Source organism: Lampetra planeri, chromosome 1, assembly GCF_965212315.1.
Source record: "Lampetra planeri chromosome 1, kcLamPlan1.2.h2, whole genome shotgun sequence".
NCBI classification, from domain to species: domain Eukaryota; kingdom Metazoa; phylum Chordata; class Hyperoartia; order Petromyzontiformes; family Petromyzontidae; genus Lampetra; species Lampetra planeri.
In genome coordinates, this window is record NC_136107.1 from 23,669,854 (window position 1) to 23,958,211 (window position 288,358).

The following is a 288,358-nucleotide window of genomic DNA, read 5'->3' on the forward strand; positions in this document are numbered from 1 at the left end:
GGAGAATGGAATCGAACTAACGGCGATATCTGGATTCCAATCCGCTGAACCGTCCCCCTACGAGAGCTGTTTAAAAACAACGAATATCGTTACCTTTATTCGAGACATTCGACTAAAAAACTATGGTGCTTCCTGTAAGATCTATAACCGTTATGAGTTACTGCTAACAAAACGAAGACATTTCGAGATAAAGCCGCACACCGGTAACCAGCTACATATATGTGGCTTTTTCATGCGTTGGTTTGATCAACTCTGGCCCAAAAACGCCACCAAAGTGCGCAAGACAGAATGAGATCAGTAAGGGAGGTGCAATGCACGGAAAGTTCACCCTCGGGAAACTGACGTATATCGGACATTTACCTCCCACCCACCCCCACCCACCCCCACCCACCCCCATCCTCCTTCCTCACTCTCCCCTCCACCAAACTCCAGGGGCAAAAGGACCGAGGGCTCAGTTGCAGCCAGGATAACAACCAACAGCACGCCGCCCCACGCAGAGATCCAGGGCGCACTGCTGGTGGTAGGGAACCCTTCTTTTGGACGCCGTCCCCACCTCCTCCCACGTGAGTATTGATCGGTGCGGTGTGACCGTCATAGGGCATGGAGATTGCACTGCCCCCCGTCAGTTGTGCGAGTCTCTCTGTGTCGTTTTGTGTGGGTAGTTTCGCCAAATGAATTAACGTGTGCTATCAAATACACAATGGTTTAGAAGGAGGTGGGGGGAGGTTTTCGCACAAATGATAATGATTTCGATGGTAAAGTTTGTAGTTTACCTGGATTTTATTTACGCGTTTGATTTTACTTGACTTTAGCGTAATGCGTGCAAACACACCTGCGTGTGTGTGTGTTCATTCACACTTTAGTTGTCGAAAGAGGAAAGATATATCAATGAGCAGCATTAACTACCGTACTGCATTAAAACGTTGCTCTCTCTGACAATATATTGTCTATATATATTAACCTTATGGCGGGACTCCGGGGTCCCGAATAAACGGTCAAAATCGTAATGAATTGATTTCTTTTTGGCGACTCCGTCCCACCGCGCACAAAAACGCCGCGACCCACGTGGCGTGGATCATTCTGTTCTCACGTCGTTGTCCAAGCGCAGCAGCGAGGACGAATGCGCAGAAGAGCTGAACAAGCGAATGCCACTCCATGCTCGGGTATGGGCAGGATCATAATAAGTCTTATCCAAAGTTGCTCAAACTGCCTACACGACTTAAGTCCTTTATTTGTCATAACGGGATGCATAATACAGTGAAACTGCTCTCTTATCTTCATTATTATTTGTGACCTACCAATGTCTGCAGCCAGGATCAATCGATGACAATCCTATTAGCTGCATATATTTAACAGATGAGACGCGTTGCACCGTTAGATACCTCCTGTTTGATAATACTTCTCTTGTCCGGATGCATCTGTGCAGATAGGTTTTTTTCGTGCGGTTAATCCATAGTCCCGACATACCGCTCGTATCAATGCGGATAAGAGGAGCGGCGACCCACTACTCTGTAGAGTAACATTGGTATAAACGCTTGTTACAATATGCACAGCGCATTGAAAAAGGCGTGCTATTTTATGTACTGTTTACAAAGTGTGTTCACAAATCCACACTGAGAAACACGATGATTGACAGAGGGGGTGTAAATTATTTTTTCGATAGTGTATTTAAATAGAGGTACTGCAGGTAAGTAGTTTTAAAGGCATAGTTTATAGTTTAACAAGACAACACTTGCCACCATCCTTCAAAGCCATTGGTGAAAAAGAGCAAAGCTTTTGTTTACATTATTATATAAAATGTTTATGCGAGAGCCGGGGGCTTATGGGACCACGGGTCCCGCTATAAGGTTAATTTTATATCAGTCTTAGACAACCAGGCTGCTCTTAGAAATGAGATAATGAATCTCAATTGTCTCTCACCTGGCTAAAATGCATCAATCACTATTGCACATAAGACATCTTGGGTTTTGTAACGTATTTCATAAGGTTGTAAAACACTGGTCAACAAAAAAAACGTTTTTTTTCTGGCCTGAACTTTTGCAGCTGTTTTAGACTAATTTCAGGGTGCTGATTCCAAATCTGATCTCAGATTTGCTCTATCACCTCTCATTTTTATGCTATAGGCATACCCAATTTTCATTGATTTTACCCGACATTAACTCTGCCACTTATGATTGTAAGTTGTTGCGAGTCAGTGACTGCTTTAGTGTTAAAATATGGTGCTGTATTTTTAGGATAGTGTGTTTATATTATCATTTTATGTAGATATACACATTTATTTAATATTTTTCTTCTGCAGTTTTTATTGAAAATGCAATATTTGATATCTCAAAAACCTGATGTGATAGACAAAAACTGATGCCAGATTTGGAATCAGCACCCCCAAATTACCTTAAAACCGTTGGAATACCTTATGCGAGAAAAAGTGTGTTGACCAGTGTAATATGCGGTGTATATGTATATGAGGCTATACACCAGGAGATAGAGTTACCTATTGCAAACCACACTATAAAGCATCATATATTGTTATTATATAGGGGTGGATCAGTGGCGCTATTTTAACCGAACGACACGAGTGCTTCTGGTCTGGGCTAACATCAGTGGTGAGTGATAACTGAACCAGTTCTAACCCTCTACTCCCCTCCACCATCTCGCACTGACCCTGGTGGTGAAGAATGGAGATCACGTCCCGTGACTGCCACTGTGCAGGCAGGCTTTCACACAGCAGTGGCTTTACAAGGAGGTGAACATCAAAACTTATTCATTCTTTTGGTATCGCAATCCATTCTAGATCTGAAGCTTTCGTGACTGCAAGGATTCATGCTCTTTGGTTTTTTCGGTAAAGTCACGTAGGTAAAAAAAAATGCAAACAACTAAATTAAATCGGGTGATGACGGACGCTTGTGTTGCGCCCGAAATGTCGTGATTTAATTTAGCTATTTTCATTAATTGTATTATTATTTTTACCTACGTGACTTTACCGAAAAAACCAACGAGTATCACAGTCCAGTCGATTGTGTTGTGAGTTCAATGGGCAATGTCTTGTCTGTGTGAACTTGTATGTATCATTGTTACTACACGTGCATAGGAAGGTAACGTGCATATTAGCTGCGTCATGATATGCACTCAATAGTGTACTGCACATGGAAATCAACACGTTGTTGTCAAGTGTTTGTGTTGAATCAAATTTTTTGATAAAGTTGAATAGTCTGCATATATTCACGTTACAAATTGTTAGAATCTGCCCAACTATTGTATTCTCTCAAGCTATATATGTGCATGCTTGTCTCGGTAAACTGCCCAGTGTGTTCTGAAAATGATTCACAGAAAAAATCGTATAACGATCAGATATTTAGTTGTTGCGTTGAACACAACACCACTCCGTGACGCATACATGGGGTTATTGAATAGCAATCAATATAAAGACACAGCGATGGGGGGGGGGGGTACACTACCTGTCCATTAAAATAAAAACAACTGTATTAAATCAAAGACAGCGGTAGCAGTGTATGTCACTGTGTTTTGATGGATTTCCCTTGTTAGTCAGCCATCAAAATCTGTTGGCTAAAAACTGTAGCACATGCGTGTATTTAAAAATGTTTTATATTAACCAAACAATACCACGTATATGGTTCGCGCTCATTTTGTTGTGTTTAGATGTAGCAAACACCGTTATGATAGTTTTAGTTAACTAAAATGTTGACATTTATATTTAAGACCTTGGAGCGGACATATTCAAAGCCACGTACGACCTATAATACTTGATCACTCTTCATAAATACCCATTTTGCATGTGGGCAGAAACCCCAGATCACTTGGAGAAGTCATCAGGTACGAGGTTATTTATAATCCGTGGTCCGCATAGATGGATTCACAAGTATATTTTCGGAACTACCGTCTACTAGCCATCAGACAGCCATGGGTTACAGACAGGACTTCATTCATCGCTGACTTTTCTTTTCGTGTCGCTGGTAGACTGTAGAATGCATGTAACTAGGAACCGCAGCCATAGCAATGAGTATACTGGATGTGGTGTGCTGGATGAGGACATATTTCCAGGTCGCCAACGCAGAATACAATCGGGCTGGAATTAAGCCCTGATTTCGGGACTTTCACAAATCCGTGTAATCCACCAACCCTTGCGTATGAAACAGGACTATTTCCCAAACATCGCCTAATGTATATGTTTTTCCTTTGGATAGTGTTAGTGACGCACATTTTGAGTTTTTCGTTATTGTGCTTGGGCACCACCGCCAACGCAACGTATCCAACTAACGTGCCATCAAAGTGCAGTATATAGACAGGCACCACATCAGGTTGCTCACGAATTATACTGCATAGCCAAACTTCTGTCAGCTGTCTCTGCTCACGTGCCTCCCAGAGGACATGTATGGTTAGCGAGCCCCTCCAGGTGTCTCCCTTATTTTGCCGGCCAGGACTGTGGGCCCCCTTTTGGAACGCACATGTTTCCTGGCTGATGTCGACATTATCGGTACAACGTCGAAAGGAACAATACAAGGCATGTTCAAAAGGAACAGGCAGCAAGAGGTTAGGAAGTTGACATGCTCACACGAGCCACACCGACTATTCCCAGCATTATAGTAGCAGTCGGGCACAAACTCAGTTCATGGAAAGGGCGCTATACAAATTCCAAAGGGAATAGAATGGAGACGGAGCTACCTGTTCTGTATTTAATTTCACACCATTGCCACGTGTGGTTAAATTCAGGGCAGAAGCTTTATGTTTATTGCTGAAAGTTAGAATCAGGGTTCGGGAAAACTATGCCTGGTGGGGGGAAAACGATAACGCGTAGAACAGACAACATTGTCTCCCTGAACACGACTCAGGGTTTATCACCGACTCAAAACATTTGAGTGGCATCATCCCATATCCATCTAACAAAAGGACACGACTAAAATAACAATAACAGTGGTTGAGACTGCTAATGTTTGGAAGACCAAGATGTTTACAAAACCCTCAGCCACTTAGCTTGAACATATGATGCATACGATGCATGTATAGATTGTCGTTAGATCTTTGGGGAATGTGCTATTAGTTAGGACCTAAAACATCTGGCACTGTGAAGGCAAGGAGAATTGGCGAGGTGTGTGGTAACATCAACGGCTTTGGCAATGATGAAATATTAATATTGACTACACATGGTGAATTGGTTTGGTCAGAACCACAAAAGGATGCTCTCGTATTTAAACCCCGAAGTCAATTTGTTGAAGGAAATATTACAAGGGTATGTGCAGTTATGGCCATGAAGCCACATTATAAGGCAGATAAGTGCTCATATAGGATGCCACGGAATGGGAGATGTTAACTACTTTGCCTGGTATACAGGAGGTCGTGGATTCAATCCCAACATTGACGCCGGTATATTTGGAGATGGATGTTCTCCCCGTGGTTGCGTGTATTTTTTTCTTCGGGTCCTCCGTTTTTTATATCCATATTTAGAAACATGCGTTTGGATTATTTGGCTGCTATAAATGTCCACGCGATAAGCCACTTCGTTGAACTATCATTTGTGGCAAGGTCGCTTCTGAAAAAAATCTGTAAAGTGTAGCTCAGTGGGCCTTACCTGGTAAAATAAAACGTTGGTTTTAGGTTGTGTTTGTAAAGACACACGTGTAACTAAACACCAATCATAACAATACCATTATAATACAATTATAACATTGGCTGGCAATACAAGCCAAATATCCATTGTTAGCTTATATCCCATGTGCCTCAGCTTAATTACTACTGTGTTGGCTAATGTCCTGGATATCCGCAGTTAAAGTACAAAGGTTTCACAAGCTCACAGCTCCCTGCTACATGATGTGCGCATTGCTTGGTCAACCACAATGTTCTGTGAAATTACTTGGGAGAAAAAAAAATGAATGTAATGCCCTGTCAACACATAATATCCATTTATATAACGAGTCTCTAATATTGTTTACACTTTTACTTTTCATGCCACAGTGTTGTCTTATGGTGGCCCAATTGCATAACAATATTATTGTTACCTAAGTATGTACGTTGAACTTCATTCGCACCGTACATAGCCAACTGTGCATGGGAAGGACATCAAACTAAACACGAAAACCAGTTCTAAAGAAGTTAATGTACACCACTGTCATGGGGATTATTTTACAAAAATTCACTGTGCTCGTCAATATTGTTTGGTGAATGCCAGGAGCGTAGATACAGTATAACAATGCATTTTACGAAAACTCAACTTTTTATACATGTGTAGTGGTGATACGCGCTGGGTGTATATGTCGTGTGCCAGCGCGTATGTACGGGTGTGTGTGTGGTGACGCGCGCTGACGGGGAGGAGCAGGCGTCAGTGCGCGGGTGGGGGTAGTGCTGCTGATTGGCTGTGTGCCGGTGACGCGCCCAGAGGGAGTGATCGGGTAGCAGCGCGGTGTGATTGGTCGGGGAGTGGAAACACGCGCTGAGCGGAACCGGATCGTAGGGATAGCGCGTGGGGATTGGGTAACTGAGGAGCGGTGCCGACGTTGAGGTCCGCATCCGCTCCGTCTCCCGGGAAGAAGGGGTATATAAGGTGATGCACAGAGGAGCAGGGGCAGAAGTGGAACCATCTAAGAATGAAGACGAAGGTGCAGAGATAGAGCCCGGAGAGGAGAGTAATGGAGAGTGATGGAGAGTAGAGGAGAGTAAGGTATAAGTGTGTAGCCAGAGAGAGAGAACGGTCTACACGAGCTGAGTAATGTATAGTGTGTAGCCAGCGAGAGAGAACGGTCTACACGAGCTGAGTAATGTATAGTGTGTAGCCAGCGAGAGAGAACGGTCTACACGAGCTGAGTAATGTATAGTGTGTAGCCAGCGAGAGAGAACGGTCTACACGAGCCGAGTATGCATACGGTGTAGCCAGAGAGAGAGGAAGGTCTACACGAGCCGAGTATGCGTACGGTGTAGCCAGAGAGAGAGATGCAAAGTCTACACGAGGCGAGTGGAGAGTGTAGCAGAGGCGCAGAGTCTACACGAGGCGAGAGAGGAGTGTAGCCGAGGCGCGGAGTCTACACGAGGCACAGAGAGCCAGCAGCACAGAATCCAGAGTCAAGAGAAGCGCATTGTGAAGAAGAGAGGCCACGCGTTGTATTGTTACAAGTCAAGATTTAATAAAAGAAGTGTGTTCCCGTCAAGGAGTTTCCTGCCGTCATTTTCCAATACTTCATCTGGCGTCAGAAGTGAAACGGGCTTCCAAGTATGGAGACGAGGAAGACCCGTAGGACCCACGGGATTGACCGCGAGGAAGACCTGGACGACTCGGGGCCGCTGGTGGCGGGGGGTGAGGAAGAGGACTTGCCCACGCTGCAGGGTCCGTCGACGGCGCCGGCCGAGCGACCGGGGACAGACGCCGGGCTTCGTGAGGCGCACTCCCGACTGGCGGAGCTGCTGCTCGCCGCCGCGTCCATCTTGGCGGAGATCAGCTCGTCGGGAGGAGCGGGGACGGTGGGGGACATTTTACAAGGTCGCCCCGCAGATTCCCGCCAAAACGAATGGGGGATTCCCGCCATTGCGCCTGGGCCTACTTTTGGCGGGAACGGCGAGCGCCACGTGGTGGTGGGTTCCCAAGCGCGCGCATCGACGTCATCAGCGCGCGAGGGGGTCCGCCATCTTACGTCTGCTGCTGGAGCCGCCATCTTAGACACCGACGGACAGGCGGAGAGGAACCACGAGGCGGATGACTTCATTTTTCAGCAGCGCCTGCCCACGTTGTCAGCCTTCAAGGCGGAAGGCGGAGACTGGGGCCAATTTCAGCGAAGGTTTTTGGCGCATCAAGAGATGTCAGCGTGGTCCGATGCTACGGCGCTGCGGGCATTGCCCGCCATGCTGGACGACGATGCGCTCGCGGCCTTCAGGGCTGCACGGAAGTCGGACCGCTCCACGCTGAAGGATGCGCTGGGTTTGTTGGCCAGGGTCTACGGGCCTCCCTCTACGTGCCGCCATCAGTTCTACGCAAGACGGAAAGCGGCCACGGAGACCGCGCTGGCCTATCGCACGGCGTTGCTGGCTCTTGCTGATGCTGCGTTCCCTCGGATGGACGAGGAGGGCCAAGACGCGATGGTTTTGGAGCAGCTGCTCAAGTTGGCGCAGGACCTGGGGGTCCCTATCAACGCAGCTGACGAGATTGATATTTCTTCTTTGAGAGTCGCCACGAGTATTCAAGCGCACGAGGCCCTACAACGGAAGCAAGGCGTTGGTTGCAACGCTGCTGTCGTCGCAGCCCCGGGTTTGGTGGTCGCCGAACCCCAAGTCGTCAGCCCACGAGAGGAGGCGTTCGCCACGGGACGACCAGGGGACTGGAGGCTGGGGGCCCGGTCGCCTCTGCGATCGGGCCGAAAGTCGGAGCCATCAAGATCTACTCCGACCCTCGTCACGTGCTATAACTGCGGCCTCCGGGGCCACGTGGCGTCCGGGTGCCGCGCTCCGCGGCAGCGCGCCATGGGAGCTCGGCTGGACGACGACCGAGAGCCCAAGTCATCTCTACAATCCCCGGCAAGTCGCGGCACCTCACACGATCGGCCTGTTTATTCGGCACACATGGGACGCCGCGTTGCGGCGGAGGAGGGCCGGTTAAGGTTCGGGGATTCGGTTCGGCGAAGGGGGTTCGGCCGGGACCAGGGAGACATTGAATGGGCGGAATTGGGGCATAGAATTGTGGCTGCTTCGGCGGGTTCGTCCGTTGTTACGGGATCTATTGATGGGGTTGAGATTAGGGTGTTAGTGGACACGGGGGCATCGGCAACTATTATATCGGACCTCATTTATAATATTCTTCCGGTCCAATGTCGTCCGCTGCTTCCAGTGGATGTGCCATTTTACGCCGCTAATGGGGGATCGTTGGGCATTATCGGTCAGGTTAGGGCGTCCATTTGCATTGGAGATATCAAATTGTCGGGACCCGTTTTCATTTCGTCTTCTTTGGCAGTTCCGTGTCTTTTGGGCACTGACTTTTTGGCTAAAATGCCCATTAAAATTCTTATCGATCAACGATGCATTGAACTGCCATCGGGTCGCCGGATTTCATTTTTGACGGGCCCTACTGACATTCGGACGGCGTGCGCTACGATACAAGCGGTGGCGACGCAGACAGTGCAAGTGCCCCCGGGTTCACAGATGTTGATTCCCCTCCGGTTGCGGAAACCATGGGTGAGGGAGGCTTCGGGACAGAGTATGCTTTTGGGTCCTTCTAACAAGGCTGTCGGGGGTCTTGATTTATCGGTGGCTCACACTTTGGTGCGGGCTGACAGGGATCCGTTTGTGATGGTTTTGAACGCGGGGTCGCGACCAGCTGTCATTCCGCAGGGCACCGTGCTGGCTCACGCGGCGCAGGTCCCTGGGGATGATGGATTGGTTGCGCAGGTGGGCTCGAGCCCCGCGCGGAACGTTGAGCCAAGGGAAGACCTTGAGTGGGTCCATTCGTTATGTGCCGCCTCGGACGATTTGTCGGCGGCGCAGTTGGGTGCGCTGCGCGAGTTGCTCATTGAATTCTCTGATGTATTCAGTAAACATAAGTATGACATTGGGTGCACGGATTTGTTGCACCATCACATTGAAACGGGCGATGCGGCGCCGGTCAGGCTAAATCCCTTCCGACTGAGTCCCGTGGAGAAGGAACATGTTCAGTCGGCTGTTAACGATATGCTAGAAGCCGATATTATTTCGCCCTCCTCTAGCCCGTGGGGAGCGCCTATTGTGCTGGTTAAGAAGCAGGACGGGTCCCTGCGATTCTGCGTTGATTTCCGTCGCCTGAATAAGATCTCTGTGGCTGACGCGTATCCGCTCCCCAGGATGGATGAGTCCCTCGATGCATTGTCTGGTGCGCGATATTTTTCGACTCTTGATTTGTTATCGGGGTTTTGGCAGTTGCCGCTCGACGAAGAGTCGAAACCTAAGACAGCATTTCGGACTCCAGGGGGGCTGTTCCAGTTTAACCGGTTACCCATGGGACTTCACTCCTCTCCAGCGACGTTTCAGCGACTTATGGAGCTGGTTTTGTCGGGCTTGCAGTGGGATACATGCTTGATTTATATGGACGATGTCATTGTTTTCAGTAAAACGTTTGAGGAACACCTCCGGCGATTGAGAGGGGTGTTCTTGCGAATGCGATCGGCTAAGTTGAAATTTAAACCGGCCAAATGTCACCTCCTTCGTAGGTCCGTTAGATACTTGGGTCACATTGTCGATTCTTCGGGGATCTCCACCGATCCCGCGAAGACGGATTGTGTCGGTTCGTGGCCGACACCTACGTCCGTTTCCGACGTGCGTAGTTTCATCGGGTTTGCTTCTTATTATCGGCGGTTCGTTGAGCACTTCGCCACTATTGCAAAACCCTTGCACGCTCTAACGGCGAAGGGAGTGAAGTTCAAATGGGGACCGGAGGAGGAGGCCGTGTTTCGCTCCCTCCGGGACGCCTTGGTGGGTGCCCCACCCTTGTGTTATCCCGATTTTGCCAGTCCCTTTTTGCTGGACACGGATGCTAGCAACACGGGCATTGGGGGGGTGCTATCCCAAGTCGTTGGGGGTGTCGAAAGAGTTGTCGCCTACGGTAGTAGGGTGTTGTCTCCGGCGGAGCAGCGCTACTGTGTCACCCGTCGCGAGCTGCTTGCCATTGTTTTTTTTGTGCAGCAGTTTAGGCCATATCTTTATGGTCGTCACTTTACAGTCCGAACGGACCACGCGGCGCTACAGTATTCATTGAGGGTCGCCCAGCCCTCGGGCCAGTTGTCGCGTTGGTTGGAAGTCCTCCAGGACTATCAGTTTACGACTACGTACCGTAAGGGGTTGCGACACACGAATGCCGATTGCTTGTCGCGGTTGTTGCCTTGTGATGAATGCGCGTGTTTGTCGGGATCGGCGCGCTGTAAACCGACGCTTGCGGGGGAGATGGGGGCACTGGCTGCGACAGCGGGCGCACCGATCGGGGATGATTCCACTGCCTCTCAGGGTCGGGACTCGCTGCTCTCGCTGTCGCTCAGCGAATGGGGCCGCCTCCAGATGGCGGACAGCTCGCTGCTAGCATTGCGCCGCAAGGTTGGGGGTCCCGAGGGGGACCAGGAGCGTACCGGCTCCTATGTACTTGAGCAGGGCGTGTTATTGAAATGGGACAGTTTGTCCCGGCGGAAAGCACTCGTGGTGCCTTCCGCTGTGAGGGGGAGGGTTGTCTTGGCGGCACACGAACGCCTCTTGCACTTGGGAGTTAACAAGACGCTTGCCCTGCTTCAGCGTGACTATTACTGGCCGGGAATGGGAAGTGATGTGGTGCATATTCTGAAGGGGTGCGTTGAGTGCGCCAGGCGTAAACCACCGGCCGTGGCAGCTAATCCACCGCTGCAATCTATTCAGGTCTCGCGTACCAACGAGCTCGTTGCACTCGATATTTTGGGGCCCTTCCCAGTCACGCCGAGAGGGAATAAATATTTGTTAGTGGGGGTCGAATACTTTACCCGATGGCCTATGGCGTGGCCTCTCGCTAACCAGTCGGCAGCGGCTGTGACGGATGCCTTCGTCCAGGGCTATGTCCTGGACAAGGGGGCTCCCGAACGCCTGCTGACCGACCAAGGTAAAAAATTTTCGAGTAAATTGTTGCAAGAGGTGTGCGATCTGTTGGGTACCAAGAAGGTGCGTACCTCCCCGTACCACCCGCAGACTGACGGGATGGTGGAGAGACTCCACAAAACCTTGACTTCCATGCTGTGCCAGCAGGTGTGCGAGGCACATGTAGATTGGGACCTGCAGGTCCCGGGAGTCCTTGCCGCGTATAGAATGGCCCCCCATGCAGCTACGGGGTTTTCCCCATTCTATTTGATGTACGGTCGGGAAGCTGACCCGCCAATAGAAACGCAACTTGGCCTGTCCGCTCCACGAACTAATTCTAATTTGGCAGAACATATTAAGTTTAATATTCACAAGCTGACAGAGGCGAGGGAGGCCGCGCGGCTTAATTCGCGGGCTCGCCAAATTGCTAATGAACGGTTGCGGGCACGGAAGGTGTCCATGCACGAATGGAAACCAGGTGACAGGGCCTGGCTGCATTGCCCTCAGGCACCCTTGGCTACGTCGCCTAAATTGTTGAGACCGTGGAGGGGACCCGTGGAGGTCGTGCGCGTTGCACGGCCCCAGTGCGTTCAGATAAAGTGGGGAAAGCGCCGTTGGTACGTTCACCCCTCCCGACTGAAACCGTTCTCGCCTCCATATGGCCTCCCCTTGTGTCGTGATGGCCGGGCGTGTGACGTGACCGGCGACCCAGAGGGGGAAATGTCTCTGCCTGATCCACACGTATTTTCGCCTGATCTGCTCCCAGGTGTCTCGGAACTGACAGCTGCCGATCACCGGCGGCCGGATCTCCGCGGCGGGGCCGGCCCTTTCAGGCCCGTTTCGCGCCGTCTGGAGCAGCCGGAACCGCCGGACGGTCGTCAGTGTCCCGCCCCATACGATGGACCAGCCAGACGGACTCGCGCCAGGTCGTGCTACTTTGCATGACCTGCCTCGTGAGGAGTCGGGGCAGTTGGAGCGCCTCGTCACTGCGTGTAGTCGCAGGGACGTGGGGCGCGTTCGTTTCGAATTTGCTCGTATCGTGTTATTGTTGACTTTTCGGGTTCATTGTCAATCTGTACATAGTTATTCTTGTTGTTGTTGTTGTTGTGTTATGTTACGGGGCACACTCGGGGGGTTACGGGGTTTTTTTTGTTGGTTGTCGTTTTATCGTCGCGGTTGGTTGTTGTTAGCAGCCGGGCCGGCTGCGAGCTATGTGGGAGGGGGTGATGTAGTGGTGATACGCGCTGGGTGTATATGTCGTGTGCCAGCGCGTATGTACGGGTGTGTGTGTGGTGACGCGCGCTGACGGGGAGGAGCAGGCGTCAGTGCGCGGGTGGGGGTAGTGCTGCTGATTGGCTGTGTGCCGGTGACGCGCCCAGAGGGAGTGATCGGGTAGCAGCGCGGTGTGATTGGTCGGGGAGTGGAAACACGCGCTGAGCGGAACCGGATCGTAGGGATAGCGCGTGGGGATTGGGTAACTGAGGAGCGGTGCCGACGTTGAGGTCCGCATCCGCTCCGTCTCCCGGGAAGAAGGGGTATATAAGGTGATGCACAGAGGAGCAGGGGCAGAAGTGGAACCATCTAAGAATGAAGACGAAGGTGCAGAGATAGAGCCCGGAGAGGAGAGTAATGGAGAGTGATGGAGAGTAGAGGAGAGTAAGGTATAAGTGTGTAGCCAGAGAGAGAGAACGGTCTACACGAGCTGAGTAATGTATAGTGTGTAGCCAGCGAGAGAGAACGGTCTACACGAGCTGAGTAATGTATAGTGTGTAGCCAGCGAGAGAGAACGGTCTACACGAGCTGAGTAATGTATAGTGTGTAGCCAGCGAGAGAGAACGGTCTACACGAGCCGAGTATGCATACGGTGTAGCCAGAGAGAGAGGAAGGTCTACACGAGCCGAGTATGCGTACGGTGTAGCCAGAGAGAGAGATGCAAAGTCTACACGAGGCGAGTGGAGAGTGTAGCAGAGGCGCAGAGTCTACACGAGGCGAGAGAGGAGTGTAGCCAAGGCGCGGAGTCTACACGAGGCACAGAGAGCCAGCAGCACAGAATCCAGAGTCAAGAGAAGCGCATTGTGAAGAAGAGAGGCCACGCGTTGTATTGTTACAAGTCAAGATTTAATAAAAGAAGTGTGTTCCCGTCAAGGAGTTTCCTGCCGTCATTTTCCAATACTTCACATGTTACCGGGGAAAGCCAACTGAGCTATGTAGCTCTTTTTCAGAAGCGACCTGGCCACAAATAATAGCTCAACAAAGTGGCTTATCACGTGGAAATGTATCGCAGCCAAATACTCTAAATAAAAAATGTTGATTCTAAATGTGGACGGGACAACCGGAGTACCCAGAGAAACATCCACACGAATACGGAGAGAGCGACACGCAAACTCCGAATATACAGCAGGCAGCAGGGTCTGGATCGAACCCACGACCTATATACCAGGCGAGGTAGTTAACATCTCGCCACCGCGGTGCCCTATTGTCCCCGCAGTCTCTCACACCTGTTATGCATGGTGGTCACCTATCAAAGCCCTATCCTGGCCCAATTCTGGGTGATACTTTCCTTTGTTAAACACGTGGGATGCTTGTGGTATACTGCATGGCTTAAATCTTGTTATCTTCCAAAATCTTTGACCGTGTCAAAATCCTCCCCCCTAATTGTCAAGTTAATATTACGTGGTGTATTAGGGCTTACTTGTATCGATGCCGGCAACAGCTGATTAAATCTCAGATAGCTGGTCTTCAGTCAAGTTGTATGTGAAGGGTGCAAAATCAATTTGTCGTTTTATTCGAAATAGAACAAAAAACCCAAACCTGAATTAATAGCAGAAATGCATACTTGTTAACCGCACACACACACACAGCTAACCCAGGTAGCTTCCCTCTCTGGGAGGGAACAAACAAAAAAAACCAGACGCTCTTGTGAAGCATGTATTTGGCCCAGTCGATGGCTGGTTAACCATGGCAGAACAATTCACAAAGCCACTGAGTGAATTTCCCTTAGGGTTTTTATGACCGCCTGCTTCAAAACACATCAAACAGGCTCTTAAAGTACTACCAGATTTTACACTTCAAGGGATTACTGTACTTATGTAACTATCCAGCTAAATGGAGCTGTTTGTATTATAATAAATCAAAATGGTTGTCCACAAAACACTCTGTACACTGAATGCTGTGCAAATAAACGTGTACGGCTTTCCGCAATCAAAAACGAGGCCATGAAATTTGGACATTTTTGTTATAATTCAGTTTGGATCATTAGATTTATGTACGCATAACCACGACTCTTTTTTCTGACAACAGATGGCACAATAATGTACGAATGCTCCAATTTATTGAAAATGCTTTGGCAGAGTTTCACATTCGTCCATCAATAAAGCTTCTGTTCTCAAGCAAAAATAATCACTGCCGATTTTTTAAAAATCTGTTTCACTCTGCCGAAAATTGTCCTATATCCTCCTTGTACATATACAAGGTAACATTCGAGTATGTTGTGACTTGGCCACTGTTCGTGTATTTTAACCAAATGCCAAAACTCACCAGTCAACCATCAACAATACCACTTACAATACTCCGTGAATTTCAACATTTTCTATTGTGTACGGCGGACAATATAAACAATGAATATATACTTATAATGCTGCACATTATTTAACCAGGATGAACCCTTGAGATTCGTATCCTGTGTCTCGCAGGGTGCTCAAATATGAAAACAGGATGCAGTACGCATTAATTATTCAGAACAAGAATGTTATGCAATATAGACAAGCCAACGTGATTGTCAAAGCTGGAGATGTTATCCTGAATGCTGCTTTCTTAGTATGTTATGAATGTTGTCTTACAGACAAGAAAGGAGCTATTAATCCAGCCTAGGATTATTTTATCCAACATTAAAATGAATAAATATTCAAATTTTTTGCCCCATTATTTTTTGGTAATAATTAATAATTATTATTCGCAGTATGTTTCTTCATCATTAGACCTCCTTTGCCAGTACCAAAATATAATAATAGGGTTTTTCCCCTTTTTTCTGGCAACAAAACTGAAACCTTTTAACAAGGATTCATGTCTGCATTAACCACAATACTTGCAGTCAAAATGCAAAAAAAAACACGCTATGATAATATATGCATTGTCCTTGGTGTGGACCAATCAGTTTCAAGGTCAATGCATATATTATCAGTGTGTTTTTTGTTTGCATTTTGACTGCAAGTATTGTGGTTAATGCAGACATGAATCCTCGTAAAAAGGTTTCAGTTTTGTTGCCAGAAAAAGGGGAAAACCCTATTATTAGTATATTTCTTGTTTCAGAAATGCAAACAAACCTGAGGGGGTACTGCATTTTAAAAGAGTGGAAAATTAAATCCCAATGGCTTGATGGTCATGCACGGTATTGTTTTAGAATATATCTTTACTGCCCATTGTACACCTGTTTATAACGCAGCTAATAGTAATAACATTAATACTACCGCTGCTTGCTAAGTCAAGAGTGATTTGAAGTTTTCTTGACTGCAAGAATTCATACTCTTTGGTTTTTTCGGTAAAGTCACGTAGATAAAAAAATCTATAAATGAAAAACAACTAAATTAAATCACGACGTTTCGGAGGCAACACAAACGCGTTTCTCTATTAGCTCTCTTCACTTACTACAGTGATTTTGGCTGTAACGGTTCCACCTGAAGACGGAAGCTTGTGTTGCCTCCGAAACGTCGTGATTTAATTTAGTTGTTTTTCATTTATTTATTTTGTACCCACGTGACTTTACCGAAAAAAACAAAGGGTATAAGTCAAGAGTGGTTGTCCTATGGATAGACATGACCCTGCCATATGAACGTGGAACATTAACCGCTGGGTCACATCTCCACCAGTGGACATCAATGCAGCCCAATGTTTTATTTGAACACGGAGGCACTTCAACTTTGACTGTATTCGTATTAATGCTTTTTTTGTAAATCGCATCTTCCAACACAATGGGACTTTCTCCAATAATATTGTTTTGGCTGGGACTCCACGGCCGTGGTTCAGGAGGAGTGGCTGAGCTTTGTTGGGACCGGAATTGCTGTCGCTGGCGGGGGACAGGCTGACATCCATAAAATATGTGTTTCACACGCTCGCACTTGCAGCTGCAGCAGCACCATTGTCCACATGCCGTACCCTAACAAAATGGGCTCTGTTCCCCAGCTGTTTTCCTGTTGCATACATGACTTCACCGAGGCTCAATGCAGCGTGTGCAGGTGTAAACAGTGAACGTTCTATTTTGGTGAAATTGTTGTTATCATCTTTCTTCCAAAAATGAATGGACATTCTATCTGTCGTCCAGTGTGTTGCCAAGCTTGGTTGCGCCTGTAATCCAGTGACTTGTAGGTTGGGTTGGTGGGTTATGCAGAGATGTGTGCGATACCCACCTGCTGGGCAATAAAGGCAGTTGAGTAAGTAGGTTACGGATCTATCATATTTGTGGAAATTCAGTGTTACCTCATTTTAATGGCTTCCAGCTTCTACCCACACGCAATCCTTTATACAATGCATATTGGCCAACTATTCCCAGAGTCCTTCTGAAAACAAAACCATGTGAATCAATGAGGCTTTGATGTGTAAATAGTAATTATTATTACAGCACATTTTTCAAATTTATAATCAAGCGCCAATATATAATTGCAGTTCACCAAAATGTAGAAATGAATGTTGGCTTATTTCAGATCACACTTTGACGATTCTGGATCCACGTGGCACGAAAAACACTTTAATCATCATCTCCAACTGTTTCAGTTTTGTCCGCAGTTTTTTTTATCATTTCAAAATTGTGATACGTGGTATTTTTTCCCCCAACCTTTGCTTTGGCCTCTCAAGCCAACTCCAGTCATCATACAGCAACATCCGCTGCGATGTATTTTGTTTTCCCACAGAAAGATGGAGCGCACAGGGACCCCAGGAGCTTTGCTCCTCACCTTGGTCTACATGCTCGCCCAGGTGAGTGTGAGGCCCCACGCACCCCATCGGCTGTGATGATAGCCAACGTGCAAAGCATTGCTACAGTATTTTTTTCATGGAAAATTTCTGTAAAGATATTAATCCATGGGTTTCCATTGTGCAGCCACAGAGGGAGTATGGATGAATTTCATTCAAAGCTGTAGTATCACTTTATAGGTTGGCCTCCAAATCTAAATACAGTATTATCATGTGTTAAAAGTAAAGGCATTCGTGTATATGTCATTTTCCCATGTACATTGTCTGCATATGCTTATGCATGCACAACATATACGTGCACGTGAAATAGATTTTGTTTTAATCCGATGGACAAAATATCATGGCTAACTTAGGAATAAAAAAATGTATATCATCAATAGGTAGACATTTTTATTTTTGTTTGAAATGTAAACATCTCCGCAATAACAAAATATCTAACATTTCTATAGTAATATAATCATGTATATGTGAAGAAATACTCTTGCAGTATGTACACTCTGGGCTTTTTGGTTGCACATGCCACTGGAATGAGTGTCTTACCTGGAGTTTCAAGTTCATTTCAAGTTCATTTATTAGGTACCTGGATTTTCAAGTTTCAAGTTCATTTCAAGTTCATTTATTAGGTATATCCCTGTGAGCCATTCGGCTCTTGAATCGGGTGCAACCGCAACAAACAAAAACATAAACAAGAAAACATCTTAAAGTGACTATGTGACTATGTGCAAACTGAAAATCCAGGAAAAAAAACTGCAAAAATTCCAGTAGAAGGTAGAACTCCGTGTTCATCCCCGTTCAAGACATAGGATCTCATTGCTGAGACCTGACAGACCCTTTCGGGATACACCTTCATGAGGCAGGAGGCGGTAACTTACCCAAAGGTCTGGGAGTAAGGATTACATTCAAAAGATGGTAATACATTATCATGAGCAAGAGCATTTACTCTACAGTATTTGGAACAATCGGGCCTTGGGGTAACTTCGTAAAGAAAAGTAATATCTCGGTGCTCAAAACATTAGTTTACACTGGCGCGGCTGATCCAGTTGTAGGAATAGCATATTCCAATAGCGGCTACCCATCTGTCCGCCAAAGGACCACTGTTGACTTTCCATGAAGCAATACTCATTTGAACATCCTCTTTGGTTCTTTCGGTAAAGTCACGTAGATGAAAAATAAAATAAAAAATAAATAAAAGTCAATTAAATCACGACGTTTCGATTGCTGTGGTTATCACACCTGATGATGATTGCTTGTGTTGCAATCGAAACGTCGTGATTTAATTTACTTTTATTTATTTTTATTAGATTTTTCATCTACGTGACTTTACCGAAAGAACCAAAGAGTATGGATCCTTGCAGTCACGAAAACTTCAAATCTAGAATCATTTGAACATCCTCGGATAGAGATTTGGACTCGCAAACTTCCGCTGGAAGGGCAAACGTTGTAACCGCAGTATCGCTCGCCTGGTAATATCAGCAATACCGTGATAACCGTTTGGACCGGGGTCAACTTTCACGCAAATTCCTCTCAAATAAATTACTAAACAGGGAATCCCATGAGCCGCCATATGTTCAAAGATGGTCACCGTATTGCGCGCTTTCAGATGCGCTTCTGCAGCTGCCTGGAGCGCTCTTCCTTCTGATATTAGGAAGCGAATGGAGCTATGCACTTTTAAATATCATAGAGATTGAAAACTCTTTTGCGTTTAGTTCGTTGTCCTTCCCCAGCACCTCCAATTAGCACGGTTGGCTACGTATGGTGTAAAAGAAGCTCAACCTACGTACACATTTCATGCGAGTAATTGCCAATGAAGTACAACATAGGCGAGGATGTGACCAAGACGTTGGCTGCCCGGCCACACACTTTATTTGACGAATCGATTTTGCCTCGGTTCAGCTGCCCAGGCACGTGGACGCAGAGGATATTCTGCGCGCGCAGTACGACTGCTACAACAAGATCATGAGCGACCCCCCACACGCAGACGGTGAGATGGGATTAAACACATTCCTGCGGAGGGAGCTGGTAGGAACGTTGGGTTGCTGGGTCAATGGCCAGGTTCAACGGCGGCGTGGTGTATTCCGCAAATATGGCCGACTGCGAGGGCGGGCACAAGCCGGCGTGAGTAGGTTAAATGTTGAGTTTTATAAGGGCACCACGGGGTGACCAGCCCCTTCTCACCCAGCCCCACCCTCCCCACCCTCCCCACCCAGCCCCTCCCCACCCTCCCCTCTCCACCCAGCCCCACCCCTCCCATTTTTGGATGCACGACAGACGGACACAATAATCCCCTGTGGGCTGGTGGAACCAGGTGGTTCCTACCAGTATAAATTCAAGTGAAAGTCAAAGTATCTTCTAGTTCAAATGAGCAAAAGGTGGTGCCGATTTATGTTGGTAGCCCTACGCCAATGCCTGCCGAATCAGTCACTGTCAAGCCTAGAAGGGATATTGTATTATTTTTGATATTTTGGTGTGCTTAAATGTATCCAGGGATTTGTATTAGTTGGGGTGGTTATGTGTTATTATTATTATTTTCAATTCATTTCAAAGAGTGGCTGCTACAACGGTTGATTCAAGTGTGGAGACAGTGGTTTGTTGTCGTGAAGCATCGACTGCCACATAACTCGCGTACATAATTGTGTGTGCGTGTGTACCTATGCATGTGTGTATGCATTGTGTGTTTGTATAAATATTTGTGTGCATGAGTTTTAAATGGGCCGATTTGATGTTTTGGAAAACCAAAATCAACAGGCAGTGTCTTTCCATATTGTCATTTAAAAAATACAAATGTTCCTTTTCGCCCAATTTTTGGCAAAACATGCGTCGACCTTTCCTTTACCAATTTGGAAGAATCGTCATGGTCATGCGTTTCGACTGATTCATCCCATGCAAATATAGCCCAGTGTCTCGTCAACATCATTCAAAACTTAATTATATGAACTGTACATATAAGGTCCTCTTAGTTGTTACCTGGTTAATTTTGTAAGACTGTTGTTATTGTGACTATGGGGTACTAGTGAGGATATAAACGAACACATTCATTCATTTTCATTTGAATGTTGTTGTGTTTATACTCTTTGTTTTGTCGGTAAAGTCACGTAGGTGAAAACAAAATAAAATAAAACTAAATTTAATCACGACGTTTCGGTAGCAACACAAGCATCCGTCATCAGGTGTTGCTTCCGAAACGTCGTGATTTAATTTAGTTGTTTTATTTTTATTTTATTTTGCTTTCACCTACGTGACTTTACCGAAAAAACCAAAGAGTATGGATCCTTGTAGTCATGAAAACTTCAAATCTAGAATGTTGTTGTGTTCTGTACACCTTAAAAAGAAGTCGATGTGCCCCCAAGCTGAAACAAGCATTGGATGGTGATCACGAGATAGTGGTGGACCGTTCACGTTCCTATGCCAGGGACTCGTCCATCCATCAAGTGGTCCTCACGTGTGCTACCCCCTCTCACCAGGAGCCTTCTGCCCACGTACGTGGGACGGGTGGATGTGCTGGGACGACACTCCAGAGGGGACGATGGCCTCACAATTCTGCCCTCCATACTTCAAGGACTTTGACACCTTTGGTGAGAAGGAAACCTTCAACGTCGTGGCGGTGTTGTGAAGTGGCGATGCACGTGCTGCAGAACCATTTGAAGGCTCGGTGCGCCTTACGTTCTGCGGGTTGTGTTACTTCGCTGTACTCAAACGTGCATTATCCCGCTCCAGAGAAAGTTACGAAGATCTGCAACGCCAGCGGAGCATGGTTTCGCCACCCAGAGAGCCAGAGGACATGGTCCAACTACACTCTGTGCAATGCCTTCACCGAGAAGAGAGCACAGGCAAGGTCGCCGGGTCTGTAGCGGAGTGTGCCAACCACTACGCTACTGCTCTACACACACACTCGAATACAAATATCCCACATTTAGGCTATAGCAGCAGGCTGTGTGAAGTTCTGTTCGCGAGCACCTATTTTAGTATTTCAGAAACTTGACCATTTACTTGCATACAGAATAACCGCCGTTCTCCACGAAGTGGCGGTGATGTCACTATGGTGCTTGTGCCAGGCTAGGTGCACTTTGAAGCCACATGTTGAAGGCTCGTTGACAGGATGTCACAGGACATACCAAGTTGTTTTGGGTTAACTGCTATTCACGCTCAAATGTAATGTGCAGCCACACACCATCATATATTACACACAAAGGACACACGCACACACACACTCACGTAGACCAGGGAGCATGCACTCACTTCATCACATGCACACCCACACAAGACGAATAACCCAGATTTATCCTCATTGATAACGGGAACACAATCACCCACCTCTCAAAAGGCACCAAATCAAATATTAGTGTATTTATGCTGCATATCTTGAGAATAGTCAAAAGGTCAGATTTGAATACCTTTGTCCACAGATACAAATGCTCTGTGCACAGTGATGTGCAGTTTGTCCCATCCCTGAAAAGTCTTCACTTTCGATGCCAGGTGCTGCCAATACAGGGATGCTGAAAGTTTACCATACTTAAAATAAATGAAACCTATTCACTTCTCTGGTGGCAGGCATGCTCCAGTGGGGGAGGGTTAGCACACTGGTCTTGACTCTGAGCTTGGCTCCGCGCCTCTGAGTTGCGGCCACTACGTCTGCAAATTTGCGTGCGTTACAAATTGTATTATTATTAAACCAGAGGCGACTGGTTCTATCTCCTGGCGTCACAGTTAAAAAATAGGGTGCAAGTTTATTACATTATCCTGCCCTTGACGTCCACCCAGCAGTATAAATGGACACACGAGTTAGTCAATCAGCAGGTCACGTGCAGTGGGACAAAGTGTGGGTTTCTCCCACCTCTTCCAATACATCTGGCCACTGTGGATGAGTTGGTTAAATACCCTCTGGAGTAGGCTTTCTAGAACTCCATGTATGATGTATGCCGGTTGAACTTCTTTCTCACCGTATGCAGCCAACTACGCTAATCAGAGGTTCGGGTGGGGGGGGACAATCTAAACACAAAAAGCGGTTCTAAAGAAATGCGTTTTCAATCTAGATTTAAAAGTATGTGGCTCCCGTGGCTTGGAGACACTTCCGCCAGCAGTGGGATGAGAAAGGCATTGCACCTTCACCATATTTCACCTCACTTGCAGAGGGGTTACTTTGCAGAAAACCTCAGAGCGCTCTGGGTGCCTGTTCTCACGCTGTACTGTGTGGTGTCTGTGTGTGTGTACGTTCCCGTGTGTGAACACCCTGAAGACCACGCTGAACATGTATTACCTGGCAGTCATCGGCCACGGCCTATCCATCGTCTCGCTGCTCTTCTCTCTCCTCATCTTCTTCTACTTCAAGTGAGAGCGCTGCCCCCCCCCCCCCCCCCGTGCCCACCAGTCCAGCGAAGGAGATCCCCGCTTAGCCTCGTGGGGTGCGACGTGGGCAAGCGATGGGGTCTTGCTCACCCTTGTTGGCGGGCCCGAGCTAAATCGCTTGAATTCCACATTCCTATGCTGGGAGTAAGGCATGTAATCCATTTCTACCTGCGGCGAGTCGACTAATTCGTCATGGCTCTGCGTCACGATTCAATTCAAGAATCGATTGCTTTTTGTGTCTTTGTGCAGTCGGGTTCATGTTAATGCTCGTTTGTCCTGTAACGTTTGCACAGTTTTGCTCACTTTATTAGCCCAAAATGTATGGAGGATGATGTTATTTCATACCGTACGTAGCCAACTGTACTCATGGGAAGTGCACATGTAACATAGTTATGTAATTTGCATTAATAACACATTTTTACACAAACCGTTCAACGCACGTATTGCGAGCGTGCTCCGTGATTATTGGAACCCCCGTCTATTTTGAATAGCGGTACGCATTTTAAAAGCCTTGGGGGAATGGTGGTCTGCGTTGACCCCTGGCTGACATTTAAATGTTCCTAGCGGTTTTGACACAGCATGTTCAAGCCAGATATTACGTGTCTGGCAGCCCCTCTTCTCCACAACTTGCACGCACATAAAATTTGGACACGTTTATATATATATATTTAAATAAAAAAAACTCCACGTACATATACCCATGAAAACCACGCATTCGTACGGAGGCTCTTCAAGCAATGCAAGTAAAGGCTTGCGTTGGAGGACATTTCTCCCCGTGGTTGGCTGCCCCCCGTGTCGTGCAGGAGCCTCAGCTGTCAGAGGATCACGCTGCACAAGAACCTCTTCAGCTCCTACCTGCTGAATTCCGTGGTCACCATCATCCTGCTGTCGATGGTGGTGACCAGCAAGTCGTTCATATCCTCCAACCCCGTAAGTGAAGCCCGCCCCATCGTATATCTGGATTTGGGTTCAGGACGTCCGTTTCGCCCAGATGGTTTGCTTCAGGCGACAGGACAAAAACGCGTAATAGGTAGACCCGCGAGGTTACCGCAATTCACTCAATCGCACCCTAAAGACTTGTTGTAACCATGAACAGCATCAGAACACGAACAGGCTGCGCAAATCTACTTCGTGAATAGAAAATGTAAGACAAGCAACAGTGGTGCTATTACCGTGGTCATGCCATCCTAACTGTGGACCACATATAGTAAACCGCTATGGTCTGCGCTCCTTCAACAGAGGAATGGCAACACTACACGCACTCTCTTCTGAAGCCCCTCTCGTACTCGGCAGACCTCGATATTGGCATTCATTGCTGGGCAAATTGCCATCCACAAGAACAGAAGAATAGCCAAACCCTCTTTCTCCTCCCCTGTAATTTAAATCAAGTTCAACTCCTTGGCTTCTGTTTGTGTTGCTTCCTCAAGTCTGTGGCAACACTCAGAAGTGCAAGAAGCAGGCAGGGGTGGGGGGGGTGAATAAACTACATGATCTCACATTCGATATTTCACGGATTGTTTCCTTATGCATGTTCATGTTAATAACTTATCCACAGTGTTAGCTATGATAAATAAATGTAGCAATGTACCCCAATGACAAATGAGTACGGTTCAGTGCTCATTTCCGTTACGGGTCCTGAGCCGGTGGTGGAAAATTAATTTACAAGGATGGGGACCAATGCTTGCACATGAAAACCCACTGTTGACTTCCCTCAACGTGTTATTTACAACTGCATGATTATATTAGTTTAGTTCCATATTTAACGAGCATTTCCAAATGGAAAGCTGCTTAGGAAAAGTTCTGCAAAGTCATTGCATTTATCGCGAGCGTGTCCTACAACTTGTGGAACCTCAGTCTACCCCCTGAACAAATCACCAAATAACTTCCCGCAAAGCGGTGCGCATTTTATCCGCCCTGGAACAATGCTGGGCTGCGTTGACCATCGACTTGAATTCCACGTGGAAATTCTCAGGACTGAAGTCCCAACAATCGATACCGAGCTGTGTGGACCAGTCCGCCTCGAATTAAAGTAAATATTACAAAATCCAAGTCTCCTCTGTTTACCACCGCACCCGACATGCCTTCACCTCACTTAAGTGTGCACTGCTCCACCCATCCCTTCCTTCCTTCCTTTCCCTGCACTCCATCTCGACCAACATCTCACCAACCAAATAAACCTCCATTACTCTCCCTCTGTAAACATTTATTTAATACATTCTCTTTTTTTTTTACATCCTTACAATTAGCCAGCACGCGTTGAATACGAACGCCTGTAATTATCAGAGGCAGAGTTGAATCCTGCAAAGAGAGAGTCACCTCGTGTGCGACACTCGCCTGGGAAGGGACGCAAGGTACCCACGTTTCTGCGTGGAGTTGTGAGCATCATTCCCCAACTGCGGATGGGGTTTCCTGAACGTACTTTCATTTCCTACGGACACAAAAATAAGAAATTGGTTAAAACATCCCAAAAAGCAGTACACCATCCTTGAAATACGTTGTCACCGAGGCCTTCCTTTGACAAATTAAGCGCTGCACCGCACGGCACATGACCATTCTCGCAGTGACCCCTCCATCGAGTTCCCCAATGCCCTCCGTGCCATCCGAGCGCCGCCGAGCGTTGCAGCGAGTCGCCACATGCCAACCGTGCCTCTCTCTGTCACCCCCCCCCATCCCACTGCAGGTGGGCTGCAGAGTGGTGCAGTTCTTGCACCAGTACCTCATGGGGTGCAACTACTTCTGGATGCTGTGCGAGGGCATCCACCTGCACACGCTCGTCGTCGTCGCCGTCTTTGCAGAGGAGCAGGAGCTCGTGTGGTACTACCTGCTCGGCTGGGGTGAGCATGGCCAGGCGAGCGCGAGACCCGGCGCTTGTGCTCAAGGCATGCGTCCGCGTGTGTTGTCGCGTCCGCGTATGTGCAAAACAAAAAAAAGTCTGCGAGGCCGCGTGTTGTTTTATAAACTATTTAAAACTACTATTAAACTACAATAGTGTTTATTTTACCAGGTAAAAACCCACAGAGCTGTACAGATATTTTGCAGAAGCGACCTGGTCACAAATGATAGCTCAACTAAGTGGCTTATACTGGTAGGAGCCTCCTGGTTACACCAGCCCACATGGGATTATTGTGTCCGTCCGTCGTGCAGGGAGGGGCTGGGAGGGGTGGGGAGGGGCTGGTCACCCCGTGGTGCCCTTATAAAACTCAACGTTTAAACCTACTCACGCCGGCTTGTGCCCGCCCTCACAGTCAGCCATATTTGCGGAATACACCACGCCGCCGTTGACCCTGGCCATTGACCAAGCAACCCAACGTTCCTACCAGCTCCCTCCACAGGAATGTGTATGTTTATGTAATTACAGAGTCCCTGACCTTTGAAAACACGCTTGTGCAAACCATGAGACAATATCAGCCGTGTTTGACTGATGTGTAACTACAGTAAGAAGATCTAATTACAGTAAGAAGATCTGTATGGAAGTACCGGTCAGTGTGGTGTCAAATGCTTAACAATGCAAAACAATGAATAGTGCTTGAAAAGAGCACACAAAGTTTACAAATCGTTATCAAACTCTCGACAGGTTTCCCGTTCATCCCAGCCATCCTGCATACCATCAGCAGGTCCCTCTACTACGACGACGAGTGAGTGCGATGTGCCACATTTGATTACCACACACCCAAAACACACCAACACTAACAGTCAAAGCCATCACGGAACCATGAAATGGAATCACAATCAGCAGGCGAAAAGCGTGCTGGGTTTGCTGGCTATAGCCATTCAACAGGTCACGGCAGCATTGTTAATCTTGATTTGAAGCTTTCGCGACTGCAAGAATCCATACTCTTTGGTAGGTAGCATTGTTAATGTTTTCACCGAATAATGCATTCACCAAATTAAATCCCATTCTATTATTCCAAGTGACATTTTATCAGCTCGAGATACCGTACTGGCATCATGGTTCGCACACTGGATTTACAAATCGAGTCGTCGCCGGTTCCAGTCGATCTCCTGGCACCAAAAGTTGAGACAATGGGCCACGTTTCTTAAACTCCCACCACCTCTGCCCGCCCAGCATTACAAATGGCTACACCTCGTTAGTCAGTCAGCAGGTCAAGCATGGTGGGGTAAAGTCCTGCCACCTCTTCTAAGACGGAAAAATAGGCCAAATACTCTCGCTCTCGATGGGGCAGTGGAGTGAAGGGCTGCACCTTGACCGATTTTATCAGCTGCTCCGTGCTGCACGTCACAGGAAGGCCACGCTTGAAGGGGAGGACTCTGTGCCCCCGGGCTTTGGGGCACAGTGGACACGTCGCAGCTACAGACAGCATTCGGCAGGGAGAGCAGGAAGCCCGTGTGTCGGTCCTGCCGGTGACCATTACATTAATAACCGCTGCTATTGGAAGAAAAAGAAATGTTAAACGCGTGCATCCGTGATCCCGTCAATCAGGCACCTCTGAAACAACAACCGAGCGCAAAGTCCTGAGCCAGCACAGATACCCAGCCCTTCCTGTTTGGCAGCCTGGGCGTACCCCGTTTCCACCGAGCGTGGCGAGCGTGTTGTGAAAGTTACTGTGAATCCTGCCATGGGTGCTCCGATCATGTACTGGTCGACGATACCGCTTCTATTACTACAGTTAGAGAAGAGTGGAGACTTTGGATGTATCGATCATCTGAAAACAGTTGCGTCTCAAGATGCTCAACAAAGAAACAGTGGGAATGGGCTTGGTAGGGGTGGGAGGGGGAGGAAGATCAGGAAGGGGGGGGGGATGTGATACATTATCGGTTTCAAACACAAATAAGGATGTTGAGATTAATACGCCCACACATCGCATACACATGCAATGTACGTGCCTACACACGCGTGCGCTTATTCTGCAAACGTTACTCATGTTCTTGTAAACGTACAGAAATAGCATTTTTTTACATGGAATCTGGCCATATCACCAGTCAAAAAACTCTTAAAATTGTCATCTTGAAGTGTCATTTCCAAAGGCCCAAAATGCACATATTTAAATAGTGCTGAATGAGTCGGTTTTTTTTTTCAATCAAATAAAAAAATTGCAGGCTTTCATCCAGAATACATTTTATCAAAGGGGTTGCAGTTTATTTTCCCTTTGAAGTTAATATTAAGCCATAGACACCCGATTTCTAATTCCTCGTGATATTTCATGTTCGTGACGCGATTCACACGTTTGTGAAAATGGCTTTTCCATTTTGTGGAGGGAAAAAAAACCCATGTGGCAGAAAACTGGAAACATATGTCAACTCTCCGACAAAGTGAGGAAGCATTGTTTTTTTTGTTAGCAACAAGCATTTTTAGGACATCTGCCTCTTTCCCGACCACCCCACGTGTTCATAGAAAAAAGGTTCAACTTTCCCAATAGAGTCCCAACAATAAGCTCCGTAAATAATGACACACACGACCTCCGATGCCGGGCATCTTTATTGTTAGAATGGCTCCTACACCGAAAATGTAAAAAAATTTTAAGTCTGTGCCTATCGACGACATTCCAAGCAACATTGTAATTAATAATCTGCCCAAATGGGTCGTTAAAAACCTCAATCGTTCGACAGCTAAACACACGTTAAATTGTCACTTGCAAAATGGAAAATAAATTTCAGGAAGTCTCCCCGAATTCCTGGATTTCATATTTTGACATCATGGATCTTGTCCCAATGATGTCTGACGTACTTCCAAACGAAATAGCACATCTCATTGCAAAATTTGGTTTTTGACAATTGTTATTGAATTTACCAGCGAGCCGAATCGATTATAAAAATTGCACGTGAAATGCTTAAGGCGACAATTATATTTGTTTGTTTGTGGTGGAGGAGGCGTATAACGACACAAATTCGGCCAAATGATTGTGGCCTAAACCAAAAGTAAACTTTGAATCAAAACAGACTCGGCAGATCTAGTTTCAAATATATTTCAAAGATAGTGGAGGAATGACAATTTGTATACTCTTTGGTTCTTTTGGTAAAGTCACGTAGGTAAAAAATAAAATAAAAGTAAATTAAATCACGACGTTTCGATTGCAACACATGCAATCGAAACGTCGTGATTTAATTTACTTTGATTATTTTTTATTTCTATTTTTTCACTTTTATTTTTATCTACGTGACTTTACCGAAAGAAGCAAAGAGTATGGATCCTTGCAGTCACGAAAACTTAAAATCTATAATGACAAATTGGTTTGAAGAAGTGGTAGTGTTCACTACAACAATACACCGCAATTTTACACACAGCTGCTTACATTTGTGTTAGCATGATGGTTAAAGCAAGCCAAGGATTGAGCAGAAATGCCTGCAACTGGCTACACCATAGTATCCGCACATTACGACTGGAAGGGGGAACAACAACAAAAAAAGTTCTAGATTTGAAGCTTTCGTGACTGCAAGGATTCATACTCTTAGTTCTTTCGGTAATATCACGTAGGTAAAAAATGCAATTAAAATTAATAAAAAAAAATCTTGATGCAGCAAATCTGGCTCTGACGGTCCCACCTGATGACGGAGACTTGTGTTGCCTCCGAAACGTAGTGATTTTTATTTTATTTTTATTAATTTTAATTTAATTTTTTACCTAAGTGACTTTACCGAAAGAACTAAGAGTATGTAACATAAAAAGTACTAAAGTTTGCGCATGCCGTGCGATGTCGCTTGTGCCACCCCAATATCGTTGTTATTGCGGTGCTGTGCGTGCGCTTGTGCTGTAGCAAATGCCATATCTGTGTGCATGCTGTGTGTGTGTACAGCTGTTGGATCAGCTCTGAAACCAGTCTGCTGTACATTCTGCACGGGACCTTCGTGACAGCACTGGTGGTGAGGAACGCTCACATATGCAAAGATCCCTTGTATCGCCTTAGCAGATTGTAGGAGCAAGTGCTGTTAGCGAGCACCTATGAAGGCCGGCACGGCACACGAGGTGGATGGCCAGCACCAGTTATTAATTTGAGGCCGAGTCGACCTAAGGGAGGCCCAAGACTGGTGTTAGCCGTGAGCAACAATGGAACTGCTATTGCCAGGTTGGTAGCACAGCGCGTTATCCGCTACACTACCGCTCGCCACATATATGCACACACACACACACACTTGCATGCCCTCATAGAGGCAAAGGTGCCCTGTTTACACATTCAAACCGTTGGGGAACGTGCTGTTAGCAAGCATCAACTTTTAAAACCAGCACAGTACACGAATACGTTTGGAAGACCAACATCACCCACAGTGATCTCTGCATTGTCGAGGTTTACATGGCGCTCCTTTATGGCTCAATACATCTAGGGGAAATCCAGGACACGTTCTGACACCACTGGCCACCGATATTTGTCATCAAACACAACCTACCAGGTTGAAGCGCAATACGCCAACCACCGTGCCACCACTCGCCACAACACATGCACGTTCAGTTGGACACACATACACTTAAACATTTCTACAAAGGGACCTACGCTTACCTTGAACAAGGTATACGCCCAGTTCATGTACTATGTTCCTTATGAGACCTTGTGGTTTTGATTTCCTAATTAATGATATTTGTCGCAGACAATGTCAGAGCCACACGGTCACGATGCCAGCTACTGGGCCTTTTTGTCCCGTACTGCCCTTGTATGCCGCACCCTTCGGATTTGGTGTGTGTATATATACTGCATAAATACTCAGGGCCCAGATGATTCAGCCAACCGTGTCTGATTGCCTCTCTCGCCACACAATGGGCATGGTCGTAAATGGACTAGCGAGCAAGTACAGCCATTGGGGGCGTCTTAATCATTCCCAACACAATGGGTCACATCCCGATTGGGATGGTGTCCACGTTCAACCAATGGGTGCGTGAGCCACTTTGCTCCCTCCATTGACTGATTTCACGTGTGTGTCACCATAACCCAAACCCTCCCTCCAGGTTTTGCCACCCGTTTCCAATGTGCCCCAGCAAAAGTTACATTCATCCGGTGAAGGGAAAATGTCAAATAAACCCAAGTCCGCCTGGCTACTTCTGACCCCCACCTATCCCCCCCCCCTCTATATTATCTAGTATCACACTAGGCGTCATTTAAGCACTGCATCTGCCTGTACCCAACGAACCGCATCACTTTAGAGAATTCGTAGAGATACACACAATCAAGATGGGGATAGCTGAAACACAGCCTAGTCTGAGATTTTAACCCCAAACTGGAGGGCATCATTATATTGCCTCAGGCCAAACCCACTTTCCCATGCATTGCACTATGTTTGAGGTTTTGGTAATTTCTCAGAAAAATTGCAAGGTAGATGTGTGCAAATGAAATTTGCTGCCTCAAGCTCAACAGACTGCTGACATATCTATGTGGAGTTGGATTGTTCTCCCTTCATTCGTGTGGTTTTTCTCCAGGATCTCTGGTTACCTCCCAATCACGAATACATTCAAAGAACAAAACATCCCCTAGCAATGTGGAGGCTCAGTGAGGCCCTCCTGGGTAAACAAAGAACGTTCTAGTACTGCTGTTTAGGTTTTTAGCGGTTGTGCTGTGTGGCTCCACGTCCTCAAGAAGCTTCCAGCACACAGAGCGCAACGTGGAACGTACCCCGAACAACGCACAGCACAACCAAAAAACACGTCAGAGAGCTACGAAGAAGTGTATGAAGAGTGTAAAGTCATTTCTGCTTGCCGCAACGTAAGCAGCTGCTGGCCTTATAAAAAAAATTGTTATCTATGATGAAATCCATCGCCACGCATCACTTAATGCCATTCCGAGAACTGCGTGTTCCCTGTGGCTCCAGGCTATTCTGACAGGCAAGGCTGACTTTGCCACTGTGGTGGCAATTTTTTTTTCCGCTGAGAAATGAACAACTCCCTCAGAGGAAATGCACCGTTGAGTGAAATTACTGCGTAAACATGAACTCAGGGCTTGGGATCGAAGTGGGTGGGTTTTGTCGTCTTTAGGGAGGCACTTGGGCTCTGGAGGCTGAGCAGGGAGGTCAAGGGTTGAGACTGGAGATTGAACGGTTTTTTTACATACTTTTTATTAACTCACACTGTTGTTGTTGTATTCTCAAATCTTCTAACTAAATTTTTACCCACTTCCCAATGTGGTATCGACTGCAAACTTGGTATACGTATGTCATACTGATGACAATACTATATTCTATCATAAAAAAATAAAACAAATATTTGAAAACATTATTTTATATGTTACTAGCAGGAAGTACCCGGCGTTGCCCGGGTCCTAAAAATATTTCAAAGCTACTCTTAAAAATGTAACAGCAGTGCGTACTGACTGTGGTGGTACCTGCTATGATGACAGTAGTGTATACTGTGGTGGTACCTGCTTTCACTGCAGTAGTGCATACTGTGGTGGTACCTTCTATGATTACAGCAGTGCATACTGACTGTGGTGATAGCTGCTATGATTACAGCAGTGCATACCGACTGTGCTGGTATCTCTTATCACGACAGTAGTACATGCTGATTATATATCAGTATTTATCGACTGTATAGCACAAAGTACTCACCTGACAGAGTGGCGTGGTGAGGCCTAGTCCCGTGCAGAGCCTCTGGCCTCGCCTAGATTGTCCAGCCTGCCGAGGTGGCACCTTGGCAGGCTGGGGCTGGGCTGCTACCCCTGCCCCCCCAGCCACGATCTCCCCGGCCGCTCTGCAGTAATATCTACGGCCTATAGTGAGTGGTAGCATCTAGCGACTGTATAGTAGTAATAACTGCACGCATCGGGGTGGGGGGGACATCACACAGTGAAGAATTTACCTGAGCGTTTAGTGTATTTCATAGGATTTTTAACGTGAAAGAAAATGTCCCCCTCACTCCCACCGAAGGCGTGCGACTTGGCATGGGCCGTCTCCCCCACCAAAGGCGCGTGAGTTGGTATGATCGTGCACGCGTAAGAAATAAATAAATAATAGTTTTGCGCACAAAATCGCACTCAATCGCTAATTAAACTAATTTAAAGTTGACGAGTGTGAAAGAGGAATAGCGCTTGCTGATCGCGGGGCTTACGGCGTGGTGCCTGGCTATTTTGTTTTCACATAAACCCCACCGTTGGAGAGCCAAGCGAGCGACCACAAACAAACCCACAAAGCCACAATTTTTTACTTATATATGTAAAAGAAAGAAGAAAGATAAGATATATAGAAGAAGATGTTTCGGCTTGGCTCTAAATGTCCACGCTCAACTGCAGTTGGCTGTAAATGACCACGGTCTCTTACGTTATGGCAAGCTTCGGGGCCACTTCCTGGAGTCGTGGAGTTCTTCCATTGCTAGTATGGTACATTTCATTAAAGCGTGTTTTAAAAAAGTTTTTTAAAATATTACTTATTTTATGACCCAGAACAAATTGCTATGCCGCTGCTGCACTGTGTAGACATAACTCCGGGTTTCACTTGTGGCAAGGCCTGTGGCCTTGGGGTACAAAAAAAACATGTTCACTATTATTCTTTGGTTCTTTTCGGTTAAGTCACGTCTAAAAATAAAATAATAAATTAAAATAACATATTACGACGTTTCGATTGCAACACAAGCAATCATCATCAGGTATAAAAGAAATAGCAACAAAAATCTAACTAGAAAACTATAGACAGACATACAAGCAGACAGACATCACAACGGCACACAGAGAGAGGACACAAATCGGCACAAAGAGAGGGGTCGTTTCTGTGACGGTCCCTTAAATATAGAGAGGGGGGGGGGCGGGGACGGAGAGAGGGAGGGGGCAGAGAGAATTAGCATATCAATGAGTGTACGGCAACGTACTGCTGTTGCAAGTAAGATGACAATGTGGAACGGGCACGCAAAATTGAAAACGGGCACGCAAAATTGAAAATTAGGAGACAGGCACACGAAAATTAAATAACCTAGCAAAATATCGAAATGTGATGTAATACAACACAGAGAGTCGGTTAACACACAATTAACGCATAGCCTGGTTGATTACGTGTTTCAAAATTTGCTAAGTTAGAATTTTAAGTGTGAAAATTCCAAAGAGAGGACACAGGCAGAGAGAACAAATAGCCAGAAAGAAAAAGGATAAGCTTAAAACTTCCCCGTAGAAGTGGTTCAATCTTAATTTAGGAGCTTTCGTGACTGCAGGAATTATTCTTTGGTTCTTTTCGGTTAAGTCACGTCTAAAAATAAAATAATAAATTAAAATAACATATTACGACGTTTCGATTGCAACACAAGCAATCATCATCAGGTATAAAAGAAATAGCAACAAAAATCTAACTAGAAAACTATAGACAGACATACAAGCAGACAGACATCACAACGGCACACAGAGAGAGGACACAAATCGGCACAAAGAGAGGGGTCGTTTCTGTGACGGTCCCTTAAATATAGAGAGGGGGGGGGGGGGCGGGGACGGAGAGAGGGAGGGGGCAGAGAGAATTAGCATATCAATGAGTGTACGGCAACGTACTGCTGTTGCAAGTAAGATGACAATGTGGAACGGGCACGCAAAATTGAAAACGGGCACGCAAAATTGAAAATTAGGAGACAGGCACACGAAAATTAAATAACCTAGCAAAATATCGAAATGTGATGTAATACAACACAGAGAGTCGGTTAACACACAATTAACGCATAGCCTGGTTGATTACGTGTTTCAAAATTTGCTAAGTTAGAATTTTAAGTGTGAAAATTCCAAAGAGAGGACACAGGCAGAGAGAACAAATAGCCAGAAAGAAAAAGGATAAGCTTAAAACTTCCCCGTAGAAGTGGTTCAATCTTAATTTAGGAGCTTTCGTGACTGCAGGAATTATTCTTTGGTTCTTTTCGGTTAAGTCACGTCTAAAAATAAAATAATAAATTAAAATAACATATTACGACGTTTCGATTGCAACACAAGCAATCATCATCAGGTATAAAAGAAATAGCAACAAAAATCTAACTAGAAAACTATAGACAGACATACAAGCAGACAGACATCACAACGGCACACAGAGAGAGGACACAAATCGGCACAAAGAGAGGGGTCGTTTCTGTGACGGTCCCTTAAATATAGAGAGGGGGGGGGGGGGCGGGGACGGAGAGAGGGAGGGGGCAGAGAGAATTAGCATATCAATGAGTGTACGGCAACGTACTGCTGTTGCAAGTAAGATGACAATGTGGAACGGGCACGCAAAATTGAAAACGGCACGCAAAATTGAAAATTAGGAGACAGGCCGTTGTGATGTCTGTCTGCTTGTATGTCTGTCTATAGTTTTCTAGTTAGATTTTTGTTGCTATTTCTTTTATACCTGATGATGATTGCTTGTGTTGCAATCGAAACGTCGTAATATGTTATTTTAATTTATTATTTTATTTTTAGACGTGACTTAACCGAAAAGAACCAAAGAATAATTCCTGCAGTCACGAAAGCTCCTAAATTAAGATTGAACCACTTCTACGGGGAAGTTTTAAGCTTATCCTTTTTCTTTCTGGCTATTTGTTCTCTCTGCCTGTGTCCTCTCTTTGGAATTTTCACACTTAAAATTCTAACTTAGCAAATTTTGAAACACGTAATCAACCAGGCTATGCGTTAATTGTGTGTTAACCGACTCTCTGTGTTGTATTACATCACATTTCGATATTTTGCTAGGTTATTTAATTTTCGTGTGCCTGTCTCCTAATTTTCAATTTTGCGTGCCCGTTTTCAATTTTGCGTGCCCGTTCCACATTGTCATCTTACTTGCAACAGCAGTACGTTGCCGTACACTCATTGATATGCTAATTCTCTCTGCCCCCTCCCTCTCTCCGTCCCCGCCCCCCCCCCCCCTCTCTATATTTAAGGGACCGTCACAGAAACGACCCCTCTCTTTGTGCCGATTTGTGTCCTCTCTCTGTGTGCCGTTGTGATGTCTGTCTGCTTGTATGTCTATAGTTTTCTAGTTAGATTTTTGTTGCTATTTCTTTTATACCTGATGATGATTGCTTGTGTTGCAATCGAAACGTCGTAATATGTTATTTTAATTTATTATTTTATTTTTAGACGTGACTTAACCGAAAAGAACCAAAGAATAATTCCTGCAGTCACGAAAGCTCCTAAATTAAGATTGAACCACTTCTACGGGGAAGTTTTAAGCTTATCCTTTTTCTTTCTGGCTATTTGTTCTCTCTGCCTGTGTCCTCTCTTTGGAATTTTCACACTTAAAATTCTAACTTAGCAAATTTTGAAACACGTAATCAACCAGGCTATGCGTTAATTGTGTGTTAACCGACTCTCTGTGTTGTATTACATCACATTTCGATATTTTGCTAGGTTATTTAATTTTCGTGTGCCTGTCTCCTAATTTTCAATTTTGCGTGCCCGTTTTCAATTTTGCGTGCCCGTTCCACATTGTCATCTTACTTGCAACAGCAGTACGTTGCCGTACACTCATTGATATGCTAATTCTCTCTGCCCCCTCCCTCTCTCCGTCCCCGCCCCCCCCCCCTCTCTATATTTAAGGGACCGTCACAGAAACGACCCCTCTCTTTGTGCCGATTTGTGTCCTCTCTCTGTGTGCCGTTGTGATGTCTGTCTGCTTGTATGTCTGTCTATAGTTTTCTAGTTAGATTTTTGTTGCTATTTCTTTTATACCTGATGATGATTGCTTGTGTTGCAATCGAAACGTCGTAATATGTTATTTTAATTTATTATTTTATTTTTAGACGTGACTTAACCGAAAAGAACCAAAGAATAATTCCTGCAGTCACGAAAGCTCCTAAATTAAGATTGAACCACTTCTACGGGGAAGTTTTAAGCTTATCCTTTTTCTTTCTGGCTATTTGTTCTCTCTGCCTGTGTCCTCTCTTTGGAATTTTCACACTTAAAATTCTAACTTAGCAAATTTTGAAACACGTAATCAACCAGGCTATGCGTTAATTGTGTGTTAACCGACTCTCTGTGTTGTATTACATCACATTTCGATATTTTGCTAGGTTATTTAATTTTCGTGTGCCTGTCTCCTAATTTTCAATTTTGCGTGCCCGTTTTCAATTTTGCGTGCCCGTTCCACATTGTCATCTTACTTGCAACAGCAGTACGTTGCCGTACACTCATTGATATGCTAATTCTCTCTGCCCCCTCCCTCTCTCCGTCCCCGCCCCCCCCCCTCTCTATATTTAAGGGACCGTCACAGAAACGACCCCTCTCTTTGTGCCGATTTGTGTCCTCTCTCTGTGTGCCGTTGTGATGTCTGTCTGCTTGTATGTCTGTCTATAGTTTTCTAGTTAGATTTTTGTTGCTATTTCTTTTATACCTGATGATGATTGCTTGTGTTGCAATCGAAACGTCGTAATATGTTATTTTAATTTATTATTTTATTTTTAGACGTGACTTAACCGAAAAGAACCAAAGAATAATTCCTGCAGTCACGAAAGCTCCTAAATTAAGAATGTTCACTATTACAGCTGTGCTCAACTCCTGGTTTATTAGAGGCTGTGAGCATATTCTGGCAATTGGGGTATTGCACAACTTTTGAGTTAAATTCTTCAAGTTCGCCTGTTTTTTAAAGATAATGTCTTTATTCAGGAAGGCATCGTGTTCCTGGGTAGATAAGCCTCAACACGTTTTTTTTCAGGAGAGTTCTGCTTGGGTTATTTGGCCAATTAGTGTTTTTTTACGTGAAAGGAAACTGCTTTGCCCAGAAAAAACCTACGAATGAGGCGGTAACCCTCAAGCTCCACACAGAATGGTCAGCAACCTACTTGCCACACTGCTTCCTAGAAACACCTCCCCAATGTCCCTGTAGGTGAGCGGACTGTCTCATGCACATTGATCTTTTAGTGGTGTACGGATCTCACCATCCAAGCTCCTGGAATTCCACGTGTGCTTTTCTTTGTCTTTCGTGGTAATTACCACTGCCTTTCAATGGGAAAAAGTTATAATCCACAATCCATTATTAAATCGTTAAAATTAGACAACAGTTAAAACTGCACGGTTAAAATGTTGGAAACATATTCCTTAAACACTTAAAAAAGTAATTATGGAAAAACATCAGTGATCTTCAACTGTGTCTATGTCAGAAACATTCAAAACAATTCGACCCGAGGTGTCGGAGAACGCCGGTGGCTCTCAGCTCTCGATGCGACGCGTCGCCAGTACCACGGTGCACACACAGATGGACGAAGCTCATATGATAACAGGACCCTGCGGGGTGGGCTGGTAGGAATAATACTTAGTACCGGTACAGGGATATCGACCGGGTATAGAGGAGTTAAAGAAAAAATTACTGTATTCTAGTGTAACGTTAATTAAAAGTGTTTGTTTTGACAAGAAACGCTGTGAGATTTAAAGACTCGTAGTCTTTCATTTCCAAACGATCAATTTGTTGAGTCCTGGGATAAATGTATCTTGTCTCTGTGTTAAAAAAACGTGCTGCGTTTCAATAAAGTAAATTTGAAGCGAAGTTTAAAGTTTCGCCGTGAGGCGCCGGAAGCGACGGCCATCTTGTTTAGTTCACATATCGCAGGGGGAGCGGGCGGCCATCTTGTCGGACAGACGGACAATCGGACGGACGGACACATTAATCTATTGGTGGTCTGGTCCACTTCGTTCCTACCAGTAAAACATGAATACTGTCAAGCGTGAGTGTTAGTATCGTTTATCGATCTCGCCGAAGCCGCGATCTGTAATTCGTTAAGATACGTATGTTCATGGACACCCTCCATATAGTGTATTCACGCAATGATACGCGATTGAAACCAAATCCCCGCGATTAGCTTCATGACTCGATTCTGTTTTTCTTTCTCATTCAAGCAATTGCACTTGTTTCCCTTAAGTAGGAGGCAGCTGATCGAGAACTCACGATGGCTTCTCCACCTGTGCCGCTCGTACATACAACACTGCAAACGTAACTGTGCGCGCGCGCGTGCGTGTGACCCTCGTCTGCCATCGCAGGTGAATCTGTTCTTCCTCCTGAACATCGTACGCGTGCTCCTGACCAAGTTGAGCGACACGCACCGCGCCGAGTCGCACATGTACATGAAGGCGGTGCGTGCCACCCTCATCCTCGTGCCACTGCTCGGCATCCAGTACGTGTTGGTGCCCTGGCGGCCAGAGGGCCACGTCGCCGGAGAGATGTACGAGTCCATCATGCAGATCTTCGTGAACTATCAGGTAATGCATCAGATGTGCTTATCAAAGTGCTCGCCACAAATTGAGCATGATACCTCGCCGATCTCGTCAAGGAGCATAAACCATCACGTGAACTCCGGTCATCCTCGCAGCAGCGGCTTTTGGCTAGCCATCTGAACAAAGGCGGTCACCATATAGCGCGCTTTCATATGCCCTTCTTTGGCCGTGTCGAACCCTCTTCCTTTCGATGTTAAGAAGCCACTAGAGCTATATGCACTTTTAAATAATCGAGATTGAAAACTCATATATTTAGAACTGCGGTTTGTGTTTAGTTTGTTGTCCTTTCCTCGCAACATCCGATTCCCACGGTTGGCTACGTAAAGTGCGAAAGAAGTTCAACATTTATGCATTCAGCAACAACGGCCCCCAGAGATTTGTGAACTATTGGTGGACTATAAGGCCGTTTTGTTGCAGAATCCGAATTTTTTCTTTTTCACAAAAGACCAGATTTGTTTTACTGCATGCTGAGTTCTGGAAAAACTCTGAGGCAATGGTCATTGAGTCCAAAGATGCCCAGACATCTTCGTCTCCCCAGAGTTGTTTTAACATTGCACAGGGTTCTCACTTAAGGCTGTGTCTATCTATAGGGGAGACGCATGACCGGTTCGAATGTCACTCGTCACTGATGTCTGCCATGGAGGGGAATCAAACTCGGATCGCCAGTTTCGACGTGCTGTGCGCTCTATCTGTATGGCCTTTATAGATTCTTGGCGTGAGTGCTGTTTGTGAGCACGGCACATGAGGCGGGTGATGTGACTGGAGCCACGCCTGTCCACATTTGTCTCCCCGGCTAGTGCTTGATGTTTACTCACTGTTTAAGATTCGAATTAAGGCTGAGTCGACCTAGAGGAGGCCCAGTACTGGTTCAGTTATATTTGGTGGGATAATAAAGAGCCGATATTTGTTTTTATGATGATTTGACATTTTCCTACTGAACCATGGTGAAAACTGTCCGTCTGAGAATCAATATAATGGGCCTCAAGCGATTTTATAAAAACGCCCATTAGCGTGTGTCTCAATTGTGCTATTGCCCTGTGGACCATGGCATCGTGCCAGGAATAAAACCAGAAGTTAATGCTGCACAACGACTTCTGGAACGAGGTCACTTTGCCCAACAGCATGTGTTTTTTCTCGTGATGTCTGTGAAAATGGTTTGTCACGTATCAGTCATCCAATTAATCCTATATGTGAACATTATCTGTCGGAAATAAGCAAAGTTAAATTCATAGAAGGTATCATCATCTCTGTATGTAATAATGCTAGATTATATTTGAGCCCTAATGAATTATTACAGTGATTTGGATGGGTATACATTTTTGTTTAACACGTAGGCTTTCACGACCAATATCATCCATAATAGAGTTTTTTTTGGTTAGTATGCATAAATATATGAATGTGTCGTTAAACCTGCCACCACCCGACACAGCCAACTAATAAGGGTTGTCACGTAAATAGAACATGCCAATTCGTCTCTAGTACAGCACACCGGTGTGTTGGAGAGCCAAACCACTAGCTCGTTGTAATTACTGGCGAAACGTCGTACTCAGATTGTAAATGGTGTGGCTTGGCTGTGTCGGGTGGTGGCGGGTTTGACGACACATTTATATATTTATGCGATCTGACCCCAAAAACCTCTATTATGAGTAAAAAGTTAACGAAGAAGTGGTGGGAAACGTTCAGGAGAATCAAAGTCGAATGAGAGCAATTCAAGGCCAACACGCGGATTTGGAATACTGTGAGAAAAGGGTTGTTGAAGGAATGATCGTGGGGAAGAGATAAAAGAAAGCATTGCTTGATATAAATCATAATATGAAGAGAAAAGCACAAGGTTCAGTTAGGACGAATGGAACTTGGACCAATTTACCTGCCCTCATAAATGAAACACCAGTGAAAGAACAATTACATTTGGGCAGCCGCCGTCTACCCCATCGATGCAGCCAATGTCACCTCATCCTTCTCTGGATGAACAATCGGTAGAGTGCGAGTTCAGTGGTGGCTGAAGTAGAATATTACTTTTGTTGGAAGTAAACAGTATTTCCATAATAGAGGTTCTTGGGTTAAATCACGTAAATATAAATGTGTTATTAAACCCGCCACCACCAAACATAGTCATTGAATAAGGTTTTTTACGAAACAAAACATGCCGATTAGTGACTAGTTCAACACCCCCGGTGTGTTGGAGAGTAAACCCACAACATTTACAATTTGAGTACGACAAACAGTGTTCGTTCGCAAGACTGCTCCTCATCATGGGGCTGAGTATTTTTAACCCCCAGCTCAGAGCTTCCGTTGGAGAGGACCATAGAAAGAACCAAGAATATGAATCCCTGCAGTCACGAAAGCTTTAAATCGAAATTTAGGACCATAGCCTTTAAAGAGAAAATGCAACCCAAGAAAAACAAATGCCCCTCAACTCGGTGGAAAGTGCAGTCTCCGACCCTCATCCACTCTACCTCTCTAGCTCCATTCTTCTGCTATTAAGAGGGGTCATTGCCCAAAACGTTTCTCATTATATATATTTTTTTTCTTGTGGGACTGGAGTGTTATTGACCGAATATAGTTTTTTATTTATGTATTATTATTTGTGCTGGCACATCACTGCCAACCCAGTCTCACAAAATAATGTATAACGAGACTGCGTGCCCTGAGCCTTCCAACACACATTTTGAGCTTCATTAACGAGAAAAATGATTATAAAGTTGTGATATCACAAGAACAGTAGTACTCATATTATTTGTGTCTTTCGGTAAAGCCACGTAGATAGGAAAAAAATAATCAAAACAATAACAATATCACGACGTTTCGTGGCTTTACCGAAGACCCAAAGAATATGAATTCCTGCAGTCATGAAAGCTTTAAGTCAAGATTTAACAGTAGTACTATACCGTGACATGTGATTTCCATGATTTTTTGAATACAGCAATGTATCAACGTTACAGGGGTTTCCTCCTTCAACTCACTTTAAAGATGTGAATGAAGCACCAAACTAGCGTTGTGCAGCCTGGAACACACAGCTTAGGTTTGTAGCTGCCAAATAAAAACTTTTTTTGGGGGGGGGGGGGGGGGGGGTTGTGACTTCCTCTATGCAGGAAGAAACATTTGACCTTTAAATTTTAAAATAGTGACACTCATGGATACAATTGAACAGACACACACACACACTTGTGTCAAGTTGTGATCCAGAGCCTCTAATCAACATATTATTATTATTCATCCAGATTTTTACAAATAACTAACAGCTATACCAATACAGGAAAAAAATAAAAATAGGTTTTACCCTTTCTGGCAATAAAACAGGTGTTAAGATGTTCCAACACAAAAGAGAAATATTTTGCAAGGAATCATATCTGCATTAACCACACGTACTTGTGGCAACATGCAAACAAATATGCTCTGATAATAAATGCATTGTCTTTTAATCTGATTACCCTACACCAGAGACAGCTTTCTTTAGGGCCTAGTCTCACCAGTGTCAGACCAGAGAAGGCCAAAAGGCAAACGGTACCAATAGATTTGTAAATAGTTATACCAATACATTTGGAAATTGTTCTCCCAATACATTTTGAAATGAGTCTCGTTTAGTTCTGCTTCCTCTGATTAGACCAACTTCCTCACTTGTATTTCCTAAAAACTTCAGCAATGTTCTAAAATGATATCTGTATTTATCTGAGAATAAGTATTACCTAAAGTCAATGAATCTCATGCATTGCACTCTCAAATACGTTTTTATCGTTTTGCTATGCTCTCCTCTTAGAACATCTGGAAGTACAAATAAAATGTGTATATGTATTATACGTTTCTGAGTTCAATACATTGTCTGTCACGATAGTCAAATTGTTTGAAGGCATGCTTTAAATAATAAATGTTGGCACTAACGTTAAGCATGTGTGCTCTTGCTCCACAGGGTCTACTCGTCGCCACAATATTCTGCTTCTTCAATGGCGAGGTACACTCTCTTCTACACCAACAACAGCAGCCGCCGTTCGCCACTAAGTGGTGGTAACGTCACCACAGTGCTTGTGCCAGGCTAGGTGCACCTTGAGGCCACGTGAAACATCGAAGGGTCACTAATAGGAGGTCATGGGACAGACCCATGTGCCAGAGGTACCTGGGTCGCACAGTGTATTCAAATTTCATATTTGATTCCGATGATTCCACCCTGTATGATTATTGCAGGAATCACTGTTATTCTATGGATGATTCCCCTGTTAAAATATCCAGCTATTGGGAATGGGATTCTAATAGGGATTCTGCCACAGAATATAAGTGGAGTTCGATTGTGGTACTTTTGAAAATCGTTGATGAAATTAGCTTAGCTTTGCAAATTACAGCCATCTAGAATAGTGATTCTGGGCAATTCTAGGAAGCCATTATCATCATATAATGAATTTCTGATCTCTGGTGAACAGAATTGGCCCAATTAAACACAGATTCCTGGCATGGCATTCAGGCAAGATGGGAGGGCCCATGGGGCCTGGACAGGTGAGTGGAGGCTGGTAGGGCCACAGCCTTTACCCACGCTCATATGCAGCAGATTGCATAGAGGAACTAAGGGTGTAGCTGTTTATATGCTTGGTTATCGCCAATGCTACATACTCTATCCACATAACTGCCCCATGTATATGCTAGGCTGTACACGTTGCTTTGTGTATAAGCTGCTCCACGCATCTTCGTCAGCAATTGACTCGGTTAAGGACCATTCCTCGACTGGCCTCTACGAGGACAGCCAGGCCTCATTGGCCTACCCGTCGTTCCTTAATTCCATGCCAGAATCTGGATGGAATTGAGCCGATTCAATGAATTCGGCATTGGAAAAGCATTTTAAAGGGGATTCCAGTTCAAACCGGCCAGCTGCTATCTAGGTTATTTCCAGCCGGCCGATATCAATCCGAATCATCATTGAAATCGAATACACAGGCATCGGCCATTTATTTTAATGGCTATTCGACTGGTTGGCCATGCACTATGGGCTTTCCCTTCTTGTCTGAATGTCTGATGATGCCTCAGGCATGACAATTACTATTAATACCCACCAAATAACCAACTATCTTGAGATTAAATTAACTAGTCTGAACGAAGTCGCAGACTAAGATAAATTAGAAACATTATAAGAGACTACAGTGGACTCATAAAGAACACAAAATGGCAGTCATCTATGTATGTGTACAAAAAACTGATTCCACTGATTAGCTGACCTGATAAAACTAAGGGGGATAAATTGCATGCCTCTCACACCAAAATGTTTCCCTCCACATTTAAAAACATACATTGAGATGATTTAGAGTATTTTGGTTTTCTCAATGTCCAAATGATGAGCCACTTTGTTGAGCTATCATTTGTGGGCAGGTCACTTCCAAAAATAAGTTAATACCTCAGTGGGCTTTGTCTGGTTGGATGGGGATGGTTTAGTTGCATTTGTATGTGCTTGGGTTATTTGTTTAACTTTCTTGTACTTTGCACTGCTATCATGTTTTTGTATTGTTTGTTGTTGTAACGTTCTTACCCGCCCCGATTATGAACATTTAATAATGAAGAGTGGACTGCGTTTGTGACTGCTTCAGTTGGCTAGACGTATATATGTATGTACGTTGAATTTATTTCGCACCGTACGTAGCCAACCGTGCTAATCAAAGGTGCGGGGGAAGGACAACAAACTAAATACAAAAAGCAGTCTAAACAAATTAAAACTAAGAGAATACCTACAGACTCTAGGCCCGCATTCGGGAAAAAAAGCTCGCCTCTTGCTCGGTCTCTCACACAGCTTCGGCTCAGGCCTGAACCACTCGGTCGCGGCTCAGCCACGGCACGGCTCAAGCTCAGCTCATGGAAATCTTGAGCATGGCTGGGACCGCGCTCAAAAACGGCTCAATTTAAGCACAGCTTTGAGCCGGCTCACTTCCGCCAGAACCAAGCCAGAGCCCGAGCCATTTACTAAGAATACCGGGCCTTCGCTAACATTCCACATGTTGTCATCAATAGACGAGAACTATGAATTAAACAAATGTTGATTAAGCTCATTCCAATCCGCATGCAGGTCCAGGTGGTGCTCACCCGCCACTGGTCACAGTGCCGGCGGAGGCAGTTTGGCAGCGCTCGTGACGCGGGCCGCTCCTCCTCCTACACCGGCACGTCCATCACGGACATGCCGGGCTACACCTCGCACACGGGGTGGAACAATGGCGAGCATGCCAACGGCAAGTCCAGCGATGGCATCTTGTGCCTCAAGAATCAGCCCATCCCCATGTAGGCGGGGGTGGGGGGGCACCTCGTGTCCACTCCCACGTCCATGGGTGCACGTGGCAGAATGGTGCAGCCAGCGCTGCTAATTTCTACCTGTCCACCGGCACCTTCCGTCACCTCTTCGCGCATGAACCCAATGCCCCTTGTCTACAACGCCCAGCTGGAGACGCCTACACCCACGGCGTCCTCCCCTTCCACGGGGGGTCAGTGGCCGAGTGGACGAGAGCACCCAGCAGCGTTCTTCGCACTGCACCTCATTGTGAAACTCTGGGCGCTTTCAGGTCATCGACGTGACCCCTCTCTTCACCGCCTGAATTCACTGGGACATTGACATTGTTATCTGGGCCGGTTCACTGTGGAGGATTCATCCTTATCCGGGGACACATTATTATTCACACTCAGGAACACGGTCTACACTGCACCCAGATCCAAGTCTTCTTCCCTTACCTTCTCGTGGCCCTCGAAGCCACAGACGATGTGACCGCTTATATAGTGTGTTGCCAATGAACTTGATCCACTGCGTTTCTCTAAAAGATTAAACGTATCGACCTGCCAATATTTGCCCGTGCCAGTAAAACATGCTGCCACTTGTGACGACGTGGCCATGTCTGAGCCCCTCCCCGCCCCGCCCACTGCAGTAGGTCCTCGGTGCGGGTGCACGTGCGTGTGTTGTGGAGTCTCGATCGTTGGTGAGGCGAGGTTCACCCAGTATCCACGTGCGAGTGACACTTAACGTGAGGTTTTGCTGGTCACCACCGTCTTAACGCCTCTTGTGTGATGAGCGAATCAATGACCATCTCTTCAAATACCTACAAGCATATGTGATTGCTAAGCAACGTGAATACATGTTCTGTTTTTTTTCAGATTAGGAAAAACTAGACAGTTCTAAATTTACCTATGATATTGGCTTCTCGGAGAAAAATGAAAGTTATCAATGACGGCCATCATTTCCCAAGTGCCATTTCAAATGTGTCGAGTACGAGTCTCGTTTCCCATAATGCACTCGGTAAGATAATCAGAGCAGGTCCTTCACAGCTGCGGGGTTTGCTATGGGTGCCGTTGCCTTTTGTCCACACACCCGGGCATGGATTCACCTTTGGCATTTGTCATTGCGTGAGGAGCACGGCGGGGTGGAAGGTCCTGCAGAGAAAGTCACCATGGAGGAAACACCTTATGATAGTGACCTCATCAATGCAGCAAAAGCAACACAGCTATGCTTGCCAAGTCCCCCCTCTTACACGCAGCCACGCGTTTTATGACCATTTAATGCAAGCTTGTGTTTTTAGGAAAGCAACCAGTTTTGTTTTACCGTTGTTATTTTTATACAGAAATATGTAAGTATATTTTTTATTTGGGATGCAGTTGTGGCGACATGTTAACTCCCTCGCCTGCTTTGCAGGTCGTGGGTTCAATCCTGACCCGTGGTCGCGTGGATTTTCCTTCGGATCCTCTGGTCTTTCCCTGCACATTTAGAAACATGCATTTAGATAATTTGGCTGCTATAAAGTTGCACATGATGAGCCACTTAGTTGCGCTATCATTTGTGACCAGGTCGTTTCTGAAAAAAGCTATATAGTTCAGTGGCCCTTACCTGGTAAAATACAAAAAATGTAATCGTTTAAACTATGACTGTCTCAGCAGCCAACTATTGTTTCTCATTCAGTGGATACTGTCTCTCTTTTATTAAGCAGTAGTCTGAGTTCATCAACGAAGCAATTTGAACGCAATGCAGAAACGCTGCACGCAAAGGCCATCATCAGTAACGCGGCACTCACTACTGTGGAATACCAGTCGGTGGAGGAGGAACTTTCAGAGCCAAAGCAGCCTGCACAGAACTCCCTTCTGGCCATGGGTGGAAAAAACCCGATTTTTCGAGCTTCTCCACAATCGTAGGCGCCAGTGAGTGCCTTAGCTTGTAATGGATGAAGCCCATCGTTGAGAAGTGCGGTTCTGCAATTAGAACCAATTAAACCGGATTTCTCCCAATCTCAGATGATCGGGTTTAATATAAAAAGACAATTAAACCCGATTGTAAAACACCCGACTGTGCCACCCTTGCTTCTGGCCAACCACAGGCACTTACAACAGCAGCTACAACAGCAGCAGCACACTGACACTGGCATGGCTGTTGGTAACATTGCTTTGACATTATTATTATGTCTGCCAACCCGAGGGGTCCTTTGCAGGCATTAAACTTAGCTTTTGTTTGAAATCTAAACTGAACACGCACGCAATCGCTTAGCAGCGATTAGCAAAGCTTTGTGTCACGATCACCTCATGCCCAAAGACATTTTTTTTACAAATTGGAGTTTTCACTTTATTGTGAAGGATATTCCGCTTTGGTATCGTATGCGTACTTTAAAAAAGAATAAACTTAAGAATGTTTTTTTGTTATTAATTACAGATTTTCTTAAACATTCACAGTTCAAATATTTTTGGCAATATATTTTAGCAATTTATTTTATAGGAATTTGGGGAGTGACCAATTATATTTTAACGAATTCTAATTAAGGATTTTATATTAAAATTGGTGCAATAAGGGCTGTCTTGTTTCATGAATTTGTCATAATCACTATAATGTTACAAAGTGCAATTGTATTTGCCCGCTGAGCTGAGTTTGATGATTGACCTCACGTTCACTGAGGTTTATGAGTTATATCAACACCCAACATTTTCAACAATTTCCATGTTGAGGCAATGAACACCTTGAAATGACGACCCGCAGTTCGTGCAGAAGGAGGCACATCGATGAAGGCAAGATTGCAGTGGGAATCTGTTATGCTCGAGTGAAAATTACACTGCGTCATTTTATTTTGCTCAGCCTTCGCTAAAAACCCAGTACAAACATCAGTGAGACAAGGTAGAGATCAAGGTGTTTATCGTTCCTGGTCTCTCCGCAACAAAGACACTTAATGCTACTTTCTGTCACCTATACACACACCTGTGCTTTTGGATTTCTGAAGCAGTATCATTAAAAGCAAGATAATGACAAAGCACCCTCCGGTGCTGTGATGTTGACTGGTTATGAACTCGTTTGGCGCATCCTGAGTTGACAACTGCAAATGGAAAATCTCGAGCGGCGATGTGAGAGTGATTGCGTCGGTAAACTTTGTGTGGCCAGTTGCTGGCATTTGTGAGACATTAGATGGCCGCGTCTTCACAGCCTGCTCACGACACTCATTCTGGGCAGTGGACATTTTTGTCTTCTTACAAAAGCCCCCTCGAATTCAAACAAGGGGGGCGTCTGCGCCGTTCAACAGCCTCAGATGCCCCACCCGCTCTCCCACCTGTGCCTTACCTTGAGCAGTCATTCTTCAGCGATGCGATTCCTCGTACCTCGGCAGTCACATAACTGCGTGACATCAACTTGACGCGTGGCGGCTGGCTGCATTGATTCCCATTGCCCTCCCCACGCCACCCGTTGCGGTAATCTACACCGCAATCCTGTGAATGAGCAAGGCAGAGGCCACTGAGGTCGCGTGTTCAGAGACACGAGGTCTCGCAGGACGTTGCTACGGATGGATTAATAATCACCCGAGACGGTGACTCCTCCTGTGAAATTGATTGCATTGTTTTTCATGAAGTGGGATGTGGTTTGGGGATTGACGTTCCTCAACTCCCTCCCCCTCCCCATTACCTGGGGGGGAGGTGAGGATGAGAAGGGCAGTACAGTACAACATGCCCTGTTCACTTGTGGTCTCAAGATACCAACATTGATTCGGAGCCAACTATGTGGTATTCACTGTGTAACACTGATTGTAATAACGAGCGTGTGGTGTTGTGTGTAAAACGTGTAAGTTATGCCGATCCTAGCTGTAGTAACTAAACACTAATTAAGTCACTGAATATTGTTACAGCTTTGTTTTTACTATTGTATTATATTTAATGTATTTTTTTTTGCTAACACCAAGTATTCTGCCTTAATAATAAAAGTGTGCGTGCATCAAATGGGTCTGCTATTCGTATGAAAATCGATGAAAAAGCAAATGCAATGTCTACGAAAAATGACACGTTTAACTTGAAACTCGATTTGAAGCTTTCGTGACTGCAGGGATTACTCTTTGGTTCTTTTGGTAAAGTCACGTAGAAATTAAAATAATAATAGAGTACGACGTTTCGATTGCAACACAAGCAAAGAGGTGAGACTTCGACTCCGTCTTGGTGCCGGCGTGGAAAACCGAACGTCTCTCATTGCGTATTCGCCAACAGCGGCACAAGAGCGACACTTTGGAAGTTGGGGCCGTCTTTCTTCACACTCAAGGTTCCTTGGTGGCTATTGATTCGAGTAAGGAGGCGCAGTGACCCGTAATTTGCTAATAAAATCGTTTAATTACTGCTCTCATGCTATATTTAGCACTCACGAACCCGATTAGCGCGGTTTTGTGAAGCTACGGCCATCAACTTATTCGGAAATTCATTCAAAGGCATCAACACATCAAGTTGCTGCACACTTTCAATTCCACATTTAAATTCCCCATTTCCATTTAACACATTCCTGCGGAGGGAGCTGGTAGGAACGTTGGGTTGTTCGGTCAATGGCCAGGGTCAACGGCGGCGTGGTGTATTCCGCAAATATGCCCGACTGTGAGGGCGGGCACAAGCCGGCGTGAGTAGGTTAAACGTTGAGTTTTATAAGGGCACCACGGGGTGACCAGCCCCTCCCCACCCAGCCCCACCCCCCACCCAGCCCCTCCTCACCCTCCCCACCCAGCCCCTCCTCCCCCTCCCCACCCAGCCCCTCCCCACCCTCCCCAGCCCCTCCCTGCACGACGGACACAATAATCCCCTGTGGGCTGGTATAACCAGGTTCCTACCAGTATGATCATTTATTCAAAATGTTCACCTGCAACAATCCTTGAAATGGAGAATCTTGTCGCAAAGGTGTCCAAGGTGTAAATTTCGATGGTCAGTATACAATGCTTGTTTGACTTTCAGATTCAAGATAACAAAAGGATGCCACACCCTTACGGCGTATTGGCCAGACCCTGTGTGAGCTCGGAAAACCTCACCTCAAAAGCTTACCAGACCTGTCCAGGCACACGTGAACACAAGGACGCATGGATACCTTGCTGAAAGTGTATTTATTGTTACATAGCCTTTACCTTGAACTGCACATCGTAATTGGAATGACGAATGCACTTGACGATCAGCGGAATGCAACAAAATGTACATGATCATTTTGCAGACGAGATACATTTTCATTGTGATAACATTGTGAAGAATAAGGCATCCGATGTAAGTCAATGTGAACGGGCCCAAATCACAAATGTTGGAGCAATATCAGGCAAAACACTACCTCTTCTTAAGATGTACACAACAGTGCACTGTATTCCCATTGAATGTTGTTCCATTACCAATTGTTCATGACTACGATGTAGCAGCTACAAATGCTGTCATATTCACAAACTAGTAAGTTACAATTATTTCATCGATGTAACACCGTAGTATTGTTCACATGTTAGAGATGTTTAATAGCAGATGCCATTACGCACTTGAATAATTGCACACCCGTTATTAAATGTATAACCTTATTCTACCATTTGCAAATTTCCTGCAATACCCATAATTCACCCCAATCACAAATATACAGTTTAACAATGTCACAGATGTGTTAACACTCCCTATATTCATCTGGAATGTTATTCACACATAAACACGAATTGTTTTACGTAAAAAAAAGTCCAAGATATACAGACTGCCTTGGATAGAAAATCCCACAGGCATTAGCGTTTTTCTGCTTTCATTTCTGGTCGCAAATAGTTACCTACCTGGGGAGGGGGGTCAGTGGAAATCTGCGCTAGTTTAATTATTTTAACAAGCCTTTGTTTTAACTTAAGAGCAACTAAGCGAGGGAAAACGACAACAACAAGACTGCAATCATCCACCCGAGTGTATGTCCTAATTTCCTCCTGCGCACGTGGTGCACAGTCGAAAGAACACCTTGCTCTCTGCGCCCATCCGCGATACAAAAATCATCATCATCGCCATCATCCCAAGTCCTGTCTGTTGGGCACTGTGTGGAGGGAACTCAGATTGTCGTTCCAAATTGGGCTCAAAAGCGAAGCTGGTGGTTTTCCCATTGCGCTGTGCTCAGCGAATGGGAAGCTTCGCATGGTGCATGAAACGGGCCCCCCCGCCCAGCACATTCTACGAAGCAGGCATTCTCAAAAGTGCTAGATTGTTAACTCCCAATCCGCTCCACGCTGTTTGGAGTCAGTGGCTGTGGACTTCAGCCAGATGTCTCGGGAGGCCTTTGGGGTGGGCAGTAGCCCCCGCCATGAATCAGGTGTGAATACCGCGGTGATCCAGGGGCCACTTGATGGCACGGACAGACACATAAGCACACACACTCACACAAATAAACAAAGACAAGATCCGCCTTCCGCCCGCATAAGCACACACTACAGTATGCACATTCACACACAGTCCAGTAAAAAGGGTAACCAAAGTGATGAATTAGTAATGTGGAACCTGTCTGATTTTTATGACCCGTGAACGTTTGAGTTTCAGCACAAAGCACCCTGCAATAGCAACTGTCCAAGTTAGATATTGTCACATGCTGCATGCTACTTGCGTGCATACAACCAGTGAATACCACATCACCTCCACATTACTCCATGTTGAGTTGATGCAGTCAACATGGGTCATCAAGGACATCTTCATAGATTATACAATTTACATGCAGTCAATGCAGCCAAGCAGGGCACAAGTGCCTCCAATTTGTACACCAGACATCAGAATAAAACAAGGCACATGCAGCTAGTTGTCAGCTGAGATCAACATCCCACCTGGGATCTGTGTCAGAGATCTCAGGTACAAGCAATGGCATCAAGTAAATGCATTTCGATCAAAAAAACTACTTGAAAATGTGCCGTTTAAATAGTTCGAAATTTCCTACACAATTTTCTCTGGTTTGCTCCTATTTTGTAACTACTGTAATGCCATATTCTTGGTTCTTTCGGTAAAGTCACGTAGAAGGGAAACAATAAAATAATAATACGTGACCTTACCGAAAGAACCAAAAATATGAATCCCTGCAGTCACGAAAGCTTTAAATCAAAAATTTACTGTAATGCCATTCATTATTTTGACTATGCCATAGTGTTGTGCTCGCCATAGGATTCACTACATGCCTACCGATGTTTGCTTCACTGAGACAGGTTGCGATGTCTGTGAAGCTGGTGAATGAACTGCAATGAAGATCGTGAAATTATTCATCCACGCTTCAAACTGCTACAACAGACTCGGAGGCTTGGTCCCGTCTTATTAAGATACAAAATTTATTTTATACTTCTAACATTTGTTGAAGTTTGTTAAATCCTCAATTTATGTTTTGCCATCAGCCATCAAAGCAGTTCAACTTTGCAGCCACTGGGTGCGAACCAATACACTGACCACTAACTGCACGTGAACAAATACATTGTAATACAGACATTGAAAGTAATGCTTTGGCCAGGAAACCATCACTGCATCTCAAGAATAAAATATCACAACGCTCTTAGATGTTTAATCAATGTCTTATAGCAAATTATTGTGTGTGGCAGGAAACTGAAGAGGCTGAAGACAACCCACGCAAACGAGGGAAGAACACTCAAACTTGACGCAGATCAGTGAGAAATGCACTTTTTCGAGTGCTTTTCCAGGTGCCTTACGGCTACACACATAATATCGACACGATCCACTAACCCTGCTCATAAGTCATTGGGATTATAGGCACCATACCCAAACAAACTGCTTATGCCCATGTATCATTACTCGACCAGCAGTCCATGTTCATATACACTGGGGGAAGTTATATACAGCACAACCGTTGATGAAAGAAAAGAGCATGGGAGAAACTCCACATCTCGCGAAGATGGGTGCATTTCTTCCATGAGATTGTACATTTGGGCCACATATGACAAAAATGTATTCTCATGTAAGTCACAAATTGTTTATCCCATCGTAATACACTCGGAGAACTTAAAAAGATGATAAAAACAGGTCCACTAACCGAAGCACATCAGCTTTGACAGCCAATATTGTGATTCAGAATAATGTTTTGGGTCAGACCACAGAACAACCCGACCTGATTTGTGTTGTCTAAACCTTCCACCACCCGAAATGCCCAAACATATTAAATTGACACCTGTGTGCAAACGTTGACCACGCAAATGATTACAGTTTCAGCTTACCAGTGAGTTTAATAGCAATTCTCAACAATTATAACCGAAATTCAGCGAGTAAATACCTCTATTTTTCACATTCGGTTGTGATAAATGTTCTTTAACATACCTGTGATCTAAAACAAAGATAATTAGCACGTTAAATGTTTGTTGACATGACAATTGAATTTATTTGGCTGCGTCGGCTGGTGGAGGGTTTTGTGCAACACAAATTTGGCCGAACTTGTGAATAAATTATGAATCACACGAACTGTAGTGTGCCACAGGAGAGCCGAAAAAAGTTACTTTATTTCCCATTTCACCTGAGCAAATTGCATTTCTCCCACTTATTAAACTTTCAACAGCCATACCGCGTGAAAAAAAAAAAAACCCCACTACATGGACGGACGCAGAAAGCAAAGCTTTAAGCGATTATATAATCTGACAAGTCTTCTGCTAGATAGGACTGTGAGAAAAAAAATCAGACTCATGGCAAGTGCAACTATCTAACACACATCAACAGCATGTGCAGCCTCCACATACACCTCCCTACCTACACACACCACCACCTGCACACACACACAACAGGTGCACCACCACTCACACGCCACCAAGCATGCACTCACAGCAAGAGCACCAACATACGCACACACACACACACCTGCAGCGCATGACGTGCCACCATTCACGCATCTACAGCGCCTCGCCATATACGCACACCCACAGCCTAGGCGCGTACCATGTGCACGTGCGCTCCCTTCCAGGCCTGTCTTCCGGACGAGGTGCAGGTGCAAGTCACTCTGCTTAGCCCAGTATGCGAGACGCAACCTGGGAGGAGGCGTGGCGTTAGCGCTTGGGGCGATCGGACTCGTCAATGGCGGTGAGCAGGCGCTGCTTGGCGCGCTTGTTGATGTGTGTTCCCACGCACACGTTCACCAGGCTGTTCAGCTGCCGGGATGAGTACTCCTGCGTGTAGGAGGAGGGGTGAGAGAGGAAGGCGTACAGATGAACAACACGTGGGGAGCTACCAAACCCCATTTCCTGTATGTCATGAAGGCCACACCTCTGATTAACACGGTTGGCTACGTACAGTGTGAAAGAAGTTTCACGTACATATATTGTGAAGGATCTTTGAATAATTAGTGGAACTTAAAACAGACGAACGTGCAACAAATACAAATGCTTCCTGGAAGAATGATTCATTCCACTGGTTGTCCTTTGGACAGATTGGTCACAAGAATACAAAGGTGTAATGTACATCACAGGCTCAGAATTGATAACTGGCAGACACTCATCTGAGGGAGGAAAGAACTCTAACTGCCTGCTGTGAAGGAACTGAAGGATTATCAAACTAACGAGAGACATTGTAGTTGATGTGCGAGTAAGCGGGAAGTGGCGGAGGGGCCGCGGGGGTGAGGAGCTGATGAGGCTGGCGGGATACATCAGCGTGTCAAAATATTGCATTTATACTGGAAGAATCCGATGAGCTATAAAGCTCTTTTTTAACAGACGTCCAGTGTGTTTGGGTGTCCGCACCCGGTGCTCCTTGATCCAGCGCTCCATGTCCCCCTCGGTCAGGTAGTAGGCCTTGATGTACGTCTCCACGTAGTCCTTGTCTGGGATGGGGCGCAGGTCTGTGAGTCGCTCCAGCTTGAGCAGGAACTGCTGGAAGTCGAGCTGCATGAGCGCTCGTCCCTCCGTGCTGCACTTCTTGGCGCTCGCGAATCTGCACTCAAAAGCACGCACAGTTCAAATCCAAGCTGGGCCCACCAGTGTCGGTATCTTCTTCATCTTCTAGGCGTTTGTCCCACTTATGTGGGGTCCCAGTTCCTTGCCAACCTTCTCCACACTGCCCTGTCCTGCGCCATCTCTCTTTCCGCTCCTCGGGTTACCATGTCCAATCACACCATATTGCCCCACCTCCTTTTCTGCCTTCCTCTTGATCTCTTTCCTTCCACTTGCATCACTTGCACCTTCTGACCCACAGAATTTCCCTGTTGTCTCTCCAAGTGACCAAACCACACCAGGCTTTTCTCTATCATCTTCTCCGCGATTTCTACCACCTTGAGTCTTCCTCACACTTCTTCATTTCTCACCCTATCCTTCCTTGTTAAACCCACCATCCACCACAACATCCTCATCTCTGTGACTGCCAAAGCTTGGTCCTCCCTCTTTCTTGAGCCCCAGCACCCGGCCCCATACAACAGCACCGGCCTCACCACCGTCCTGTCCAATTTTCCCTTCAACCAAACTGGGACCCTCTTATTGCACACCACACCAGTCATCTCTCGCCATTTCAGCCATCCAGTCCTTGTTCTTATTTCTCCTTCTAGTGATCCATCAGCACCCAGGTACTTAAACTCGTTCGTCTTCATTTACTGATCACTTCCAATTTGCAATCCTCCTGCATTATTTCCACTGAAATTTGCCACCATATTCTCAGTCTTTGTCTGCCTGATCCTCAACCCATTACCCAAATTGAACCGCATTGGGATAATTTCTGCTGGTTCTTACCGAATGTTACTCAGGACATCAAGGTGTCGTATAAAGGCTCTTGTCCAAAATGCCAAGCCATCCAGCGGCAATGGTTTAATAAGCTATGCACTGCAAATGAGACTAGGATTTGTCTTGTTTAAATCATTGTTGCTGGAAAATTCTGGTCTGAAAGATGCATTGTTTAGAAGAATCACATTCCATTTTATTTCAGCAATTAAACAAATACAATCTCTGCTGTTTGCCAATTTATGTATAACTTGCAACAAGTTGTAATTTCTCATGGTGAAATGCAGACCAACAATATGTTTTACTGAAAATATTAATGGAAATCGTTAAAACCACCAAATGCACCTCCATCCTTCACCACACCCTTAACTCTGTGGCCGGTCTTGTTTGTGTTATCTTGTAATAGCGGCAAAAGATTATTTAACTGCAACATTTATTGTAGAGTAACGAACATTAACTTTAACACGTACATTACTTGAGAATACAATAATGTCGTCTAAATCCCTTAAATTTGACTGTTAAAAACTAAAATGTTTCTCAGATTTAGAAATGCAAAGGAATTTAAAAAAGAGCAGCCAGGACTGGAACTACATTTCTCCAAGACCACCTTTTTAGCTTTTGTTTCTAATCCAGATTATTAATACGTACCATTAACAACCACCATTGTTGGTAAATGAAGAAATAGTTTACGCAACTATCTGACCCAAACATAGCCCAGCTCCACTTTTTTTAGTGGCGCCACCCAAATGCTGAACATTTCCATATCCAGTGGCTCAGGAACAGCTGCAGGATTGGCTATATCCCACGATATTTATCGAATGGAATCTATGGTTTCATCCCACCGGACAACATTTCTTTTGATGAAGCAAGTTTCAAGCAATTACTTAACCGCAAGTTGGCTAAATCCAACGAGGTCCGGGCAGCACTACAGGGCCTTATATCATATAATCACGGTTCTTATTTCGGTACATCAGGGCATTAGGTTATGTTTTAATGTGGTGTTATTGCTTTTATTCCCTAGGCCTTTCATCTTTTTTTATTAAGCCAATACATTTTAAAAAGTTGACGCCTATAGAAACACTGAGTATAAATTCCGTTGATATCATCTAGCATTCCAAAGTGTAGCCACAAATCTAATAACTATCGCTGCGGGAATTGTTAATGTTTGTAAAAAAAAAGCATTCAAGTATGAGGCAGTGTAACTATTGCAGTACCCCAAACCCTGCTTTTAATTACCATATGCAGAGCCAGCTAGAACGCCAGTGCTTCATAAGGGGGAGTCGCTATTGTACTACAGGATGTGACTGCACAAAAAAATGTACGTGCGTGTAAACACACAAACACAAAGATGCACATGCTGCGTGCCAGCTCGCATTCTAACGCTCATCATGCTGATATACAGCACGGCAATCTCTTTTAAAAAAATGTCTTTTAAGTCGATCATTGCCACTCTTGCTCAAAAAAATATATGGACAATTGCTTTGGGAATGTAAAGCTTTGTGGTAACATTCCTATGTGGTTGGTGTAGAGGTTTGTAATTTCCATTAAAAAAATATTTTTTTATTTTCAGGTTTAACAAGAAGCCGACAGATTTCCCGAAACAAAACTAAAATAGACTCTGACGTACTATTTCTGGAACTTTGTGAATAAACAATACAATAACAGAATGCGAAGAAAAAATTAAATGAAAACGGTTGAAGTGTCTGATTTACATTGTGGCATGACGTCCTCTCGTGCTTAAACTTGACCCTTTCTTTGGAAAATTACAACATGCTTTGACAAAAATTAACCTTATGTATCGTGAAATAAATCAAGCAAAGAATACGCACATTCCTCACTCACTGCATTTGTAGCTGTGCGCGTGTACGTGGAATCACTTACCCCTCCACCAAGGTGCGGTTTGCTAGGCGGATGCAATGCTCCCACAGGACATTCGAGACGGGCACGGGAATGCGAACTCTCTTCGATATCTCTGCCAGTCGCCTGCTGAACGCCTCAAACTCCTGTGGGGCATGCACACACGTGAGCGCTGCCATCAGCTAATGCCCCGGTGACAAGTGGAGTCCATACTTTGCATGAGCTTCCCTTAGTCCGACTCGGGCTCAAATGTGTAGCTAATGCACCGAGTTAACGCCAGCGCTGGGGCTGGCAGCCAGGTGTCGTATTAATGTTAGGCCTAGCAGCACACGAGCTGTATTGGCAATCGCGAGATGGTGATAAACAAATGCCCAGCTGATCAGAACTCGGGCAGTTTGGAGATAGTAATTTAAATGAACAAAGACGCACTTCTGGGCCTGTGTTCATAACCGAGTACTTTAGGTGCTACGAGGAGGTTCACGTGGTTGTGACTTGCGACAGAACTGTTCCCCGAATGTCAGAGATCGAGCAACAACCTACAGTCTCTGAAAGGCTGTGAAGTAAAAGTACGTGGGGTTTTACCGCTATAGGATCAACTGGTAACAAACATGAAACATGTATGATTAATATCTTATTTATAAAAGTAATTTTTTGTCTGTCTGTCTGTGTGTCTGTCTGCGCACACGCATTATGATGCTTTTAACTGACAAACTGTTGGGTTTACGTCTCAACAAAGTACACAGATACGACACAATAAGCCACCGAACTAAAAAGTGCTATTTGTTTTTCCCATCCGTAAAATGTAAAGTAGTTAAATTAACAATTTATTATTGTTATTACGAAGCTTAACGCAAAAAAACAGAAGCACAACGCTGAGGTAAATTCTGAAGTGTGATATTCCCCACCCCACCCCAATGTGTGCAGTTACTACTATAGAGTCGGTAGATACTACTATAGAGTCGGTAAATACTACTATAGTCAATAGATACCACTATAGTCAGTATATACTGCTGCAGAGTCAGTAGATACTGCTATAGAATCAGCAGATACTGTTATAGAGTCAGTAGATACTAATTTAGTGTCAGCAGATACTATACTCTTTGGTTCTTTCGGTAAAGTCACGTAGGTATAAAATAAAATAAATCACTACGTTTTGGGCGCAACACAAGCGTCCATCATCAGGTGGGAAAGCATGGTCTGCTGCTGAGGCAGACTGTTTTAAAAGTTTGAAATGGGTGTAGCCCAAGGGTTATACAGAAGTGGCTGGGGCTAGTGATGTTAATGTGAGAAATTAGCATGTAACTGTAAGATCGGAGAGCGGCCTCCTGGACGAGGGCACGGGCTATGTTAATGTGAGAGATTAGCATGTAACTGTTATAGAGTCAATAAATACTACTATTTAGTCAGTATATACGACTCACTCTATTGTATGTAGGGTGTGTAAGTATATATGCCTGGGGGGGGGGGGAGGGTAAAAATATTTTTTGAGGGGGGGGGGGTCGACAATTTTCGGAAACCTTTGAGATCAACTATTTACCCCACACTTTCTATTACTTTTTGATTCTGGATTTTGCAAGCCTCTTCTAATTTTGTTGACGGACAAATGGACAGCCAAACGGACCGCCGGGCTTTCACAACAGCTTAGTATTTGTGTATGTTTTTGTCATGTTTTTAAGAGAAGACAAGTTTTGAAATATATTTTTCCCCTGGGGAACGCCAAGGACTTCCCGTTAGCCAGTAATAAATATTAACTATTTATAAAGTGAAATTAGTGGTAAAAAACAGCAGTTGTATGTATGTAGTATGTGTCTTGAACTTATTTCGTACTTTACATAGCCAACCGTGCTAATCGAAGGTTATTAGTTCCTTTCAAACTAATTGCAGATAAGAACAGAACGAGTCAAAACTAATGTTTTGAAATTGTGAAAGCAGCTGATGTATCAGTGAGTAGTTAATGACTAATGCTTTCTAAACAGCACTGGTCCCAACAGCCTAGAAAAGCTTACAGAGAAATACAGGTGTGTCTGTGTGTTAAGCATGGTCGGAGCGGTCGTGTTGTGGTTATGCGCTACGAATCCAGCGACCCGAGTTTGATTCCCGCTCACGACCAACATCAGTGACGATTATCTGTACCGGTCCTGGACTTCCCTCCGAAGTTGACTCAGCCTCACATGAGTACCTGGCGTGGTGTGTAAACACCGCCACTCGGGAGACAATGGCGCCCAGGCGTGGTGCCATTCCAGCTTCAAAGTTGCTCTTTAACATAACTTGCCACAACAGTCTGATAAGGCTATTTGGGGGAAATTTACCTTTGTGTGGTCCAGACCTGCATCCCAAAAACATAGGTTTGATTCCCAACCATGGAAACCATCAATGGCAAGCTCAACTTATCTTCCCCAGGTGACAACGTCATTAAATGAATAGATTAACTTATTCACTTTAAGATGTTTTTTGTTCATATTTTAGTTTTTTGTTTGTTGCGGTTGCACCCGATTCAAGAGCCGAATGGCTCACAGGGCTATACCTAATAAATTAACTTGAAACTTGAAAATGAACTTAACAAAGGCAGAGGGGAGTGGTACTAGCCCTCCCACCCCCATGCACTGTATTGGCCTTGATATTTAACTTCAAACAACACCTTCCCCCCTATTCCAAAGAGGCCACACGTGGCATCCTCGTCCCCTTGCCTTGAGGAGCGAGTCCACGTAGGGGCTGTGCTGTGACATAATCTCGCGCACGTCCCACTTGACGCCGGCCATGAGCAGCAGCGCATGCTCGTAGTCGATGGCCTTGGCCGCCACCATCCAGTAGACCGGCTTGCGCAGCTCACCCACCGTGCTCACCGTCTGTATGGGCACACATCAGCGCCACTGCGTAAACCCTCCCACCTTCACATTCAGGGTCACAGTAACCTCCCAGCAAAGTTTCAAGGGAGCCCTTTCACGCGAGACAGGCCTTCTTGTGTGTGTATGCTGTGGTGGTGGGGGGGTAATAATGGATGAAGAGCAGAACGTTTGTGGTGGACAAGTGTACAGTGAAAACAAAGCACTGCCATTGTAGTTAACACTGGCTTATGATAGAATATATACAATGCGCTAAATATGTGGACAGTGCCCCTTATTGTAATCTGCTCTTTAAAAGCTCTGAAAAAGGGCCATTGGCGAAAACATGAGTCCACTATTTATCTTTCCGGATCATGATGAGATATGTTTGGCCGACAATTGTAGTTTAAACATAGGCTATCTTATTCTTTGGGTCTTTCGGTAAAGCCACATAGAAAAAATAAGAAAAATATCACGACGCTTCGATCGCAATGCAAGCAATCGTCATCGGGTGAAAAAATAGCGAGAGAGCTGCTGAGGCAGGATGTTATAAAGGTGTAATAAAAGACTTGACCACGATCTCTGGCTCAGTGTCCTTTATTTGGTCCGTACTGCATTCCCACACGGCTGTCCCTCTTATTCTCTCAGTGCTGGTTCCGATGTCACTCCAGTCCACATCAGCAGCCCCGCTGCTGTTCTTTGTCGCTCTTGCAGCCCCACAGCAGCTCCGCTGCTGTTACTCACTCTCAGCCCCCTTGGCTGTAATCGCTGCTGCTCTTCTCGCTCTTGCTTACTCCGCAGCGCTCTGACAGACTCGTGCTGTCTCTCTCTCTTCGTCGCTCCTGCGACTCTCTGCAGCCACACCGCTGCCTCTAACACACAGCCTTCCTGGCTGTACTCTTCTCTCTCTTCGTCGCTCCTGCGACTCTCTGCAGCCACACCACTGCCTCTAATACACAGCCTTCCTGGCTGTACTCTGGGGTCGGCTCCCGCTCGCCGGCGGTGCCCCCCTCCTCTCATTCGCCCTCGTGGCCTCACCCTTTTCCATTCACAACCCGACTCCCTTCTCTTTCCGGTTTACCCGCTTAAGGACCCCAACCTTTCACCCACGTCACCTGGCTCCGCCTCCTCGTGACGTCCCATCCGGAAGGTCGCTTACGCCCGCATTACACCACCCTCCCCCGTAGAAAAAACCCAGCCGACCTCGGCTGAACAATACCAAAGCGTAATGCGGTGAACCGACCTTCCCCCTTAAAGGACACTAAGCATGTAATATAACAACAAGAACAACAATGGCACAAAGCACAACAACGCACATCCGCATGTCGTACACGACAGCCACCCGGCCCCAGGGTAGTGGAGATGATGTAATTCCGGGCCGCTTAAGAAAACCCCAATAATTACCCAAATAACCGCGATGGACGCCCCAGTATTTACATTTTAACAACAATATTATTTACACGTGAAAACAACAACAACAAAAACATTTCTGCTCTTACCCACCAGCAGTCCTCCCTTGAGGACCAGCACAGACCTCAGACGTACACAGCATGTACCCACAGTCACTCTCAACAAACCAACAAAACCCCTAATCGCACACCCTCGCGTGGAGAGAGCCACGCTCCCCAGCGGTAACGTTTAATTCGCCGTAACCCTCACCGTGGTCGTCAACCCACGGCAACATCCATTTACCATACTCTCATCTAGTGCCATTTCGGGGATGAGCAGCACTCGGCCATGCTCCTCCCTTACTATCCCATCAGCGATGGACACACACCAGCCTTGCCAAAAATAATGACGTTGCAACGTCAACAAAGTCTTCTGCACCCCTAAATGCAATAGTGTGTCACAATGGAGAGTTCTAATCAACTCGAATCGCAAGGACGTTGGTAGCACCACACGCCAGCTTTCCTGGAACCCTTCTCGCCACATAAGCAGACCATCTCGGAGAGCGGTTCGCGGCCCCACAGCCGTACTCGGACTCCCATTGTCCCTCATAGACCGCTTCCGCATGGACAACAACAACTCATCCATCATTTGTTCCCGAATCCAGACAGACCGCGGCAGATTCAAAACCCCGTCAGTCGGTCCCGGTTCCATCGGAGTATCCGACTTCTCGACGGCCAACGTAAGCGGCTGAGGGGGGTTTAGAATCGGCGAACACCTATGCGTCCCCGACGCACATTTACAAGGGGCGCGCCCTGGTAATCTGGAAAGTGCGTCAGCGTTCGCATGGCGCACTCCCTTCCGATGTTGAATTTGGAAGGAAAATGCCTGTAGCGTGTCCAACCAACGTGCCCACTGTCCCGATGGCTGGCCCATTTTAAGTGCATATTGCAAGGCCGCATGATCCGTACGCACAATAAAAGAACGACCGTAAAGGTACGGTCGAAATTGCCGTAGGAAAAACCAACCGCCAAAAGTTCTCTACGAGTGACACAGTAGCGTGTTTCCGCAGGCGACAAGACTCGGCTACCATACGCCACGACGCGCTCTACGCCCCCTTTAGACTGTGATAATACCGCCCCATTACCTGTGTCACTCGCGTCCGTATCAAGAATGAAAGGGCGATCAAAATCGGGATAATCCAATGTCGGAGCCGTAGCCAATAGATCACGCAGACTCCGAAAGGCCGCCTCTTCCGGCTGTCCCCAAACAAATTTCCGTCCTTTACCCGTAAGGAGATGCAAGGGCCTCGCAATCGTCGCAAAACCCGGCACAAATCTTCGGTAATACGAGGCAAATCCCAAAAACCGCCGAACATCCCCCACGGTGGCCGGAGTCGGCCAATCCCGGACGCACGCCGTCTTTTCCGGATCCGTGGACACCCCCTCAGCACTCACAATGTGCCCCAGATAACGGACGGACCGTTGCAGTAGGTGGCATTTCTTTGGTTTAAATTTTAAATTCGCAGAGCGCATCCTCGTGAACACTGTCTCCAGCCGTGTTAAATGTTCCTCAATGTGCGGCTGAAGACAATGATATCGTCCAAATATATAAGACACGTCTGCCACTGCAACCCCGTCAACGAGCTCCATCAATCTTTGAAATGCGCTTCATAGCCAAGGGAAGATCAATCCCTCGGCAAGGCCAGATATCAACGACCCCCCCTACGGGGTAATGTTCTCTTATAGAGACAATAACGCCCTAACCCAAAACCCGTGAGCCCCCGGCACACCAGGTTCAGTCTGCCACCGCACAACTGAACCATGACTCCCCGAGCCATATGAGCACACGGCCCATTAGTTTAAGACATACCACGGAGGTTTCGCCTCCGGGCTGTCAGGTCAGCCATCAGCCATAGGCCGACGTGACCACCACTCGTGCATCACCCAATCAACAATGGCAGGCATAACAGATGGAATATTTGCCCCACCGAGGTTTTTCCCGCGCGCTCAAAATGGCGGCCCCCTTCGCCCAGCGCGTTCGCGCAATATCTCGCGCGCACTCAAAATGGCGGCCCTTTCCGCAAAGCGCATCGACGCCATACCCCGCGTGTGCGCAAAATGGCGGCCCAACGTGCGAACACGTGGCAAGTTTTCTCCATTCGTGCACCCCAGCTTCCCTTTTGCTGGGGGTCACAAATTGCATCCCCCGTCTTATTGTAACAATCCCAACAACGATAGATGCACAGCCCCAGCTTGCTGCGCGCAGCAGTCATATCGGGGAATTTTTAACCAATATTTTACCAACCACATTGGTTACACAACCCAACTCGCAAGCAACTCGTGGCTGCATGCGACCAACCGAATACGCGACGCAACTTGGCGCCAATTACGGTCCCATTAGCATTAACCTTTGAGACACCCACAACGGCGTCATCACGCACCCTCAAAGCGCGCTCTCTCTCTCACAAAGCGCCGTTACCCATAATATACACAAAATCGCGTGTACATAACATCCATACGACCAAATAATAGGGTCCCCCTCGAATTTGTTACCAATTTCCAAACAGGTACGCACAATTAATAACATCCCAATCCCAATAGTCAATCAATGCATCGCACCCCATAACCGTACAGAACGGTGTAACAGCACATACAGTCAGCATATCGCGATCACACGCGCACATTTAAGCACAATAGCAAACCGATCTGCAGGTAACCAACACACCATTAATCCAGTCGTAACATTGCAGCAACAACACAAATATTCTCTCTCTTGCAACAACCACATCGCACATAGCACCTCGCAGCACAATACACCAAAAAAAATATATATATTTTTCAATTAAGCCCATCGCACAAGGTAACCCACGAGATGATACAGCGCAAGATACCCGACGCTCCCGAGTTAATAATTAACTTCGCCATCAATATAACAACTCCACACCGCAGCGCACACACACAATTTAACACTCAGCAAGCACAGCATACTCTCCGTCCATTCTCAACACACGTACACACTTAAATTGACACCGAGCAACAAGCAGATAGCGCGTTCATCGTTATTACACACACATACCCACAGTCCGAACCGCGCTCCGCACAATCGAGTCATGAGAGAAAACAAAATCGCCCCCACCCGGCCCTCGAAAGATGGGTGAGGTGTGTGTAAAGGCCGGTTGCGTATCGTTATGACCCGCCCGGGGCTGCAGCAAGAAGAGGACGGCAGGGCGGCAACTTGAGTCGTCTCGCAGAACTCGTTCGGCGACTTGACTGCTCCGTTGTCACGCACCCGAGCCAGGACGGGAGAGCTCCCGCCCCAGCAGCTGTAGCGTCGTCGTCCTCTCTTCGCAGCTCCCCCTCGCAAAACAGCAGCTCACAGCAGGCTGCTCTCCCCGCGGCACCTCCAGATGGCAGCGCAAGGCTGCCTCTCCGCCGCGATGTTGAAGATGGCGGCGTCTCCCCGCCGCGGTGAAGACAAGATGGCGGCTTCCCGCCGTTTCTCCCCTGCCACGCCCAAGATGGCGTCTTCGTGCCGCGTGGCAGATGGCGCTGGCAGCGCAGGCAAGGCGTCGGCCTGCAGACCACCATCGGCTCTCCCCACTGCCGTCGTCGGCGTGGTGAGCTCACACGGTTTCGCCAGCACGATTTTCCAGGTCTCCAGCTGCGCCATCTGTCTCAATCGTAAGTCGGATGATGTAGCAGATGATGGCACAGGAATATTCTTTCTTCCGAGCCGTCTTGACAAGCCGTTTCACTTCTGACACCAGTGTAATAAAAGACTTGACCACGATCTCTGGCTCAGTGTCCTTTATTTGGTCCGTACTGCATTCCCACACGGCTGTCCCTCTTATTCTCTCAGTGCTGGTTCCGATGTCGCTCCAGTCCACATCAGCAGCCCCGCTGCTGTTCTTTGTCGCTCTTGCAGCCCCACAGCAGCTCCGCTGCTGTTACTCACTCTCAGCCCCCTTGGCTGTAATCGCTGCTGCTCTTCTCGCTCTTGCTTACTCCGCAGCGCTCTGACAGACTCGTGCTGTCTCTCTCTCTTCGTCGCTCCTGCGACTCTCTGCAGCCACACCGCTGCCTCTAACACACAGCCTTCCTGGCTGTACTCTTCTCTCTCTTCGTCGCTCCTGCGACTCTCTGCAGCCACACCACTGCCTCTAACACACAGCCTTCCTGGCTGTACTCTGGGGTCGGCTCCCGCTCGCCGGCGGTGCCCCCCTCCTCTCATTCGCCCTCGTGGCCTCACCCTTTTCCATTCACAACCCGACTCCCTTCTCTTTCCGGTTTACCCGCTTAAGGACCCCAACCTTTCACCCACGTCACCTGGCTCCGCCTCCTCGTGACGTCCCATCCGGAAGGTCGCTTACGCCCGCATTACAAAGGTTTGAGATGGGTGTAGCCCAAGGGTCATAAGCGAAGTGGGCAGGGCTAGTGAAGAAATTTGCATGTCAATGTAATATCGTAGAGCCACAGCCACATCAAGGAAAACGAGCAACGGTGGCTGTGTTAGTGAGACATTTAACCTGTTAATGTAAAGGCATTTAACCTGTTAATGTAACATCAGAGAGTCGAAAATAACTACTAAACATCACAGCCAGTTATGACTTAACCTGGTTAATAACGTCCTTCCAATGATTGCTCAGTTTGTACCCATCTTTTCGGTTGAAATTGTGTCTGTGTTTATATATCTGGATAGCTTCATGAACGAATCTTTGCTGATAGCCAGTGGGTTTGCAGAGTCGTCGTGGAGGTTGCCCATCTCTCTCTGATCTTACATTTACATGCAAATTTCTTCACTAGAACCGCCCACTTCACGAATGACCCTTGGGCTACACCCATCTCAAACTTTTATAACATCCTGCCTCAGTAGCTCTCTCGCTATTTTTTCACCCGATGACGATTGCTTCCGTTGCGATTAAAACGTCGTGATATTTGTATTATTTTTTCTATCTACGTGACTTTACCGAAAGAACCAAGAAGAGGCTATCTTAACTCGAAAAAAATTCACAACAAATCGGATTGATAGAATGTCCAAAACGAATCATATCTTACGATAACGTACAAGATTTTGAGAGGCATGGGGAGAATGTCTGCTGCCTAGCTTCTTCTCTCTTATCTCAAATTACTTTTCTCTTTTCCGAATCACAACTGATCGCAACTGCATTGAAACTTTTGTCTTAAACCGAAACTTGATCAGAGGGTTTCAGCAGTGTACACGACCATGAGTAAAACATTCCATATAGAACAGACAGCAGAGAACAGGGAGGAGACGCCGATGAAGGAAAGGTCGACTCGCAGTGTCAACAGAAGGCCTTGTGGTTACTGCAGCAGGAAGGAAGTTGAGTGTGGTGAAGAGAAACAGGTATCGTTAGCAGCAACGAATCTATGACAGGGATGGCTATCGCATAGCAAATGTGTTGTGTGTTTAGGCGTCGGTGGAGGGATACAACTGCGGGGGCGATGCGGTCTCGTTCATGTGTGCGGTAAGGAGTGTAGCCGTGGCATTATATACTTGATCTATTTGACATATTCATTTTAAGTGATTTGATTTCCTTTCGAAACCTTTACACTCCAATAGTTTTTTGTACTGTTTGTTGTTGTAGCTTTCTGACCTGCCCCTACTGGATATCTGCTTAAAAGAGCTTCATAGCTTACGATGTTTCTCCAGGATAAATAAAGATTCCGATTCTGATGATTCGTGCGACAATGTAATATACAAGTCAATGAAAATGATGATTATGATGATGAGAATCTTAATGAGGATGATGTGCAAGGCTTTGATGTGATCAATTTGTGATGTCTTCCTTTTGCTAATGTAATGTTTGGAATTTGACAAACCTTTATCAACACCAAAGTCTCCAAACGCACCTGGGAGTAGAACTGCTGTAGGAAGGGCTTTTTGGCTTGAGGGATCATCGCATCGAGCTGGTTCTGAAGAAACTCAAACTGCTCCGCCAGGAACACCCTGGTGGGGGAGAGACAAAGACTGAGATTTACTGGTAGGAACCTCCTGGTTACACCAGCCCACAAGGGATTATTGTGTCCGTCCGTCCGTCGTGCAGGGAGGGGCTGGGTGGGGAGGGAGGGGCTGGGTGGGGAGGGGAGGGTGGGGAGGGTGGGGCTGGGTGGGGAGGGTGGGGAAGGGCTGGGTGGGGAGGGGCTGGGTGGGGAGGGGCTGGGTGGGGGTGGGAGGGGTGGGGCTCGGTGGGGAGGGGCTGGTCACCCCGTGGTGCCCTTATAAAACTCAACGTTTAACCTACTCACGCCGGCTTGTGCCCGCCCTCACAGTCGGCCATATTTGCGGAATACACTACGCCGCCGTTGACCCTGGCCATTGACCGAGCAACCCAACGTTCCTACCAGCTCCCTCCGCAGGAATGTGTTCCCCCTTCTCGCCTTAACAGACTGTTGGGACAAGTCCTGGAAGCTAACACCTTATGAAGGCCGGTACGGCACAAGGGGGGAAGAGTGGCCAGCACCACACCCAGCCACCTTAGTCTCCCCAGGGGCAATGTTTACACACCGCACCAGGTACTCATTTGAGGTGGTTGAGTCAACCTAGGAGAGGCCCAGTATTGATTCAGATGCTCGTCACTGGTGTTGGCTGCGAGTGGGAATTGAACTCGAGTCACCAGGTTCGTAGCACAGGGTTATAATCACTATACATTAAGACTTAATTATCATGGCTAGAATTAGAGACATGGTCAGGGTTAAGGCCTGTAATAAAAGTTAGGATTATGATCAGTATAAAGAGCATCCATTTAAATTGAAGACCTTTTGTTGAGGCTCGGATAATGCTAAAGGTATGGTAAGGGACAATGATTAAGGTTGGAGGGTGAGTACTTGCCATCCAAGTCTGATGAATGTTAAGGGTTATGATTAACGATGAGGGTCAGAGCTAAGGGTTAGCAGACTCAGAGTCAATGGTTAAGAGTTTAAGGGCAGAGAAGGAGGCCCGCCAATGCTCACAGGGACTCGGTGGCAACGATCCTTTCCGCGAGACCATACAGCGTATCCGTGCGTATCAAGTCCACCAGCCGGCTGAGGTGCGGGCAGGGCACCTTCTCCCTGCGCTCCTCTGGCACACTCACCACAGGGTCTGTCTGAGCCTCCTGCGTGCGCACAAACACACACGTGCAGACACACAGACACAAAACACGCATATGTACCCAAATACACGCACACGCAAAGACGAGCATATACACACACAATGACAAAGATCCCCCGTATAGCCTTAACAGACTGTTGGGGAAAGTGCTGCTCGCGAGCACCTATTAATGCCGGCATGACACACGACGATGTTGACACAACGCACCAGATAATGATTTGAGGCCGAGTCGACTAAGGGGAGGCCCAGGACCAGGTTCAGGTAATCGTCACTGGTGTCGGCCGTGAGCGGGAATCGAACCCGGTTCGCCGGGTTCATAGCGCGGTGCGCTAACCACTACACTATCGCTTTCCAAAAACACACACATACATACACAAACTCATTCTCCATTTAGCCTCATAGGTGGTTGGGACAAGAGCTCAAGATAATACATCGACTAGAATTGCTAACGGTTTCAATATTGGGCCAATAACAATGTCACCGGGTTTATGAAAATATTGGCATTAACTTTGAGAACTCAAACCCAAGAATGTTACCTTGGCCATTCCAATTTTATACTCTGCTGCATTTTCATTTCAACCCCCAAGCTCACCGACTGAAGTTTGAACAGGGTTTACGTCTTGAATTAAAAAGATTAATGAGAATATGATGCAATTACTATGTTTTCATCACTTATTTTAAACATGTATAATTGTAATTGGCATGATTAAGACAGTTGTGACAATGATATTAATTTACATATCTGAATTCATGTGTCAGTTATCAACTTTTCCAGCTCCTAATATCACCAGATACATTATATTCCAAAGCTAGATTTGAAGCTTTGGTGACTGCAAGGATTCATACTCTTAATCTTAATTTTAGAACTTTCGTGACTGCAGGAATTATTATTTGGTTCTTTCGGTTAAGTCACGTCTAAAGATAAAATAATAAATTAAATTAAATAATAGAATATGACGTTTTGATTGCAACACAAGCAATCATCATCAGGTATAATGAAATAGCGACATAAAATCTAACCAGAAAACTATAAACAGACATATTAGCAGACAGATATCACCAAGATACATAGAGAGAGCAACACAGGTAACAGAGAGAGGTGATCGTCTCTGTGGGGTGGCCTTAAATAGACAGAGGAGGGCGGACGCAGAGAGAGGGAGGGGGGTTAGAGAAAAAATTAGCATATCAATGAGTGGACAACAAAACGTGGTGCTGCAAGTGCGATGACACGGCAAGCAAGCCTGAAAATCAGGAGAAGGACACACTAAAATTAAATAACCTAGTAAAATATCGAAATGTAATGTCATACAACACAGAGGGTCGGTCAACACACAATTAACGCATAGCCTGGTTGATTACGTATTTCAAAGATTTCTAAGTTAGAATTTAAGTGTGAACATTCCAAAGAGAGGACACAGGCAGAGAGAACAAGTAGTCAGAGAGAAAAAAAAAAGAAGATAAGTTTAAAACTTCCCCGTAGAAGTGGTTCAATCTTAATTTTAGAACTTTCGTGACTGCAGGAATTATTATTTGGTTCTTTCGGTTAAGTCACGTCTAAAGATAAAATAATAAATTAAATTAAATAATAGAATACGACGTTTCGATTGCAACACAAGCAATCATCATCAGGTATAATGAAATAGCGACATAAAATCTAACCAGAAAACTATAAACAGACATATTAGCAGACAGATATCACCAAGATACATAGAGAGAGCAACACAGGTAACAGAGAGAGGTGATCGTCTCTGTGGGGTGGCCTTAAATAGACAGAGGAGGGCGGACGCAGAGAGAGGGAGGGGGGTTAGAGAAAAAATTAGCATATCAATGAGTGGACAACAAAACGTGGTGCTGCAAGTGCGATGACACGGCAAGCAAGCCTGAAAATCAGGAGAAGGACACACTAAAATTAAATAACTTAGTAAAATATCGAAATGTAATGTCATACAACACAGAGGGTCGGTCAACACACAATTAACGCATAGCCTGGTTGATTACGTATTTCAAAGATTGCTAAGTTAGACTTTAAGTGTGAACATTCCAAAGAGAGGACACAGGCAGAGAGAACAAGTACTCTTAGGTTTTTTCGGTAAAGTCACGTAGGAAAAAATAAAAAATAAATAATAATAAAAATTTTCTTTTTATTATTATTTATTTTTACCTACGTGACTTTACCGAAAAAACCTAAGAGTATATATTCCAAAGCCTCTATTTATTTGGTTTGTGACAGCCATCACAATGGTATAAGTGAAGTATAATAAACTACGGCGGGAAACCACTTGACGGGTAGCACACTTTATTCACACTTGGGTTGTCATAATAACACGTGTTGTCACTACAGCTCACGCTACACGTTCCACCTGACACGGGTGGTAACTACTGCTCACGCTACACGTTCCACCCGGCTACACACACACGGGCATTCCAGCCCCGTAGCATCCGGGGGAACCTCTCGACCCACCCCAGCTTGGGTACGGATCACGACCACTGGGTCCCGTGGCCCGGTCCTCACACGGACGTCCGGCCCCCAGGTCCCAAGGTCCCGCCTCTGAGCCACACAGGGCCCCGGTCCTTACAAGGACAGCGGGACTAGGTGTCTCAGGGCCCTATCTCTTCCTCCTCCGTCTTCCGTCTTCACTGGTCACCAATTTCTCCTCGAGCGCCCGTGCGCACCGCCTTATATAGCCCTCCGCTCCAAGGAGACGGAGCCTATGCGGACCGCGATGCGAGCACCCACCCTAACCGACCAATCATCACGCGCTGCCACACGATCCCTTCTTGTGCCAGCGCACATAACCAATCCCCACGCGCTGCCACACGATCCATCACTGTCAGCGCGCGTCACCAACACACAGCCAATCACCATCACATAACCCATGGCCCCGCGCTGACCTACGATCCCTCACCGTCAGCACGCGTCACCAACACACAGCCAATCACCACGCGCTACCCCACGATCCTTACTACCAGCGCGTATCACCACTACATCACCCCCCCCCACATAGCTCGCAGCCGGCCCGGCTGCCAAACAACAAACCAACAAAAAAAAACCCCACTCCCGAAGTGTGCCCCGTAACATAACAACAACGCAAAACAACAACACAACACAACAAGACAACACAACAACACAACACAACAAGACAACACAACAACACAACAACAACCTATGTACAAACCGACGAGCAACACAATAAAGTTATTCCGAAAAAAAAACGTGTCCAGTGTCTCCTTGACTACCGATCCCCCTTCCGCACGCTCCTTGAACGGGTGATAAAGTGGTCGAGCGGACGGGGAACGTAGTGACGAGACGCTCCGGCCGCGTCGCCCCGCATCCCCACCCCATTTATTCGGTCAGGAAAAGTTGCGCGACTTAGCGCGAGTCCGCCTGGCCGGTCCGTCGTACGGGACGAGACGCTGTCGACCGTCCGGTGGCACCGGCAGCCCAGGAAGGCACGGTTCGGGCCTGGAAGAACCGGCCGTGCCCCGGGGATCCGGTCGCCGGTGGTCGGCAGCCGTCAGTTCCCGGACACCTGGGAGCGGAACAGGCGAAATCATGTGAGGATCAGGCGAAGAAATCCCCCTCCCCGGGTCGTCGGTCACATCACCTGCTCGGTCATCACGACACAAAGGAAGGCCATATGGTGGCGAGAACGGTTTTAGCCGGGAGGGGTGAACGTACCACCGGCGCTTTCCCCATTTTATCTGAACACACTGGGGGCGTGCAACCCGCACGACCTCCACGGGTCCCCGCCATGGCCTCAACAATTTAGGTGACGTAGCCAAAGGTGCATGAGGGCAGTGCAGCCAGGCCTTATCGCCCGGTTTCCAATCGTGCACGGACACCTTCCGTGCACGCAAGCGCTCGTTGGCGACTTGCCGAGATCTTGAATTAAGCCGTGCGGCCTCCCGTGCCTCGGCGAGTTTTGCAATGTTAAATTTAATATGGTCGGCCAATTTGGAATTGGGCCGTGGCGCGGAAAGTCCCAGCTGAGTCTCCATGGGCGGATCGGCCTCCCGACCATACATCAGATAAAATGGGGAAAACCCCGTAGCTGCGTGGGGGGCCATTCTATACGTGGCAAGGACCCCCGGGACCTGCAAGTCCCAGTCAACCTGTGCCTCGCACACCTGCTGGCACAACATGGAGGTTAAAGTCCTGTGGAGTCGCTCCACCATCCCGTCAGTCTGTGGGTGGTACGGGGAGGTACGCACCTTTTTAGTACCCAAAAGGTCGCACACCTCCTGCAGCAATTTACTCGAAAAATTCTTTCCCTGGTTGGTCAGCAAGCGTTCGGGAGCCCCCTTGTCCAAGACGTAGCCTTGGACAAAAGCATCCGCCACGGCCGCCGCTGACTGGTTGGCGAGTGGCCACGCCATAGGCTATCGGGTAAAGTATTCCACACCAACCAACAGTTACTTGTTACCCCTAGGCGTGACAGGAAAAGGCCCCAAAATATCCAGCGCAACGAGCTCGTTGGTGCGCGAGACCTGAATAGACTGCAGCGGTGGATTCGGCGCAACGGGCGGTGGTTTCCGTTTGGCGCAATCCACACACCCCTTCAGTATATTGACCACATCGCTCCCCATCCCCGGCCAATTATAGTCCCGCTGGATCAGGGCAAGCGTTTTGTTTACCCCCAGATGTAAGAGGCGTTCGTGTGCAGCCAAAACAACTTTTCCCCGCATAGCGTAAGGCACGACGAGTGCGTGCCGCCGGGACATATTGTCCCACCTCATTAGCAGGCCCTGCTTGAGCAGCCAGGAGCCAGCCCATGTTCGACCCTCCTCGGGACCCCCCGCCCTACGACGCAACGCGAGCAGGGAGCTGTCAGCCATCTGGAGTCGGCTCCACTCAACGAGAGACAGTGAGAGTAGCGAGTCCCCGCCCGCAGGGTTAGCGGGAACGTCAACCATCGGCGCATTCGTGGCCGCGACCAACTCACTCTCGGGCACAGCACCTGGCGGTTTACAGCGCGCCGACCCCATCAAGCACGCACATTCAGGACTAGGCGACAACCGCGACAGGGCATCCGCGTTGGTGTGGCGCAACCCCTTACGGTAAGTGGTCGTAAATTGATAGTCCTGGAGGACTTCCAACCACCGTGACAATTGGCCCGAGGGCTGGGCGACCCTCAATGAATACTGAAGCGCCGCGTGGTCCGTCCGGACCGTAAAATGACGGCCATAGAGATAAAGCCGAAATTGCTGCACAAAAAACCAATAGCCAGCAACTCGCGACGGGTGACGCAGTAGCGCTGTTCCGCAGGCGACAAAACCCTGCTACCATAGGCGACCACCCGTTCAACTCCCCCAACGACCTGTGAGAGCACAACCCCAATGCCCGTGTTACTAGCATCAGTATCCAGCAAGAAGGGACTCGTAAAGTCAGGGTAACGTAAGGGCGGGGCACCCACCAAGGCGTCCTGAAGGGAGCAGAACGCGGCCTCCTCCTCTGGCCCCCATCGAAACCTGACTCCTTTGGCTGTTAGAACGTGCAAGGGTTTGGCAATGGTGGCGAAATGCTCCACGAATCGGCGGTAGTATGACGCAAAACCAATGAAGCTGCGGACCTCAGAAACCGACGTGGGCGTTGGCCATGAACTGACACAGTTTTTCTTCGCGGGATCGGTGGAGATCCCTGAAGAATCGACAATGTGGCCCAAGTACCTTACGGATTTTCGCAGAAGGTGGCATTTCGCCGGTTTGAACTTTAACTTAGCCGAACGCATCCGCAAGAACACCCCACTTAATCGCTGGAGGTGTTCCTCAAAGGTTTTACTGAAAACAATGACATCGTCAAGATAAATTAAGCAAGTATCCCATTGCAAACCCGACAAAACCAATTCCATAAGGCGCTGAAACATCGCGGGAGCGGAGTGGAGTCCCATGGGCAACCGATTAAACTGGAACAGGCCCCCTGGGGTCCGGAATGCTGTCTTAGGTTTAGACTCATCGTCGAGTGGCAGCTGCCAGAATCCCGACAGTAAGTCAAGCGTAGAATAAGTATAACCCGTAAAAACAAAGTTTTTCACTATAAATCCTTTATATGCGTGGCAGCGAACTTAATATAAAGGATTTAAAAATATATTCGCCTGTGGAGGACGCAGGGATCGATCCCGCGACCTTTGGCATGGGAAGCGAGGGCGCTACCAACTGCGCTACTCCGCCACGGCCTGTGGAGGGGTTACGCTCTGGGCTCTTATACTGTGAATGAGTTCTATTTGAATAAATGTAAAATATTTTTTTTTGCCTAAAAAGTGTCAAATTTTGGGAATTTTTTTTCACGAACAATAATTGTCTGGCACAACGAGTCTGTGTGGAAAATGTCAGCTCGATTGGATCACGGGAAGTGGGTAAAAAAACGACCGAAAGATTTGCACGGTCCTAAGCAAGCAAGCAAGCACGCAAGCAAGCACGCGAACTTAATATAAAGGATTTAAAAATACTGCGCCCCGGACAATGCGTCCAGGGACTCGTCCATCCTGGGGAGCGGATACGCGTCGGCCACGGAGATTTTATTCAGGCGACGGAAATCCACACAAAATCGCAAGAAGCTGTCTTGCTTTTTAACCAGAACGATAGGTGCTCCCCACGAACTGGATGAGGGCGAAATAATGTCGGCCGTCAGCATGTCATTGACGGCCGATTGAACGTGTTCCTTCTCGGCAGGACTCAGCCGGAAGGGATTCTGCCAGACTGGTGCTGCATCGCCTGTTTCAATGTGGTGGCGTAACAGGTCCGTGCACCCAATATCATATTTGTGCGTGCTGAACACATCGGAAAATTCGATCAGCAGAGCGTGCAGCGCACCCAATTGCACCCTTGACAAATCACTCGAGTCCGCACACAGCGAATCGACCCATTCAAGATCATCACCCGATGCAATTTTATGCGCCGGGACGGGATCAACATGTGCAACAAGGCGCTCTTCCGCAGGGACCCGTGCCGCGTGAGCAAGCACGGTGCCCTGCGGAATAATGGCCGGCCTAGAACCCGCGTTTAACACCATAACGAACGGGTCCCCGTCAGCCCGAACCAACGTTTGAGCCACCGCCAAATCCAGACCCCCGACAGCTCTATTCGATGGACCCAAAAGCACGCCTTGTCCCGCAGTCTCCCCACCCAATAGCTTCCGCAACCGGAGGGGTATCAACATCTGCGAACCCGGGGGCACGTGCACCGTCTGTGTCGCTAGCGCTTGGATCGTCGCGCATGCCGTCCGTATTTCAGTAGGGTTAGACAAAAAAGAAATACGGCGACCCGATGGCAGCTCAATACAACGTTGATCCACGAGAATTTTAATGGGCATCTTAGCCAAAAAATCTGTGCCCAACAGACAAGGAACCGCTAGGGAAGAGGAGACGAAAATAGGTCCCGCCAATTTAATATCACCTATGGAAATGGACGCCCGAATCTGACCGATAATACCCAATGAGCCCCCATTTGCCGCGTAAAATGGCACGTCCACCGGAAGCAGAGGTCGACATTGGACGGGGAGAATGTTATAAATGAGGTCTGAAATTATAGTGGCCGACGCTCCCATGTCCACCAACACCCTGACCTCGACCCCGTCTATGAAACCCGTAACGACCGACGAACCGGCCGCCGCGGCCACAATTCTGTGGCCCAACTCGGACCATTCAATGTCCCCCCCGCCCCGTACGGACCCCCCTCTCCAAACCGATTCCCCGACCCCCAATCGCCCATCCTCCGCCGCAAAGCGACGGCCCATGTGTGTCGTGTATGTAGGCCGAGCATGTGAAGTGCCGCGACTTACCGGGGGTAGTTGGGACGACTTGGGGCCGTGGTCGTCGTCCAGCCGAGGTCCCGTGGCGCGCTGACGTGGAGCGCGGCACCCGGACGCCACGTGGCCCCGAAGGCCGCAGTTGTAGCACATGATGAGGGACGTCGGAGGTCTCGGTTGCTCCAGCTTGCGGGTCGATCGCAGAGGCGAGCGACCCCCCGACCTCCAATCCCCCGGTCGTGCAGCCGCGAACGCCTCCTCCCGTGGGAGAACGACCTGGGGCTCGGTGACCACCGGGCCCGGAGCTGAGACCCCGGCAGCAGTGCAGACGACCACTTGTTTCCGCTGCAGGACCTCGTGCGCTTGAATACTCGTTGCAACACGTAACGAACATATATCCACTTCGTCGGCTGTGTTAATGGGGACCCCCAGGTCCTGTGCCAACTTGAGCAGTTGTTCCAAAACCATAGCGTCCTGCCCCTCCTCGTCCATACGAGGGAATGCGGCATCGGCGAGGGCCAGCAACGCCGTGCGGTAGGCGAGCGCGGTCTCCGTGTCCGCCTTCCGTCGGCCGTAAAATAGGTGGCGGCAGGCCGAAGGTGGTCCGTAAACTTTGGCCATGAGGCCCAGCGCAGCCTTGAGCGTGGAGCGGGCCGATCTCGATGCGGACCCGAAGGCCGCGAGCGCGTCGTCGTCCAACATGGCCGGCAGTGCCCGCAGCGCCGTAGCGTCGGACCAGGCCGACATCTCTTGATGCGCCAGGAACCTCCGTTGGAATGCGCCCCAGTCCCCGCCGTCCGCCTTGAAGGCTGTCAACATGGGAAGGCGCTGCTGGAAGATGATGTCGTCCTCTGCCACGTGGCTCTCCCCCGCCGCACCGTCGGTCTGCAAAATGGCGGCCCCTATGGCAGGTGGAAGATGGCGGCCCGTAGCGCGCGCCGATGACGTAAGCGGCCGCGCTTGGAGGACCCCCGCCACGTGGTGCTCGCTATTCCCGCCAAAAGATGTCCGCTCGGTAGAAATGGCGGGAACTGCAAAGTCATTTTGGCGGGAATCAGCGAGGCGAGTCTTTTGAATGTCCGCCGACGTCCCCGCTCCTCCCGACGTGGTGATCTCCGCCAGGATGGACGCCGCGGCGAGTAGCAGCTCCGCCAGGCGGGAGTGCGCCTCGCGGAGTCCGGCATCAGCCCCCAGCCGCTCGTCTGGCGGCCATGAGGGGTCCTGTGGCGCAGGCATCTCCTCCTCTTCTCCCCCTGATGCCTGCTGGCCCGCGTCGTAGTGGTTATCCTCGCGGTCAATCTCGTGAGTCCGATGAGTCTTCCTGGTATCCATGCCTGGAAGACTTTCACTCCTGACGCCAGTTGAAGTATAATAAACTACGGCGGGAAACCACTTGACGGGTAGCACACTTTATTCACACTTGGGTTGTCATAATAACACGTGTTGTCACTACAGCTCACGCTACACGTTCCACCTGACACGGGTGGTAACTACTGCTCACGCTACATGTTCCACCCGACATGGGTGGTAACTACTGCTCACGCTACACGTTCCACCCGGCTACACACACACGGGCATTCCAGCCCCGTAGCATCCGGGGGAACCTCTAGACCCACCCCAGCTTGGGTACGGATCACGACCACTGGGTCCCGTGGCCTGGTCCTCACACGGACGTCCGGCCCCCGGGTCCCAAGGTCCCGCCTCTGAGCCACACAGGGCCCCGGTCCTTACAAGGACAGCGGGACTAGGTGTCTCAGGGCCCTATCTCTTCCTCCTCCGTCTTCCGTCTTCACTGGTCACCAATTTCTCCTCGAGCGCCCGCGCGCACCGCCTTATATAGCCCTCCGCTCCAAGGAGACGGAGCCTATGCGGACCGCGATGCGAGCACCCACCCTAACCGACCAATCATCACGCGCTGCCACACGATCCCTTCTTGTGCCAGCGCACGTAACCAATCCCCACGTGCTGCCACACGATCCATCACTGTCAGCGCGCGTCACCAACACACAGTCAATCACCATCACATAACCCATGACCCCGCGCTGACCTACGATCCCTCACCGTCAGCGCGCGTCACCAACACACAGCCAATCACCACGCGCTACCCCACGATCCTTACTACCAGCGCGTATCACCACTACATAAGCAATGGATTAAGTCTTCCAAAATCTGATTCATAGTATGTATATGGACGATGGTGGAGTAACCTTTACTTGCCACATGCCTACTCAAGTGGCGAGTTGCCCTCGAATTATTCTACCCTTTATGATCTTTGTGTACAACTTAAATTCGTACTTGGTGAATTGAAATGTACGGCTGATGCCGAGGTAATACGTTTCAAGTGTGATATTGGTCCACGCAGGCTGGCTGGTATTGGTGTCAATTCCAACTGGGCAGTATCAACCTCAATCACAATTCTTCAGCGTCAGTCAAAATTTCGATGTAAAGCTTTCGTGACTGCAGGGATTCATCTTCTTGGTTCTTTCGGTAAAGCAGAGGTCGCAAACGGGTTTTGATTCCTTACCCGTACCCGGCCGCACCAGGGTCGCAAACGGGTACCCGTACCCGGCCGTACCCGTACCCCACCCGTACCCGGGCGGGTACGGGTAGGGTACGGGTATCGGGTAGCCGGTTGCGACCTCTGCGGTAAAGTCACGTAGAAGGGAAATAATAAAATAATAAAACATAACAAAATACAATTCGTCAGTCAAAACTTTAAATTAAATTTAAACTCAGCTGGCCAGGCCCCATGCCGAGCTCTGCCGAGCTTGGCCTCCCCATAATTAAATGACTGTCAATTCCACAATCCCATGAGATTAGGTATCAATTCCAAAAATAAAATCAAGATCCCAGGCTGTGGATCATGAGATTCCCTTATCTCTAACAAAAGGTGTAGCTTTGTCATCCCCGCACCTTCGATAAGCACAGTTGGCTATGTACAGTTGCTAAAGTTCAACATACATACATACGTCATATAAATGTCCATAGTAGAGTCACCACATATTTAAACCCACATAGAGATATCAGTTAAAAAAATTGAATGCTTAGTCATAGACCGAGGCAAAATATTGAAGCATGCAATGCATATGTCACCAAATTATGACCCCTTTTTAATTTAAATAAAAAATATATAAAGTCAATATTAATGTGATAATGGTAAAAAAGAAACATACCACTTATTAACCATTGAAAAAAGTAACACGAGTTCATTTACCCCATAATTATGACTCATTGTCATCAAGAACACATCTGTAATATTACGCACAAGGCTATGTCTCCCCGTGGATCTGTGAGAATGGTTTGGTACAGCCTGTCTTTTAAAGGATGGAGGGATAATAAGTGGATTTTGATCAACTGTGTTGCTGCTGAAGCCAAATGGAAAATTTAATTTGGTGTTGATCAAGGGAAACACTGTGCACGTGGAATTTGGGCCATTCTAAAGGGCAAACAGAAGTCCTGGGCAAGTCTCAGCTTGGCAGAAGTGGACAAAAAAAAAGAAGAATTTTCCCTGGACCATTCATTGGAAAGGATCCTTAAAATAAATAATATTCTGGACAAAAATACTGAAATGACCTAGTTAAACTTTAAATATGGTGACTATAAAATATTTTCAGCTGATAAATTCATTCAAAAGCACAGTCCAGTCGCACAAGTGTTTTATATATGGTGCACATTTCAGTCTTTTCAGTACACATTCACAGGTCCCATCTTCCAGGCATGAACACCAGTGTGCTATTCTAACCTACAGCATATCTGAGCAGATGAGTACTGGCCCATGGTACGAGCCACGCTCCCCTCTTGTTCTATACTGGCTCAGACATGTGGTTGGTGTTAAATGGTCTTCAGGTGCATCTCTTCTTGAGGGCCATCCACACAAAGAATGGAAAGTGTACTTGACGAAATAGCATCAGGCATATTTTTCCCACAGCTAAAGCACATTTCATACGGGGGAAGGAGAGTGGTGAACCAAAGTTGATGCGCAAAGTTGTTATGTGGGGTCTCATAGCAAGGGCTGTTGGCCAAAAGTGCAGTCGTGGTGTGAGCAGGGGGTTCAAACAATTAAGGAGTGCAACCCGACCGTTTAATCGAGACTGGCAAGACCAGTGTGCGATACAAAATCAAGTTATATAAATTCACATTTCATGATTGTTAATGAAAGTCACGTTTGTAGTTCAGCTTTAAAGGTGTTATTATAGACATGTGCAAAGGTGTACAAAGGATATTTTTCGAATGGCTGTAATTGGGCAGTGGTTAGTGCACTTCACTCTGAACCAGGTGACTTGAGGTCGAATTCCACTGACAGGAATCAGTGGCGAATGACAGCTGAACTCGCCCTGTCCCCGTCCCCCCCCCATCAATAACACATTCCTGCGGAGGGAGCTGGTAGGAACGTTGGGTTGCTCGGTCAATGGCCAGGGTTAACGGCGGCATGGTGGATTCCGCAAATATGCCGGACTGTGAGGGCGGGCACAAGCCGGCGTGAGTAGGTTAAACGTTGAGTTTTATAAGGGCACCACAGGGTGACCAGCCCCTCCCCACCCCTCCCACCCAGCCCCACCCTCCCCACCCAGCTCCTCCCCACCCTCCCCACCCAGCCCCTCCCCACCCAGCCCCAACCCTCCCCACCCAGCCCCACCCAGCCCCTCCCTCCCCACCCAGCCCCTCCCTGCACGACGGATGGACGGACACAATAATCCTCTGTGGGCTGGTGTAACCAGGATGTTCCTACCAGTATCAAGCACTGGGTATGGGTGAAGCAAAGTTAGACAACCTCCATGGCCAAAACAGTGTGGGGGAAGCCTCCAGAGCAGTAAACTGACAGTAAACTTGGCGATGTAAGGTGCGAAAGAAGTTCAATATACATACGACAAAAGAGCTGCAGATGATGATTTTATATTTTTATACAGCAGTGCCATTTTAAACATCACGGAAACTCCTGCGAAACTCAAGACTTCAGTTAGCACCCATGTACAAGTTCACAATACAAGCAGCAGTGGGAAGCAGGCATACTTTAGGAAGTATTTCTCATTATTTATTTATTAGGAAACAATGTCGTAATACCACAACGACAGATTTGAGCTGGGAATTGTTGGTGTGCCTTTCTCAGTGCCGTTCCAATGTTTCCATAACCTGTTGTAAGTGGGCCAAGGCCATGCTTGTGCGCAACCTATGCCAGAAACCAAGCCACAAACTGCGTGGCCTCAAAGTGCAGCAAGGATGGGAATAGAAATCAGAACAAAAACCAAAAGGCAATTATCTGAGGGGTAGAAAAAAACATTGCAAACATCAATCAATGCAATATGAAAGGTAAATATTAAATTACCTACAGCGCAACATCGGCTCGGGCAGATTACCTCTTGAATGATCACATTACAAATTGCAAAACTAGGCTACAGCAATTGTAAACAGATATGTACGTATATTGAACTTCTTTTCGCACTGTACGCAGCCAACATTGCTATCGTATTAGCTAATATGTAAACAAACAAAGGTATGTATCAGTAGTTGGGATTTAATGTTTTAGACGCTTTGTTACGGTGAAGTTCAATGCAAGAGTTGTCTCGTGTTTGAGCAAGGCGAGTGATGGCAAGGTGTCACACGATCACATCACAGTTGGCCCACCGACCCGATCTTCAGCACTTACTCTTCTCTCTACGTGTGTTCTGAGGGTTGTGGCCCCTGATTGCTTAGGACTCAATTTCCAAGTGTATAGCTTTGTGGGGAATGACAGAACTTGAGCGCAAGGCCAGATTGGACAGTGGAAATCAGGCATTGTTAGTTGCTGTGAGGTGGGGTCCTACGGTGGCGAGATGTTAACTCCCTCGCCTGGTATGCTGGAGGTCGTGGGGTTGGATCCCGACCCTAAAGTCTGTATATTTTTAGTTTTTATGCTCTCCTTGTGGTAATTTCTTCTCTTGGTCCTGCGGTTTTTCCTAACACATTTAGAAACACGCGTTTAGATGATTTAGCTGCGATGAATTTCCACGTGATAAACCACTTCATTGAGCTATCAATTGTGACGAGGTCGCTTCCGTAAAAGAGATATATAGTGGACCTTATATGGTGAAAATAAAAATAGTTTAGTAGAAAATATGTTGATCCTTCTTGCCACGGCAACGAAGGTATTCTCATGTTGAAATAGGGAGAAAAAGATACAACGTGCTGGTTTGGATGCATAATCTGTGTCGTCAACGTCGCTGACAAAGAAGCAGTGAGCAAATTTATCTGGAAATATTGTTTAATTTGCTCGCTTTCTATCAAGGGCATGATGCTAAGGATGTTAAAAAAGTTTAATAACAAAAACATATTTAATGATCATGTAATGACAATAGAGTCTACCTGCGGTGTGAGTGGACTAGTGGCCACGGGAGATTATGACAGGGGAGTCAGCCTGCAGTGTGAATGGACTGGTGGCCACGGGAGATAATGGCAGGGGAGTCAGCCGCCAGTGTGAGTGGACTAGTGGCCACGGGAGGTAATGACAGGGGAGTCAGCCGCCAGTGTGAGTGGACTAGTGGCCACGGGAGGTAATGACAGGGGAGTCAACCTACAGTATGAGTGGACTAGTGGCCACGGGAGGTAATGACAGGGGAGTCAGCCTGCAGTGTGAATGGACTGGTGGCCACCGGAGGTTATGGCAGGGGAGTCAGCCGCCAGTGTGAGTGGACTAGTGGCCACGGGAGGTAATGACAGGGGAGTCAACCTACAGTATGAGTGGACTAGTGGCCACGGGAGGTAATGACAGGGGAGTCAGCCTGCAGTGTGAATGGACTGGTGGCCACGGGAGGTAATGGCAGGGGAGTCAGCCGCCAGTGTGAGTGGACTAGTGGCCACGGGAGGTAATGACAGGGGAGTCAACCTACAGTATGAGTGGACTAGTGGCCACGGGAGGTAATGACAGGGGAGTCAGCCTGCAGTGTGAATGGACTGGTGGCCACGGGAGATTATGACAGGGGAGTCAGCCTACAGTGTGAAGGGATGAGTGGCCACGGGAGATAATGACAGGGGTGTCAGGTGTGAGTACGAAGGGAATGGTGGCTACGGGAATGATCGAGGAGAGCGTGGTCAGGTGACGGAAGAGGACGGTAGTCTGCTCGTGGAGCGAGCGTCCGGTCAGCGAGAAGGTTCGGGAAGAGGGGGCATGGCCTCGGGCCGTATGCAGGAATACCTTGCACTTTCTTCTGGTTAGGGACCAGAGCATGGACCGATGTCAATAATGGATGAATGTCAAAGCAGGACCTTTATTTAGCTTGCAAATTTATTTTGGCCGGCGAAAACGTACGTGAAAATAACTACAGTCAATATAAAAACGTATATGCAAATAACTAGAGACTATATAACACATGTGTGCGAAACGTAAATAAACTGAAATAAAATAAAAATAAACGTAAGAATAAATAAACAAAACTAAATAAAGAAACAAAACTAAATAAATAATCAAAATAATACCTTGAAATATTTTTATTCTTGTGTAAGTAAACACTGTAGTATTCAACTGGTATCACAAAAATAACTATGAATTGTTTGCAGTATAATCACATAAGTACAGTATTCATAATATATGAATAAACACAAATATAAGAGATGCTCACTCAACGACTTCTATTCAAAGACTCAATGAAAAAGATGGCGCGTGGCGGGAACGTCGTGGAAGGTTTGGGATGATATCGGACGAAAGAGGAAAGCGCGTGGACGAAATCTGAAATGTGGTTATAATTGAAAACGGCTGTAAGAGCGAAGCGACGAAAGTCAAGTGGACGAAAGTCACGGTATCGCTGTATAAGGGAGATGCGTGGGAGACTCGGAGCTGTTGCAGTGAGGTCTCCACCTGTTCAAGTGAACGTGTCTTCAATAAAGAAACCATCTCAGGAAAAGTGTGTCAATTCGTCTTTTTAATAGTACCATGCATGGTAGGGCTACACTTAAGTGAATGCGCATGGAACCTTCATCTCCTCTGTGTGTGCATTGTATTCTTTGTTTTGCATCAGTCGGCTTTTACTCAACTCTTGTGTAGCAATAAGTGTGATTCCGTTTATCGATCTGCAGTAATGCTTGGTATTCTGGTTTTTGTTGTCCATGTATTATTTTGATTAATTCCGAGTCTGCTTCTTGCTGGTAAAACAATCGATTAATTCGAAACGAGGTCTTAGATAAATCCCGTGAAAACAGGAATAGTTAATTAATTAACCAGAGCTAATAACAACTATCTAACCCTTCCTGTGTGGTGGGATTTATTTGTTTGGCCATACATCACTACGTTGATCAGGGCTGCGTTTGAGATAAACTATGAATTCACCTAAGAGGAGTTTGACAAATCGCACACTGTTAACCAGTAAAAACAGCACCGTCATTCGATAGGAACCCTTGGTGAAAATAATGCAACACTAGATCTCAACTGTTCACAAACCTGGCTGTAACTGTTCATGAGACACCCACCTTGAGGGCTGTGTGGTTGGAAATAGATGGAAGCAAAGCTAATCTGTGTAGATTTTCTTAATTTTCTTTCCCCATTACGGTTTCCCACTACACACACACAAAAACTCCAGATAGAATTGTCCAAACATTTTAAGCAGGACCCTCCTTAAAACAATGTTCATGTTCATTAAGGCTATGTATAGGGTGGTGCAGTGGTTAGGACACAACAATATGACAACCAAGTTTGACTCCCAGGCATCGGTGTTGAACAATATGTGAACCAGTCCTGAGTGTCCTCCTTTGCTGACCGGCATGCTGGGATATTATTAAACAGATGTCACTACAGACGTCATGACCAACGTGGCCTTCATCTAGCAGTAGATAGACAGAAGGGCACTAAATGTTAATCATTATTAAAAGGGATAAATGACAAAAAAAACCTCTGGTATTATGATCATCATTATCATGGCCCCTAACTTGGGAATGTGGAAATTCCAGCACTGGTTCAGGCCTGCCAACAGACACAAACATTCCCCATATAAGTAACAAATAATTCTGAATCTGGCTTAATGTATTGTATTCATTCATGGTTTTTTTTATTTTACGTGAGAAGCTCCAAAATGACGTTAGTCTTGTATGCGTTAAGAGCCAACATTTCGGAATGATTTGTAAATGGAAAATCAACTAAAGATGGGCGTCCTGTTGGCCCCCATGTGGGAGCCAATCCCTCTGAATCATTGAATCTGGTCCCTGAGGTACGGCGCCGCATCCTCACCCCACCTTTAACACGCCCTAAAAAGACAGTGCCATTCCAAGTCAAAATCACCACCTGAGCCAGAAAGGGCTGAGATAAGCTACAGCCGTGCTCCCAGAGGAATCGGCAGGGCGATGTCGCGTGCGTACGTGAGCGTGCGCACGTGCTGGTGCGCTTCAGCGGCGTGTTTATTTACAGTGCCAAGACAAGCTCTGGGCAATAGCAGCTTTGGGCCGAAAAGATCAATATGAATGATGGAAAAAAATTAATGCGGGGAGACGCTGTCCTAAGCTGAACCACAACAGCAACAGTTCCCCTCTGAACCCCAATGTACTATCTAAACACACATCACCGTGCCGATATAAGTGATCGTAAATTTGTGGTGCCGCTGCTTTTTTTCCGGCAGGAAGGAATTTTTTCAAGCCCAAATCTACAGTACAATGTGTTTTTGAAACGTAATCCATTTCTCAGAAATGTTTGTTAACTGGTATGAAAATAATTACTTCAAGAGCTTCAAATAGAAATGTACGTTATGATGGCCATGTTCCTATTTAGAGTCAATTAAGAAATAAAGATAGTTCTGCTTTATATTTTAACTTTTTTTTCCTGCTGTATTTTAAAGCATACTCTTTGGTTCTTTCGGTAAAGTCACGTAGGTGAAAAAATATAAAATAAAATAAATATTAAATCACGACGTTTCGGGCACAACAAAAGCGTCCGTCATCAGGCGGGGACAATCACAGCAAAAACTCCTCTCAGAGATGCATAGAGATGAATGTAGAAACACTGAAGGCACATGAGATGTGTAGTCCTGGAAGATATTTATTATTGCCGTTGCTTATACATTTTTATGTTAAGCTAAGGGCTGTCTGCCCAAAACAAAGATTTAAAAATACCCATACACAGAAATTCACACAGTAAGATCTAGAAAATGGAAACAATCCACAATAATGATAATGCATCATCATTATCTGTCAAGTAAATGCAAAATAACATTTAGTTTTCAAATAATGTACCACCCTTGAAATAAATTTAAGAGTGCAAACTATGTATTTTTGTTGTAGTGATTGTAGTGATTATACAATACGAGGGGGTGGGGTGGCCAGCACCACGCCCGGCCGCCTTTGTCTCCCCAGTGGTGATGTTCACACCACCACACCAGTTAATTGTTTGAGGCTGAGTCGACCTAGGAGAAGCCCAGGACCGGTTAAAATAATCGTCACCGGTGGTGGCCGTGAGCGGGAATCGAACTCGGGTCGCCGGGTTCGTAGCGTAGCGGCGCGATAACCACTACACTACAATGCGTTATGCTTCCACATGCGCGGGTCACGTGACAGATTTGACGTCACAGCTCACTTGCCGTGCAAAAAATATATGCATTATTGAGCCCCCCCCCCAAAAAAAAGTGTATTTTATATTTTTTGCATGGTGTACAGTCTGGAAAGTACCCACATGGCAAATTTCCAGTTTGTTGCATGTCGGGAAGTAGGCTAAACATTTTTAACAGACACACATATTCACAACTTTGCCTTTTATATATATGGAGATGATGATGAGACCGAGGTATACACCAGAGTTAACTCTGCAAGAACAAGTCTCATTATAATTACCATTTCTTCCGAACTGTCAGATCTAACCCTCTCATTCTACAACAAGGTAACTGTGGAACATGTTACAGTTGTGAGGTGATGACAATTACCCAATATCTGGAGTTTTTTAGGAAGAGGAGGTTTTGGTGGCTGAGGAACGTGCTAGATGCCATATTACATAAACAGGCATTGGAGCAGCCAGTCAGAGGTCAAAGGGAAGACCTAAATCCAGACAGTGGGGTGAGGCTGTAAGAATGCACCATGGAGGTTTTGTTTTAATTATACAACATTTTCAGGATATGCCATTCGAAAGTGATGGTGAGGTGTGGTAGTATTGAGCGCACACTGGCCATGAAAATTCTTGAACTTGTGTGTCTTTTGGCACATTAAGCCTACCTCGTGGTCATGAAAATATAATAGGGTGACCAATGCTCTACAGGGGAATTGCTGCGTGGCATTTTTAACATACAATTTATATGACAGGATCGTGGTTGCCACATGACTTTACCATGATAATTATCAATTGCCTAAAATTAAACATTTTCTGCACCCCTGTCTTCTTGCGAACACAATTCCCAACCCTCACTCTCCTCTAAAGCTTAAGTTTCACTCACAACTTGTCACGGGCACACCACCGACAGCACAGCCATCTCAACTGGTGTCGTCATCGACCTGGATTTATTTACAATATTCGCAAACAAAAGACAAATCACCAGAGCCATCAACGTCAACAATACATTATTATGATTGAGCTCTAAGTAGCCTATTGTAGATGTGCCCTCGAAAAAAACACCACAAATTACCGTAATAGTTATTTGCTGGGTGGGCTGTTTAATGACAGCCATTGTTCTCCAATCAGCGACGTAGTTCCTTGCATTGCTCACAGTTCGGTTTAACCCCCTGAGTACCCACTTTAAAAAAAAAATAAAGCTTATGAATACTTTAGAGTGTTATGCAAAAAAATAAACGAGAAGTCAAAGCCGGACAAATTGGATAAGTAAATGTTCATAGTGTGCAAGGGAATATATCATTCTGTTGAGACTCATAAAAAATATATTGCTTCATATTGTACATTCATAAAACGACATTTAATTAAGCAGTATGTCCCAACCTGATATAGTGCTCATGATTGGAGCTATCGAAAAACACAGATTCACAGTGGTGCAGAGTTATATGATTTTTTAAGCCAAACAAGGCCACATTTTTCATAATGTGTCCATGTGTCAGGGCAAAAAAACCACATGCTATGGGAGAAATTGTATGTCTGCAAGTCTATCGGTCGAATCACTTTCTTTAGGAATTGTCATTAAATAGAGTTGAATAAGGGCTCATTCTGTTTGGAATGCAACCAGACATCAATGGTATTGATGATAAGATATTTATAACCGATGACTTTGACCAAGATAAAAAAATGTGAAAACGTTCACCATACTAATCTTGATAATAAAGGTTTTTGGGTTAGATCGCGTTATTATAAATGTGTCACAACCCTCCACCACCCGACACGGCCAATCAGTAAAAAATGTGTCACGTTAACAAAAACGCCAATTAGTTACTTCCTCAACCCACTTGTGTGTTTGAAGAGTGAATCCACACCATTTAGAATTTTAGTACTATTATGAATAATGCTGGTCGCGAAAGCCTAAGTGTTATACTAATCTTTTTGGATTTTCAAAGTTTCTTAACCGAATTCCTCTAATTTTTGAAGTTGAGGTTAGGGACTAATTTAAATAATGAAAACAAGGTCCAGGCATATTCTTTGTTCTTTCGGTAAAGTCACGTAGAAGGGAAATAATAAAATAATAAAACAACAAATATCACCAGCACGTGTCCTGTAGCCTTCTGCCAATGAGCCTTCAACACTTCATGTGGTCTCAATATGCACCTAGCCTGACATCACTGCCACTTATCAGAAAATGGCGGTCGTTGTTATTGTGTGTACATATAAGTATGTGGAGAGTGGTGGCACAATCATTAGCAATCTGCGCTACCAAATCACTGATGTGAGTTTGAAACTCGGCCATAGCTCACATCAGTGGAAAGCGATATTTGAACCAATCCTGACCAGCATGGTGCAGTCTTAAACAACCCCAAGACCAGCATGGCACAGTTAGGGCTTAATCCAGCAGTGGATTGACAAAGGGCTGTACATGTACACACAATGCATGGTGATCATGCAGGCCCTAATATAACAAAGTCTCGTTGTGAATTAATATTTTTCAGTAACGTTTTTGGGGAATCTTTGGCTAATTCCTTACGAAGTATTTTTATGTGGATGATAAAAACAATATCAAGATAAATCCCTATATCGGAGGTACACTCAATATCCCCATAGGCAGATAGGGAAACATATCTGCTATAAATTAATCTCATACAGGCACCTCTCTGCCCTATAGGTGCACATCTCATGCACAGCATCTCCGGATGATAAACCACTTTCATCTCTAAATTGCTGAATATCGCACATTTCTCTGAAACCAAAACGGTTGTCGTTGTAGCAGAGCGAGCTCCCACCAACAGAAACTGTCTCGCAACGGCGGATCACTTCACCTGCCACACCTACTGTATTCGTTGGCGAACGTATTGCACGTAATCGCAATGACCAGGCAGGTTTAATCAAAAATCGGCAACACCTATTTTGAGCCACCAGAGGCACCTCCAGGGCTGTGCCTTTCCTGCTGCGTGCGGGCAGGAAGGGGTTAAAGGGAGACATGCCCGGCACCCCCGGCTCCCAGCGGACGCCTCGTCCCATCCCACTTCCTCGCTTCCTGGGGAAGCCGTGGGTGAGGGGTGTACGGTGGAGCGCCTCTCCCGCAGGATGACTGCCACTGTCTCGCGCGCCGACTCCCCGGGGGACCTCTGTCTTGTGCGTCCGCTTTTTGTGCATTTTTTTTTAGGCCTTCTCTCTCATTTTTCAATCGGTTTTATTTTCCGAGTTTTTTTATTTTTGGAAAAAGCACAGCTGCACCATGTTGTAGAGATCCAACAGATTCACTGTATGTGGTACAATAATGTTGGATTAAGTGGGCTGAAGTGGATTAAGTGGGATGTGGATAATAGAAGTGCCGTTCGGTGGGAATTTGTTATTGAATTGAGACACTGGTGCCTGCGATATGCTTGCGCGAGTGGTCTAGCATGGTGTGCTGACAAGGCATTGAATGGTTTGGTGTCGTCAGGTGTTTTACCATGTGGAATGGCATGAGAGCAGAATCTCTCTTACCTGGTCAATGAGGCTCTCCTGGATGCGATTGAGGGTTGTGCGCAAACGGTTACTGATCAACCCCAGTCCTGTTGTCTCGAACTGAAAAATGGACATGAAAGAAATCACATTAGATCTATCATTATTATTACTGCAGTACATTTCTATTTACTACATTTATAACATAACATTTCAGACAATAACAATTCACGCCATCACTCCCCTCTCTCCCACCCAACACCCCCAGCGAGTTTATAAATTGTCAATTTAGGATTGAGATTTTGCAGTTAACGATATAATTTCTCCATAAATATTAATAGCAACATTTTTATTTAAAGCTGTCGTGACTGCAGGGATTCATATTATTGGTTCTTTCGGTAAAGTCACGTAAAAGGGAAATAATAAAATAATAAAAATATCAAACAATAAATTTCTCACGATGTTTCGACTGCAACACAAGCCATCATCATCAGATGTGAAATCCACAGCAAGAAAATTTGACTTTACCGAAAGAACCAAGAATATAATAGTAACATTGATTCTGCTATAAGTTTCCCCGTGATTAGCCACTTCGTCAAGCTATCATTTTTGGCCATGTCGCTTCTGAAACAAAGCCATATAGATCAAAAGTCGGTATTACCTGGTAAATAAAAAATAGTGTTATAGTTTAGTTGAGAGCTTAAGAGCCGATATAGTAATCAAGATGAGTGCATGCGTCGTTTCACCCCTAGTTTCAATGTCAAAGTGAGCACAACTCCAGTGAAGAGCACTGTATATGCAGGGGATTTGGGACACAATGTAAACATGCGCTGTGCTGTACATGCCATGTGCTCGCGTCCGAAGAATGTGTACACGGCGTACAGGTAGTAGTCGAAGAGCTGCGACATGTACTGTACCACGTCAAACGCGATTGGCTGCAGCACGCTCATCATCTGCAGGTACCTCCCTGCCATGCACACACAAAGACAAAGATCCCCCGTATAGCCTTAACAGACTGTTGGGGCAAGTTCTGCTGGCAAGCACCTATGAAGGCCGGCACAGCACATGAGAGGGTGGGTGATCAACACCATGCCGGACCGCCTTTGTCTTCCCAGCCGCGATGCTTACACACCACACCAGGTAATAATTTGAGGCTGAGTCGACATAGGGGAGGCCTAGGACCGGTTTAGAAAATTGTCACTGGTGTTAGCAGTGAGCGGGAATCGAATTCAGGTCGCTGGGTTCGTAGCACAGAGTGTTAACCACTAAACTACTCGTCCCCATGCACACACGCGCACACATGTACACACACACTTGTATTAAGCTGCGTCGACACCTACATTTTGACTATGCCACTCTTTGTTGCAAGTCAAGTCACAGTATCTACCCACTCAAACAAGTAAGCAACAGGGCAGCACACATCTCTGTTGGTAGCCCTGAGTCAATGATAGATATTCAGCATGCTCATGGCAGTGGGCTGTCTACACGATGACTACTAATGATGGGTTTTGTCAACCCCTGAATAGGATTTCATCTCACAACCTTTCGATTGTGGGTCAAGCACTGAAATAATATCACTTATAATTGTTAAAAACATAAAGCTGTATTGTTTTGGCAAAGTAAATCAATGAAATGTGTAAATTGTGAAGTGCTGCTTGGTAGGGGTGTTCACAATCTGGTACTGAGATTCAAAAACCAGACTGTAACCTCATTTTTATCTTTCCACTCTAACCTCTCAGGAGAGTGTACATGTCATAATAGAGAAAGATCCGCTATTACTACATCAGTTGAATGCATTCTGTGTGCGTCATGGGGATTTTGAAACCACGCATCGCCATGTTGTACTGATCAGCATTATTTATATGGGAGCATAAATGTACAGAACAACACTGGACATTTCTACACTGCCCTCTGCTGCTGACCACGGAGCCTATAACAACATGTTTGTAAATGGTGATCACCTATCCAAGCGCTATCCAGGCCCAGCACCTTGTCATCTGCTGAGATCTAACAAGGTCTGGTCGATTCTCGACGACTAATTCTAGATTTGAAGTTTTCGTGACTGTAAGGATCCATACTTTTTGGTTGTTTCGGTAAAGTCACGTAGGTAAAAAATAAAATAAATTAAAATGAAAACAACTAAATTAAATCACGACGTTTTGGGTGCAACACAAGCGTCCGTCTTCAGGTGAGGACAAACACAGCGAGAGAACAACCGCTTAAGTATGCCTAAGAGATGCCTAAGAGATGGCATACTTAAGCGGTTGTGAAGACGGACGCTTGTGTTGCGCCCGAAACGTCGTGATTTAATTTCGTTGTTTTCATTTTAATTCATTTTATTTTTCACCTACGTGACTTTACCAAAAAAAACAAAAAGTCTCGACGACTAGGTCATAGGCGCATTGCTAAAACGGAAATAAACACGGATACATTATCATCATAACGAATGGAAATCATGGACTTTTGTTACCATAATTATATATTTACCATCAAAATGTTTTGGTTTTTCTCAAAATATACATTCAATTTTCACCATCTGTCAAGGTATATTTATCTACATCAGAATGCACAGAAGATAGCAGAGCCACATCATAACCATATAATTACTTTAAATAGAACACTGTTCACAAAAAATTCACTGTGTTCCTCTCAGCTGTGTAAACGAGAGTTTTACAATGTTTCTGCTGATTAAGCTTCTCCGAGGCAAGACTCGGCTATCTCCGAATCTGTGGACATTTTTCAAATGCGCCTTAAAACCTATTTATATGCTTCCGCTTATTAAGCGTTTAGTTCATTTAGTAAATGATAAAACATTTATATATATTATTTTTATGCTGAGTGTCTGTTGCTGTTGTGTCCTGTACGGCGCTTTGAGATCCTTGATGAAAAGCGCTATATAAATGCAATTATTATTATCTTATAATATTCGTGCGTGGAGCCAACAATGACTGGCTAAGACCGGTATACGCTACCAACATATGCAATACGGGCAGCCAGTCAACTAAAGTGCAGTGATGTCGCACAGTGTGGCTCACTGGGATATGACCAAATGAGACAAAGTGAATTCGTTTCGTGGAGAATCAGGCCTAAACAGACATGTAAACAAGTTCACATGTTGACACAAGTTCAATAATTATAAAAGGACGCAGGTCTGACACACGGTGCATGGTCAAGGCCTGTATACAGGACCTGGCTGTGTGGTGGAGGTGACCACGTGCACCCCTACTTACCGAAGAGGCGGATGAAGTTGAGAGTGGTGTTGGCGAGAATGGGAGCGTTCATCTTGTTTAAGCTGTAGTGTGACTCCGATTTTCTTTTCACTCGTACAGAGTCCTTTGAAACGCTAGGACATGGGATGGAAAAGTGAATTTTAAAGCCGACCAGAAGGAAAATGAATTCTGTGTTAGCAGCAAACACGAGTTAGTAGGATAGGAGGCCAAATAAAACAACAAATATTGCCAGGTTGCCATACGGTACTTTTTGGGGTCTTGTTCAACATCATGAGCAGATTTTTACCCTTTGGTGCTTTGTCTATTAAAATAACGAGCAGCCAACTCACATCAAAGCAGTGCACTGCTCACAAGCTGCACATTCCAATCAGCAAACCGAAACAATTGCAATAAACCATCACAACAAATGCACCTTATGGCGGGACCCCGGGTCCCAAATAAACCGAAGTCAAAATCGCAAATAATTAATTTATTTTTGGCGACTCCGTCCCACCGCGCACATGAACGCAGCGATCCACCTGGCACGGATCATTCTGTTGTCATGTCCAAGCGCAGCAGCGAGGATGAATGCGCAGAAGAGCTGAACAAGCGAATGCACTCCATGCTCGGGTATGGGCAGGATTATAAGTATTATCCAAAGCTGTTTAAACTGCCTAAACGGTATTCATAATACAGTGAAACTGCTCTCTTATCTTCATTATTTGTGACCTACCAATGTCTGCAGCCAGAATCAATCAATCACAATCCTATTACCTGCAGATATTTAACAGACGAGATGCGTTGCACCGTTAATTCCTCCTGTTTGATAATACTTCTCATCCGTATACATCTGTGCAGATAGTTTTTTTTTGCGGTAAAGCCATAGTTATTTGACAGTTATAAATTCAAGTACCAAATTATTTAAAAGGAATACATTCTATACTTGCTACCAACCAGTTGCTGATACTTTAATACTAATCATTGATTTGGGTAATATAGGCAATTCAAGATAAATTACAGCCCTCAACAGTTTAAGATTAATTTGCCATTTGAGCTATTGCCTTTACTTTCACGAAAACAACTCTGTTTACCACTGTGATCACGGTAGGAAGACTCGTCACTTCCTCCTGTTAAAATGGGAAACGAAGCGTGAGCCCAAGTGAGTCTTTGAGGTTTTTACAAGTAAACTACCAACGATCCCATTTCATTTAATAGCCCTTGAGTCAAACCCCAAAAACATAAGATGTGCCTCAACATCCCTTATTTCAACCGCAATGATCCCGACACATGGAGCAATAATGCATCGGCTTTATATCTAAAAACCATCGCTTGTTAGTTTTCAGTGGGCTACTGATTCATTGTTCAGACAACATGAACTGAAAAGTTGAGTCATCCCTCATTTTAAATTGTATCCAGTCCTCAATTTATGATATGATTTACATTACACATTGTTGTTTTAATGCTGTACTTGTACATTGCACCATGAGGTCGCATTTGAAATTTAGCATACACAAAATTACAAATTTCCTTCAGTCTCAATGTACTCTCACCTGATGTTAAGTACAGGGGTGGTTAAAAAAAAAATGTTAACACTTCTGATAAATTGCAACAATACCACAATAAATGTGCCTCCTTCAGACAACCTGGAGAAGATTACAGGCATGTGTAGTGACATAGCAGCGCTGACTGTTGTACAGCAGCTGCAACTGCAGGTGAGCACTGAGCTCACACGCCGTTGAGCAGAAACACGGTGTGTGTGCCGGCAGGGCGGAGGAACTGGGGCAAGAGTCACAGTAGACCTCTTGGCTCCGCCCTAGCCGCGCCGAAGGGAATATAAGCAGCAGAGAGCGAGAACTCCGTGCTGGCGGTTCTGGGATTGGACTCGTCTCGTCGCTGCCGCCTTCGTCACTGCCGCCTTCACCCTATCATTGCACGGCCGGACCATAGTTGGCTGTCCAGGTCGATGCCGTCGGTGTCACGTGGACAGGGTAGTGTCTGGGACGGGTCGTGAGGCAGCGTGGTCGTGAGAAAGAGGGAGCCCGAGTGGTGGCGTGAACTCAACAACAATAAAAGGGGAGGACGGTACCTCCTGCGACTACTTCATCCCCGACTGAGTGCGTGTGCGACGCATGCCACCCGCACGCACAAGCCTCAGGCGAGAACGAAGAAGAGACGCACGACACTGCACATGTATTGACAATGATGGCGAACAAATGGAGACTCTTTGACTTTTTAAAGCTATTAACATACATTTGTTATCATGTTACAGTGTATTAACCGTTCTTTTTCCATCATGGGACCTCCCCCTTGCCAGTATCAAAATATAAGAATAGGTTTTACCCTTTCTGGCAATAAAACAGTTGTGTTAAGATGTTAAAACACCAAACTGAAACCTTTTGCAAGGAATCACGTCTGCGTTAACCACATATACTTGTGGTGAACACGCAAACAAAACAACATGCTCTGATAGTATATGCATTGTCTTTGAACGTGATTCCTTGAAAAAGGTTTCAGTTCAGTGTTTTAACATCTTAACACCTGTTTTATTGCCAGAAAGGGTAAAAGCTATTCGTTATTTTTGCATTAAAAACGATAGTTTCATATAAGTGTTAAAAAAATAATTTTTGAAGCACCCTATGAAGACCGATCTCAACATCACTTTCGCTTCGTTGCCCAACGATTTTTATACAGCCGCATAGTCAAAAGTGACATTGACCTTAATCTGCACGTACCGAAAGGCTACAAAACAACTACCATTCGGCCTGATATAACAAGACCCTGTTTGGCCTGCCCACTCTCTACGGACCACATTTCCATCACTAAGCCACCCATATTGGTCACCTCCTAACAGGCGTCTCTCCAGTCTGCTCGTCCACAAAGTCCCTCTTGAGCTCATCAGCAACGTCGCTGTCGCTGTCCTCATCCTGGTACGGACTCTTCTCTCCTTCTTCCGAGTCGTACTGCAAGTGCACACATCAGCACAAATACGCACGCGCACATGTAGGCACGGGCCAGCCATCAGCGTTATGGACCAAACTGCAGAACATGATGCCACATGCAGGATTCTAAACTGGCTCTTTAAGCTTCAAGGTGTTCAAATTTAAATATTGGAATATTTTGATTTGATTGCTGAAAGGATAAATCAAGACATCTGATTGTTATGCCCTCGTATGAATGCGTTCCTTCCAGATTTCCATCGACATGCAAAAAGTTGAACTTTGTGAAGTCAGACTTGTCTAACTTGGTAACATAAACAACGGCCTATCATCATGAAAACATTTATTATAATTAATCAGCGTATGACAAAAGCTAATGATAGTGTCATAATGACATACATAGGCCCACATCCAAGGGGAGCTATGTACTAAAGGCATATTTGCACAATGTGCAGGGTTATACATATAAGTCGGTTCTGAGCACTGCATGAGAAGAGGCAAACACAAATCCCTGCAGCCGCTTCTACATTGAGACCCCCCAGTTCACCAAGGGTCTTCGTTAAGGTGAAGCTAAGTCACTGTAGGAGACTCATAGCCTGGGCAGCCTGCAGTGGGCTTCGGACTCACCCCGTTGGCTGCGAGTACGTCATCTGAGTCATCGTCCTGGTCTTGCCGGAGACTCTCAAAGGGGTTGCAGTGGGAGGGGAAGCTTCCCATCACGGGGGTCGTAGGGGTGGCACCAGGAGTGGCTGCCATCTTGCTGGGTGAGGACGTGGGTACCAGACCGACACTGCCTCCTCGGCCCTGTGCTAAGAACTTAAACTCCTGTACGCGCACACGCACAGCCGCGACCAACAGCGGCAGCTGCTTAGTTATTTAAAAAAAAATTAGTCATCAAACAACTTCAGTTGACATTAAGCTTTGAACAATGTATTTTTTTATGCAGATTCAGTCAAGGGCCATTTCATATAGTGTCCGGTTTGTACATGAGGCCGAAAAGCCAATATCATATTCAAACTAAAATTAAAAAAAATCCTGCTTACTTGACTGCTAAAAAAATATACACTGTTTCTGAAAATTAACTGAAGACAATACACATATATGGCAAGTAAAACAGTTTAAGGTTACACATAAATGCTTTGCTTTTGAAATCTGATATTGACCAATTCTGAGATTTGGTCATAAGCCTTCTAAAGGGCACTTTCCAAATATTATAAGGCCGCATTTATTACACACACAGTGCTTGCCACAAATCAACCACAATACCTTGCTGATCTCATCAAGGAACATAAACCATCACGCAAACTACGGTCATCCTCGCTTTTGGGATGGTGGCAGGTTGGGATAAGGTGCTTGGCAATGAGGCTGTGGAGGGCACGATGTGCTTACGTGCAGTTGGAAAATGCTGAAGTTGGAGCGCACAGGACACAGTTCCCATGCCTCATTCTCCAAAAACATTCGCAGCTCCTCCATGCGAGTCCTATGAACAGACACAAGACCAAATTTAATCACGCAACCTCCGATTAGCACGGTTGGCTATGTACGTGCGAAAGAAGTTCAATATATATACACGCAACCCGAGTGCCAGAAACACAAAATAATTCCCAGTGTAGCCTGATGGACGTTAAGAATAATTAATGTTGTCAAGCCGTTACCTTGACTGGTATGGTACACAAGGCGGGGATGTGGCTGATACCATACTCAACATTTTCTTGTATCCCCAGTGCTGATGTTTGAACCAGATACTCATTGAAGATTACTTAAGCATGACACAGTATGGGTTCAGATAACATTGTTGTATAGAGCCGAGAACCAAAACCAGGTCACTGGGATTATAGCATCGCAAGCTAACCACTTCACGACCACTCCGAACACACAATCACGATTACACACACAATATTCATAGGCACACAAACACATTGCTGCGGAGGGAGCTGGTAGGAACGTTGGGTTGCTCGGTCAATGGCCAGGGTCAATGGCGGCGTGGTGTATTCATTAAATATGCCCGACTGTGAGGGCGGGCACAAGCCGGCGTGAGTATGTTAAACGTTGAGTTTTATAAGGGCACCACGAGGTGACCAGCCCCTCCCCACCCAGCCCCACCGCTCCCACCCCCCACCCAGCCCCACCCTCCCCACCCAGTTCCTCCCCACCCAGCCCCTCCCCACCCTCCCCACCCAGCCCCACCCTCCCCCGCACAAGCCGGCGTGAGTATGTTAAACGTTGAGTTTTATAAGGGCACCACGGGGTGACCAGCCCCTCCCCACCCAGCCCCACCCCTCCCACCCCCCACCCAGCCCCACCCTCCCCACCCAGTTCCTCCCCACCCAGCCCCTCCCCACCCTCCCCACCCAACCCCACCCTCCCCCGCACAAGCCGGCGTGAGTATGTTAAACGTTGAGTTTTATAAGGGCACCACGGGGTGACCAGCCCCTCCCCACCCAGCCCCACCCCTCCCACTCCCCACCCAGCCCCACCCTCCCCCGCACAAGCCGGCGTGAGTATGTTAAACGTTGAGTTTTATAAGGGCACCACGGGGTGACCAGCCCCTCCCCACCCAGCCCCACCCCTCCCACCCCCCACCCAGCCCCACCCTCCCCACCCAGCTCCTCCCCACCCTCCCCACCCAGCCCCTCCCCACCCAGCCCATCCCCACCCTCCCCACCCAGCCCCACCCTCCCCCGCACAAGCCGGCGTGAGTATGTTAAACGTTGAGTTTTATAAGGGCACCACGGGGTGACCAGCCCCTCCCCACCCAGCCCCACCCCTCCCACCCCCCACCCAGCCCCACCCTCCCCACCCAGTTCCTCCCCACCCTCCCCACCCAGCCCCTCCCCACCCAGCCCTTCCCCACCCTCCCCACCCAGCCCCACCCTCCCCCACACAAGCCGGCGTGAGTATGTTAAACGTTGAGTTTTATAAGGGCACCACGGGGTGACCAGCCCCTCCCCACCCAGCCCCACCCCTCCCACCCCCCACCCAGCCCCACCCTCCCCACCCAGCTCCTCCCCACCCTCCCCACCCAGCCCCTCCCCACCCAGCCCCTCCCCACCCAGCCCCTCCCCACCCTCCCCACCCAGCCCCACCCTCCCCCGCACAAACCGGCGTGAGTATGTTAAACGTTGAGTTTTATAAGGGCACCACGGGGTGACCAGCCCCTCCCCACCCAGCCCCACCCCCCACCCAGCGCCACCCTCCCCACCGAGCCCCTCCCCACCCTCCCCACCCAGCCCCTCCCCACCCTCCCCACCCAGCCCCTCCCCACCCTCCCCACCCAGCCCCACCCTCTCCACCCAGCCCCACCCCACCCTTCCCACCCAGCCCCTCCCTCCCCACCCAGCCCCTCCCTCCACGACAGACGGATGGACACAATAATCCCCTGTGGGCTGGTGGAACCAGTGGGTTCCTACCAGTATTAAGTGTTAGCCTGGTAGCACAAGAGACTGTTAGAATATCTAATTTCAGTGGTTTGCTGGGTGCAGTGGGCCATGCCTGTGGTAGTTCTTGAAATAGTTGAGGCTCTGCTTCCGGATGGACTCCTGCAGACCCTCTGACTTGCTGCTGCAAAACTCATCGCCAATATCCATCAACCTGAAACATATAGGTAAAAACTAAATCTACATTTATATCTACGTGGCTGCAAGACCTGAGATAGGAATGCATTGTGTTCCTAACAGTTCACTAGATAGGTTAGAAAATTGAGTAAAAGCAAGATAAAAATGTAATGATTTTTACTGAATGTGTAATAACAGCCATAGAGGGTTCACGTGGGGATTGGCTTGTCGGTCCTGCTTGTAGCCAATAAGGGTTGAGATAGGGAGCATGGCCCAGGCGTGATCACAGCATGTCATCAGGAGTGATTGGCCTAGCCATTCGGGGCCCCAGCTAATGGGGAGCCGGATGAGAGGCGTGGTCCCGGGATTGACAGGGAACCATCGAGATGGTCGAAGCTGTCCATGAACGATTGGCTGGGGGGACCACGTGACGAAGGGATTAAGAGAGAGTGAGAGGGAACGATCGAGAGCAGACTGGAAACTGACAAGAGCAGGGTCACGCGCGGACGGGGGCTCTGGGTGCCACGTGCGCGGTGGGGACTTAGTGCGAAGTTTGTCCTCTCTCCGTTGTCTGCCAGCAACGGAGAGTGAGTGAGTAAAGTGTATTGTGGAGTGGAAATAAAAAGGACTGATTCCGAAGCCGTCTCAAGAAGGATTATTATAAATGTATAGCCACTCCTTCAGAACAAATTCACAATGGTAATTGCTATAAGGAGATCATTTCCCCCACCATGAGAATATACAATTCATGCCAATGGCTAAGAGCTACCGACACCCCATCACTCGTTTGAACAGGAAGATACATTTTTACTTTAACCGACATGAGTCCTGAATCTGTTGGGCGCTAGAAGTCTCACCGGTTAATGATGTCCAGCACAAATATGAAGTCGTCGTATTTAAAGTGCGCCAGGTCAGTTCCCAGGATATAGGTTTTGACCTTCTGCTGAACATCCTACACTCATCACAGAACAACCAGCACATGAGGACACAATTCACATAAAGGAAAAACAACGTAACCGGCTGCTTTACTACCAAAACAAAACATAACCCGCAACACCGATCCTGAAATCATCCACCATCTCCAGCCTTTATTTTCACATTAAAAGTAATTTGCAAGAAGAACAGACCACCTCATTTACATGTCAGTGATTGAAGGAGACCAGTGAAAGAAGAGATCTGAATTAGGGACTTTAGCAGCTCCTGTTTTAGACATTAATGTTGGTTTTGTTCACATGAACAAGATATTCTATTGTTACAAATAAGAGAAACAGCACTCATGACATCTCCTAACCAAAGCCAAGTAAATGCCCGAGGTCAGCCTGGGTCGTTGTTCTACAGAGGTTTGGGGACTTGTTCGATAGATGCCACACCTGCCAGATACGAGTCAGGCCGTGCTCCAGCTTTTTTTGCACATAGCTGCGATCGAAGCATGGTTCTTCCGCCTCTGGGAGTGACACCTCACCTGCAAAATAGAACAAAGATAAAGATCCCTTGTATAATTTTTAAAAGACTGTAGGAGAAAGTGCTGTTAGCGTGCACCTATGAAGGCTGGAACGGCACATGAGGGGGTGGGAAGCCAGCACCACGCCAGACCGCATTTGTCTCCCCAGAAGTGATGCTTACACACCACACCAGCTACTCATTTGAGGCTGAGACAACCTAGAGGGGAGGCCCATGAGATGGTTCAGATAATCGTCACTGGTGTTAGCTGTGAGCGGGAATCGAACTCGGGTTGCCGGGTTCGGAGCGCAGCACGCTAACCGTTGCACTACCGCTCACACACACGCACGCAATGCGCACACACAAATGCACGGTAAGCAACAAATGAAGTCGAATGTTTTGTTCACCCAAGAAAGTCTTATGGAGTCTATAAAGGTTAGCACAATATTTATGTTTGGAATGTTAGGCAAACTGTTGCTTTAAAGTATCTTTGTATTAGGAAGTAACCCAGAGTACACACACTTGTAAAGAAAGAATGAACCAACTCAAGGGAGATAAGTCACCGACCTATTGTATAATTTCGTTGCTCAATCCCAACTACAATTCGTGTAATCTAGTCATTTGCATGTGGGGTTGGTAGGTTAGAAATATTTAATCACGTGTTAAACAATTTACAAACGCCAGGGCTACAAAAGTGGCTTGTAGACAAAAGAACGTAAAATAAGCTGATAGCTTTTTGGTGAATACATTTTTGAGTGCTATTTCCTTATACACAGAGGCGTTCTACAGGCAGAACTGTTTCCCCATACATGCAAAAATTATCATTAAAAAATTTGGCAAACATCCCAATGCAGTATTTTTTTCTTCATACCCCCAGATGATTTTCTGGTTATCTAAAAGATATGATCATTAGAATGTGTTTTTTAGATAATATTTTGTATTGGTTTATAGGAAACTAAATTTCGATTTAAAGCTTTCGTGATTGCAGGGATTCATATTCTTGGTTCTTTCGTTAAGTTACCGAAATAACCAAAAATACAAAACTAAATGTTTCTTTGTTGTGTATATATGTATGTGCTCATAAAATGGCTACAAAAATATATGTACAAGACACATTTTACGACCACAAATGAAAAGGAAAGAAAACCACAGTGTCGGCCATATCTGTCCTTGTTTCTTAAATGTGTAACACATGGCTTCGTGTCACCTTGTTTGAGATTACTGTAGTTTCCCAGCAACCGCAAGGACAGCCCCCCTTCATCCCCCGTGCAGAGGGCTCACTGAAAACAGCTGTTCTGCATCCTCTTGGATGCAATTATTGATGTTATTGTTTTGCCTCTGTAGTGCAGTGTATGAGATGCAGCGTGCGCATGGGGCGAGCGTCGAAGGCAGCCTGTGGGGGCTATGGGAGAGTTGAACTCTCTCGACACTTGGTCAGATAAACAGCACTAACAGAAGAGGCCATGTGTGCCCCAGCAGAACCTGAAATGTGACAGGCGGAGAAATAGAGGGGAGCGAGGAGGCAGGGCAAGGGGATGCAGAGATGGAGTGGGAATAGACATGGTTAGAGAATGAAAGTACGACATTACAGTGGTTGAAAGAGGAGGCCAAACGCGTAATAATATACACATACAAACAGGCGTAAATAATGAAGCAAACAGCAACAAATAAAGGGGAAAAACAAACGTGGATGAGGAATTAAAGAACAAGCAAAATGTTTCAAGTCATCCAGACACCGAGTTAAAGTGAGTACAAAATGTTAGAGGTGGTTAGTAACATTATAAACCTCTTGATGTATAATAATAGATCTCTTTTCAACACTTTGTTTCCTAGGAAAGTATTGTTGTGTCTCAGTGGGCTTTCACGTGATTCTATAACAAGAATCTGCACTGGACACATGTGTCTTTATTCTTTGATGAATAAACTTACTATATACAAAATGCTTAATGACTGCAGGAGCCACAACTATTCAGAGCCTCTGCTCGTTGTGCAAAAAGAGTCCATTCTCATTTGACGATGTAAACCTCGGTGAAAATGTAGCTGAGTGCATACAAATGCAGTGTACGACTCAAACCAGACAAGCCATGGCACGGTTCATCACGGTGTAAAAAGGCGAGGCGATGCAAACACTGGCACCCCCTTGCGTTACAACGAGCAAAATGTTTATAAATGCAATGTTACACGGTGAAGGGGAGGGAACGCTTTTGCTCATAACATATGAACGACAGTGACATATGCCCTTCCGATATAAACACGTGTAAACTTCCGCTGCCAGAAAATAACAAAGGAGCAAACGATTAAATGCGTAAAAAGCGGTAAACAAACGCAAGGTAAAAAAAACATAAATATAAGAATAATAGGTAGCCATTATGTTTCCACAAATAAACAAGCGATGGGACGATGTTTATCTCTGTTGGTGGCTCTAAGCGAGTGAAGAAAAATCCACATTCCCCTGGTGGGGAGGCATTCTCTCTGCAGGATGAACATTGATGACCTCCAATAAAGTATTTGTTATTTCGATTTAAAGCTTTCGTGACTGCATGGATTCATATTCTTGGTTCTTTCGGAAAAGTCACGTAGAAGGGAAATAATAAAATAATAAAAACAAAACATAGTAAGATCAAATTCTCACGACGTTTCAGCCATAATGCAAGCAGCCGTCCTCAGGTGAAGAACAGGGCTATTATTTCCCTTCTACGTGACTTTACCAAAAGAACCAGGAATATTTGTTATTTGGTCGACCTTAAAAGGGTATGATGATGGACTGGATCAACTCCCGACTCGTATTTAAAGTCACGACCCTTTCGATCGTGAGTCACAGCTCCACCCAGCCTGATAGATACAAATCATGCAAATAACATTGAAGAGTCCCATGATTATTGATAATGGCCTCGGGGGTATGAATTAATGTATTACTGAGCTTGCCAGATGAACAAATAGCCAAGCCACCTTGTCATACTGACACGGAGAGTGTGCCAGTGTGCATTAATAACATGATGCAAGGCGTTGCTATTTAATAACATTTAAAACCACATTTTGAAGATAATTAAGAAGCACACTTTTGACGCAATTATTGTTAGAAGGCTTTCACTATAAACGGTCAAATGTGGTCTCTGAGCTTATTGTTTTCCTTGTTAGACTTTGCTCAGCTTTCTCTTGGTGTGTATCCAACTGAAGGTAAAAGCAAATAAGTATAGCATAGGATTCTACAAATGTGTGTAACGTGATATGGATAAGCAAGATAGATTTATCAGTACTGCAGGGAAGCTGCGTGGAAACTTGCGACTTGAGAGAAAAAACAATTAGTGAGCATCTCCACTCTGAAAGTTTTTCAAGTTATCTGCGCTCTTCATAAGGCAAATTTCTTTTCACGTTCATTCTACTGACAATACCAATTTCTTACACAATCAGTGAGAATCAGCAGGGTATTTGGAAGTGAAGAAAATGTCACTTCAACGTCTGCTCGAATGAAAATGAAAGCACAGTGGGCACGCTATCGGAATGCGCCAAAAGAGGCACAAGGTGATACGAGGCAATTTCCCGGAGGTTAGAGCGTTGTTCTCGAGGATTTCTCACCTAAGTTTCTGCCTCACTGCTTGTTTAATTCCCCAGCGTGGTAGATCCTGAATTTGGGCATCACGTGCGCTGCAAACTAATAAAAGAGATTAAACGAGCGATTCTGCTGTATGGTAAGGGTGTGGGATGGAGGCTGCGAATGAACCTTTACACAGCATGCACTGTCTGTTCTGCATTCACCTGCTAAAAACAGAACGACAAGATTCACCGTAAACTTGCAAGAAAAAAAGAGAAGCATGAAATAAGCAACTCAATATGGGATAATAATTATAGAGCCAACCACATTCCAGCCAACAATAACTTCAACAACAATTAGGAGCAAACATTTTGAAACGTTAGAATAATATTAACATTATTAATGAGATAAAATTGTTATTATGAACGGCTTTAATTACAAATGCACTGATATTGATAAAAATGAAATCCGATGCCACTGCTGTTTAAATATGACAGTGAGTGAATACGTGCACGGCCACACATCACCACTGAACTCTGCACGAGTTCCCGTCAGATATTTGATATGTGCATTCAAGAGGCAACACGCCCTACCCTGCCCGGGAACAGTGTGGGAATTGTGGATTGGGGGTTGAGGGTTAGGGGCTGGGCAGGGGGCGGAGAGGATGGGCGATAGCTTGAAGGGAGGGAACAGACGGAAGTGACTGGATGTCTGATGGGAATAAGGGCTCAGGGTGGAAAGGTAATAAGCTTCATTTTAAGTTGATAAGTCTGTGACACTATTTAAAATCAAAACGGGATCAAATAATTTTTTTTCCATGCACTCTTCCTCCTCCTCATCCACCGACATGGACACATCATCCTCGTGGGTATTGCAAAATCGAAAAAATATATACATCTCTAATGTGCTTAAAGCACAATTCTCTCTGGTGTCACAGGAAGCACATGCCTCGCCTGAAAGTTTAAGCACACGGAAGAGAGTAAGTGTCTGAAAGAACAGACTGAACACGTTCACGGCCACGCCTCGACACAAAAGAATAATAAAAATGCAAAACTCCCCTAGAACGAGAAAAGGCAAATGATTAGGGTTAAAATCTCCACCTCCTCTTCAAATAAACACTCGACAAGCGAGGAGGCTAGGCTCTGCGAGCTGGGACCCCGAGGGGTCACACGGCGCTGGCCTTTGGGGATTTTCCCAGGCGCGGGCGTCTCTGGGAAATGGTGCTATCTCGTCATCGCTAAAACAAAAGCCCTGGCGCCGTTCTGGCACCCGGAGCGGCCCGCACGCAGCGGCCAGCGGCCAAGCCTGGGGATGCAGCACGCTCGCTCGCTTGCTTGGCTCGCTCGCACGCCCGTCCGCTCGCTCGCTCATCCGCCTGCCCAGCGAGTAGGTGGTTAAGTCTGCAGGGAGCTGCTGCCAAGACAGCTTGGCTTATTGCAGTTGCAGTGGGCTTCGGTCAGCCACGAGACTGCATGTGCAGTGGGTGAAAGGGGCACTGGTATCAGCCGCCAACAAACACGACGCGGGCACAGCTAATGGACCCCAAAAATGACTGTAATTAATAAAACCTAGGGGATTTGGTAGCGGTGTACAAAGACTGATAACACCAAAAAAACCAGCGTCAATTACACTGCCTAATTGCGGAAACATTACAGGCTAACAGTTTGTGCAATGACCCTTCTGCTCTGTCCTTCTGTTCTAAATAAGTATTTTCCTGCAAGATATGTATGTTGAACTTCTTTCGAACCAACCGTGCGAATCGGGGGTGCATAATAGTCTTTGAAATAGTTTTTGCAATAGTAGTCTGTGAAATATTTGTTTGTAACAAGACAGTGTTAATCACCACTGTCACATATATTATGTCAAATGTGTGTTTCAGTGTATGTGCAAGATTTTACTTCTACACAAATGACAGAATGTCGACAACGATAATACTACTGGAACTAGAACTATCCAAAGGTTACAGGACAAAGGAAACAATTGATTCGCTTTGACCTTTCAACGAATACAAATGTTCAAGTAAAAATGCATTCAGTTAATTATATGTCAGGGTTGTAACACTCTGTAGGCCTCTTGGAAACAGTTTTTAATTAATTAGTGGATTAAGATTTTCTCGATTCCCACCTCAAACTGGAATCCTTTCAGAGATATTTCTCACATTTAGGAATTTGCAGCCGCATCTAAATAAAAAGACTTACCTTTATAAATCTTAAATAGGTTTTAAACTAGCAGTGAAAAAAACCCTTATATCATTAAATAATCGTGTGCAAACAAGATCAAATACATATTCACAGAGTGGAATAAAAATTTCGTACAAATTTTATAACAAGGTAAAGCTGCCATGTATTCATGTTATTGCAGAATGTTATTTAAACTAACGCAATAAATAAATATTTTTACATTTAAAAGCACCATTTGTATAATGAAGCCTTGAAAATTCGCAGTCTTTACACAGGGATTGGTTATGGCATTTTCTAAAGCCTGTAAGTGTACAATATCATGGTCTCTTTTGCCCATTTGCTTACATTATTTGGTATTCTTGACTGTTTAAGTTCACCTCAGAGGTCTCTTGCTTAATTACTCTAAACACATACTAAAATAAATAAAAACTTGCAGGCATCCAATCATATTTACTTATGCTGCTGAGGCATAAATTGCTTAGGGTGCTTCTATATTTGAAACCACACATGCTCCATGGGGCATCCAGCTGAGATGGGCCATCGAGGGCTGAACTGTGACATAGTCAGCTTGCGATATCAATGTGGGTACTGCGCATCACCAAGCAAGTGCTGGAGAGTGAAAACTACGTGCCAAACCCTTTTACTAACTGGCTCAGAGGCGTGCTTGAACAAATATTCGCTGTGCAGTACTGCCATACCCTTCTGCATTAAGACCCAGCTTCCCCGTGCAAACACTGCATGGGTCATCCTCCTGAGATTTATGGCATGCACGCACCAGTGCCACCATTATTGTAGTGAGTGTCTGTCCCAGGAGCGGACTCTGTATGTATGTTGAACTTCTTTCGCACCATACGTAGCCAACCGTGCTAATTGGAGGTGCGGGGAAGGACAACAAACTGAACACAAAAAGCAGTTCTAAAGAAACAAATTCTGACCTGGAGTATACACCGGCAGTAGATTAGCGCATGATAATAACATGTACTGTGTGTGAAATGCCAACCTGAAGATGCAGTCAGGTGTATGTAGGAGGCATTACAGAAAGTAGGTTTCGGATTTCTTTTTGTGGAGGTTTTGTAATCCTGTCTTGGATTGGTTATTTTTTTTTCAGGTCATCCAGTTACCTCTTTGGGGTGAAAAATCCTTTAAAATATATGGTACATTGTATTTTAATGGAATTAAATCATGGGACAGATAACCTGACAGCCATACAATTTAGCATCAGGATAATTTCACCTATTATGGAGAAGGCAAGTTTCTTAAACAGCAGGTGGTGCAATACCTAAAAATAATTTCAACACGTCTAATATGCTGGTGGTGTTCTTGTAATGATGTTGCTGTAGAATTGCCCATATGTTTATCTATGTATTGTTGTACTAATTTAAAAGAATATTCACATACTAATAATAAACTGTAATAAAATACAAATATACTCTTTGGTTTTTTCGGTAAAGTCATGTAGGTAAAAAATAAAATAAAATAAAATAAATGAAAACAACTAAATTAAATCACGACGTTTCGGGCGTAACACAAGCGTCCTTCTTCAGATGGGGACAACGTAGCAAAAGCACAACCACTTAAGTGTTGCGCCCAAAACGCCGTGATTTAATTTAGTTGTTTTCATTAATTTTATTTCATTTTTTACCTACGTGACTTTACCGAAAAAAACAAAGAATATTAATCCTTGCAGTCATGAAAGCTTCAAATCTAAAATACAAATATTTTGATAATGGGATTTCTACTCAACAAAGGCCTCCAAAATGGGGTCAGGGGGCACAGTGGTGAAGTGATTCGTGCCCTTAACTATAAACCTGGTGATCCAATTCCCAGCCACGGCTAACAGAAACTTCCAACTTGGGTTGCCACGGTGGCAATATGTTAACTACCTCGCCTGGTATGCAGGAGGTCGGGAGTTCAATCCCGACCCTGATACCTGCTGTATATTTATATTTTTTATGTTTCTCCCCGTGCTCGTGTGGATTTTTCTCCGGGTCCTCCGGTTTTTCCCTCCACATTTAGAAACATGCGTTTAGAGTATTTTGCTGCTATAAATTTCCACATAAGCCACTTCATTGAACTACCATTTGTAGCCAGGTTGCTTCTGAAAAAGAGCTGCATAGCTCAGTGGGCCTGACCTGGTAATAATAGTTTAAGTTTCGTGTTTAGTTTCAAACATGAGCAAACAGGTAAGATCCAAAAGGGCAGTGGCAGTGTCCACAACAATGGGGACAACATATTCGAAAATGTCAACTTTCTGGCAGGGCCACTGGTGGAAGAAATAAGACATGTAGCGTCACATGTGGTGGGCCAAAATGATCACACATGCATGCTTCAAAGCCTCACCCTTCCTTGCTAAAGTTGGAAGGTTTTAAATCCGAACTGCAACTCCTAACCCCAGTAAGGGTTGTGCAATGTTAGCGGACGGTCTCGTGAGAATGTTAATAAGCGGTGGTTGGCGAGGGTGAAGCCGTGAAGTCAAGGCGAGGTCTGAATAAACATCCTGAAGGATATCGTCTCTTAGAGCCCCAGAGATACATAAGCCCGGCGTTGCATTAGGCCTCTGTGCATTGCACAGAAGATAGCATGTGCCCCTCTGCCCTTTGGCTGCACTGCAATACACAACAACAAAAACAGTTCAGCTCAGCAGACATGCAGTCACATCGGACCGAGCAAGCAGTCACATCGCTCACATTTGTGATGCTCCCGCGCCTCCAGATGCAACACTAAAACATGTTTACAGCCTTCCGTATATCTCCTGCTGGATGAAGAACTCGACATTCCATGAGAGTCGTGGGGGTTATTTGAACAGACTTCTACCATGCTGGTCAGTGTGCATTGGCCCAGGCGCAGTTCAGATGTCACTCATCACTGATATGAGCCTGAGCTGGGAAATGGATTCAAGACACTGGGTTAATGGCGCAGTGCACTAACCACTGTGCCACCACTGTACACTGGGTGCACAGAAGCTGAAAGTATGGGTAGATGGTAATAGGTTTTTACCCTTTTATCTGGCACCAAAACTGACACCTTTATACAAGGGTTCATGCTTGCAATAACCACAACACAAGCAGTCAAAATGCAAACAAAAAGAGCCAACACCATGTGAGACTAGGCTCTAATAAAAGCCATCTCGAGTGTGGACCAATCAATTTCAAGGACAGTGCATATCATTATCAGAGTTGTCTCTGTTTGCATTTTGACTGCTTGTGTTGTGGTTATTGCAAACATGATCCCTTGTATAAAGGTGTCCGTTTTGGTGCCAGATAAAAGGGTAAAAACCTATTACTATATCTTTCTACTGGCAAATCAGGTCTCATAATGTATGGGTATATGCATAGATGAGCTGCCATTACAAATGAGGTTGGTCTAATTGTGATGAGTCCACACTTGACTGCTTTATCTGCAGTGCAAAATAATCTCATTCGTGCTTTGTGCATTCACACTCAAGCCTTGATCGAGTCCCAATACACTTTTAAGCAGAGTCTTTTTAGTCGGATCTTGCTTAAGATGTGTCTCTAACTTGCATTTCTGTATATCTGGGAGTATGCTGCAGATTGGAACAGTCACTCTCTGTGCATTAACCTGAACTTTCAAGCAGCAGTCTCTTATAAAGCTAGAGCATTACCTACTATAATCACTCAGGAATGTCTGTCCGTCCCGCGCGTGACGTCACTCCACATGAGGCCCACCCCCCACGTGATGTCACTCCACATTAAGCCCACCACCCCCTCATTAATATTAATGAGTGGGTGGATTTTTACACTAACGCAGAGGAAAGTCGAGCTGAATTTAATAATTTATTATGCAAAGTCGCTTCAAATATGACGTTTCTTTACAGAAAGTGGCGGTAAATAAACGCCTTTAAAAAAGTTATTTTTTAAAACAACGGTTTTATAAACAACTTCGTTCAACTCACAGTCGAGAAGTACGTCAATGATGTGGCGCCTGCTCCCACATCAACGCTTACTTGAAATAATTGGTAATTTTATAAATGAATCTTCAATGTACTACTCGTTCACACTGAGCAGGCGCGCCTGAGACATGCGGCGCCTGCTTTTTATGTGAGGCGATTCCACAGTTTGTAATTGCTTGAAAAGAGGCAATTAATTTATGCCGATTTTGATACGGGCATGCATTGTCACCGGATCTGAGTACGTGTGCAAAATTTCGAATTGATTGGACAACAGGAAGTAGACTAACTTTTGATTACAAGATTTGACCACGACAAACAGGAGTCAAGTTAAATAAAACCTTTGAAAAATAAATCTATGCAGCACAGTGCTACATCCGTGCATGACGTCACTGCAAAAGAGCCCCCCCCCCTCCCCTTCATTAATATTCATGCCTGCGTGGAAATTTACACTGACACTCCACATGCCGCACTCCTCCCCTAATTAATAATCATGAGTGGGTGACACTCCACATGCCGCACCCCTCTACAATAACCATGAGGGGGTGACGTCACTCCACATGCAGCACCCCTCCCCAATAACCATTAGCGGGTGATGTCACTCCATATGGGGCAACCCCCCCCCGCCTCATTAATAATCATGAGCTGAACAATTTTTCTATTGAATATTTCAGATTTACTGCAATATACACCCGTCCTTGGACGGGCAAAAAAAAGTGTATATTATTAGTTGTTATCCTTATCAGTCTCTTTTATCTCTTGCCAAATACAAAGCTGCAAGGGACAATTTTCAAACGTGTCATCAAGCAAGCAAAACTGCAAATGCAAGCAAACTGACATCTTGTCCAGATGGCTCTTGTCAATTCTGGTCATTTGCCAAAGTTATTTCAAACAGTTTCTGCAAAAGTTGATTTGCACCAAGAAGAAATTAATCTGGTTTGGAATACTGCGATCGTATCTGAGATGGAGCGCCCGCTTCCTACCCCCCACTGGACTTCATAAAAGTCCATGTAAAGCAGTCAGGTTGGCTGAAGATCCAGCACTCACGGATTAATTTCAATCACTTGCTTATCTGTGTTCAGCCATCTCTCCTTTATCACACTTTTTTCGCTACAACCAAGGCCACTTCCCGTGATAGTCGCTCATTGATTCCTTCACCCATTTTGAGGACACCATCTACCAGACTGATGGCTTCGTCTCATCGAGACTGAGTTCAACCACCATTCACGACACACAATTCTCTGCACAGTTTGTATATTGTCCCCCATATTCTGCATGATTTTTCTCCGGGTTCTTCGGTTTCCTCCATGCAGATAGCTAAAAAAAACATACAATGCAACTGGTGTGGGTCAAATACCCAGATGCTTAGAAATGACCAGAAAATCCATAAAGTGAGAGGGCACAAAGCAACATTGTACCCAACTGCGAAAGCAAGGCAGGTAGGACCCTCCTCAAAAGTGTTGAGACTCAGCTATGCTTTCCTGCGCATATAAGAGTAATAATAATAACCGTGATGAGGGAAAAATTATTATTCCTGCACGATCCACAAACCTTGCTTCTAAACATTGTATTACAGGCATGTGCCACTATAAACAGAGTAATTTACATTAGTTAACTTCATACAACTTGTCTTGCAATGTATAGTGTTTTGGCTTGAACCGACACACATTAGGGGAAGCCATGCAGATTTAGCTACAAGTACCAATCAACGCTGGCTGTATTGCCAAACACCAAAAGGCATGTGTGGCAAGTCTTATTTCCATGGAAAGACTTGCAGAATTGTGCACAAGAATAATTCGCATGGGCTCTATTGACACAGCACTCCACTTCCAAGCCTTTGCAAGCAACCATCGGATAAGCCCAAATGCAAGGATTATATTGTTGCTGTTATTTTCCAGGGACTCACAAAAGATGACATGCCGCTTAGCACTATATTTATTGTGGGAATCATCCTCACTCCAAGCACAAACGACCGTCGAGATGCAATCAATCAAACTGTTGCACAGAACAGACTGTAACATGCTGGTGTATATTTATAGCTGGAGCCCCAGTGTGCTTTTCTTTATAGCGTGATGCAGGTCTGTTTAGTGCCAGGTCTCGAGTGGATTTCAGCGATCACCACAATCGCATGTACTGCCTTTACCAGAAAGGTTTTTAATGCTCTTCTAAGAGGTTTCAGATCCTAAAAATCAGCCTGTATGTTACTACATATATACTGTGTATGTAACATTTGAGAGAATTGTAAAAACAGACATTTTTATCTAAGCGAAAAGGAAGGAAAGCGATGACATTCGACCAGCTGGGAATCGTGATACAGATGGGTATGAGCAATTAAAAGGCAAAAAAACCCACTACGGAGCTCATGTTTCCCTTTCAAAGGCGATACTGCATCTCAAACGATACAATTAATACATTTATCATACACAGAAACCAACACACAAGTGAGGGCCACTAAAATATAGGTGGTGAGGTATGAGTGCAATGCATCATCTGCCCCACCCAGGCATTTGACGAAGCGGTCCCGATTGAGGGCTGCGATTCGATTCAAGAAAACATATTGTTCGTCTCATTTCTCTGTCATGTCTTTTTATGCCGTACAGTTTTGTTCACTCCTTAAGCCTAAATCTAACATTACAGCATATCATGTGTATATAGTAAAAACAATAAATCAAAAAAACGACTGGCGTGTTAAATTATTTGCATAAATCGTGAACCTTAACCGATTTTGATGAGTGAATGTAGTGATGCATTGTTAAACCCCTAAAGTAAAATACTCAGTCACTTTTTTACCACATTTTCAATATCCATTATAAATGTGAAGACAGCACTTGTTATTAATAATACATTAAAATTAGAATACATGTTGATAAAACTGCCTGGTCGCTCATAATAAAAATGTATGTAGATTGTGTAGTTTGTACAGCTTCATTATAGATTTCTCAAATAATTCTAATTTTAAGTTTTATTTGAACAAATATAATCGTTAACCCAATTAACGTCATCTGATAATCATCAATATGCTTCTCTAATAATGACCTGCTTTGGCAGTTTGGCCGATTCCTTTCGAATAATTGTTGAACGTGTGTGGAATAATTCTAGATTTGAAGCTTTCGTGACTGCAAGGATTCATACGCTTTGTTTTTTTCGATAAAGTCACGTAGGTTAAAAGAAAACAAATAAATTAAATCTTGATACAGCAATTTTGCTGTGACGGTTTCACCTGAAGACGGAAGCTTGTGTTGCCTCCGAAACGTCGTGATTTAATTTATTTGTTTTATTTTAACCTACGTGACTTTACCGAAAAAACCAAAGAATGTGTGTGGAATACCCAGAGAAACAGTTGACATTCAAGATACAGAATGAATGTCAGTAATCTACTGGCTGTACAGTGGCATATTTGCTGTTTTTGTAGATAGGCATCATATGCGCATGATGATCTCTGTGCACGCCACAATCAGCCGGACACGGAGGTGTGCGCCGACGATGATACCGAATTTCGACGTGTAATTTTTGTTAGATTATTTCTCGACTTCAGCACGTATACCTACGGTATATGAATGCGTACAACCCCACTGACCTTGCGTGAAACCACAAAGATCTGCATCGACACTAACAAGCAATTTGCTTCTGGGCACCCTGAATGCTACAGCGTGTGATTAATTACAGGTTGCTTGGCTTGGCGCTGCAGGGGCACGGGGCTGACGACGCCAACTTCTCAAGCGTGCGGCCAAGAATCACGTGCTCAAAACAGTTCTCTGGCGATGGCCGGGGGGCAAAATGGATGCTCTCAATTTCCTTAAGAAGTCTTAAACACAGATTTGGTTACACGTCTGTGGGCTTTGCCAGAAGGAGGGGGAAAAAAAACTACACCGTAAAATCGTGGGAATCAAGATATAGCCACCTGACTTTGGGAGGCTCGCAGAGATTACTCGTATTCCCATCTATCCCGCTCAGACGTAAATGAGTTACTGGCTCGCCTTCTGGTCACGCAGTGGACGCAGAGTTACTGCGTTCATACCCACTACATGCTGCAGTGACATGAGCTAATAGACATGCCATCTGGCACATATATTAGATTTTTATGAACTTAATAGAAATGTAATATATTTTTGAATAAAACCAACAGGTATAACATACATTAGCGCCCTCAAATGTTTCCGTTATTTCATTAAAACATTTGCTTTGACAAACGTGTACGATTATCTTAACGATACCAAAACATGTAATTCTGCAACACGAAAAGAGAGAGACTAACAACTTAAAAAAGTAAAAAAACACTATTCTCACATTATCTTGCTAACATCACCCGAGGACACACGAATGTGGTTTCAATTTGAGTTTGGCGCTCTTAAAAGTTATAAACAAAACAGATGTAGAACACACGTAGAAACTCGTGTGTGTGTATACGTCTGTTTTAAAATATTTTTTTCTTTTTAAAAATCTGTATGCAGAAAATACTCATGTTGAATACACTCCCAGCATTGTTGTCGCATACACAAAAGTGCATCATGGCCATCGTTTCTACTCTTAAAATAAAAATCACATTGTGGGCCTCCTTTCACACTCATGAATGAACGGAGTGCAATGAATGGTGTCTCATGCTGTCATGGCAATTTCTTTGACTATTCATCATTTTCAAGAAGCAACCTTCCAAAGAACATCCGTTGGCCAAAAGCTATACACATTCATCACATATGCAACGTACAATTTAACATATAAACACTCGTTTAATCACATTAAGGGTAACGGTAAGATTGTCAGGATTATTAACTTCTTTCCATCCTTCTTAATGTGCTTCGATACACTGGCAAATGTAACATTCGAGACGACAAACACAAAATGTAGTGTGGCCTGAACTGCAGACGTTGTTCCTCACAAGACTCAAAAGCACCATTTATCTTATAAACCCCACAAATGAACAAAGGATGTTGGTTGACAAAGTGAATCATTTGGACATGAACCACATGGAAAAATAGCCCGCTCAGTTATCCCCAAACTACAAAAAAAACCCACGATGAAATAGTATTCTAGTGCTAAATTACCACTCGGGGGACTAAGCTTGAAAAAGATGAATTAAGATGTGGCTTTGAGATCACACAGCTCTCTGTTTTGGCCCAATAAACGTTATGCGTCATCCTGTGTGTGCCTATACACATAAACGCTTGTACGTGCATTGATATACAAATGCGTGTTCTAGTGAAGGTTTGTACACAAGTGTAAAAAGACAGGTGACAGCACATTGGGACTGACTGGCATTGTTTGTTAATGTGTGTGTGTGCCTAATGCATGTGTGTGAGACACAGAAGGAATGGTGCAGATGAAGTTCGAGATTTGACCAATGTTCGCAATGAAGCAATGCCATGTTGGGGAAAGGGACATTTGTAGTGCCACATTCTATAGAAGATCATCTGTTATCCTGTTATATGCTCCATACGGTCTTGGGACAAGGGGTATTAACTCCCTTGTATGAGTCAAGCTGGCAATACAATTGTAATAAACGACTGGACCACGATGTCTGGCTCAGTGTCCTTTATTCGGTTCGTGCTGTACACCCACACGGCTGTCTTTACTCTGTAGCTTCTCCACGGTGCTGACTCCAATGTCGGCCCGATCCACAACAGCAGCCCCGCTGCTGTTACTCTCACACAGCCCCCCTTGGCTGTACTCGCTGCAACTCCTCTCCCTTTCGTCCTCTCTGCAGCTCTGACAGCTTCGTGCTGTTACTCTCTTCTCTCCCGCCTCAGCTGGCAGCCACACCGCTGCCTCTAACACGCAGCTCTTCTGGCTGTCTTCTCCGCAGCTACCCACCACTCCGTAGCTTCCACCTCTCTTCGGGGTTGGCTCCCGATGGCCGTCGGTGCCCCCCTCTTCTCACTCGCCCGCGTGGCCTCTCTCTTTTCCGCTCACACCCCGACTGACTTCCCCTTCCGGTTTACCCGCTTAAGGACCCGAACCTTCCACCCACGTCACATGACTCCACCCCCCGTGACGTCACATCCGGAAGGTCGCTTACGCCCGCATTACACCACCCTCCCCCGTAGAAAAATCCCAGCCGACCTCGGCTGACCAATAGCAAATCGTAATGCGGCGAACCGAGCTTCCCCCCCTAAAGGACACTAAGCATACAATGTAACAGCAAGAACAACAACAACAACGCCCGAGGCCGACACATCCCCAATAGATATCTTAGCATCCACCTGACCCACGATACCCATGCTACCCCCGTTCGCAGCGACGCACGACCCATAAACCGGACGCACAGCCCCCGGCGGGATGCCCAACAGATGGAAAATGACATCCGAAATAATAGTCGCAGACGCGCCGGAGTCGACCAAAATGCGTACGTCCACCCCTTGTATAGACCCCGGTACAGTGGACGAGCCCGTAGCGGCCGCGACGACTCTCCGTGCCAACTTGCGCCACTGCGTGACCGAGCGACAAGGCCCCGTCGAAGGGCATGCTTTAACCACAACGTTAGGATGGCGCAACGACGGTGATGGGTGAGGTGTAAAGCCTTGCCGAGTGTCTGGTGCGTGCCGACATGCCTGTTTCGGAGGATCTTTAGCCGACTTGTCCGGTGCCGAGGCCTCCTGCTGCGGCGGAGCCGGGAAGCGGGCCCAGCAGTCTCTGGCGTAGTGGCCCCTACGCCCGCAGCGGAAACATTCGGCCTCGTTGCGCCGAAGCGCAGGCCTTGCCTCCTGACGGCCCCGTTCTGGTAGCGCCGCGCAGTCTCGGCCCGCCGCGTCCCGTCCATGGAGCGGAGGCGGCCGTCAGCTGTTGAGGGCCCCGGTCATCCGGAACATAGACAGCCTGCGCAGGGTTCCACCCCAGCGCATCCCCTTCTTTGACGGGCCCCCCCGTCCACGCCGTCACTTGTTTCCAGCGACGGAGGTTGAATTGCGCATCGAGACACTTAGCAGTCGTCCGGGAAGTTAGCTTCTCATGCCCACACACAGGCATGGGGATCCCTAGATCCCGAGACAGCTCCAACATTTTCCCTAATATGAGAGGCTCGAGCAGGTCCTGTGGCGTCTCAGGATAAGCTGCCATGGCCAGCTCCAGCACCGCACCCCTGAACGCCACGGGCGACTCCTCTGGTGCTCGTTGACGTTGAGCGAATCGCCGATGTGCTTCATCTGGTGGCTCATAAGCATCGGCCATTTCTTGAAAAACACCACTTAAAGTTGCCTTCTTATCGGTCGTTATGGAACGGAAGAATCGGACAGATTCGTCGTCCAGGAGAGTCGGCAACACCTCCAAAGCCTCCGCATCGGTCCATCTTGCTGTGCGTACCGCCGCCAAGAAGCGGCAGGCGAACGCGCTCCAGTCCCCACCGACGGAAAATTCTTTAACCGTGGTAAGGTGGCGACTCCGACTCCTCTTCCCGCCGTCTTCCAATGGTGGTGGTTGTGGTGGCAAATTCAAAATGGCGTCGGCCCGCGGCGTGGCCAAGATGGCGGTTTGGCGCCGCGGAGCGCGCAAAATGGCGGCCTCTTGCCGCGTGGGCAATGGCGGCGGCAGGACAGGCAACGTGGCGGCCCGCGGAGCACCAACTGCGTCCTCCATCGTCCCTGGCGCGACGAGATGGCATAGATGCGCCAGGACGTCCTTAAGTGCCTCCAGTTGTACCGCCATCGCTTGCCATCGTTGATCCGCGTCTGATGATGTCGACGGACCCGCCACCGCGCCAACATCCTCCACTCCCGTTCCCGTGGTCGCCTCAGCCGGGCTCTCCCCCACCACCCCAACAGGATCCGTGGTTGGAGGGAGTTCGTCGTCGTCGGACGAAGAAGCCGATGCAGGCGCCGGATTAACTTTCTTCCTCACTTGTTTCGGCATGCCGTTGCACTTCCGACACCAGTGTAATAAACGACTGGACCACGATGTCTGGCTCAGTGTCCTTTATTCGGTTCGTGCTGTACACCCACACGGCTGTCTTTACTCTGTAGCTTCTCCACGGTGCTGACTCCAATGTCGGCCCGATCCACAACAGCAGCCCCGCTGCTGTTACTCTCACACAGCCCCCCTTGGCTGTACTCGCTGCAACTCCTCTCCCTTTCGTCCTCTCTGCAGCTCTGACAGCTTCGTGCAGTCTCTATCTTCTCTCCCGCCTCAGCTGGCAGCCACACCGCTGCCTCTAACACGCAGCTCTTCTGGCTGTCTTCTCCGCAGCTACCCACCACTCCGTAGCTTCCACCTCTCTTCGGGGTTGGCTCCCGATGGCCGTCGGTGCCCCCCTCTTCTCACTCGCCCGCGTGGCCTCTCTCTTTTCCGCTCACACCCCGACTGACTTCCCCTTCCGGTTTACCCGCTTAAGGACCCGAACCTTCCACCCACGTCACATGACTCCACCCCCCGTGACGTCACATCCGGAAGGTCGCTTACGCCCGCATTACACAATGTACACAACTCTGTTTCAAAAGCACTCTTAAATCATATTTATTTTCGTTAGTTTAGGACAAAGATCCAGAGTCTAGGATGGTAGTGGGCTGCTGTTGCATGTGGAAATTCAAATTGAGAGGCCAAATATGTTCTAAAAATATTAAAATTTTCAGGTGCTTTTTTCCACCTGTCGATTTTTGATTGATTTTTTTCTAATGGTGGCTGATGCATGTCAATAAAGAGTTAATTAGCACCAATTTCCCTTCAGGGGACCCAGCTTAAAACAATAACCATATACAACTCACGACAGCACAAGCTCTTGCAAATTATAACGGCCCTACAAAAGCCTTCACTCCAATCAGGAAAATGCCTTTAACAACACAACTTTCCAGAGGTTGCCCCCTCAAGCGGCTGTCCCAGTGGTCCGTGATTATTTGTTGCTGTTTTCAGTATTATTAAATTACAAAAAGCAACTGCCAGTTTCCCCCTCACCCCGCCAACCCCTGCACTCATTGAACAATTAAAACATCGATTGGGAAATCAACATCACGTGAGAATTCACTACAACTGACAAAAAAACACCTACAATAGATGTTTTCTCATTCCCTCTGGGGGTCAAACGCAGGACCCTCAGAGGTGCTGACTCAGTACCCTGACACATTGTACATTGTAGCCTTGAACCACCCAACTTTCTCCTAATTTGTAACAACAGTATTTTCTATGTTGACTCGCCAACAGAGAAGATCGCTGAAATAGATGAAGGTACACAACAATGATGTATGATTGCCGCAATTGAGAAATGCCTGAATTGTGGAGAACTGAGGGCGTAGCTTGTTACTGGTGAATTTAAATTCATCATCAGCCATTGTTAATCTAACGAACTATTTTACCAGGTAAGGTCCACTGAGCTAGAAAACTCGTTTTCAGAAGCGACCTGGCCACATAGCTCAACAAATTGGCTTATCCTCATGCGGAAATTCATAGCAGCAAAATACTGTAAATGCATGTTGGTTCTAAATGTAGAGGGGAAAACCATACCCGGAAAAAGATGTACGCGACCACAGGGAGAACATGCAAAATCCAAATATACAACAGGCGTCAGGGTCAGGATCGAACCCACAACATCCCGTATTTTGACGTAAAACTTTCGTGACTGCAGGAATTAATATTCTTTGGTTCTTTCGGTAAAGTCACGCAACACAAGCGGTTGACCGCTGTGGTTTTTCTTTTTTATTATTTTCATTTTTATTCACTTATTTTTTTTATCTCCGTCACTTTACCGAACGAACCAAATAATCCTGTATACCAGACGTGATAGTTAACATCTCACCACCGCGGCGTCCCACTGCTGAATGAAGGCCTCGCCAAGCTGTTAACTACCTCTGATGTTGCAACATCCACAAAACACCTGCCCATGATTTCATCGTTCCATATCCCCGGTGGACGTACCTCTCAGACGCGTTCCGTTTCTCGGCTGACACTCCATTTAAATTCTCAACCACCGTCCATCATCCCTCATAGTGATGTGTCCTGCCCAAGGACACTTTGTTTTATTGATAGTCTTAATTATATTTCGATTTAAAGCTTTCGTGACTGCAGGGATTCATCTTCTTGGTTCTTTCTGTAAAGTCACGTAGAAGGGAAATAATAAAATAATAAAAATTAAACATAATAAAATACAATTCTGTCAGGTCTGTCAGAAAGACAGCGTCAGACGCTGTCTTTCCGACAGACCTGTTCTTCATCTGAGGACGGCTGCTTGCGTTGTGGCCGAAACGTCGTGAGAATTGTATTTTATTATGTTTTATTTTTATTATTTCCCTTCTACGTGACTTTACCGAAAAAACCAAGAAGATGAGTCTTAATTATGTCATGGACCTGTACGTTCTATAATCCATGTGTTCCTCCTTCTGTCGCCCAGTGTAATTCAAGCATGCATCTCTCCAAGCGTCTTGGCACACATTTCAGCTTTTCACCATGTTATGGAATGTGTGTCATCGTAGGTAGCACGCGCTGATTAAACAAGTCATTTTTTCGGCACATCGGTGCGTTACTCTTAATACTCAAATTTAGATTTCCAAAAGTCATCCCAGGCCGCTCTGATCGCGACTTTTCTTTCATCTTGATTTCGCTCTACCATTAATAGCTGTCCCAGATACACATATTCTGCGGTGTTTTCCAGGTCTGGCCCTCGGACACATATATCCAGTTGTTTAGCAAACTTATCGTGCATTAACTTTGTTTTGCTGATATTTATTCTGAGCCCAACTTTACAGCCTTCTCTGTAAAGTTCTAACATATTCTATACGTTATAATGATTGTCATCAGCCAAACTGATATTGTTAATATTTTCGCATTTATTTCTCAAATCCAATTACTGGAAGAATATCTTACGTCCATGTGAATAACTTTGGCGATAGCAGATCACCTTTTCTGACTCCGCTATCAATATGTATTTTGGTACTTTATACAAGTAAACTGTGTTGATGTTCAGTGTTTTGTAAAACATTTTCACTATTTCTTCATATTTATTTAGGCCATAGTTTGTGAAATCTTCGAGTCCAATGCTTTTCAAAGGCTACAAAGTCTAAGCACAATATTCATTCATATAAATTGGTCTTTTAAGAATCTGATTCATGGTTTGTTCATAGTCGATGGTAGAACCAATTCCTAAACCATACTTGCTACCGTGGTGGCTTCAAGTTCAAGTTTATTTTGTTTAACCCGGTGAGAGCTCAAAAGAACAGAATGAGTTTCATTTTCAAGAGTGACCTGGGTCAACGAAAATACAAAAATAAAAAGTACAGCAATGAAGTAAATAAATAAGAACAAAACAATCTATATCACACAATGAATTACAAATATTGCCAACATTTAACAATGTTATATCAAGGCTAAATAATACATCCCCTTGCAGAGCAAACCAGCACAGACAGATTACCTCCAGATTGGTCACAGCACAAAATGACAAAACTAAGCTATCGAAACATTAAACAGATATTGGTTGATCATATTGGTTGACTATAGTACTCATGTAAACAAAATGTGTATGCCAAAAGCTTAACCTTAAGAGGCGAATTTGAGATGAGGGCTGTTAAATAATGAGAAATGTTTTTTTCACCATATCAAAGTAAAAGATTGTCCTTTTGGTGAAAATATAATGGACCGAACTGCAGCTGTAAAATAATGGTAATTTAATGAAGGTTGCATGCTGACATGCACAAAAGGACACCCAGCACGTTCAGGGAATTGTGCATTTTCTCATGTTTTTTGTGAACGATGCATTTTCACTTTTTAATAATAAAACAGGGGAAAAGGTTGTGCTCTTGGCACGCCTGCCAGTAGTGGCCTACCAGGGGGTAGGGGTCGCCCGGGGGCCCCCTCTGCGAGATGGGTTCCATATGCGCTGGTGGGAGTGCGTGCAGACGTTTGTGCGTTTGTGTGTACACACAGAGGAAAACGCACTCGCTCCACATAGCTTTAGATTAACGCACAGACACCGGCACACCGTGCCGGAGGGAAGCCTCAGAATTGTACACGCACACACACGCGCACGCGAGAGTGGGACCCTGCAGCATCGACATCGTGGCATGGGGCAAAGCAGAGTTAACCAACAGCAAAGCGCACAAGGCTGTGTATCAGGAACTCTGATATAGACCCCAGTACCGGAATGGGAATGTGGAATTTCCATTACAGGTTCAATGCTGCTCAAGGAATTGAGCATGTATGTACGTTGAACTTATTTCGCACCATACGTAGCCAACCATGCTAATCGGAGGTGTGGAGTAATGCGTACTACCCAAATTTTGGTTGAGTATGGACACTCAAGACGCATCTTTTAATTGTATATCATATATTGTAAATGTTAGTAAAATGTATTAAACCCTTTAAAGAAATAAGCGATTATTAACAGATGTGGTCTCATCGCAAGAAGAATAACTACGCAGCAAATAAGTCCTGCCACATGACCCAATCCTACTCAATTGCAATCTATAATATGTGCAAAGGGCATCGATGCAGCCTAATGTTTATCACCACACATGCATCAAGTTTAAATTATGATGATCGTGATGGAGTGTCCGGGTGGTCTACATCTCCAATATGCTGGCCCGTGGGTCCAGGACTCACTAGTTTAAAGTCTCACTGCCACCCCATAACATTACTCAATGGGGACATTAATAACTAACACACACTGCTATCGGAGGGAGATATTGACGTTGATTTTTGTACAGACTAAAAAAAAACATCTCTTGCTACTTATTGGCAAGGCCAACCAAATTGTACCCATAATCATTGCACTATGCATCCCATAACTGTTCTTAAAATGAGCTATCTAATACCGAGTCTGTCAGTACCAGGGTGCAGAACATGTGCGCAGTAAACAAATGTCACAGTGTAGTGTGAAGGTTGTCTCGGCCAGCAGACAGCTAAGAGTTCAGAAGAAACTTTGGAATATTCCAGCCTGCCAACGTTGTGTAGAATACCAAACAAAATTAGCTAATTTTATTCAGATATTTCTGTGATAGTCACACTAAAGTCCAGCTCTTAAAGGGTTAAAACATAAAGGTCATTCTACACATTAAGTTGTTGAACTAGCATCCCACCCACTTTGTAAGTATTACTACCCATCATCATACACCACTGTTCCAGTGGTAAGGTTTGTAACAATGTGTTACCTTCAGCTCAACTCCGGTGGTGAAGCGGTTGCTGTGTGTGCGGTCACAGTGTATGAGATGAGGAAGTAGCAGAGGCCGCTCTATCCTCCCCTCTGCTTCTTTCCCTGACTTCCTGCCCACCTGCAGTCGTCATCACAATGAAGTTGTTTTCCCACTGAAGATGACTCCTTGTTGAATTGATGGCAATGTTTGGAGGTCCACTTCCATGCAATGCTCTCGAATAAACATGGTGGTGTCGGCAGAAAACTCCAGACCAACGACATTCTTACAACACATTCCTGCGGAGGGAGCTGGTAGGAACGTTGGGTTGCTCCGTCAATGCCCAGGGTCAACCGCGGCGTGAGTCGGTTAAACCTTGAGTTTTATAAGGGCACCACGGGGTGACCAGCCCCTCCCAACCCAGCCCCTCCCAACCCAGCCCCTCCCAACCCAGCCCCTCCCAACCCAGCCCCTCCCAACCCAGCCCCTCCCAACCCAGCCCCTCCCAACCCAGCCCCTCCCAACCCAGCCCCTCCCAACCCAGCCCCTCCCAACCCAGCCCCTCCCAACCCAGCCCCTCCCAACCCAGCCCCTCCCAACCCAGCCCCTCCCAACCCAGCCCCTCCCAACCCAGCCCCTCCCAACCCAGCCCCTCCCCACCCACCCCCTACCCAGCCCCACCGTCCCCACCCTCCCAACCCAGCCCCTCCCCACCCTCCCCACCCAGCCCCTCCCCACCCTCCCCACCCAGCCCACACTCTCCCCATCCAGCCCCTCCCCACCCTCCCCACCCAGCCCCTCCCTACCCTCCCCTCTCCACCCAGCCCCACCCCTCCCATTTTTTGATGCACGACGGACGGACACAATAATCCCCTGTGGGCTGGTGTAACCAGGAGGTTCCTACCAGTATAATTCTTTGCTGGACCTTGCCAGCAGTGCGTCAGATTATCTGTAGTGGTGAGAAATTCTGTACATTCATGATGTACAGAGGTACAGGTGCAGCCCTGCAATTTGTTAAGTATGCCATTGTTAGTGGAAGGGCCTCCACGAGAGCGAGCTCTAGAGAGCCTCTCTAGATGGTATTTGGCCTACTCTTCCACGCTGACCAAACGCCTTGTAAGAGGCGAGAGTACCCACACTTTACCCCACCACATATGTCCGGAATCAAACTTGTGACCTCTGGATTGCAAGTCCAGTGTGCTAATCAACACATTAAGACATGATGCATGTGCTACAACACACATTGTAATCACCATATAGCAAATAGCATTGTGCCCACTTGTTTGAGCCGAGACCCAGGGATGTATCATAACAAGTTACGTTTCTTAAATTGTATTTCATAAATAGATACAAGTGGACACATTGTGAAGGAAAATCTGTAATTGGTCACCAACGCTATTAGAATTGACCAACATCTGTGCACTCAAAAACTATCAAGATGCAAGTGAAAATTTCCAAAGGCTATTCTATGGTTCTTTCGGTAAAGTCACGTAGATAAAAAATAACAATAAAATAATAAAAATGAAAATATTTGTATTCTTTTTTATTCACTTTATTTTCAATTCCTGCAGTCACGAAAATTTTAAGTCGAAATTTTTCCAAAGGCTACTTCATAATTTGGACGTATCTAAACTGGACATGAAGGTGCAGCAACGTGCTTAGTCAACAATAAAATACGAAACACAGTACCCTTTTTGTTTTAGCTTGTTTGGGGGGATTACAGCGAGTTTAAATTAGTCAAAGAAACCTGAACCCACCCCCAGCTCACTCACTGGCCCAAACAACCCCTTGAATACACAAAAAACTTACAATGGCCTTAAGTGGCGGCGAATGTTTTTATATCTCCAAACCCATACTTTTGGGACCACCGAAAGTTTGTTGACGTTTTTAACAATCGCCCCTTACACCAAACCCACCGACCTCATCCTCCCTCCCCTTCGTGATCGGGCGCACGGCACTGAAACCCCTCCCCCCAACCCACGATTGTGCGGATAAACGGGCAAACACTGCGGGCACAGGAAGGCCAACAGCACACCAGCGATAATAACTAAATCAATAGGAAGCTCTTTAAGAGGCACCTGCTTTCAATTTAGTAAAGAACTGCAAGGGAGCACGGGTCGCAAATTAAAGCCACATTGAGCCCCCAGCTTACACGGTGCATGCCCTCTCTGGTAGATTGCCCCAATTCTCGTACACGTTCCCTATTATTTTCCCCTGCATCAAGCAAGTGCTTGCCACAAATGAACTACAGGTAGTCCCCGAGTTACGATGGTCCGACTTACGATATTTCGATCTTACGATGGTGATAGCGATACGACAAAATTGCCATCAACAACCTAACATTGTTCAAGTATGCAGACGACGGACAGAATATTGTGGAGTACAGTACAATATGATACATTACGATACGTTCAATGCATGTATGATAGGTAGCTTTAGCGATTTTACTTTTAAGGTTACCACGATACGATCAATGCATGTTAAACGTTTTTATAGCAGATAGGATTGTTTCCATAACATGTTTTCTATTAAATTGCAGTTCATATAGGTAGGCTAAGAATTTACCTTGTTTTTTTACTTTACATTTTACTGTGCAATACAGTATTGTAATTAATAAATACATACAGTATATAGTTTATACAGTACGGTACTTTAAATTGCTCTGTTTTGCTAAATTATCACCATTCTTTAAGACTCCTGGGTAGGCTAGGCCATCTTCGACTTACGATATTTTCGACTTACGATGGATGGGGTCGTCGTAACGCATCTCCATCGTAAGTAGAGGACTACCTGTATACAATACGTTGCTGATCTTGTTAAGGAGCATAAACTGTCACGCAAACTCCGGTCACGCTCGCAGCGGCTTTGGACCTGCCCAAACTGGACATCTGTGCAAAAAATAGCTTCATAGCTCATCAGATTCCTTCAGTCGAACTAAAGATTATGATTTTGGCTAGCCATCGAACAGAAAAGGTCACTGCATCGCGCGCTTTCAGATGCGCTTTTGGCGGCCGTTTGGAATGTTCTTCCTTCTGACATTAGGAAGCAATGGTGCTATGCACTTTCAAATCTAGATTGAAAACTAATTTCTTGAGAACTGATTTTTTTTGTGTTTAGTTTGTTGTCCTTCCCTACGTACGGTGCGAAAGAAGTTCAACATACATAGATACAAGTACTATACTCTTTGGTTCTTTCGGTAAAGTCACGTAGGTAGAAAAAAATAACAGATCACGACGTTTAGATCGCAATAACAAGCGACTGTCTTCAGGTGAGAGGAGACGGTCGCTTGTTGTTGCGATCGAAACGTCGTGATCTATTCTTTACCAAAAGAACCAAAGAGTATGGATTCCTGCAGTCACGAAAGCTTCAAATCAATACAAGTACTGTTCAATTAAAACATCTTAATCGTGCCGATATAAAACAAATAAAAGGCCCTACACGTTACATTTGATCACTGGTTATCGTCATGTTTTACACCAAACAGGATGAGGTATCACTTCATGAAACCAGGATGATAAACAATGTCTTCAATAAGCAGCTAAAACTGCGTTGTTGTGAGGTGACGGGCTATGGCTGAAGAAAGCCTCCTCGGGATCGGGAGTCGTAAATATGTTTCACAGTGATGTGTAAATGTAATGTTAGGAAGACTAGGAAAAACAATCATGGCATTACTTATGAAATTGAGCCTGCTTACTACTATTACTACTATGAGCCAAGAATGTCTGTGTGTAACGCACGTGACGTCACTCCAGTCCCCCCCCCCCGTCATGAATATTAATGAGCGGGTGGATTTTTACACTCACGCAGAAGGTCGAGCGGAAAGAAAAACATTTTCCCGCAAATTTGCTTTAAGTTTGACATTTCTTTATTGAAAGTGAATCTAATAAATAATTATACGCAGCAACAAAGAATTTGGTGTCTTTATTTATTCATTCAACACTTGAGTCAAAAAATGTAAGTCTAATTTATGCTTCTACATTATGGTATAGTAGACATTTATCGGTGATTTTCCACATATTGCATCGATTTCCAATTTATTTCAACCCCAGCAACCGAAAGCAGAAGAGAATATAGTATCAGAGCAGTGAATTTGAACAAATTGAAGGTCAGTTTATATACAGTGCTACAGTGACACATTAAGTGTGGTGTTTTATGATGTATTTTTGTGCAAGAATAACTGCCATTAATACAGTGCTACAGTGAACTGCAGTGAAGTGTTTGATTATATACTTTTGTGCAAGATTCCCTGCCATTAAATTTACACAAGATGGGCAAAGCAGCTATTGGTAATAAACAAATAGCTTTAACCAGTTTTCTGGTAGAAGCCAAACATTTATTCAACAGACCTCATTTAGAATACTTAAATGTTGTCACTTTCTTACAAACCATTTTTCAATTCACAGTGAAACCTCTCAAAGCCGAATAAGGGTAAGGAGTCTTTCCAGTGATGTGGGCATGTCTGGCATGCTGCAAATATGTAAAGAATAACTAACTACCAGGATGCATGTATGTTTAACTTCTTTTGCACCCTATGCAGCCATGTAATTAACTCAACGTTTACAATTAATTTTTTTTTTTAAATCACTACTGTACTGGTTAATCCAGGTCACTGACAACAAAAATTAACAACAGGGAGAAAGCCGAGGTTCACTGAATGTGGAAGTCTGCAGGGATTTTCTGACAGGCTTGAAGAATTACGTTCATTTATCAAGTGAATGTAAAGTAAATCACGTGAGAAAACCAGAGGAGGAACAAACGCATGTGGATGACCGAGGCGTGCACGGGAATTGTATGGAAATAAATTGTATTTATCACAATGGTTGGGTATAGCATTTTATACTTCCTCGTGTTGACAAGCATGTGGATTGACTGCAAAATTCCATATCCTACAAAAATGACTAAATATTGGCCACGGTGGTGGTGGGAAGTGGATGTGCAGTCATTGGCGGATCACCAATTACTGCAACAAAAAAAACCCAAAGTAAATTTGGTTTAACACTGACTATGGCTAACTTACAGGTCTGAGAATAATATTGGTGTGCCAGTCGTGTGTACAAGCAGAGTCACAGCATAATGTGGAAAAGTGCGACTCCAATTTGCAAAGGATAAAATGTGCCCATTTGATGGATTTCTTTGGGAAAAATCCTTTGAAAAACTCTTCTGCAGGCGTTCTCTGACGTACTGATCTGCAAGAGTTCAATATAGATTATTTATCTCATGGTAAGATGTTGATAATAAACTTGAAATACATTTTGAGAAAAATAACAACATAACGAGCTACATGTAAATTAAATAGGTTGATTGACCTGAGACCTACAAGGAAAGGAATAATTAGAGCTGCATTGCGTGGAGTTATCCAGATCCAGAGAATCCAAAACAGCAAATGCGACTCTCTAGAATTACGAGTTTAAGTCAGAGGATTAACATTTATTATTTGATAACTTATTGGGGCCGAATGCACGCGTTGGCAAATGTCCTTTTCTGTTCGATTGGTGGTGAAAAAGTGCCAAGTTCTCCATTGCAATGGGGAAAAACCACCAAAGTAATGCCGGCTGACTTTTCCCTGACCTAAACAGACTTCTTGATATGACAATATAAGAACATGCAGTAAATGGGGATATTTTCAAAAGTAAGTTATTATAAGTAAAGAATCTCGTTCAAAAGCACTCACCATAAATCTAGAGTCTTCCAGATGGCTCATTTCCTTAAAATGTACTTCAAGTTATAGTAAACAATGTGTCCATTTGTAAGTGTTGTTGTTGTGTTAAGTTTGCGTGTGTTTTTGTGCATGAAAAATATTGCATTGAAATTCATGCACTACTGTCCCCATTTTCTCAATAAGAAGCCATTAAAATTCCTATCACGTTCACCGAGTCCTCAACTTACAGGACAAAGCATATACCAACATAAGTACGTACCTGGCTCTGTGCTGGGGAGCAGTCATTGCAAAATACTTTATTTGTTGATACGAAGAAAATGTGGAGTGCTTTTTTAAGTTTTGTGTTTTTGGAATAAAGACAATGTTTTGAATTACAAAGCCATTTCCCAAACATACATTTGGAACCTATGTAGGGGAAAAGAGATAAGGTCCTTCTCTGACCCAAGAAAAATAATGACCAGTAAGTTCCCCCAAAACCTCAATACGCATGAGCTGCTAAAACATGTAAAACTATGTCAATGTTGACTAAACTTTCAAAACATTAAATGGCAGAGGCTTCCACTCAGCCATCTCACCATAACGTTGCGATTATCTGAAATGGACCTGGTACCAATTAGTATAGATTAGGAGGCATTCATATATACAGACACTGCACGTGTAATTTATGTTTCGTGCACACAGCTTCCTAACCTGTCTTAATGGTGGCACGATCACATAAACCACAGTGCCCCAGCAGACTGCAATTTACTGCAGTTCAGTTAACCACTCCGGTTTCGGAAACTCTGCACAGTTGAACTTGTGGACTTTTGGCTGTACCGTGATTGTTACAGAAAGTGCCTCATTCACCCCTCACATTATTTATAGAATGCTGAGTGCATACAAATCTCCACCTGTATCTCTGCGCTACAAATCAGGAAGCCGGACGCTTGGTTTCTTTGTCTTGCATGAGGGGTGGGCCTTCTCAGGGAAACTATTTTTATAAAATGCTATCCTTCACCGCCCTGTGATATATTTTTACATTAAATAATTGGCTATCTAGATTTATTTTAAATTAGAAACATGTTTGCGTATAGCACAAGTTAAAGATTTTTTTTAAACCTTTGTATTACACTTTCTGACGGTCCGTGTAGGTTTCACATACGGATTGCTCTCACCAATAAGAATGCCTATACCAGTACGGTAATGACGTGTTATTGCCAACATCTGTAACAGGTTATATGGCTTTTCATATGCCATTATTGTAATGACGTAATTTTCTCACCATAATTGCCAAACAAATCTGTAACAGCAGGTGACTGTGTGCCATCACCAAGACAACTCTGTGAATTAGATATTACACGTCTGTTGTGCATCCGAGTGAAACTCTTTAAATGAAACATTACATTTGAATACGTGACAATATCTTATGAAGACAAAGATACTCCATACGCCTCCTCTGCCAAATACTGTGAAGCTAATGTAAAACTGCAATTTTCCTGTACATATATTTGTTACGTACAAGAAAGGCAATGGCAGATGAATAGATCCTGGGCCAACAGTGTGTGGCCAAGCGTTGATGAGGTTATTGCAAAACCCTGCATGTTCTCAGCAAAAACACTTCAAGTGTATATGCAAGAGAGGGGAATTGTGCTGTGTGTGTGTGAAGTTTCTGCTTGCCGTGTATGTGCGTGGGGAAGTGACCCAGTGGATAGCACACCGCAGTATGATTCCCACAGGTTTGTGTCCGGGCCATGGATAACACAAATAAGCAAGACATATCTGAACCTGTCCTGGATTTCCCTGAAGTGAACTCAGCTTGAAATTAGTACCTGGTACAGCATGTGAATATAAGCACTGGGGAGACAAAGGTGGCCAGATATGGTGTTAGCCACACTAACCCATGTCTACAATGCTGGTTTCACGAACGGTAATTGCCTCACCAGTTTATATGGTCAAAAGGGGAGATGTTCGTTTTTGTTGTGCGTGTCTGTATGTATGTGTGGGGGGCGGTGACGCAGTGGTTAGCATGCTGCGCGACAAACACGGTGACCAGAGTTTGATTCCCGCTCAGGACCAATAACAGTGGCAAATATTTTAACTGGTCCTGGCCTCCCCTATGTCGATTCAGCCTCAAATTAGTACCTGGTGTAGTGTGTAATCATCACCACTCGGGGGACAAAGGTGGCCTGGTTTGGTGCTGGCCATCCACCCCCTCGTGTGCTATGCCAGCCTTCATAGGTGCTCAATAACGGAACTTGCCCCAACTGTCTGTTAATGCTATAATATGGGGGATCGTTGTATTAAGTGCTTATTAAAAGCACTTGTCTCTTGATCATAATAGCTCTTTTCTACTGGAGGTTGTTTTTCCACTGATGTCACACCTGACTTGCATCTGATGTAAGCTTCACGTGTTCAAATATACAGACACAAGTTATTAACCCTGCCCTTGCTTCACCCAGAGACAGATTCAAATGTCTTCAGAGGACAGTGTCACATTTTGGTTTTGGCTAGGCTTGGCAAAATCACCATTGGAGAACCGCACATGACGTCAGGGCCCCACACCGGCGCGGCTTGCACATGCTGGTGGAAAAGTGGGATAAAAGGCTAATTCTGGGATATTTTACCTTTGTAGCAGATATGTGTGTGGGTGGGGGAATGGGTGCGTGCATGCAGGCCTGACCGTCATGCTCGCGATGCCACTCCATGGTCTGGTAGTAGCTGTGCATCACCTCCCAGAGCGCCTTGCACAGGTCCGTCATGCAGGGGATGTAGCTGTCCACGGTCACGTGCTGCAAGGAAAGCCCAAAGTGCCGTCAGCTAGGACCAAAATCATGATAATTACATTTCCAGATTCTCTCAAGACAATACACATCAAAACCGAAAGTCAATTTTGCAAAGCCATCATCCGTGAGAGGTAAATTAAATGAATAATATATAAATATTTAAGAGATTATCTGTATTGCTGAAATGTTATGAATCATTAATACAGAACTGTATAATAAAATAACTTGATTTAGAGTCCTTCCTACATTTCATATATGTACTTAGGAATACTACCAAACTCGAATTTGAAGATAGCAGCAAGTTTCCCCATACTATGACTTCAAAAGTTTGATTTCTATATTACTGTTACTTGTGCACTGATTTATTCCGTTGTATTTGTGTTTTGTAATTGAAACAAAAATTCTGTTTTTATATTAACCCAGATACCTTGCTGATGTGGTTGCTTGGCCTCTATATGTAATGCCATAATTTACGTCTACAGTATATAGATTGATAATAGGTTCTTCCTCTTTTTTTCTGGCAACAAAACAGGTGTTAAGATATTAAAACACCAAACTGAAACCTTTTTACAAGGAATTATGTGTGCATTAACCACAATGCTTGTGGTCAGAATGCAAAAAAAACCATACTCTGATAGTATATGCATTGTCCTCGAAACTGATTGGTCCACACCAGAGACAGCTTTCTTTGGAGCCTAGTCTCAAACGGTGTTAGACCAGAGGACACCAAAAGGCCTTTTTTACTACAGATATATGCTTGGTGTTAAGCCAATTTTCTGGAAGGTCGTACCCATCACCATTCATGTGTAGTACATCTTATTATATTATTCCATCAACTCAAGCCCGAAAAATACTGGAATTTTCTTTTTTATGACTTTATATACAGGGGTGCATAACTGTAGTGTGAAATTGGCTATTCTTATTCTTGGATTTTTCGGTAAAGTCACGTAGAAGGGAAATAATAAAAGAATAAAAATAAAACATGATAAAAAAAATTATTATAAAATAATGAAAATAAAACATAATACAATTTTATATTATAATAAAATTTGTATAATGTTTTATTTTTATTCTTTTATTATTTCCCTTCTACGTGACTTTACCGAAAGATCCAACAATATGAATCCCTGCAGTCACGAAAGCTTTAAACCGAAATTTGGCTATTCTTGCCGAAGCCCAATCCTGATTGTTTTTTTCTCACAGTTGCTAGATAGGAGGCGATGGGTGTACTTAGAGACTTACATAAGGGTGAATACCGAGTAGCCACAGCACTCTCACACACTGCCCTACTTTGGGACTTGTCAAAAGACAAATGATTTGGGTTTCCTGGCTCTCGCTATGCTCAGCCTGGCAAAACACTACCAACACGTGCCAGTGTGGGGGCTTACAATCTAGCTGAGTGGCACGACGGTTTATAGCACAGGAAGGTTGAAATTTACTCGCATGGTTATGATTGAACCCAGCCTATTATCACTTCAGCGCTCAAAGAAATTGTTCTAACCCTGAGGAAAGTCAACACGTAATTGTCATCGAGAGAGACTGGCCTCCATCAGAAGCATGGGAATTTCCGTACTCACTCTGGGCCGCCAACGGAGATGAGCACTTTCCCATTGCTTAGATAAGTGGGGAGACACTTCAGGTTGACTTTGACATTGAGTCTGAGAGCAGCCCAGTCTGATTGTCATCTCCCCTTCAGCGTGCCACCCCGCTGTCCCTGCACTTTTACACGTCACAAACCAAAAGCCTCAGTTTGAGGAAACTTAAAACCCATGACTCAACCCAGGGATGTTGTAGACCATGTTTAAAATAATGGCAACTATTTGTACGTCACGATTGCAGACGTAACAGATGGTATAACTGCACACGAAATGTTGGAGGATGCCACTACACCAATACCATATGCAAACATGCAAATGTTATCACACATGCCCATATTAAAGATGGAAGCCACTTGGTGGGTGGCCACTAACCCACATCACAAGAACCCCCATACAGAGCTGAACAAATGAGAGTTGTGGCACTGTGTATCTGCCCTTACTCTTTCAAAAGCACTGTCATAAGTACTGAAAATTGATGCAGGTGGTGCTAATATACAACTGCTGGATAATAATAGGAATGTTTTCTTCTTATAGTTATTGTAGTTTATACCTAGTGTTTAGCAACTATCATTTGTTTTTGTTTTTTACACAGGAGGTTAAATCTTATCAAGGTACAAAGGATTTTCAGTGAATGTATTCCAATGCAACAATGAGAAGACAAACAAATTATCAATACAGTTGAATGAATTCTACAGTCACATCAACTTGGCAATTGTTTTGACTTCATTGAACCTCCCCCATAAAACAAATGCACAATTCATAATTACATACAATTTGTTTAGAAATGAATTCACCGCACGTTTGCGTGTAACACAAGATAATAACGTCTTACACAAACAATGAATTCATTAACTAATGCGCGAATAAACAAATAGGCACTGGGCGAATTTCACTCAAGCCTGAGGGCTATAAATCAGCTGAGAAGTGGTCTGCATTGGACGCCATCCTATCGTCGCTATCTGGGCCCCCTGCAACACGGCCAGAGCCAGGAAGGAAGCAGACATAATGCTGTCCTGCCCAGCCGCCCCCCTCCATCCGTCCATTGTCCGCACTTCTAAACAGTGGAGTACGAGTCACGGGCGCACCGCTCGCTATCACGCTTACCATCGCGCACACGCAGACTCACACACACACACAGGTTATGTTTTGCAGACAGCTTGTGGAAGTGGAGTCACTTGAAAATGAGTGCTCGCATGCTATTGTATGTCTCATGCCAGTGCGAGGTAAGGCTCAATGGCATGCCACAGACAAAGACACGGGTGAATACTAGAACCAAATAGTCACCAATCACTTTCACAATTTACTTCCGTATTCGGACTTCAATTCACACTAGTCAATGATATCTTACTCATAAACTAACGAGGTGTGGGACTAAGGGCATAACAATGGTCATATACCATGTAACTGCAACGTTATTCAATTAGAGTATGTTTCTATTTTTTTTTAACAGTGTATGTGGGTATATGCTCAAGCAAAAACACCGCCTCCGCCGCCTTTTGCTACTGCTCTAGCTGCAGAGGTGCTACCGGTGTAAATGTTCTAAAGGATGCCTCAAAGCTGTGGCCATCGACTGACACAGCAAAATAAAGTGGCTCGCAGATAAAACAGCTTTGACACCCCGAGTGGGAAGGTTACCGACTTCATTCTAACCATACTGCTGATCTGATACATCAAAGATTTTTCAAGTATGTTAAGGGCCAGGTGGTCATTTCAAACCATTCCATCCTAACGAAGTAAAATTTATATGAATATATTGAGCTAGCCTTTTGCTCGTCCAAGGACGGGTGTATTTTAGCAAATCTGAAACTTGCAAGCGAAAAGCAGACCGCGACGTGATATTCATTGCATGAATTGGTGTGCAATTTGTAAGGGTGCGGTGACACAGACCTATTTTCATTTTAAGGTTATAATCCCTTGTTCATCATGACGTCCTTTTTACTTTGACGTCTCAACAGCGTTACGGAGATTGCGTGACGTGGGGGTTCTGCCTTTGTAGTGAGGGTTGTAAGTTGACGCTGAGGAGGGGGGAGGAGGCACCTCGCCCCCCCCATGTGCAGTGACGTCACCCGCTAATTATTATTAATGGGGGGGGGGTGTCCATTTGGAAGACGTCACCTCTTCATGATTATTAATGAGGGGGGGCTGGCCTTACGTGGAGTGACGTCACGCACAAGACACGCAGACATTATTGGCTCATGATAGTATTTTATAGTCGTAAATACATTCATACACTCCAATGGGAGGTCACTCGAATTCAGAACTCATTTAATTTGACAAGAGTTTAAGCATGTATGTTATTTGTCCATGTTTAGTTCTGAATAACGTAAAGCTTAGCGGAGTTGTACAGCCAGTGTTAAGATGCAAACACATCCATGTAGGTACGTTGCCTGTCTCCAACATTCTACAGCAGGGATCCTTTCAAGGTTTGAAAGTGTGTCGTGATACGGGAAATCGGTGACTTGTCTTGAAGAACTCTATGAGTTATCCCGTGATTTAAGTATTGTTCCAACAAACATTAGCAAAACACCCTCATTTATTTTGGAAAGGTTAGTAGCGAAAAAAATAGTCTGCTTGTTATTTTTTTTCAAAGGTCACTCCTTCGCTCACGCATATGCAGTGCTCCCATGTAGTCACTGCCATCTGTTGGACATCTCGCTAATGAGGCCATTAAAAAAATTGGGAAATTAAGCTTTAGTGATTTAAGTTGGTGACAGCCAACCGAAACAAAATTTCACTTCCAATAAAAAGGTGAGCTACTGCACAACGCTCGTTGTTGTTTTTCGCCCGCACCTACGATTAGCTCGGATGGCTGCATACGGTGCGAGAGGAGTTCAACATACATACAATAATGTTTCATGAGGCAGATGTTAGTCTTTAAAAAAAATGTTAGGCAAACAATGGCCAAAACTGGGCAATCTATTGAGGCTAGCTACTGCCAAGTGAATTTAGAATTTCCACTTGAGGCTTGGGGCCATCAATAGAGCCACCACATATGAGCAGGGAGATGATTTTTCTTCGTTCGACTTTGAAAGAAATAAATCTTGCGAAGGTGCTAAGGCAGTTTTCCCCAAATCAATAAGACATCCAGCTACATTTTATTCCAAGGTACAAGTCAAAAGTTAACTTCTCTTCCAGAGTACCTATTCAAATAGCACACTATATGGATGTGAAATTCAACCACAAAGAACAATGATCCTGCTCATCACCGCCGTGTTGGCTTTGGCAGACTCCGTGCTCACCAACCCATGACTCAAAACACACAAAGGACACTGCTGCAGTTCAAAGTGCTTTAACATTACTATAAAATCAAGAAAGAATAGAGCAGGACCAATCATTCATTCATTAAGGGGCTAACAACAAACAGATGATTGCCTGTTTTCGCATGAGTATTACGTTTCGAACAGGGCAGTATTTTAATGTACAATCAATTATACCCCTGAATGTTTTTCAATAGTTTCAACAAAAAGAAAAAAGAAAGAAAACCCTCCTTATTTTCAAAAAGTCTCATGTGCATTAAATACGTAACACACTCAGTGGTAGCATATGGGAACAATTTAAGATAATTAAAAAAGAATACACGTCAATAGAAGGCTGCCATTCATTACATCCATTGTTGTAAAGCTTCAAGTTCATTGCATAAACTGAATCCATATGTACCTACCAGCATCTACACTTTTACATACACGTGTTTAATATATACATACACATATTATACACAAAGACCCCCTTTGAGCCTAGGTAGCCTACTGGGGAACGTGCTGTTCTCAAGCACCGTACTAAACCTTGACAAAACACATGTTTGGGTAGTATGGCCGGCATTTACCTCTATGGCGGTTACGTCAGTCACAACATACCTACAAGGCCCAGATGACCAGTCCTGGCTGTGAACAACACATCAGGGGCCCGAGTAAGCGAATCATCCCTCCACTCGCCGTACCACTGCTCACATGGACACGTACCGAGCACAGGTCCTTGTACTGCAGCTTGTGGAAGCGAGTGTCCGCGCCGGAAGCACACAACTCCACGTAGCCAAGCACCACTTGAAAGGCTGTGTTGTGGATGGCCTGCGTGAAGTGCATGTGCATCTGGTCCATGGCAGTCTGTACACGTTCAAAAGCAACAGACACAAAGTCAGTGTTTAGACACTACGGGCCGTACATTCAAACTAGTACATTGTGAATTAACCTGAATTGCCGTGGACACGTTTGTGAGAGCACTCGAATCGGCAGACATGATGCGAGTTCTTGCGTCTTCAAAATTTCACTGAGACATGTGCAAAGGCCTATGGCCAAATCACCTAGCATGCGCCTGACCTCATTAGATCTCGGTAGCTAAGCAAAGTTGAGGCAGAATTGTGCTTGGATGAATGACCGCTCCATGCATAAAACAGATGTCGCAGGGTGCTGTGGCACAGTGAAAACGGCGCACTGAGATTCCCGGATGAATTGTGCTTCATAAATGTGAATGATATAATTAAAATGGCCCAAATTAGTATCACTATGACACAATAAGGTTAGCACTTACACTAATTTAAGATATTGCCGCTTTATTTAGGACAACTAATTGATTTGAAATTACTAATATCAATTAAGAAACGTTATTGTGATAACCACTGTAATGTATTCATATATGTACATTTTAATCAACGAGTGAAACTTTTGAGATACATTAGGTTTTTATTTAAATGTTACTTTCCATAAGTGGTCAAAATCTGTCAAAAAGAGTAACGGATGGGAGGGAGAAGTAGTTTTATTTTCCCTTCAAATATAGTTGTAGGTTATTTTTCAGGTTCAGATTTGGGACAAAGATGCCAGACCACAATCATCTCCTTTTGCACACAAAGTATACAGGATATGGTGCGAAAGAAGTCCAACATATATACATGAATTCAGTTTTAAAGCAGATGGCATGAAATGCATTGGAACATTTTTAACACACATCACCATGCGGAGGCAGAAATCGATGTGTGAATTTACAGGTAATATGGCAAGTGAACCGCGCATTTATCAGTCCTAATTATTGTGAAGTAAACCATTGCAATTACGAGACAGCTCTCATGTGCCTGCACATCAAGCTAACCTGCGTCTTGTCCAGCAGTCGGTACGCCGTCTGCACCTTGGTATAGTGCACGACATCGAACAGCTTGCACGTCTTGGCCAATGCCACGTCCAGCTGTTCCTGTACACAAGCAACACAATCACATGGAATCAGTCGTCGCCTGCATTCAGGCTCAGCAACCAGCACAACTAATCCAACTCTGGGAGATTAAGGACATACAAGACCTCTACACATTTTCTGCATATGAGAGTAAAATGCTGGTTTTACAAATAGAAGTGACAATGAAACAGTTTGACTGATGAACTGTGTTACGGCTTGTCTGTGGTGCCGGCTTGTATTACTGTACGGTTGTTTGGCCTGTCTCTCGAATTTTCTTCTTGCATGGTTGTTTGGCCTGACTGGGTGTCTATCTGTTCTCACCATCTGCTTCTTTCCCAGAGTGGGTCACCTTTGTCACTGCATTCTTGTTAGGAATTGTGGTGGTTATTGTCTCGCTGTCTGTTTATATTATTTGGCCGAGTATCTGCCATTGCCTCACTTTCAGCTTCTTTGGTTGCACAACTACCTCACTTTTTTCATTACAAGTCCAAATTGTAGAGGATGCAATGAGATCCTTGGAGGTTTTTCACTGATAAATGCTCTACTCACCTCCAAAAAAAATGGGATCTAAGAAAGGCCGTGAAACACCACCCTCGAAGGGATTGCTGTGAATAGCCACAATTCGCACCTGAAAATTTTTAACCCTTTTGGATCGAGTCCAGAAGCAGCCACTGCATTTCAGCCACGTGATAATGGGACCATACGGTCTGGGAGTGAGTCGAGGAGGCATGAACCGTGTGTCGTGAGCTGTCTGCAGGGCGCCGCAGCTGCACTTCCGAGTGTAACACCAGTACCTCAATTTGCTCCAAGGTGTCCTGAAGCTTTGAATTGAGTTCACTGAAATAGAATTTTAATTAAAATAAATCAGTTATAATAAGCATTAACTTACCAAAAGCAGTTTTTGCATGATAATTAAAGCATTCGGATGGGACTAGCAATTGTAAATCCAGCCGTAAATAAACTATGGGGTTACCATGGCATAAAAAAATTTCAGATATCATTGTAATAATAATGGCATTTAATTTCAATGTTAATCTTTAATGGCAATGACAATAGACAACCACTCCGATGACTATTCTCCTGCTGCTACCAAAATAACGATTGCTCATGCATTAAACATGATATATATACCGCATTAAATCACATTCTAGTACATAAACTACCCACAAATAAAATGTACAGGTAGTCCTCTACTTACGATGGAGATGCGTTACGACTACCCCATTGTAAGTCAAAAATATCGTAAGTCGAAGATGGCCTAGCTTACCCAGGAGTCTTAAAGAATGGTGATAATTTAGCAAAACAGAACAATTTACAGTACAGTACTCTATAAACTAAAAACTGTATGTATTTATTAATTACAATACTGTATTGCACAGCGTCCGAACGTACAGTATCGTACCTCGTACGCTGCTGCGTTTGCCTGCCGCGCGAAATTAAAAATATTTTACAATTTTGTCGTATCGCTATCGCCATCATAAGATCGAAATATCGTAAGTCGGACCATAGTAACTCGGGGACTATCTGTAGTGACATGCATAATTAACGGAAATGTTCTACAAAGTTCACTCATTGTTGATCATCATTACATAGGGGTTCAACAGAAAGATATATTATAGGCTATCACAGGAATGAGTGTCAGATTGCAAACATTGCCACTAGGGAGGCAAAGGTGGTCAGGCGTGGTATAAGCTCTACCTTCATAGGTGCTTGCGAACAGCACTTGCCCCTAAAGTCTGTTAAGGCTCCAACAGAGATCTTTGACTTTGTGATTGATGAAACCATCTGGTGTGGTGCTGCACATATTTGCCTACTAGCCACGAAGAATCGATTGCAATCCTCACTTGAATGGTTTATCTTGGTTGCCTGCTAACTCACTGAAGGTTGGCAGCCTACAAAAGCTCACAATGGTGGGGATACCGCACCCCCTGCTGGGCATATGGGGAACTAGTTTAACAGACGAATACAGGACTTTTTAATAAGGGACTCGCAGCGACTCATATCAATTGCGAGGTGCAAAACAGAACTTATATTATTAGTTGTGGCTCATTCAAACTACAGATGTTACAACTAACCTCTTATATCCTGGTTTGGGGTTTTGCCAACACCTCTGGGAGTTTGAATACAAGAGTTCCAAGTGATATATGGGGACACTCCCGACGAATATAGCCTTAATTTCAGATTTGAAGTTTTCGTGACTGCAAGGATCCATACTCTTTTGTTCTTTCGGTAAAGTCACGTAGGTGAAAATAAAATAAAAAATAACTAAATCACGACGTTTCGGAGGCAACACAAGCTTCCGTCATCAGGTGGGACAACCACAGCGCCTCTGAGTTGCGGCCGTTACGTCCGCAAATTTGCGCGCGTTATAAATTGCATTATTATTAATTTAGCCTTTCCAGCAAAGAACTGCACAGCTCATTAAGGGTTCAGAACAACCACAGTTGAGACGTAGGATTAGGTCAAATGCGACTTGACCTGGTGTTAATGCAATCTTGGAATTAAATTAACATGTTTACATTAACATGTTGCACGCATTTAAGAAAACCACTTTTAGTCACCTTAAAGCATAAGCTTTCATAGTTACTACAATGATCCATATTTGTTTTTGGGATAGGTCATATCATGCTTTCATGTCACTTCTAAGTCATGTTTAAAATTGCAACAACAACAAAAACGAATACAAAAGCAGCTCTCAAAACAAAACCTGCATAAAAAGGTATGTCAACTGACAATCACATCTTGTTTATGGTGTGCCCAACATTTCACAGTAGGTTCAACCAAACTGAAAATAATAATTCATCAAGGACTTAGATCTGTCTTTTAAAAATAGAATTACTTCAACTTGGCTTGGACAACAATAGAACCAATAGAAATACGTAAAAATTCAGTTTCCAAACAAGAGGGCTTCCACACTGGACTTAACAAAATGGTATGTTGTTTTTTGCATGGACCGTTTTTAGGCCCATCAATATATTTTCAAAAAATCTACCACTTTCTTCAATAAGCTATTGTAAAATAAATGTCAAACTACACTCTCAGAGGATATGTCAATTACTTTAAATAATCAGTGCACTTAATGTATGTAGAGGTCACCTAAACTTGAGTGAAGGGAGTAAATTAGATGAGGCTGCCAAGCATCAAACATTTGGTAAGAAAATAAGCTAAAAATGCATTGTATTGTTTCTGCATTGTTGAAGGTCAAAATTGGAAACGATAGCATTCCTGAGACATCAATCATTTCAGTTTCACAACTCTCTAAGCGAGTCGGTCAATGCCACCTAGCTTTCACAATGACTTCTGCACAGATTGAGTTGAACTCAAGTCGATCGAGGCTGCGTAAGGTAACGGAAAGTCCATCTCAGCCACTACAATCACACGTGGGGAATTAAATCATGACAAACTGTTTTCATAACAAAATGCTGCAAGCTATACGGGAACAAGATATGCAACTGCAAAATAGTATCGGGCAAAAATACTCCACCCAAAATTTCACATTATTTTAAAGCAGCCACTGGTTTCCAGGATTTTCCCACCAACCTCACTGTGGATGTGACTTGTTTGACTTTGCATATTAGCCAGATACATGAACATTATCCCCCATCGGCCCACAAAGCCACTGAATTATTTTTAATTTCAACAACAAAAGTACCCAGTATATTCTAGAAAAAGAATGTCATTGCAAATGGATACTAAAACACCACAAACGCGGCTTGGAAAACAACATGTGTTGTCCCGATTTAACCACAACTCAAGCGTATATATTGAAGCCAGATTAAAAACGATGTATGAACACCTGCTGGTTTGTTATAGCTCAGTCTCAGCTTGAAGCATTCAATAAACAAAGGGCACAGTATACATCCAGTGATCACAGATGTTGTAAATGTTTCGTAAAGTACTCTTAGGTTTTTTCGGTAAAGTCACGTAGGTAAAAGAAAAATAATAATAAATGAAAATAAATCAATTAAATCACGACGTTAAATCACGACATTGCCTAATGCCACATCAGAGCACCGAGTCACCACAGCTAACATCCTGGGTTTGAACCCAGGCACACACCCATTATTAAGTGTAGCAAGTTGACCTCGACCCAGTCACCCTGACTGTATAAATTCTAGATTTAAAGCTTTCGTGACTGCAAGGATTCATACTCTTAGGTTTTTTTTCGGTAAAGTCACGTAGGTAAAAAATTATAAAATAATAATAAATGAAAATAAATCAATTAAATCACGACGTTTCGGAGGCAACACAAGTCTCCAACTTCAGGTGGGACCGTTACAGATAATTTACTGTATCAAGTGAGGAGAAATTCAAGAGACAAGATCTTAAATACAAATTAAGGGGAGGGAGGGGCTTATCTAAATGTGGTCGTCAGGGACTGGAACGGTGGGGGGGGGCTAGAAGGGAGGGTACAATTGGAGAACCTCAACCGGGGTTACGGCCGATGTTGGCTGCCAAATCCAAAATAGCAGTACTGTTAAACGCTGGGGATGTCAACATTCGTAAAGTAACTAATCCTACCAACATATACTCTGTTGTAAGACACCACCGACCTGATGCAAGAGTAGTGGCTGAATGAGCTGACAGCATTCTGGCACTCGAGGCAGAGCTGAATGGCAGCAGGGAAATCTTCTTCCTGCACCAATACAGCAGGGAAAACACTCAGGCAGGGAACCCCTTAGCTCACAGCAGACACAAAAGTCAATCGGCACTCCCCCCAAACTCCACCATCAAGTCTGCAGATGCCTGCAAATAGCTAGACTTGGAGGGTGGGGTAAGGGGAGAATTATGAGTATGATATGCCTCCTGATGCTCCTGCTGTTGTGGAGTGACTCATGCAGCCAGCTATGGCTGCAGGGTTTTGGTAGTACATGTTGTTTGTCGTTTATTGTGAAAATTCCGTCACAGTTCCTATGATCACTGTTTCATTGCCTTATTATGGTGATTTCGAAAAGTTTACTGGTTTGGCCATGTTTGTTTGTTGTAGTATGGAGTGAGACTGATGGCCTTAATCTGGGTTGTCTTGTGGTTGTTGTTTGACTTGCATCCCACTGGGCTTTTTGCACAGCGTTGGTGTACGGTGTTTTTTCTGCAATGTTTTGCTGTCTTTTCTTGGATTTTCTGTTTGCACTTAGTCACATATTCCCTTTGGGATGTTTTCTTGTTCATGTTTTTGTTTTTTTGTTTGTTGCGGTTGAACCCGATTCAAGAGCCGAATGGGTCACAGGGCTATACCTAATAAATGAACTTGAACTTGAATCATCAGCCATTATCAATACACTGCTGGATGAAGGCCTACTCATGATGTCACCATCCCAAACAATCTCACAATGCCAAAATCCAACTCACTCCTCAGTAATTATCCTCTCTCGTGTATAGATATGTAAAAAAAGAGGTAAAAACCCCACAAAAATCAGCGAAAACCACAAACTTATTCTCGGACACATAATCTAATGCCACCGTAGTTACTGGACAGTGCAGTCCTCAACTGGGAATGACTGGCACATGAAGACACTGATAATGGGTCACCATTGCATTGCATTGCCTACGGTTTTGTTCTGAATGACTGCAATAAAAAAAATAGGTGTAATCTTGATTTGAAGCTTTCGTGACTGCAGGAATCCATACTCTTTGGTTCTTTCGGTAAAGTCACGTAGATATAACATAAAAGAAATCACGACGTTTCGGGCGCAACACAAGCGTCCATCATCAGGTGGGAAAGCATGGTCTGCTGCTGAGGCAGACTGTTTTAAAAGGTTTGAAATGGGTGTAGCTCAAGGGTTATAAAGAAGTGGCAAAATAGGTGTACTCCAAAATATCCCGTTATCTCCAGGACACGATATCGGCCTACGTTATATCAAGGACATGCACAGTTGAGCAAAATTACCACGTTCTCCACTAAGTGGTGGTGATGTCACTACAGTACCTTTATAAGGCAATGTCTACATTGAGACCATAGGAAGGGGCGAAGAATGTCATGGGGCCACACCGAGACGTAATGGGTTAATAGATCAGGGTGAGAGGCAGGCAAAGACTCCTACATTCCCACTAATTAACGTGGTGTATTTTTCTGAACAAACGTGCATTTGTGCATGAATAAACACGTGACAAAAATGCAATGGCTTAACCAGTCTTGGAGATTAAAAGCACTCACCTCTAGCATCTCACTCAGGCGCACATCTGTCCTTTGCTGCAACACAACACAGCAGGTGCAATCGATCAATACATATGCATCGCAGATTGGTGTAATAATAAGACAACACTGTACCCTTGTCGATGAACACAGTTAGTTTTAAATGTCAATGCCAATTTTACACACCAGCGTCTTGATGGTACGCAAGGACTTCAGTAGGCCGATGAGGAGCTGCCGCTTGCGCTGGTTGGCGAGCAGGCCAAGGCTGGCAGCTGTGAAGCCTTGCTGGGCAACCCCCAGCTGCCTGCATGCACCAGGAAATGTGAGCAGCACTCCAGAGGGTTCTCATAAGCCAGCACTGCCATGAGCTAGGCACCTGGGAACATGTGCCCCCACGCCAGCATTTAACGGTGCTCACTTAACATCGTATTTATAAGCATGTAAAACACAAACACAAAACCGTAATTCTTCTTGGCTCAGTATGTCCAACCACGGACAAATGTTTTGTGAACGAATGAGTCCCATGATTGCATTGCTCAGCTTATTTTGATCACACCACAAAAGATCCACGGCACGTAAATCAATGTCTTTTTATAGTGCGGTCACCATAAAACCAGTACAAAAACATAATTCAGAAAATCTTTTTTGAAAGCATGAAAAGAAAGAAGCATCTAAGGGAATGGTATTACAATGAGGGGCATGTTATATGTATGGATGACTTATGAATATAATTACTACCAAAAACAAATAACACATATATGCACGTGGATAGAGTGCATGTGTGTCTGTTATAATTAATGACAGACAGGGCAGACTGGTGCCTTCTGGATTGAAAAGGAACAAACAAAAGGCTATCGCAGCATGTGGGCATCAATAGAAGGAATTATCTCTTATCGGAGAGAAATGTAGCAAAACATCGAGCAAGATGGAGCATTGCACGTAAATAGCACCTTAATATTCTTTGGTTCTTTCGGTAAAGCCACGTAGGTATAAAATAAAATAAATTAAATCACGACGTTTCGATTGCAACACAAGCAATCATCATCAGGTGGGAAAACGACAGCAATAATTTTTTTTGCTGAAGTGGGAGAGAGAAAAAAAATTATTGTTGTGGTTTTCCCACCTGATGATGATTGCTTGTGTTGCAATCGAAACGTCGTGATTTATTTTATTTTATACCTACGTGACTTTACCGAATGAACCAAAGAGTATGGTTCCCTGCAGTCACGAAAACTTCAGTATCTTAAAGTGTGAAAACATTCTTAGATGTGCATCATCAAGGTGTTTGGCCCATAACAGCAATGCAAAATGCAAGTTCTGACCTGCATAGTGGCATAATGGTGGTGGGAGATTGGCTCCGGTCAAATGCTGGCCCAACATTTTACAAGTAACATAAAGTACTGAAAGTACTCGTAGGCTTTCGCGACCAATATTATTCATAATCAACGTTTTTGGGTTTAGATCGCGTTATTTATAAATGTGTCGTAACCCTCCACCACCCGACACGGCCAATCAGTAAAAAAGTGTCACGTTGATAAAAGACAATTAGTTCACTGCTTTAGCCCACCGGTGTGTTGAAGCGTGAAACCACAACAATTTACAATTTGAGTACGACGTTTCGCTGGTAATTGCATCCAGCATCATCGGGCAATTCGCCAGAATGGTGAAGCTCTGCTGTGTCTCCCGTTCTTATATAGAGCAGCAGCAGGGTGACGTCATCATTAACTCATTAACTCATCAGGTGCAAAGATTTGAGGGGGGGGGGTTATTGTAATTATATACTAGATTAGTAATCAGGCTATTGTTACGATGCGAGTTGTAGATTAGTAATCATTTGGAATGTGTTTTATGCACTAAAGACGAATTACCTAAATTATCAACAGAAGGTTTATATCGGATTAATTGTGTATGTGGCAGATGCTATATTGGACAGACAGGGCGTAACGTTAGTGTAAGACTAAAAGAACACCAGAGAAATATTAAACTATCGCAAACACAACTGTCGGCAGTGGCAGAACATGCATGCCAACAGGGACACTCAATTGATTTTGACAACGTTGAAGTGTTGTGTAAAACTAGTTACTACTGGCAAAGACTAATTAGAGAATCCATTGAAATTGAGAGAAACAGAAATAACTTTAATCGCTCAGACAGCTACAGGCTTAGTGCGGCCTGGAAGCGTATTATTAAATAAGATATATTACAATTCCTTATAAGGGAAACAGACACTAACTGATTACTAATGTTGCATAATCACAATAAAACACATTCCAAATGATTACTAATCTACAACTCGCATCGTAACAATAGCCTGATTACTAATCTAGTATATAATTACAATAACCCCCCCCCCCCTCAAATCTTTGCACCTGATGAGTTAATGAGTTAATGATGACGTCACCCTGCTGCTGCTCTATATAAGAACGGGAGACACAGCAGAGCCTCACCATTCTGGCGAATTGCCTGATGATGCTGGATGCAATTACCAGCGAAACGTCGTACTCAAATTGTAAATTGTTGTGGTTTCACGCTTCAACACACCGGTGGGCTAAAGCAGTGAACTAATTGTCTTTTGTCAACGTGACACTTTTTTACTGATTGGCCGTGTCGGGTGGTGGAGGGTTACGACACATTTATAAATAACGCGATCTAAACCTAAAAACGTTGATTATGTACTGAAAGTACTGTTATATATACCACTTAGGACAGTTAATGAAGGCAGACTGGGATCAGTGTTAAGGTAAAAAGGGGCACATCTATTCCCATGTTATTGGCAGATGCAGAATATTTCAAACAATTATAAGAACACTTATTTTTATAACTTGCTACTGTTTGAAATTCATAAGTTACATTTTTAATCTAAAGTCACTCTCATGTCTTATTTATCATCCAAAGATTGCTTACCTGCCAGATGAACAATGTTTTCTGGTGTTGTTCTCTTATCAACTAAACAAATCATGCGATGACTACCTTAGGTAAACATCGATCGCCTTAAGATTAAGGATTTACATCTCAGTGGCCTCTAATTAGGTTCTAAATATATACATTATCCATTTCACAAATGATAACAGCGGTTTGAAGTGTTTCCCCCAAAAAAGTAAAAATGTGCTCCTAAGAATCCCTTCTGTAAACGTGTAGTATCATTTTAAAATACAAAACTGTAATATAAATAATACTGTGACACCTATTAACATTTAAAACAAATATATGATCTATTTAACAGCTAAATGAGGTAAGATCCACAAGAAGATGACCACTGAGAAGATGGAGCGATGAGATCAGCTGTTGTACAGGAAGTGGATGGAATATTAATAAGTAATATTTAAAAATACTTTTTTAAAAAAACGCTTTAATGAAATGTACCGTCCAAGTAATGGCAGAACTCCACGACTCCAGGAAGTGGCCCCGAAGCTTGCCATAACGTAAGGGGCAGTGGTGATTTACAGCCAACGTGAGTTGAGCGTGGACAATTAGACCCAAGCCGAAACATCTATATATATAAAATCGCAAATCTGTCTGTCTGTGTGTGTGTCTGTCTGTCTGTCTGTGTCGCCGGACCATACGCAGTTTCATTGGACGACCGGCGCGGACCACGGCGGTTGCTCCTGGCAACGGGTAGCGACGCATTCGCTGCGGGGTGGACGCCATTTTTAATTCCCGTTAAAAATATGCGCACGCATTAACACGCGACTCTGAGGTAAATTCATTAAAGTTTCACGTCCTCTTCACTCCCCCCCACCCCAATGTGTGCAATTACTATTATAGGGTCGGTAGATAATAAAATTATAGCGATTAGACAGTATTATTGTAGCGCGGGGGGGGGGGGGGTAATGGCCCCAGTACCCAGCCTCAGCCGGATGGGCAATCTAGGCGAGGCCGGAGGCTCTGCACGGTACTAGGCCTCGACACCCCACCCGTGTCAAGCGACGACTTTATGCTATAAACTCGATATACCCAGCGTTGCCCGGGGGGAAAATACATTTAAAATCTTCTGAAAACTTTCAAACATTACATAACAATGAAATCTGTGTATATATGTAAGGTTATTAAGAAATATATTTTTCACCCGGGCAACGCCGGGTACTTCTGCTAGTAAGATATAAAAAAGATTGCTTAAAAAAATATATATTATTTTTACTGATAAAATATAGTATTGTCATCAGTATGACATATGTATACCAAGTTTGAAGTCGATACGACATTGGGAAGTGGGTTAAAATTGAGTTACAAGATTTGAGGATACGACAACAGACAGAGTTGAGGATACAACAGACAGAGTGAGTTAAATAAAAAGCGTGTAAAATATAGGTCTGTAAAAGATGGCGATGATTTGGGGAGCCCTTTATCCAGCAGCGAAAGGATCATGGCTAATTATGATGTTGTACCACTCAAAGTAGAAAACAAATTAATCTGAAATAAATTTAAACTTTGCAACAGAAACATGACAAGCATTCACACAAAGATTATTTCAATATTTTGGCTTTGCTGCTTTAAGTGACATTAATTAGCGAATTAAATCCAACACAGCACATGAGTAGTCCCTAATTACTGTTGATACATTGCACCAAGTACTCATTTGAAGCTGAGGAATTCTTGAGTGAGTCGAGATTACTTGGCACTGGTGTGTTTATCCAGCAATCGTCTGCTTCAACTTCAGCTGACCTGGGAGCACTAACACACAACTGCACACATAAATGCTACAATAATACGTACAGGAATTCAAAGATGCCACACATACAGACAAACACAGGCGAGTGCACACACGCACCGCGTCAATGTGCAGATACAAAACTCGCGCCAACATTTTGGAGCATCGACCGACCGACAATAGACTCTGGGGTGTTCTACTCACTTGCCCAAACTGCAGGAACCGTCTATGGCGAAGGCCGCCACTAAACTCAGATGGGCCCGCTAGTGGGAGCCTGCCTCCCCATGATGCATCAAGTGACTTAACTTCATCGGCTCTATTTGAGAGCCAATGTGCACTTTCACGATGTACAGTACACAATATTACAATTCGAGTCGTTAAGGACAAAGAGGATTGACAAATAGCATAGCATATCCAAATAACAGATAATTTCAGAAACGAAACAGAAAGGTGTACGAATAGAAAAATATGCACACAAGCACGGATGCGTAGAGACACACACACACAAAGATGTGTCCTTTAACCTTATAAACTGCTGGACAAGTGCTGTTAGAAAAACACCTTTTTGGTTGGCTAAGTAGGCAACGCAATGCCCAGCTCCCTAGAACTGATTTTCAATCGGATTTAATAAGATTCCCTCTTTCGAAATTCAATTAAAAATGTCATGATTCAGGACCACGACTTGTTGCCTCATTAATACTCTGGGTCTCATTTGCGGTTTCTGAACAATGTGTCTCATTTGTATTATCTGTGATGTTTCGCTTGCTGTTCTCGTTTGTTGTGTATCGTCTGTTAACCTAAATTACTATAATACAGAAAACATTTAAATATATTTAAAAACAATTGTAAATTAATTAAATATGGACAATGTATTGAATACATAATGTGCATTGCTGCAGCAGTGTATTGATGAACAAATGAACTTGTATGTGTGTCTAATGATTACACAATGCACTGGGTTACTCATGTAAGGGATGCAAAGCAACAGAAATATTCGCTAACACAAAAACACAAGACACAAGCAAATGTGCGCATGCACATGTGGAAGCTCTCAAACAGCCTTTCGCCCATATTCTATCTTGAATGTACCGTTGTTTAACTCTTTTCCAGAGACCGGGACGATTTGTCAGATGAAGAGGAGCATTTGGAAAACCTTTGGTGCAGGATAACTTTAATGTTCAGAAATAACCTAAGGCACATTTATTTTAAGTATCTGCTGAGACTAATGGTAACACACGTCTGTGTCTAACATTTACACCAAATGCAAGTGTAGCTAAGGGAGCTGTGTCAGATTTACTGCTTGTCACTGCATCTCAGACTGAGGTTTTTTTTTTACTTGAAACTCGAATTCAGTTTACACCAGCTCACGGGGAATGTCGAGTGACCTTCACGAGTTTTCTAAACAGAACAGCTGTGCTGTAGCCACATTAAATTTATTCCCTACAATTTCTCAAAAAAAATATGAAAGTGCCTTCAGTAGACTCTCCAGTGAAGGATTAGCCTTTACATCAAAATGTATTGGGGAAAAATAAACCTTTCAAACATGATTCAATCAAATGTGTCTTATTGCTATTTTATATTTTATTGTGAGTGCTTTGAAACAATATGCACCACGCATGATGTCTTGCATAGGTACTCAAGTATGGAAGAGAATACGGTAATGACGTACTAAGATATGCAGGCATATTTGCTCTCCTGAATCCTAAAAATGAATACCAGAGGCCATTTACAGGCACTCCAGCCGGGGTATTTATGCACTTAATACACCCTAAAGCCCACGAAGTTAACAAACAATAAACCAACTATTTCCAAAAGAATCACAGCTTCTGCTGCCTTTTTTATTATTTTCAAGCAAGGTTGACAACAGCATCTGTGCATTACCTCTGTCCATCCGTTATGGGAAGGGGGGAGGCAATATTAATTTTGTAAAGACTAATTGAGGGGAGGATGAGTAAAAGCCAGCTTACTCTGAATACTGGCTTACTCTCATCCGGCTTCGTGAGCTTTTGCTCGATAAAGTTGTGTTGCTACAAGGGACTTACCATTTTGACCGGTTATCCAAAACTTGGTAACACTAACCAGAGTACAAAGGACAAATACAAATGTATTTTGCTGCAACGGCTACCCGTAGATTTACCGTATTGCTCATTCCATACTTCCGAAGACAAAGGCGCGTTGAAAAATGTGATGCAGTTGATGCTTAAGCATATTTGTCTAATCTTGATTTGAAGCTTTCGTGACTGCAGGAATCCATATATTAAAGTAGCAACACTTTACAGAAGAACATGGCAATGTAAACAACTTAGACAAATATACTCTTTGGTTCTTTCGGTAAAGTCATGTAGGTATATATTATATACATTACCATGTTCTTCTGTAAAGTGTTGCTACTTTAATATAATGCTGAATAACATCTTCTTCACCACAACAAAGCCTAATTCCAAGCTGTGCTCAGACATATAAATTGCTTTCTTAACTTGGCAGATGTTATTTGTGCTGGATATGAATATACAAGTACAAGTACTTTGCATAATTGTGCAGCCTATCAAGTAAAAGTGTCTCCATTTTCAAAGGTGAGCAGCAGCGCTCATCTCTCTCTATCACGTGGAGTGGTATGCAAATGTATTCCTCTATCCCTTGCACAGCAAGTGTCCTGGAATGACGTATGAGAAGCTCAATGCACAGACAATGGGGAAATCCAGCAGCCTCAAAGCCAGACTGCTTCCTGACAGTTTAAATCATTCTTCTGCCAACAGGGAATATCTGGTGATGGAAAACTAGACGTCACTCTGTAAGGGACACCAGCTGTACGAGTGACAAAATAACTTGAACACACGTCCAATTTCAAGTCAATAAACACAATTTGGTGGTAGGAAAACTCACCCCCGTCCATCACAGCAGATGGCCTTGGCTTCGTGCAAGCTGGTCTGCAGCTCGGTCACCCTGCTGAGTTCCTGACACATAAGCACACAGTACAAGTTATTGCCGCATGGGGAAAGGAAGGCCAGATTTTTTTTTCCCACAGCGTAATTTAAAACAAACCATTATCTACCTGTTTAAATGTGACAGAATATGTATGTTGAACTTCTTTCGCACCGTACGTAAATCACTGATTATCATTCACAAATGATAATTCAACTAAGTTTTAAATGCACAGCAGGGAGCAGTTATGGTAACTATGACACACAGCGTCACAGTACTCATGTGACTGGTCACGTGGTCAATTAATTGGAAGAAAAGATGACAAGGTAAAATATCCTCGGCGTATATTTAGTTTTCCCACACCTATATTAACAAAAACTTTCCTAATGGTAAAAATTCCGTAAAACCAAAATCCCCCTTAACAGGTTTTTTTTTATTTTTGGTTGTCTGTCTGTGAGGGGGAATGAATAAAGAAAGTCTACGGTGGGAGATTCTTCAACCATGCCATAACATGGTTATTTTGAGGTCATAAATGTGCAGCCAATTGAAATACCAAATACACTTTAAAAAGCCTGCTATTGACATAATGTGGTCAACTGCAATTCGTAGTCATGTACAGGTATTTCATGCTACTTACGACTTCTGGGCTCACCTGTACATAGGCTGATTGCTTCTCCAGTATCAGGTCGGCAACCTTCTTGGACACCTGTTGGCAGGGCATTTATCATTCAAGCGGATGTGCACTGCAGAGTTAAAATAATTCACCCTCTAAGCAATCTCACATATTTTCACAATTCAGGAGTACAATTTTATTCAAATTTTTTTTTTTTACATTGTAGTGAATGCACTGAACCACTCGTCGCTGCAGGGGTCATTGATTAAAAAAGCGATTTGATGCATTGTACCATTTGCCAAATAATTGATGATGACTTGATGCATCGTTGCACCTCTACTGTGTGGGAATAACATCAACTGAATAAGCAAGACAACATCACGTGACTAAACAGCACCAAAAATCAATGGCAACATGTTCTGTATGTAATCTCTGCACTTCACACCAATGACTGCATGTGAACAGCTGAATGCCATTAATAAATAAGTAATATTTAAAAAAAAACATTTTTTAAAAACACGTTTTAATGAAATGTACCGTACTAGCAATGGAAGTACTCCACGACTCCAGGAAGTGGCCCCGAAGCTTGCCATAACGTAAGGGACCATGGGTGATTTGTAGCCAACGTCAGTTTACCGTGGACAATTAGAGCCAAACCGAACCATAACATATTAAAAATAATGTTTGAAAATATATGTTTTTTATTTTTTATGATAGAATATAGTATTGTCATCAGTATGACATAAGTATACCACGTATGCAGTCGATACCACATTGGGAAGTGGGTAAAAATTGAGTTAGAAGATTTGAGAATACAACAACAACAACAAACAGAGTGAGTTAATAAAATGTGTGTAAAAAGAAAACAATTTAAAGTACTGTACAGAAATAAAATGTTGATTTCATGCAGTGTTAATTGAAGGTATCATTAAACACTGTACAGTCATTAATAAATAAGTATACAAACGCTACATATATATTACCTCTATGTACGGGTTCGCAGAAAGAATGGTATAATAAATCAATTATAAAAAAAGTAACTAATTTAATTTAAACGCTCATTTAAATTTTACTGCTAGTGTTTCAAACTGCAGGTATTTTCAAGCCATTACCTTTAGACGCTGCATATGATTTAACTGGACTCCTTGCTCACTCTGCTGGTTTACTTCTTGTACAAAATATACTTTATATTTGCAAATTAAATATAGGTGGACTTTGAATATCTGCTTATCCTTTACATCATCTCTGGATTAAACCAATGGTAGAGACATATTTGATTTGACCACAAATAAAAGAATGACTCCTAAAGGGACATCATTCATGCCAAGGGTTAATCAAATGCAGTTCTAAAAACTCCACCACTGCAGCTTCCTACATGTAATAATGAACACATCCAGGTACAACTACAAGAATTACTTCACACATCAACCATGCTGACACAAACACAGCGCGTTGGCAAATCAGAATGGACAAATGGGATTTTGAGGGCTGGAGATAGACTGCACTGAGATAACAATGCACTGCTCAATGTGCCATCTTGGACGATGTATGTATGTGCCTGTCACTGATGTTAGTGGCATATCATGGACAGCTTGCCTCATTAACATGAAACTATAAATTACCTAGGAGGGAGGTTACACAAGCACACCGTATCGTAATTTGCATGATTAATTCACATCTCACACATCTCACCCATGTTGAGTAGTACAACCTAGGGTACAGTATTAATTCGATACTCAACTGTGTTCCAGATGGAATGCGCTCAGTAGCAAACTGTCCATTGGGATACAAATGGCGTTAAGTCATTTTGCTAATTAAAAACAGAGCACACATTTGCATGCAAGTGTGATGAAGTATTAATTTTGTAATAGTACTATTGTAAATTACTATGTTATTTTCATGACTGCCAAAAACAAAAATGCTTTGTTGCAATATCAAATATAAAGTGAAAAGGTATTGTTGGTCAGATGCTTTCAATTGGTTCAGTGGGTCTTGGGTTAATTTTATTCATGGGCAGGTAGAATTTTAATTTATTATATTTTTAAAGCAGACATCTAGCCAATTTTGCTTGATTTAGAAAAAAATTAAATACTCATTGACACTTACTTTTTGCAATTACTAAAAGCAATTGCAACTGAAATCAGCCAGGGCTGTTTTTTAAGCTGTGTAGATAATCAATGAACAACAAACTTTCTCTGTGGTCAATACATCCAACACTATTCCACGATAAGCACTTTTCTCACCACCTTTGCTGGGCAAACATTTTATAGACAAGGTAATGTGAGCACTCTGACTGCCACTGCTGACAAAAAGAAGCCAGAGCTTCCTCATTTGCTCACTGCCATGTGCGCTGCTACAGGGAACAAAGCGGGAGAGGGCACGGAGGGGGGCCTCACCACTGCCTGCTGCCGCTTCAGCCTGTCCCGGTACTCCTCCAGCTCGGCCAGCTGCATCACCTCAGGCAGCTTCTGTTGGTCGCAGAGAATTGCATGGGCACGGCTCGGCCAAACAGCAGTCATGGGGGCCAGTCGCAAGATGATGAGGTCAAAGGAATTGTGGAGTTGAGTGGTGAAATAGACTTTAATGCATTTTAAAAAAGTAAAATAGGTATTTGATGAGGACAACAAAGTTCGCTAAACAATTGGATGTGTATTTGCAAAGCAAAATATCCATGCTGAAAGCAACAAATATGGTAATCCACGGCATCCGCATGTGTATATTAACGTTATTATGACCTATAGTAAATTAACACAAGCCCAAATGATGTGAATTAGTAAATAGTTGAACCATAAACTTCTAAGCAACTTACATTTGAATTCAATATTACAAAGACATCAGGAGTGGGTTATTGTTAGGTGTAAGATTGTTCCAAAAAAATAGATGGGCATTGATTTTTACGGCTGCTGTCCTTTGAAATTTTTTATACTACACCTAACTTTCTTTGTGTTCTTCAAGAAATAAATGTCTCTAAATGTCACCTTCATGAACAATATCATAAGAGCACCCACACAAAATCCTTAAAAGATATGGAAAAACGCCAGCAAAAAAAGCGCCAATCAGCTCAATGTAGACAAGCATTCACACTTAATTAACAGAACTGCTTGTGTCATGCAATAATCTATTTTTACCAGAATTCAACGGAGCATGTGTGTTTTGTCGGGTGATTGCTACAAGCTGACTGCATGAGTTCTGGACTGTGCATGAAACCTAGTGGGGGTGCATCCTGAGGCGTGTATCCCACTTGTGGAGACAACGCTGATTTATACACACTAAACATATCCACCGCTTGAAAATTTTAATATATAAATACGTATTACAGGTGACGTTTTGGGCAATGATCCATATTCATAGCACATTTATTTAACCTTCAAGTCGTTTTTGTCCTGATTAACATTTGCTTCATCGCTGTTATTTAATTGAATTTGTTTTACTTTGTCATTTTCGTGAACCAGGCAACTCTTACAAAATATACTATTCGGTGAGTTCTTACCTGGTTAAACAAAATAAATCTCGATACATGAAACTCACAGTTTAACAGTACATAGCCCATGTACCTCCAGCTCATATCGCACGGGGTCGAAGGCCTCATCGTCGAAGTAGACCTTCTCAATGCTGTCGATCACCTCCTGCTCTGCCTCGGGGTTACAAGGGGTATCTGGCAGCTCCTCCTGCCCACGTACACGCACACACAATGAAACATCATTATACTTCTTTATTTAGCAGGAAAATCTCACAAAGACTTGATAATTTCTTTGAGGTTCTTGCATATGGATACCTGGTCAATTCTAATTCAGTAGTTCTATTCTTTGGATAGCCTTAAGAAAACACACATGATAGGACAACATTCAGAAACAAGTAGAGACAAGTCAGCAACTCGCTTGCTGTACTGCCCACATGCAGTACAATGCTGTGTGTAGAGTCGCTGAGTGTGAAGACGCTGGGTGCAAAGTCGCTGATTACGAAAACCCTGTGTGTAGAGTCGCTGAGTGTGAAGACGCTGTGTGCAAAGTCGCTGATTACGAAGACGCTGTGTGTAGAGTCGCTGAGTGTGGAGCTGCTGTGTGCAGAGTCGCTGAGAGCAGAGCTGCTGAGTGCAGGATAAGTGAGGTACAGAAGATATAGGAGCGGGGAGTTGAGTATATGTGACCGTACAGATAGTTATAGGTGTGCCTACAAATGGTGCAAGAGCAGGTGAAGAAAGTGTAAGCAGGTGACTTGTTACAACGTGTCGGTGTGAGTATTTTTTTAAGACACTACATATGTACCACCCAACTCAGCATTGTGTGTGTGGATGGCACTGTATACATTTCCATGCAGATATTTACATACATGATCAAGTTACATGTTAACAATGTGGAGCGATGTCAAGAAATGTTGTGTTGAAAAAATATATTTGTAATAACCTGTGATGAAGGGAATTCAACAAAACAGATATCGTATATTTTGTATTTTAATTTACCGTATTTTCCCGCATATAACCCGCGGGGTAGACCACTTTTTACAAACAAAACAAGGCCCTGCGGGGTATATGGAGGTGTGGGCTATCCCAAAAATATTTTACACGTGACATATCATAACTCGTTTAATTTCTTCATGGTAGGACTATCCACTATGCAACACTCACACCTTTGACTAAAGCACTGCTGAATAAACCATTCACACAAAAATTGCACATGTTATCACGTTTTAAATTATTCGAATCGTTTGTACAATGAAACGACAATGTTTGAAGTGGGCGCACTTTGTTTACTGTAATACTTTCAGTGGCTGTAGGGGGGTGCGAAAGTTTCAGCTGAGGCTATGGATTGCACAATGGGGAGGGCCTTAACAAGCGTCTACCAGACTCGAATCATAATTGCTGAGTCCCTTAGGCCGCTGCTATTGGCTGAGCATTATACAGTCGCGACCATGAGCTTTGTTTCAAACTTCCAATGGCTTTGTTGCCAGGAGGCAATGGCGTTACCGTAGTGCCGCTATTGTCTGCAATCCAAGGTTTTACTGTAAATATATCATGCAAACCATTAAAGCTACAAAAGAAAATACCTTTTGGAGAATGTTGCAAGCATAAGCAGTCATGATCATATAGTTTCCCTAGGTGGTTATGGATGGTGATATGACTGATTTGGGGAAAAACTCATGCACGTGTACCCATGTAGTGTATACCACCATGTATGAGCGTATACTGTACTTAACTATACTCCGAAGGCCTCATTACAATTGGCTGCACAGCAGGGGTTTTTCAGCATTCATACTGGTAGGAGCTCACATGCAGCCTCAAGCTCAGAGTTGCATGCTTTATACTTTTCCTGCATTCCTAGTTTGCAGGTTACAGAGCAATAGTAATATGACCTTCTCTTACAGCAAATTTAATAATTGTAAACTCGTTTTCTTGGTGTTTTAGGTTTTTTTGCTTTGATAAACACCATTTGAGTAAATATTTCCCATCTGTTACGATTGACACATGTGTAACCAATGCGTTTCTATAGGGAACACACAACCTTTCAGTGAGTAAGCTGGTTCATTTGCAAGTGGGGGAAAAAAATGTTATAAAAGCAGTATGTCACATTAATGCATCAAAACAAGTACCATGCAGGCTTCTGTAAAAATGCTCTGAAGATGCACATTCATGGCTGTACATTGAAATGCAAACACAAAACACAATGCAGCCAATTTAAGGCTTTGATTAAAAGGTAATTGTTAAGCTCGCAATCCAATCTGAGAGAGGATAAGGATTGGCTGATGTGCAGCCATGGGGGAAATCTTATTTCACGAACTTGATACAATATTTTACAAATCACAATGGCAGAAAGTAAACCAAGCATACTGCTCGTTCAATAAAATCGCTTCGTTGAATGTTAAATGGAAATACACAAGATGAAGCCAACTCCTACACCATAATAGGGAAAAGTGTTGCTTCGGTGGGTCTGTTAATCTTACAAATCAAAGTAGACCTTTGATATTAAATGTATATATTAAAAATAATTTGCCGTTTTCTAAGATGAAAATATGCATGCCCTTAAATGAATGCAGAGGCTTTTACTACAACAAAAATAAAGTTTAGTTTTTTCAGGAGAGATGGAAACTCACTAACCTTGTGTGGAGTCTTTGGAGGTTCATGTTGTAATGCACTTTCACTCAAATTCTCAGAAAAACTCTTGGAGACCTTATTAGAAAAAAAAATAAACAATACATGTTATAGATTTTGAACAGGCTTTGCACAATCTCATAACACAAATATATATTTAAAAAATATTACATAAAACTAAATATTTTCTCACGTAGATATTGGAGTGTGTGCAGCACATGGTGGTAAGCGAATCAGTCGTGTGTACGTTCTCTCAGCTGTTGGGGACCTACAGATTTCTTCAGTTCTTTCAGGCTAAATTCTATTCAAATTCTAAAAGACGTCAAAACCATTTGACATTCATTTGTGAACTCGACAAGAGTACGACTGCATGTTTCTGTTAGAGATGTATGTGGTAAGATGGACTGTTGTATGGCCCAAATGCACATCTCTGGCCAGGGAAACGTATTAAAGAAACAAGAAAATATTTTTCGATTTAAAGCTTTCGTGACTGCAGGGATTCATATTCTTGGTTCTTTCGGTAAAGTCACGTAGAAGAGAAATAATAAAATAATACAAATAAAACATAATAAAATAAAATTCTCACGACGTTTCGGCGACAACGCAAGTAGCCGTCCTCAGGTGAAGAACAGAGCTGTCGGAAAGACAGCCGAAGAGTCGTGAGAATTTTATTATATTATGTTCATTTTTATTATTTCCCTTCTACGTGACTTTACCGAAAGAACCAAGAATGTTGTAAAACCTAGCTTTCACAATTGCTTAATCACCTTCCCTGAAAACAAAAGCTAGCGTAACCTCCGTAATTCATCCAACAGGTGTGTGCACTTAACTGTACGAATATACCATTTAATATGCTTTGCATGTATACCATTTGCTACCTACATAGTCCAAATCAACATGAAATACGGTATTAATCAGAATGTCTTCACTTTCCAATGGACTTTCAATAGTGCTTTAATAGAACATTAACTCAATAATAATTAGAATAATTTAAGTATTTTATAAATCCACTCCTGGATGAAGGCGTTTTCGTCATGAGGGTTTAACCAAACTTCACCATGCTAATCAGTGTGGGTTGGTTAAGTGTGAAATGCAAAAACTGGTTCACGTATCAATCACCACTGATGTTAACAATGGCTAGAAATCGATTTCAAGTGGGAATTCGGTTCAGAGCGCAGTGCGCTCACCACTGTGCAAGGGCAGTTATTGAAGGCAAACCAGGATACAAATTATGAAATAACGAGGTGAATGACAGCAGGCTGGAGCATTATGTAAAGCTGAACTTAATCATGAAAAGCGCAACATCAATGTGCACCAGGACGAAAGTTTTGAATCGGTGCTATCTTTTATGGCAGAAGATTCATATGCATGGTCACAAGTGTAGCACCGAGGCTGTGTGTCTCTCTCACACTGTTCATAATTAAAAACTTGCCCTTTCTAACTGTATTAACTCAGATTTACTAACAATTAAGGACGTTTTGTCACACACACAATATTTAATATAAATGAACACACAGCCAACCTAAATCCTGAACATTAGTTCCAAGAGTGCAGATTTCAGGCCATGGTTAAAAAAAGAACAAAGCACAAAGGATTTGTCAAATCACCAACTCCAAAATATTACAAACGGACACATGTTGAAGTCATTAGCCTAGTTATAGCTATGTCTACAAATCGATAAGCTTGAAGACACTTCACATTTTCATCAAAACTAAGAATAAATTAATTGATCTGAAACTTGCCAGAATTGCAATGTCCATATTGGTAGAGTATTCACAAAAAAATAGCAAGAAAGGAATTTTCCGACGTTTTATGAAAGTGACGTTGCACACTGGTGCAATTAGAATCCATGTGGTAGATGTGCACATTGGTGTAAGTACGTGGATTATAAATTAAACATGTGGGTGCTAGCACGCATGTGGAGGTGTTAAATGTGAAGGAACACATGAGTGTAAGCACATATACATTTGTTTGTATGCATATTTTAATGTTTTCTTGTACAAATATCTTTGTAGTCAAATTCATGAATGAAATGGAGGCTGGCTCCCCATTTTATCTTTGATATTCTTAAAATATATATAGATTTCATATCAATAACTCATTGAAAAGGCAACAGATTTTAAAAGACCAAGAACTGTCGCTCAAGTTGAAGCGGTTCTCAGGGCCACAAAGTCCAACAAGTTCCTAAAGAAGCCTGGGACTACATGGGCAACAGTGGCTTGCAAACCTCATCACTATCATACACAGGATAGGCAAAATCCAGAAAAAAATCTAAGCAAGCCTGAGCCATCGACATTTTTTATATCGCAAATCCACAAGGCGTGCGCTCCAGTTATAGGCCACTATCCCTGTTGTCCTCCACCTCCAAGCTGATGGAGCACAACATGCTTGCCAGGCTTTCCTCCATTATCGACCCCCAAATGCCTCACAAACAAGCCAGATTTCGAACTGGCCATAGTTTCTTGAACAGATTGTTACTTTCACCACACTCATAGAAGCTGGTTTCCAGCATCAACAGAAAACAAGCACAGCAATTATTGACCTATCTACTGCCTATGACACTGGTTGGTGTCATGGCCTGCTGCTGAATATGGCCAAAATCATCAGATGCTGTTCTACTGCACACCTAATCGACACGATGTTTATCAGCAACTGTACTTTCAGGGTAAACCTTGCTGGTAAACACAGCCAGAAGAAATTTAGGAACAATGGCCTCCCTGAAGACTTGGTACGAGCACGTGACTCTTTAACATAGAGTCATCTGTGTTAGCTGCTGAGGTCGTGACAGGTTTCTTTTTTCATTTATGTTGCTCTGTGCCCCTGTGCCTTTCCCGTTCTGCTGGAATGTGCACTGATGCCTACTTTATTGAGGGCAATATTGGCATGTAAAAAAAAATAAGTGACCTGCCATGTACATCATCTCGTAAGTTCATATATGCAAAAGACACAGTCCTTGCTGCACACGGCACACACTTGAATAGTTTCAGCTCAATCCACAGGGAATGCAAGTTACTATAAATGTTTCAAACTAGTTATGTAACGGCACCAATCACACATGTGCACCATGACACATGCGATGCGCAAGGATGGCACGCAGTGGCTATTGTATTGCTGTATTGTTATTCCTCCCCAAGCCCACTTACATTTCTTAACAGACAAAATTACATCTCAGTATGACACCATTTCACGCTACTCTATTCTTGTAAACAACATAATTTGATTGTTTGTCTCCATGCCCAATGGTGGGAAGACTCTTCATGTATCAAGTGTGCTCCGCTGTTGATTATACATTTCATTAACAAATTCATCATGATTTAAACTTATTCTCCTCACATTCATTGATTTATTTGTTCATGGTATGCACGCATTCTATATATTATAATATATATTTAAATGAACAGCCTTTATATACAAAGCGAAATTAATGCAGACTGCTGCTTGTGTGACTGCAGTGGTCAAGAACACTCACATTCCAAACGATTACCGTTAATTAATTATATGAAAAAGGTTTAACCATTTGCCATGATACAATACAGAAATGGTCCGAATGCCATAAACTCATAAAGTGTCTTAATGTAATAGCTAAACATTTTTCTTCAACATCCATTTGCCAGTAGATGGCGCGTTTCAAATGCCGTACTGTGGGGGCCGCACTGACAAGCGGGTAAAAAACTACTGCAGAAATGGAACCTTCTGCAGGGTGGACCACAAATCTGGAATCATGGGGGAAAATAACTAATTTCTTTGTTTCTGCAGGCCCAAAATGTCTCTGAGTAAGGAAGAACAAGTCCAGATAATTCAACTCGAAGGAAATCGGAGTCAGAGGGAGGTCGCTGTTGAATTTAACATAATGAATCCATACCGTGAGCCAATAACAGAGTTGTGTTTTTCCGATTATTGCAGACTTATGGGACACCCTGTATGTGAACTGAATGTATGTGTTTTGAAAGTGGTGTAAATGTTCATTGGATAAACGTACACCTATGTGACAGATGTTAAAATGTGTGTGTTTGCTACGTGTCACCCGCCACCCAGGAAACCCATGAAAACAACATGTTCCAACGCAAATAATGATCCAGGGATCGCCACATTTCTCATGAACACAATAATGGAATGTATGTATCCAAAAAAATCTGAATCGTAAGGCTCCTTTTCAGGTCCTTGTATTGGGATGTTGCCAATTTAAATGAGAACATGTTGTATGAAACTGAAGTATTGAGGAAATCGAACATATGAGGGAATTACATAAAATACTCTGAAGACGGATTCTGTTCACTTGCTGCGAGGACTTTAAGGCTTCTCTCCACGCTTGGGGTCTCGCGGTGTGCGGGAGGTCTTAAACTCTGGAGATATGGGTTCCTGGGGTCTACAGGCGGGTAGGGACTACAGCTTTAAGGTCTCTTGGCTCTAGGGTTTAGTGTCTTGCAGCCAGGGGCTCACAATGTTAAGAGGTTGGGAGGACCAACTTCTGAAGAAGCCCCCCCGGGGTCGCTTGCCGAGGAGAACTAGGAAAGCCGTAAGGCCTGAGGCCTATAGCCGTCTCCCGCCCGCTGAGCGCTCAGCTTAGCCCGCGACGCCTTCCAGACTCACCTGCCGGCTCATGAGCGACTTTATCTTCTGCATGGCCGCGATGCCGTGCGCGCCAGGCCGTCGGGGAACGCAGCGGGAGTGAGGGACCGTGAGGGTCAGACGGCGGCCGCGTCCAACAGGACCATGACACCGCTCCCGTCCGGCTTGACGGGAGTCGATTCTCGCACAGCGTAACACGTCTAGCGATTCCCAACATCGTGAATCGTGTATAGTTTATCATATACGCTACCATTCTCCATTGTGTTGCATTGAATTGAAAGGTAATATCAAAAGCAACGTCCTAGTCGCGTCAAAGTATCCGTTAAAACAGTTTAGCGATCAGGATTTATCGGTCATTTACTCGAATCGATTATTACAGATTCACATGTTGTATCGATGCCGTAATCGACACAGGGTGCGTTCCGTACACAAGGTGGCCAAGCGCCGTGATTGGTCAGTTCCGAGCGAGCACGTGACATAGGGGGAGGGTGGAGTGGGTGAGCGTCACATCTGAAGGCAGCGAATCTGAATATTCATTCGTATTGGAGGAATCCGAAGAGCTGTAAAGCGTCGATTTAAAGCTTTCGTGACTGCAGGGATTCATCTTCTTGGTTCTTTCGGTAAAGTCACGTAGAAGGGAAGTAATAAAATAATAAAAATAAAACATAATAAAACAATTCTCACGACGTTTCGGCTACAACGCAAGTAGCCGTCTTCAGGTGAAGAATGAGACACTGCCAAGCTATGAGCTTATATATAAGCTGAGTTGGAGGTGGAAGAAAAAGAGAGCCTTAACAAAAGAATGTGCATATCAAGAGGAATTTAGCATATTCATGGGAAATGCGTAGGAGGTGGGCGGGGGGGGGTTTTCAAAGTCATATTATGCCCATGCATTATGCAGGATCAGCAGCACCAAAGGGAGGGGGGGGTAGCATTAACAAAGGGAGGGCATGTTAATAGTATGTAGAAGCAATGACACATGTGAATGGGAAAACGGTGGCAGGAGATCCGCAGCGGAGCAAATAATGCATTCCCTGTGGAGAACACAAGATACACAGTTAATGCCAGTGAGTGGACTGCTTTTGTTAAGGCTCTCTTCTTCTTCCACCTCCAACTCAGCTTATATATAAGCTCCTAGCTTGGCAGTGTCTCATTCTTCACCTGAAGACGGCTGCTTGCGTTGTAGCCGAAACGTCGTGAGAATTGTTTTATTATGTTTTATTTTCATTATTTTATTACTTCCCTTCTACGTGACTTTACCGAAAGAACCAAGAAGATGAGCTGTAAAGCGCTTTTTTAATCAGAAGCCCAGTAGGGGCGGGTCAGAATGTTACACCAACAAACAATGCACACGAAAACACGATAGGGGTGCAAAGTACAGGAAAGGTAAACAAATCACTTAAAAATATATAAAAATAAAAGTAAACTTTTTTTTTATCTTACCAGGTAAAGCTCACTTAGCTATGTATTATCTTGTTGTTTTCAGAAGTGAAGAGGCTGAGGGGCGCTGTGCTGAGTCAGGAAATGTTTGCTCAACCTGAGACTGGGCAGGCCATAGTCTCTTTGCTGATGGCTTTAATCTAAGTTATCTTGTGGTTGTTGTTGTTTGACTTGCATCCCACTGGGATTTTTGCACACAGCGTTGGTGTACGGTGCTTTTTCTGGAAGATTTTGCTGTTTTTTCCTGGATTTTTCTAGTTGCGCATAGTCACTTTAAGATGTTTTCTTGTTCGTGTTTTTTTTGCGGTTGCACCCGATTCAAGAGCCGAATGGCTCACTGGGCTATACCAAATAAATGAAACTGAAACTGCTGTATGTCCAGAGTTACAGGTGAAAATGCCACTTATACTGGGGATCATGATTTGTATTTTACCCTTCCCTGCACGAAATCCTGCAGTTTCACTCGGTGGTAATCAATTTATATCAGAATCGTTATTTCTCCTGGAGAAATCCGATGAGCTATGAAGCTATGTTTCACAGATGCCAAGTAAATCCCCTAGAGACAAGGCTGACTATTCCACGATCGAGGTATTCTACTTCTGTGTTAACATTCAGTGACTAAGTATGATGAGTGTGTTCCAACAACTGGTCTCGCTTCTTTGATGATGCCCACAGTTGTGCCATCTGGTCCAGGAGCTTGTCCATGTTCATACTGTGAACAACAGTCTTCATTTCACGTGTGACATCTGGAACATCCTCTTAATCTGAAAATAGTTTTATTCTTGGGATTTTATCTTCAAAAGGGGTTATATATATGACATGACAAGCCTCGTAATGCATATATAAAAAACACATACCGTAATATAAATCAAATCCTGAAAAAACCAGGGCCTAAAATATACCGTATACATATTTTTGTAAAAGTGGATTGGTGACATTAATGGATGACCTATCTTAAGATTTGCTGATGACAGTCATAACAACCAATGGAAACGAACTGAAATATATGAAAAATAAAGACAACAAAGTGGGACTTAACATAAAAAGGAGATACACAACTGGAAAACACTGCAGTATTTATACACAGTATTTATACCTTGCAGTCACGAAAACTTCAAATCTAGACTGCAGTATTTCCGACAAAGACACCGGCTTTGACGTTTGCCTGACAGCTCAGGGAAGAAGTCTTGAAGGTACTTGAAGGCTGCCGACTCATTATCTACAGCTCTGACAAATTGTTTCATAAGGCCCAATTTGATGTGCAGTGGTGGCATCAGCACCTTCTGGGGGTCCACCAGTGGCTCCCACTTGACATTTTTCTTCCCTACAGAGAACTCGGTCCGCTGTGGCCAGTCTCACCTGTGGTAGTGCGCCTTGGTGTCTAAATCTTTCGAAATAGTTTTTGTATTACTTTAGTATAAATACATGTTAATTTTGATTCATATGTTGTATTTTCTGACTTTATGTGAACGAAAAGACACAAATTCGCCAGTTTTCTTATTAAAAATAGGTACATTTTTAAATAGCACTGTCCTGGTCACAAAAGCAAAGTTTGTGGAGAATAATAGCCATTTTCTGTATTTTTGAGGCATACGCAATTAGGAAATAACACTACCCAGGAACAAAAAAAAATTGTTACACAGTGTAATAGGTGAATTATTTTGAGAAATGCTTAATAACGAATACTAACATCTTATGATAATTTTGGAATACACTTTGATATATATGGACAACCCTTCTGTACGAATGTAGCCATGCGTATTTGATAAAATTGGGTGTTTTGCACACTAAATAGATCAGCATTTGGAATACGTAAGAACAATGGTTGCACAACACGAGATAGGGCCGAGAAGATTTTGCTGACATGTGCTTTGTATTGTTAAACTCTTTTTTTCAGACGTGTTTTATCAGCCATTTTTGTGCAAATGAAGTGCTTAGAAAATGCACAAGTTTCATTACAGGTATATTATCCACGATAGATACTAAAACTGCTGTTGTTACCCGAACATGACTTGTAAATTGATGTTCCTCCTATTGTAAATCTACATCTCACCGAGCTATGTAGGCCACTGGTGTTGTGAAAGTAAAATGCACTAATACAGTTCAGGAAATCCAACCCGAGCCCTCCATGACTTTACGTTTGAAAGTGTAATACAGTACTACTGTGTACACACAAACGCGAAAAAGCACTCAGCCCTTGTGCATAAACCAAGTGGTGTATTGTGATCTTCTTGTCTAAGGTCACCATCAAAATGATTTTGAGCAATGTGACTAATAGGTCGGTGAGGCCGAGTTAGGGATTTAAGCTTGATGAAAGTTACCATCTCCCCGACTTTATTGCGATCACGTAAAGGGTTACAGAGACAGTAGCTTATACGTACGAATCATACTAATTGCGGTATTTAACATTGCGTATTAATTTGCGTGTCAGTAAGAAAAATAACAGTTAATTACATTCGTAGTGTCGGGTTGAAGAAGCATGCAGTACTGTATTGAGGCCGCATATACTTAAATAACGTGGACTGTATATATACTGCATTTACGCAGCTTGAACAGAGAACTTGGCACAGCAACTCGAGAATGTTGTACATTGTGGCGCTGAAGTTTCAAACCTCGAGTCTCGTCCTTTGTCAACAAAAAAAAACCACAGCTGCATTTTCTCTCATCACAACCACTACGCAAACTCTGTGAGAACATGCTTTTAACTGCACTTCAACCCCTAAACGCTGACTGCTACCGTACGACTTGCTTGCAAGCAGTAAACAACAATGTTGACTACTGTAGAGTAGCAATTATAAATGAAACGAAATGATTGACTCCGATACTACCGCCCCCTTGAGCAATGCGATCGGGGCCGCCCAGGAGTTCCCTTCCCCGGCTGAGTCAACTATCCGAGACCGCTGCCACCTCTCCCCGGAACTACAGGCCTCGTGACACTTTGGGGTAAAACATCACTAAAAACACTTGTTTTTACTAAAAACAAGTGTTTTTAATGATGTTTCAAATACGAAGAGCGGATCCAAACGTGACAACTGGTTTTCGCAGACTACTTGTGTATGCTAACTTGTTCCAATACTGTTGTGAAGATGTTTTTGTGATTTTTTAAGGATATTCCTTGTCTGGAAATGTAAACATTTAATGCAGTTGTGATATCTGCGGATGTGGCCGCTTCGAGGGGTAAACATTGCACCACTCTATACATTCGTCTATTCTAGGCTGGATGAGGGCCTCCCCACGTCGTGGTTGTTTGCAACTCACACAAGCCGACGTGGGTTTCATATAGGGAGCAGAGGTACAGATTATTCCCGCACTGCTATCTGCTGCCCACAAAACCAGGGAAAATACCATTATGAAGCCTCGTTACACACGTTTGTCGTTGTATCTTGCCGACCCGCCCATATCGGGCATGTGTGAAAGAGCTTCATAGCTCATCAGATTCCCCCTGCAGTCTAAGTAAATATTGACATGCTGAGCCGATGCCGTTTTATTTGTGAAATACAACGGAGGCACATTCTTGCATTTGAAACTCATTTCAGTCATTGTCAGGGCACATTTTTGTTTCCTCAGGTTTATTGCAATGTATATGTCATGTTGAAAACTCAGAACACAATCGCAATGAGCAACAACAACAACCCTCCGTGCAACTGGACGCGACCGCGACTCGGCGGCGTCTGACGATCCCGTGTGTAAAGCCGCGCGTTTCATTGGTCCTTTGGCCTCGGCTGCCGTGTCCCCATTGGCCACGCGGCTCACCACGTGATAGAAAAATGCAACAGCCAATCGGACGCGCTCCGCAGAACGGAACTTGCTTTCGCGCGCGCAGAGAACCCCAGCGCCGTCGACGGCAAAGCGACCGGGGATGCGGAGGGATCCCGAGGCGCTACTTTCTCTCTATATAAAGCGCGGCACAACTTTCACGATACATTGGTGAGAGGGCGCGCAGTGTCCGACCATTTAGTTAGTTTGGCACGCAAACTTCGTACTTTAACAATAGCTTTCCCCGCTTAGGGTTATTGTTTATTTACTCGAAAGTTTGTCGCTATTATACGAGTACACGTACTCGACACAACAACACCACACCGAGCATGGCGGCTGTGGTCTCCGGAGTGGCCCCGGGCACCATCGACTGCGACGGCCCCGAGGAGGAGGGGAGCGCGCGTCGCTGCGGATCTGGCCGAGCAGCAGCGGCCTCTCCCGGGCGGGCGGCGAAGGACGAGCGCCTCTGCGTTGGAGATGCTGCTGCTGCTGCACCCCCCCGCTCCCATGTTCAAACTCAACAACAGCAGCAGCAGCCGACGGCCAGCAGGAGGCGCCACCGACGGCGTCCCTCGAAGAAGAAGCAGCGGCGTTGGCGGCCCTACCTGTCGCTCTCGTGGGACGAGAAGAAAGCGATGGAGGAGCGTGAGAGCGAACGCGCCGCACGAATGCGCGCCGAGATGGCGGCCAAGGGGCTGGCTGTGGCCCCGTACAACACCACGCAGTTCCTCATGGACGAGCACGATCGCGAAGAGCCCGACCTGGAGCCCGCGGGCAGCGACGGCGACAACGACGGCGATGAAGACTCGGAAGAGGGCGAGGACGGCGGCGGGGAAGGTGGAGACGACGAGTTGCCGTCGCGGCTGCAAGGCGGTCGTGACGGGTTCCTGCAGCGCGACTTCTCCGAGACGTACGAGCGCTACCACGTGGAGAGCCTGAACGCCATGAGCAAGGGCGAGCTGGTGCGCGAGTACCTGGAGCTGGAGAAGTGCCTCTCTCGCCTGGAGGAGGAGAACCTGCGCCTGCGGGAGTGCCTGGGCGAGCGAGGCTGCTGGAGGGGGCCTGCCGTGGCGTTGGAGACGAAGCCAGCGAGCCGACCTCAAGCACCACTTGCTGCTGTTGCTGCTGCACCATCATCATTGCGTTCCCCTCCAGCCGCAGAAATTGTCACGCAGCAGCACCACCACCAGAGCACAGAAGGCTCTCCTTGCGGTGGTGGTGTAGAGGCCCCTTGCCACGGAGAAGGTGGCTCATTGGCGAAATCCCACGACATGCACGCCGGTGGTGGAGGAGGAGATGTGTCGGGAAAGCAGCAGCTGGTGGTGGACCTGCAGGCGGAGGTGGAGCGGCTGCAGAGGGAGAACGGCCGTCTGGCTCACCAGAACGAACTTTTGCAGCAGCAGCAGCAATCGTCTCCAGAGGCGAATGTGATGGAGTGAGAACGCCTCCCATGTGAGAACTGCCTCCCCCCGCACGTGTTGAGAGAGTTGGGGCCGATGGGGGAATGCCATCGTCCACCTTTGTTGGGATTTCATTTGGTCGATTCGCCCCCCCCCCCAGCCTATACTACTGCTGGCATTCTGATGGCATTTGACAGCGCGCCTAGCCGCTATAATCCTTGGCTCAGCCTCTCTTATTGGATTGTAAAGAAGCTCGTTTGGCCAAAGGGCTGCTGAAAAATAAACACGGGGCCTGGACTCGGCCAAATGTAATCGTCGTCTTTATTGGAGTAAAACGCACATTTGGTTTCTGAATTGGAATTTGTGCGCGTTAAAAGCCAACTCGATACGTCTCGCGTGCGGAATTTGTCTCCTAAGTCGTTTGTATTCGAGTAAAGATGTCGTTCGTCCTTGTTCTGCGGCGGTTTTAGAATTAATTGCTCATTGTGTTTGTTGTAGTTTATGGTGTCGTTTTTCTGAAAGTGTACCTTTTTTATGTGGTAATATAATTGGGCCAATTTTAAATGCCACCACCATCACCGAGTTAAAACTGTTCAGGACCTGAAATAGTTTTTTTAAATGACAAATAAAAGTTGGTCTCGATTCTAAATTGTTGTAAATAGTACAATTGTTGGGCGTTTGTGACTCTTAATTATGGCTGTGTATTCTGTACAGTAAATGAATTTACAGATATTTCATATTTTGCTTTAAACAAATATTTTTGTAATCTAGGCGAACGAGTCTTGCTCGCATCGTGTTTAGAATGTGGATGAAACTTTTAAATCTTGTGCGATTTCTGCATTTAATGCCGCTAAATTAGATTTTAATGCGATGGGTAATTTCGTTGGCAATTTGTCCAATGTAACATTTTATCTGTACACGTATGCAGGACGATGTTTACCCAACTGTTCTCAAGATACAAAACCAGCAAACTTGCAATTGGCTTTTTAACTTAATAAAGTGGGTGCATTTTGACTGACGTGTGTGTGTGTATTCGTTGCCAAGATAACGCGAGTTGCCGCAATTAAAAGCAGCAATTGAGTCGAGACTTGTTTCGCATTTAGCGTATACACATTTGTAAGAGGGTAAACATAGGTGGTAGTCAAAAGACCTGGCTTCCTGGGTAAATTTCTAAACCTTGTTTTGGTCTCCCTCGTATGAAATCCGGGTCAAAGGGTGCTTTAATCTGACATTGAGTCGCCCAAATGGGCAGACAACGACCTGCTGTTTCCGGTTGTTGGTTCGACACTTCATTTGGCAATTGTCACATTTTAAAAGGTCAAAGGAGCAGCCATGCAATGTCTTGCTGCTACTGGGTCCTCTAAGAGGGTATTTGGCCTATTTTTCTAAGCTGGCCAAACGTTTTAGGATGATCGACTCACTGGTGTTACTTATACTGCTGGACGGGTTGGGATTTAAGAAACGTGCCCATTGTTTCAACTGCTAGGAGATTGATGATTTGGTGGGCGGGGTTTTATCCGTAAGAGGAAACCCGAGTTCAGCAAACACGCCAATGAAAATGAATTTGCACTATACTGGATCCATTGGGCTGTCTTAATAATTATAATGTTGGATATTAGGTTGGGAATCTTTGCATCCTCTACCATATCAAGCACGCATTCGTAGACCGTCGTGGAGTTAACTTTTTAAATACTCTAAAATCTGAATTGTTAGATACGAGCGTTTTACCTCTTACTTTTACAACACCTCCGTACGTAGAAATGTGCTGCTTATCAAGAGGTTTTTGTGTTTAAGAGGCCACAAAACTCGAGAATGGAACTGAGCCTCTCTCTAGTGGAGATCCTTCTGCCAGTCGTGCCTTGAGCAAACAACGGCATGGCTGCACCTTTACCTTAATACTGGTAGGAACCTCCTGGTTACACCAGCCCACAGGGGATGATTGATGTCCGTCGTGCAGGGAGGGGCTAGGTGGGGAGGGGCTGGGTGGGGAGGGAGGGGCTGGGAGGGGCTGGGTGGGAGGGGTGGGGCTGGATGGGGAGGGGCTGGTCACCCCGTGGTGCCCTTATAAAACTCAACGTATAACCTACTCACGCCGGCTTGTGCCCGCCCTCACAGTCGGGCATATTTGCGGAATACACCACGCCGCCGTTGACCCTGGCCATTGACCGAGCAACCCAACGTTCCTACCAGCTCCCTCCGCAGGAATGTGTTCTGGACATGTTAACAAAAAATAATTATCCCCTGCTTTGGGGTTGGATGGTAAAAATCACGTGCCGTTTATGCAGGTATCGTGGCTTAATTATAAAAATGTAGACTTGTTTGCCATTTCCTTAATTTGGAACACCAAGCGCAACATCGCCCCCTCCTGGCAGACTAATGTCAGCGTGCAAGCTAGTGCTGTGTTTACCTTGGCCCGCACCTGGACAGATGCTCTATTAAAATAAAAGGTCGGCATTAGAATGATTGAGATGTGATGTAAGGTGCTTCGACTTTCAATCACCCTATAAGTACCAAGTCTCATCATTTACATGGTAAATAGAGATAATCAAATTATTTGTATTCAACAATGTGCTATATAATTTACAACTTGCTCTTTAGTGGATGTATTTCTGCTGCACCAGGGGGTTGCCAAACTGGTTTGCATTATATACTCGATTACATTGCATGTTTTATTATATTTTGCGAGCATCTGTTGATTGGGAAATGAAAAGACACTGAACTGGGATTTGAGAACTACTTTTTTGTTAAACTCCCAAGAAGCTTAAGTCTTCTGCCTTCCAGGAATGCAGCATGCTGCCTTGCCAATGGGCTCAACTCACAAGGTAATTAAACACCTCGAAGTGAGCTTCAAATATTAGATAAAAAAAACCCCATTATGGTCGAGTTTAAGCAACTTCAAGTTAAAGCAACACTGTCAAGGGTGTACATTCATAAGAGATGCATGTGAATGCAAATTGGAAAGCATTAAAGTTGCAAACATGCTTTCATCATCAGCTATGATCTATTCAATGCTGGATAAAGGCCTCCCCATGCCAATGCAATCCTTAGCAGTCCTGCAATGCCACATTCCATCTTGCTACTGCACACCGGCAGTTCCCATCACTTAATCTTCATAGTGTTCATCCTCTTGGATATCTCTACTTTCAATTCTATCTCTAATTTTCCCTTCCGGCAAAACGTTCCTTCGAAGTGGGCAGGTAGGAACTTGGTTGGACAGCGCATTCGTGCACGACAGAAAGCTCGCGGTCACGTGACGCACTTCAATCCGGGAGCGTACATGTTTGGGAGGGGCTATGCACGACAGACATAATCCCTGGTGGGCAGTGTGGAACTGTTGTTCCTACCTGGATTATTCCTTATTGTTCCCTGCCCAAGCAACTTATTTTCGTTAACAGTCGTTGAGGACTCTCATTGACATTTCTCTGATGCCTGTGTTTCACTTTTTGTGTCTCAGTGTGATTTCCACAACGTAACTTTTCACACTTCTTTGCTTCATTATCAGCCTTTGATCCATTGTCTTGATCAGATGTTTCTGATCCATTTGGCAGCGTGTACTATAGATGGAAGAATTATGCATAAATCCACATTTGAGGTCCAGTATTTCATTTTTGTTTAAACATTAAACACGTCCATATTATACTGGTAGGAACCTCCTGGTTACACCAGTCCACAGGGGATTATTGTGTCCGTCCGTCCGTCGTGCATCCAAAAATGGGAGGGGTGGTGCTGGGTGTAGAGGGGAGAGTGGGGAGGGGCTGGGTGGGGAGGGAGGGGCTGGGTGGGGAGGGGAGGGGCTGGGTGGGGCTGGGTGGGGAGGGGCTGGTCACCCCGTGGTGCCCTTATAAAACTCAACGTTTAACCTACTCACGCCGGCTTGTGCCCGCCCTCACAGTCGGGCATATTTGCGGAATACACCACGCCGCCGTTGACCCTGGCCATTGACCGAGCAACCCAACGTTCCTACCAGCTCCCTCCGCAGAAATGTGTTGCATAAATCCACATTTGTGGTCGAGTATTTCATTTTTGTTTAAACATTAAACACGTCCATATTATTTTCATCCAGGCAGGGCTTTTACTCACTTTTCATAGTTCAAATGGCAAAGGTTACTTATTGAAGTGTGACATCTGAAATGCCCCATTTTCCTCCAAAAACTTATATTTTCTAGTACAAATACGAGTTTGTAAAGGGTATATGATTTGGTTTTGCTATAGAGATATCTGCATAAATTCTTCTGATAGCTGTACAATTGAAGGGGTCATAATGGGAGCATAAAAACTGATAAAAGAAAGTTGGTGGTTGATAAATCACAATTATCTCTTGGCATGGTATAATCATAATGTGTGATGGAGACAATGTAAAAAATGAGCAAATCTAGCATTACAAATTGTACTCATTACTATGCTAAAGTGTATAGCTTTAGTAAATACAAATTTCAAGCATTTCGTAACTTTTGTGCAACGATCGCACTGTGCACAGGCACTTGACCGTAAACACGTTCCTTCGGAGTGGGCAGGTAGGAACTTGGTTGGACAGCGCATTCGTGCACGACAGACAGACAAATAATCCCTGGTGGGCAGTGTGGAACCTGCTGTTCCTACCTGTATAAGTGTAGTGTATCGTGTATAGTGTAGTGTGTAGGTTAAACGTTGAGTTTTATAAGGGCACCACGGGGTGACCAGCCCCTCCCCACCCAGCCCCATCTCTCCCACCCCCCACCCAGCCGCCCCCTCCCCACACAGCCCCTCCCCACCCTCCCACCCTCCCCAACCTCCCCACCCAGCTCCTCCCCACCCAGCCCCTCCCCACCCTCCCTTCCCTCCCCACCCAACCCTCCCCACCCAGCCCCTCCCCACCCTCCCCTCCCTCCCCACCCAGCCCCTCACCACCCAGCCCCACCCCTCCCACCCCCCCTCCCCTCCCCATATGCACGACAGACAAATAATCCTTGGTGGGCAGTGTGGAACCTGTTGTTCCTACCTGTAATATTTGATCTTACTCCTTGCCTGCAGTCATACCAGAGTCCCTGTTTCATGATGAGGTTTTTTGTTAAAATTACAAAACAGGTTGACTAAGTATGGCAGGTTTTTTTAAGGGTCAGCAATATGAGTGCCACTATGCGGGTACGTTATCAGTAATTGCCCGATTACAAATTTTGCTTCCAAAATGTGAATTCAAATTTACCCCACAGGCTCAGAACACATCACAAAAGAAACACACTTCTGCATTACTCCAAACAGGGAGATACGCGGACTTAAATCGTACCTCAATGCAACCCGATTTCAGATGGCAGGTTAACTTGTGCCTGAAAAGTCCTTCAATGGTAACCATGGAAAAAACAGTACAGCTCCTCTCATCCATGACCCTGTTAGGCGTGTGACTTTTTATCCGTGGATTAAACAATCCGCAAAATCGCAGACAAGAGGAGTCGTACAGTGGGCCATACTTTGTCTATTTTCTGTAGGTTTTTGATTAAGATAATGTTGATCTATAGTCAGGGGAAAATACAAGTTAGTTGAACACGTAGGCTTTCGCGACCAATATCCAAAATAGAGGTAAGGGCCAATGCACCGGCTACATTACGGCAGGTCTGCAGATTGCCTGATTTTGACAAAAAGAGAGTCACAGCTGCAATTTAATCCAATTCATGTGCATTTTTTAATCCGGGATAACAATAGCTATTATGTTGAAAATAGGATGTTGAATCTTATTCTTGATTTTGCTGATCTGCATTCAACGAGGATGACAGGAATTTCACTGTAAACATGGTGGGTCTGCAGGTAAGTGTTGGTCAATGTTCAGTCCGGAAAACTCCTTCATTCTCAAATTTCATCTGACATTTCAACGTGATACTCTGAGGTAGTGTTCTTCTAAGAGGTGCCATATTCCACGAGACATGTTAAACCAATGTATAATTGACCTTTTAGGTTGTTTGTGGTGCCCTTGACAGTACAGTAGTGAACACGAGCATCCCAGATACAATTCCACGAGAGTTAAATAATACCTCTTCGTTGCTCAAATGTATTTGTAAACCAAATACATTTTTAAGGGGTGCAACCTTTTTATGTCTGGAGTCACTCTGCCTGCGTCTTCTGCCAATATAAATTGCAATGGAAGCATTTTAATTTACTAAAATCATACAAATATCAAAAGAACAACAACAACTCTTAAGCACTATTTTACTCTCTCCTGATTTTCGTTGTTTTTGGTATTTCACGTTTCCTATTATTGACTGATTGCCAGTAATATGGTGTTCTACTGCAACAATTACAGATCAAATACAGTCATAACTTTGAATTTTCATCGTGCTAGAATCATGCCTGGTCTTTGTTTTTTGAAAAGGCATTTTAATAGACATTTATGCAGTCATCTAAGTGCTCACAACAAACCAAGGTCTTATGTATATAATTAAAATATTTTTTATAGAAATATAACAGCTCAACCAAGCTTCAGTTTCATTTATTAGGTATAACCCTGTGAGCCATGTGGCTCTTGACTCGGGTGCAACCGCAACAAAACAAAAACATGAACAAGAAACATCTTAAAGTGACTACACGCAACAGAAAAATCCTGGAAAAAACAGCAAAGTCTTCTAGAAAAAACACCGTATTTCAAGGCTGTGTGCAAAAAATCCCAGTGGGATGCAAGTCAAACAATAACAACCATAAGACAATTTAGATTAAAGTTATCAGGTTAACTGTACTACAACAAACAAATATGGCTAAACCAAAACATTTTCAAAATCACCAAAATAAAGCTATAAAAACAATGTAACAGTGATCATAGGAACTGTGATTCAAATTTAACAATAAACGATATACATAACATGTACGACCAAACTTTGCAGCCATATTTGGCTGCATGAGTCAATCCATAACAGCAGGAGTATCAGTAGCAGAATCAAAAAATTTCAATACACCTTTAAAGATCAGGACACTATAATCAAAACTCATAATCATACGTTGCAGCGGTCATCCGGAATGATTCTGAATAGCAGTGGTAGCTAGGGGTGTACAACTCCTCTAGAGCAGTTTTGAGTGAATATCTCACAGGTAGTGATCCAAGTTGCAGTTTATTGGCGATAGCATTCCAGACCCTGGGCGCATCAATAGAAAAGGCCCTTCCTCCAATATTTGTACGGCGATAAGGAATGTGAAGCTGGTAAATGAGCAAAGACCTTAGGTCATATTTGTTCTTCGAAACAGTGAGGAGATCCAGCAGGTAGTCTGCTGATTTTTTTGTAAGTACATCGTGAATAAATAAGATCTGATGCACAAGCCGTCGATCATTAAGAGACGTGAAGTTTGACCCAATGTAGAGATCGCAGTGGTGGGTCCTATATGGGCAGTTCAATGCAAATCTTAAGGCCGAGTGATAAATTGAGTCAAGCTTCTTCTTCTTGCTTAGTCCTTTTGCCGTGGCTCCCTCGGTCTGCTCAAGCACTCCGCCACACTTCACACGAGCATGAGCGACGCGTCACTCCTCACCACCATGACCCACACACCTCCTCCTGTGCCATGCCGGCCCCCATTTATGCTGCTCAGGAGCAGCACTTGCCCCAAAAGCACGTTAAGGCTAAATGTGTTTGTGAGTCAGTCGACCCGGGGCACCTGGGTCGTGCACATAGCCTGGCACAAGCGTCGTGGTGACGTCACCGCCACTTAGCGGCAAATTGCGGTTGTTGTTGTCACTGTTTGTGTGTTTGTGTGTGTTTGTGTGTGAGTGTTTGTGAGTGTTGAGTTGAATATCTGCACGATTTTAAACGTCCTGGGAGGCCTGCCTACGACCCGTCCTGGGCGTCACTAGGTCGTCTCGTGTGAGCAGCTCACAGACCTACGTTGAACTTTTTTCGCACCGTACACAGCCGACCGCGATAATCGGAGGTGCGGGGGAAGGACAACAAACTAAACACGCAAAAAAACTGTTCTAAAGAAAGTATATTTCAATCTGGCCCAGTGGCTTGCTCATATTCATTCATAAACCTTAAAGGATAATAAATACACAATACGAAAAGCCTGAAGCCTAGGGCTTTAGACGAGGTGCTGGCGAACTAGGCCTTGATAATTTTTTACTCAATAAACAAAGTAAATAAAAACTATCCAACCCAGAAGAATTCCCTCATCAAAACACTACACCAGCACCACCTAGCCAGTGAGTTGGAGCACGTACACCAAGCCCTCAGGATGAACGGATACTCGGACCGTACAATTCGCAAAGCTGTTTCCCCAGCCATGCGGAGACAACCTTCTGAGGATCCAACCAAAACCATCACTTTACCATACATAGCAGGTGTTACCAAAAAGAATTCCAAAATCTTAAACAAACACAAGATCCAGGTTCGTTTCAACACAGTACACAAACTCCGTGATTTAATCCCATCTGTAAAGGATGTGATTCCTGACATGCAATATCCTGGTGTCTACAAACTGAGTTGTGGTTGCGGCAGCAGTTACATTGGGAAACGAAGCGACATGTCTCGGACCGTGTTCGTGAACACAAGGCAGATCTGAAACACGGTAGGACCAATACCTCGGCCGTTGCCGATCATTGTTTTAATGCTGTGGGCTCACACGAAATAGATTTTTCCTAGACAGAGGTACTCTGCAAACCTACCGGCTACCTTCAGAGATTTGTTAATGCAGCCATCCAGATGTATAAACACAGACACAACTTCAACCGAGAGGATCGGTACGACTGAGCAATCATTGGAAGGACGTTATTAACCAGGTAAAGTCTTAACTGACTGTGTTTCCATCCTACCTGCCTATGTCAGCTGTTATTTCCAACTGTCTGTGTCTCTCTCTATACCTCTCTATACCTCTCTCATAGATCTCCCATGCTCACCCTCCTTTTCTACAGTTACATGCTAATTTCTCACATTAACATCATGCTAATCTCTCACATTAACATAACCAATTCCGTTCCCTCGTCAAAGTGGCCGCTCTCCTATCTTAAAGTTACATGCTAATTTTTCACATTAACATCATGCTAATCTCTCACATTAACATAGCCACTTCCGTGTACTCGTCTAGGAGGCCGCTTTCCTATCTTACAGTTACATGCTAATTTCTCACATTAACATCACTAGCCCCGGCCACTTCTTTATGACCCTTGGGCTACACCCATTTCAAACCTTTTAAAACAGTCTGCCTCAGTAGCAGACCATGCTTTCCCACCTGATGACGGACGCTTGTGTTGCGCCCGAAACGTCGTGATTTAGTTGATTTTATACCTACCTGACTTTACCGAAAGAACCAAAGAGTATGGAGAGTTTTTGTAGGAAGACACAACAGTGTTGTAGTACCTTGGGGAATTGCACCTTATGGCGGTACTCCGGGGTACCATAGTACCCCGGCTCTCGCATAATGTCCGTGATGCAGTCATTTTCAGTCTTTTGATTGTCGGCGATGCGGCAATCGACTCAACTCGACGAGCTGTACACGATGCACTATTATGCTAATGTTTGGCGTTTCGACATCGCGGTGTAGCACCGGTTTCGGATTGATTGGTACCCCAGTCGCGGAGTTAAGTATACCCCTGTAAAAAATAATGTCCCAGAAATAAAATATTTAATTGCCTCGGCCATTTTGTATTATTTGGTACCCCGGGGTACTGCCATAAGGATCAATTATTGTAGGCACCAACATTATGAAATAGAGGTGGACTAGAGCTGGTGGTTGGAATAATCTTGTTGAAAGCTGACCTTAACTCTTTCCCGTTCTGAGACGTCCAGCACGTTGCAGGGTTGGTCCCGTTCACCGCTGAATCTCGAAACACACACGCGGTCATGGGAACGGAATAGGAAGACATACATGAAAATTATCGGAATGGGAAAGGGTTATTAGCCTAAAGAAGAACATTTGTATTCACACCATATTTCCTACTATGACCTAAGGATCATGGATATTGAAGGTAACACAATCTGAAATGTGTGGAAAAAAGCGTAGAAAGGTGCATTTCTTGGATATACACTAACAGAAGAGGAGCCCATGGATCTAAAAACATGCGCAATTAGAGACTGTTAGGAAAGGTGGGCTTGGGTGGGGACGTGGCACGAGAAGGGATGATGGCCGGTGTTTTGAGATGAATGCAGTGAGAGCCAAAGGAGAGAATGTGCCTGAGAGGATGATCACTGTGGAGTTGAGGCTGATGTGCAGGAGTTAGATGGATTGTTGCATCATGAGACCTTGGGGAGGCTTTCGTCCAGCAGTGGAGAGATCATGGCTTAATTTTTTTTTTACAAAAGTGCACCATTGTTTATTCAAACGTAGTTTTGTAGATGGGGTTTGTCTTAATTTTCATTCAACCTATGCTGATATTTATTCCTAGCCTTTTAATAAATAGCTTAGGATGAACATTGAGTGGCTACCAGACCATATTCCGCACACCACATTAATACTGTGTGCATTTCTAATAGATGATAGTGTGAGATATATGTAATACTGCAGTGACAAAGCGGAATATACATGTGGCATTTATCCTGTATATCAAACATCATTGTGTCTGTGTGAAAGGCGTTCATTTCTACAGCTCTCATTTACAATCCTGCAATTATTCAGCCCAGACTATTCCCTGCACAGGTGGTTTTAACATGTAAATCTACAAATGCGGTTCCAATATCGAAGAAACAAATTAGCATAATTTTACAGTCTCAAGTCACATATGACCTTGAAATTCAGTCTGCTGTATGTGGCCTATAGGGGTGTTTAGAGTGATTGGAGTCTAAAGCTTCAGGTTTGCCTATCCCAGACTCTCATTACACCTGCTGTTAGTGAGGTTTAAAACATAGATGTTTCTGTGAAATGATGCAAATCCTACGTGGTATTTCTGGTTGGTAATTGGAGAGAACTTGGATCTCAAGCTGCTGGGATGTTTTCCTTGTCCAAAAAGAACAAAAACAAGTTATCATTTAGTTGTATAGAATATGGCAAGCGACTGTGAATGTGGAAGGTTTTTAAACTGATCACCAACCCTGACTTGAACTCGGATGAACAAAGATAGCCTGGAATGTGAAGTGCTTTTGGAAAATGTTAATACCCTATCGTTTTACCTGGATTATGCTTCTAATAGACTGATTAAGAGTTTCTTGAATTCCGTTTTTTAAACCTCTAATAACCCCTTATGAAGCTTTCATAAAGGTTTTCACAAATTTTACTGCAGTGTTAAAAGTTAATGTACAACGTTTTTTCTATGATACGCCATAAGTAATTTTACCTGAACATCTACATTTTACATTTCAATTTAAGCTGTAATAAAAACCTACGTTAGTAAAATGACTGAACTGAAGTTATTACTGCCACATTTACTGCATGAGCGCACATGACTAATACATTCATTTCCTATTATAGAAAATAATTGCAGTGGTGCCTAATATTTGCTTAAATGTGTTTATTCAGATTTTAACCACAATTTAAAAATACGCACATTTCGCCCCACATTAAAAAACAAACAAGCCCTCATTCACCAATGTATATAGTTGTATGAGTAATATAAATACACACAATCCTAGCCATACTGTACTCAATTGCCCATTGATAATCAACAAGGGATACCAGGCCACATCTGAACTTTGTTACAGCCATCATTAACATACTCGTGCCAATCACAAGCCTTGATTGAATCCCGATTGGAAATTCTGAATTCATGATCGGACATACACGATGGTGTGTATTTCTAAATTGAAAACTCATTTCCGAAATTGGAAACTCATTTTTTTCAACTGATGTTTGTGTTTGTATTACACTGGTCAACACACTTTTTCTGGCATAAGGTATTCCAACGGATTTAAGGTAATTTTGGGGTGCTAATTCCAAATCTGGCATCAGTTTTTGTCTATCACATCAGGTTTTTGAGATATCAAATATTGCATTTTCAATAAAAACTGCAGAAGAAAAATATGAAATAAATGTGGATATCTACATAAAATGATATTCTAAACACACTATCCTAAAAATACAGCACCATATATTAACACTAAAGCAGTCACGGACTCGCAAACAACTTGCAATCATAAGTGACAGAGTTAATTTCGGGTAAAATCAATAAAAATGGGGTATGCCGATAGCATAAAAATGAGATGTGATAGAGCAAATCTGAGATCAGATTTGGAATCAGCACCCTGAAATTAGTCTAAAACAGCTGCAAAAGTCCAGGCCAGAAAAAAATGTTTTTTTTTTGTTGACCAGTGTAATATCACTGGAACTAGAACTATCCAAAGGTTACAGGACAAAGGAAACAATTGATTCGCTTTGACCTTTCAAGTAAAAATGTTTGTGTTTGTATTATCCTTCCCCCGCACCTCCGATTAACACTGTTGGCTACGTATAGTGCAACATTTTAACGTACATACTGTACATGGGAAATCCGCACGAGATTGTTTCAGCAGGACTGACTCTGCTGTGTGCATGATAAACATGTAAAATAGGTGGCTGCTCGAATCTAAATTTTCCGTCCTCAGTATTGTACGGATTTATTGTGTGGTCGTGTCTAGCACTGGAATTGCAGTCCAGACGAAGCTATTGTATATTTCGCAGGAATGTGACCCCAGAGTTTTGATGGATTGTTAGTTTGGCATCCCGATTTAATTTCTAGATGGATTCATTTTTGTCTCATCTCTACTGCCTCGTTTGTATTGTTTCTTGTTTTTGTATGTCTTGTTTGTATGGTTATTTTCCCTCCTGGTAGTGTAAATATTATATTAGTGTATACTCTTCATTCTTACATGCACGGTTACATGCACATATCTACTGGACATCTGTGAAAAAGAGCTTTATAGATCATCGTACTTTACTGTCGCATGGGGTGGGACACCTCTCTCCCTTGGAGGCTTGGGGAGTCGTACCACCTCTGACACCAATCTGTGGGGGCCGACGTTCGCCCCACTGCCCTCGTTGGGCAGGTGGGGCGTGACGTCCGCCCCTTCCGCTCGCTCCTCCACCGCATCGATCGGCTCCTGCCGGGCCCCCGCCGACCGGATGATTGCCCCCCCCCCCCCGCGCTAGCGCCCTTAGCTAAACTGCTGGCGCACCGCCACATGGAGTTAACCCACACTCACCCAGTGTACACCACAGCCAACGCTAACGCAGGGCCGCGACCGCGCTCGCATCTGCGGGCGATTATCTCCTAGCACGCGCGCACGCGCGTTCACTCTCGCAGCGCGTTTTCCCACGCAGTCGCTCCACACGCGAATCACAGACACCACACCGATGCTCTGTGCTAACTTGTATTCGCGGCGCAAATACACACTACCTGGGGGAATATTTTGCGAAAAGAGCCTAGCCTAACGTTGCCTAAGTGCCCAGTCACTCAAACGTCCTACCACGTACCTCGAAGCTGTACTCACGGCGTCGCACGGACGCTGTAAGAGTCGGAGGGAGAAGGACGAGAGAAAACTTTACCTATCACTGCCTCGTAGCAGCCCTTGCTGGCATCACACGATGCTGCGAGCAGCTCGAGAAGGTAGGATGGCAGAGAGTGGGTGTTGTCAGCCAAGAGGTTGAAGACAAGAGATCGAAAATTGTCCCTTAACTTCAAAGGCCCGGGGTGACGTCGTACCGTGCAGTCAATAGTGCGCTTACCTATCGTCGTTCTTGCACTTGCACCTTTTCCTGCCTGTCCTATTCTCCTAACTTCAAAGGCCTAGGGTGACATCATACCAAGCAGCCAATCGTGCGCTTACCTGCGCCGTCCTCATATTACCGTGTCCTCCGTCGAGTGCCACGTTGGCGGCGACGATCACCTTATTGTCTCTCGTTGCCCATTGTCCAGAAGAGCGTCTGGCTGGCGAACACACACCCTGCGAGTGTGTATTTGGTATGGGGGCCGAGATGGGGGCGGCAGTGCCTCTGCGATTCTCCTGACCTCATGCTCTTCTTGCTTAATATTCCACCCTCAGTCCTCCCCCCAATGTCGTCGTGAATAACTTATTGCGGTTGGCCTAGTGAACCTTTTTTTTCTGCGCCCATACAATTTTAAGCCAACTTAGGGGCACCAAAATGTGACTTGTCCTGCGAGGTTCGGCCAATCTCCTGGCACCGGGAAACCGTGGGACTTTCCTCCTAGGGACCCTTCGGATGAAAACCCGTTGCGCCAGGCGATCCCCCGCCAGGACACTGCGGGTGTGGGCTCAGGGTGGGGGCCAGGGGGGAGTCGCGGAGCTTGTGGAGTTGCTCCGCGGACGTGGCACCACAGTTTCATCACTGGTGCACACCCGTATGTTGAACCTCTTCACTCACGAATGAAATAGGTAAGATATTTTCTTTTTTAATCAGTGCATATCACGTGCTATAACATGCAGTTCAGAAACATGGCTATTAATCAACAAAAATTGAATAATCTAGATCTGAAGTTTTCGTGACTGCAATGATCCATACTCTTTGGTTCTTTCGGTAAAGTCACGTAGGTATAAAATAAAATATAAAATAAATTAATTCACGACGTTTCGGAAGCAACACAAGCGTCCGTCATCAGGTGGGAAAGCCACAGCAAGAAACAAATTGCTGTCGTGGTCACAAGCAGCTCTTTTGCCCATAAGCCTGGAAAGATGTATGGTTGGAATTACATCAATAGAGCAAGAAGAACACACGGATTAGCGAATGTATGTAGGTTAAAACAAATTGCTGTCGTGGTCACAAGCATCTCTTTTGCCCACTACAGCAATTTGTTTCTTGCTCTGGCTTTCCCACCTGATGACGGACACTTGTGTTGCTTCCGAAACGTCGTGATTTATTTCATTTTAAAATTTTATTTTATACCTACGTGACTTTACCGACAGAACCAAAGAGTATAAAAATTGAATAGCAACTAAAAATATTGAAAAACAAGCCTGGAAAGATGCATGGGTTGGAATTACAGTAAGAGAACAAGAGGAACACACGGATTAGCGAACGTATGTAGGTTAATGACATAATTTAAATTGTGAAGAAAAGTGGAATTATGCAGGACAAGGGAAGATATGCGGCGAGAGTCGTGATGGAGTCAGCCGAGGAATAGAGTGCATCCAAGAGTCGTCGGTCGGTCGGGGAGATGGAGCAATAAAATCAGCTTGTGTGCAGGATTGTTACATCACAGGATCATGAGAGATGGCGGTAGCTTGAGAAGGCCTTCTTCATCTGGCAGTGAATTGACCATGACCGGTGATGATGATGAGTTATCGGCACCAAAATCAGATTGCATTCGATCAATTGAACCGTGGGTCTTCCATTTCGATGTATTCCAGGAGCGTTTATTTAAACAAGGCACTCCAACCAATTTCGACTGAATTGATTATCATCACTTGCATGTGGCCTGTTAAGCCAAAGCTACATGTGAGCACGATGTTATGAATGAGCCATCTACAAAAAAATCTGTTACACATAAACGCATGTTAATATACAAGTATATATCATGTCAATGCGCACACTGCAACAAATAGTGCTAGTAGATTCACTAATGTGCAGTGTGCACTATTTTATCCATTATTACAATCTGTTACTCTGCTGCGAGTAAACAGCATTTATATATTCGTTGTATTTTCGCATTGCAATCGAATGCTATTGTAATGCGAGCGTAAATGGGCGGGTCGGATGTGACGATCCGAGAGGGAGGAGTCAGGGTCACGTGGGGGAGAAGTTATAGCGGGGAGACAGGAAGACATCTGGGGCAGTCGGGGGAGTGAAGAGGGGAGATCACGTTGGGTGGTCGCCGTGCCTCAGCCTGGTGGCTGAGGGGCTCATGACGGCGCCAGCCAGCGGGGTGGAAGAGAGTGTTGGGGATAGAGACAGAGTGAGGCCACGCAGGGCGGAGGTTGGAGAGTGGCGAGATCGCCACACACACAGTAAGACTCGGCACCGTCGGCCAGCGGTGACCGAGCATGGAGGAACGGGGAGCAGCGGTGGAGCTGCAGTGAGAGCAGCCGGAGGACTGCACAGGGGACCTGCAGCGGAGCTGCAGGAGCGAGAAAGGCTACGGGAGCGAAGGCAGCTGTGGAGCTGCCAAGCGGGGAGGCTCTGAGTGAGGGCCGTGTGGGACAAGTGTAAAAAACCCAAATAAAGGACAACGGAGACAGACCCAGTGAACGAGTCCTTTATTACACTGGTGTCAGAAGTGAAACGGCATGTCAAAACAGCTCAGAAGAAAGAATATTCCTGCGCCATCATCTGCTACATCATCCAATGACGACGACCTTCCTCAGGCGGTGGACCTGCCTGCGATGGAGGAGGAGATTCGTGCAGGAACGAGTACGGGTCCGGGAGTCCAAGATGTCGCCGCGTCGGTGGACCCGTCTGCGCCGGAGGACGCGGACTTACGATGGAGACAGATGGCGGCGCAGCTGGAGACACTGAAAATCGTGCTGGCGCAATTGTGCGAGCTCGTCACGCCGAGGACGGCGTTGGGGGGAGCCGATGGTGGTCTGCAGGCCGCCGCCTTGCCTGCGCTGCCAGCGCCATCTGCCACGCGGCACGAAGACGCCATCTTGGGCGTGGCAGGGGAGAAACGGCGGGATGCCGCCATCTTGTCTTCACCGCGGCGGGAAGACGCCGCCATCTTCAACATCGCGGCGGAGAGGCGGCCTTGCGCTGCCATCTGGAGGTGCCGCGGGGTGAGCAGCCTACTGTGAGCTGCTGTTTTGCGAGGAGGAGCTGCGAGGAGAGGACGCCGACGCTGCAGCTGCTGGGGCGGGAGCTCTCCCGTCCTGGCTCGGGTGCGAGACAACGGAGCAGTCAAGTCATCGTTCGAGTCCTGCGAGGCGTCTCAAGTTACCACCCTGCCGTCCTCTACTCGCTGCAGCCCCGGGCGAGTCGTAAACGATATGCACCCGGCCTTAACACACACCTCACCCATCTAGCGTGTGCCGTGGGGCGATTTTTGTCATGTCTCGAGCGTGCGGAGCGCGGTTCGGGCTGTGTGTGTGTGTGTGTTCAGGATGAACGCACTATCTGCTTGTTGCTCGGTGTCAATTAGTGTGTGTGTGTGTTGAGAATGGACGGAGAGTCTGCTGTGCTTGCTGAGTGTCAAATAGTGTGTGTGCGCTGCGGCGTGGAGTTGTTATCTTGATGGCGAAGTTAATTATTAACTCGGGAGCGTCGGGTATCCTGCGCTGTACCATCTCGTGGGTTACCGTGTGCGACAGGCTTAATTGAAAAATATTTTTTTTTGGTGTATTGTGCTGCAAGGTGTCGTGTGCGATGTGGTTGTTTGCAAGAGAGAGAATATTTGTATTGTTGCTGCAAAGTTACGACAGGAATAATGGTGTGTTGGTTGCCTGCAGATCTGCTTGCTATTGTGCTTAAATGTACGCGTGTGATCGCGATATGCTGACTGCATGTGCTGTTTACACCGTTCTGTACGGTTACGGGGTGCGATGCATTGGTTGACTATTGGGGTTGGGATTGTTATTAATTGTGCGTACTTGTTTGGAAATTGGTAACAAATTCGAGGGGGACCCAAAAATTTGGTTATATGGGTGTTATGCACACGAGATTGCGTGTATATTTATAGGTAATTGCGCTTTTTGAGAGAGAGGGCGCGCGGTGAGGGTGCGCGATGACGCCGTTTTGGGTGGCTCAGATGTTAAGGGTGATGGGGCCGTAAATTGGCGCCAAGTGGCATCGCTCATTCGGTTCATTGCATGCGGCCAGGGGTTGCTTTGCGAGTTTGTGTGTGTAAGCAATCGGTTTTGGTAAAATATTGGTTAAAAATTCCCCGATATGACTGCTGTGCGCAGCAAGCTGGGGCTGTGCGTCTATCATTGGTGGGGTTGTTACAACGTGACGGGGGATGCGTCTTGTGACCCCCAGCAAAGGGCAGCTGGGGTGCACGCACGGGGAAAACTGGCGACGTGTTCGCACGTTGGGCCGCCATTTTGCGCGCACGCCGGGTATTGCGATGATGCGCTTTGCGCAAGGGGCCGCCATTTTGAGTGCGCGCGAGATATTGCGAGAACGCGCTTGGCGAAGGGGGCCGCCATTTTGAGCGCACGGGAAAAACCTCGGTGGGGCAAATATTCCATCTGTTTATGCCTGCTATTGTTGATTGGGTGATGCACGAGTTGTGGTCAAATCGGCCTATGGCTGATGGCTGACCTGACAGCCCGGAGGCGAAACCTCCGTGGTATGTCTCAAACTAATGGGCCGTGTGCTCATATGGCTCTTGGAGTCATGGTTCAGTTGTGCGGTGGCAGACTGAACCTGGTGTGCCGGGGGCTCACGGGATTTGGAGTAGAGGTTTTGTTACGTGCCAGCGAACGGGGTGACCTAGCTAGCATGGAGCAGGGATTCTCTATGCGGGTCCTCCAGCGGGAAGGGCCGCGGACTTGTTTCGCTCTGGGTTAGGGCGTTATTGAATTTATGAGAGAACATTGCCCCGTGGGGGGGGGGGGGGGGGTCGTTGGTGTCTGACCTTGCCGAGGGATTAATCTTCCCTTGGCTATAAAGCGTCAGACTATAAGATGCTGGTGTGTGTCCATCGCTGATGGGATAGTAAGGGAGGAGCATGGCCGAGTTGCTGCTCATCCCCGAAATTGCACTAGCCGAGAGTATGATCAGTGGATGTTGCTGTGGTTTGACGACCACGGTGAGGGTTAGGGCGAGTTAAACGTTACCGCTGGGGAGCGTGGCTCTCTCCACGTGAGGGTGTGCGACTGGGGGTTTTGTTGAGAGTGACCGTGGGTACATGCTGTGTACGTGCGATGTCTGTGCTGGTCCTCAAGGGAGGAATGCTGGTGGGCAAGAGCAGGACATTTTTTGTTGTTGTTGTTGTTGTTGTCACGTGTCAATAATATAGTCGTTAAAATGTAAATACTGGGGCTTCCATCGCGTCTATTTGGGTATTTATGGGGGTTTTCTTAAGCGGGCCGGATTTACATAATCTCCACTACCCTGGGGCCGGGTGGCTGTCGTGTACGACATGCTGATGTGCGTTGTTGTGCTGTGCCTCAGGGGATTGGACTCTCCTTCTCATCACAGATCTTCGGCGCCTGCCACACTGGGTGTTACCTGCTGTGCTAACTGGATGAGGACTTAAAGGAGCAATTGAGCGCCCGTTCGTCATTCCTGCTCTACCACTTGCTCTTTGATGTTGGACTTGAGCCGAGCGGATGGAACAGCAACATGGACACGCTCTAAGACACCACATTCCTGGGTTGTGCGCGTGTGCCATTCTTGCGTGTGGGTTGCCGTTGCTGTGCATTGTGCCATTCTTATTCTTGTTGTTGTTGCGCTGAGGACAGGCCGGTGTTCTGTTCCAGTTCCTGATCCCTCCCCTTTCGTTACTTGTGTTGTTGTTGTTATAATCTCCGTTGTGTCTGGGGGACTCCTGATTGTGATGCCTTCGCTCGCATTATTTTGTTCTGTTTCAGCCGAGGACGGCTGGAATTTTCTCTACGGGGGAGGGTGGTGTAATGCGAGCGTAAATGGGCGGGTCGGATGTGACGATCCGAGAGGGAGGAGTCAGGGTCACGTGGGGGAGAAGTTCTAGCGGGGAGACAGGAAGACATCTGGGGCAGTCGGGGGAGTGAAGAGGGGAGACCACGTTGGGTGGTCGCCGTGCCTCAGCCTGGTGGCTGAGGGGCTCATGACGGCGCCAGCCAGCGGGGTGGAAGAGAGTGTTGGGGATAGAGACAGAGTGAGGCCACGCAGGGCGGAGGTTGGAGAGTGGCGAGATCGCCACACACACAGTAAGACTCGGCACCGTCGGCCAGCGGTGACCGAGCACGGAGGAACGGGGAGCAGCGGTGGAGCTGCAGTGAGAGCAGCCGGAGGACTGCACAGGGGACCTGCAGCGGAGCTGCAGGAGCGAGAAAGGCTACGGGAGCGAAGGCAGCTGTGGAGCTGCCAAGCGGGGAGGCTCTGAGCGAGGGCCGTGTGGGACAAGTGTAAAGAACCCAAATAAAGGACAACGGAGACAGACCCAGTGAACGAGTCCTTTATTACACTATTGTACACACACTTTTCAATTATGCACATACAACTGAAGAGGTTTGCCCTTGAGTCTGAGTCACTTGAAGGCAGAGCATTCGCTTTCAAATAATGCGCTTCGGTGACGCTGCCATGGGTGTAATGACGAGCACACTGGACTTTTGCCATCCAGAGGTCGCCGGTTCAATCTCCCGCAACAACAGCTGAAACAATTGGCACGTTTTTTTTAAAGCACCCCCACCACCCTTCTCGCCTCCTTTTCACCCAGCAGTATAAACGACTACCCACAGTTCATCGGTGTGTTGTGTGTGGTGGGGTAAAGGTGGAGTACTCACACTCACCCTCTTCCAAGACATCTGGCGAGTGTGGAAGACTAGGGTCTCTGGGGGCTCTCTACGGCCCCCTCTAGCAGTGCTGTGAGCAAATAAATGCTGGACTGTACCTTGAACGTCTCCAAATTGTAATTTTATTCTCATTTCTCCATGAATGACACAGCTTTTTGATACGAAAAAAGCCTTGACATCTGCATTTTGTCGTGCCACAATTCCGATTGGACATCGTCAATGCTGTAAATATACAGTCGGCCCAGAACTGTGTTTATGTAACATTTAAATAATTCACACTACTAGCAGAGGACTTATCCCATTCAAATCCAGGCTCCTGGGGGTAGAGCACCCATGCTGAGGCTTAACCCATCGTCAGTGAATGATACAACGGGGACTGATCATCTACAGGAATTCGACAACCTTCTAGAAATAAACAGTATCAAATGGAACATTGCTCCTATACATACTGAACCTCCGTGAGGAGGACACGTGTACATTTAAATGTATTTTTGACAACCGCAATGGTGCACATCTGAGCAAAACCTGTGCTGGCATGACCTCCTGACCTTGATTTCGTCTGTGACATCGAGAGACATATACAGCGCTGAGGTCAGGTCATAACAAACACTGGTGCCTCAAAATCAGTGTTGCGTACATCATGACAGGACAGGCAGCCTGGGGGGACAGCATTGGTGGTGCCATCCCTGCAAAGAGGTATTAGCCGTGAGCTGCGCCGCATTGCAGATTCTTGTGGTGTGTTTATCACTCGAGAGAGAGGTGTCACAACCCCCTTGAACTAAGCCTGCCCCACCCATAGCTGCCCCGAGGAACGTAATTTTCACGTGTTTAGTGTTGAATCATTTTTAAACATACACGTTGTTAGAAGGGTATATCTTGAACATACACGTTGTTACAAGGGTATATATGTAAATAAGGAACATTCACTTATTCTACATGTTTGTTTCTAGATCCATCCTGCTTTTTTATTGTAACAAAAAAGTGTACTATTTCGATATCTGCTAGTTGGCTTTAAACTAGCTCTGTCACACATGAATTACATTTTAAATTGAATTACACAATATATTTCAAACTTACTTTTAATACTTCTAATATTTGAAGCAATGGAATTCTAAAAACATTATGCGGAAAGTATAACAGCACTGGCATGCTACACGCAGCCCTACATATACAAAAACAAGTTACATTACTGCAAAAACAACGGTACAGCTTTTTGAAAGCATCAACTGGTAAACATACCAACAGCAACCTCCCTCACCTAAATCTCAGGGGTCATCTGCATTTCCGATCGAAGGAAGGTTCTGTTTCTGAATGTGCTTGAGGTTTCTGTGCTGCCTCGTGGCGGCACCTGCAACACAGATGCGTTATGGCGAGATCACACCCACACGACACCTGTACTCATCACTCATTCTTAGAGGCCGTGGGTGTCGTGTGTGGAGTCTATTGATGTTCACAGCACTCCTGGATATATCTTCTCGTGCCTTTTTTGCTGCCAACACCAACTGGTGTGAGAGTGACTTGTAAAAAATCAGTGGGCATACCCTCCCAAACGGGCATGTGGCCACAGTGCTTTTTGTGTTCAGTTTGTTGTCCTTTCCCCGCACCTCCGATTAGCACGGTTGGCTATGTAAGGTGCGAAAGAAGTTCTACGTACATACATATGTTGCCTGCAAACCTTGTGAGCTAGTGAGTGTGTGATGTTCATCCAGATATCCAGTAGCTTTCATCCTTGCTCTGCACACACCGGGTTAGTGTTCATTTCCCCTCTGCGCATGTACAGGGCTGGATATTGCTGCATGCAACCACTGTGCCTGGTATTTCTGCACCATGTAATCTGGGTGAAGATTTGGGATTGTGTGAATATTTTCCTGGGGTCGTAGTAAACCATTCTACCACTGGTGCACAGTCAAGACTGAGTTGGGAAGGAGACATTTACTCCTCAACACCGGTTACACAGGAGCACCGCAATACTGACAACCTTACACAGGGCATATGACCAAACTTTGCAAGGCAAGTATGGCCACCGGTATTTGAATAGAACATTTAATACAATTTCAGTGCTGGAATTCTTACACAAAGAAGTGCATTCCCTTTGTTCCGCTTGTTAAAGCTTGTGCACACGTTAGCCTCGTCACCTGTGCCGTCATGTTTTCAGTAATTTATGAAGCCAAAACGTTTTAAAGACCTGTAACATGTCCGCAGGTTATTGACTGAACTAATGCAGTGAAATTGCAGTGACAAATTGTTATTACTATTAGGTTATGGTGAGCCATAGTTCAGTCAGCCTCAAACAAGAGAGGACGGTTTCTTAACCTCTAAGCCACACAGCGACTCTAAATAGTCGGCTGACTTGGGTGGATTCAATTACAAACAAAAACCTGAATTCTCTGATGGTGGCCTGATTGCTGCAGAATGTTCTCTGGTCCGTCAAGCATGAAGCCTGATATCGTGTGTTAAGCATTTTACAATATGGTTATGTCTGCCTGCACCCATAGGGGTCAGGCTATTAACACATGCATTATAAATACACAGTGTGTGTTTATATATTAAATAATATATTTGTGAACCAACCTAAAATGATCTGTTGACAGGTTCAACATAATACCACATGAATTATTTTACTCAAACAAGTCAAATGATACTCTTTGGTTCTTTCGGTAAAGTCACGTAGGTATAAAATAAAATAAATCACGACGTTTCGGGTGCAACACAAGCGTTCATCATCAGGTGGGAAAGCTACGTGACTTTACCGAAAGAACCAAAGAGTATGGATTCCTGCAGTCACGAAAGCTTCAAATCAAGAAGTAAAATGGTATGTTTTCCTGCTCCATATATTCCCACCCACTCATCACCCCCACCATGTTACATTTCACAACATTCCACTCAGCAATGGCTATCACAGCCATCACCTTGTTGGGGCATATTATCACCAAAAATCACGCCAATGCACATCATAAAGCATGCGACCATCGATCGAAAGATCTCTGAGAGATATCAGCTCTGAGTGGCAAGGTGAGACGTAGAGGTATTACACAAATAGCCCGGTCTAAGAGCCATGGTTTGAACCCAATTGCTCAGCCCAGGTGCTTTGAGGTTGCTCAGAAGAGCAGCACAGAATTCCTAGTCATGAGCTCAAAAGTAAAAAATCCAATCACCTTCCCCCACTCCTACCATGAGTGATGAGACAATGATTTGTGATTCGGGAACGATGTTTAATTGAAGGATACATTATTTTTGTCTCGTTTTACCATCTCATTTGTACTTGTTATAATTTATCTTATTTGTACTATTATGGTTACTCCATGAGCTTGAATTTAATATTAGCTTATAATTATAAAACGATTCCTATTCACACCATTCGATGCACGTATTGAGCATAACAATCATATTTGATTGAGCATGATGCACTTTGATATTTCTTTTTATCCGTTTACTTGGCAACTGAAAATGTTTCCACATATTTCATTATTTAGTAGGCTGTTATATTCAGATTTTTTCGTGTCTGAATTAGCCAAACATTCGGGCACAATATTTCACAAACAAAACTATGGCCTATTTGAAAAATTGGGCCATAATTTGAATTATCTCATTGTACAGTGTTACTAATATAAAGAAAATTATGAATTTCTTGAATTATGACTTGGATTTTTGCCACTTCTATATCCAGCCAACTCAGCCCATCACACCTTAGGGATATATTTTACAACTTCAAACAATAGTTTAAGTATATTTTTTGATGATCATATAATGAGATTGGGAAATGTTCCCTTGTGACTCTCGCAATGCATGGCCTCTTGAATATGACATCAGAAAACTACAGCAGTTGTTTCAATTACCTCGTTTTCTCAACGAGTCGTGTACCTTATCACATGCTGCTGCTGGGGAGTTGTTCACTGTCTGGGAATTCATCTTTAAAATGAATAGTTCTCAGAGCTGGAATAAACCGCATTGAGTGAAAAATCTAAATTTAACACGATAGGTAATTTTAGATAGTCATACTCTTAGGTTTTTTCGGTAAATGTGGTAGTCAGAGACTGGATTTAAATAAGCCCTTCCCCTTAACTTGTATTTAAGATCTTGTCTCTTGGATTTCTCCTCACTTGATACAGTAAAATTAGCTGTGACGGTCCCACCTGAAGACGGAGACTTGTGTTGCCTCCGAAACGTCGTGATTTAATTGATTTATTTTCATTTATTATAATTATATCTTATTATTTTTTACCTACGTGACTTTACCGAAAAATACCTAAGAGTATGAATCCTTGCAGTCACGAAAGCTTTAAATCTAGAATTTATACAGTCAGGGTGACTGGGTCGAGGTCAACTTGCTACACTTAATAATGGCTGTGTGCCTGGGTTCGAACCCAGGATGTTAGCTATGGTGACTCGGTGTTCTGATGTGGCATTAGGCCTGGGGAGCCTCTTGGCCAACTTTCACTACGATAAAAACTGTACGAGTTTCACTATTTTTTAAATTAAGGCTGCCCTATGGAGAGATTGTCCTTTGCCAAATCAATGTGAACATTTAACCCTGAGCTCAGGACAGCCAAAATGGATGATCCCCTCCCAACAATAATTGTACGGAGACACTGACTGACATTGTTCAAGATGTTCCACACTGCCTTCACACTCCTCAATCCCAACGAAGGACAGGGCTCGCCTCACCGGCTGTCTCGTCCACGGTGTCCTCCTGCAGTCCACGATCGTGACCACCGTTTTCCAGATGCAGAAGGGAAGCAACCCCAGTGCCACGACACCAGCGCACACAGCCGTGAATGTGCGCAACCAGGGCATGGGCCATGCACATCCTGCAGGAGGGTGGTGCCATCGGGACACGTTAGCCATGAGCGGAGCGGTGTGTGCCATCTTCCACTGTCATCGTTCACATATGTGCATTCATATTTCATTCATTCAAAACTTTCATAGGATAAGACATTACTGTTCAGCATTGAGAGATAGCTATTTACTTTGGCAATACTGTGCAGGTGTAGCATCAGAACTGTGGCCTGCGGTATATCTGATTTACTCTTGGGCAGGGATTGTTATAGCATGGTGTGCTGTGCCTGTGGCAGAGAGAGCGAGAGAGGGAGGGAGAGAGACAGAGAGCTGCCTTTAAAAAAAGAATTCAAAGGCAGAGAGCGAATTTTCATTTCCCTTCTATTTTATTCCAAGTTTGTCTATTTTCCACCGTTTGTGGTGGCATATTGCGACGTCGTGAGCTCTATATTGAAATGTAAATCACCTTCCCACTCACTATTATGTGGTGAAATTTTGCTGCCAAAAATTGTAAGATAGATATTGAATTGTGTACCAGGATGTGGGTAGATGACATTATCTCCACTGATATGCAGAAGCAGAAAATCAGGGAATGCATGTGGGTCACCGTCTAACCCCGATCGGGGATGGGATCCATGGAAGAAGCCGGCAAAAGAGAATGTGTCACATCTGTTTTCCTATGGGGCATATAATCGCATGAATAATTGAATCAGATAGTTGTCTTTGAAAATTACCTTATAATGTTAAATACAATAAAATGAACGCTTAAATACTATTTTACATGTTATATATTAAATATATATTTTGAGGGGGGTATTTAATTTCCTGTACTCTCCCCAGTGCTGATGTTACTTCCTGCCCCAGATGCGTATTTAAGGCTGAGTTGATTTAGGGGAGGCCTAGGACAAATCCAGTCACCACTTGTCACTAATAATGTCCATAGCCAGGAATCGAACCCAGAGCGTGTGTTTGCAGCGCAGTGCACACACGACTGAACAATTACGCCTCACCACACACAAAGACACAAATATACACAATCAGGAATTTCTATTCACCAGATAGATGGTCCAAGAAGGTGATTTTCACACTCCGTGCACATAGCACTTCCCGCTTCTCCAGCCCGCATTCCACACAGTCCCTGCATGCACAAAAACGGCAACTAGAAGCGGCTAGGGAAGGTTGGTTTCATACTAACCACTATGAGACATCTCCTTTACCAGTGGCAAAATATAGTAATAGGTTTTTACCCTTTCAACTGGTACAAAAACTGATACCTTATACAAGGGATCATGTTTGCAATAACCACAACACAAGCAGTCAAAATGCAAACAAAAATAAAACAACTCTGATAATGATAATGACGTCATCTGGTCCAACACCAATGGAGACTAGGCTCTAAGAAAAGCTGTCTCGGGTATGGACCAATCAACTTCAAGGACAGTGCATATCATTATCATAGTTGTTTCTTTTTGTTTGCATTTTGACTGCTTGTGTTGTTATTGCAAACATGATCCCTTGTATAAAGGTATCAGTTCATACTAACCCTTGCATGCATGGGAACACTCTCCATTGATATTTTTCACACAAATGTAGCTTTACAACGCCATATACTGAAGTTGTGGACAAATGGCTGGAAACACATCATTGCAGAATTTTGTATTATTGATAACAGTGTAAAACCCAGTGGTTAAGCTTTCATTAATAAAGCAAATAACAAGACAATGGTGAACATCGTGGAACAGATGCATCAATACATTTAAGCCAAAGAAGATGCTGCTTAATGATCCAGAAAAGTAAAAAATATCAAAGAGTGGAACTCTGCACCCCACGAACAGACTGCCTCATTCCAAGCTTGAGTGCTTGTGATGAGCCTAGCCTATCAATACAACATCATTAGTATGTGTTGTGGCCTATGATGCCTGCAAAGCCATTTTCCATTTCAAGCCACGAAACAGCCACTGTGCAGCCTGGTTCCACAGAAGATCATAAAATTAACTTTCTTTTCAATGCAATGGAGAAAATGTTCAAGATTAGCAACACTGTGAGCCAGCCATTCATGGGATTTAATTTGCATGTTTCTTAACAGGGAACAGTTGTTGATTTCCCCAGGAATTTTGTAAGTTTTGATCTGAATTATCAAAGGTGTGGACAGCTGAGGACAATAAAACGCTGTGCCATGATCACTCCAAAAGGTTGTCTTGGCGATGGGAGACAATGACTTTTGACCTTCACCTTGACATTATTTGCAGGACTACGTGTTGTGGTAGTCTACGCCCTGAAATAGAATATTGCTAAATCAATCTCCTTACTCAAGTGAAAAAATAAACGGTGCTAAATCAGTCGTAGAAATGCCAAATTCCTGTGTCAAGTTCACGCAGTGTTCATTTCGTATGTCTGCACAAAGTCATCCAGGTGGCTAAACATTACTGTGAGTATACAAAAGAGGACTTTCACTGAAAAATAATACATCTGGATGGTTTAATAAAGCAAACCAATGACTGTATGCATGTATGTTGAACTACTTTTGCGCCGTTCGTAGCCAACCGTGCTCATCGGAGGTGCAACTAATAAGATGCGTGACCACTGTGCATATACTATACGTGAAAAAACAAATAACAAACTAATGGGCTCATGCCCAAGGCATGAATAGAGCAATCTACCCATGAATGGGAGACGGGGTAGAGGAGGCGGTCGGGGGGGGGGGCTCCAGTAACAATCCCACGGCTCGGCCAGGCAAACGGAACTCACGACGGCTCTGATGTCTCATCCAAGCCGCTGTCTCCGAGTGGCCGAGGAGGGCCCATGGGGGGGGGGGGCGAGTGTAAAGTGATCGCGCGCAGCACCCCCCGAGCGGAGCACCCGTCAAGCCGCGTGCCACCGGCCGTCACCGATGCGACGAAGCTCGCGAGAAACAGCCGGCCACTGTGTGTGCTGCGCAAGCTCCACTGAGCACTTTGTACCTCGACAAATTGATAGCAAAATAAAAAAAAACCCAGAGAAGAATGACTTTCGCAACACGAGTAGGTTGGAAGGAAATCCCTGAGATGTGCGCCGTTTGGCTGGCTTAGTAGAAGCACTGCAGCGGCCTCAATAAGGCAAAGCGAGTAAAGTTGATTGTGAAATATGTCGAATTGGAGTGTCTGTATGACTAAGTGTTATCTTCTTGTGAATGTGTGAAACTATGGTACTCTGACACATGCAGGTCACGTTGTTGGCAGCTTAGAGTGATTGCATGGAGGAAAAAATAAATCTATTCGGTTTCAACTTCTCTAGTAATACTTTACAGCGGGGTAGGGGGACAATGGAATATTTATTTTTGTGCCATAAACAGAAACCCTCGACTGGCCAACATTTCATGTCTACAAAACCGAGACATTCACATGAAAAAGCACACGTTATTTCACGCATGTAGCTGCTGCTCTTGGTGGACTTTGGGGTTGAGTGAACTCACACTGCATGACCACAGTGGGGCTTGCTTGTGATAAAAGTAATGTTGAGAATCTGTTTGCGTTGATTTGAAACAGTTTGCTGCTGCTGGATGTTGGTGAAAATGGTATTGAAACGACGGCCATTTAGACTAAGTGATTTAGATGACTGGACAATGCATGTCATGGTGCGTGACACTGGAGCGTAGAGAAGCGTAGAGGTAAGAATAGTTGATTGTGAGAACAGGTGCTAAAACAAAATAACGGTTCTACAAGCGAAAATTAGTGTTGTCCGTATGTTAATGTGATGATTCTGATAGAGCACATGTCTGCACAAAGTCAACTGGTTGGAGCTGTGAAAGCGTACACGACTTCACAATTTGAAGGTTGGGAGGTCAAATCCTGGTCAAGGATAAATATATTCTTTGAGTCTTTCGGTAAAGTCACGTAGATAGAAAATAACAAAAAATTCCCGACGTTTCGATCGCCTCAGCAGTCCGCGTGCTGTATTTTTTCACCTGAAGACGATTGCTTGTGTTTCGATCGAAACGTCGTGATTTTTATTATTTTTCTTCTATCTACGTGACTTTACCGAAAGACCCAAAGAGTATGAATTCCTGCAGTCACGAAAGCTTTAAGTCAAGGATAATTATCATCGCCAATTATCCCTCCTATGTGCATAAAACGAGTAGCACTCTTTTTTTTACGAAGTTAACACTCGTTATTCTATGGAAATATTGGCCTCCACAATTGAAATGTGGCTCAGCCACCAACAAAGACGGCTTGAGCATGGAGACAAATGTATAATTTTGACACACACTGTGACTATAATGTATATGTAAGTATGCTGAACTTATTTTCGCACCGTGCTAATTGGAAGTGTGGGAATTAATTAATAAATGTTTATAATTGTACACCAATAATAATGAATAATTCAAATGATCAGGCTTCAACAAATGTCCTTTGCCATTTCGTAACCTGAATTGGAATGGCACTCATTCAAGTAAACTTTGCCAAAATCTGGCCCCAACCCCAAAGCATGTGAACACGGACAATGCTAAGTAGGCTCGAATGTAATTAATCATCTTTATTGCTCCTGGAGGAATCCTATGATCTATTAAGCTCTTTTTCACAGATGTCCAGCGGTTTTACAGATGTCCAATTCAAAGCACCGTCAAGTCGTCCAATGGGGCTTTTCCTCCATGCACAATGTGCGCAGGATATGGGAAGTTGATGAGACCGCGGGGCCGGTGACGGCGGCCGTGTCGAGAAGTGGTGTGTGCGCAGGGGACATGGGTCGGTGGGTGGAGAGTGAATGGGGGGGGGGGTTATGTTGATTTTTCTGCTACATGTGTGAATTATTAAAGGGGCCAATGCGTGTGTTTCCCCCATATTAATCATCACACGATGCGTGCAAACTCTTCACGCCGAGTTTCGACAACAAACGATGATGTTGCGGCTTTACTTTTCGACCAAATACAGTGAAATAAGTATGTATGAATTGCAAATAATTTAACGAACAATTATCGTCTTTCTTGACCGTGTATGTATGTTGAACTTCTTTCGCACCGCACCGTATGTAGCCAACCGTGCTAATCGGAGTTGCGGGGGAAAAACAGCAAACTAAACAAAAACAGCAGATTCAAAGATCTGTTTAGTCGTTGGAACGTGACTTCGGTTATTTAATTGCTCATTACATTGCTAGGCAATTTTCCAAATCGGGATATGATACACGATGGCGTGATTTGTGGATATCCATCACCAATATGCAAACAATGTATGTACATTTAAAGCTTTCGTGACTGCAGGGATTCATATTATTGGTTCTTTCGGTAAAGTCACGTAGAAGGGAAATACAAAATTTAAAAAATGTAAAAAAAATTATTGATATAAATTTTTTTATTTATTATTATTATTATCATTATTGTATTATTTCCCTTCCACGTTACTTTACCGAAAGAACCAAGAAAATGTATGGACACGTGCACACGCGGTCGCATCTATCTGCACGCACATGCTCTCGTCGACACGTCCAATGCATATTTAATACCACTGCACAGATGGTGATTCTCAGGATCCTTTTTAAATGCACTGTACAGTGCAAATGAGCAATGCTTTATTTATTTAATCCTCCCCTGCACTCTTCCACCGAAACCTCAGCTCTCGGTGTCCTCACGTCAACCGCTCGCTTTAATGAACTGCGCGTGTGCGCCTCGATCCTAGGCGCACCCCCCCTCCCTCCTCGCTCTCTCTCTCTCTGCACGGCGCGGCTGCTTCTGCTGCTGCTGCATGCGTTTGATAACCCGCGGTCAATCACCGTGACGCCAGTGGGGAGACGGCTGTCTTGGCTGGTGGGGCACTCCGTGCCTCGTCCTCACACCTCATTCGCGAGAGTTTGTGGCGGCTGTGGCGCCACGGACCGTTTCAGCACTCATCCACGTATTGACGTCCTATAGCATCGGCACGCGCGCGCGGGCCTTGATTGATTGGAGCCACTCACCGTGCCCTCGACGGAGAAGGATATCCACAGGTGGAGAGGAGGAAATGGTGCACTGCGTTCCACGATATCATTACATCATTGTTATTTTGCTGTCCGTGTCATTTTCCCCAAGAGCAATTTTATTGGAACAAGGAATGGCCCCCCGGGTTCTTGTACAAGCTGGGAACGACGCTTTGATGTTCATTGTTGGTTGGTGATGAAGTTGATTTGACTGCACGCAGCTCAGGGGTGTAAATCTGTGTGTGAAGGTACTTGAGACAGAGGAAAACGTATTGTCCTCTCGCAGAACCACATCTGGCAACCTCACTTAAGGTAGAGGAGGAAGCGTATTGATAAAAAAAACACAGAGGGAAATCCAGCAATGTCTGGTTCTGGAGCTTTCACTGCCACATTTGTCACTTTACTGTCAATCGGGCGACTTATTTTGATGGAATGGAGCTTCGCTTAGTGTTAAATGCCAGCAGCAAGCATACATGGGAAAAATATAATTCCAAAAGCCACCCCTCGGCTCTGAAAATAATAAAAACCCAAGCTTTCCCGCAAGCGCATGCATTGCAGTGACCAACAATGCAGCCTAAATGATGGACGATAGTCTAGTCACTGAGCAACCTTTCAACGGAGGCCTAGATATGTCTGTGTTCTGAGGCCATCTAAAGTCAAGCGATATTGTCTTGAGTGATGGCCGCTTATGTGCCGTTATCACATGTCAAACACAAAGCTGGCGGCATGCAATCTTTCCACTACAAAATGGGCATGGTGGCGCATTCCTGTAATCCAGAAATTTCGGTACGTGCATGAGATGCCCATCTGCAGGGCCAATGACGTGTCTGTAGGAAGGCAGTATAGTAAGTAGGTTGCTGACTTCTCATTTTAGTGTTTGAGTAATGTTTCCTTGTATGCATGACCTTTATTTTCTGGACCCTCTGGGTTTTCTCCAAAATGTACAAAACGGAATCGGTCCAGTATCCAGAGCTGGACCCTCCTGTAAAATGGCTCTTGAGACTCAGTGAAACTTTTTGTCAGTAAATATGAATATATTATGATTCTAAACCATGTTTAGTGATTCACAGTGGAAAACATCAATATCATGTCTAATAGGACACGTGCTATCATTCACATACCAGGACACTCACTGCCATTCATGGTCTGTAGGCACTGTTCCTACTAAAAATGCTAACAAATGTCATCACAGTGTGTGTTCTGCCTCACGGCAGGTGTGGGGGTGTGCATACACAGGAACTTCCTGTATTGATGTTGAGTTTAGTCACGTGACCAGGAAGTTACGATTTGACATCCTCTAAGCCATGCGGCAGGGTGTCAGCCATTACACAGAGTACAAAATGGAGGCACAAATAGCGTCTCAGTGAAGACAGGTGCATCTGTTCATTGTGGGACTTTAATAAGCATTGTCTGTAAGTTCGTTTATGTTCTTATAATACTGGGAATGCTGTTATAATGTTAGAATGGCCGTTATAATACTGTAAATGCCTTGAAATGCTGTTAAATTGTTATGATAAATATGAGGCCTAGTTAACAACGAAGCCTTCCACTTGCATTATTGTGAATGTTACTTGTAATTGAAAAAGCCGAGTCAGACTTGTACCCATGTAACCTTATTGAGAGCAAGGATGACAAAATATCTCACCCACAGTTCAGTGTTATGTGCAGCGCTGTACATTTAGGCTGCAGTATGGTGATTACACGATGTGCCCTTATTTAACACAGTAGCTTATTCTCTTGTATAGCTATTCATTACTAATGTAGATGCCTGGTCTATCCAGGATCTATTGTTGAGTTTCATGTTATCTAAGACAATGTTATGATGCTGTAGTGTTCATTCATTGTATTGATATTCCAAGTATTAACAGATGCTGTATTTGTGCTGTGTTTTTCCATCAGTTTTACTTCGTTCAATTCATTAAATACGTTTGGAGTCGGAAGTTCACCCGGACACTGAAGGTTTATTGAATGCGAGGTTATCTACTCGGATAGTGGTGCAACGCAGCGCACAGCGAGGCCGAGACAGTGTGATTCAATTATAATAGCTGCAAGTAATGCGTAATTGTGTTGTCATGACAACAATCACCATGTATGGTTGTTATTTATTATTTACGCTTTGTTCAAGACGACTAAGAGCGGTATTTGGATGAATAATGCACAAATTGACTCTCTCGAAGCCATCAAGATTTTGTCCAACACTCGAGTTTAGGGTCACGAGACCAGGTCATTTCATAAGCTCCCCTTCAGAGGACGGATTACCCATGATCAGGGGTTAAATTGCCCATGGAACGAGCTTGTGACTAATTCATTATTAGAAAGGCGATTTAAGACAAGCACAATGTCAAGGAAGCTGTCTACCATTGAATGTTCAGCTTGACCATGACTTTTCCAATGCATTTCTCTGTAATATTCTATACAAATCCTGTAGAAATTAAGAATTACATGTTATGTATATTAAGGGTTATACTAATGTTGTTTATATAATGGTGTTGAGCAGAGCTACACTGGTCTTTTACTCTACTGTATAACAATTAGCAGCAATTTTCAGGGTGTTTAAATAGATGGACCCGATTTGAAATCGCTATATCTCTGCAACCACGAACCGCCCATGAATGAAACTCTTACCACTTGAAAGGGCGGGGCATAGAGTTTCAAATGATTCCTGCTAGATGCCTCTCCCATCGCTCAAACAGCCCCTAGCCTCAGTCATTCGCAAGACACACTGCCTCAACGTTGGATAGGTCGCACGGGACCCCAAGACTTGGCGCTACACTCTTGGCCCCCAAGATCCCCAGACATCACACCCTGCGACTTTTTATTGTGGGGATACGTCAAAGACCGTGTTTTTGTGCCACCATTCGCGACTAATCTAGATGACCTCAAAAACAGAATCATGGCAGCGGTGACTTCAGTGGAAGAAGACACTTTGAGAGGCGTTTGCGAGGAAATCAACTATCGTCTCGATGTTGTCTGTACAGCAGGTGAAGGGCACATAGAGCATTTATAAAATGGTTAGTTAAACTTGAAAACTCATTAAACCGTTTGTAACTTTTTGTGTAATTGTAACATGTTGCCATCATGAAATATACTGCTTTGAAATTGGGTCTATTATTTTCAAACACCCTCTATAAGGTCCTAGTGGCAACAGAGAAAGCATAACAAAATAAAGTCTGTGTACCTGGATTTCCAACACTTCTCCATTCACCTGGTGAGAGCTTTATGGCCCGTAGCTACGTTACAACAAGCAATTAATTATGGGAGCTGCACAGTATTACAGTAGATGGGGCTCATAGCATTGCAGGTCGTTTGAAACCTATAATAGTAGTGCACTGCTTTCAAGTCAGAAAACACTTAAGTGAAATTACTATTTAAGAGAAGTATATTTCAACTTGTACATTGCCTAGTGTCAAAATTGCTTTGATAGTTAAGAATAATAAAAATAGCATGTAATTGCTTTTGAGAGGCATCCTACTTTGATACGGTGGAAAGACGTTCAACATACATAACTAAAGCGTTGAGTGATTTTCACAATTCATAGCCTGGAAATGTGATTCCATTCTTAGAATTATAAAGGAGTGTGAATAGGATCATGGGAATGAAGGAATTGTGGGCAATATAGACAGAGTCTCTCATGGATTGTAGGCAAGACGGGAGGGCCCTTAGGCCGAGCTGGCCTTGTGAAATTGCCATTGAAATAACTATCAACATTTTTATTTTACCAGGCAAGGCCCACTGAGCTATATAGCTCGTTTTCAGAAGCAACATGTTTCTTAATGCGGAGGGAAAAATCGGAGGACCCGGAGACAAATCCATGCGAACAACGGGGAAAACACAACCTCCTGCATACCAGGTGAGGTAGTTAACAACTTTCCACAGCAGTGCCCTTGTGTGGTCGATACCTCGTGCAAAAACCTGGCCCGATTCCTCCTTGATCCAATGTGGCCTTCAGGCAAAAACGGAATTGAACCCAATATACCAGCTAAATGGTATCGACAAGAATCGCCCAAGCATTTACCCAGGACAGCTACGTGTGTATATATTATTGGCAAAACACCTTGCTACTCAATGCATCCCAGTCCCCCATGAGCATGCATAAGCAGTGTGCCCATATTGGCCTCCACTCAGTTGTTCAAGGCCCACCGGCCCTCCCATCTTGTTTGCCATGCCGGAATCAGGGAGGAATTTTGACAAATTCCGTGCACGAGGTATCGGCAATGCATTTGACTGGTGGTCGTGACCACCTGTAATATATACACCGTAAGCTATATTTGCAACGAAATTGCAAAATAATATAATTCCATGACACTAGCCTTCCATGGCAAGAATCCCATTCAAATGTAAAATCGCCCATACAAATATGTTGATTCCTCCAGGAATCGACCATGGTGATATCATTGGAATGGAACATTTATTATTTGGTTCTTTCGGTTAAGTCACGTCTAAAGATAAAATAATAAATTAAATTAAATAATAGAATACGACGTTTCGATTGCAACACAAGCAATCATCATCAGGTAATATCATCAGGTAATTGTGTTGCAATCGAAACGTCGTATTCTATTATTTAATTTAATTTATTATTTTATCTTTAGACGTGACTTAACCGAAAGAACCAAATAATAATTCCTGCAGTCACGAAAGTTCTAAAATTAAGATGGAATGGAACACATTTCCTTCAGGAATTACCCAGCTCCACTTGGCAATGACGTCTAGTAAAGAGACCATACATGTGGCACCTGCAAGCATCAGTGATGGATGGACAGAGCGGAATGGCATCCGAAGAGCTGCTTGATCTGCCACGAGCAGGGCTCCAGGCTCTCTGACAAGCGTCCCCAATCCAGCCCTTGTGGCACTGGCACCTTCCAATGTGGCACACTCCCCGGCCTACACACCACCCACACGTCATGCCAGCATGCATCTGTAATCGAGCCTGTAGATGGCAATACAGCAAGGAACTTTCTAACTTTTATTTGCGAAGTTTGAGTGCTATCCCACATATGCATAGGATTTATGCAAGAACTAATAGTTCCCACCACACGTGAAACTACTATTTAAGTGACTAGCCACACATTCATAGCAGAATCCTCTTAAAATTAAAGGCTTGAGTCTCAGAAAGGCTTGCAAAGATAAATACATATATCTGCATTTACTAAACATATATTTTTAAATAGCACACTCGTATTTTTATTCAAATACAGTCATAATAATAATCATTTATAGCCATTGGTCTACCCGATGCTGGATGAAGACCTCCCCATGCCATTCAGGCATGGCGGTCGCTTGGCCATGTTTTACCAGGCTGGTCAGTGCAGTTTGGAGAAAGAGGGGCCAATGTCTGGTTCAGACACCACTCGCCACTAATGTGAGTCGTGTATTATCAGCTGAGTGTCCAAACTATGGCACCATCGCTCAACATCTGAAAATTCCTAAAATACAGGGTGCTTAAATTTGTTTTTAACACTTCTGAGAATTTGCAACAATACCACAAGAAATGTACCTCCGGGCTCTGGAGACCACCTGGAGAAGATTCCAGGCATCTGTTGACAATAATGGCGAACAAGTGGAGTATCTTTGACTTTTTGAAGCTATTAATGTGCATTTGTTATCATGTTACAGTGTATTATCCGTTATTTTCCATTAAAAACGATAGTCCCATGTAAGTGTTAACATTTTTTTTTAAACACCCTGTATTATCCGACTTATATTTTGTTATCTGGCAATGTAATAATGGAATTGGTCAGGTTGCGTTATTTGTGATGGTATGAATAAGTCGTATATTCAAGTTGTATCAGATATTCTCTTAAATAGCAAAAAGAAGTATGAATAATGAAATTGGTCGTAAAAACGAATGTATGAAATTGTATAACAGAAAACAGCCATTTGTTGGGTCTTTTGGTAAAATCACGTAGATAGGTTCAAAGAAAATAACAAACTACGATGTCTCGGACCGTGTTCGTGAACATAAGGCAGATCTGAAACACGGTAGGACTAATATCTCGGCCGTGGCTGATCATTGTTTTAATTTGCAAGCCCACTGGCTATCAACAAGATTCGTTCATGAAGCCATCCATATATATAGACACAAACACAATTTTAACCGAGAAGATGGGTACAAACTGAGCAATCATTGGAAGGACGTTATCAACCAGTTTAAATCATAACTAGCTATGATGTTGCCATCCTACCACCTTCCGATGTTAGTTGTGCTTCACGCCCATTTCACAGGATTCACACCAACACAGCCGCTTCGCGCGCCGACTACCCCTCGGTTGCGGCTCTGCGATGTTCTGTTAACATGCTAATCTCTCATTAACATGCTAATTTCCACATGGCAGCCCTTTGATTGGTGGAAAACCAACCACCGTCTGGTTGGCTGCCCACCACTTGCATTATCATTGGCTGCTGACATTTGGGCTAGGCCCATTTCAAACCCTTATAAATTGTTTGCCTTTGGAAGCTAACCCCCCTTTTCCTGAAGACGACCGCTTTTGTTGCGATTGAAACGTCCTAGTTTTTGTTATTTTCTTTGAAACTATTTATGTGACTTTACCGAAAGACCCACAGAATATGAATTCCTGCAGTCACGAAAGCTTTAGGTCAAGAGAGAACAGCTACTCTGAATGGACAACTGATATCCTGTAGCAATCCCTGTCTTTAATCTGCATTGATCCAATTGTCAGCTTGACCTGGAAGCATTATCCCATCACACACAGTGTAATGCAGTACAGGGAAACCTGGGCATTTTGGGTTAAAATTACATCAATGTATCCAAGGCAAGCACATAACATGCCCCACAAATGATTGGACCATGCCAATGCACATAATCATAAGAGACAATAAAACTGCACTGCCTGGTTAGAAATTTGAATACAGTATCCCCAAATAAAATATTCAACATTTACCATTCATGACCATTTACTTGAAGGTGGAAAATGTTAAGTACAGGCATTAGGTAAATTGATTTAAGGGTTGTCGTGTGAGCAAAGTACAATTGATTTGTGCAACCTTGATTGGATTATAAGTTGGTGATTGTAGATTTTTATTGTGGTGTATATTTAATCAATTTAAACTGGTGCATTGAGATGTTTCACTAATTTATAGTCAGAGAGATGTCACTATGTGCATTTGGAATCACCTGGGAAACCACAACCTGGGTATACAGGAGGTCGTGGGTTCGATCCCAAACCTGATGCCTGTATCTTTGGAGTTTGCGTGTTCTCCCCATGGTTGCATGGATTTTTCCCTGGATCCTCTCGTTTTTTACCTCCACATTTAGAATCATGCGTTTATAGTATTTGGCTGTTATACATTTCCAGTTAATAAGCCACTTCGTTGAACTATCATTTGTGGCCAGGTCGGTTCTGAAAAAGAGCTAATTAGCTCAGTGGGCCTTACGTGGTAAAAAAAAGTTAATAGTTCAGTTCATGATCCCCGCATCTCAAATGTTCCGAGGTCACATTGTTCACGCACCTCTGGTCACTATAGCTTCATTACCGACTTCCAAGACACTATTTCTCTGTTTGTTGGAGCCTCTTGGTTCTAAATGTATCAAACTGAAGAGGGCTGCAGCATAGTTGTACATTACATAGCCCATCATACAGACTTAAATAAGGTGTATTAAACAATGATACAATCATGCAAATGAAAAAGGTACGTGCAATATCAATGACCATTACTGGTGTGTCATATTAAAATTATATAAACAATTACAAATATGATTGGATGCACGAAAATTGAAGTTTCTGTTTGTCTCCGTGTGTCTTCGTAACTCTCTAAGTAACACAAACAGACCATCTAATGTGCGATACAAAGCCAATAGGTCCATCACCATGTAATTCCAAACAAAGCAGAATTAACTTAAGACGTTGCAGGGATTACATAGCATTGAAAAGGACCATACCATGAACATAGGCTTAATACATGTAAAATATTTTAGACACACGTTAACTATGAAATATTTATATCCCACCGTGATTTTCTTGGTGGTTCAGCAAAACCCCACTTTGATTTCTAGACTTAAGGAAATATAGATGATGGGATATTGATGCTATATCTACCACAACAATGTGTGGATAATGCTGCCTTAAGCTCAGTACTGTGGTCCGTATACCTAATTTAGAAATAAATACTGTGCCCTATGAATACTTCCCAAAATTGTAGGCTTAAATAGAATGGGGAAAATTATATGGGAAGTCCACAGTGGAGTGGAAGCACCAAGTCTACGAAATGTGGAAGTCTGATCATCCTACACAAAACAAACCTACAATGTGTAATGCGAGCGTAAACGGCCTCGCGGATATGACGTAACAGGTGGGAGGAGTTGGGTCACGTGGGGAGAGGGAGAGCTTTTAAGGGCAGGAACCGGAAGGGCTGGGGGAGAGTGTGAGAATAAAGACAGGAGGAGGCCACGCAGGGCAGGAGGTGGAAAGTGGCGTGATCGCCACAGGTCGGGACTCGGCACCGTTGGCCAGCGGTGTCCGGGCACGGAGGAGACGGAGAGCCAGCAGCGGGGCTGCATAGAGAGCAGCCGTGGGGCTGCAGGTCGGAGGCAGAGAGGCTGAGTGAAGAGCCAGCAGCGGGGCTGCATAGTGAGCCAGCAGCAAGTCTGCAGGAGCGACGGCAGCAGTGGGGCTGCTGAGTGGGAGACGGAGGAGACTCTGAGCGAGACGCCGTGCGGGCAAAGTTGTACGAACCACAATAAAGGACAACGGAGACAGACCCAGTGCAAGAGTCCTTTATTACACTGGTGTCAGAAGTGAAACGGCATGTCAAAACAGCTCAGAAGAAAGAATATCTTCGCACCATCGTCTGCTACATCTTCCGACGACCTTCCTCAGGCAGTGGGGCTGCCAACGATGGAGGGAGAAATCGACGCGGGAACGAGTGGTGGCCCGGGGGTGCAAGAGGTCGCCGCTTCGGTGGATCCGCCCGCGCCGGAGGACGCTGACCAGCGATGGAGACAGATGGCGGCCCAGCTGGAGACTTTGAAGACCGTCTTGGCGCAACTGTGCGACCTCGTCACGCCGGCGACGGCTTCAGGGAGGCCCGGGGGTGACCAACAGACCAGGGCCTTGCCTGTGCCGCCAGCGCCCTCTGCCACGCGGCACGAGGACGCCATCTTGGGCGTGGCAGGGGAAGAACCGCGGGAAGCCGCCATCTTGCGCCCTCCTGCGAGCGGGAGGCCGCCATCTTTGACACGTTGCGGTGTGACGCCATCTTGAACATGCCACGCGACGCGCCATCTGCAGAGGACAGCGGAGCGAGGACCCGCAGCCGTCACTTGACAACAGTTAAAGAATTTTCTATTTGAGGCGATTGGAGTGCATTCGCCTGCCGATTTTTGGCGGCGGTGCGCTCCACCAGATGGACTGACGCAGAGGCCCTGGAAGTTCTGCCAACTCTTCTCGACGATGAGTCGGTCAGATTTTTCCGTTCCATCAAGGCCGACACTGAGAGGGGATTTTGACGAGATGGCAGATGCGTACGAGCCACCGGATGACGCTCACCGATGATTCGTTCAGTGCCAGCGGGCACCCGAAGAGTCGCCGGTGGCATACAGGGGTGCTGTCCTGGAATTGGCCATGGCCGCATACCCTGAGACGGAGCTTGACCTACTGGAACCCCTTATTTTGGGCAAAATGCTTGAGCTGTCGAGAGATTTGGGGATCCCTATGCCGGTGTGCGGCCATGAGAAGTTGACGTCTCGGGCGGCTGCGAAGTGTTTGGATGCCCAGTTTAATCTGCACCTTTGGAAGCAGGTGACAGCGTGGACGGGGGGGGGCCCATCGTGGAAGGGGGTGCCGTGGGTTGGGATCCCAAGAAGGCGGTGTACGTTCCTGACGGTGGGGGCCCACAGGAATTGACGGCCGCCTCTGCGCAGTGGCCTGCCCGCGGAGGGCCGGGGCCGCGATCTGCGCCGCCGACGCGGGAGCGTCGAGATGGGGGGAGCGCTGTGCGTCGTAATGACGTCGAGTGTTTCCACTGCGGTCGCAAAGGCCACTACGCCAGGGATTGCTGGGCCCGTATCCCGGGGCCGCCCCAGCAGGAGGCCTCGACCACAGACGTGCCGCGGAAGGACCCTCCTAGACAGGCAAGTCGGTGCGCACCAGACACCCGGAAAGGCTTGGCACCTCATTCATCATTGTTGCCGCGCGATACGGGTGTCGTTAACAACGGGAGGCCGCCGACTGGCCCATGTCGCTCGGTAACGCAGTGGCGTAAACTGGCACGGCGGGTTGTTGCGGCCGCTACTGGTTCGTTCACCTTGCCGGGTTTTATACAAGGTGTCGACATGCGCATTTTAGTGGACTCCGGTGTGTCCGCGACGATAATATCGGATGTCATTTTCCATCTGTTGGGCATCCCGCCAGACGCAGTGCGCCCGGTTTACGATTCCTGTGTAGCAGCGAACGGGGGAAGTATGGGCATTGTGGGCCAGGTGGACGCCAATATATCCATCGGGAGGGGTGTCGGCCTCGGGAACTGTGTTGATTTCGAGATCCCTTGCGGTTCCGTGTTTGTTGGGAACTGATTTTCTGGCCAAAATGCCCATTCTAATAAGAGTTAATCAAAATTGCATTGAATTACCGGGGGGTCGAAAAATTACATTTTTGCCGTCGCCCTGGGGGCGACCCGCTCCGGTCTGCCAGGTGCAGGCGCTGTCCGAAGTATCTGTTGACATTCCACCTGGTTCACAGATGCTTATCCCCTTGCAATATCGGAAACCGGTGCCTGGTCGGGAAGGATCGCCGGGGGTTTTGTTATCGCCGTCCGCAACCATAACGGGCGGATCGGTGCTGGTCGGGGCGCAAACTATTATCCGGCCGGACCAGCAGCCATTTTTGCAGGTGCTTAATGGGAGTACGGAGAATGTTTGCGTGCCGGCCGGAACGGTCGTGGCCCATGCCACAACGGCGTTCACGGCCCAGGACCATCTGGGCTGTCGGGATGTTGTTGCCGGAGTTTCGGGCCCTGCAGGCCAAGATGATCGCTGGGTCGCCGAATTGTGCGGTGAAAATTCATCCCTGACCGGGGAACAGCGATCCACGCTTCGCGCGCTATTGTTGAGTTATTCCGATGTGTTTAGCTCCGACGATTTGGACTTGGGACGCACCTCTCTGCTTTCCCATCACATTGACACGGGGGACGCTGCTCCGATTCGGTTGAACTCGCATCGGATGAGCCCGACGGAGCGAGACCATGTTCGTGGAGCAGTGGATGACATGCTCGCTGTGGACATAATATCTCCGTCTAACAGCCCATGGGGTGCGCCTGTAGTCTTGGTCAAAAAGAAATACGGCAAATTGCGATTTTGCGTCAATTTTCGCAAATTAAACAAGGTGTCCGTGGCGGATGCGTACCCCCTGCCGCATATGGATGATTCCCTCGATGCCTTGTCGGGGGCGAAGTTCTTTTCGACGCTGGATCTCTCTTCAGGATTCTGGCAGCTTCCCTTCGATGAGTCCTCGCGGGAAAAGACCGCTTTCCGTACGCCGCAGGGTCTATTTCAATTGAATTGTCTTCCGATGGGGTTGAATGCTGCCCCCGCCACATTTCAGAGGTTGATGGAGCTGGTATTAACGGGGTTGCAGTGGGAGACATGTCTGATATATTTAGACGATATCATCGTCTTTAGCCGCACATTTGACGAACATCTACAGAGGCTGGAGGCGGTGTTCGCCAGGATGCGCTCCGCCAATCTGAAATTTAAACCTAAGAAATGTCACCTATTGCAACGGTCCGTGCGCTATTTGGGACATATAGTCAGTGCCGACGGGGTTGCCACGGATCCGGAGAAGACGGCATGCGTCCGCAACTGGCCAACCCCGGCCACGGTGGGGGATGTGCGTCGCTTCTTGGGGTTTGCCTCATATTACCGTAGGTTCGTTCCCAATTTTGCAACGATCGCTAGGCCTCTGCACCTCCTTACGGGTAAAGGATGGAAATTCAGTTGGGGACCGCCAGAGGAGGCGGCGTTTAAGGGCCTGCGTGATCGTTTGGCAACGGCGCCAACATTGGACTATCCCGATTTTGATCACCCTTTCATTCTGGACACGGACGCGAGTGACTCAGGCATTGGGGCCGTGCTGTCACAGTCCAAAGGTGGTGTGGAACGCGTGGTGGCGTACGGTAGCCGCGTCTTGTCCCCCGCGGAAACCCGCTACTGCGTCACTCGCCGTGAACTTTTGGCCATTGTCTATTTTCTCCGCCAATTTCGGCCGTATCTCTACGGCCGTTCGTTTATTGTGCGCACGGATCATGCGGCTTTACAATATGCTCTGAGGGTAGACCAACCATCTGGCCAGCTGGCACGATGGTTGGACACTCTGCAGGAGTTTTCCTTCCAAATTCAACATCGGAAGGGGGCGCGTCACGCGAATGCGAACGTGCTCTCCAGGTTACCGCAAGGATCCCCTTGCGCTTGCGCGTCGGGGACGCATAGGTGTACGCCGACCCAGCAGCCCCCTCGGCCTGTTGCGTTAGCGGTCGAGGTGCCTGAGGCTCCAGTGTGCCTGGGACCGGCCGATGGGGTTCTGAACCTTCCACGAGCAGTGTGGATTCGTGAACAAATGCTTGACGACTCGTTGGGGACCCTGCGGAGTCGGGCTGCAAAGGGAGGGGGGGGATTGGTTTCCGGGGGGACGCCGGGGGCCGCTCTCCGCGACGGACTGCTGATGTGGAGGGAGGGGTTACATGATTGCTGGCGTCTGGTTGTACCGTCGTCGTTACGGTACCTGGGGGTGCAGAAAACCTTGTTGACGTTGCAGCGAGACTACTTCTGGCACGGCATGACGACGGATGTCGTCGGGCACGTTCGCGCGTGTCCCGAGTGTGCCCGGCGGAAGCCGCCGAAACACCCATATGTGCCGCCGATACAGTCTATTCAAGTGTCTCGAGTTAACGAGTTGGTGGCGTTGGATATTTTGGGACCCTTCCCGCCATCCGCTAAGGGTAATAAATACTTGCTAGTTGGGGTGGAGTATCTCTCCCGCTGGCCGATGGCCTGGCCCTTGCCCGACCAGTCGGCGGCGTCCATTACGGACGCCTTTCTATTTGGATATGTCATGGACAAAGGGGCGCCGGAGAGGCTGCTCACGGATCAGGGCCGGAATTTTTCTTCTAAATTGTTGGGGGAGGTGTGCGCTGCTCTGGGGGCCAAAAAAATCCGGACATCCCCCTACCACCCGCAGACGGATGGCATGGTGGAACGACTGAATCGGATGCTGTCAGCCATGCTGTGTCACACGGTTAATGAGAAGCAAGCTGACTGGGATTTGCACATCCTTGGGGTACTCTCGGCATACCGGATGACGCCTCATGCGTCCACAGGATATTCTCCGTTTTTTCTCATGTACGGTCGCGAAAACGTGCCGCCAATGGATATGCAGTTGGGAACGGGAGTGAGAGGACCTACTAAGCCTCTCCCCGATTACATTCAGGACGCCGTTCGCCGCGTCGCTGAGGCGCGGGAGGGGGCCCGAGTGGCTACTGCCAAAACCCAGGCCCGAAACGAACGTTGCACTCGACGCTCGAAGGGGAAGTGCCCCTGGAAGGTGGGGGACATGGCTTGGCTGCATTGCCCGCAGGTGCGAGCAGGAACCTCCCCTAAATTGCATAAACCATGGCAGGGGCCTGTTAGGCTCATTGAGGTTCCTAACCCGCAGTCCGCGCGCGTTTGGTTCGGATCTCGGCGCTGGTACGTCCATACGTCTCGCTTGAAACCATACGTGGCCCCTCGAACGGAAGCGTCATCTCCTGATGTTGCCTTGCCGGTGTCTGTTGCCGCCGACGCACCCTTGCCTGTGCCTGTTGACCCTGCAAGAGCGCCTGTCGTGCCTTCTACAGACAAACCGGCCGTGACACTGCAGGAGGCAGCGGACTCTGCTCTGGGTGGGCCTACCATGGCTGCGGGGACACCTGGCCCCGCCGCCCCTCCATCCCCACCATAGACACGGTTGCGGGACACCCCGGACTCTGGTCCTTCGGGGGAACGGGACCTTGGCGTTGGCGGGCCTCCAATAGCGACAGGTGGTTTTGATCCTGTCGCTCCTAAAACCCCGTCGCGTTTTCGGTCTGCAGGGGGGCCGCCGCTCGTCCGGGACGGGCCGGCGACCCGCACGCGTTCGAAGTCCCTTTCTTTTCGTTGATTGTTGTTCTCGTTCTTGTTGTTATTGTTATATTCGTTGTATTCTCCATTGTCCGTTCACGGCTGATGGTTGGTGGTCGCTTGCATTACTTGTTCTGTTTCAGCCGAGGTCGGCTGGAATTTTCTCTACGGGGGAGGGTGGTGTAATGCGAGCGTAAACGGCCTCGCGGATATGACGTAACAGGTGGGAGGAGTTGGGTCACGTGGGGAGAGGGAGAGCTTTTAAGGGCAGGAACCGGAAGGGCTGGGGGAGAGTGTGAGAATAAAGACGGGAGTAGGCCACGCAGGGCAGGAGGTGGAAAGTGGCGTGATCGCCACAGGTCGGGACTCGGCACCATTGGCCAGCGGTGTCTGGGCATGGAGGAGACGGAGAGCCAGCAGCGGGGCTGCATAGAGAGCAGCCGTGGGGCTGCAGGTCGGAGGCAGAGAGGCTGAGTGAAGAGCCAGCAGCGGGGCTGCATAGTGAGCCAGCAGCAAGTCTGCAGGAGCGATGGCAGCAGTGGGGCTGCCGAGCAGGAGACGGAGGAGACTCTGAGCGAGACGCCGTGCGGGCAAAGTTGTACAAACCACAATAAAGGACAACGGAGACAGACCCAGTGCAAGAGTCCTTTATTACAAATGCTTGGCATGTGAACTATGCTGCTGACAGTGACATGCAACTACTCGTGACAAACGAAAAGCCATCTCTCCCATCTTCCAGTTACGAGGGAGAGAGATGATCAATGGAAGTGGAGAGACTGACCTGAACACAAGAGCCCGCTGGAAGCTGGACAGTTGACATCTGCACGTTGGTCATCCACCGCTGCCCTGGACAGCTGCTCCTCGTTGCTGTCAGTCTTCTCCGAGCCGTCCTTTGTCGTCGGGCTACAGTTTCCCGTTTCCAACTCCTGGGTGATCAATCTGGCCCCCACTTGTGCTGTCAAGGCTCCTATATTGGCGCTGTAACTGGATGGAGGCGTCTGATCACATGGGTCATCACTGCACGTGATATGCACGGACAGCAGCAGAGAGTGCAAGAACCCACGCGGCTTTACGACGAGAGTGCGGTGTGGCTGCATGCTGGGGCATCCAATGGCCTCCAGGCTGATGTTAAAACGTATCTGTGAGACATAGACAAAGATCTCCTGTATAGCCTTAACAGACTGTTGGGGCAAGCACTGTTAGCGAGCACATATGAAGGCCGGCATCGCACATGTGGGTGGCCATCAGCAACTCTGGTGAATGTAAATACAAAACTCTCTCGAAGTTGACAATCAATTTCCACAAATTTTTATTCTTGTAATGTTTCTGCTGTCCTCCCCAGAATAAAAAAAAAATCCAAACTGTTGCAATGTATATCAAACAAAAAAAAATCTCACCTTTATGTACACTTTCAACAAAGCCGATGTCATTCTCATTCGCCTATAGCATATGGCTCACACTGGGAAGGTTGCCAGTTGAAACCCAAATAGGGGGGGGGGGGTTAACTCAGTCCATTATCCCTATGTAGGAAGACTACAATATTCATCCTGTGGAACGACTGCCCCTCCATAATGAGAATGAGGATGCCAATGGAGATGTATGTTGAACTTTTTTTTATCACCTTACGTAGCCAACCGTGCTAATCGGAGGTGCACCATTGCTCATTTGAGCACAAGTACACTTTAACCTTTACTTCCTCTCTGCATACAGGTGAAGTAACAGCATAAAACGAAGTTCTTATTAAAATGTGAGAGTGACATTTAGGTTTCGACTCACTTGTAGTGTGTAACCGCACTCACCGCGTCTTCCTCGTCGTCCTCTTGGCACTGCTCCAGCCCTGCTTTGGCCTCATCCTGGCATGTTTCTGACACAGCGATGGACAGGTCCTGAAGGTTTCCTATCAGCTCCAGCTGGGATGTAAACTCCTGCATGTTACACGCAGGGGGCAGCCGTCATGCAACCACAATCTCACAGCGAGTGCTCGCAGAGCGTTTGCGAACACTCAACAGGACACAACCCTCATGAACAGGCAGGGGGTACAGCCCCTAAAGATACGCAGTGATCTGATGGAAGAAAGTGTCCCAATAGATCAGAGGCCTTACAAACAGCTATTGATCTTAAAATAGCCTTTTGAGTGTTTATTGATCTCATCAAGGCCTCCCAACGACGTGTCATGGGCAGTGGTGGCGCTGGTCATTGGGGGCCCTATCGGTTATATTTTTCTGGGGGGGGGGGCTTTTGGTTTTTAAACCCCCAAGTGAGATGACAGAGGAGATACATATAGAAAAGAGACAGAGATAAGGAACAGTGAGATGAGAGCGATGTGACAGATGTAACATGACAAAGATGTAGACAAAGATGGGGTTATATAAGAGAAGTGAGATGCAGACAAGATTATGATGAGATATATCAATTTGCGTATTTGATGTTTATTAGCTTTTTGTGTTTATTCTGATTTGAATTTGAGCTGATATTTGGCTCACCCATTGCTAATTATAGACAAAATTCAATAATGTGGAGTTATAGATAGGGTTGCATATACCAGCCTGACACTTATTCACAACTTAAACATGTGCGGGTCACATATGTGGAAGCTCTGGTTCAGGAACAGATAGCAGAATCTTGTAGTGTTATATTAGAACACATGTTCATTGACAAACTATTAATTAATCTTCATTAACATTTGCAGTCCTGTTTAATGAATTACATATGACCCTTATTATCTAGGTGGCCCCCAAACAAATTGTTATGATGGCCCTTCAGTGGGCAATCATAATCACCCAGTGACTGTTATGAGATTTAATTGACATGACAGGTAAACCCAATTGTGGAGCTATGTCCCTGTGCAGCGCCATCACTCACCCTGTACATGTTGAGGATAAGGTTCGGTACGATATGTGACCTGGTTTCTAGGACAACAGCCGTTGAGCCAGGGATCAGCTTTGAGTAGTTCTGCAATGATGAAAGGAGACAAAGTCAGAGTTATACTTGGATCAAGTAAATGTGGAAGTGGAGTTTGAATATGGCGCCTTTAAATAACCTAAATATACTCTCTTTCTACTCTGAAAAGAGTAGAAAGAGAGTGCTACCTCACTAGATGTTTTTTGTTTCTGTTATAGGGGAGTTTTATTGATGATGATGATGAGGAGGAAGAGGAGGTGTTTTCAGTTGGTTCCTGTACCCCACTGCTAATTTCCTTAAGTTTTATTTTAAATTGAATCTAAACAGACTCAGCAGTCGAACAAAAAATAAAAAAACCAGTGTCACGAATAAACAAGCAATAGGGTTGTGATCATATGTATTGGTGGTCGTGAATCATTGATGGAAATTCCATATTCCCTTGGTGGGGGGCAGTCTCTCCATAGGATGACCACGGATTATAAAAAAAAAAGTGACTGAAATGCTTTATATGTTAAAAGACCGCACCATTACACGAGGAGTGTGCCCCTTTGCTCATTATGTATTTGGTTGGGTTCTTGTAAATATCAATTAATAAATGAATGTTTATTTGTTACATGGAAAGTCCCATTTAGCCAGTTATCCAGTTATGTTTGCAAGGGAGAAACCTGTGGTGCATCAGCAGAGAACAAGAACATCAGAGTGATCCATATGGAATAACGGGCAACCACAATACCTTGCTGATCTCGTCAAGGAGCCTAAACCATCACGGGGACTCTGGTCATCCTCGCAGCGGCTTTTGGCTAGCCGTTGAACAAAGATGGCCACTGCATCGAGCGCTTTCAGATGAGTTCTGCAGCCGTCTGGAATGCTTTTCCTTCTGATATTAGGAAGCCACTGGAGCTATGCACTTTTAAATCTAGATTGAAAACTAATTTCTTTAGAACTGCTTTGTGTTTAGTTTGTTGTCCTTCCACCGCACCTCTGATTAGCATGGTTGGCTACGTACTGTGCAAAAAAAGTTCAACATACATACGTACAACAACGGATACTCTACCTGGTAGAGTTCATATTGGGTTCTGCTGACGGCGAATATGAGCTTGATGTTGTTTTCATTCAGTGCGTCGCCGAGCATGCCCAGTGAAGGGTACTCCTGCAGCCGTGAAAATTAAGATCTCAGCAGATCAGAGCAACTGTGGAAATGCGAACACGCATTAAAGCAATGAAGATACCGGGGATATCAATATTTCAAATGAGAGGCGATGTTCATTATTTATTCTCTTAAAGCATTATTAAATGCTTAAAAAATATAGTGGCATATTAATCTATATATATTTTAAAGCGTTCAGAGTTACGTAGGCAATCTCACCGAAGAATACGTAACTATGTTGCAGTCATTGACAATAAAACTTCACCTGCTGTTCACATGCTCGCATTCATGTACATTTTTTTGCTAAAGCATGTTTGATTCTTTGTAAACTCTCATACAGTTGTAGTGAGTCCAACTGATTCGCAGACGTTGTTCCTTTTAGAGGCAACACCTTTATTTGTAACACGTAACACAAACGGGTAACTGCGCCTTTACAAGACACAACCTAGGGTGGTGACCACCCAGCTAATTACACTATACAGGGGAGTTACTGCTACGAAGGGTCGGACACTCACTCGGGTCTCCGACCACGTGGTCCCTCGTAGGACGAAGCGCTTTAAGTTTGAGACGCAGAGCTTCCAGCTTGTAGCACGAAGAGACACAGGTTCCTCTCAGGGACCCGCTTTATATCCCTCTCCGGTCGGGGCCACTCCGCCCTGGGCCCTGCCCGCCTTCCCGAACATTCTCATTCCCTCTCGATCCTTCAAGAGCTCTCTCCTGACACGTGATCACCCACTAGTCCCCTCACCTGGGGCCCCCTGTGTGGACAACCAGAGTGCCACGGCCCAGGGCAACCCTGCCCCTGGGCTGACACTCACCCCCTCCCCCTCGGGGGAGCCCCCACCACATGCTGTGTTTGGTGCCCGTACTATCCCAGTGCTCGCCAAGCCCCGCTAGGGCTGGTATTACACACAGCCACCCACACGGTGCTGTCCATGATGTAGGAACATCGAACAGCACGACCCTTCTGGGCCGACACCATACAGAGACATCCATGATGTCACTACATCACCCCCCCCCCCCCCTTTGTAGCATCCAGCCGTCCCAGCTGTCAACTCCCCCCTCAAAGAAACAATAAGTGAGATGCAATGAGCAAAAAAACACAGTGTGCCTCAACAATAACAAGAACAGTAATAAATACCCCAACCCACCTGTACAAAAATTACACTATATACAAATGTACAAACCAACATAACAACAGCGCAACAATAAAATAAGGAAACGCGAAAACCACGCGATCCCCCATACCATCACACCTCCCATCTTCGCGATGTAACAACGCTCACAAGCTCGATGGCGGCCAGGTTCAGCCAATGACCGCCATGACTGAGCGAGCGCGACAAGCAACCAACAGCATGGGAGCGTGTGTGCAAGAGGATCATGAAAACCGAATCTTTGAGCGAGTCCGTGATGCCCCCAGGGGAGGTAGGCTCGCTCACCCTGGAGGACCCGGGGGGAATGTGCAAATGTTCCGCCGAACCCGGCTCCTCACGGAGAGCAGTAGGCCGGATCGACGGATCCTCCACGCTTGGGACCTGCGATGATGGCATGCGCGACCGTGCAGGGGATGTCAGTCGTGTGGCACCTAGGGGTGGGACAGAATCGCTCCGCTGAGGACCAACCTCAATGGGCACACACCCAAGCTCGTCGGACATAATCGACACTCGGCCCCTGCGATGTGGATATGAAACTAATTCACGCGGCGCAATAAACGGTTTCAGGCGAGAGGAATGCATGAACCAACTCTGCTGACCGAACTTGATCTGGACACACTGTGGTCGAACAACCCGAACGATATCGACCGGCCCCAAACCAGGGTTGTAGTAATTTAGGCGATGTACCCACCGGCACCTGCGGGCAGTGCAACCAGGCATCCAATCATAGGGAGAATTACACACACCCTTAAGCCGTTCGTTGGCCAATTGTCACGACTCACAATTAACCCTGGAGGCTTCCCGCGCCTCGGAAAGCTTCTGAATAGTGAAGCGAACGCAGTCCGAAATCCTAGATTTATACTTTGCCGGCGTGGCCTGTAACTGTACATCGATGGGGGGGGAGGGGGTCATATTCCCTCCCATACATTAGAAAAAACGGTAAGTAGCCGGTGGATGCGTGCGGGGCCATCCTGTAAGCAGCGAGGACCCCAGGGATATGTAAATCCCAATCGAGTTGTGACTCACTGACCTGGTGGCTCAACATGGAAGTCAGAGTCCTATGCAGCCGTTAGACCATGCCATCCATCTGCTGGTGGTACGGCGACGTGCGCACCTTCTTTGTACCCAACAAAGCTCAGACCTCATGCAACAATTTAAAAGAAAAAATGTTTCCCTGATCGGTCAAAAGGCGTTCCGGAGCGCATTTGTCCATAACATAACCAGTGAGGAATGCCGATTGATTAGGGAGCGGCCAAGCGACAGGCCATCGAGAAAAATACTCAACTCCCACAAGCAGGTATTTGTTCCCCCAAGCGGTAGTGGGAAACGGGCCAAGTATGTCCAGAGCAACCAGTTTGTTAACACGCGATACCTGAATTGACTGCAAGGGTGGTCGGCAGGGTTTCGATGGTGGCTTCAGCTGGGCACACTGCATGCAACCCTTGAGCAAATCGTCCACATCCGCGGCCATGGCCGGCCAACAGAAATCCCGTTTGAGCGTGGTCAGAGTTTTCTGCACGCCCAGGTGCAAGAGCCGCTCATGCACAGCCCAAACAACCTCGCCTTGCAGGGCGTTGGGGACAACTATAGTGTAACTGCACAGCCCCTTGTCCCAATGCATGAGCAAGCCACCCCGCAGGACCACCGAGGCGATGCCCCGTCGATCATTGCCCCCGTCAGCTTCTCCCACACGACGCCGCAATTTAAGTAGCGAAGCATCTTCCGCCTGAAGGCGTCCCCATTCCACGTAATCCAGCCCGAGGACTGCACCCCGTGCATCCGGACCGGTGCCTGTGCCGCCTGTCGGCGCATCGGTAGATGCGGCGAGAGGAGGGGGCGAGGTCATATCAGTCAGTTTACATCACCCGGAACCCGAAAAACATGCACAACCTTTGGTCGCTGGCAACCGCGATAGGGCATCGGCATTCGCATGACGAGAACCCTTGCGGTACATAACGTGGAACAAGAAATCCTGCAGGATGTCCAACCAGCGTGATAACTGGCCTGATGGCTGATCCACACTTAGCACATATTGGAGCACTGCATGATCAGAGCGCACCACAAATCATCTACCATACAAGTAGGGCCGATACTGCTGCAGGAAAACCACAATGGCTAGCAATTCACGGCGCGTAACACAGTAACACTGTTCAGCCGGAGACAGCACTCTACTGCCGTATGCAACAACCCTCTCCACCCCATCAACAACCTGTGGAAAAACGTTACCAATGCCGATAATGCTAGCGTCCGTATCGAGGATGAACAGCAATAAGAAATCCGGATAGCGCAATTAAAAATCCTGATGGCATGAAATGCAGCCTCCTCCTCCTCCCCCGAATGAAACTTATGACCCTTAGTCATTAACGCGTGGAGAGGTTTTGCAATTGACGTGAACCCGGCGACAAAGCGGCAATAGTAAGACGCAAAGCTAATAAAACTGTGCACCTCAGTCACCGAGGTGGGAGTGAGCCAAGTACGAACGCACGCAGTTTTTTTCCAGGTCGGTCGCAATACCCGCTTCATCAACAATGTAGCCTAGATATCGGACCGATTTTTGAGGCTTGAATTTAAGGTTAGCCACACACATTTTGAGAAAGACAGCCCGCAAACGGCGCAAATGGTCATCAAAAGTGCGGCTGAAGACGATCACATCGTCGAGGTATATTAAACACGACTCCCATTGGAGACCCGCCAGGACCAGTTCCATCAACCGTTGGAACGTGGCTGGCGCGGAATGGAGCCCCATGGGAAGCCGGTTAAATTTGAACAATCTCTGGGGCGTGCAAAAGACCGTCTTAGGTCTCGAGACATCGTCAAGCGGAAACTGCCAAAACCCAGATAGGAGATCAAGGATGGAGAAGAAGTATGCCCCCGCCAACGCGTCCAGCGAATTGTCCATGAGAGGCAAGGGATATGCATACGCAACGGAGACCTGATTAAGCTTCCTAAAGTCGATGCAAAATAGTAAGCTACCGTCGTGCTTCTTTACAAGCACAATCGGAGCTCCCCAGGGACTGGTGGATGGTGAGATGATGTCTGCGGCCAACATCTCATCAACCGCCAGTCGAACATGTTCCTTCTCCACCGGGCTCAGCCGGTAGGGATTCTGTTGGACAGGGGCCGCGTCGCCCGTATCAATGTGGTGACTCAGGAGCGATGTCCTCCCAATATCGAATTACCCTTTGCTGAAAATATCTGAAAATTCACGCAAGAACATCCGTAACGTCCCTATCTGATCCGCGGACAAGGTACCACTTTCAGTGCACAATTTGTCAATCAACTTTCATCCACATCATGGGATTGTCGTGCATGAGACTCAGTACCCACATTCCAACGACGTCCCATCCAGACGTGCCAGCGACGCATGAGCCAACACCGTACCCTCTTGGATGACCGTGGTGTCCAACCCAGCATTAAGAACCTGAATAAAGGGTTCCTGGTTGTTGGATACCAACGGTTGGGCTGCCACCAACGTCAGCCCGCGACTGACCTTGTTTGAAGGTCCCAAGATAATACCGTTCTCCGTAGCCCCAAAATCGAGCGGTTTCCTCAAGCGGAGGGGAACCAACATCTGCGCGCCGGGAGGGATGCTCACTGTTCACCACACGAGCGCCTGCACCATAGCATTGGCCGCACACAACTAAGTGGGAGAAGGCAAAAATGCCATGCAATGGCCGGAAGGCAATTCCAAACAGCCAGGGTCAATGCGGATTTTCACGGGCATCCCACCAAGGAAATCGGTTCCAAGCAAACATAGAACAGCCAGGGATGCGGAGACCAGGATGTGTCATGACAATTTAACATCAGCGATGCGCACCTCGGCCGTTATCCAAACGATAATGCCAAATGAGCCGCCGATGGTGGCGAAACATGGTGCATCAACAGGGTCTAGAACCCGACATTTACAGGACAAATATTGTAAATCAATTCTGAAATGATAGTGGCCGACGCACCTGTGTCAACCAGCATCCTTATTTCCACACCCTCGATAAACCCCAGCATGGCAGATGAACCCGCGGCCGCGGCCACCACTCGATGGGCCAGCTCCGACCGGATCAGTGGACGAACGCTACAATTACGCGTAGGAATCCCCCTCACCCCCGCGCGACCGGGACGCGAACCGAACTGCCTAGATGGGTGAGATGAGGCCAGGGGTCGAGTGTGGAGTGCATCGCGACTCGCCTTAGGGTGCAGGGGAGCATAGGATGGCAGTGATGCCGGGAGGCGCTGTCATGGTATGCGGCAGCCCGATGAAACGTGCCCCGGCAGGCCGCAATTATAGCAGGTAACATGGCCACCCCTGGAACGAGACGAGGATCTCGGTCGCCGCTGCTCGTTCGTCTGTCGTGCATCCCCGTCACCCCGGTCGCCACCACCCCGGATCGACGCATATGCTGACACAGGCTCCGCTCCATCCGACGGCTCCGGCTCCGTACAAGACATGGCACACGTCACCAGCGCCCTGTCCTGCTGCAGAAGTTGCTGGGCTTGGATGCATCTAGTGACCTGAAGAGATGAGACATCGCTATCCTCAGCTGGAAGGATGATTTGGAGGGATTTCGCTAATGCCAGCAGTTTCTCGAGGACCAACGCGTCCATTTTAGGGAACGCGGCTTTCGCGAGCGCCAAAAGAGCGCTACGGAAGGCAAGGGCCGACTCATACTCCCCCTTCCGTCACGTGGCAAATTTGTGGCGCATATTCGCCAGAGGCTCATAAATCCATCTGGTTGAAGACCTGCGTGAAGGTGGACCTTTTTGGCATCGTCATCAAGGGCGGCGGGCAACGCATGTAGCGCCTCGGCCTCCGTTCATCCCGCCAGGTCGGCATTTGTGAGGAATCGCCGCTTGAAGGCCACCCAGTCGCCACTGGTAGCCGCGAACCCCTTAATGAAGGGAAGTCGCCATCCGCACCGACGGCGCATCTTCAATTTTGGCGGGCTGCGCGCTCTGCACTGATGACAAAATGGCGGCCGAAAGCGCGGGCTGCGCCCCCGAGTTTCCCGCCTGCTGCAAAATGGCGGCAGAGTCGCTTTCCACAAGCGGCATCGCCGCTCCCTACTTCGCCGGCGAGACTGCGGGGCTGATCTCCGCCAGAAGCGAAGCCGCAGCGTGGAGGAGCTCCGCGAGGTGACCGTGCGCCTCCCGGAGAGACACCCCCACCGACGGCGAAGCATCGAGCCGTCGGCTGGTGCCCTGCTCCGCCGGCAGCGTCTCCCCTGCATCCTCCGGAGCTGTAAGTGGCACGAGGTCCTTGTCCTCGCAGTTTGACGTCCTGGTACGTGGTCTGCGACATGTAGACATAGTCTACAGCTAGCTGAGTAACTAGCATGTTGGCCACTTCCGACACCAGTTGTAGAGTCCAACTGAGTCGCAGACATTGTTCCTTTTAGAGGCAACACCTTTATTTGTAACACCGTTACACAAAAGGGTTATTGCCCCTTTGCCAGATACAACCAAGGGTGGTGACCAACCAGCTGACTACACTATTCAGGGGAGTTACTGCTATGAAGGGTCGGACCCTCACTCGGGTCTCCAACCACATGGTCCCTCGTAGAAACGAAGCACTTCCAGCTTGACACGCAGAGCTTCCAGCTTGTAGAACAAAGAGACCCTGGTCCCTCTCAGGGACCCGCCTTATATCCCTCTCTGGTCGGGGCTGCTCCGCCCTCGGCCCTGTCCGCCTTCTTGAACATTCTCATTCTCTCTTGATCCTTCTCAAGAGCTCTCTCCGGACACGTGATCACCCATTTGTCCCCCCACCTGAGGCCCCCTGTGTGGACATTCCGAATCACGTGTCTACGGGGTCAACCAAAGTGCCACGGCCCGGGGCAACCCTGCCCCTGGGCTGACACTCACCCCCTCCCCCTCAGGGGAGCCCCCACCACACGCTGTGCATGGTGCCCGCACTATCCCAGTGCTTGCCAAGCCCCGCTAGGGCTGGTTTTCCACACAGCCACCCACACGGTGCTGTCCATGATGTAGGAACATCGAACGGCACGACCCTTCTGGACAGGCACCATACAGTGACAAATCCATGATGTCACTACACATTCACAAAAAATATTCAAGAAGCAATGGTTGCTCACCACCCTTGGTTCAATATACTTGGTGAAATTGATAGGTGACACAAGACAAAAACAGGTGATTGAAGGGGTTAGTGTTCCTTGTAAGAAACAAGTGTCTTAGCGTATGGCCTCTTCAATTCCCCCTCCTTCCCATAGCAATCGGGAGAGATTTGCCAATCTAATATTTTTCACTCAACATCTGAATTTTTTATCTTTGCTACAAGACTATATCACACTATTTTTTCCAAGTTGATCAAAAATACATAATTCCATACTTGTGACCATAACCATTTAACTCGGATGTATTTTGTCTTGTTATTTTAACTAAACATAGCTGCTCAAACAGCAGGATGAATTCCAGCAACAAAAAAAGGTTATTACTTATTAGAATAAACGCAAAAATTCCTTTCAACAGTTTTGAAGCAAACATATTCTGGAGTAGACTTTTTTGTGGACTTGACTCCCTCGCTCGCATGTCCCACGACTGCCCCTCTCCCTCTCTCTCTATCCCTCAAGAGTGGCGTGCATCTCAGCCAACGTTGCATCCCCTGCCCTCCCCCAATCAGCACCATGTCGGCGGCGCGCGTGTAAACGGAGCGCCCGCTGAGGTGGCAGCGTCCATCGTGGGGTCGCACCACTCCGGCCAGACGCGCGTCCAGGGGCAGGTGCAGGTCGGCGTCTGAGGCTACGAGGAGCACGTGCAGCGCACCTGGCCGCCAGCCGAGCTGCTCCTGTGTGGGGGCGCACACAGGGCCCTGAGCCAGCTCATTGCTCAAGGCCTCCTCTCTCGCATTGTGTGGGTCTATCATCATCATTGTCATCGTCGTCATAATTTATTACTTGACCACCGTGCCTTGCCCAAGTATAAAAACAAATACAGGAGCACCAGTGGAATTAAGCTGCGTATTTGCACAATGCACATATTTAGCATGCATGAACTAAAAAACGCTAAACATTTTCAAAACCACCAATAGCATGTATACACTCGATTTTATAATAACATAATTGTACGCTTAGGATATCCTCAACGGTTTGAATTAAGTGCGTTTTTAAACCTCATCTTAAATTGTGGTACATTTTCTGGGGAAATTGTACGTCATCTAACAGATTACATTGCTGTAGCATCATTGCAGAAAAAGCCCCATCAGCTCTTCTCAAATAGGTGCAATGAGCGACTTCCGCGACACGTTGTGTAGAGTGTACTTCTTGTATATTATTCACACTGGGCACAACACAGGCCAATATTTATTCCTTCTCAAACTGAGTACAACATTAGGTATTAACGTCTCTACTGGCTACACACAGCCGATCACTCGGCGTAGTCCCATCGTCCTCACTCGGCTACGCCGCTGGCTGGCTGGCATGCTTGTTACTTAACCGTGCCCGTACCTGTGATTCCCCTTCCAGGCCAGCAGGTGTTACACTGTCATTACATAGATATGCATTTGCACCTACAAGCCACTGTGTCAGTTGTTTCAAGTATCACTTAGGAAAGGGATCATTACACACAATTTATGTATACGTATTTTAACAGGTGACATGCGTTAAAATTCCAAGCGTTTCCCTGCTCAGGTTAGTGTTTGGTGTTGCTCGTGTTTGTTTACAATACTGACATTGTCGGAAATTACGCATTTCTTTTCTGCATAAGGCAGCCACCGCTGGTTTCCCACAAAGATGTCCTCATTATATCTGACCGCGATGGACGATGGCCCTAGTCGGCAACGATTTGTAGCGTGCGCTGAATGCTCCAGTTTGATTGTGAGATGAGTACACCGACTAGCTAGGATAATGCAACTATGTAGAAATATTTTGTCAGAGGTATTGTATCGGCATTACACATTACCAAAAAACGTTTACTCTGCAATGAAGTTTACAATTACATCTGCCAACTATTAAGTCAGCTAGTTGAACAAAACATGGCACACACTTCACAGTTTCCATTGTTTATTTTATACATGTGGCGAACCTAACATAAGTGCATGAATTACTTGCATTTGCAAGTTCCATACACAGTACACAGCATTTATGCCATGCTTTTCATGAAAATACACTTTTAATATATATTTAGAATTGTATCAAGGCCATTTCTTACATTTAAAAGATCCTGAGATGAAAATGTTTTGGGGAAAAAAAGAGGGCAAGGCTGCATAAACCTGAATTTGTGGACAAAAAGCAAAAGTATCTTCCCACCCAAACAAGATAAGGGCATTACACATCTCTCTTTGCATTCCTACGGTGAAGGCCAGTCTTTGCATAGGGCAGCCACTCTTGACTTCCCACAAAGAAAAGAGCAATTGTAAATACATAATGAACAAACACCTCTCCCCTAACCTTGCAGACGGCAGCCTGCAGAATGGCGTCCAAGCCGCCCTCGGGTGCGTCCAGGTTGGCAGAGATGCGCTGGCCTTGCACTCGCAGCGTGAACTCTGGCACTGGGGGCACCGTCTCCGCGTCCGCCACCGCCACGCTGCCCAGCGGCAGCGCGTGCCAGAAGGAGAACGGCGGGAGGCACACGAGACCCACCACCCTGGATGTGCGCACACATAGGTGCAACAAAGACAAAGATCCCCCACCCCCCCAAACCCCCGTATTGTCTGTAACAGACTGTTGGGGGCAATTACTGATAGCGAGTAGCACTTATGAACGGAAGGCACAGCAACACGAGAGGGCGGGTGGCCAATACCACACCCAACCCCCTTTTCTCTTCCTAGTGGTGCTGTTTTTACACACTGAGGCCTTAGGGAGGCCCATGACCGGTTCAGATAATTGTCACTGGTGTTGGCCGTGAGTGGGAATAGAACTCAGGTCGCCGGGTTCGTAGCGCAGAACGCTAAACGCTGCACCACCGCTCCCCACACATACGCACCCCAAATGCACATCCACCCGCATGCGGCTATACATGTGTAGTGACGTTGAATAAGTCACTGTAGCGCGTGCCGCTGGGAGATTGGTAGACAATAAAATTAGGGGTAACAGCCCGTTCTACCAGTTGCACCTGTGGGCAAGGCATGGAGCCCTCTGGGGGATCCAGAGGGGTGCGGGGCCGAGGACGGAGCCTGGCCACGCTGTTCAGGATGAAAGGCGAGCTGCGACTCACAGTCGGGGCTGCTGCGTCGTGATCTTCGCTCTCTTCAAACTGTGGGTCTGGCAGCATGTTGGCTGTCCCGACCCGGTATGTGGTTATCCCCTAAGGCTGTGAAGGCCGGAATAAAATAGAGAGAGTACCTCCTACTAGTGTCTGTGAATTAGCACACTACACACGCGATGCGATCTGATGTGTATCTATGGTCGCACCGCATGTTGTTCAGCATGAAATCTGACATTTAGCTCCGTGTCCTGGACGCTTCGGGGATTTAATACAATTTGCATTTTTTTTGTTAACTTCTGCTAAATAAATGTGCAGTTCTATATATATAGAAGCGCATGCTTGAGTTTGACAAAATATTTGCCAAAACCAATAATTTTTTCTTAAGAAAAAAAAATTGGTGGCAAAGCCTGCCCTCGGTGTGCCGTTCATAACAAGCTGGCATGCACAAATCATGTCCCCCACATACACACACAAACCCATCCCAGCCAGCATGACTCGCCTGCATTGCTTTGAGACAACAGCTGGATGTGTCGGTATTATATTCCAAAGTCATGTGGCCAAAACAAAGAACCAATCGTGCATATACTGCGCTGTGCAAAGAAGGTATTTGAAGATTATAATGCAGGGGACGTGAGTCGTGCCCTATGTCGACTTGGGACGTGTATTTTTTGTGAAAATCGTGCTATGTGGATAATGCACATGATGGGGTCGCAGTCCACTCCTTCATCCCCACTCCCTTGAGAGGCACCGCTGACCCCTGCCCTCACTCGGTTTGCCTGTCGGTTTGCCTGTCGGTAGACTTGCGGTGAGGACCATACGTAAACAAATGCTGCACACGCGCTGCCCATTACTGAGAAGCGTGTGCACCACACAACCTACATATTGAATCCGCATGCATCCATGCACAAGCACAAACTGAATTTAAATTGACTCCACTGTGCCGGCAAATATATGATATTACTTATGTATCACTCATTTTCATGTACTCGCACTAACAAGCAAAGTTACAGCGTCTTCATGTTCAAACAGGCACAAGTAGTGCTCATGTCCATCGGTGGCCGTAAGACAGCGGTAGATATTTTCCACATTCCCTTGATGGGAGCGAGTCTATCCACAGGACAACCAGTAACCACTGGTTGACATTTCACAATACGCTACTCGTTTAATTAATGTCACATAAGTGATGGGTCTTTGCACCATAGAGTCAACACAAATATAAAGATCCGCCGTATAGCCTTAATAGACTGTTGTGGCAAGTGCTGTTGGGGAGCACTTATGAAGGCTGGCATGGCACACGAGGGGGTGGGTGGCCAGCACCACGCCCGGCCACCTTTGTCTCCCCAGTGAGGATGTTTACATACCGCACCAGGTAATTATTTGAGGCCGAGTCGACATGCGGGAGGCCCAGGACCGGTTCAGAATAATCGTTGCCAGTGTTTGTGGCCGTAAGCGGGGAATCGAACTCGGGTCGCCGGGTTTGTAGCGCAGAACTCTAACCACTACGCTACCGCTCCCCCACTGACAGACTCGACTTAGGACCTGACGCACCAGCAAGGGTTTAGACGGCGCTCAGGCAGGCTGCTGGCAAAGGGGCTCACGGGCTTGTCCACAAAGGCCCCAAACCCCAGGTGCAGCACGTGGTCCGCTCGACGAATGCCCGCACCACCTCCAGGGGGCCCAGTCCTTGGAGCTGCGTCTCCCAGGACCCGAGCCAACAGGGAACCCAGGTCCTTGGCCGCCCGAAAGTGCGGTAGCATGGAGGCCGAGGCGTCCATGAGGTAGTAAACGTCCAGTGCTGGCGGTGGCCCCAAATTCCGTCTCACCAGCAGCTGCACGCTTGCCGTGTCACCTTGCGGACACGTGGGTGAGAATTGACCGCCTCCGATTTAGCGCCTCCGATTATAATTAGCACGGTTGGTTACTGACGGTGTGAAAGAAGTTCAACATACATACAGTACATTGCAAAGGAATGAGAGAGGCTTTGACAGGAGCCTCCACCATAATCTTGAGTTTCTGCAGCCATAATAATTTGAATAACGTACTGTGGAAAATGATTGTTGATTGAGGAAAACCTCACTGAGTTGGCAGGAAAGACCCACCTGCAGAGGAGGAGGCAGTGTAGCAAGTGGGTTTCTAATCGGCTATATGTGTGAGGTTTTAATGTTAAGCATATGCATTTTGTGAGCACTCCAGTGTTCCTTCGTGTTAAAAAATACTTTCAGAGACGTACACCATCCATTCCAATGCAGAACCCTACTAAGCATACTGAGTCTCAATGAGACTTTTCTGGCCAAATTAATGCAAATGTATATAAATATAAATTGTGATGCTGTGTTGCCAGTGATTCACAAGCACAAATAAGAAAAGCTCAAAATGTCCATCAATAATGTTCTCATAAAAAATAATACATATATATAATAGACAACATTTTGGGCAATTACCTTTGCTATAAAGAAGGGCTGTTGCCTTAAACAACACCTATTTTCCTTTCATGGCCGTGTAAATATAAATACATATGTAGACTTAAAGCTTTCGTGACTGCAGGAATTAATATTCTTTGGTCTTTCGTAAAGTCACGATTGCTTGTGTTGCGATCGAAACGTCTAGTTTTTTTGTATTTCTTTCCTTTGAACCTATCTACGTGACTACCGAACGACCCAAGAAAATAATACATATGTTTTCATGTAAATCGTATTCCTACAGACTTTATCGCCTCTTTCCACTCTGCTTAACTTTGCCGAGTAACGCAGCAATGTACGCAACTTCGGCATGGGGGACCGTTCCGAAGCCTCGTGCTATCTTACAATGTGAGGGCCTGTCTCATCACATTGTGATGCACGTATACACACCGTCAACATCAGCCAAACCGGTTACGAAGCAGGGGGATAGACAGATGGGGAACGGGGGCTCGCTGCCCCAGACCACAAGGAGTCCCACCAAAAGGGGAAATGGTAGCTTCTTTTTTTAAGTAAGGGGGAAGGGAAGACAAGAGAATACCGAAACACGGCTGAAGAAAATAAAAACATAATAGGCGACATAAACGAGCAATCTTTCATTACAATCCTCTGAACCTGGGTCCCGTCTAATCTGCTGTGATTATGCCCCTTATCCTCAGTCCCTATCTCCCGACCCTCCATCCTGATAACTTATTTCAGCTATTGTATAAGGGGGGGGGGGGGGGGGCATCTGGCCTCGAATTCTCCCTCCATCCCCTTGAGCTTATGGCTCAGGTGTTCCATACCTTAATGTGCCATAAGTGTACTGTACCATTGTTTCCAGTTGGGTTTTACAACCAATTTTAATATATGTGGCAGCAGTCAAGTATCGCAAGCCCCTGGGCACGGTCACTTAGTTAGCCCTCCTCCATTCTTGACACGGGGAAATGAGACGTGGCGTGCGGGTGAGCACCTGGACGGAGCCACACGGCGGCGCGGTGAGGTGACAGAGGCCCCCAGGGGTCCGACGGGTCCTCCGTGTGGACGCACGCGCCGGCTGTCCTGATGTGCTGCGACGCGCAACGCTCCGCCAGCAACCGCCAGACCGGTCCACAACGTCCACCTGGCCTCCTGCATGGCTGGGTAGCAGCAGGGCAAAAGCACACATACACGGCGGTGACAATAAATGTTTTATATATTTAAGTGTAAATCCTCCAATCAGACCTACAGCCTGAAAGGATAATGGTGTTAGCAAGTGCTTGTAGAGGCTGTAATGACGCGCATGTGAGCGGGTGATGTCAGTACCAGTGATAATGTTAAAGCTTAATTGACCTCGAGAAAGCACAGGTTAATTTCAGTAAGAACCAATTTGTACTGATATTGTTTATGATCAGAAATAAAATTGTTATGCAACCATGCATCTGGAGGGCCCGCATGGATGACCCCTTAGATACAATAGCATCGCCCATACAAATGTCGTGACATCGCTGGATGCCACCACGCTGTGGGTGCAGTACCGGCCCTAGAGGGGCACGGTGTGCGTTAAGTAAGGGGCAGTCCATAAATGACGTCACGCACCTAGGGGGGGGGGAGGGGGGTCAGACATTTGTGACGATGCGTGACGAGGGGGGGAGGGGGGGGGTTTGAGAAATGTGACGTCACATCAAAATGCGCAACTTTAAATAAATATGAATTACATAAGAATTGTTATAACAACACTAATTTTGATGAATTTTAATTAACTATTTTATTATTTAAATTTACCAAGGTGACCTTTTATTTATTCCATGAAGGAGCATTTTGCTTCTCCACGGGAGAATGGAGGAGCATACATTTTGTAATTTTTTTTAATGATTGTTATTAAACATTTTGATTATAATAATTCTACCAGGGCTTTTCATTCTGTGGAATGAATATGTGATTGCTATAATTGTACTCTCCATTTTGCTTCGTTATACTACGAAGTTTGAAGTATTTTTTTATAGTTATAATTACTTTTAATATTTTAAAACTATAAGAGAATTTCAATATAATATTCTGAACATCTGCAGTTTTAGTTAGAGGTTGAATATTTTAAAGTGAATTTTATGCAAAATTTCAGCTTTTCAACGCCTCCTTTTTAATACATAGTTTATCCTACAACATCAGAGTGCAGCGCCACATTAAATACGCACTACAATGATAATAGTTTAAAGTGATTTGAAGCATGTTTTATTTTAGAAATGGAAATATGGTTTTGGGGGGGGGGGGCAGAGTTTTGTGACGTCATATTTGAGGGGGGGTGTGACTTTTTGTGACGCCGTGTGACGAGGGGGGTCAAAAATCGGCCAAAATCGCGTGACGTCATTTATGGACGGCCCCTCACATCGCTGGAGGACACCATGCTGTAAGTGCAGTGCCGGCCCTATAGAACACGATGTGTAGTTGCCGACCTAAGGGGAAGGTCGTGTGAGGCCATGGCACTCTGGTTGACCCGGGAGGACACGTGACCGGTTAAGATGAAAGGGGGGCCCCCAAAAGGGGGCTAGGGGGGGTCACGTGATTGGGACTCAGGTCCTTCCCGATGGTTCTGGAAGGGGGGCGTGGCCAAGGGCGGAGCCGGCCACGCCGCAGAGAATATAAGCCGGGTCCCGAGAGGGATCGGGGTTGTTCATCCTGGGAAAGAAACCCTTCGTCTACGATCTCCGTCCTTCGAGTCTTCCAGCACGTGGACCCGTGCAGATGCTATTGGTCCCGGGTCCGTAGTAACAGTTACGTGGTACCTAGTGTAGTTAGCCGGGTGGTCACCACCCAAGGTTGTTATTGTGTGAAGGGGAAGTGTACCCCGTCTGTTGGAACTAAATAAATGCGCTGCCTCCGAAGTCGACGTCTGCGGCTCAGTTGAACCCACGACACATACAGAAAACAGGACAACTCTCCTGCGTACACATACATGCACAAGAATAGCACACAGACACACACAATTGTAATACTCATTCTGTTTAAGGAAAAACACCATCTCTTTGAAGTGCAGCTTTGTTGATCAATGCTCAGACTTTAAAGTGTTATCCCAGTTGCGGGTGGAGTGATGAACGGTAGTGTAACGGTTACAGCGCTGCGCTACGAACCTGGTGATCCAAGTTCAATTCCCAATCACGGCGAACACCAGTGACCATTATTCTGAACCGGTCCTGGGCCTCCTGTAGGTCGACTCAGCCTCAAATGAATATCTGGTGTGGTGTGTAAACATCACCGCTGAGGAGATAAAAGCGACCGAGTGTGGTGCTAGCCCCACACACCCCCTCGTGTGCCGGCCTTCATCGGTGCTTTCTAACAGCACTTGTCCCAACAGTCTCTTAAGGCTACTCGGGGGATCTTTGTCTTTGTGGTGGGATGTGTGGTGGGATGTGTGGTGGGATGTGTGGTGGGATGTGTGGTGGGATGTGTGGTGGGATGTGTGGTGGGATGTGTGGTGGGATGTGTGGTGGGATGTGTGGTGGGATGTGTGGTGGGATGTGTGGTGGGATGTGTGGTGGGATGTGTGGTGGGATGTGTGGTGGGATGTGTGGTGGGATGTGTGGTGGGATGTGTGGTGGGATGTGTGGTGGGATGTGTGGTGGGATGTGTGGCGGCACAGCGCAGCGGGGCACCTCATGGGAGCACCACCCACACTCGGAGCCTTTCTGCAGGCACCCGGTGCACGTCTCATCCTCGCATAAGCTCTCTGCGGGACAGGGGGATGTTTACATCCGTCATTAAAAACCGAAAAGCTCCTGGCTTGAGTTCCATTCACTTTTAGTAGAATGTGTACACATTGGCGACGGAATCAAAATACTCGCCCCGATGTTGTTCATGGAGACATCTGCACGTTTCGATTTAAAGCTTTCGTGACTGCAGGGATTCATCTTCTTGGTTCTTTCGGTAAAGTCACGTAGAAGGCAAATAATAAAATAATAAAAATTAAACATAATAAAATAAAACAGGGCTGTCTTTCCGACAGCCCTGTTCTTCACCTGAGGACGACTGCTTGCTTTGTGGCCGAAACGTCGTGAGAATTTTATTTTATTATGTTTTATTTTTATTATTTCCTTTCTGCGTGACTTTACCGAAAGAACCAAGAAGACATCTGCACGTCTTTGTGATACATTGTATGAAAAGGGACATTTGCTAAAAAATACAGGAATTGTCCTGGATCCAAACATTGCCCATGGGGTTATTGATATATTGTGCCTAATCGTCGTACGGTAATTGTATGCAACTGTCTCGTAGCTGCAACACAGCAGTGCTGCCGGGGGAACGTGCAAGGATTACCGTAAAAAGCCACGCAGAACCACCATTGTTTAGTGTCTCTCCTCTGTGTGGCCACTCCGTCAGACTAAAATGTCACTCAGACGTTATTTCCAGAATTATTTTGTCAAAGGGCAACGATATGAAACCGGGATGCTGATTTTTGCATTTTTGTCATGTTGTCACAGTGCATATGGGTAATGCAAAACATAACATAAATACTGCAGTTTGTTTTAAATAATCAACAAGGATGCAATGAAACATCAATAATTTCAATTGTTCACAAATTACCATACGTTTGGAGCTTGTGAACTACTTCTGATAGCACGTGAGACTTTATTCAGTGTTTACGCTTACTGTCCCAGCAAACTGTGAATATGCCAAAAAGGTACAATTTGAACATTATTTATCACATCGTCTTACAAGATATTAATATATAAATAATAAGTTAAAATCTTGGATAAATGCCTCTTTTTAGAGAAGGCAAAGAGATGGGAAAGGCAGGAGATTCGGACTAAAATTTATCCACAATAAGATCCCAATAAATTACTATCGAGTAACTGGTTATACTTGAGCAGTGTACTTTAGAAAGTTAAACTAAAAATATCTCGATTTATTTAAAATCTTACACGCAAATAAACAGATGTACAAAAAAACATGGAAAATTACTTTTTTCATATGTATAAAATCTGAAAAATACTTTTAATATAACTAAATCAGGATCCGCGACTCACCTGTGCTGATGCACAGACAGAACAATATTGGTATGCTGATCAACGGTCGCATACTTGTCACTGCCAGAGGAAGATGCCTAACACCGGTTGGCGGCTCAGAGTCAGTACAGGTGAGTGATGAGTCGTGCAGGTGAGCGTGCAGAATGAAAGGAAGAGTGATGCGTGCACAAGAGGCAGGAGGAGTGCCCGTGAGACTGGAAGAGCGTTCGAGAGGGAGAGGTGGTGAGAGAAAACAGCGGGTGTCAGAGAGTGAGGGTAACGGGTATTGTGTGAGTGATGGAGACAGCGATGGAGAGTGTGCAGGTGAGTGTGTGAGAGGGCTGGTACGAGTGAGAGCGGATGACAACACGAATCAGAGTGAGGACAGAGCTCGAGTTGAGGGTTAGGCAGTGCGTGAGAGGGCCACGGTGCTTGTGATGGGAAGAACACGGAGGAAGAACACGGAGCAAGTCCACGCTACTGCCTCAATCTCGATGCAATAAATGAGCCAGCGAATTACGGTAAAACGCTCATCACGAAATATCGCATTTAAAAGGTGCACTCATCAGAAGGCTTGGCAGACACCTACCACTGAGGTATATATATGGGTTCAATGAGAGGCTGTCTCTATGCGAGGTTTTAACTGAAGAGCTTGATGCTTGATATAATCGCAAAGTTACCTTCAGGGTAGCTCCAGTGATAATGAATAATGCAATAGCTCCGGCAAAAGCGTTTGTGATCGTCGGTGCAGAACGTGTAGATATTTGAGTCTTGTACGTCTGTGTGTGATATCGGATAAGTACACGCACACGGACACCCTAACCAGCCTCCCCCCCCTTCCACCTCAGTGGGATCAAACACACAGCATGCTCAAGGGTGAGTGACTTGCAACAAGGGCTATCGTCCCATTGAGCAATAAGTGGCGGTTGATTTCCCACAGCTCATTATCCAACAGAAATGTGTAAATAAAAACAGTACCTTACACAAGGCTCCTTCAAACACAAAGTTTACCACGATCGCATGGAACTCTTGCCAGTTCTTGGATATTGTTAGAGATGTTAACCCTTTGGTATGCATAGCCGAATTAACGGATGGTTCAAATACAAACCCATTTCCGATACCACATGAGCACTTGCATGTAAGTTAACTGCCAAATTCACATTGCTATCAATTAAATCATAAAAATTGGTACGTAAACATCCTGTACTACTTTACAAAAATCGATATACAGCAGTGCAACATATCAAATGCTGTGTTCCTTTTTTAACATGTCATGAAATTGGAATCGTTAATATAAGTGGGTAATTTACTGTAACATAACATCCTCTGGACCAATTACAACTCATTTCATGGCCTACTCCTGAGTGGTTTTGATAATAAACTGGTTTCAGGACAAACGAAACATTTTATTACCTCAAGCTCAAATCATTTAACTCACAAGCAGTCAAAACGTTGTCCCGCATGTAAAATTACAGTACCTGAAGCCAAACAGTACAAAAATATTGTATATATTCTACACATATTACATGTTTCATATTTCCTATGCATAAAACAAACAAACGTGATTAGTCACGTTTATTTACACATTTGGCAATGTTTTTTTAAATGTATTAATGACTTCCATATGTCGATCAATGTGACAGTTAAATACAGGGCCTATGTGAACATTTATTCCAATGGCCTTTCTGTAGCAAGCAATGGGGAGTCACTCGAAACGTTTGCTCTGTAAGTTTCCCAGGTATAGTGTTGACTTTTGCGAGGCATATTTTTGATATATGCTTCTTCCACCACGGCCAATCGAGTTCCTTAAGCGTTATGCCAATAGCCACGTCAAGAACAGGGTTTCCCGATGGGAAGGCCAGTGCCTAAACTCAGCATGAAGTTGCCTTGTGGCAATTTTCACAGATGTCTGCCATTGCCTCTTGAAAGGAACAAGTCTGGGCGTGACACCAACCGGTTCTCCAGTTTACTCGCGAATACCTTCAAATTACTCCTGTGCAATCATGGAATGGGCTGTAAACGCCAAACAAGCAATGCTTTAAATAAACAAACCACTTGGTGTCCTGATCCGTCTCAATGAAAACTTTGCCAACATGTTTTTTGTTAAGTGGTGCCGAATTTAACGGAAAGGAAAACACAGTGCACAAACTTCATAAAGCAGCTGATGTCACCCTGGAAAGGTTGGCTGCATTGACTAAAAATGATACTGCTTGCTTAGTCAGCTCCAGATATCTTTTTAATTACATCATACCTACTTTATGATGTGTGGAATAGTTGACCAGGCTTATGTCATAAAAAGATAACAACTATCTTTTTGGTCTTTATTGACAGCATCAAAACACTCGTTTCAGTTTCTTAAACGAAGTCGCCAGTTTACTTGCAGATTACTCACAATCGGTCCGTTGAAAAATGTAAGATCACCTGAATAGAAATGTACAGGGCAACTTATTTATCATACTTCTACTGTAACGCCTTCAATGACGAGTCGCGTGTTTTGCACTGCATGGACTCGAGTCGTCGTAACAGCTCGGACCCCCTTGCCTCTGGCCAGACGTAGAAGGGTCTCCAGCCAACATGTTGAGGCTGCAACTGACCTAAATCTCCGGAGCAAATTCCTAAAGCGTCCCGCCACGGTCACCACCCACGAGTACTACATCCCATAAGCACAACGAATGCAGGTTGACCCACATTTGGAAAGCAGCTCGTGAGAGACACGAAATAAGTGATATAAAAAAAAGTTTTTAAAAACGCGCTTTAATGAAATGTACCGTACTAGTAATGTAAGAACTCCACGACTCCAGGACCGTGGTGATTTACAGCCAACGTAAGTTGAGCGTGGACAATTAATCCCAAGCTGAAACATAACATATACAATTTTTTTTTTTAAAAAGATAGATATTTTATTTTTAATAATAGAATATAGTATTGTCATCAGTATGGCATACGTATACCTAATTTGCTGTCGATACGACATTGGGAAGTGGGTTAAAATTTAGTTACAATATTTGAGGATACGACAACAGACAGAGTGAGTTTATCAAAAGCATGTAAAAAAATGTCTTAAAATATATGTTTTTGATTTTTGATGACATAATATAGTCTTGTCATCAGTATGACATAAGTATACCAAGTTTGCAGTCGATAGCACATTGGGAAGTGGGTAAAAATTTAGTTACAAGATTTGAGGATACAACAACAGACAGAGTGAGTTAAATAAAAGGGTGTAATAAAAAAAGCGTGTAAAAAGGACACGCATTCGTCTGATCACGTCCGTTTTGAATTTAGCCCCTCTTGAGACCAACGCAGGCAAGACATTTACACATGGTTGTTCTAACTTGCCCTCCTCACCTTGAAGTATTTTGGACTCAAAACTTTTTCATGACATATATATTCTTCAGACTGATGTATGTGTAATAACAGCCATAGAGGGTTCACGTGGGGATTGGCTTGCCGGTCCTGCTTTGTAGCCAATAAGGGATGAGCCAGGGAGCATGGCCTCGGCGTGATCGCGGCGTGTTAGCAGGGGTGATTGGCCTGGCCAATCGGGGCCTCAGCTAATGGGGAGCCGGATCAGAGGCGTGGTCCCGGGATTGACAGGGAACCATCGGGAACGAGCAACGCTGTCTATAGATGATTGGCTGGGGGGTACCATGTGACGAAGGGATTAAGAGAGAGGGAGAGAGGACAGTCATGAGCAGACTTGGGGACGACAAGAGCAAGAGGCACGCGCGTACGGGGCTCTGGGTGCCACGTGCGCGGTGGGGACTTGGCGAGAAGTCTGCCCTCTCTCTGTTGTCTGCCAGCAACGGGGAGTGTGTGTAAAGTGTAACTGTGGAAGTTGAAAATAAAAAGAACTGATTCCGGAAGCCGTCTCAAGGAGGTTTATTACATTGGTGTCAGAAGTTCTTCTGCGACCGTTGGGACGATCGGCAAGATGTCCAAACACCTCAGAAAAAAGAACCTGCCCGTGCCTCCATCGGAGGAAGAGGTCGAGACGGATGAAGATGAGCTGTTGGGGGCTACAGTCCCTATGCCGCCTGCTGATACTTCTCTCCTCGACGCCTCTCCGCGTCGACTGGGAGAAGATGCGACCACCGCAGGAACAAAAGACGGATGGCGGCTGATGGCGGAGCAGATCGAATCGTTACGCGCCATTCTGCTAAGTCTGGTGACCGCGGTGGCGTCCTCTCCAGCCGTGGGTCACCAGATTGCGGATCAACTGGACGCCGCGGGAAGGGGTCCTGAAAAAGAAACTGGGTCCGCCATCGCTCCTGCCACGCGGGAAGAAGCCGTCGTTGTGGGCGGGCCGGCTGCGCGGGAGCCGTCGGCCGCCATTTTGGGCGCGCCTGCCAACACGCGGCCGCCGGACGCCATTTTGCCTGCGACGGGTGGGACGCGGGAACAGCAGTCGGAGACGCCCGCGGCGCGCGCTTGCCACCGCGGACATCGCCTTCCACAAATCAAAGAATTTCTCGCCGGGGGCGATTGGAGTGCTTTAACGTGGCGCTTCGAGTCGGCTTTTAGATCCGTCAACTGGACGGAGGATGAGGCGCTGGGAGCGCTACCTACACTGCTTGATGACGTTTCTCTGGGGGTCTTCCGCTCCATCCCAGCGTCCAAGAAGAAGACACTGCGAGATGCGTTCGCAGAGATGGCGGAATTTTACGACCCACCGACGTCAGCCACCAGAAAATTTATGTCGCGTCGCCGAGGATCGGAGGAGTCACCTTTGGCTTATCGGGGGGCGTTGATGGCGCTGGCCATGGCTGCCTACCCCGACGCGACGGCCGATCATTTGGATCCTCTCATCCTTTCCCGTATGCTGGAGTTGTCTCAGGAGCTCAACATTTCTCTACCAGTCTGCGGCCACGAACCGCTCACATCGCGATGGGTGGCGCGCTGCCTGGACGCTAAGTTTAATATCAAGCGTTGGGACCAGATGGCGGCGTGGACGGGGAAACCTGAAATCGACGGGCCGCCCTTGGGGTGGTCTCCACGACTGGTTGTCCACTGCTCCGACGACTCCGGCGACGACGACATGCTTGCTGCTGCTGTTCCGCATAGGGTTCCGGGACGGCGGCTGCGCGACCAGCGAGGTGACTACGCAGGCCGTCCATGTGCGAGGGCTGGGTCTTCCGACCGCCGGCCGACGACGGCCGCGTGTTTCAAGTGTGGCAGACGAGGCCATTTCGCCCGTGACTGCCGCTGCCGACCTCTGCTGTCGCCTCTTCTGCCAAGGGGACCTCCATCTCCTCCACCTGCTGCGGAACTGCAACAACCTCGGGCGAGTCGGCACAAATCGGACACCCGGCAGGTCGTGTCAAATCACTCATCCACTCGCACTCATTCTTACACTCCTAAGGATAATTTCACTTCTCCTGCACCACTTACATGCTCTGCTACACAGTGGAAGAAATTGGCTCGCAGGGTTGTGGCTGCGGCGTCGGGCTCATCGACGGTACGGGGTACCATCGATGGCGTTGACATCCGTATCTTGGTGGACACTGGCGCATCTGCTACCATCATTTCAGATGTTATTTTTCATTTGTTGTCCATTCCTGCGTCGCGGATACGCAAGGTTAATGATGCGTGTATTGCCGCGAATGGGGGAAGCATAGGTATCTGTGGTCAGGTAGATGTGAGCATCGCTATCGGAAATATTACCGCCGCAGTACCTGTGTTGATCTCTCGCTCGCTGGCTGTCCCATGCTTGCTTGGTACTGATTTCCTGCGCCGGATGCCGCTGAATATACGGGTCGACCAGGATTGTTTGGAAATGCGGGGGGTCGTAGGATGGCGTTCCTGCCTTCCCTGCTGGCCAGTGCGCCTACAGGTAACGCAGTTATGGCCGTAGTCGCTGCTACGGTGGAGGTTCCGTCGGGAGCTCAAATGCTCATTCCGCTGCGTTACCGAAAACCCCTTCAGATTGGAAGGGATGCGAAGGGCGTGCTATTATCCCCATCGAATTCGGTATCTAAATCCTTTTCTTTGGCGGTGGCACAAACGATCGTGCGACCAGGTCAGGCACCTTTCATACAGGTGTTGAATGGGGGACCTGACCGCGTTGTTGTTCCGGAGGGATCGGTGCTGGCTCACGCCACTACCGATTTCGCCTCTTGTGACGAGACGCCGCGCGCCCGGATGCTCGCTGGTGGGCCCCCACACGATCGTTCGCAAGAACGCTGGATTGCAGATTTATGCGGGGAAAATTCTTCCTTGTCGAATGAACAAAGGAACGCTCTGCGTTCACTATTACTACGGTACGCTGATGTTTTCAGCAAAAATTATTTGGACCTCGGCCGCACATCGCTTTTGTTGCACCATATTGACACCGGTGCGGCACCTCCCATCTGTATGCACCCTCATCGCATGAGCCCAGCGGAAAGGGAGCACGTGCGCGGGGCAGTAGATGAATTGCTGGCGGCGGAGATTATTTCGCCGTCCAACAGCCCTTGGGGCACGCCCGTTGTTCTGGTTAAGAAAAAAGATGGTGGTACAAGATTATGCGTTGATTTCCGCCGGTTGAACAAGATTTCGGTGGCGGATGCGTACCCCTTACCGAGGATGGATGACTCATTGGATGCTTTATCGGGTGCTAAATTCTTTTCCACCCTTGATCTGTCCTCGGGCTTTTGGCAGCTTCTCCTCGATGACGAGTCAAAAGCCAAAATGGCATTCCGCATGCCGCAAGGTCTCTTTGAATTTAATCGGTTGCCTATGGGCTTGAATGCGGCTCCGGCGACGTTTCAACGGCTCATGGAATTGGTGTTGGCCGGACTACAATGGGAAACGTGCCTCATATATCTAGACGATATCATTGTTTTCAGCCGCACGTTCGAGGAACACCTCCAACGCCTAGAGACGGTTTTTCAAAGAATGCGGGCGGCTGACCTCAAATTTAAACCTAGGAAATGTCACCTTTTGCAACACTCCGTCCGTTACTTGGGTCATATTGTCAGTTCGGACGGCGTGTCCACTGACCCTCTGAAAACAAAATGTGTTCAAGAGTGGCCCACACCCACTTCCGTGGGTGATGTTCGGCGGTTTATAAGATTCGCTTCCTATTATCGCCGCTTCGTTAAGAACTTTGCGACGTTGGCGAAACCATTACACGTTCTAACGGGCAAAAATCAAAGGTTTAAATGGGGAGTTGAGGAAGAAAATTATTTTAGAGCGCTTCGGGACCACCTCGCCACGGCGCCTACGCTAGATTACCCAGACTTCTCGCAGCCGTTCATCCTTGATACGGATGCTAGTGACATCGGCATTGGGGCCGTTTTGTCGCAACGTAAGGACGGTGTTGAGCGAGTGGTGGCGTACGGCAGCAGGGTTCTGTCCCCTGCGGAAACGCGATATTGCGTGACGAGGCGGGAACTTTTGGCAATTGTGCATTTTGTTCGATTGTACCGGCCGTACCTGTATGGAAGGAAATTCCTTGTTCGCACTGATCATGCGGCTTTGCAATACTCCTTGAAATTGGACCAGCCGTCAGGCCAATTGGCTCGGTGGTTGGAATCGTTACAGGAATTTTCCTTCCATATTGCATATCGAAAGGGGGCCCGTCACACGAACGCTGACGCGCTCTCGAGGCTGCCACCCGTTCCTCCGTGCACTTGCCTGACGGGCACGCACCGCTGCACGGCACCGCCCACCTCGCCCTGCCCGGTTATGGGGGCGATAGCTAATGAGGACGATACAGGGGCGAAAGCGAATGAGGACGACCAGAAGGTGTCGGTGGACACCGATGATACCTTACGGCTGCCGCATGCAGTCTGGTTACGTGAGCAGGAGGCTGATGCCTCGCTGTCTCCGCTACGGAAATAGGTAGGGAAACAAAAATCTCAATTGGCGGGATGGAAGTGGCAGATGTTCCGAGGCAAGTCGGGATTGTTAATGTGCACCGACGGGTTGTCTGACCGACCACGCTTGGTCGTGCCTACTTCGCTTCGCTACGACCTGCTTCGCGCTCTGCACGCTGATAAGTTGATGCACCTCAGCGTCCAAAAGACTTTGGCCGCGATGCAAAAGGATTTTTTTTGGGCCGGTATGACGGCAGACGTCAATGACTTTGTCCGCTCATGCCATGATTGTGCGAAGAGGAAACCGCCTCGGAACCACTATGTACCACCGTTACGTTCCATTGAGGTGTCCCGCATCAACGAATTGGTTGCTCTGGACATTCTGGGCCCGTTTCCCCCGTCGGCTAGGGGCAATAAATACCTTTTCGTCGGGGTGGAATATTTTTCTCGATGGCCGATGGCCTGGCCTCTGCCCGACCAAACGGCTGCGTACATCACCGACGCTTTCTTGAACGGGTATGTCATGGATAAAGGGGCACCTGAGAGGCTGCTCACAGATCAAGGGCGGAACTTCTCCTCTAAATTGCTTAAGGAGGTTTGCGACGCACTGGGTACAAAGAAAATTCGCACTTCCCCATACCATCCGCAAACAAATGGTATGGTGGAACGATTCAACCGTACCCTCTCGGCTATGCTTTGTCACACGGTCAGTGAAAAGAAAACCGATTGGGACTTGCACATACCAGGCGTCTTAGCGACATACCGCATGGTTCCACACACGTCCACGGGATACTCACCATTTTTTTTTATGTATGGCCGTGAGAATGTTCCACCCATCGATGTGCAACTGGGTAAGCCGAGTAAACAACCGTCTCGCTCCTTGCCTGATCACGTGCGGGACTCGCTTGAACGAGTTACGGAGGCGCGAGAGGCTGCCAGGTGTGCGACGGCCCGTGCCCAGGCAAGGAACGAACGGTGTGCGCGTCGATCGCATACTCGCATGCCTTGGTCAGTGGGAGACCTGGCGTGGCTCCACTGCCCCCAGGTACCGGTGGGCACATCCCCTAAACTGCACAGGCCATGGCGGGGGCCCGTGACACTGATAGATGTTCGGAACGCACAGAGTATCCGCGTTCAATACGGAAACCGTCGGTGGTATGTTCATTCCTCGCGACTTAAACCCTATGTTGATGCACGTGTCGGTCCTTCATCCCCACTAGCTGACCTGCCGGGGTCTGCCAGGCCGATTACGCCGATTGCCACACCCGTTGATCCCAAGGGGGACTGTGTTGTGCCTCCTACAGATGAACAGGTTCTGAGGGCTGAGGAAGCCCCCGCTGCCCCCCCTCCAATGGGGCCTGCCCTGGACATGACCGAGAACCAACATACTTTTTCTTCTTCAAGTCTACCACCTCCTGTCGATCTGGCGGCAAAGCGACCATGCGCCGGAAGCGGAGAGGGTCCCGCGTCGCGTACGCGATCGAAATCTCTCCCGTTTCGTTAACGTTTGATCGTCTAGCTGTTCTCCCTGTTGTTACCGCGCTGCAGGGGCGCCCTAATGTATGTCGGGATTTACATGGGTGTCTTAAGTGTTGTTCGGCGCGGGGACGCCGTCACCCTTTATTGTTAAACGCACCTTGGTGCCCTAATAAGATGTTTTACTGAATTGGTTGATCACCCTTTTCCCAGCCGAGATGGCTGATTTTTTTTCACCGGGGGGGGGGGGGGGGGGGGTGATGTAATAACAGCCATAGAGGGTTCACGTGGGGATTGGCTTGCCGGTCCTGCTTTGTAGCCAATAAGGGATGAGCCAGGGAGTATGGCCTCGGCGTGATCGCGGTGTGTTAGCAGGGGTGATTGGCCTGGCCAATCGGGGCCTCAGCTAATGGGGAGCCGGATCAGAGGCGTGGTCCCGGGATTGACAGGGAACCATCGGGAACGAGCAACGCTGTCTATAGATGATTGGCTGGGGGGTACCACGTGACGAAGGGATTAAGAAAGAGGGAGAGAGGACAGTCGTGAGCAGACTTGGGACGACAAGAGCAAGAGTCACGCGCGTACGGGGCTCTGGGTGCCACGTGCGCGGTGGGGACTTGGCGAGAAGTCTGCCCTCTCTCCGTTGTCTGCCAGCAACGGGGAGTGTGTGTAAAGTGTAACTGTGGAAGTTGAAAATAAAAAGAACTGATTCCGGAAGCCGTCTCAAGGAGGTTTATTACATATGCATGGGGTCTAGCACACAAAGCATCTGCTCTGGTGCCAGTGTTCGTTGTTGAGAAATGAGCGCCTTGTCAAAATGTCCTACATGCATCAGTAAACATCTCGCATGAGACAACCACGCTCAGACCGCCATACAATACAACGGGGAGCTATGGGAGCTGCGGTGAACACTGATAACACTCATGCACTCACATTCACGGTTAATTAGAACCAAAATATGTTTGATTGATTCATGCAAATAAATGCTGGAGTTTCAGTTTTGTTTTCTCCCAGATTCAATTTTGCCATACCTGGGTAAGAGTGATAACAAATACAAAGCAGACAATCTGTCTCACCAAATAAGGGTCTCTCTTTGTCACCATTCATCATCATAGTAAAAGTAATATGAATTGTGGTTTCATAACATGCAAAGCAGAAAAATAGTTTTCTCCTGAAAATCAGCGAGTGGGCTCTGACAGTTGTGGCCTATAGGAGTTCGGCTTGGCTCTCTGGCAATGACAAACAAAACCGAAATGTCCCATTGCTCTGGTGATACGAGTTTTAATGAGATTGCATTATCACGTTCAGCATAAAAGCAACTGCAGACAGGGGGGGGGGGGATGGCGTTGGCAGTGCTCTGCTGTGCACAGTATGTGTGTGTGCAGGGTGGGGATAGAGTGCAAGGCAAGTCTGCCACAATTGTTGAGTGTAAGGAGGACGTGTGTGTGTGTGCGCGCGTTGTGTGTGATTGGTGCTGCAGTGGTTCGCGCACTGCATTACGACCCTGGCGACTCGAGTTCGATTCCCGCTCACAGCCAACGTCGGTAACGAATATCCGAAGCGGTTCTGGGCCTCCCCTAGGTCGACTCGACCTCAAATGAGTGCCTGGTGCGGTGTGTAAAAACATCACCACTGGAGAGACAAAGGCGGCCGGGCGTCGTGCAGGACTAAAAGGCGACATGATGTGAGTTGTGTAAATGTATATGGAGACAAATGTAGGGTATCTTTTTTTACATCACCCGCTGGTAAATTGGTAATTAATCACTCAAGCGATGGTTTGTTTAAAATGCATTCTGCAGAAATCCACAGTTACCTGGCATTTTTTGAAAATCGTGCCCTGTTCGTATTTTTCACAGTTGTTGCAGATTAAAGGGGTGCGCAATTAAAGCCACTGCTTAGATATATGTGCTATCGACGTAATTTTAGACTGCTAATTATGCGCAGGCCATCGTGCAGACCTGACTCTCACGGCACTATACTCACTCGCGTGTGAAGACATCCACAGTAGTCGGTCTATTAACTGTCAGTGGCAGCTTATTGTACTCATTAATGAAGACCCATCAACATAGACACACTGATGGATTTTCAACGGAAATTATGGAATTATTTCACAGCATTTATACCTATTTAATGGTGGCAGTCAGTGAGTTGAGACGTTCAAATGCTGCATGGCAATAGTGGTCTAAAAATGGACACAATTTGCCGAAATGGCTCATTGAGTTTGATTAGCTGCTCGAAATTACCCAGCACGTCTATGAATTAATCAAACGTGTTTATAAATATCTCTCTCAAGTAAATGCATTTTATTTGAATGGAGCAAAACGAGGTGATGATAACAACAAAACACCTCCATGCAATAAGCGCTCCACCATTAAACCTAACATCAACTGATCATAGGGCTCTGCTCATCTGCTATTTACTGACCCGAGCCAGGAGTAGAATTTCCACATTCGTTGAGTGAGGTGAAGTTTTCTACAGGACAACGGCCACCACTGTTGACGTTCCACGAAAAGTGGTACTCGTTTTATCGACCCCCAAAGAGATGAAGGGCTGAATTGACCGCCAATTGAGAATCAAACTGGAAACTTAATGATTGAAAGCTGCACTCTACTTCTGTACAGATAATGCACCATAAAAAGGTATATTTTGAACTTCATCCAGTTATTCTTAAATACATGAATATGCAGCCGGTAATAATATTTTATCTGAACATGTATGGTCTCTAGAATAGGATATGTGATAATTGTACAATGCTTGTATATTCACTTTTGGCAATTTCAAAGACCTCAGTACATAACCCGAACTGAGAATATCTGTAGGAGGACATTTGTTATGGCCTTATCTCACAATGCAGTCTGGCTATTTAAACTGGTAAATATTAAATACAGACATTTAATACGCGCTCGTAGCATGCACAATGTCTGCTCAATAAGCTGTGCTTCGAAGAATATGCTTGTTTGCATAATAGCACCATACTAGACCAACACAAAACACATAACTGCTCCTGCATAAGACTGCGATCTCCCTTCAGCCAGCATGGTTATTCTTGAAGATACTTCTAACTAATTTCTGCAAACGGGGGGAGCTTTAATTACTTGGCTTTGTTGTAGATATTGCCGAGATTATAGCGTCAGTCGGAGTGAGAGGTAGGTACCTCTGGGCTTAGTATTGTGGAGCCCCCTATGGGCCACTGTTGATCCTCACCAGCGCTGGAGAGGCTTGGGTGAGCCCTGTTAGGAGAACATCCCGCAAGCTCTGAAATGTATCACCGACACTACGCACGTATAGCACAGCTTTGTATGCCTGGGGAGACTGGGACATTTAAGCAATGGCTGAGAGAGATGAGGAATTGGCATATTCTTGGTTCTTTCGGTAAAGTCACGTAGATATCAACATGACTTTACCCAAAGAACCAAGAATATGAATTCCTGCAGTAACGAAAGTTTTAAGTCAAAAAGTATTGGCACTTGCAATCTATTGATATAGAATGATACTGCATCTAAGCTGGTCCCCAAAGCATGACCCATGTAGAAGTAAGAAAAAAGTTGCACATAGAAGAAGACCTCATGATGCAGGCAGTGGTGAGAAGGAAACTGGCACTGTTTGGGCACATGTGTAGGATGGACAACAACAGGACAATTAAAAGTGTGTTGTTGGGAAAAATGGAAGGAACCAGAAAGAGGGAGACTTAACAGAGAATGGCTTGACAACGATATGAGAGATTGGTGCCAGCAAGATGTGGTACTACTTGAGCATATTGGCATAAGACAGAGGAAGATGGAAACGAATAACGAAATGTGATGACGCACATATGCCTGATACATGCAAGTGATAACATAAGCTTGTAACGTTTAGTTATTTTTAACAAGTAGGCTTTCGCGACCAATATTATCCATAATAAAGGTTTTTTGGGGGGTTAGATCGCCAGCACTGTGACCAGTGGTGGGTGAGCACCACCTGCACACGCATGCGGATTGGAATTAGTTAATAAACATTTATTGAATTGTTAGTCCTCGTCTATTGATGACAACATGTGGAATGTTAGCGAAGGCCCGGTATTCTTAGTAAATGGCTCGGGCTCTGGCTTGGTTCTGGCGGAAGTGAGCCGGCTCAAAGCTGTGCTTAAATTGAGCCGTTTTGAGCGCGGTTTCAGCCATGCTCAAGATTTCCATGAGCTGAGCTTGAGCTGTACCGTGGCTGAGCCGTGACCGAGTGGCTCACGCCTGAGCCGAAGCTGTGTGAGAGGCTGAGCAAGAGGCGAGCCGTGTTTTCACAATGCGGGCCTAGAGTCTGTGGACTTAATTTAGGTATTCTCTTCGTTTTCATTTCTTTAGAACTGCATTTTGTGTTTAGTTTGTTGTCCTTTCCCTGCACCTCCGATTAGCATGGTCGGCTATGTACGGTGCAAAATAAGTTCAACATACATATATATACGTTTAGGCAACTAAAGCAGCCACAAATGTCGTCAACTCTTCATTATTAAATGTTCAGAATAAGAATATATATTTATACTGGAGGAATCCAACGCGCGATAAAGCTATTTTTGGATGTCCTAATAAAAAAGAGACCTGATGGTTCAATGAGCCACTCTGTCTACAGGAAAGCTACCCATAATGATGCTTACCTAAAACCGGATTCCCACCACCATCCATCCCAGAAGAATTCCCTCATTGGTCCACACCAGAGATAGCTTTCTTTTGAGCCTCGTCTCAAACGGTGTTAGACTAGATGGCACACAGTGAATGTGTAGGGGTGTTAGAGAGAGAGCCCGTTATGCATGGCAGCCTATGGTAAACAAACACAGTAGGCGGGGCTACATGTGTGCACGAGCAGGTGCCCTCTGCGACGTCCGCGCCAGACACCCTGGGGGGTCGATTCGGTCATTATGATCCCCCGGGGCCCCACCCCTCAGGGAGGGGTTGGGTATAAAAGGGGAATGTATCGAAGGGCTCGGGAGTGTTGTGTTAGCTAAGAAGAGAAGAGGAAGACGTCCTAGATAGAGCCCTGGTCTCCCCCTGGCACGCCGTCCTTATCAGGACCGCGCAGGCTCGAGCCAGTGGCGTGGTACCAGAGCCAGAGCCAGTGCTGGTCTGGACTCTGGGTACCGGGCCCGACTGACCAGTGTCGGGCCAAGATAGCCTCCCCTAGCCCATTAGAGGAGGACTCAGAGGCAGGCTAGGGTTAGCCTAGAGGTGTGTCCTCAGATAGACGGGTGAGGGGGCCGATACCCCCTCAGTGTGTATGTCACAACGTATGGTGTTAAATAAACAAGTGTGCCTCCAACTCCGGTGTGAACGAGTCATAAGCGTTACTACATCTGGCGTCAGAAGTGAAACAAAGTACGAACATGGATACACGCCGGACGACTCGAGTCGGGGTACCAGAGGCAGAAGACACCACTGCAGTCGGAGGGCCCGAGACGGCTGAAGATGCCATCGACCAGCCGGGGCTGGGCGCATCCACGCCACAGCAGCTGGAGGAAGGGGAGCCGTCGATGGAGGGGCTGAGGGAGGCGCACGCGAAGCTGACCGAGCTGCTGTACGCCGCAGCCGCCATGCTCGACACCATCACGCAGCTGGGGGCTGCGGGACCGCCACGGGGCAACGGCAGCCGACGATCACAGCGCCTTCCCGCCATTTCCACGGAGCAACATTTTGAAACTCCCGCCATCGCCGCAGCTGCTGTTGAGGGCGTGGCCGCTCTAAGCATCGCGTCCAACGGCGGGAGTACAGTACCTGCCGCGTCACCACCAACGGGCGGAACGTCACCACGGGTGCGACCGGCGATGCCATCGCTGGTTCGTGCCGACGCTGACTTGAGTGAGGCGGACGAGGGAGTGCGTTCTTCCTCTGCAGCCGCTGCCTTACATCAGCGGCTACCTCCACTCAAGGAATTTGTGGGCGAGGATGGTGACTGGGGCGGCTTCCAGCGGCGCTTCCTCGCTCACCAGGAGATGGCACAGTGGACAGACGCCGAGGCTCTCCGCGCGCTGCCAGCACTTCTCGACAGCGACGCCCTCGCCACTCTAACATCGGCTTCGAAGGAGAGGCGCTCCACGCTGCGGAAGGCGATGCAGGTGCTGTCGGCGGTATATGGTCCACCATCGGACTGTCGCCAACTCTTTTACGATCGCCAGCGGGGGACGAAGGAGTCGCCCCTGGCGTACCGCACAAGCCTCCTGGCACTGGCGAAGGAGGCCTTTCCACGAATGGATGACGAGGGTGTCGACGCCATGGTGACAGAGAAGATACTTTTGCTGGCGGACGACTTAGACATCGTCATTGTCGCACAGGACGATGCAGAGATGTGCTCCCTCCAAGCGGCCCGTCTTCTCCACGCAAACCTGTCCTCTCAACGACGGAAGGCCAGCAAGGCGGCGAGCGGGCGTGCCGTCGCTGCAGCCACCCTCCCGGCGGAAGAGGTTTGCGCCATCGACCATCAACGGCAGCATGGAGCGGGAGTACGGGAGGACCGGGCCGGTTCAAGCCGTCTACAACATCCATCGTCGTCACCAGCGCTTCCACGCTGTTACAACTGCGGCTTCCGGGGCCACGTCGCCTCGGGGTGCCGCTCTCCTGGGCAGCGCAGGACGACACCTCAACGGGACGCCGGCCCTCGTCACAAGCTCCACCATCATAATCCGGCGAGTCGCGGCACCCCTCATGCTTGGCCCACGCACACGCCCGTCACACACTCAAACACCGCAGCGAAGGGGGGGCCAATATTGCGTACCATGGCACCAACACGCACCGCTCTGGGTACTCAGATTGAACCCAGCCAGTGGTCCGTGTTGGCCCATCGGGTTGTAGCCGCGTCGTCAGGGTCGTCGGCCGTTGTGGGCCACATCGATGGGGTCGAGGTGCGCATCCTGGTCGATACAGGAGCATCGGCGACCATTATTTCGGAGTTGATTTATAACATTCTCCCTGCCCAAAGCCGTCCTTTGATGCCTGTTAACGTGCCATTCTTTGCTGCTAACGGGGGTTCACTTGGCATCATCGGACAAATTCGTGCCCAAATTTGTGTCGGGGATATTAAATTGTCTGGGCCGATTTTTGTTTCCTCCTCGCTGGCGGTTCCGTGCCTGCTGGGGACGGACTTCCTGGCCAAAATGCCGATTAGGATATTAATCGACCAGGGATGCATTGAGCTCCCATCGGGCCGACGCATGGCGTTTCTGCCATCCCCCGCTACGAGCCGGACGGCGTTCGCGACGGTGCCGGCGTTCGTAGATAGAACGGTGCGCGTTCCTCCGGGGGCGCAAATGTTGATTCCTTTGAAACTTCGGCGGCCCTTCGCTAAGGGCATTGGGGCTCAAGGGGTTCTGTTGGGACCATCTAGGGCCGGGGTCAGTGGACCTGATTTACTCCCGGCCCAGACCATAGTGAGAGGGGAAGGAGAACCCTTCATCGCGGTCCTCAATGTGGGCTCGCAGACGGTGGTGGTCCCACAGGGGACCGTGCTTGCTCACGCAACGCCGGTGCCCTGTGAGGAACCCGTCGCGAGTCATGTCGGCGCTGTCCCTGCACCGCGACCACATTCGGACAGCGATGAAGGGTGGCTCGAGGCGCTTTGTGCGGGATCGACGGACCTGTCAAATTTAGAGCGTCAACGTCTTAAGACACTACTAAGGGAATTCTCCGACGTTTTCAGTCGAGATAAATACGATTTGGGCTGCACTAATCTGCTGCGTCACCATATTGATACGGGTGACAGCGCGCCAATACGCCAGAATCCTTTTCGGTTGAGTCCCGCCGAAAAGGACCATGTCAAATCGGCTGTTGATGACATGCTAGCCGCCGACATCATTTCTCCCTCCAACAGCCCTTGGGGAGCGCCGATCGTCCTGGTTAAGAAGCAGGACGGTTCGTTGCGGTTTTGCGTTGACTTTCGGCGCCTTAACAAAATTACGGTTGCCGACGCATACCCGCTCCCACGGATGGACGAATCGCTTGACGCCTTGGCGGGAGCGCGATTCTTCTCCACATTGGACTTACTTTCGGGATTCTGGCAGCTTCCTCTGGACGATGATTCAAAGCCTAAAACTGCTTTCCGTACTCCGCACGGCCTGTTTCAATTCAACCGGTTGCCGATGGGCTTACACTCAGCGCCGGCAACTTTCCAGCGGTTGATGGAATTGGTTTTGGCTGGATTGCAATGGGAGTCGTGCCTGATTTATTTGGATGACGTTATTGTCTTTGGCAAAACTTTTGATGAACATCTCCAGAGGTTGCGGGCGGTTTTCCTAAAGATGCGGGCTGCTAATTTGAAATTTAAGCCCCAAAAATGCCATTTGTTACGCGAGTCGGTGCGTTATTTGGGGCACATCGTGGGACGCTCAGGTATTTCTACCGATCCCGCCAAAACGCAGTGTGTAAGCTCCTGGCCGACTCCCACCGTCAGTGGGAGAGGTTAGGAGTTTTATTGGGTTTGCGTCGTATTATAGACGCTTCGTCGCTAATTTTGCGACTATAGCAAAACCCCTACACGCTTTAACATCAAAAGGGGTTAGGTTCTGCTGGGGTCGGGAGGAGGAAGCTGCTTTTTGCTCCCTTCGGGACGCTTTGGTAAACGCTCCTCCCCTGATTTACCCTGATTTTTCAAAACCATTCTTGCTCGACACCGATGCGAGCAACACGGGTATTGGGGGCGTGCTCTCCCAGGTGGTTGACGGCGTGGAACGTGTGGTTGCGTACGGCAGTCGGGTGTTGTCTCCAGCGGAGCAACGATATTGTGTCACCCGTAGGGAACTGTTGGCAATTGTCCATTTCATCCAACAGTATCGCCCATATCTGTACGGTCGGCATTTCACCGTCCGCACAGATCATGCGGCACTGCAGTACGCCCTGAGGGTTCAACAGCCATCGGGACAATTGTCCCGATGGTTGGAGGTCCTCCAGGACTACGATTTCCAAACCACATACCGTAAGGGCGTTCGCCACACCAACGCGGACGCTCTGTCGCGCTTGCCAACCACCTCCGAGTGTGCATGCCTCCTGGGGTCTGGACGTTGCAGACCTCCAGGGGACACATCGGTTCCTGTCTTGGCGGCCGCCAACGACGACGATACAGTAGTTACTAATTCGATCGAACAACAGGGCAAAGATTCCCTGTTGGGGTTGCCCGTCATTGACTGGGGGCGCCTCCAGATGGAGGATGTGTCCCTCCTCGGGTGGCGACGTCGCGTTGGCGGTGCGGCGGGGGGAAAAAGAGGTGGTTCCGACGCATGGGAAATGTGCCAAGGCCTGCTGATGCATTGGGACGGGAAGTCGCGTCGACATCGGCTGGTGGTCCCTACTGGGTTGCGGGGCAGGGTTGTATGGGCCGCTCATGAGCGCCTCCTACACCTGGGGACCCAAAAGACTCTCGCCTTGCTGCAACTTGATTTTTATTGGCCTGGCATGACGAGGGATGTTGGGGATTTGTTGGGATCATGCCCTCGATGTGCACAACGCAAACCGCCGGCACGGGAGTCTAACCCGCCCTTGCAATCGATCAAAGTGTCCAGGATAAACGAGCTGGTCGCTCTGGACATTTTGGGACCATTCCCCGCCACCCCCAGGGGGAATAGATATTTGTTGACTGGTGTCGAGTATTTTACACGCTGGCCTATGGCCTGGCCTCTGGCCAACCAGTCGGCAGCAGCCATCGTGGAGGCCTTTGTTCAGGGTTATGTCCTGGACAAAGGTGCTCCGGAGAGGCTGCTGACCGACCAGGGCAGAAATTTTTCCGGTAAACTACTCAGACAAGTCTGTGATCTCCTGGGCACAAAGAAAATTCGGACCTCCCCATATCACCCACAAACTGACGGGATGGTCGAACGGTTGCATCGCACCATCACGTCCATGTTATCACAACAAGTTTCGGACTCGCAAACGGATTGGGACCTACAAATTCAGGGGGTCTTGGCGGCGTACCGGATGGCACCCCATGCAGCTACGGGGTTTTCTCCCTTTTACCTCATGTACGGCCGAGAACCAGACCCGCCTGTTCGTGCCCAGTTGCAGATCCCCGTGCCGCAGGGAAAAACTAATCTGGCTGACCACGTTAAATTTAATCTGGACAAATTGACCGAGGCACGGGATGCTGCAATGCAAAACTCTGACCTCCGTCAGAAGGCGAATGAGCGCCTCAGATTGAGTCGAGCGCACATGCTGCAGTGGAAGCCGGGGGACAAGGCATGGCTGCACTGCCCCCAGGTGCCACTGGCAACCTCCTCTAAACTGGTGCGGCCGTGGCGGGGCCCTGTGGAAGTGGTGGAGGTGTTACGACCGCAGTGCGTGCGCATCAAGTGGGGGAAGCGGCGATGGTTCGTGCACCCCTCTAGGTTAAAACCCTTCTCTGCGGTACACAATCACACTTCACACGCGCGTGGCCAAGCATGTGGGGGGTCGGCCGACTCGCTGGGTCCGTCTCCGTCGCTCTCACCTAATGCCTTGCCGGCTGTGCCACCTTCAGGTGCATCAGGAGTGACGGGCTCACGCCCAATCACCCCTCCTGCGGATACCGAGGGTCACGCGGAGTCGGATGAATGCTCACCCCAAGACGGAAAATTGCCACCTGATGGTCCGCCACACGCGGTTACCCCGTGTGAGGGGCCCGCTGCAAGGACGCGCGCTAAAATGCGCAAACTGTTGTGAGGCCGGAAAATGTGTACATAGCTGTTGTGTTCATTGGATGTTGTGTGGGTGGTGTGTTCCCCACTCCTCGGATGTACATATGTTGGCTTCACCGTGTGTTGTGTGTGCGTGGTGGGTTCCCTGCTGATTGTATATAGGCTGTTTTTTTACGGAATTCGTATTTATTCGGGGGGGGTGCGACGGGTTGTTTTCTCATCTTGCTGTTGCGTTCTTGTTCTGGTTCCTGTTATTGTTCAAAAATAGTGAGGCACACGCGCGGTCAGGGGGTGAAGGCACCTTTATTGTCAAATTTTTGTATGTTGGCAGCCGGGACGGCTGCATGCTATGCGGGGGGGAGTGATGTAGGGGTGTTAGAGAGAGAGCCCGTTATGCATGGCAGCCTATGGTAAACAAACACAGTAGGCGGGGCTACATGTGTGCACGAGCAGGTGCCCTCTGCGACGTCCGCGCCAGACACCCTGGGGGGTCGATTCGGTCATTATGATCCCCCGGGGCCCCACCCCTCAGGGAGGGGTTGGGTATAAAAGGGGAATGTATCGAAGGGCTCGGGAGTGTTGTGTTAGCTAAGAAGAGAAGAGGAAGACGTCCTAGATAGAGCCCTGGTCTCCCCCTGGCACGCCGTCCTTATCAGGACCGCGCAGGCTCGAGCCAGTGGCGTGGTACCAGAGCCAGAGCCAGTGCTGGTCTGGACTCTGGGTACCGGGCCCGACTGACCAGTGTCGGGCCAAGATAGCCTCCCCTAGCCCATTAGAGGAGGACTCAGAGGCAGGCTAGGGTTAGCCTAGAGGTGTGTCCTCAGATAGACGGGTGAGGGGGCCGATACCCCCTCAGTGTGTATGTCACAACGTATGGTGTTAAATAAACAAGTGTGCCTCCAACTCCGGTGTGAACAAGTCATAAGCGTTACTACAAATGTATCGTCACTGCAAGAGTAAAAAAAATGCTAAATTGCCATTTTCCTTTGTGTTTATTTCTCCATTGATATACAGTAGCTGAAACAATGATTGTACCTGGGCTTGTGTAAAAGTTCTGCAGCAATAAACAAAAATATGCTGTGTGTACGTCATAGCCATTGGATCGTGGAGTGGCGAGAAGATGACAATTGTATCCTGGGATCAATATGTGGCATTTTAATTATTATTATTATTATCCTCTCGTATAAGTGGGATTTCTCCAGGTACTCTGGTTCATTCAACGTGCCTCAAATAAATCAAATTGGTGAAACATCCCAATTCAGTCTCGATTTGAAGTTTTCGTGACTGCAGGGATCCATACTCTTTGGTTCTTTCGGTAAAGTCACGTAGGTATGAAGCATAAAATACAAATTAAATCACGACGTTTCGATCGCAACACAAGCGACCGTTATCAGGTGGAACCGATACAGCAGGACAACTGCTGATTTAGAAAGATCTGCTAACAAAAAGAGCTTATAAAGGGTTTTGGTGGTATCGGTTCCACCTGCTGACGATCGCTTGTGTTGCGATCGAAACATCAAGATTTAATTTGTATTTTATGTTTCATACCTACGTGACTTTACCGAAAGAACCAAAGATAATTATAGATCCCATTTCAGGTCCCTCCTAGAAGAGTCGTTCGACACCGCGGCTAACCCAAATAAAGAGTGTTGTTACTCTTGAAATATCCATCATATGTTGATGCATTTCACTTGTATTGGTTAAAGTACAGTATAAATAAATCGAAATATCCATTTCTTGCGATAAAAATGCCCTCTTCGGCCAATGGGCTGTTCATTATGCCTTCCACCTGCAGAGGGCAGCATTTACTCGGATACTGGCAGCCGTTGAAGTTTCAGTGAAGTAAATAATTAAATTTTGACTCAAAACTATCGTGGCTGCATGAATTCATATTATTTGGTTCTTTCGGTAAAGTCACGTAGATAGAAAAATAATAAGAAGAAAGTGAATACAAATACAAAATAAAATAACAAAAAACAAAAACCACTCATGTAGACTGGAGCCTGGTTCTTCATCTGAATGAGTGTACTGGCAGGCTATAATGTGGACTGTAGTCTGGTTTTAAAGTTTGGTGAGTGTACTGGCAGTCTATAATGTAGACTATAGCAATAGTTATTAAACTGAGTGCACGTACTGGCCGTCTATAATGTAGACTGTAGCTTGGTTCTTAACCTGAGTGAGCGTACTGCCAGTCGATAATGTAGACTTATTATTTGGTTCTTTTGGTAAAATAATAAAAATAAAATAAAAATATGAAAATAAAAAACAAAAACCACGACGATCACAACACAAGCGATCGTCTTCAAAAGGAAAATGGGGAGGTCACTGAAGGCAACTGTTGATGATGGGGGTGTCCATTTGGAAGACGTCACCTGTTCACGATAATTAATGAGGGGGGGGGGTGCTACATGTGGAGTAACGTCACCCGCTCATGAATATTAAGGAGGGGGGCTGGCCTACGTGGAGTGACGTCACGCGCGGGACACACAGACATCAGACATTATTGGCTCATTATAGTAGTTTATATAGCCAGTGGCTTGCCAAGTACCATCGTCTTTGATAAATAGATTTCGTGTGAGCCAGCCGCATTAAAATAATAATCAACCACAGCAGAAGTATTGGTCCTACCGTGCTTTAAATCTGCCTTATGCTCACGAACACGGTCCGAGACATGTCACTTAGTTTCCCCAATGTAACTGTTGCTACAGATACAGTTTAGTTTTTAGATGCCGGGATATTGCATGTCGGGGATCTTGTCCTTCACAGATGGGATCAGATCACAAATGTTATGTACTGTGTTAAATCGGACCTGGATCTTGTGTTTGTTCATGATTTTGGAAATATTTTTTGTTACCCCTGCTATGTATAGCAAGGTGATGGTTTTGATTGGAACCTCAGATGGCTCCTTCCTCACGGTTAGAGTGATGGCTTTGCGGATTGTGTAGTTAGAGTATCCATTCGCCTTGGTGTACGTGTTTGAGTTCACTGGTTAGGTGTTCATGGTCGGAGATACATTGAGCTCTATGGTGTAGAATTTTGATGAGCGAATACTTCTGGGATGGATGGTGGTGGGAGTCAGGTTTTAGGTAGGCATCAGTATGGGTTACTTTCCTGTAGACAGAATGGCTCATTGAGCCATCTGGTCTCTTTTTGATTAGGACATCCAAGAAAGGTAGCTTGCCATCCTTTTCTACCTCCATGGTGAATTTGATGGCTGGGTGTATGGAATTCATGTGGTTGAGGAATTGGTTCAGAGCCGGTCGGCCATGTGGCCAGATGACAAACGTGTCATCCACGTACCTCTTCCACAAGGACGGGCTTAGAGTGGATGCCTGGATGGCGTTCGTCTCAAATTGTTCCATGAAAACATTGGTTACAACTGGAGATAAGGGAGAACCCATTGGGGTGCCTTCAGTTTGTTTGTAGAATGCTCCATTCCAGGTGAAGTATGTATTGGTGAGGCAGTATCTCACCAAGGCCGGTACATTAGCATTCAATCCTTGTGGGACCAAATCTTTAATGTTTGCAATGGTATCGGGCACAGGGACTTTGAACAAAGAAACTACATCGAAATTAACGAGCAAGTCACATGGGGACAGTGAGATGTCCTTAATTGACGATACCAGGTGAGCTGAGTTAAGTACAGAAGAGGTGGTCTTATCAGTGAATGGCTGTAAGGTCTCAGACAGTTATCGGGCCAGTTTGTAGGTGGGTGAGCCAATGGTGGAGACGATGGGACGAAGGGGTGTGCCCTCTTTATGGATTTTTGGTAAGCCATATAATCTGGGTGGTATAGCAGCAGAAGGTTTTAAGGAAAACCGTTTATTCTGTTCAATTAATGAAGCTGAATCAGTGATTATACTGTTCGTTTTTGTAACGAGGCTGTTGGTGGCATCTCTCTTAATTTTTGTGTAGCTACCATCAATGGTATTGTTGTACACGGTTTTGTCCATGATGACCGTGGCATTGCCCTTGTTGGCTAAGAGGATGACGATATCATCCTTCTTTTTCAATTGAGATAACTCAAAACGTTCATCCTTACTGATGTTGCTGACTGGTATCTTTGCGCTTTTGAGGGTTGCAGCGATGTGTCCCAAACCCTTAAGGGTTACATCGATCTGAGCAATGATGTCATCCACTGGTATGTGTTTGGGGGTGACTGTGAATTTCAGCTCTTTAGCCAGAACTGATATTAGACCATCGGAAATTGGACTATTACTCAGATTAATAACAACTTTGTCAACGTCTAACTTTTTATCGTGGGGATCTGGTTTCTTCTTGGAAAGGGGGTTGAACTTGGAAATCAGGTTATCTTTACATTTAGCTGACATTGTAGCGGCAATTATGTTATCTACATGTTCCCAATCAGAAGTAGACATTTTTTACGTCAATGTTAAGTGTAATTTCAAGAGTGTCTTGTCCACATGATCTAGTTCAGTTCGGAGCAGTCTAATTCTCTCTGAGATCAGGGCCACTCAAATTAAGAACCAGGCTACAGTCTACATGAGTGTTTTTTTTTCACTTCATTATTTTTCTTCTATCTACATGACTTTACCGAAAGAACCAAAGAATAAGTAAAGAATTGGCAAGAACTATAACAGAGCACTTTTGAGTTGGTTTAACGAGTTTGGTTTTGGCTTTAATTGTATTCGGTGTTCTACATTCTACAGTGTTTGTCTCTCTGTCTGTGTGTCTGTGTGTCTGTCTGTGTACGAAACTTAGGCAGGCAAGGCTGCGTTGGCTGGGTCATGTAGCCCGCATGCCCAGCCACCGCATGCCTAAACAGCTTTTGTTCGGCCGGATCGGAGGGCGGAGGAGTGACGCTCACAACAACGAGCGGAGCGCCGGGTGGCTAAAGCACAGCAAGTTGGCACAGTAGGGGGCACAGGTGGTGCATCAGCCAGTCGTCTCGGTCATCTCAGTCAGTCGACCCGTGGCACCTGGGTCTGCCCCGTGACCTCCTGCCAGCGGGCGTTCGACACTTCACGCGGCCTCAAGGTGCACATGGCCTGGCACAAGCATCGTGGTGACGTCACCACCACTTAGTGGCGAATGGCGATTGTACGAAACTTACACGAAACTTACGAAGGATTTGGCTTGCAAACCATGGGGTTTACATGTAGAAAAAGTAGTCAGGTACCACACCATAAGCCCCGTGGTATTTCATTTTCCCAACAGTCAACTTTAAAGTAATGAAATAAAAATGTTGTGCTTTGCACATTTATTTATTTATTTCCTTCCGCCGCTCTGCGAGCGCCAATGCACGCATTTGCTCCTGCGCGACAAAGCTGACCGGGGGTCGCCTCTAGCAACGCACACGCGTTCGTTGGGAGGGGGGGGGGGGAATTCTCTTTCACGTTAAAAATGCAAAAAAAATACTCACAACGCTAAGGTAAATTCTTCAAAGTATAATGTCCTCTTCTCCCCCCCCCACCCCAATGTGTGCACTTTACATTGACATGCCAATCTCTCCCTTTAACGCAGCTGCTGTGAGTACGTGCGGCGACGGGACCCCTTTCCATCTCTGACCCCGCCTACTTACCCTTGGGTGACACCCACCTCAAACCTAAATACAGTCATACCTCGGTATACGACCGCTTTGGAATACGTCGAATTTGGTACACGTCGTGTTTTGACGAGGAAAAAATATCTTGGGATGCGACGTCATGCTTGGGATACGACGCGCTTGCTAGAACTTGTATGGGTCGGGATGAGTCACCGCGTACCCGCGTATACCCCATTCACGACTGAAACAAAGCGCCGCTCCTCAGTCTGCCAGCGCAGTAGATCTCGTTCAGTGCACAACCCTTGCTATCAACTCCTCTCAGCAAGGTAAATTGATGTTACATTTTATTTTTATTTCAATTAATTGTAATTGATTTATGCATTTATTTTGATTTATGTATGCATTTTAGTAACAAGTAGTGTCTAAATTATTTTATACAACCCCATTAATGTATAATATGCCATATAAAATATAATTTCTTATACTCTGGAACGGATTATTTCCTTTCCCTTTATTTCTTATGGGAAAAATTCGTTTGGTATATGTCATTTTCGGTATAAGTCCTACCGTCTGGAACAAATTAACGACGTATACCGAGGTACCACTGTATAACCTCGTGTTGCAGCAGCCCTTTCCTGTTCAGCAGTTCTACTGCTGTATCTTTTCACCTGATGATGATTGCGATCGGAACATGGTGATTTATTATTACATTTTCTACCTACGTGACTTTACCGAAAGAACCAAAGAGTATATTTATATAGCAATTTATTTGAGGACATTTTCCCTCCTTACTTTTGACTTACATGCAACATATTGCACTTTTGTGTTTTACTAAAACTGCTTAATACGTATGCTTAAGTGCTTTCTATAAAATGACATGCAACATACATATCCACCTAATTACTTTTGAACAATGTATTTCTAGGCGTATAAATAACTTAGACATTTGAAAGGAGTTACGTTTTTTTTTTAGATGGTAATTTCTGTTATGCATTATAGTCAAATGTCAAGCCTGTCCAGCCCCCTTTTGTTTTAATACTTTAAAGTAATAATGTGGAACACACACGAACCCGTTACGCGACAGCCCAGCTTTGCGTCCTGTGTGGGCCACTTTCCGAGGGCTATTGTGTGTGTCCTTACGAGGCTGAGCCAGCAAATCATGCATAGCTATAAGCCAAAGAGGCTTTTCTCCCAATTAGCAACGTATAATACAGTATAGGATTACATGGAAACGATGTGTAGGTTGGAATGCACTGCACAGGCATTAATGACATTTATTTAACGTGTTACGCCCGTCAAGAGAGATTAGTCAGTCACTCCAACAATGCAGTCACTCTACTCTTACTTTGAGTATACCGAATATATTAACGAATGCGTTGCATTACTGGATGGCACATGCGGCCACAAGACCACCGATTGGGTTTGTACTCACGAGGTGCTTCTCAACGCCACGGTGTCCACTTGACAAACATCGTTGTGAAATACGTATTAACAGTGATGCCAACACACTTACCATCATCAATCTCACATGGTTAGCATTATTGCCACCGCAATTATTATGACCACTTTCGTCATCATTCCCATGACCAACATCTATAACAATAACCCATATTCAAGTGATTCTACATACTCTCTTGGCAGGGCGCTTCTTGGGATGTTTTGCCAATTTCTCATTGAATATAATCATCATCTTTTCGTGCGAATTGATGGATTTCCAGTATTGATTTTTCCAGCTTCCAATTGTGCACGAAGACTTGTTTTGCGTGTTTTAGTTTAATAAATACATAATTACCGCCGCTAGGCCGCATTAGTATTGCAAGGATACCATATCGCCTCTTCATACAATGATTTTGACTCCGAACGCGCACCACATTCCCTCGCCCTTGAAGAGAGAGAACGATTGAGAGGAGCGAAGAGGAACCACAGACAAGCGGGAAAAGGCAGCCACGCGGTGGGACAACGCCACATCGTATCAATATATTATCGACTGATGAATGAGTGTTTACATAGCGGGGGGGTGGGGGGGGACCGGAGCACCTAGAGGAAAGCTACGTGTGCAAAGAGACAACGCTCTATCCCATACAGATGGAATAGGTGGGGGGGGGGGGTCCACATTTGCTGTACTGCCTGCTCCTGGCAAGTTAGCATATGACAACTCGATGCTCATAGGAAAGAGAGATTTATCACAGCATGTGTGGGATCCACGAACACTTGCCTCCACTTACAGGGCATGCACCACCAATTGAAGCATCGTTTGCATTGGAATTTTTCCCATACACAGAAGCTTCTGTGCAAAACGGACATATACCGTTCTGTGTCAAAGAATAGGTTGCATTTCCTGGAAGGGGTGAAGGCTCCTCTCTAGTGGCCAGAACCCTGTGTGTAAGTGTAATATCGTTGAGGACTCTTGGACGCCGGGGTTGAGGCACACGTATTTATTTCGCAACAGTTGTCACAACCGTGGACATACAACACTGGAGGGGGTATCGGCCCCCTCACCCGGCTAGCTGGGAATACACTGCTAGCTATCTCTGACCTACCTCCTAGTCCTCCACTAACGGGCTAGGGGAGGCTGTCTGGCCCGACACTGGTAAGTCGGGCTACGGTACCCGGAGTCCCAGAGCACTAGCTCTGGTTCTCGGGACCACGCCGCTGGCTCGGTCCTGCGCGGCCCTGACAAGGGCGGCGACCCAGGGGAGTCCAGGGCTCTAGCTAGACGATCTTCGGTCTTCACTGGTTTAGCTTTAACATTGTTCCCCCAGCTCTCCGGCTCATCCCCTTTAATACCAAAAACCCCCCGCTGAGGGGTGGGGCCAGCCCCCCAGGCTGCCCGGTGCGGACGTCGTTGAGAGCACCTCCCCGTGCACTCACGAAGCCCCGCCCACTGTGTTTGTTTCCCGTGTGATCCTATGTATACAGCCCCTCCGTAACACCCTTACATAAGTCTGAACGTTACCAACTTTGAAAATTTTAACTTAAACCTTGATTTATTCTCGACAGTATATGGGCAAGTATCTTTCATATAAATTGCATCTATTTTGTGAGAATGGACATTATTTCCCCTATGGATATTTAACGAATTTCAGAACATGTTGTTCTCATCATTAAAACATAAATATAATTCACATGAAATTAAAGTATTATGTGAAATGTTCGTACTTTTGTGGACAGCCAGCGCAACGAAGTGCTCACACGCTACGCTCCTTTCTTGTGGTAGTCCGTGTTCCCAAAATGCATTTCAGGCATTCCTCGTAAGAGTAAGACGTTAAGGGCGATCATGCGTCACGCTTCTCCACCTTTGTCAACCTGACCCCGCAGTGAGCCATATTTCTATAGCAATGCATGGTTTTAAAGGTTCAAAAAGAAACACACCGGCTTTTGTACACACGTGGAATCTCTACAGACCCAAGCAAACATGTGGTTAAATAACACATCTGGAGAACAGTTATGCGCCGACACTTCCTCATCAGTTTTGCTCATTGTGACTCTCCACGTTTTGGTTTGTACCTGAAGCGCAGTGACACTGAATCATCTGAAGAAAGGGAAAAACGGCCTCTATAGCTGTGGTATCATCCCGGCAGTCACAAGAGTGCATAAACATGTCTGCTGCTCTCATACACTACTCACTTGGCTATACTGAATGCTCACATTTAGATCGCGAGGTAGCAAATGTGGCTTTGTGGTTAGATGGTTGGCTGGTGGTTCGGTACTGTACATGGTACTCCATAAGATGCCACGAAGAAAGTTTACTTTTGCAAAGGAGACATACTTTATACATACTGTATTACCATTTATTGCAGGGTGTTTTTTTTATGAAGCTCATCAACCGAGACACTCCACATCACACAATGATGTGGAGCGCCTAGGTTTCGTTTTGGAAAAAATAAGATTTACATGTTGGGCAAACACTGCACTGCCTTGGCTTGTTTTACATGCAAGGGCCGATGCCAGTTAGAGTGAATGGAGGTAGACAGGGCAGCTGGCCTTGGAGAGACGCCAATATAGCGCTGGAATTTGCGACGTGATAAATGTTATAGAGTTGTGGGCCGTGGCTTTTATTTATTTATTTACGGAGCTAGTAAACACCTATTGGCATGAACTGTGTCAGGGTATATATAAAAAGGTTCTGGCTTGCAGCTGGGGAACTTATAAATGCCTTTCTGACTGGGTGGTCCAAATCTTTCCGTTTTCACCGTGGGCGTGTTAGCGTACCCGGTCAGCACAATGCGTTCTTCAGCTGAAGCAATCAACGATAATGAGCAGGAATTCCTTGCTCAACACTGCAGTAAATGTGTCATTATATATTACTGGTAGGAACCTCCTGGTTACACCAGCCAACAGGGGATTATTGTGTCCGTCCGTCCGTCGTGCAGGGAGGGGCTGGGTGGGGAGGGGAAGGTGGGGAGGGGCTGGGTGGGGAGGGTGGGGCTGGGTGGGGAGGGGAGGGTGGGGAGGGGCTGGGTGGGGAGGGTGGGGAGGGGCTGGGTGGGGAGGGTGGGGAGGGGCTGGGTGGGGGGTGGGAGGGGTGGGGCTGGGTGGGGAGGGGCTGCTCACCCCGTGGTGCCCTTATAAAACTCATCGTTTAACCTACTCACGCCGACTTGTGCCCGCCCTCACAGTCGGGCATATTTGCGGAATACACCACGCCGCCGTTGACCCTGGCCATTGACCGAGCAACCCAACGTTCCTACCAGCTCCCTCCGCAGGAATGTGTTAAAATTAGGTTTACTTTTTGCATGGATGACCCCGTTTAGCCAGCCAGTTGCCCGGCTATTTTATAAGGGAGGTCCGTCGTACCTGAGCACAGCTACAATAAAACAAATACAACGTCAATATTACAGAGGACGAGTACAGGGTCCTTAAGGAATATTGGCCAACTAACAAAATAGGTATTTAACGGTTATAAATGAAACACATGTGAGTTAAAATCAGTGTAAGTGTAACATCACAAGGTGCACGTAAGCTTTAGATGTTATTCTAACAGTGACGTAAATTCACGCAAATCGAAAAAGACAGCATATGACTGCAGTAGCTGTCATTCGTCAAATCATTCATGAATTGAATAATTCCCAGAAGAGCTGTACCTGAAAGATAGTTTCAATATGCAAACATAATTATTAATAATAATTGCAGCCCTTTGTCAATCCATACTTCAACACGCTGCAAAGTGCAGGTTGTGAAAAGGGGGGGGGGGGGTGAAGAGACAGCACCAGTTCAGATAGAACACTCACCACTCATGGTTAGGAATCAAACTTAGGTCGTCAGGTTTGTACCGCAAAATACATAGAATTTTAAACGTCCAAGTGCCTCCCCGTAAAGTAATTTAGACTATCATGTTTGCTGGTGCCATTTCAATTGTGACAATCCCATATTCCTATAACAGGGGCCAATATGCATCGCTGTTGCTGAGCCTCAAAGGGGTATACATTTTATTACCCAAGAGTGGTTGAGAGCTGAGCCAACCCCAAATGGGATTTCAGCTCCCAGTCTTCTGACTGTGCTCTGCCACAGCACCACCCAGTCTAGATATGCAATAAAAACTAAACTTTATCTGACTGAACAAAACACTAGAAATATATTTAGCCATCTTGCATGGACCATATCTGGGTGATATTTTTTATATTATTACTTTGAATCGATAATGAGCATAGATGCATGACGTAGTTACTTCAAGACCACATTCAAGACCAGACAAATGTGGTCCTCCACCATGGCCTGCTGATAATGTTTTGGAAAAACGATGGATTGAGTATATCGCCTTTCAGAGTAGTGTCTTGACTGCAGATTTTTTGCAGGTGCTACGATCTCGTAAAGCTCACCATGAAAGTCGGACAATGTGCAATGAAGTGTTTGCCAAAGGCGTGAGCGAGTTTTAATTGGACCAGGTAAAGCCCACTGAGCTATATAGCTCTTTTTCAGAAGTGACCTGGCCATAAATGATAGCCCAACGTAGTGGCCTATCATCATGTGGAAATGTTTTAGCAGCCAAATACTCTAAACGCATATTGACTATGCATGTGGAGGGAAAAACCGGTGGACCTAGGGAAAAATCCACACAACCACACGGAGAGAGACATGCAAACTCCAAATATACAGGCGCCAGGGTCGGGATCGAACCTATGACCTGTATACCAGACGAGGAAAATAACATATCGACACCTCCATCTGTTAAAACACTTTGAAAGTACACATACACACACGGCAACGGACACAATTATAAAGCATCGCAGTGAACAGACCCATATAGCACTACTCTACAATTCAGGAATCAGACACACATTTCACATTGTAATTTTCAAACACAGCATACGTTGTTTGATCTCTTTGAAGGAATCTGGGTAGCTGGCAGCACACTTGAGAAATGCTTGAGAGCTGACAGAGGGTTCTTCCATAACATGTGGAAAGACCAATTCAATGCCAAGGCTCTGAGACACATACTGTATACAGTTCCTAAATGTTTTCGGTTTCATTTTTTTGTTCACACTAATTCTTCGTGAGTTGATATTAAAGCCCTTCCCCATTTCCCTGATCTCGAGGCATGAACCAGCAATTGAATGACTAGCACTGCATCTGGTTAAAGGTACGAGTGAAGAGTGCCAATAGCTCGCGATTGCCTTGGCTGTAAATAAGCCATCATGTCAAGCATTTGAAAAGCCACGGTTGATCAGTGTGTTCATACTGCTGACGTCCGAACATGTTTGCGCTTGGCTCGTGGCCTCAGGCAATAGTGGTACACCATGAATAAGTAAGTTGATCCTCTGCTATGTTTTTTTGTTTTGTCACATAGAGAATTACAGGAGATCGAATGATCTGTTGTAATGGCCAGTTTGCTTGTAAATTGTTTATGTTATACCCTAAGACCAGTCAGTGATCCATATTACAATTGGTGGATTATCACTATGGGAACCTCATTTGCCAGTAAAAATATGATAATGGGTTTTTTTTACCCTTCTATCTGGCAACAAAACTGACACCTTTTTACAAGGAGTCATGTTTGCATAGACCGCAATACCTGCAGTCATAATACAAACAAAAGACATAACTCTGATAATGTGCACTGTCCTTGAAGTTGATTGGTCCACACCCGAGACAGCTTTCCTTAGAGCCTAGTCTCACATGGGTTGGACCAGATGACGCCAAAAGGCGCACAACTCAAAGACAATGCACCATCAGAGTATGAGAGCTCGGGGCAAGCATCTAAACTATGGGAACCTCATTTGCCAGTAAAAATATGATAATTGGTTTTTTTACCCTTCTATCTGGCAACAAAACTGACACCTTTTTACAAGGAGTCATGTTTGAATAGACCGCAATACCTGCAGTCATAATACAAACAAAAGACAACTCTGATAATGTGCACTGTCCTTGAAGTTGATTGGTCTACACACGAGACAGCTTTCCTTAGAGCCTAGTCTCACATGGGTTGGACCAGATGACGCCAAAAGGCGCACAACTCAAAGACAATGCACCATCAGAGTATGAGAGCTCGGGGCAAGCATCTACACTATGGGAACCTCATTTGCCAGTTTTGTTGCCAGATAGAAGGGTAAAAAAACCCAATTATCATATTTTTACTGGCAAATGAGGTTCCCATAGTGTAGATGCTTGCCCCTAGCTCTCATACTCTGATGGTGCATTGTCTTTGAGTTGTGCGCCTTTTGGTGTCATCTGGTCCAACCCATGTGAGACTAGGCTCTAAGGAAAGCTGTCTCGGGTGTGGACCAATCAACTTCAAGGACAGTGCACATTATCAGAGTTATGTCTTTTGTTTGTATTATGACTGCATGTATTGCGGTCTATGCAAACATGACTCCTTGTAAAAAGGTGTCAGTTTTGTTGCCAGATAGGAGGGTAAAAAAACCCAATTATCATATTTTTACTGGCAAATGAGGTTCCCATAGTGTAGATGCTTGCCCCGAGCTCTCATACTCTGATGGTGCATTGTCTTTGAGTTGTGCGCCTTTTGGCGTCATCTGGTCCAACCCATGTGAGACTAGGCTCTAAGGAAAGCTGTCTCGGGTGTGGACCAATCAACTTCAAGGACAGTGCACATTATCAGAGTTATGTCTTTTGTTTGTATTATGACTGCAGGTATTGTGGTCTATGCAAACATGACTCCTTGTAAAAAGGTGTCAGTTTTGTTGCCAAATAGAAGGGTAAAAAAACCAATTATGGTGGATTATCGTTATAATTAATATATGCACGCATGTGAAGTCAGCATTGAAATAAGTGAAAAGGTCTTTGTCACAGTGTTACATTTGAACATTTAGAGGATTTCCAGCCATAGCAAAAAAGACAGGGGTAGAGAGGAATCTCTAGATTTAGGGCAACTGGGAAGGTGGCAATAGACTTTAAATGTGGGGAATGTAGTAAAATACAGCATATCCCATTCCTCACTGTTTCCATTTCCTGTTTCCATTCTGCACTTGGCCTTGCTTCAATCTGGCAGATGGAAGGAAGCAATGGTGAGGTGTGATGTCATCAACAGCTATAGCCGTGATGACCTCCTGACCTTGCGTTAACGTCTCCACTTTGGCGATAAAGCAGTGTTCTTCATTGCAAGGCCACTGGCGGCCCCTGATGACCTTCAGTCCAGCCCTGACGTGCGGCCCGCGACAATACACAAATGTAAAAACACACTCATTGTGATGGTAGGTTTTTACCCTTTTAACTGGTACAAAACTGACACCTTTATTCAAGGCATCATGTTTGCAATGACCACAACACAAGTAGTCAATAAAGCAAACACTCATTGTGCTGTCAAACCCCCAATGGTTTCAAATGTATGGCGGCCCTCACACTGATGATGTCTTATCGGCGAAAGTACCCCCCTCTGAAATTTTGGGAAGGACACGGCTATAGAGCACGGGTGCTTCTACAGCGAACTGTTCTTGCCATGGCAAGTCGTGGACCACGGTGGTTGTGGAACAGCACGGTAGGTGGCGTTGAGGAGGCTGGATTCGGCTACAGCTTGGTTTAAGCTGTGTAACTCTACGGCTGCACGGTCGTTTGTAATGCACACGTCAACAGGTGTGCAGTCGATTGAATTCACATCTTCAGCAATACGACTGCAATGAGGAGTACCGATAAACAATGAGAGAGCGTTCCACCTGAAGACGGAAGCTTATGTTGCCTCCGAAACGTCGTGATTTTTATTTTATTTTACTTTTATTAATTTTAATGTTTTACCTACGTGACTTTACCGAAAAAACCTAAGAATAAGAAAAATGAGAGAGCGACTTGGGGTTTCCGAATCCAAACTGTACTCTGTGGATGATAACGTTGCACTATCACCGTTAGTAATCTAGCTGCATTGAATATTGGTTCGAGCACATTACTTACAAACAACATTTTGTTATCCGAAATGTAGGTCGAAGATCATCTCAGCCAAACATCCCAGAAACAGAATCAGGTACCACTTTAGGTCCCACTTAATGGGAAGTTAATGGTGGTTATTATTTGGACAAACTGGCCCCTGTAATAGAAATGTGTAATTCCTGATATTAGCTCATGATCACCAATTTTAATTATTGCTCCTGCATTTTTTATTTGAGCAGGGAGATTATTTATCTTTCAAATACATGTAACTGTGAGCAGTTTTCATGAACTCCCCCACCTCTGTCCACCAAGCAGCAGTCCCTTTTGACGGTCTTGAAAAGGTCACAGTTTTCAGAATAGCGTTTGCATTGTCTCGTGTGCCTCCCTGGGGATTGTGTCACATGTTAACAGGGAAGTTGTAACCCGCCCGCACGGCCACACAGCGCGAGGTCGTACAGACGGGGCCCCAGACATAGCTAACCACAACACAGTACGATAGGACGCACCTCTTGTACCTGGCATATTCAGCCAAATGTGCACACGCTCGGTGTGTCACCAGTTGTCCCAATAGTTATTTTAAATTACGGGTTGTCACAGATGGCAACAGGGAGAGCCTCAATACTGACTGCTAATAGGGTGAAATCATGTCTTCTGTCTAGCTCTTTTAATGCAAGTGATGATATTTTAGTTTAGAGTGTATACGATAGATGATTGTGAAAGTGGCATGATCCCAAAATAAACACATCGAGATTCAGTGTTGGGTGTGTTTATACGTGGCCCCTACAATTAACATGAGTCCTCTGTCTCCTGTGCTGCCCCTTCATTAGCAGATCAATTATCATCTCTAAAAAAAACGTATCTCGAAGTAGTATTAGTCAATGGGTCCAGACCAGATACTAGAACTGCAGGTTCCACCTAAGATGGCAAGACTTTAGTAGCAATATCGATTTATTTAGATGCCTAATAACTAATGGTGTTAACATTTTCCTCTTTGTATATTGGGTATATAAAGAAATTGATACAAACAAATGATTATAACCTCAGATGATATAAATGGAGGGGTGCGGCATGTGGAGTGACGTCACCCGCTCATGATTATTAATGAGGGGAGAGGTGCGGAATTGGAGTTCACGACCTTCTTGTGCGTTAATGTAAATTTCCACGCAAGCATGAATATTAATGAAGGGGGGGGGGGCTCTTTTGCAGTGACGTCACACACGGATGTAGCACTGCGCTGTGTAGATTTTTTTACCGTCACTTTCTGTAAAGAAACGTCATATTTGAAGCGACTTCGCGTAATAAATTATTTAATTCAGCGCGACCTTCCTCTGCGTTAGTGTAAAAATCCACTCACTCATGAATATTAATGAGGGGGGTGGGCCTCATGTGGAGTGACGTCACGTGGGGGAGGGGTCTCATGTGGAGTGACGTCACGCGCGGGACGGACAGACATTTCTGGGTGATTACAGTAGGTAATAGTGCTCAGGGGATATGCTGTGCTCAGGGGATATGTTCTCCAATGGTACACTGTTGTGAACGAGGTTAGTATTCTGCTGGTGTCTCAGAGTTGCTCACTTCCCTGTTCGTTTAGTTTGGATTGATTGGCTCCTTAACCTCTGCTGGTGCTGACGGTGCCGTGACACTGCATTAGCAGGTCTTTGAAGTAGTTTAGTGCCAAGAAAACATTTCCAACATTAATCACAGCCCTCTTAGGCTTGGTAACGGAAGCCAGTCGTAAAACTGGCAGGAATTAAATGTCCAGGTCATATGTGCACAAAGCATGTTCCAAAATCAGGTGGCACTGCATTCAATTATGCAATCTCACCATAAACACAGTGGCGATTCCTTTTGCCTTCCCTCATCCTTGCCTATAGTTTATCCCTCACGGTGTATGTGGCACATTAGGAATGGACCACTCTTTTAATTATTTACTCGTGCATCAATGGAGTAAAGTGTGATTTTGTGAAGGTCCTTATATGCTGTGCAAGTACATCAATGCACGTGTGTACACCAGCATGTAATACTGAGTCGGGCCTGTAGGTGGCTGGCAGGGTTAATGAGTAACCTGACATATACACCAGTCACGTGGTTAATGGCGACTCGATTGAGGATTGCTGTGTGTGACACACGTACTGTTGCATTTTACAGATTATCACAATAAATGTGTGTGCCATCGATTTGGAGCACCTGCCTACATCCTTCATTTCGAGTGTGCAACATGTACTCAGAGTGCCAATTTGTCTGTGAATTGAACGAGCCTCCCACGCACCTTCTTGCAACGGTGTCATTTCAGTGCCCCCCGTCTGACTTAGTCTTGTCACCCGTGGGACCCAATGTAAACCTCGCTGTGTTCTCTTATAGCACGGAGTTGCGTTCCTGAAGAACACACCGCATTATGGAAAAATCGCGTTTAAAAAAAAATGTCAGGTAAAGCACGGTCCACAATGATGCCTGAGATGAGTATGCAGGCTGAACAAAGACTGAAGCATGTGGGTAGGATCTAGAAGCATCCAGCAGCATCCCAATGCCCTTGTCTGATGCTACGCAAAGGCAGCCGTACAACCACTTATTCCTTCTCACGTTATATCCAATTCGAATCCACGTTATAAAAAAATGTGTTCCCTCATACATTCATCGCGTTTTATCCAATTCGCGTTATGAAAACACACGTTATAGGAGAACAGACTGTAGATGCAGCCATCATCAATGTCACAGTCTATCAACGCTCACATGAGCACTGGAGTGGCGCTCATCCCCATTGGTAGCCCTGATCCAAGTCAAGGATGGGGGTCAGCTTCTCTGTAGGGTGACTACTATTGATATCCCACGAAGCAGGTACATTATCATCCTGAGAGGTGTGATGGGCAGGGTCAACTCTCAAATGTAATTTTAACTCACAACCTTCTTATGGTAAGATGAGAGCTCTGACCGCAGCATTGCCAAGCCAGATGGAATTAAATGTATAACCTTTAATTAAATTGTTATATCCGTAGCATTGGCAAAACAAGAACTGTGTTGACATTTTTGCACAATAAAGTCCTGAAATTGTGTGGGTTTGGTTAAAGGATAGAGGTTGTGGGTAACATTATGGCAGTATGAAATGTGAGTCGGTTGATTGGAGAGACAGCACATTCCTGAAAGGACCACCCTGCAGTGGAGTCGTACTCAGGTATTTTTTCTCTCTCACAATAATGTAAAATCATTGAGCAATGGGCATGCCGAGAAGTTATAGCGTGTTAAAAAATTCCATTGCAGTGTTTGTGTGCGTGTGGGTGGACTCCCTGTGTCTCCATGCCAGAGAGATTCAAGGCATGCTTGGCATTATACTTCAATAAAGAGCCAAAAGAGACAACAATGATGGTAGTTGTGCGAGGGTATGTGATAATTGCATTCCCAAATACTACAAAAAATGTACCTGCAATGAAAGCTATGACCACCCTTAAATGCTTCATTCTTTTGCAGGGATATGTGAACATAAAAAACGTCCCCAGGTGAGGTGATTAATGGTGCAGTGTGTGAATTCCCATCTCAGTCACGTTGGTTCCATAGCAATGTCTCTGCCCATTATAGTAATATTCTTCTCAGAGGCCAATGCCTATAGGAATATTTCCACATTTAATTGATCCCAAACTTACCCATCCACGAATACCCCTGAAACACGCAAACCTTCTGGAATATGGTCGAGGCTCTGAGCAATTCGTGGATCGACGCTAAAGAACGATGGAGACAGCTTTGGACGAACAACAGCATCCCCAACGAATGTCTCGTCACTGACTCAACCATTGCCCCCCTTGGATTAGCCTTGCTTTGAAAACAACAGTCTGTGTCACCCATGCCAGATGTGGGCACCACATATTCAGGTGGAAAAATCAGAGAAAGCCCAGTGGCATGCGGCAGTGGAAATCAAGACCAGTTCATGGACTTCATTTTTAGACCATAGTGAACATCGGAAATTCAGCTAAGGCATTGACGACATCCATTCAGCTACCCTCGAGGCTGTACTCTGTCTATCACACCTAGATAATTGACCTATGATTTGCTTTACAAAGCCATATAAACAATGCGAGAACAGGAATGCGTAACTCCCCTTTTGATGAGCGTTTTACTCTGTAAAGTGTTGGGGAAGTAAAACAGTGGCTTTCATAGCCACACATATATCCTCCCAGCTGAATATCATTTACCATATGCAACATGGGCAAACATTCCCTTATAGGCATATAGACTGTTTAGGACAAATGCTGTTAGTGAGCGTTGTTATAGCACACACAGGACATGAGATGGTTGTATGGCACGGACCGCACTCAAGTACCTCTGTCTCTCCAATGCTGATGGTGGCACACTGCACAATCTACCGATTTTAGGCTAAATCAACTTCAAGGTAAGCTCACGGGAGAATCATATTTCAATCTCAATTTTTTTCCTCGCAAAGAACCAAACCCAGGTTCATGGCATCTTAGCACAGGGCACACCACACTGCTCCCAAAATGCACCCCACTACCCAATATAACACACGCACGCACGTACATATTCTACACAATGGAACCATCATTCACCACCAAGTGATGATGACATCACCACTACCACCATATTTTTCATGTTTTCTTTTGTGTCTGTTATGTGTGTCACACAGCACACACACCCACGCATACATGTGGAGTGACATCGGGGATGTCACTGTATGGTGCCAGCCCGGGAGGGCCATGGCGTGCGATGTCCCTATGTCGCGGATAGCACTGGGTGGGTTGCTGTGTGAGGCCGGCTCTAGCACCGCATGGCGTGCGATGCACGTTCATCGCGTACACCCTGTAGCCGGGTGTAGTACCAGCCCTAGTGGGGCTTGGTGAGCACTGGGATAGCGCGAGCACCACGCATAGCGTGTAGTGCGGGCTCCCCCAAGGGGGAGCGGGAGAGTGTCAGCCCAGGGGCAGGGTTGCCCCGGGCCATGGCACTCTGGTTGACCCCGTAGACACGTGATCTGGAGGGTCCACAGAGAAGACCCCAGGTGGGGGGGCTAGGGGGTGATCACGTGTCCAGGGAGAGCTCTCCAGAGGGATCGAGAGGGAGCTAGAACGCTCGAGAAAGTGGGTGGGGCCTAGGGCGGAGCCGGCCCCGACCCGGGGGGATATAAGGTGGGTCCCTGAGAGGGACCGGGGTCGCTGCATTCTACAAGCTGGAAGCTCCACGTCTACAAGCTGGAAGCTCTACGTCCTACGAGGCATCAACACGTGGCAGGGGACCCGAGTGAGGGTCCGACCCCTTCATAGCTGTAACTTCTACGTATAGGGTAGTTAGCTGGGTAGTCACCACCCCAGGCTGTATCTGGTAAAGGGGCAGTTATCCCTTTGTATATACGTGTTACAATAAATGTGTTGCCTCTAAAGAATAACGTATGCGACTCAGTTGGACTCACTACACATGCATACATACGTACATACACACACCCCGCAAGTAACATTACAAAAAACAAACACATTAGAGAACTGCATACACGGACATACACAGAAGTTATGTATGGAAATAAGAAAAAAATACAAACATAGCGCCACAGTGCACAGCGTACACACAGGCTACTCCATTGTTCAGTACCCTGATTTAATCTTCAGACATGATGTTTATTTTTTTCGAGATAACCACTGTTTAGTTTAGTGTCCCTCTATTCATTAAATGTTTCCATAAACACACATCTAAAGTGTGTTTCACGATATCTTGCGTTAACTCATTGCTCTTTTGTTTCCACCGCGAAAAAAAGGTTATCTTAAATCATATATTTCTTAGTTTCCTTTTACATTTTTTTACCGTGAATTGACAAACCAATAAAAGTTGACTTCGTACAAAGCGGTATACTGTATATTTTATTGACTCCAGAGGGATGATTGAGTCAGTCCCCAAATGCGGATTTGCAGTCGTAATCCGAAGACTGACAGTTTGTGTATTCCAATAAGCACAGCTCCAAAATAATCTACCATGGCCCTACATTGTCACCACGAGGGATCATGATTCACCGTGGTCGCATGTATTCTGAAATACACAACATCTGCACCCTGCCGCCACAGCTTGGAGCTGTCACGTTTCATTATGGTGACGTACCACCTCTTATACTGACCGCCTAAACCCTAACCCTGTTTCCTCTATCCCCCCACCAACCCGCTATTGACGCCCCCCCCCCTCTATCTTCCCCCTTTGGGCAAGTTTGGGCCTGTCCCCTCACCGCATTCCAAAGAATAATCGGTGAACCCAGAAATATTTCAATTACTCACATACGTTTGCTAGAAATGTTATAAAAGGTGCCGATGGCAATTCGAGAAGGTTCTGCATTTTTTTGTGAAATGCCACACGACAGACTTCTCTTACATCAGCACCAAGTCTGCCCTTTAGTTTAAATATAGTCACAAATAATTTGCTGGTAAAGTAATAACTTACGCGAAGGTCCTTTGTTGCATGGAGTCTTTTGATTGCGCTGGCATAATCAACCATTCCATGAATGATGACAGCCAATTGAGGCATAACGTATATTTTTCTCAGGAGAAATGGAAGTGCTGTGTGAGCTGTTCGCTTCTCAGGAAAGTCTCTATATCACACTCGGTGGTCTAGTCATCAATCTGGATGGTGGGTGGTCCAGTGATCGTGCCTCTATGGCCATCCAAATAACATTGTGGTGCACGTGTATTATCAATAAGGCCATAATACAGTGTGCGAGTATTCACTTCTTACAGAGCTACAGAGAAATTAAATGTAAATAGTAATCCAATATTACTTTTTCTATTCTCTCTCTTTCCTCTGATTCTCTTTTTTGCCTTCGCTTATTCTTCAGAGCCGTTTGTTTATACCAGACCAGTAGCCCTTCTATCTTGGTTCTCTGTTTCTATGTGTGCTTTGTTGAACATTTAAATAATCTTTAAAATATATATTAATAAAAGCAACATGTTACTTTATTTCACCACTTGCAGTTGTGTGTAAACGGAGAACTGTGGGTGCTTTTAATTTGCTTTTCATGTCCTTTCCCAATGTAGTCTAAACGAGACACTAGAACGTGATTTTATCTGGTTTAACAATGATCTCTGTTTTCTTTGCTGATGTACTGTGTTAAAGAAGACATTTCAGTCAATGAAATGCTGCTCAACGTCGTGGCGAGAAAACTTTTCTTCACAGATCCAGTGATAGAACGAAACAATGCGCGTGTGTATTTTGACTTCAGCTAAAATATTTTACTCTACTTCAGCTGGAGAAAAAAAAGACACACTTATAAAAGGTAAAGGTGCAGCCCAGAAATGGCTTGTTCACATCCAGTGTGTGACTGTTGTCATCCAGAACAGTCTATACAGCATATACCGACGATCCACAATCACGATGGAGACACTACAGCGATACACTCTGCTGCTCCTGAAACGGTTATCTGGCTTGACCTCCTCAATATGGAATTGTAGTTGTTGCTCTGCATCTACATCAGTCCTTTGGTGGCCCTTCCACCAGAAGTCTTTGGTGGAAGGACCTCTACGAGAGTGAACTCTAGACAGCCCCTCTAGAGGGTATCTTGGGCTACTCTTATATGCTGGCCAGATATCTTGGAAGGGCTATTAATTTCTAAGCACTGACATTGAACAGCACATAAACAAGAAAGTGAGGACAACATTCTTTTGGGCTTCAGGGGGCATCCTGATAAAGTTAAGACTTCTACTTTGGACACCAGTTTAGAGCGGCCTATCTGATCATAAAGTGATATAAATAATTAAGGCCGTAGAATTATAGACATCCAATATTCCAATGATTATTTTGACTTCCCGCAAGTTATGATCCCAGTTTAAAAACAGTTCACCCATAGAATGTCTAAAATAACAGACACAATTCAGCTCTGTATTCTCTTCAATAGCTTAGATTGCCCCAGGTTATTAGCCTTGTAATTTGCATTTTATTGACTACCATTTTTTAAATGTGCTCAAAGTATGTTCAGGTCTAATGTTTAATCTCCACCAAAACCAGTTTATCTTCTCAATACAGGATTACAATATGCTAGGAAAGCAACGTTTAGTACAATGGACTTTAAACGTGAAATATGCCGATGACTACGTCATTCTGATTCCGTTGTGGTTTTTGGCGGCTATTTAAACAAACTAAATAGCGACTGTGATAGGTTATTGACGTAAAACAGGTGTAAGGGCCTTGGCAGCTCACACATAGTATCTGTATCTGTGTGTGCGCGCGGCACAGGCACATTCCAAAAATGCCCAAATGCCATAAACCCATCGTGCACTTTACTTTGAAATACAACACAGGGCCCATTGACTCTCAGCAGAATGATGCACCTGGCACTGGCATGGGCTTGCACACTGTGTGGCACGATGTTGCCCGTGTTCGTGAAGTGGGGTGAGGGTGGCACGACTGTGGAGGTCTTTGCTTGTATGTCACAAGGCACGGAGATGACCGGCGCGTTGTCAGGGTCAGCGTCTGCATGTCGACAAACATTTAATGCACGGTCAAGAGAAGTCCTTTCATCGATGAGACTGGAAACTGATCTGCCGATTTGCTAACATGACCACCAGCAGTGTCTGTGGCGTACCAGGCAAAAACTTTTTTTGTGGAGCCTTGATGGGCATACTTGAGCCAAGATGATCACAAACAACGCTCCAAGTGGTATATGATGCCATCGACATGACACTGGAAGTTTATATTTTGACGTTATAGCGATGTATAATAATTAAAGTGAATATGTAATATTAGGTAAAAGGTGAAAAAATTGGGAAGATTTGGGCCCCTAATAAGTGACTTGTAATGCAGCTCACAAGGGGCCGAGTCACTCGTTCCTCCGCGGGCCCTCCAAGCCCTACGGTAATGCCTTCTCTCACTGATGAAGTCCAGAATCAATGAGGCTCTCACCCTCCAATACATGAACCTTCCCATGGGAGGTCTTGTGTCAAACCCAGCTGCTCAATGTTTGTTTAAAAATATTGAGCCACGCTTCTGCTCCACGACCCTCCATCTGTTCAGTCTTGTGACTGCGTGGCATCGATCCAAAATAAACATATTTTTTAGGCGAAGTCAAAGCCCTGGCTTAATATAAAAATCAAGAATCCCAGAAACAACAAAAGCGTCGTCCAAAGGAAATTACTGCATCTGTTTCTTGAGCTCCTCAGAGTCGAGCCAGCCTGCGCGTGATCGATGTTCAAAGGGCTACGGGCTGGAATGCGATACATGTGGGAAGGATTCGTTTTCTCGCCGCTGTGTGGGCAGCACGTGACGGGGCCCTTCACAAAGCCAAAGAGAAACAACCTGGAAAGCCAGACAATTACCGGAGCCTCTGCTTTGAAGACCAAACATGGCACATGTGCATGGTCAGAGTGCCAGCAAGTAAATGTTTGGGAGGGGGGCATTGTCAACCCACAGGCACCAATGTCCAGTGGCATTAAATAATATACATACATCTGCTATATATGGCTGTTTATGGGGACGGGATATTTATCATAATCCATTAATTGGCTTATGTGAGTGCATTATCGTATTGTGGGAAAATTACAGGAGACTGAATAAATGACTGCAGGAATTAATATTCTTTGGGTCTTTCGGTAAAGCCACGTAGATAGAACAAATAATAATAATATTACTTTATTATTTTTACCGAAAGACCCAAAGAATACTGAATACATACATAATGAAACGAGAGCATTATATTTCTTTCTGGCATTTATTCTGTATTAGAGTGACGCTCATGTCGGAATCCATAATTAAACGCTGATGAGGCAGCTGGCAGCGGGAAGCTGTTTGAGCCGATTCAGTTCCGGCTGAACGTTCAGCCGCACGTCTATTTGGTAAAATAAACAGAAACCTTCATGTGTACATTAAAAGCTGGATTTTCCTGTTGAAACTTTACCCGCAATTCCAGCTAAGTCCAGTCACCAGTGTTTTCTTTTCTTACAAAGGATCTGAAAGTGGTTTTTTTTCGTCTGCATGTGATTGATTAAAAAAACGGCTGTAGCTTAGGAAGTTCTCCAGTACAAATATCTGTTCCTTGTTGAATCATTACTGAATGTATGTATGCCGCAGTAATTTAAAAAGTCTTAAAATGTTAAACGATATAGGGGCTGTTTCTGACCTATACCAATACATTACTAAGAATGAATCGCTGTTAATTAATCCTGTGAGCCTGTCCAAAGCTTTAATGTCCCATTTAACAACACTTTAATGGCCCGTCTTCCAGACACGCACTATATCGAGCACTCGAATATAAAGTATGACAGACAAACTGAATTGTTAAACAATAATGTGAATCATGCTTAAATAAGGTTTTTTTTGTTGTAAAATATAGTTGGGAAAAATATATTTAATATACATGAAAAATAAAGATACGTTTAACCATTATGCATGTGTTCCTTCCGCTCCGCCGAATCGCACAGTTGGCTGCGTACGGTGCAAAAGACGGTTAACATACTTGCGTGTCTTAAATCCCTCCAGCTCTGTGCACCCAGCGGAAATACATAAAGGGTAAACCACAGTTCATTTATCGGCTGGTTGTGTGCGGTGGGGCAAAGTCTTTGGGTAGTCGTACCTTTTTCAATGTTTCTGGCCAGCGTAGATCAGTGGACAAAAAATATCTCGATGGGTTCCATAGAATCCCTACCAGTGTAGGCCTTTCAGCCTTCAGTGACATGAGCAATGAATTTCAAGGCTGTGTTTTATCTTAGCTATGCTGTATTTTGTTGTAACTGTCAAGGCCTGCGCAGGGAGCTGTAAGTGTGCACCCACAGAATGCTCTGGGAGCTGTCGTGTTTCATAGCAGGACAATGGCTTTCTCATGAGCTCTAATGAAAATGTGACCACCTGCCTGTTGAAATATTTGAAAGTATTTGTCAATGAATAAAATATGCCTTCAAATTTTTTTACGTATTTATTTGTTCCATATTATAGTATACATCATGTTTTTGATGACTGTATCACATGACGATGTGCTCATTAGGTCAATACAAAAACAATGAATGTTCTAAAAAACATTTTTTTCCCATAATAGTAAATATTTTCACTTGGCCACCACTTAATTACGTGGAATTCAATTCAGACCAAAACAAGATCAGTCTGGCCCATTTCTGGGCTTCCGAAGCAAGTCAATTGCATTTTTATATTTAGCACAATATCTCTGAACTTTCCGCTGAGCTCACAAAACTGTCCACACTATCATGCACGCACGTGATGAACCAGGAGAGAAATCATAATTGCATTGCTGCCAGGGCTACTCTGCCCTCTGGCCCACATTCAGTTTAATTTAGAGTACACTGTTGTTGGCTCACACTTGGGATAACGGTGATTGAATGCATTTGGTAGAACAAGGAAACATCCGCTAAGTGGAATGTAAACGTCTCACATCCTGCGTTATTTTGGGACGGGATGGGCAGCCCCACGTGTGTTTGTAAAGGGGCTGCTCCCCCTCTGAATCTCACGGGGCACGCACACGGACCACATTCCTCGCGTGCATCTCCTCGGGGTGGGTGAAAAACTAACGGAAAGTCCCCAGAAATAATCCACCACAATGTTGTAAAAATCCAACCTGATCCACTTATTTGTGTACAATTTTCAAGTGAAGGTGCAGCCCTGCAGTTGCTTGTTCATATCACTGCTGGCGGAATGACCTCCACGAGAGGAAGGTCGACAAAGTCCCTCTAGAAGGTACCTCTACACATAGGCGATTACTATATACAAGCTTTAAACCATGAAGACATTTAAACCAATTAAATATGTCCGTCTTATTTGGAAATGACAGCGTATTGGGAGAACACGTCATTTGCAAGGGAGATAAACACAAGGATAAAGATTATTTTAAGGTGCAAAATTCAATGCAGAATCAAAGTCAGTGTAAGAATAGCACAAGACAGTGAGCAGGAGGGAATAATGTTTTATTGAATAGTGCAAAGCAATACAAAAAAATCATAAAATTGTGTATATAGCAATCCTAGCTAAAAACATTCTAACAAAAAAAATGAACATTTGTGATAACAGCTGTACAATTTAACCACGATAAATTACCTTAATCTAACGGCTGGCATAAATTAATTTTGCATTGTGTGTGTACGTTGTCTCAGCATCTTGCGTGTACCTCCGATTTTGAGATATTGAATTTGCACTAAATAAATTTCGCAAAAGTGGAAATAGGAATTGTACTCATTATGCTCTCCAAGATAATACTCAAACTTCGCGATAAAAAATGGCTTGTTCGAGGTTTTGTTTTGAAACACTCAATTTCGTTGAACGTTTTGCTTCCACTCCCTACTCTTCCACTTGTGCTTTTTTAGGACTCCATGCGGTGGTGGAAACTGTGGTGGCTTTCTTCAAACAAAAGTAAGCCTTGACATTGTGGACACCCTCCTGAGATAAGCAACCCTTGAATGATGTATTTATATATATTACATCCTTCGGAATGAAATTCATCTGGGAAGAAGGGCTATCTGAATAATGATTTTACTGGCAGGAAGTTTCACATTTCAAATCGGATAATGCTGCGGGTCTTATCGAGGATAAAGACAAATCTTAATAAGATATACACGTTGGAGTATAGTTATCCAGAGATTTTACTTAACGACCAATAAAGGCAATGGTGCAGTCCCGCAACTGCTTGTTCACACCACTGCTGGAAGAAGGGTCTCCACTAGGGAGCTCTATAGAGCCCCGGTATAATTACCAGTAATTTACTTTTGTTTGAAAGTGGTTGTTATTTTGGGTTGTCTTCATTTATTTATCTTCGATCTCATTTATTTATTTTCTTAGATCTCATTGTAAAGAAATGTTTCACTCCAATTCACTTCAAGATGCGTCTAAAAATGGCAATTGTTTGAATTATTATAACAGAGAAAGTGTTATTTCACTGAACTATTATCTGGTTATGAACTGATTTCAACATGCTTTTTCATTTTGCTAAGTATTGTTGACAATGAAACATTTTAAACACTTGACAGATCATGACTTGTACAGTTATTTATCGCTATTAACTACAAATATTTTAACTCAATGAGTCACAAGACTTTTATTCACGAATTTTCTGTTGGGTTTGACAAATTACTTTTGTTCACGCTTTTTTTTATCGTGGTATAACAACAACAAAAAACATTCAATGGAAGAATAGTCAAATGTCACATGCATGCATAAACAAGCTTCTTGTTGCATTAAAATTAAACTAATATAATGCCATCACAGCCAAACCGATGCTCAAAGAACAATCAGGGTATGTGTGCACATGCATCGTTAACTGAGCTGTAAGCTTCCATTGTGGATTGCATGGCAGTGAGGTCATAATGCTCAGTTAAGTTGGCAGGACAGAACGGTAGGAAGGGAAGGAGCTGTGAAGGCCATGTTATCAAACTCATTACAGCACAGAGCATGAGTCACCCCAACATGATTTTGGTTTGCCGTTGAAATCTGTGCGAGGCTATTGAATGAGATCACAATTCTGGTAAAATAGTGGTTTGCTGGATGGAATAGCTGTTGGGCATAAGATTAGTAAACGTTCACGCTGGAACCTGTTAATTTATTCTTCTAAGAATGTCTCTTTGTTTTTTTGTAAAGTATGTGTCACCTAGGAAACACGAGTAAAACACAGCCGTTTTCACCACCCCATCTCACTAAAAAACATTTTAAGACGCAAGTTATATGTGCATTTATCTGCATTCATATATATGAATGTTACATCTGATAATGTACACCAAAATAAAACTCTACTGCAGCAAAATAACGTGATTCTTAGTTTGATCATCAATCTCATCACCCATCACAATCATAATATTTATTTAGACTGGAGGAATCCAATGAGCAATGAAGCTCTTTTTCAACGGGCTTTACTTAACTTGACTTTCTGTCTGGTGGCCAAATCTTGTAATCTACATTCCGTCCACTTCCCGTTGTCCAATCAATCCCTAATTTTGCACACGTACTCAGATCCGGTGACAATGCACGTCTGTATTAAAATCGGCATCAATTAAACAATTAATTGCCTCCTTTCAAGCAATAAAAAAAAATCATGGACGGCATATTAATTATATATTTTTGTGTAGGTGAAAAACGCCGCGGTCCGTAAACTGTGGAATCGGCTCGCACAAGAAGCAGGCGCCACGTGTCTCTTTGTAATCAAGATGTCGTCCGCTTCCCGTTGTCCAATCGAGTTATTTACTTTTTAGTGCACTTTAAATTAAAAGTTGTTTTAAAAAAAACTTTTTAAAGGTGTTTATTTTTACAGATGTTCCGTAAATGTCCATCATCACCACCATCATCATCACTCACTGCGCTACCCACCACCACGATCACCTTCTAAAGTGCACAATACAAACGACATGTCTCAGTGTGCAATTAAAATAAGGTTGCGATATATATGTTGAACTTCTTTTGTACCGTGAGTAGTCAACCGTGCTAATCGGAGGTCATTCAAACAAAAACACCAAAAAATACATCAATATATAGTATATACATAATAGTAAAACAAAATAAAAATAACCCCTATAGGAACAGCTCTATTTGGATTTGGATCTGGTGAGGCAAAGTCACACTGACCACAAAACTATTATATGCTTCAACATATGTATGCCTGATGTGGTTACATGGAGAGGTGGGAGACTCACTGGCTTGGCTTGGAGATGTTGTTTTGAAGCCAATCTCTGCTGGTCTCGCCGTGTCTTCATGCAGGAGTTCTGCTCAAACACGTCTCCTGCATGAGCATGTCATCACAATGCTGGGGTAAAGGTCAAATAAATGGCACTTAATACTTAACTCATTTTGTCAGAGAATGGCACTGTTTAAACTAGTGCTTTTACTTTGCCAATGTGGTTTTCTAAACCAGGGTGGACGCTCGAAACAGGGCTGCAACCAAAACAACAAACTTTAAAATAAAGACGAACAAAATAAAGATCAGGATTTTCTCAGGTGGACCGGTGGCTTATGGGGCTAATACCTTTGACACATTCACTGAGTCAACACCAACGGGAAAGTGGAATTTAGTTCCAGGTAACCCTGCTGAGGCGAATATTCGTTCTATGATTCTATAACAAACAAACAAAAAGATACATACACATCAATAACACGGGCATTAAAAGAAAACAACATGCAATCGGTGACATTTCGGAAAATGGTCCTTCATAGCAGACGAATGTGTTGCGTTTGTTTAGGGTTGTTGTGCTTGTGCGCGACCGCCAAAAAAGGGGGAATTCTCATTTGGTTTCTGGCGGTATGAGTTGTTGGCCTCTGTCCAGTCATCAGTGTCTGTTCCAAACAAGTCTTTAAAATATGAATTAACATTTACTGCACTGTATTTCAATTCATCCCAGCTGCGGGAGGCTTAATATTTGTAGTATAGATGTTACTCATTATTGACGAAAAGTACGCTTTTTTAAGGGACAATGTAAGTCCTTGGTTTATCTCGAAGATACAGTGCAAAGCCTCATCTTACATTCTTTCATGAGGATTCAGTTAGGGACGTTTGACCAGTCCCTTCTGAGTATTTTTGTTGAGGAAGTGGACGTGAGGAATACACATCGACAGCCAGGTTCACTCTACAGTTAAGAGTGCTCATGTATAGTAACTATTAATAATAATTTCAACTCTTGACGTGCACAATATTCGCTCACTCTTGAAAATAAAAATGTACCCA

General features: G+C 45.6%; 3 protein-coding genes across 3 annotated transcripts; 2 read left to right on the top strand and 1 right to left on the bottom strand.

Moving 5' to 3' along the window:
• Positions 1-417: 417 nt before the first annotated feature.
• LOC144720453 (calcitonin gene-related peptide type 1 receptor-like) lies at positions 418-49,127 on the top strand. The gene is made up of 13 exons (XM_078597258.1): positions 418-563; positions 17,457-17,520; positions 19,411-19,498; positions 20,979-21,089; positions 21,232-21,344; positions 22,751-22,842; positions 23,664-23,790; positions 25,541-25,694; positions 26,435-26,495; positions 29,613-29,679; positions 38,703-38,921; positions 42,844-42,885; positions 44,974-49,127. Exons 2-13 carry the CDS (start codon positions 17,461-17,463, stop codon positions 45,184-45,186), a joined length of 1,347 nt encoding a protein of 448 aa, XP_078453384.1. The 5' UTR covers positions 418-563; positions 17,457-17,460; the 3' UTR covers positions 45,187-49,127.
• Positions 49,128-50,241: 1,114 nt separating this feature from the next.
• Positions 50,242-164,793, bottom strand: VPS50 (VPS50 subunit of EARP/GARPII complex). The gene is made up of 28 exons (XM_078597270.1): positions 164,646-164,793; positions 160,062-160,133; positions 157,525-157,638; positions 156,367-156,438; positions 154,010-154,063; positions 153,319-153,389; positions 145,974-146,091; positions 145,809-145,844; positions 144,208-144,290; positions 140,449-140,491; positions 139,577-139,675; positions 138,457-138,597; positions 132,797-132,905; positions 101,753-101,844; positions 101,240-101,334; positions 100,321-100,419; positions 98,218-98,308; positions 97,456-97,653; positions 96,734-96,852; positions 93,914-94,026; positions 91,529-91,650; positions 90,726-90,806; positions 68,865-69,007; positions 67,764-67,860; positions 60,370-60,528; positions 57,707-57,828; positions 54,860-55,049; positions 50,242-54,289 (listed from the first exon to the last, which is right to left on the bottom strand). Exons 1-28 carry the CDS (start codon positions 164,676-164,678, stop codon positions 54,170-54,172), a joined length of 2,886 nt encoding a protein of 961 aa, XP_078453396.1. The 5' UTR covers positions 164,679-164,793; the 3' UTR covers positions 50,242-54,169.
• Positions 164,794-169,976: 5,183 nt separating this feature from the next.
• LOC144720476 (uncharacterized) lies at positions 169,977-172,234 on the top strand. The gene has a single exon (XM_078597278.1). It carries the CDS (start codon positions 170,150-170,152, stop codon positions 171,257-171,259), a length of 1,110 nt encoding a protein of 369 aa, XP_078453404.1. The 5' UTR covers positions 169,977-170,149; the 3' UTR covers positions 171,260-172,234.
• The last annotated feature ends 116,124 nt before the right edge of the window (positions 172,235-288,358 follow it).

Bases quoted from the DNA above. Each gene is read 5' to 3' on its own strand.
- LOC144720453 (XM_078597258.1), top strand. From the start codon at position 17,461: ATGGAGCGCACAGGGACCCCAGGAGCTTTGCTCCTCACCTTGGTCTAC. The intron at 29,680-38,702 runs GTGAGGAACGCT...CTGCCATCGCAG, and splicing joins CCTTCGTGACAGCACTGGTG to GTGAATCTGTTCTTCCTCCT. The intron at 42,886-44,973 runs GTACACTCTCTT...ATCCGCATGCAG, and splicing joins TCTGCTTCTTCAATGGCGAG to GTCCAGGTGGTGCTCACCCG.
- LOC144720476 (XM_078597278.1), top strand. From the start codon at position 170,150: ATGGCGGCTGTGGTCTCCGGAGTGGCCCCGGGCACCATCGACTGCGAC.
- VPS50 (XM_078597270.1), bottom strand. From the start codon at position 164,678: ATGCAGAAGATAAAGTCGCTCATGAGCCGGCAG. The intron at 146,092-153,318 runs GTGAGTTTTCCT...TGGTGCATGCAG, and splicing joins ATCTGCTGTGATGGACGGGG to GCAGCTGGGGGTTGCCCAGC. The intron at 57,829-60,369 runs GCAAGGGGACGA...CATGCCCCACAG, and splicing joins ACGTGGACTCGCTCCTCAAG to GAGTTTGAGGCGTTCAGCAG.